The 271,838-nt window shown below is 48.0% G+C and overlaps 4 protein-coding genes and 1 pseudogene across 11 annotated transcripts in view; 3 read left to right on the forward strand and 2 right to left on the reverse strand.

The window, feature by feature from the left end:
* Positions 1-38,791, forward strand: part of fkbp15a (FKBP prolyl isomerase family member 15a) — a 120,334-nt gene extending 81,543 nt beyond the window's left edge. For both annotated transcript variants that reach the window (XM_038781516.1, XM_038781518.1), the window contains 10 exons: positions 7,432-7,603; positions 8,034-8,170; positions 8,459-8,614; positions 13,011-13,163; positions 21,220-21,312; positions 22,069-22,191; positions 27,863-27,970; positions 32,109-33,001; positions 37,314-37,413; positions 37,747-38,791. In XM_038781516.1, coding sequence (XP_038637444.1) covers positions 7,432-7,603; positions 8,034-8,170; positions 8,459-8,614; positions 13,011-13,163; positions 21,220-21,312; positions 22,069-22,191; positions 27,863-27,970; positions 32,109-33,001; positions 37,314-37,413; positions 37,747-37,824 — 2,013 coding nt within the window. In that variant the 3' untranslated portion in view covers positions 37,825-38,791. The remainder of the gene's footprint in view (positions 1-7,431; positions 7,604-8,033; positions 8,171-8,458; positions 8,615-13,010; positions 13,164-21,219; positions 21,313-22,068; positions 22,192-27,862; positions 27,971-32,108; positions 33,002-37,313; positions 37,414-37,746) is intronic.
* Positions 38,792-55,995: 17,204 nt separating this feature from the next.
* On the forward strand, positions 55,996-56,317 carry LOC119955724 (annotated as a pseudogene).
* A 6,460-nt stretch (positions 56,318-62,777) lies between these two features.
* lrsam1 (leucine rich repeat and sterile alpha motif containing 1) lies at positions 62,778-175,404 on the reverse strand. Of its 6 annotated transcripts, XR_005458558.1 has the most exons (26): positions 175,130-175,404; positions 170,591-170,647; positions 167,733-167,777; positions 163,732-163,809; positions 157,651-157,719; positions 156,553-156,637; positions 147,773-147,894; positions 139,981-140,071; positions 130,721-130,851; positions 118,399-118,428; positions 115,380-115,502; positions 103,051-103,190; positions 98,932-98,976; positions 96,853-96,923; positions 93,824-93,923; positions 89,868-89,955; positions 85,857-85,931; positions 80,965-81,045; positions 78,694-78,789; positions 76,978-77,076; positions 76,358-76,489; positions 74,974-75,043; positions 72,017-72,174; positions 69,236-69,390; positions 65,493-65,650; positions 62,778-63,575 (listed from the first exon to the last, which is right to left on the reverse strand). XR_005458558.1 is itself a non-coding variant. In XM_038782631.1 (25 exons), exons 1-24 carry the CDS (start codon positions 175,202-175,204, stop codon positions 69,265-69,267), a joined length of 2,184 nt encoding a protein of 727 aa, XP_038638559.1. In that variant the 5' UTR covers positions 175,205-175,404; the 3' UTR covers positions 62,778-65,650; positions 69,236-69,264. The 6 variants fall into 6 exon arrangements, 4 of the variants coding, with proteins under 4 accessions (XP_038638559.1, XP_038638558.1, XP_038638556.1 ...); XR_005458557.1 differs by having other exon boundaries at positions 62,778-65,650; positions 69,201-69,390; XM_038782631.1 differs by having other exon boundaries at positions 62,778-65,650; positions 98,932-98,973.
* Positions 175,405-175,690: 286 nt separating this feature from the next.
* rpl12 (ribosomal protein L12) lies at positions 175,691-182,721 on the forward strand. Of its 2 annotated transcripts, XM_038782634.1 has the most exons (7): positions 175,691-175,893; positions 178,874-178,947; positions 179,045-179,143; positions 181,332-181,413; positions 181,672-181,758; positions 182,463-182,575; positions 182,669-182,721. In XM_038782634.1, the coding sequence occupies exons 1-7, from the start codon at positions 175,857-175,859 to the stop codon at positions 182,672-182,674; spliced, it is 498 nt and encodes a 165-aa protein (XP_038638562.1). In that variant the 5' UTR covers positions 175,691-175,856; the 3' UTR covers positions 182,675-182,721. The 2 variants fall into 2 exon arrangements, with proteins under 2 accessions (XP_038638562.1, XP_038638561.1); XM_038782633.1 differs by lacking the exon at positions 182,669-182,721 and having other exon boundaries at positions 182,463-182,584.
* Positions 182,722-192,504: 9,783 nt separating this feature from the next.
* On the reverse strand, positions 192,505-236,553 carry pole3 (polymerase (DNA directed), epsilon 3 (p17 subunit)). The gene is made up of 5 exons (XM_038782338.1): positions 236,464-236,553; positions 232,702-232,776; positions 203,600-203,685; positions 200,986-201,104; positions 192,505-193,326 (listed from the first exon to the last, which is right to left on the reverse strand). Exons 2-5 carry the CDS (start codon positions 232,765-232,767, stop codon positions 193,142-193,144), a joined length of 456 nt encoding a protein of 151 aa, XP_038638266.1. The 5' UTR covers positions 232,768-232,776; positions 236,464-236,553; the 3' UTR covers positions 192,505-193,141.
* Between the last annotated feature and the right edge of the window lie 35,285 nt (positions 236,554-271,838).

The raw sequence follows: 271,838 nt of genomic DNA on the forward strand, positions 1-271,838 counted from the left end.
ATCACGGGATTGGGGGCAATATAGGAACGTAGATTCAGTATTGGTAAACATTATGAAAACACGATGGTAGGGTGCAACTTGAGTCCTGCAAGCATCATTGCTTGGGCCTCAGCTATCTAAAATTAATGCGATGGGGGTGAGTTTACATCAGCAGGCTGAAGGGGATGTTCAGCCTACTCTTGCTGCTATATCTTGCGTTAGTATTATAGCTGTTTCAAAATGTAAAGGTAAGTCCTGCAGCTACAGGCTAGTAAGTTTAAACTTACTCCTTCTGCACTGTAAATTCCATGAATCTATGTCCTAATATCACCTTATGTGGCTTGTCATTAAATGTTGTTGTATAATTACCTTCTTTTGAACATATCGGACCCACTTCTAATGGTGTGGGATATAATGGGGCTGTTGACTCGATCTGGGGCTTTCTCGGGATACAGCCTAAATGTGGAGAAGAGTGAGCACTTGCGGTTTCTCCGCCGGAGTTGAGTGTGGTGGTTGGGTTGCCGTTTCATGTAGCGACCTCCCACTTTAGGTATCTGGGGGTGCAGTTGGCTCGAGATTGGACCCAGCTCTATAAATTGAACTTCACGAGCCTCACCAACCACCTGCGGAAGACACTCCTCCAACCTGAGCGGCAGCACCTTGGCAAGAATCTTGGCATCCACATTGAGTAGAGATATCAGCCGGTACGACCCGCACTCTACCGGTTCCTTATCTTTCTTCAATAGAAGCAAAATTGAAGCCTCCCTCATCGTCTCTGGGAGTGCCCCCCTTGCCACTGCATCCTCAATTGTGAAGCGTCTTGATTTTCTAACAGATTCACCACAATAATATTTTGAGATGGGGAGGAATGAGGCCATGGAGGGGTATGGAAACAGATGTGAAGTTTAAACTTACTCCTTGATAAAGTAGCACATTGAGGCATTGCGTAACCAGGCTAGAAGAGCTAAGTTCTGAGAATAGGATATATAGACAAGGTTTGTCTTCCTTTAAGCATAAAAGATTAAGGCTTGACATGATGAGGTGATTTGATAGTGTATATGAAGAGAAACTGCTCTTTGCTTGGGAAGCCCTGAACAGTGTGACCTTGGAGTTAGGCCATTCAGGAGTGCTACTGAAAGTCCTTAACACTTTTAAAATTCTTTCCCAGGAGGTGGGTGTCCCTAACTGCCCTTTAATTGAGCGGCCATTTAAGAGTCAAGCACATTGCTGTGGGCCTAGATTACCATGTCGGTCAGACCAGATAAGGAAGTCAAATTTCCATTCCTAAAGGACATTAGTGAACGAGATGGGTTTTTATTTTAATTTTTGCAATATTTTTAAGTTTTTCACTTTTTATGCATTTAAAAAATAAAACACACCCTACCCCCAAACAGAACTAATAGAAAAAGAAAAACTAAAAACAACCCCCGGTACCCCACACGACAGCATGGAGTTCACCCTGTGCAACACTTCACACCACACCCCATCGTCCAGTTCCATTCCCAGCTTACCCTCCCACTTAGCCTAACCCCCTCCAGCGGTACCATATTCTCCAGAATCCTCCCATAAATCCCTGAGGTACCCCCCTCCTCCGTGCCTGTCACTGACAGCACCCCCCCCCCCCCCCCCTCCCCCCCCGGCCTTGCCGTACTGTCAAAGCCTGAGTGAAATACCTGTCTAACCCAGTCCTTATGAAGCCTTACACGGTTTTCACCTGCAAATGCGTATCCTGCAGCAACACCACATTGGCCCTCAAGCCCATCAAGTGGGCAAGAACCCTTGCCCACTTTACTGGCCCTCCCAATCCCGCACCTTCCCTGTTATTATATGAGCGGGGGGCCGCTCACCCCCCTGCCCCAGCATACCACTGAAGGAGAATCCGAATACCTAGCCCCACCCCACGAATGAGACCAAGAACTACTCCCAATCACCATCAGCCACCTTCACCCCACCCAACCACTTCCTTCTCTCAGTCTCCACCTCCCCTATTCACACCTTCTAAGTAAGCCAAAACCTGCCTATCCGGGTTCAGCCGACCGCAGCCCCTTCCCCCACCTCACTCCCGTTCACTGGCCAACTCCTGTTTGCTAGTGATGGCTCCTGCCAGAGTCCCCACCCGCCGCGTCCATAACAAAGGAGCTAAAAGCAAATACCTTCAGCAACTCCACTTCCTGTGAAGCGAGTTTGTCGTTAGAACATAAAACACTACAGCGCAGTACGGGCCCTTCGGCCCTTGATGTTGCGCCGACCTGTGAAACCATCTGAAGCCTATCTGACCTACACTATTCCATTTTCATCCATATGTCTATCCAGTGACCACTTAAATGCCCTTAAAGTTGGCGAGTCTACTACTGTTGCAGGCAGGGCGTTCCACACCCCTACTACTCTCTGAGTAAAGAAACTGCCTCTGACATCTGTCCTATATCTCTCACCCCTCAATTTAAAGCTATGTCCCCTCGTGTTGGTCATCACCATCCGAGGAAAGAGACTCTCACTGTCCACCCTATCTAACCCTCTGACTATCTTATATGTCTCTATTAAGTCACCTCTCAGCCTTCTCCTCTCTAACGAAAACAACCTCAAGTCCCTGAGCCTTTCCTCGTAAGACCTTTCCTCCATACCAGGCAACATCCTAGTAAATCTCCTCTGAACCCTTTCCAAAGCTTCCACATCCTTCCTATAATGTGGTGACCAGAACTGCACGCAGTACTCCAGGTGCGGCCGCACCAGAGTTATGTACAGCTGCAGCATGACCTTGTGGCTCCGAAACTCAATCCCCCTACTGATAAAGGCTAGCACACCATATGCCTTCGTAACAGCCCTATTAACCTGGGTGGCAACTTTCAGGGATTTATGTACCTGAATGCCGAGATCTCTCTGTTCATCTACACTACCAAGAATCTTGCCATTAGCCCAGTACTCTGCATTCCTGTTACTCCTTCCAAAGTGAACCACCTCATACTTTTCCGCATTAAACTACATCTGCCACCTCTCAGCCCAGCTCTGCAGCTTATCTATGTCCCTCTGTATCCTATAACATCCTTCAGCACTATCCACAACTCCACCGACTTTAGTGTCGTCTGCAAATTTACTCACCCAACCTTCTGTGCCCTCCTCTAGGTCATTTATAAAAATGACAAACAGCAGTGGCCCCAAAACAGATCCTTGCGGTACACCACTAGTAACTGAACTCCAGGATGAACATTTGCCAATCAACCACCACCCTCTGTCGTCTTTCAGCTAGCCAATTACTGATCCAAACCGCTAAATCACCTTCAATCCCATACTTCCTTATTTTCTGCAATAGCCTACCGTAGGGAACCTTATCAAATGCCTTACTGAAATCCATATACACCACATCAACCGCTTTACCCTCATCCACCTGTTTGGTCACCTTCTCAAAAAACTCAATAAGGTTTGTGAGGCATGACCTACCCTTCACAAAGCCGTGTTGACTATCGCTAATCAACTTGTTCTTTTCAAGATGATTATAAACCCTATCTCTTATAACCTCTTCCAACATTTTACCCACAACCGAAGTAAGGCTCACAGGTCTATAATTACCAGGGTTGTCTCTACTCCCCTTCTTGAACAAGGGGACAACATTTTCTATCCTCCAGTCTTCCGGCACTATTCCTGTCGACAAAGACGACATAAAGATCAAGGACAAAGGCTCTGCAATCTCCTCCCTGGCTTCCCAGAGAATCCTAGGATAAATCCCATCTGGCCCAGGAGACTTATCTATTTTGACATTTTCCAAAATTGCTAACACCTCCTCCTTTTGAACCTCAATTCCATCTAGCCTGGTCGACTGAACCTGAGTGTTCTCCTCGACAACATTGTCTTTCTCCAGAGTAAACACTGACGAAAAATATCCATTTAACGCTTCCCCTATCTCCTCTGATTCCACACACAACTTTCCACTACTATCCTTGATTGACCCTAATCTTACTCTTTTGTTCCTGATATACCTATAGAAAGCCTTAGGGTTTTCCTTGATCCTATCTGCCAACGACTTTTCGTGTCCTCTCCTTGCTCTTCTTAACCCTCCCTTTAGCTCCTTCCTGGCTAACTTGTAACTCTCAAGTGCCCTAACTGAGCCTTCATGTCACATCCTAACATAAGCCTTCTTCTTCCTCTTGACAAGTGCTTCAACTTCCTTATTAAACCACGGTTCCCTTGCTCGACAACTTCCTCCCTGCCTGACAGGTACATACTTATCAAGGACACGCAGTAGCTGTTCCTTGAAAAAGCTCCACATTTCGATTGTACCCATCCCCTGCAGTTTCCTTCCCCATCCTATACATCCTAAATCTTGCCGAATAGCATCATAATTGCCTTTCCCCCAGCTATAATTCTTGCCTTGCGGTATATACCTATCCCTGCCCATTGCTAAAGTAAACATAACCGAGTTGTGATCACTATCACTAAAGTGCTCACCTACATCTAAATCTAACACCTGGCCGGGTTCATTACCCAGTACCAAATCCAATGTGGCCTCGCTCCTCGTTGGCCTGTCTACATACTGTGTCAGAAAACCCTCCTGCACACACTGTACAAAAACTGACCCATCTATAGTACTCGAACTATAGTATTTCCAGTCACTATTTGGAAAGTTAAAGCCCCCCATAACAACTACCCTGTTACTCTCGCTCCTGTTGAGAATCATCTTTGCAATCCTTTCCTCTACATCTCTGGAACTATTCGGAGGTCTATAGACAACTCCCAACAGGGTGACCTCTCCTCTCTGTTGTGTCACGACAGAGCTTCCTCCATCCCCTTCAGTGTCTTACCATGCTCCTGCCATGCCGTCTGTCTTTCCAAGAGCCTCCTTTATCGGGGCCAATGAGTCTTTCACCGATTTCTTTTTTTTTTCTAATAAACAATTTTATTGAGGTAGTTTTTGGCTTTGTAAACAGTTACAGACATCAACAGAAAGAAAGCAAAAAAGGCAAAAATGTGCAAACATCCATGTACTTTCAATACTTCAATTGTAACATACTGCAGAAGCCCGCTCCTCTCCCACCGGTACTACCCGCCATTTTTTCCCTCCTACTCTACTCTACTCTACCCCCCTCCCCCCCCCCCCACCCCCTGCTGACGCTCACTCTCCCGCAAAGATGTCAATAAATGGTTGCCACCTCCGGGCGAACCCCTGTACAGATCCCCTCAAGGCGAACTTAATTTTTTCCATACCCAGGAAACTCGACATGTCCGCAAGCCACAACTCAGTCTTCGGGGGCTTTGAGTCCCTCCACGCCAATAGTATTCGTCGCCGGGCTATCAGGGAAGCAAAGGCCAAAACATCGGCCTCTTTCTCCCCCTGGACTCCCGGGTCTTCCGAAACCCCAAAAATTGCTACCCCTGGACTCATCACCACCCTTGTTTTTAGCACCCGGGACATGATCCCCGCAAATCCCTCCCAGTACCCCCTCAGCTTAGGGCATGCCCAAAACATGTGAACGTGGTTCGCTGGTCCGCCCGCGCACCTCGCGCATTTGTCCTCTATCCCAAAGAATTTGTTCATCCGAGCCACCGTCATATGGGCCCGGTGAACGACCTTAAATTGAATCAGCCCGAGCCTAGCACATGTCACGGTCGAATTTACCCTACTCGGGGCCTCTGCCCACAGCCAGTCCTCCATTTTCCCGCCTAGCTCCTCCTCCCATTTAAGTTTCAGTTCCTCTGTCTGGGACCCTTCCTCCCTCATGAGCACCTTATAAATACCCGAGACTCTACCCTCCCCTTCTTCCCCCCCCCCCCCTAGAGACTATCCTGTCTAGGATCCCCATTGGCGAGAGGCGTGGGAAAGATGGGACCTGTCTACGAACAAAGTCCCGCAACTGTAGGTACCTAAAATCATTTCCCCTTACCAACCCAAATTTCTCCTCCAAGCTCCTCAAACTCGCAAAGCTCCCTTCCAGGAACATATCACCCACCCTTCCCACCCCCGCCCACCGCCCTTTCACCGATTTCTTAAAGAGTGCCCATCATCTCCCTCCTTTGCCACTCAGTGTTTGGCAAATTGCCATTCAAACTCCATCACCTCAGCCAGCGCATCCATTGTAATGGGCACAGACCCGCCGGGCAAGCTCGCTCCCGCCATCTTTCCTCCAACCGCACTCCGCACCTTCGTCGACTCTGCAAGCGGACTAGAACTTGCTCCCTTTCTCCCAGTATTCTTTATTGGGATTTTGACATTCTCTAGTGCCCACAACTCTTAGGATATGTTTACACAAACGTGCGACACGTCGCCACTGGAAGTCCACCAGACGGGTTTTTAATTTCTGCCATGGTGGAATTTGAACCTGGGTCATCAGAGCATTACCCTGGGTCTCTGGATTACGAGTCCAGTGACAATATGCCTGCGCCATCGCCTCCTCGAACAAATGGTCACAAAAATATGGAACACTTCACAGCCAATAACGGAAAAAGCTGTTGCAAGGTAAACTGAAATTTTCAGAACTGAGATGAATACATTTTTAAAAATTGTTATTAGATGCAATTGTTATGGAACCAAGATGGGTGAATGGAGTTAGGATCCAGATCAGCCAGGAATAGGCTTGAGGGGCTGAATGAACCACTGCTGTCCCTGATTTCCATTGTTGGGCCATTTATAATACATAGTGCTGGAAATGCTCAGCTGGTCAAGCAGCATCTTTGGAGAGAAACATTTCCGGTTGAGATGGCCCTTTTGCTCCTTTAAAAAAAAACTTGAGTCCCCAATTGTCTTTTTTTCTAATTAAGGGGCAATTTAGCGTGGCCAATCCACCTACCCTGCACATCTTTTTGGGTTATGGGGGTGAGACCCATGCAGACACTGGGAGAATTTGCAAACTCCACACAGATAGTGACCCGGGGTCATGATCGACCGGAGTCCTCGTCACCCTCAGGCAGCAGTGCTAACTTTTCATTACTTCTAGGTCACCTTGACCTGAAACATTAACTGTGTTTCTGTCTCAGTTGCTGCCTGACCAGCTGAGTATTTCCAGCATTTTTAATTTCCAGCATCCACAGTATTTTGCTTTTGTGCTAGGCTGTTTATGGTTTGGTTTTCACTGTGCTGAGAGACCCAAACCTGGTGCTACACAAGTGTATTGGAGAAAGAATCTTGAGACAGACATGAGGGTTTTTGTGCATAGATTTTAACTTAAAAATGTAATAGATGAGTTATTTTATGACATTCCATGAATTGTGTCGAGCACATGAGAAATTGATGTCACTGTGTTGAAGATCTCCTGTTTGGAGATTTACAGTCATGGCAGTCTGAGATTGCCTATATTCAGTGTTCATATAACATGGTTGCTTTGCCTGTGGCCATCTTGCTTTTGGGTCTGTCGAAGGCTTTTGCATATTTATCAGATTGGTTAGCCTGTATTGCGGGTGCTCTTTAGCCAAATGTCAAGTCGGCTGAAGTAAAAGTCCTGATTTTGTTTTTCCGTTCTGACTCAGGTTAAGGTGACTGAAGAGCTAGCAGTGGCCACCGGCCAGGTTGCCAAGCTACAGCTGGAGCTCACAGCTCACCAGAAGAAGGAGATGGAGCTACGTAGCCAGCTCGCATCGGCATTGCAGGAGGCAGAGGGTCAAAGGTTACGGCTCAACAACGTGGAAGTACAGTTAACAGGTACACAGGATGGCTCAGAACTCCTTGGGATGCAAATCCAGGAGTAGGGAAGAGAGATCTGAGTATATTCACAGAAACGTTTGAAGGTGATAGGGCAGATTTGCTATTTTTTTTTAAAAGCACATGGGCTTTACAAAAGAACAAAAACAAGGGAGCTATGTTACATTTTATAAATCACTGTTTTGACCTCTGAATACTGAATAGTACCAGTGATGATGGTCTTGAGTGGAGAAGCTGAATTTATTTTCTGCTTAGTGCTGATAAAATTCAGGAGAGATTTTTAAAAATATAAATGTTTGGGCAGACATGGAGGCTGCAACCAGTCCATGGTGGGTTACTCCTACAACTGCCTGTCTCGCTGAGGGAGGGTATTGTGTCTGGCATGCTCAGTAGCTGATTTGTTCACCAGTAACCAGTTTGTGTGTCTCAGAGCTGCAGGAGTTGTCGGAGCGTACTGGGACTAGGTGCAAAGCAGAGAAACAAAGGCGCAAGGAGCTTGAGGTGAAGGTGGCCAGCCTGGAGGAGGAGCTTGTGGACCTGCGAGTGGAGAAAGAGAACCTGGAAAAGGTAGAGAGAGAGAAATGATTAAATTGGATAGGCCTTAAAGGCTACAGCTGTGATTGATCCAGAATGCTTCCTTGTTTGTTACGGCCTTCTCTATCTTGCCAGTTTGACAGTGCAGCGTGTGGTTTAAAAGCGTGCTGTGCAATGAGATGGTGCAATGCAACTTTGTACCCATGCATTCCTGGCGACCCTGTGCTATGCCTGATGTAGGCTGGAGATGTGCTTCTCTCCAGGTAGAACTGGGGTGAACTGCCTACCATTCTCTGTGGTAATTGAGCCTTCTGTGCTCAGAGTTTAGCAGAAAGGAAGAGAAAAGCTGGAACGGAGCGACAACGAGCGGAGGAAGAGATGGACGAAATCCGGAAATCATATGAGGAGGAAATGGAAAAGGTGCGGTCGTTGCTGAAGAAAACCCGAACATCGACTGACCAGGCCGCAGCTGAGCAGGTAAAGAGATCGACACTGCAGCACAGCAGCTGGGAATGGGAGGGAGGAAGGTGCCATTCGCAGCCATGTTTAATGTTCCTGACCACATGCTGGGTTCAGGGCCTTTGATTTACAGCTCGAGTACAACTAGAGTTCCTGATCTCAACCGAAGACGGCCACCAGAGGGGGAGTGATTAAAATGAGTGATGTTCAAGAGGTCAGAATGAGAGAAGCACAGCGATCCCATGTGGGTTGTGGGGTAAAAATTACGATTTTAAAATCAAGTGTTGCTTGATTGATTCAGTGTAGATCATTGATGGCAATGTGACTGAGGGTAAGTTTAGACGCAGGCAGCAGAGTTTTGGGGTGGCCTCTGGTTTCTGAATGATAGAATATGGGAGAACAGCTAGGAGTACGTTAGATTGTTTAGAAGTAACAAAGTTTTTCTTTTTTTTCACATTTTCTCCCAAATTTACACCCAACAATAAACAATAATCAGTAACGAATGTAATGTCATTCCCCATATCAATAACAACGATCCTATCCTCCCACCAGACCCCAAACATTGCCCGCATGTTAACATAAACAAATGACAAGGAATCAGGAATCACCCATAGTTAGAAGTAATAAAGCTATAAGGATTCCAACACAGATGAGCTGAGAGAAGGTTAAGAGGTGTTTGTGAATGTCGATTGGGGAGTTTGCATGGTGGGAGAGATTTAGGGAGGAGAGGACAGCAATAACCTCAAGAGGAGAAAGAACATAGTGATTTCAATGTCCATCTCCACCAATTGTGGATGCAAAGTTGTCCAGTGCAGAGGTTCAAGGATGAAAGCAGTGAAGATATCTTGTTGATTACATTTTTATTGTACTTGGGAGAATGGTGGGGAAGGATGATGGAGAAAAAGAGAGGTAGAATAAGGTGAGATGCTAAAAGGAGAAGCAAGGGATTAACGAAGGTGCCAGCGCGGGGAATGTGGCGACGAGGGGCTTTTCACAGTAACTTCATACTTGTGACAATAAAAGATTATTATTGTTATTAAATGCCACACCACTAATCTGACATTCTGGCTTTAATTTAACAATCACTTTGGATAAAACCCAGAAATTACTTCATTGTGCATTTTCTCCAAGCATGTATACTCGTTTCCTGATTGCAGGATGGACACAGATGATGAGGCCATTGTTCCATCCTGCCGTATCACAAGGAAAAAAAAAGATTATCTCCCCAACATAGCCTCCAGCTAGGATGAAAAATGTGATCTCCTATCCAGCACAATGTTCTTGCACTTGCACTATCACAGAATAATACCATGCAGAAGGGCCCTTCGGCCCATCGAGTCTGCACCGACACATGAAAAACACCTGACCTACCTACCTAAACCTATTTGCCAGCGTTTGGCCCATTGCCTTGAATGTTATGAGATGCCAAGTGCTCATCCAGGTACTTTCTAAAAACAAAAATTTAGAGTATCCAATTCATTATTTCCAACTAAGGGGCAATTTAGCGTGGCCAATCCACCTAACTTGCACGTCTTTGGGTCTGTGGGTGGAAACCGGAGCACAGTCAGTGACTCAGCGGGGAATTGAACCTGGGACCCTGGTGCTGTGAAGCTACAGTGCTATCCACTTGTGCTACCGTGCTCCCCCGTGGCCAGAGGGAAATTAAAAATTAGGGTCAAAGCCCTTGCAATCTCCTCCCTTGCCTCCCACAGCAGCCTGGGAAACAATTCATCTGGATCTGGAGACTTGGCCACCTTTAAACCTGCTAATAATGCCAATACCTTGTCACTCCCTATGTCAATTTGCTCAAGAACCTCTGTCTCTCTCTCCCTGAGTTCCATACCTACATCCTTATTCTCTTGGGTGAAGACCGAAGTATTAATTCGACACCCTACTAATGTCCTCTGGCTCCACCCACAGATTGGGCCCTACTCTTTCCCTGGCTATCCTCTTCCCATTGATGTAGAATATCTTGGGACTTTTACCAGCCAGTGCTTTCACATATCTCCACTTTGATTTCCTAATTGCTTTCTTAAGCTCCATCCTGCACTTTGCTTCCGTTGATTTGCTACCCTTGTACTTGCTAAAAGCCTCTCTCTTCCACCTCATCGTATCCTGAATGTCTCTGGTCATCCATGGTTCTCGGGGCATGTTACTCCTTCCTATCACCCGAGGGGAAACATGTTGGGCCTGCACCCTCCCCATTTCCTTTTTTAATGCCCCCACTGCTCTTCTGTAGATTTCACCACAAGTAACTCTTCCCAGTCTACCATGGCCAAATCTTGCCGTAAGCTACTAAAATCCGCTCTCCCCAATCCAAAAACGTATTTTCTAACTTATCTATTTCTTTGTCCATAACGAGCTTAAATTGTACCATGTTGTGGTCGCTATCACTAAAATGCTCCCCCCACCACCATCTCAACCACCTGTCTGGCTTCATTTCCCAGAATTAGGTACAGAACTGCACCCTCCCTTGTTGGACCTTCCCCATTAAAAATTCTCTTGTATACATTTTAAGAACTCCGCACCATCTCTGCAGTAGGGCAGCACAATGGCACAGTGGTTAACACAGTTGCTTCACAGCTCAAGGGTCCCAGGTTCAATTCCCGGCTTGGGTCACTGTGCGGAGTCTGCACGTTCTCTCCCACAGTCCAAAGATGTGCAGGTTAGGTGGATTGGCCATGCTAAATTGCCCTTAATGTCCGAAAAGGTTAGGTGGGATTACGGCGATAAATTGGGAGTGTGGGCTTAAATGGGGTGCTCTTTCCAAGGGCCGGTGCAGACTCATTGAGCCGAATGGCCTCCTTCTGCACTGTAAATTCTATGAATTTACAGTAACACTATGACTGGTATGGGATCCATGGTTCAGCATTACCTGGCTTTTGTGGTCAAACCAAATTGTGCAGCAATTTGTACTGAAATGTGTTTAAGCAAGGAAATTAAATGTTTTGGATAATTACAATAAGTAAGTAGAATAACCAAGAATAACGCAAATATTCCTGAATCCCATAATCTTCCTTCTTCACACACCCCCCAACCTAACAAGTGCAAGACATAGCAGAGCAGCTGTATCTACCACAACTTGCATTTGTATGGAGCTTTTGATATCGTAAAACGTCCCAATGCAGGAGCGTTACCAAATAAAATTTGACAATCAACCACATTGGGAGACATGTGGGCAAGTGACAAATGCTTTGTCAAAGCAGTAATTTTAAGAAGCGTTTTAAAGGAGAGGAGAAATGAAAAAGTTTTAGGAGAAATCGATAGCTGAAGGCATGGTTTCCGGTGCTGGAGCATACTTTTTTAGAATACATAATGGATCAGAAATGGAGGAGTGTGGGGATCTAAGAAGGTTGTAGGACTGGAGTAGATTACAGAGAAAGGGAGGGACGAGGCATTCAAAAGACATCTTGACAAATACATGGATAGGATGGGTTTAGAGGGGTACGGCACAAGAAAGTGCTGAGGGTTTTGACTAAGGTTGGTATCGTGACCGGTACAGGCTTGGAGGGCCGAAGGGCCTGTTCCTGTGCTGTACTGTTCTTTTGAGACCAGAGAGGGATTTGGGAAAATAAGGACAAGAATCCTAAAATTGAGGTACTGCTGTATCATGAGTCAATGTAGGCCAGGCAGCAATGATATGATGGACAAATAGGAGTTTCTGCAAGTTTGAGTACAGGTAGACAGCCAGAGGTTTATGGAGGCTGCAAAGTGGGAGGCTGGCCAGGAACACACTGGATAGGTTTCAAGGTTCTAAGAGTATAAATGAGCTTTACAGGTGAGATAAATTGAGACAGAGGTGCGATGGTATGGATGCGGAACTCTGCAGTCTTGCTGATGTACCAGAAGCTCAGCTAGGGAGATGGGAAGGACACCAACAAGCAGGACTCGAAAGGAGTAGTTTCTGGATTGCTTCCTTTGTCTTACACTAGTGAATATAGAAATAGAGTAGAGCAGATAAATGTGTGACTGCAGAGGTTATGCAGGAGGTGAAGACTTTTGATTCCTGGGACATTGGGACTGGCTCTGGACAAGATGGGCTGAATAGTCTCCTGTGCCGTAAACTATTTTATGTATCTATGAATTTTAACCTGGAGAGTTATCAAGCACTACAGGTGTGGATCCGGTTCTGTCCCTATGGATAAAGTAACTGCATGGCGGTACACTAACCACAATTTAACAAGTACCACTTTTCAATATTATAGTTGAGTCTCTGTTACTTTTATATGTTTAAAATAAATAATTTTGCATGTAGCTTCATGTGTATCTTTTGTGCATCTATACCATGGGCTGATAGTGCTGTGAATGTGCGCTTTATTTGAAGAATATTATTCGTACACGCCATATCATTAAAATATACTTGGAATTTAAAGCTGAAGGCTTCGTCAAGTAGCTCCTTTGTGCTTTTACTCAGATTGCAGTGATGCAGGCAGAGCTGGAATCACAGTGGCAGGCCAAGAGCGACCGGATGCTGACATTAACCAAGGAGCAGCACAGTCAGCAGTATAGAGAAGTCTGTGAACAGAGGGAAGGCCAGGAGCTTAGGATCTCTCATCTGGAGGCAAAGGTGGGTAATGCCTTAGATGACTGGACATGTGTAACCAATGCAGGATCCAGTGATGGATGTATGGGGGGGGCTTGTCCATTGAATTGGCACAGCACTAGAAGAATCTTGTTTTAATTTTAATCATCGCTTCCGAAGGGGAGGCGGTGTTCTCTTTATGCCTTTCATGCCAGTCTGTATGCAATGGCCCGTTTCTTTCCTCCATTAGGAAACTGTTTGCTGTTGTGACACCCATTACAGCAGCTTGCAATAACCTCCTACCAACCCTTTTGTGAAATCAACATAGATAGAAGGAGGGAAGAGATCTTGCGGGTAGATTTTAGGGAGATGGAAAGTACACTAGAAAGTAGAACCTCAAAGTTAGTAGTTTCAGGATTGGTCCAGTGACGCACTAGTGAGTATAGATATAGGGTAGAGTAGATAAATGTATGGTTGCAGATTGCAGGAGTGAGGACTTTAGAGTCTTTGGACATTGTTCTGGACGAGGTTAGCTGAATTGTCCTCTGTTCTGTAACCAGTCTGTGATTCTATGGATTGTAACCTGGAGAATGACCAGGGCCTTTGTTTTTACCTTGTGTGCTGTATAATTAAAAACTAGTCGCCTTTTCTTGTTTTCATCTGGACACAAAACATTTCTCACCTCCTCTCTCAAAGTTACTGCTGCCTAATGTTAGGATCTAATTGTTCAAATGTCAGAAGTCTATTGTCAACACCTGGAAAGATGGAAAGAGCTCTCCTTAATCGCGGGGTGTCCCAAAGCACTTTACAGCCAATGAAGTACTGAATTGTAATAAATATTAGAAATGCAGCAGCTTTTTTTTTTCAGAGTGAGATCCCATAAATATCAAAATGGTATTTATCATATTTGTTTTGACTATGTTGGTCGAGCAATATTTATTGGCTGAGACACAGGTAGAACTTCACTGCTGTCCTTCCTGAACATAGATACCGGAGAGGACAGACATAAGGTCTCATGCAGCACTCCCTTGGTACAGCATTGGAATGTTGGGCTGTATTATTCATTTTTAGTCTCCAGATTATGATCTCCTGTCACAAAGGCAAGAGTGCTACTAGCTGAGCCATGGGTGATGCCTTGGCAAAATAGCCACTGTTAATCCAAGCCTAGATAATGAATGTTGGCATCACAGTTAAACCTCCTTTTGTTTTTGCCTGGTGGCGATATGCTGGCGTTTTCTGCAAGGGGTGTTAGTTATCTATATAGGGAAGTGGTATGAGTTTGCACGGGATGGTGAGTTTAGTGTGTGTCTACAAGGTTCTGGTCTCTAATATTAGAAAAAAGGATATAGAGGCACGAAAGTGAATGTAGAAATTGTGAGGGTGGTAGCAGAATTGATGATATACTCTGTGTGGGAACACTCCGGTAGCTGTGGCACTTTGCAGAGGGTTAACCTGAACGTCAAAATTTCAAAAGGACACAGGATGGCACATGTGAGAAGATGTTTCCACTTATAAGGGGAGTCCCCATAAATATGATGGTCATTAATAAATCCGTACAGTATCAAAACTTTTCTGAATTGTGCACCTGAAGGATCGAACTCTAATTTTTGGACTGTGCACCCAAGGCCTCTACTCCTGAACCTGCAGAAATAGTTTCTTGCTAGCTGCCCTGTTTCTTCCACATATCTTAACTTTGAAATCACAAATTCCTGGAAACAAGAACCTGATTTTTGTAATAATAATGTAACACGAGTAGCATTTCAGCCACAGTATTCAGAGACACCGCCTTTGCTGAATCCAACACCACTGATAGCCTGAAAGTTGCCATTAACCAGAAACTTAACATAGATATTGTGGCAACATGAGCAGGTCAGAAGCTGAGCATCCTGCAGCTAGTAACTTGTCCCCTGTCTCTGTAAAGCCTGTCAACCATCTAAAAGGCACAAGTCAAGAGTGTGATGGAATGCTCCCACTTGCCTGGATGAGTGCAGCTCCAACAACCCTTGAAGCTCGACACCATCCAGGAGAAAAGAACCTTTCTCAGGAAGGTAAGGATGGTATTGATTTGAAAGAAGGCAAATAATGCTGCAAAGATCATAGAACATAGAACGATACAGCGCAGTACAGGCCCTTCGGCCCACGATGTTGCACAGTGATAACCGAGAAGATTTGGAAAATTATAGCAGTCATTGAAGGATGTCTAATAGAGGGAAAATCAGAGTATGGGAATAAACTAGCAAGAAATATCAAAACCAGATAGTAAAAGCTCCTACAAGTATGTAAAAAGGAGCAGAGTAGCTAAAGTGGACATTGGCCTCTTAGAGGGTGAGACTGGAGAATTATTATTGGTGGGAAAAATAAAGTGGCAGGGAGTTTGAAGAAATATTTTGTATCTCGCTTCACAGGAGAGGATACAAAAAACATTCCAAAAGTATTGTGAACCCCAGAGGCGCTAGAGATAGAGAAATACAGCACAGAACAGGCCCTTTGGCCCATGATGTTGCGCCGAACTTTTGTCCTAGGTTAATCATAGAATTTTGGACACTAAGGGCAATTTATCATGGCCAATCCACCCAACCTGCACATCTTTGGACTGTGGGAGGAAACCGGAGTACCCGGAGGAAACCCACGCACACACGTGGAGGATGTGCAGACTCCACACACAGTGACCCAAGTCGAAATCGAACTTGGGACCCTGGAGCTGTGAAGCAATTGTGCTATCCACAATGCTACCGTGCTGCCCTTAAGAAGTTAACCTACAATCCATTATTCTACCCTAATCCATGTACCTATCCAATAGCCGCTTGAAGGTCCCTAACGTTTCCGACTCAACTACTTCCACAGGCAGTGCATTCCATGCCCCCACTACTCTCTGGGTAAAGAACCTACCTCTGACATCCTCTCTATATCTTCCACCATTTATCTCAAATTTATGTCCCCTTGTAATGGTGTGTTCCACCCGGGGAAAAAGTCTCTGACTGTCTACTCTATCTATTCCCCTAATCATCTTATAAACCTCTATTGAGTCGCCCCTCATCCTTCTCCGTTCTAATGAGAAAAGGCCTAGCACCCTCAACCTTTCCTCGTATGACCTACTCTCCATTCCAGGCAACATCCTGGTAAATCTCCTTTGCACCTTTTCCAAAGCTTCCACATCTTTCCTAAAATGAGGTGACCAGAACTGCACACAGTACTCCAAATGTGGCCTTACCAAGGTTTTGTACAGCTGCATCATCACCTCACGGCTCTTAAATTCAATCCCTCTGCTAATGAACGCTAGCACACCATAGGCCTTCTTCACAGCTCTATCCACTTGAGTGGCAACTTTCAAAGATCTATGAACATAGACCCCAAGATCTCTCTGCTCCTCCACATTGCCAAGAACCCTACCGTTAACCCTGTATTCCGCATTCATATTTGTCCTTCCAAAATGGACAACCTCACATTTGTCAGGGTTAAACTCCATCTGCCACTTCTCAGCCCAGCTCTGCATTCTATCTATGTCTCTTTGAAGCCGACAACAGCCCTCCTCACTATCCACAACTCCACCAATCTTCGTATCATCTGCAAATTTACTGACCCACCCTTCAACTCCCTCATCCAAGTCATTAATGAAAATCACAAACAGCAGAGGACCCAGAACTGATCCCTGCGGTACGCCACTGATAACTGGGCTCCAGGCTGAATATTTGCCATCCACCACCACTCTCTGTCTTCTATCGGTTAGCCAGTTTGTTATCCAACTGGCCAAATTTCCCACTATCCCATGCCTCCTTACTTTCTGCACAAGCCTACAATGGGGAACCTTATCAAATGCCTTACTAAAATCCATGTACACTACATCCACTGCTTTACCTTCATCCACATTCTTGGTCACCTCCTCAAAGAAGTCAATAAGACTTGTAAGGCAAGACTTACCCCTCACAAATCCGTGCTGACTATCTCTAATCAAGCAGTGCCTTTCCAGATGCTCAGAAATCCTATCCCTCAGTACCCTTTCCATTACTTTGCCTACCACCGAAATAAGACTAACTGGCCTGTAATTCCCAGGGTTATCCCTATTCCCTTTTTTGAACAGGGGCACGACATTCGCCACTCTCCAATCCTCTGGTACCACCCCTGTTGACAGCGAGGACGAAAAGATCATTGCCAACGGCTCTGCAATTTCATTTCTTGCTTCCCATAGAATCCTTGGATATATCCCGTCAAGCCCGGGGGACTTGACTATCCTCAAGTTTTTCAAAACGCGCAACACATCTTCCTTCCTGACAAGTATCTCCTCTAATTTATCAGTCTGTTTCACACTGTCCTCTCCAACAATATGGCCCCTCTCGTTTGTAAATACTGAAGAAAAATACTTGTTCAAGACCTCTCCTATCTCTTCAGACTCAATACACAATCTCCCGCTACTGTCCTTAATCGGACCTACCCTTGCTCTAATCATTCTCATATTTCTCACATATGTGTAAAAGGCCTTGGGGTTTTCCTTGATCCTACCTGCCAAAGACTTTTCATGCCCTCTCTTAGCTCTCCTAATCCCTTTCTTCAGGGATGGAAAAACTGAAAACTATTATGATCACTAGAGAAAATGAGGTAAACTAATGGGATTAAAGGCTGACCAAGTTCCCTGAGCCTGATGGCCAGCATCTGAAATTTTTAAAAGAAGCACTGCAGAATTAGTGGATGCATTGGTTGTAATCTTCCAACATTCCATAAAATCTAAGAAAACCACAAATGTAGCATGAAAATAAAATCTAAATATTGTAGATGCTGGAGATATGAAATGAAACAAAGTTCTGGAAAAAGTTAGCACGTCTGGCAATATCTGTTGGGAGAGAAACAGAGATAACGTTTTGAGTCTATTTTTTAAAATTTATTTATTTATTTTTTGTTTTATTTTTTATTTTTTTAAAAATTTAGATTACCCAATTATTTTTTCCAACTAAGGGGCAATTTTAGCGTGGCCAATCCACCTACTCTGCACATTTTTGGGTCGTGGGGGCGAAACCCACGCAGACACGGGGAGAATGTGCAAACTCCACACGGACAGTGACCCAGAGCCGGGATCGAACCTGGGACCTCAGCGCCGTGAGGCGGTTGTGCTAACCACTAGGCCACCGTGCTGCCCCAATGTTTTGAGTCTAATGTGACTTCTTCAGAACATTTCCGAAGAAGAGCGTCGAAACGTGAATTCCTGTTTCTCTCTCCACGGATGGTGCCACACCTGCAAATTTTTTCAACACTTTATTTTTCATCAGAATTGTAACACTTCTATTCATGAAAGGAGGGAGATAGAAAACAGGAAACTGTAGACCAGTTAGCATAACATCTGTGTCCCCACGTCCTTCAACCTTATCCAAACCTATCGTAGACATATACGTTGCATCAAATCTCCCCTAAGTCTTTATTCCAAGGAGACGAACAATTATTAGCTTTCCTGATTACTTGCTGTACCTACATACTAGCCTTTGGTGGGTTATTCTTGTGCTAGGACCCTTCACCACTCTGCATAAGAACTAGGAGCAGGAGTAAGCCATCTGGACCCTCGGGCCTGCTCCGCCATTCAATGAGATCATGGCTGATCTTTTGTGGACTCAGCTCCACTTTCCGGCCCGAACACCATAACCCTTAATCCCTTTATTCTTCAAAAAACTATCTATCTTTATCTTAAAAACATTTAATGAAGGAGCCTCAACTGCTTCACTGGGCAAGGAATTCCATATATTCACAACCCTTTGGGTGAAGAAGTTCCTCCTCAACTCAGTCCTAAATCTACTTCCCCTTATTCTGAGGCTATGCCCCCTAGTTCTGCTTTCACCTGCCAGTGGAAACAACCTGCCCGCATCTATCCTATCTATTCCCTTCATAATTTTATATGTTTATATAAGATCCCCCTTCATCCTTCTAAATTCAAACGAGTACAGTCCCAGTTTACTCAACCTCTCCTCGTAATCTAACCTCTTCAGCTCTGGGATTAACCTAGTGAATCTCCTCTGCACACCCTCCAGCGCCAGTACGTCCTTTCTCAGGTCAGGAGACCAAAACTGAACACGGGTGTGGCCTCACTAACATTTTATACAATTGCAGCATAACCTCCCTAGTCTTTAACGCCATCCCTCCAGCAATGAAGGACAAAATTCCATTTGCCTTCTTAATCACCTGTTGCACCTGTAAACCAACTTTTTGCGACTCATGCACTAGCACACCCAGGTCTCTGCACAGCAGCATGTTTTTATATTTTATCATTTAAATAATAATCCCTTTTGCTGTTATTCCTACCAAAATGGATAACCTCACATTTGTCAACCTTGTATTACATCTGCCAGACCCTAGCCCATTCACTTAACCTATCCAAATCCCTCTGCAGACTTCGGGTATCCTCTGCACTTTTTTGCTTTACCACTCATCTTAGTGTCGTCTGCTCTGCAATCCCTCACCATTTAGATAATACGGTTTTACATTTTTTTCTACCAAAATGGACAAGTTTGCATTTTCCACATTGTACTCCAGTTGACAGGTTGTTGCCCACTCACTTAACGATATTCTTGGATCTATATCCTTTTGTAGCTTCCTTATGTCCACTTCACAACTTCCTCCTAACTATCTTTGTATCATCAGCAAATTTAGCAACCATATCTTCGGTCCCTTCCTCTACAAGTCGTTCATATGATGTAAACAGTTGAGTTCCCAGCACTGATTCCTGTGGCACACCACTTGTTGCATCTTGTCAACCAGAAAAAGATCCTGATGTGGAGATGCCGGTGTTGGACTGGGCTAGGTACAGTAAGAAGTCTTACAACACCAGGTTAAAGTCCAACAGGTTTGTTTTGAATCACTAGCTTTCGGAGCACTGCTCCTTCTTCAGGTGAAAAAGACCCAGTTTGGCTTGCTATCTGATTCCTGTTAGCTAGCCAGTCTTCCAGCCATGTCAATATGTCACCATGAGCTTGTATTTTTTGCAATTATTTTTGATGTACACCGTGTCAAATTCCTTTTGGAAATTGAAATATAGTACACCCATTGGTTCTCCTTTACCCACAGCATATGTTACTCCTTCAAAGAACTTCAATAAATTGATTAAACCTGACTTCTCTTTCATGAAATCAAGATGAGTCTACCTGATTACCTTTTTTCCAAGTGTCCTGCTGTAACATCTTTAATAGTAGCTTCCAACATTTCCCATAACAGATGTTAATCTAACTGGCCTGTAGCTTCCTACTTTCTGTCTTCCTTTTTGAATACATGAGTTATATTTGCTATTTTCCAATCTAATGAAACCGTCCCTTATTAAAGGAAATTTTGGAAAATTAAAATCAACACATCAACTATCTCACTAGTTAATTCTTTTAAGATTCTAGGATGAAGTCTTTCGGTACCCGTGGACCTGTTAGCCTGCAGTTCCAACACTATTCTCAGTACCACTTCCCTGCTGATTGTAATTTCCATCCTTCCTTTCATTTCCTGATTTACAGCTATTTCTGGATGTTATTTGTATCCTCTATAATGAAGACTGATACAAGACAACGGTTCAATTCATCTGCCATCTACTTATTTCCCATTATTAACTCCCCAGGCTCACTTTCTATAGGACCAATGCTCACTTTGTTGACTCTTTTCTTATTTAAATATCTATAGAAATTCTTACTATCTGACTTTATATTTCCAGCTGGCATTGTACTTTTTTCCCCTTCCTTGCCAATCTTTTGGTCAATCTTTGCTGTTTTTTATATTCTGGCCAATCTTCTGATCTTTGTGCAATTATATGCTTTTTTTTAGTTAGTTGCTGATGGTGGGTCCTTCCCTTGGAATTTTCCTTGTTGGAATGTACCTTTTCTGTATTCTGAAATATCCCCTTAAATGTCCAAAACTGCAATTCTATTGACCATTTCACTTAACCTAATTTGCTAGTTCACTTTAGCTAGTTGTGCTTTCATCCCCTCAGAATTGCTCACGGTATTTATTCCCCTCTTCAGGAAATTGGTTACAGCTGGTTAGTGTTGCTGTGTTGTGACTGTTGGGGGTGGAAGAGAGTAATGGGAATTGCTCTGCATTTGAAATGCTGCTACTGTTTCACATTGTAATTCCTGTTGTCATTCTCCAGTTAGCTTCATTGAAACAGTCTCGTCAAGTGGAGGAAGAGAGGCTGTCGTCCCTCCAGGAACAGACAGATGAGCTGCAAGCACTGAAGGAGCGGGTAATGATGTTTGTGCTTGTGTGGAACACAATATGTTAAAATTGTTGAGGTATTCAATTTGGCAAGAAGCATAGATTTGTCCAGCCCTGAAGTGGTGGGAGGTGGATTGTGTGCTCCTGCACGACAACAGAAACATAAGAACCGAGGCGATAAGAGAGAACTTGCATTTCCTCATGTCCTTGGAGCAGGAAACACACCTGTAACTCTTATTGGTCCCTTGCCTTTTTGGACACTTAAGGGCTATTTAGCACGGCCAATCCACCTAACCCACACATCTTTTGGACTGTGGGAGGAAACCGGAGTACCCGGAGGAAACCCAAGCACACATGGGGAGAACGTGCAGACTCCACACAGACAGTGACCCAAGCCGGGAAGCGAACCTGGGACCCTGGAGCTGTGAAGCAACTGTGCTACTGTGCTGCCCTGAATATCAGAACCTGCTGGGGATTCTGTTGTGATACATGTAGGATACTTGGCTTGCCTATATAAGTTGAATTTCTGGAGGATGGTCTCCATGCTGTTGAGCCCAGCATGATGAAGGATTTAGTTTGTGGTTTTTGCCCTGTCGTTGGGTGTCTTTGGTTGAAGCGTTCAGAATTTTGTTTTGGTGCCTATAGCAGACCCAGGATTCTGGGCCATACAACAACCTGATGGTATCTAATAACATTTCCTCAATCATATTTAACTGCAATTTGTTTGACTTCTCAGTTATACCTTGCATCAGATGTATTTAATTATTGTGTCTCTTTATCTCAGTACTCATCCCTGCAGAGCAGAGCCGCTGCAATGAAGGAACACTATGATGGTCAAATCAGTGAGCTGCAACGACGGGTCTCCGCAACCAATGACACATCACACTCGGGTGACACTGCTGAGGAGGTATGGAGTGTGAACTATCCTCACAATCACTGTAAAACAATGATAGACACTCAGATGTTGTAGAGCAGATCTTACCACTTTTTGGTTTTAATGGTATTTTGGTCCGTCCATCCATTCTAAATAGGTTCTCTGAACTCTGGTACAATCCACTAGAAGGTGCCTGTGAGTAGGCTAGGACTTGTTCTCATTTTGCTTTATATCTCCAGGAGAGGGAAATGCTTGGTTTATCATTGTTGAGAATTGGGACAGGTGAAAAGTGATGCTAACCTGACTCTAACTGCTCCATGGTTCTGCTGTTCAAGGCACTACTGAGATGAATGTGATGTTGGAATATCTACCTTCCAGTGGATTATGTTGGTGATCTGACTTTGGCTTCCTCAGCAACCTGATACCCTGAACACAACCGTTACCCATAGCCATATGTGTCTGATATTGTCCCTGTCTAACTTGCACACCGTGTCTTTGTGCCTATTCTGTGAGCACAAAACTGGAAGTTTGTTATGTCTTATTCCTTTTAGATGACCAATCAAAGATGTTAAATTTGTCTATCTAATCAGAAAATCAGGCCCCTAATTTCTTCAGTTGGTGAAGCCTCTCCTCTCTCTCTCGCTCTCTCTTGTGCTCTCTCTCTCGCACTTGCGCTCGCTCTCTCTCGCTGTCGCTGTCGCTCTCTCTCTCTCTTGCGCTCTCTCTCTCTTGCGCTCTCTCTCTCTCTCCCCCTCTCTCCCTCGCTCTCTCTCTCTCCCTCGCTCTCTCTCTCCCTCGCTCTCTCTCTCCCTCGCTCTCTCTCTCCCTCGCTCGCTCTCGCTCTCACTCCTCTCCTTCCTCCTAGAAACTGGAGCAAACATCACATTGCTCTGTGGTAAGTGTCATGATATGCACTCATGCACATCATGAGATACAGACACCCAGTACAGCCAATCAACACACAGGACAGAACACATAAAACACATGAGGCATCAACACTGTCACTACAGTTGTCACCAGTAGAAAGAGGCAGTCAGGATGTGAATATCAGTTAGCACCTTCTACACGTGGCTCAGAGCTAGTCTGGTCTAGTTAGTTATAATAAGCACGCTTAGATTAGTAGAGTGTCAAACCCACAGCGAACTGTGTGCACTGCTTAACAAGTTCAATAAAGCGTATTGAACTAACATCAAAGTTTGGAGGCTACTTTCAAGTACAACTACATCCAGTTGCAGTCTGTTACCCCAGGGTGCTGAACACGACATAATACCAGTAGTCTACTATCTCTAAGTGGTTTACCTCGAATGATTCTGTGACGACCAGCAAGTGCCTTCCAGCGGCATGGAGGAGATCCAGGCCCCTCCACAGCCACGGATCTCCGGCAATCTTGGTGCCAACTGGCCGGTCTTCAAGCAAAGGTTCCTTCTCTACATCGAGGCCTCAGACCTTGATGCGTCTGATGCGAAAAAAATCGCGCTGCTCCTATCAACTGCGGGGGACCAAGCCATCCAGATTTTCAACTCGCTTAATTTTACCAACGGCCAGGACAAGACCAAATTCAAGACGTTTTGGAGAAGTTCGACAGTCACTGTGAAGTCGAAACAAACGAGAGCTTTGAGCGCTATATCTTCCAGCAACACCTTCAGGGTAAGGATGAACCTTTCCAATCCTTTCTAACTCATCTCTGTATATTAGCGCAGTCCTGCAATTATGGTGCAACCGCTGATTCCATCATCAGGGATCAGAACGTGTTTGGGGTGCACTCCAATTCCTTGCGGGAGCAACTCCTCAAAATTAAGCACATGACCCTGCCAGTCGCAATCGAGACGTGTATAGTGCATGAACATGCGAGAAATCGGTACTCCCGTTTCAAATCGGCAGAATACGAAAAACTTGCCCCCCACGAGGCAGAGAGTGTACAGGCTACTCGACCTCGTAAAACGATTCCATGCCATGTCTTCTTCCAATGTGGATCTTCAGGCTGACATTGATGACATCCTTGCTCAATATCCAGATGTGTTTGATGGATGGGCACTCTGCCATACTGCTACAAGATCCTACTCGGACCTTAAGCCACGCCTGTAATCCATGCACCACGCCGGATGCCGACTCCTCTGAAGGAAAGTTTTTAAAGGCACAGTTACAGGAGCTCCAAGACCAGGGCATCATCTCCAAAGTGATGGAACCGACTGACTGGGTCAGCTCGGTGGTCTATGTGAAGAAGCCCTCAGGCGAGTTACGGATATGCATAGATCCCATAGATCTTAACCAGAACATAATGCGGGAACACTACCCGATCGCGAAGCGGGAGGAACTGACCAGTGAGATGGCACACGCCAAATTCTTCACTAAGCTAGATGAATCGCATGGTTCCTGGCAGATACAACTGGACAAGTCTAGCAGGAAGCTCTGCACGTTCAACACACCATTTGGCAGGTACTGTTATAACCATATGCCGTTCGGCATTGTATCAGCCTCTGAAATCTTCCACAGGATCATGGAGCAGATGGTGGAGGGCATTGAGGGTGTGCGTGTCTACGTGGATGATGTAATCATATGGTCCACGACGCCCGAGGAACACACGTATCTCATCTCAAACAAGTCTTCCGACGTGTCCATGCAAAGGACCTCCAGCTGAACAAGGCCAAGTGCTCCTTTGGCATGTTAGCCATCAAGTTCTTGGGCCATCAGATATCCCAGCAGGGTGTGCGACCAGATTCGGACAAGGTCAAAGCCATTAACGCCATGAAGACCCCGGGAGACAAGAAGGCGGTACTACGCTTCCTCGGAATGGTGAACTTCTTCTTGGGAAAATTCATTCCCAACATGGCCTCCCACACCATGGCTCTCAGGCATCTGGTGAAGAAGTCCACTGCATTCCAGTGGCTAACCACACATCAAGAAGAGTGGCTCGAGCTCAAAGAAAAGCTCACCACTGCTTCGGTACTAGCGTTTTTTGACCTGGACACGGAAACAAATGTATCCACGGACGCAAGCCAGGACGGCACTGGTGCGGTGCTTCTCCAGAGGGATGACTCCTCGTCCTGGGTTCCAGTTGCTTATGCGTCAAGGGACATGACTCCTACTGAACAGAGGTACGCCCAAATATAGAGAGTCCTAACCGGCATTGTAAAGTTCCATGACTACGTCTACGGTCTGCCAACATTCACAGTGGAGACTGACCACGGACCCTTGGTCCATATCATTCAGAAGGACTTGAATGACATGACGCCCAGGCTTCAGTGCATTCTCCTTTGATTTCGAAGGTACGATTTTGAGTTAGTATACACACCAGGCAAGGAGCTGATAATTGCGGATGCAATATCCTGCTCCATCACCGTGCCCTGTGAACAGGTTGACATTCATCCGCCAGATTGAGGCACGGGTGCAGCTGTGTGCCAGCAACCACCCGGCCTCCGATGAAAGAGACTGCCGACCCTCTTCTGCAGCGTGTAATGCACCACCTTGCAAATGACTGGCAATGCCCTCAGTGCTTCAATGTGAAAGACGACCGTCAGGGGATCCTCCTCAAGCTAGATCGTATCGTTATTCCTTACAGTCTGCAGATATTAGTGCTCAAACAAATCCACGAGGGACACCTAGGTGTCAAAAAGTGTAGGCGCAGGGCCCGGCAGGCTATCTATTGGCCTGGAATCAGCCAGGACATATCCAACATGGTCCTCAGTTGTGCGACCTGCCAGTGTTTCAAGCCTGCTCAAACAAAAGAAACACTCCAGCAACACGAGATTGTGACCTCTCCGTGGTCTCAAGGTGGGAATCGACCGTTTTCTCGCCAATGGGCGTAACTATTTGCTCATCATAGATTACTTCTCAAATTACCTGGAAGTTGTGAAGCTGTCAGACCTCACATCAAGGACAGTCATCAAGGCCTGCAAGGAGACATTTGCCAGGCATGGTATTCCACTCACTGTCATGAGTGACAATGGTCCCTGCTTCCACAGCCAAGAATGGTCCAGTTTCGCCAAGTCGTACCAATCCAACCACAATACCTCAAGCCCACACTACCCGCAGTCCAACGGGAAGGTTGAGAAAGGGGTCCATATAGTGAAGCAACTGCTCTGCAAGGCTGCGGACTCTGCTTCTGACTTCAACCTTGCACTGCTGGCATAAGGGGCAACCCCTCTGCCCACTGGTATGTCTCCGGCTCAACTCCTCATGAATAGAGACCTGCGGACGACTGTTCCAGCCATACACTTACCAGACCTGGATCACCTCCCAGTGCTACAAAAGGTGCAGCAACTCAGTAACCAGCAAAAGCTGACGTACAATGCTCATGCTACTGATTTGCCTGTGCTATCTCTGGAAGATGCTGTTCGGATAAAGCTAATTGATGGAGGATGTCAGCTCCAGCTGTTGTTGTTCGGCAGGCTGCTCCCAGATTGTTTGTAGTTCGTATGGCTGACAGCTCCATTGTCAGGCGCAACAGAAGGACACTGCGCAAAGTTGCCTGCCCACCACCACATCCTACTTTTCCATAACATGTTATGCCTCCTCCGGACACCTCTCACCACGAGGTCACCAATCTGGCAGCAATCCCACCTGTTAAGGCGCCATCATCCCCACCTCCACCACCTCTCAAGTGGTCGACAAGGATCAGATGCAAGCCCCAAAGATTGGACTTATAGACATTTCTCTTGTAAATTTTGTTCTGTATCTGCACACTAGACACCTCTTATGTATACATTCATCCACTTGCCATTTAATGTAAATAGTTCTACATGTAAATATAGTCGCATATGCTCCAAGCAAACAATTTTTTTTTTTAAAAAGGGGAGATGTCATGATTATGCACTCGTGTACATAATGAGATACAGACAGGCAGTGACAGACACCCAGTACAGCCAATCAACACACTGGACAGAACACAACCAATCACCAGGCAGAACACTAGAAGGTGGTCTCCCACTATAAAATAACACGAGGCTTCAACACTACCTCTTTCCACTGGTGACAACTGTAGTGACAGTCAGTGTGTATATATCAGTTAGCACCTTCTACACGTGGCTCAGAGCTAGTCTGGTCTAGTTAGTTATAATAAGCACGCTTAGATTAGTAGAGTGTCAAACCCACAGCGAACTGTGTGCACTGCTTAACAAGTTCAATAAAGCGTATTGAACCAACACCAAAGTTTGGAGTCTACTTTCAAGTACAACTGCATCCAGTTGCAGTCCATGTTACCCCAGGATGCTTAACACGACAGTAAGATATGCTCTTCTGGGCTTCAATTAGAATAATTTTAATGGGACACTATAGCGAGACCATTTCTCTGCATCTAAATAATACCTGACTTGAGTGTGCTCGATGGTGAAGTTGGTAATTTTTTTTTGATTTCAAATGGTTGTAATGCATTGTGAAGTGTTTTTACAGGAAAACAAAAGTTTGAAGTAATTTTCCAATATAGATACATCAATATATCTTCAATATTTGACTATACGATTAAGCAAACTATTTTGATGCATATTTATTCCTTGATGTTTTATTTATTTATTTTGTGAACAAACCCTTTACTGTACATAATTCAGTAGGCATCAAGAAACTACCCATCAAAAAAAAAGCTCGAAGCAACTGTGAAGCTGGTAATGATGAAAATTCTCAATCTCCCAGTAGCGCCGTTGTTCAGCTTGAAGAATCAATCTCAAAGCCTGTGTAATGAGCTGTATGGTGACATAAATGTTTCTTGCAGGTGAAGAAAATCATGAATGGCGTATTTCAGTCGTTGCGAGGCGTGTTTGACCTGGATGAAATGTACAATGGCAGAGCAGTTCTCAGCGTCATTCTGAACACAATCAAGGTACAGACTTTGCAACCGCCAGCCCCAAGGTGTCAGAGGTTGGACTTGTATACCTGTTTTCTGCAATTAAAACCCACTGTCCAGACTTGCCGATATAATTTTGATGCAGCTCTTTCCTTTACCTATTCCCTCAGATTTCAAAATAAACATCATTTGCAAATGTAGCTGATACCCAGGAGCTGGCCATCTTGCAGGCTTCAGGCGTTGTGCCTCCTGCTGTAGGAGTAGATTTGGAGTTTGGTCTCTTTCTTTCTCATGCTGTGTGACAGTGTATACACAACAACTTGCCAACAATCTAGTTCCTTTATCCAATTAAACATCTCGCAGTACTTCACAGGAGCAAAATCAGGCACAAGTTGACGCAGAACCACATATTAGAACAGGCCTGGTGGAAGAAGAGCATTTTAAGGGAGGATAGAGAGGTAGAGGGACAGAATTTTAAGGGGGGAAATAGAGTTTGGGCCCTTGGCAGCTCAAGGCACAGCCCTTAATTGTGGGATAAATAAAATTGGAGATGCACAAGAGGCCAGAATTGAAGGAAGCAAAGTAAGCACCAGTTTAGATAATGTGTAACTCTCTGCTACACTGCAAATGGTGGGAATATACCAAGACCAATAGTGTGTCTGCATTTTCCAGTAAGAAGGGGCTGAAGAAAGAATGGAAATCTATTTACCAGCCTTCCCTGACTCGAGGGGCAGCACGGTAGCATAGTGATTAGCACAGTTGCTTCACAGCTCCAGGGTCCCAGGTTCGATTCCCGGATGGGTCACTGTCTGTGTGGAGTCTGCACGTTCTCCCCATGTGTGCGTGGGTTTCCTACGGGTGCTCCGGTTTCTTCCCACAGTCCAAAGATGTGCTGGTTAGGTGGATTGGCCATGCTAAATTGCCCTTCGTGTCCAAAAAGTGTAAGTGGAAGGTTACAGGGATAGGGTAGATACGTGGGCTTGAGTCTGGTGCTGTTTGTAAGGGCCGGTGCAGACCCGATGGGCTGAATGGCCTCCTTCTGCACTGTAAATTCTATGAAATAATATCTATCCAAGTCCATGTATTTTAGAAGATATTAACTTTAGCACAACTGAGCTATTGCCTTGTGATTTTCCCAAAAGGTACAAACCTTATTGAAAAGACAAGCCATATTGGAAGCAATATGAGAAATTGCAAAACACATTAAAAAAAAACATCAGAGGAACAAAGATGATGCAAGGGAAAAAAAAATGGCAATAGAGGCCAAACATAAATGAGTAAATATTCTTTCAGTGCAACAGGGCAGTCTGAACAAATATTCACAAGAGAATCGAAAGAGAAGCTGCTGGAAAATCCGAGCAAGTCTGTCAGCATCTGTAGGGAAAGTAGCTAATGTTTTGAGTCCAATGACAAAGCTAAAAACAGAGAAAGTGGAAAATATTTATACTGTGGAGTGAGAATGAAAGATGAGTCATAGCCACAAAAACCCAGGAAAACCAGGTGCTAATGGCCACAGAAAGGGGAAAGATGATAATGGCAGTCCCCAAAGAGAACAAAAGATGTGAAAGGCCAAGCAGCAGAGAAACTAACATCAGAGGGTAAACTGTGACAGATGTAGATGTGGGGGGAAGCAAAGAGGAGAAAGGGTAAGGAAAGGTGCATAAGATGGGGGGGGGGGTAAAATATATATTAAGAAAGACCAGAATGAAAGAAATGGTAAAAGACCGTTGAAATGAAATGGGCCAAGGTGGGGTAGAAGTTGTTGAATTTGATGTTGTGACCGGAAGGCTGTAGCGTGCCGAACCGGAAGATGAGATGTTGTTCCTCCAGTTTGCGTTGAGCTTCACTGGAACATTGCAGCAGGCCAAGTACAGACATGTGGGCATGGGAGCAGGGTCTTGTGTTAAAATGGCAAGCAACGGAAGGTCAGGGCCCTGAAGAGAAAATATGTGACATCTTGGAAAATCAGTAACTCCAATAATAAATGCTAAAAAGATATAAACACACAAATCCCAAGAGAAAGATGGTATTCATTCCAGAACTAAAGGAGTTGATCTGAAAGACAGACTGCTTTTGTAATGGAGTCTTGGGATGTTTGGATGTGCTAATAGATTGGGAAGAGGCATATTTATAAAGGAGAAAATATACAGTCCCCATAGTCTTCCATTCCATGTGCAAGTAATGGAACTCATTATCAGAAGTAAACTTAAATATTGTTTAAAATCCAGTGACCTGCATGGGTTCAGAAGGGAGAAATCCTGATTGAGTTGCTTCTGAAACTGAGGACATGGTGCCCAAACAAGACTGTGGCAACTCTGCAACATAGTGTACCCAGATTTCCAAGAGTTCACAAGAAAGACAATTATCCATTTTCAAAGCTGTGGGTAAACCCTTGGAGTGGATAAGAAATTGGCTGAAGGATAAAAAATCTAGTGTCCTTTTATTTTACAAGTATTGAGTGATTGGTTGCGGAGCTCACTGTTTCTAATCTACACGCATGAACTGGATTGAGAAACATGGTGCAAGCTGGGTAAATTTGACAATTCTAAAAATTTAAATTATAGAATGATCTGGGCAAAATGAGCAAGTGAACAGATCAATAATGGCAAGTGAATTGTAATGCAGACAAAACTAACATTGCATGTAGAGGGGTAAAAATTGGCAACACATGCACTCGCTCAATGGTGCTGAAAGAAATGAACTATTCTGTGTAAATTCAACATGGCCAACCAAAGAAGAGCAACAATCGAAGCCAATAGGATGTTGAAAATCATTGCCTAAATAACCACATCAGAGAGGAAGTCTGGTTAGGCTAGACCTTGAGTACTGGGTTTATTTCTGACACAGAGAAGACATTCAACTGTTGGTAGCAGTGTCGGGAAGGGTAATGAGACTGATTTCCCCTGAATTGAGGGTCTGAGATGTGAGAAAAGGCTGGAGAGGTGCACTTTTCAGCCCGGAATGGATGTGTTTGAGAAGTGATCTTACAGGATTATAAAGGGCTGGGAAGGTAAATTGGGAGTAAGTTATCAGACAAGAAAGTATGTTTTCAAAACACTAAACATTAATTTTAGGATTGATTTCAGGAAATTCTCTGTCACCCACAGAAATTAACATAGTAGAATTGACGACCAGGAATTGTAGTGGACTAAAAATTCAAGGATTTTTTTTTTTAAAGCAATTAGGTGCTGAAATATGTAGAATCGGCAGTACAAGAACCAGCCATTCAGCTCAACCAGCTTGGGTTGATGGTTACTCTCCATCCAAGCAAATAGGTCTAATTGCATGTCCCTCCTGGTTCCCACATCTTTTTAAACACTTCCTTCATTCACCTATCTAATCCATCTTGAATGTTGGCAGAGTTTCTTTTTAGCTATTAACTCAGGAAGTGGATTCCACAGTCTCACAACTGTATGAAGATGTTTTTGATGTTCTCTGTTCTAATTCTCTGTATTTATGGTTTCTTGACTCTCGAACCTTTTGGTTCCTGGAAATACTGTGCTTCTGTCTACTCCCTTCTGATAGTTTTAAAGACTTCCATTGTATCATGGAGTGACTTTAGGATATTTCTGGATGGATGAATTAAGAAGGGACCCCCTTCAAAAATTATGGTTGGTCTGTGCTGGTATTTGTTTCCACAGTCACCCAAATGATCCACCGTCCAAGAGGTTTGACAATGCTGACAAGCTGTTCGATTTGTTGCATTCCCAAATCCAGTGCTATTCTCACCACACCTCCACGCACATTCTGATCATTGGGTTAAAATTGAGCACCCTATGTCACTATTATTTCCCATTGCTGTCCTAGCTGTAATCTCCAACTCAGCTTAAAATAGGGGTCAAATTTGGGACTTCGTCTGAGTAGCCCAGCAATGCACTGACTAAACTGGCTAAGGGCAATCAATCCCATGATCATCATTTAAGGAATGAGAGAATGTTAGCAAGTAATTGAACTCTGCGACATTGCGATTGAGCTTGACCTTGAAAGGGATCCACACATGCACCTTATTTACCCCTAAATGTGAGCGGGGGCGGGGGGGAGAAATTTGAATGGATCACTTTCACACTGGCTAGTGCACCTCTAACCGATCCATCATGGGGCCATGCAGTAACTTTTTATGCCGCAGTGTTGATAGTCTATCTACAAATTATCTTGTCTTGTTCTTTCCTGACAGGTGGTTACTCTGCAACTCCTAAGAAGTGACCAAGACCAGCCAATCTTGAAAAAAGACCATGATGATGAAGAATCCGAGGAGGAGATTGAGGAACAGTCGGCTCCCCTGACTGAGAGTATGAGTACTGAGGTGAATACCTATATCCAGGGAGATATCCAAGAAAATCCAAGGAGTGCGGCGTTGGACAAGGAGCATCCTACAGCATATGAAGCTGCTCAGTTAAATGACGTGGCTTTATCACCCAGCCATTCTCGCGAGACGGTTGACCTTAATCTTGAACATGCTGAAGCCGAAGACTCAAGAGCAACACAGCTGGAGTTGGAACAATCGGAGGCAGTTCTGATCCCTACCCTGAACATTGCCACTCTTGCACCAAGTCCACCTACAGCAGACAGTCAGGGGGACACTATGGGGGACTCTGGAAAACTGACAGTTGAGGGAGAGACTGAGAAGAAAGTGGAATCACCTCTGTCTGAACAACAAAGTGAAAGACCTCATCAAACAGAGGTCCTTGAGCATGAAAGGATAGTAGAGAAGAGTCTTAACCCAGTAGTTGGGGCTCAGCAGTATGAGTCGGGCGGCAATGTCTCAGTTTTAAACAGTTCAATAATTGGTGAAAGAGAGGAAGAGCAATCTCAAACACCCAGTTTTGAAAACGGGAATAGCAGCGCAAGAATTCAGGAGGAGGCTCTGCCTTCAGAGCCTCTGCATGGAACAGTCCCAGCTCTCAATGGGGATGAAGAGAGCCCAAAAATCCCAGAGGATCCAGTGTTCAAACCAAATGAAACTCCCTTGGATCTGGAGGCGTTGCATGTGACTGGACATGGTACCAATGGCACAAAATTAACTGAAGACCCCAAATCTAAATCTGTCTCCACGCCAAACCCCTCCAGGTAAATAGCGTATAACTCAAAGAAATTGCAAGGTTTCTCTGTTTCCCATGCTAGGGGTGCCCTTGGAAATAGAAAATAAGATAGTCTGATCACAGAATTCTAGGTCAATGTGGCCAAGAGGAAATATATGAAATGGCTGGATTGATTCAGAAAACCACAGCTATGCAATAGGATTATGTAAGTACTCATGTGGGGTAACCAGTCTTCAAGGATAAGACATTTAAAAAATATTTCCTAATGTCTGATCCATTTGGTCTTCGCTGTTCACTGAGTGTGTGTGCTCAGTGATCCAGGGATTGCATCCCTCAGGACGTAACTGCCCACATCTCACTATGCCTTCAAGCTGGGTGCCGTAGATAAAATTAATTTTTGTGATCTTACCAAGGTCCTTTGTGATTTTGAGAAGACATCTTTGCTCTTGTAATTCAGTCCCTTTGTAATAAAGACTTAACATATCATTCGCTTTCCCAATTGCTTGCTGTACCTGCATGGTAACCTGCTCGGAGTTATGTCTTAGAACACTGAGCTCTTTGTGAATACCAACAGATAACTTCACACCTTTCCATGTACAGATTGACAGATAACTTATTGTTGGGCATTTTTGCTAAACCATTGGTTTCTCACTATTTCCAAAATGCTTTTTTTGTATTTTCTACTGTGATGACAGAAAAAAATATTTGTTTAATGTCTCTGCCATCTTCTTCTCCATTATAATTTCTTGTATTTCTCTTTCTAAGAGACCATTGTTTACGTTTGCTAATTTCATCTTTTCTACATACCTAAAAAGGCTGTTGCAACTTGTTTTGTAGCTCTTACTAGTTTGCTGTACATCGTATCTTCTTTATCCACTTCTGGTTTTTCCATTCTGAATTGTAAAATCCTCCCAATCCTCAGGCTGACTCCTCCTTTTAGCGGCATAAGCCTCTTCCTTTAATCTAATTCTGTCTTAAACAACTTGTTTATTATACTTGGAGCACATGTCTGTGGGGATTTGTTGTGAATTACGAATAATTCTTTAAGTGTTTACTCTTACTTAAAGTTTGCTCTTAAATTGTTTAAAGTAGATTGGGAAAGTAATTGAGGTGCGGCTACATACTGACGAATGATCTAGAGCCCAGGGCACTGCTCTTGGGACCAGAAATAAGATGCAGAATATACTCTGGTTGGGGGACTTCCATATCCACCATTGAGAGTGGCTTGGTAGTACCACTACTGCCCAGGTCCTACAGGACCGAGCTGGTAGACTGGGTCTGCGGCAGGTGGTGAGGGAACCAACAAGAGAAAAAAAACATACTTGACCTCATCCTCACCAACCTGCCTGCCACAGATACATCACCTCATCCTCACCAACCTGCCTGCCACAGATACATCTGTCAATGACAGTATAGATAGGAATGACCACCGTATTGGCCTTATGGAGACAAAGTCTCATCTTTGGCACTACTACCATGCTAAATGGGATAGATTTCGAACAGCCACAGAAACTCCAGACTGGGCAACCATGAGGCACTGTGGGCCATCAGCAGCAGCAGAATTGTATTCCCCCACAATCTGTAACCTCATATTCTCTACTTCACCTACCATCAAGCCATCAGGGGATCAACCCTGGTTCAATAAAGAGTGCAGGAGGGCATGCCAGGAACGACACAGTCATATCTAAAAATGATGAGGTCTCAAGCCAGTGAAGTTCCAACATGACTACTTGCGTGCCGAACAGCATAAGCAAGTGATAGATAAATATTACAATCTCAGACCAGACTACACAATGGCTAGGATACAGGACCGAAACCCCAATATTGTAGATTTTATGTAAGACCGTGCAGAAGAATGATTCACTCCAGGAGTGATTACATGAAATAGGGATTTGGTATTTTTAAAACAATACCTTATTATGGATACAGTATTGAATTCTAACTTCACACCCAAAAAGAACTTACAATTATTCCTTAAACACCACTACTCAAAGAAGAAACAAAATGCAACACTCAATCTATCTTACAATCAGCATGGTCTGGGTGGCACGGTGGCACCCGACGTGTTCCAGCTTCTTCCTTGTCCTCGCACAAGACTGCTCTGCTTTAAATTGTATTACTCTTGTGCTAACTATCTTACTGTGAGAGAATTGCGGACTCTGTATCAGACAGATCAGACTTCAACTTATTTTTAAAAACATAACCACTGCAGTTAAACACATTATATCCCCAGGCTTTTAACCCTTAAATTGTCCCAATTTTTAGAAGCCAATATTCCTAAAATCCTCCATACCCCATACTGAGCTAAAGGTTTCCACTACCAATGGATCAGACCTAAGCTCTGTGGTCCTGCCACATCAAGTTGTGAATGGTGGTGGACAATTAAACAACTCACTGGAGGAAAAGGTTCCACTAACGTCCCCATCATCAGTGATGAGGGAACCCAGCAAATTGGTGCAAATTATAAGGCTGAAACATTCACTACAATCACCAGGAGGAAGTGCTGAGTGGATAACCCTTCCCTGGCCTCCTCTACAGATCCCAGTATCACTAGTGCTAGTTCCTGGCTAATTTGATCAATCTACGAGAAATCGAGAAATAGCTGAAGACACTGGATACTACAAAAGCTATGGGTCCTGACAGTATTACAGCAATAGCCCTGAAGAGCTGTGCTCTCAGAACTTGCCACACCCTTAGCCAAGCTGTTCCAGTACAGCTACAACACTGGTGTATATACCAGGCAATGTGGAAAATTGCCCAGGTATGTCCAGAGGCGAGATGAGACTGACTACCCTTGACATCAAGGCAGCATTTGACCAAATGTGGCACCAACAAGACCGAGGAAAGCTGGAGTCAATGGGAATTGAGGGAGTTGCACTTTTCAAAATTCTTTCATGGAATGTGACTGACTGGGTGGGCAGGCATTTATTGCCCCTCCCTAATTACCACTGACGGGCATTTAAGTGTCAACCACATTGCTGTGCATCTGAAGTCATATGTAGACCAGACCAGGCAAGGACGGCATATTTCCTTCTGGAAGAAGGAAATTTCCTTCCCTGAACAACATTAGAACATAGAACATACAGTGCAGAAGGAGGCCATTCGGCCAATCGAGTCTGCACTGACCCCCTTAAGCCCTCACTTTCAACCTATCCCCGTTACCCAATAACCCCTCCTAACCTTTTTGGTCACTAAGGGCAATTTAGCATCACCTATCCACCTAACCTGCACGTCTTTGGACTGTGGGAGGAAACAGGAGCACCCGGAGAAAACTCACGCAGACACAGGGAGAACGTGCAGACAGTGAGCCAGTGGGGAATCGAACCTGGGACCCTGGTGCTGTGAAGCCACTGTGCTATCCACTTGTGCTACCGTGCTGCCCTAAACTAAAATTAGTGAACTAGGTGGTTTCTTAGTCATCTTTAGACTTTTAATTCTAGGTTGTTATTCACTTCAAATTTCACCATCTGCCATGGTGGAATTTGAACCTGGGTCCCCAACAAATTACCCTGGGTCTCTGAAATATTAGTCCAGTGACAATACCACTAGGCCACTGCTTCCTTGTTATCCAGCATAAAGGAAGATTGTTGTTGGAGGTCAGTTATCTCAACTCCAAACTATCAATGCAGGAGTTCCTCAATGTGGTGTCCTAGCCCCTACCACCTTCAGCTACTTCGTCAATGACCTTCATTCCATCATTGTCAGCATTGGGGATGTTCATTGATGATTGCAGACGATTGCACAATGTTCAGCCCATTCGAGACTCCTCCGTTACTGAAGCAATCCATGTCCAAATAGAACAAAAGCTGGACAGTATTCAGCCTTGCGCTGACAAGCAGCAAGTAACTCACAAGTGGCAGGCAACGAGAGAACATAATCATTCAGTGATATTACCATGGCTGAATCCCCCCCACCATCAAAACCTTGGGAGTTGCCATTAACCGAAGCTGAACTGGAGTAGCCATATTAATATTGTGGTTACAAGAGCAGGTCAGAGGATAGGAATCCCGCAGCAAGTAATTCACCTCCAGACTCCCCAAAACCTGTCCACCATCTGCAAGGCAAGAGTCAGGAGTGTGAGGAATGCTCACCACGTGTGGGCAGGATCTGGCTGGATTGGGATGATGATTTCCTCAGCCGAATAACCTGCTGGCACTTGCTACCTAGACTTAACAGATGAAGAACAAACAGTTGGGCTACCAGCTTTCTTTTTGAAAAAACTTATCCTATGCTAGTCACAATTGGGGGAAGCGCAGGACATTAAAATAACCATGTACAACACCAATAAAAATGAACAGCAGGAAACTTTTACATACTGACCCTGTGGTTTTTACCTTTAGTCTTTTCAGCGATGATGATGATGAGGGCTTGTTCAAATCCGTGACCCCAAAAGTGGGGAAGATAGCAACAAAGGAGGATGAGGAGGATGAAGAGGAAGTGGTAAGAAAATGAAGATTTCATTCTGCCTCAATGTTGCAGCAATGCGTTGTCATGGTAATATCCTGTGGCATAAAGGGAGTTGTGAACTGAGGGTTTATATTGTAACGGAGGTGGGATAAATAACTTGGCTGCGACCAAGTGTTGGATATTGGGAACCTGAAGTGCGATTTCAGGTCTAATCTAACCTCAGTCCTGCTACCATTCAGCAGCAGTGAATGTGTATCAAGCCTGTGGAGTCACAACCTTTTTCTTTTGCCTCAAGAGGTTGATTATCAGCGTGCTATTTGTCACTCTGCACCTTTCTCTCTCTCTCTCTCTCCCCCTCTCACTCAGAGTATGAAGGGCCACCCACCACCAGCGCCACTTTTTGGAGATGAGGATGAGGAAGATGATTTTGACTGGCTTGGATGAGGTCACCTCTGTTGACATTACTGGAGAGTTGGAACTGGTTCCCGAAGCTGCCAGGACAGACCCTGAACCTGTCTGAGAAACACAGTGCTTATTCCACAATGTATAGCCCTGTGGAACTTCACATTCTGAAATTCTCTTAGCGTCTGTAACCTGCTAATCAAAGCCTTTTTGGTGTCAGGTTGTGTCCCCGGTCAGCACAGAAGGAAGCTGTGGATGGAAGTGCACTGACTCTGAACCACATTGGTATTGTTCTCGAGCAATAGATGGCTCGGTTGAAAACAGACTTATTTCCTGCTGAATTTTAATAAACTTTTGCTGCTTATACAGCCAGGGCTGATGATGGCTGTTGGGCAGTCCGACCGCACAGGACAAATAGTGACTGCTGAATAACTCTTATTGTCTGCTCCGTTTATTATGAATCTCTTTCCTTCATTTTTCATCGTTTTGAAGGGGTTGTGATTGATCCTCATGCAGGGAATGGGACATTCTCCTTGTTCTGTGTGTTGGGTATCGCACATATTTGTTTCAAAATAAAGTATCTCTGTGCCTTAACCTCCAATCACTTGGCACCCAATACTTCCATTTCTGACATGGTGATTTGATGTAGCCTGTCTGGGTGCGATTCATTGTGACAATCATGTCTTCAGCTGTCTAGGTCCAAATTGGAATTCCCTCTCTGCCTCGCTTCCTATTTCTCCTCCTTTTCGATGCTCCTTAACACCTACCTCTTTGACTTGGCTTTGGGCCACCTAATCAACCTGTGTAACTTAATGTCGAATTTTGTTAACTTTGTGAAGCACCTTGAGCAGTTTTACTACGTTAATGATGCTATTTCTGTACAAGTTGTTGTTGGTGCTGGTTTCATTCCTCCGCCATGCTAAGTTCCACTCTTCCTGTTAACTGAGACACTACATGTTTCAAATATACTGTTTAGTATTAAAACAGCACAACAGTGCATTTGTGTTGAGCAGGAATCTTTGAACACTTTTGTGCAGTGGAACTAGCTGCACATATCCAGGCAGGTGGAGAGTCTCTGAACTGTTAGTGTAGTCGGGCCATTTTTATGGCTGGTCTAGTTCAGTTTCTGGTCAATGGTAATCCCCCAGGTTGGCTGGTGGGTGATTCAATGATGGGTAATGCCATTGAATATGCGGTGAAGGTGATTAGATTCTCTCTTCCTGGTGATGGTTTTTGTCTGGTGTGAATGTTACTTGCCAAGACATCAAAACGAGTCAGTGAAAATCAGGGGGAAAATCTCTGCTGGTTCGAGTCATACCAGGCACAAAGGAAGATGATAAGTTCTAGGTCATCACTGCAAGGGTTCCTCAATGTAGTGTTCTAGGCCCAACTATTTTCAGCTGCTTCATCAATGACCTTCCTTCCCCCACAAGGTCAGAATTGGGGATGTTCGCTGATAAGTGCACAATGTTGGGTGGTGCAGTGGTTAGCACTGCTGCCTATAGCGCTGAGGACCCGGGTTCGATTGTGGCCCCGGGCCACTATCTGTGTGGAGTTTGCACAATCTCCCCATGTCTGCGTGGGTTTCATCCCCACAACCCCTGTGGATTGACCACGCTAAATTGTCCCTTAATTGGAAAAAATGATTGGATACTCTAAATTTAAATAAAACAACACAAATGTTCAGCACCATTTGTGACTCCTCAGATACTGAAGCAGTCCGTGTCCAAATGCAGCAAGACTTGGACAAAATCCAGGATTGGACAAGTGGCAAGTGACATTCGCATCACACAAGTGCCAGGCAATGCCCATCTCCAACAAGAGAGCTAATCATCTCCCCATGACATTCCATGGCATTACCATTGCGTAATCCCCCCATCAACAGCATAGGCAGTTAACATTGACCAGAAACTGAACTGGACTAGCCATGTAAATACTGCGGCTACAAGAGTAGGTCAGAGGCTAAGAATCCTGTGGCGAGTAACTCACCTCCTGACTCCCCCAAAACCTATCCACAAGGCACAAGCCCAGAGTGTTATGGAATACCCTCCACTTGCCTGGATGATCCGCAGCAATAATCCACAATTCGCAGCTCCAATAACAATCAAGAAACACCATCCAGGATAAAGCAGCCTGCTTGCACGGCACCCCATCCACAAAAAATCATTCATAGGAAAAGAGGCTCTGAAGAAGAATCATACAGATTCAAAATGTCAACTCTGTTTCTTTCTCTGCAGAATCTTCCAGACTTGCTGAGTCTTTCCAACAGTTCCTGTTTTTATTTCAGGAAGAGAAGTTGGAAGCTCTTGGGAATGTAATAAGAAATCATGATTTAGAAAGTTGAATGCTGATGGGAAAGATCGATGGTAAAAGAGATCGAGGTAGACAGCAAGCGATCTCTTTAAAGAGCTTTGCAAGCTTTGAATGTATCGCCAACAAAGATGATTCACACCTCTAGATAAGATTAACATGGCTATCCACGGTCATAAACTCCGGGTACGGTACCTGAAGAGAGCATGTAACAAAAAGAGCAGTAAGCCTAATACGAACACCTAGGAAATAACCACTATGTACCTTACATTTGAGGTTCACCTCTACAATCTGCTTTCTGTTAGCCAATATATCCACAAAGTCATTGTTCTAGATAAGACCTACAAACTTTTGGTAAGACCCTATTCAGGACCAATAATGTGTACGATAAAGTAGACAAAAGCTGAGATTCAAAATAGTTGCAAGTAAATAAAGCCACAAGAGTCCATGGGTTTTGAACAACAGAAATAAACTAATATGCAAGGTCAGAAAGATAACAAAAAATACAATGGGTTGGATTCTCCATTGTGCTGGCAGTGCACCCAAGTCTGGTGATTTCCCGATGGTGGGGGGCTGCCCACGATGGGAAAACCTCATTGGCCGACTGGTGGGATGGAGAATCCTGCTGCCGGCAGGGGCGTGCCTGCACCAGAAAACCGGTGCGGCAGGACACAGAATCCTACCCAAAAACTAACTTCTACATTCAGGGTTAATATGGGGGTCCATGTGGATTAACAGGTAAACTGTGGTTGAACATCCACACTGCACAATTATTTTTCGAAAATATTTTATTAAGGCATTTATCATTTTAACAATGTAAATCATCAGGTATCAAAAGGAACCGAGCAAGATACACAACACACCCAGTAACAAACCCCGGCCAAAGTGGCTTACACAAACAGGACCTCCTTCCCCAGCGCCCCCCTTTCCACTGATCTTCCTAACCTTACTCAACACCCCATCAGACTGCACAATTAATGGTAGATGTGACTGAGACAAACTCCATGGGCTGGATTCTCTGCAGCCCTGCGGCGAAATCACGTTTGGCGTGGGGGCGAAGAATCGATTTTTATGCGAGAATCGCTTGCCCACGAATCATGCTGCGCAGCTAGGGGGGGGGGGGGGGGGCATTGCCAGAGACCCTCCTTGTGATACTATAATCCCGACCGATCGATTTCCCAATTGCCGTGGTTCTAACCACGTCTGGTTGGTCGGGAGTCGTGCGGCTGCTGCGGATCAGTCCGCGGATCACCGGTGGGGGCCTTATGGGCGGCCGGGGCAGTATTTGGACAGGAGAGAATCCGGCCCATGGATGTGTCAACCCACCCAGATGTCAGTAAGCACCGAGTCAATTCATCTCACTTCATCTCTCTCTCACCAGGGACTCTAGTCATCACCTTTGAAGATCTACGCTGGGCATTCTTTCTAAAAGTAGCCCCAACTCTGATGACCTCAATGACAGCCCACCTCTCAGGGTTTCAATCTTGCCTCATAGAATTTACAGTGCAGAAGGAGGCCATTCGGCCCATTGAGTCTGCACCAGCTCTTTTTTTTTGAAAGAGCACCCTACCCAAGCCCACACCTCTACCTATCCCCATAACCCAGTAACCCCACCCAACACTAAGGGCAATTTTGGACACTAAGGGCAATTTAGCATAGCTAATCCACCTAACCTGCATATCTTTGGACTGTGGGAGGAAACCGGAGCACCCGGAGGAAACCCACGCACACACGGGGAGAACGTGCAGACTCCACACAGTGACCCAGGCCGGGAATCGAACCTGGGATCCTGGAGCTGTGAAGCAATTGTGCTATCCATAATGCTACCATGCTGCCCTAGACTCCGTTCCCCTAGATTCCCAAATCTGTACTCAAAACACCAACTCACAAGCACAATGTCAGCTTGAACGCTCTGTGCAGAATGCTACGGCTTTAAAAGTGTACCCTTGTCCCAATGGCCTGCAGCACAGGGTCACCAACTGTTCACTACCTTCTTGGATCGTCAGAGCTTTTCAAGAGCCTTATTCGATTGCCAAGGATTCTCCTGGGTCCTCCAGTTAAAATCTGCTAACCGCAGCCTTTTACATGCTTTTTATCTTAATTGGGATTCTACTTTTGGGACTTTCCCTGTCCCCTTCAATGGTGCTCCCCTCCCAGTCACATGGCCTCTGTTTCCTTTAATCCCCAGGCACACTGGGCCCAAAAACTGAAAAATGCAGAACTGCGCATGTGCAAATCAAGACCCTGTGCTCTTGATTTGCGCGGCCGTTCTGAGGTATGGGGTTGCCGGCCTCCTGATGTCTGATGGGGTAAGTGTGACTTTCATAACACCATTGATCACGTGTTGAAAGTTTATAGACACCCGAGTCACTTGATGAAGGAGCGGTGCTCCGAAAGCTGGTGATTCCAAATAAACCCGTTGGACTTTAACCTAGTGTTGTAAGACTTCTTACTGCGCCAACCCCAGTCAAAAGCCGGCATCTCACATCATGGCTACCATCAACACTGCAAACTGCCGGCTCAAAGTGGAGAGGATCTCTTAAGGACTCACCTGATGAAGGAGTGACGCGCTGAAAGCAAATGATTCCAAATAAACCTGTTGGTTGGACTTTAACCTGGTGTTGTAAGACTTCTTATTGTGCTCAATATTAGTATGGCAAATACAACCAGAGATATACAGGAAGGAGGTAAAGGAATTAGGTGTGCAAACTGCAGTGTGAAGAACAAGTACCTTTGATTAACCTGCACAGAGTGAGCAGCCAATTGTCCAAAAGGGCAGTCTGCAGTTCCATCTATTGTCCACAGGAGGGTGACATGTGCAGCTCAGCAACTTTCACAATATTGCCTTACTGACCAGAGGTGAGAAACAAAACTAGCTGCAGGAAGTCACATGTCTGATTCCAGCCACAAAATGAGTAACTCCTCTGCTGATCACAGCTGTAAGTGACGGGTTGATTTAATGCATGATTTTGTTTGACCACACTTGCCCCCCAATTTATTGGCTAGTGCAGTGGCATCAATTGAAACTTTAGAATTCTACAACTCGAGGACAAATTATGGCCCATCCTGCCAGCGCTGGCTCTTTGAAAGAGCAATCCAATTAGTCCCAGTTCTCTGCTCTTTTCCCCATATTTTTCCTTCACAAGTTCCACTTTGAAAATTTACTATTGAGTCTGCTCCTACCACCCTTACAGGCTGTATTTCCACAACAGTAGTGTTTTTTTAAAAAAATGTCCTCAATTTACTTCTGGTTCTATTGCCGACTATCTTAAATCTGCATTTGTTGGTCACTGACCCCTCTGCCACTGGATGGTTTTTCCTTATTTACTGTTGTGTATTGTAACCAATGTATCTTTGCATACTGTCACATCATTACATGGTGACATCGCTTGGGAGATTTTCCCTCCACTTCCATCTTAGACCGTGAGCAAAACAACACCTTTGTAAATAATCTCAGACAACTAGTTCAGTAACCTCTGGCTTGGCAATTTGCTTATCTATCCCTCGTCTCTGCTGTGAAGTAAAAAGCAAAACTCCATCAAATTGACATTGTTCTAATTTGGTTCAGCAGCCCCCTCCCGTCCACAGGGACTGCTCTTGCTCAGTGCTAGCCAGTTCCTCCTTCCGCTGGCATCAGTGGTATCAATTTTTCTTATGCCCTCAGCTTATACTGTCTTCTGATGATGCACTGGTTTCCAACTCATGAATTTTGCTTGAACCTTAGCAAGAAATGAAATGAAAATCGCTTATTGTCACGAGTAAGCTTCAATGAAGTTACTGTGAAAAGCCCCTTGTCACCTCATTCTGGCGCCTATTCGGGGAGGCTGGTGCGGGAATTGAACCGTGCTGCTGGCCTGCCTTGGTCTGCTGTAAAAGCCAGTGATTTAGCCCAGTGTGCTAAACCAGCCCCTATAATAATCGCTTATTTTCACAAGTAGGCTTCAATGAAGTTACTGTGAAAACACCCTAGTCACCACATTCTGGCACCTGTTTGGGGAGGCTGGTACAGGAATTGAACCTGCGCTGCTGACATTGTTCTGCATTCCAAGCCAGCTGTTTAGCCCACTGTGCTATATCAGCCCCAAGAGGAGAGATAGTTTCACTTTTACAGGCTGCAGATCCCAAAGTGCCGTGAAGCAACATGCTTTCTAACCTGGTACAGCAAGGAAGAGGATAGAGGTTAGAAATTGTTCTCTTTGGTTCAAAATTGATAAGTGATGGGTGGGTTACTACATTATACCATACTGTACTAAACACAAAGTTTAAAGTCATAGAGATCTACAGCACAGAAAATGCCCTTCAGTCCATCATGTCTGCACCAGTCAAGTATGTCTGTACAGCTCAGCCATGCGGAATGTACACCCTGCAGGATGTGGGAACTCATGCAGGCACAAAGTACCCTCACTGACTAGATCTGCAGGAAGTGTCACCAGCTGCAGAAACTGGAGCAGAAGGACGCGAGTGGCAGCTGGAGTCAGAGAACTACGGACACTTCTTAAAAATACAGACAGAGATGATAATTTTTCATTTCTCTCAGAGGGTCATGAGTCTCTGGCACTCTCTTCCTCAAAAGGCAGTGGAAACAGAGTGGTGAAACAGAGTCTTTCCCTATTTTTAAGGCAGAGCTAGATTGATTCTTGATTAACAAGGAGGTGATATTGGGGGGTAGGCATGAATATGGGGGTTTCAGTTACAATCAAATCAGTCATGGTTGTGTTCAATGGCGAAGCAGCTGATTGGCCCACTCCGAATTCAGATTTCCAAATGAGTCACTGGTGATCCGCGAGGTTGAGGATTATGTGGATAGGATGTTGAGAGGTGGTCACACTGCAGCCTAGAGGTATACAAGCAGAGAGGAAATGTGTGACTGCCAGAGTATCTAGGAGAAACAAGCAGGTAGTGCAGGAATCCTCAGAGGCTATCACTCTCTAACCACTTTTCCATTTTGGATCATGATGAACAAAATGGTTCCTCAGAGGACTGCAGCAAGAGCCAGGTTTGTGCCACCACAGGTGGCTCAGCTGCACAGGAGGGACGGAGGAAAGGTGGAAGTGCTATAGTGGTAGGGGGTTACATTGGTAGGGGAGCAGACATGCGCATCTACGGCTATAGATGTGACTCCAGGGTTGTATGTTGCCTCATTGGTACCGATGCCACAGAATGACTGCAAGACATTTTAGGGTGATTAAACAGCCAGTAGTCATGGTACACATTGGGACCAATGACATAGGCAGGAAAAGGAATGAGGTCCTGAAAGCTTATTTTAGCGAGTTAGAAAGAGAATTAAAAAGCAGGCCCTCAAAGAGCAATAATCTCAGGATTCCTCCCTCAACTACATGTTAGTGAGCATAAGAATGGGGTAAATTGAGCAGTTCAACAAGTAGCTGGAGAAATGGAGCAGAAGGGAGGTTTTTCGATTACGAGGCATTGGCACCGGTTCTGTGGCAGGTAGGACCTGTACAAGGATGGGGAACACCTTAACAGGACTGTCCTTGCAGCGATGTTTGCTACTGTTGGGGAGTGATTAAACTAGATTGGCAGGGGGTGGGAACCGGAGGGGAAATTCAGAGCAGAGAGGAGAAAAACTGGAAGGAGAAAAGTATAACTGATTAGAAGGATGTTTCAGAGAGAAGTATCAAGGTAATAGAATACTTGGAAGAGTTTGTTAGAATTGAGAGTTTGATAGGGCATTTAGGGGACAGTGACCATTGTATCATAAGGTTTAGGTTGGCTATGGAAAAGGACAACGAGCAATCCAGAGCAGGGAAAATTAATTGGCGGTGGGGGGGGGGGGGAAAGACAACTTTTTAAAAATAAATTTAAAGTACCCAATGCTTTTTTTCCAATAAAGGGGCAATTTAGCGTGACCAATCCACCTACCCTGCATACCTTTGGGTTGTGGGTATGAAACCCACGCAGACACGGGGAGAATCAGGCTGGGTATAGAAGGGCCAGAGTGGAAGTGAAAAAACTGATCAGAAAAGCAAGGAGAGGGTATGAAAAGAGACTAGCAGCTAACATAAAAGGGAATCTTCTATAAGCACATAAAAAAATAACAAGGTAGTAACAGAAAGTGTAGGGTCAATCTGGGATTTTTAAAAACAAGTAGTGCATGGAGGCAGAGGAAATATTGAATCCTTACTAGGAGGGTTTTCGCCCATCGAGTCTGCACCAAACCTCCGCCCACTCCCCCGCCCTATACCAGGAACGTGCAACAGCTTTGGACACTAAGGGGCACTTGATAATGGTCAATTCACAACCTACGCATCTTTGGACTGTGTGAGGAAACCAGAACACCCAGAGGATACCCATCCAGGCGTGGGGAGAACATGTAAACTACACAGCCACCCAAGGCTGGAATTGAACAGATGTGCCTGACACAGTGAGGCAGCAGTGCTACCCACTGTGCCACCCGGAGGTACTTTCGCATTTGTCTTTACAAAGGAAGATTCTGCTACCCAGGTCGAGCTGTGGGAGGAGGTAAGTAGAACATTAGAAGAACTTACAATTGAGAAGGAGGTGGTGTTAGACTATCTTTACTTAAATCATACAAGGTACCAGGACCTGATGATATGCGTCCAAAGGTATTGAGGGAATGGAAATTGTAGATACGCTGGTGATAATCTTCTGGTCTTCCTTAGACATAGTAGTGCCAGAGGATTGATGAATTGTGAATCTTACACCCTTGTTCAAAAATGGGGACAAGAACAAAGATGGCAACTACAGACCAGTCAGTTTGACTTCAGTGGAAAGGAAATGTCTGGAAACTATAGTTCAGGACAAAATCAATAGTCACTTGGAAAAGTACAGGATAAATAAGAAATGTTGGCATTAATTCATTAAGGGAAAATCATGTTCAACGAACTTGGGAAGTTTGTTTGAGTAGGTAACAGAGGGTTGATCAGGGCATCATTGTTGATATGCTGTATATGGATTTTCAAAAAGCATTTTATACAGTGACACACCATAGACTCGAGCAAACTTCTACATGGGCTGGGCAGCATGGTAGCACAAGTGCTAGCACTGTGGCTTCACAGCGCCAGGGTCTCAGATTTGATTCCCCGCTGGGTCACTGTCTGTGCGGAGTCTGCACGTTCTCTCCGTGTCTGCGTGGGTTTCCTCCGGGTGCTCCGGATTTCTCCCACAGTCCAAAGACGTGCAGGTTAGGTGCTAAATTGCCCTTAGTGACCAAAAAAGGTTAGATGGGGTTTTTGGGTTATAGGGATAGGGTGGAAGTGAGGGCTTAAGTGGGCCGTGACATGTGAGAGTACCTTTAAGAAATGGGTATCTAAGAAATGTACCTTTAAGAAATGGGTGTTTATCAGTGATGTCAGAGTGTGGGTGGAGCTGGGCTGTCTGTCAGCTTTTTACTTTCGTTTGAGGCTGTTTTCTGCAAGGTGTATTTTAGTTTCGTTTTCAGTGTTGGAGCTGAAGCCAGACAGAACAGGTGTACTGTTGATCTCTCTGCCATGACCTACACTGGCGTTCAGCATCACGATTGCTGATGATATGAAGATTGGTGACATTGTCACCTGAGATGAAGATAATCTTGAACTTCAAAAGGATATGGATATGTTGGTGGATTGGGCAGACAGGTAGCAGATGAAGTTCAATGCAGAGTTTTGGCAGGAAGAACTTGGAGCGAGACTATATAAAATAAAGGAGAAATTCAAAAGGAGCTGAAACCTCCTTCGCCCTTTCAGATAAAGGTACCTGCCAGTAACCTTTAAGTAAATCCAGTTTGGAAATAAAAGCTGATTGTCCCACTTTCTCAATGTAATCCTCCAAACGTGGGACAGGATAAGAGTCGGTTCTTGTAACTGCATTAACCTTTCTGTAGTCCACACACAACCGTTGGGTACCGTCTGGAAAAAGCATACAAAGTGGCAAGGATTAGTGGGAGACTAGAGGACTGAGAAATCTTTAGCGGGCAACAGAAAGCTACTAAAAAAGCTAGAAAGAAGAGTAAGATAGATTATGAGAGTAAACTTGCTCAGAATATAAAAACAGATAGTAAAAGTTTCTACAAATATATAAAACAAAAAAGAGTGCTTTAGGTAAATATTGGTCCTTTAGAGGATTAGAAGGGAGACTTAATAATGGGAGATGAGGAAATGGCTGAGGAACTGAACAGGTTTATTGGGTCAGTCTTCACAGTGGAAGACACAAATAACATACCAGTGACTGATAGAAATGAGGCTATGACAGGTGAGGAGCTTGAGATGATTGTTATCACTAAGGAGGTAGTGATGGGCAAGCTAATGGGGCTAAAGGTAGACAACTCTCCTGGCCCTGATGGAATGCATCCCTGAGTGCTAAAAGAGATGGCTAGGGAAATTGCAAAAGCACTAGTGATAATTTACCAAAATTCACTAGACTCTGGGGTGGTCCCGGTGGATTGGAAATTAGCAAACGTGACACCACTGTTTAAAAAAAGAGGAAGGCAGAAAGCGGGTAATTATAGGCCAGTGAGCTTAACTTCGGTAGTATGGAAGGTGCTGGAATCTATTATCAAGGAAGAAATAGCGAGGCATCTGGTTGGAAACTGTCCCATTGGGCAGACGCAGCATGGGTTCATAAACGGCAGGTCGTGCCTAACTAATTTAGTGGAATATTTTGAGGACATTACCAGTGCGGTAGATAATGGGGAGCCAATGGATGTGGTAAATCTGGATTTCCAGAAAGCCTTTGACAAGGTGTTACACAAAAGGTTGCTGCATAAGATATAGATGCATGGCATTAAGGGTAAAGTAGTAGCATGGATAGAGGATTGGTTAATTAATAGAAAGCAAAGAGTGGGGATTAATGGGTGTTTCTCTGGTTGGCAATCAGTAGCTAGTGGTGTCCCTCAGGGATCAGTGTTGGGCCCACAATTGTTCACAATTTACATAGATGATTTGGAGTTGGGGACCAAGGGCAATGTGTCCAAGTTTGCAGACGACACTAAGATGAGTGGTAAAGCAAAAAGTGCAGAGGATACTGGAAGTCTGCAGAGGGATTTGGATAGGTTAAGTGAATGGGCTAGTGTCTGGCAGACGGAATACAATGTTGACAAATGTGAGGTTATCCATTTTGGTAGGAATAACAGCAAAAGGGATTATTATTTAAGTGGCAAAATATTAAAACATGCTGCTGTGCAGAGAGACATGGGTGTGCTAGTGCATGAGTCGCAAAAAGTTGGTTTACAGGTGATTAAGAAGGCAAATGGAATTTTGTCCTTCATTGCTAGAGGGATGGAGTTTAAGACTAGGGAGGTTATGCTGCAATTGTAGAAGGTGTTAGTGAGGCCCCACCTGGAGTATTGTGTTCAGTTTTGGTCTCCTTACCTGAGAAAGGATGTACTGGCGCTGGAGGGTGTGCAGAGGAGTTTCACTAGGTTAATCCCAGAGCTGAAGGGGTTGGATTACGAGAGGTTGCGTAGACTGGGACTGTACTCGTTGGAATTTATAAGGATGAGGGGGGATCGTATAGAAACATATAAAATTCTGAAGGGGATAGGATAAATGCGGGCAGGTTGGTTCCACTGGTGGGTGAAAGCAGAACTAGGGGGCATAGCCTCAAAATAAGGGGAAGTAGATTTAAGACTGAATTGAGGAGGAACGTCTTCACCCAAAAGGTTGTGAATCTATGAAATTCCTTGCCCAGTGAAGCGGTTGAGGCTCTTTCATTAAATGTTTTTTTAAGATAAAGATAGATAGTTTTTTGAAGAATAAAGGGATTAAGAGTTATGGTGTTCGGGCCGGAAAGTGGAGCTGAGTCCACAAAAGATCAGCCATGATCTCATTGAATAGCGGAGCAGGCTCGAGGGGCCAGGTGGCCTACACCAGCTCCTAATTCTTATGTTTAGGTACCATCACTATGGGTGAGCTCCATTGGCTGCAACCCACTTCAATTATGCCATTTTTAAACATACTCTCAATCTCTTGGTTAACCTGTGCCAATTTTAAAGGGTTAAGTCTGTATGGATGCTGTTTGATTGGAACAGCATTTCCCACATCTACATCATGTATAGCCATTTTAGTACTTCCCAATTTATCTCTACAAATATGCCCATATGATATCAATAACTCTTTCAGGTCAGTCCGTTTTTCCTCTGGAAAGTAACTCAACAATTTATCCCAATTTTTAAGATCATCCTCATTTTCGAATTTAATTTGAGGTGTGTCAAATTCACAGTCATCTGGATTTGGTTTATCACATTTAGTTAGAATTATTAAAACCTTTTTCTCTCCTTCCCTTTCAAAGTACCTTTTAAGCACATTCACATGACACACTGAGTCTTCCTTCTATCTGGTGTTTTTACCATATAATTCACCTCTTAATTTTCTTTCAATCTGATAAGGTCACAAAACCTAGCTTTTAAAGGTTCACCTACCACTGGTAACAACACTAAAACTTTATCTCCATAGGCAAAACTACAAACTTTGCATTTCTTGTCTGCTACCCTTTGCATCACATTTTGTGCAACTTTTAAATGTTGTCTAGCCAATTTACCTGCTCTATTTAATTGTTCCCTAAAATTTGACATGTAATCCAATAATGTAATTTCTGATTTCTCACTCACCGATTTTTCCTTAATCAGTTTAAGTGATCCTCTTACCTCATGACCAAAAATTAGTTCAAAAGGACTTGAATTTGGTTGACTCATTTGGTGCATCCCTAATTGCAAACAGTACGAATGGAATTCCTTTATCCCAATCCGGTAGATAATCATGACAATAAGCCCTCAACATTGTCTTTAATGTCTGATGCCACCTTTCTAACGCTCCCTGCGATTCTGGATGGTTGATTTAAATTGTTTTATTCCTAAGCAATCCATAACTTCTTTGAATAACCTCGAGGCAAAATTTGATCCTTGATCACATTGTATTTCTGTGGGTAGTCCATATCTAGTAAGGAATTTAAGTAACTCCTCCACAATATTTTTAGTTGTAATATTACGTACTGGAATGGCCTCTGGAAACCTAGTAGACACATCCATTATCGTCAAAAGATATTGATTCCCACTTTTTGTTTTAGTTAGTGGTCCTACGCAATCAATTAGGACCCTTGTAAAAGGTCCTCAAATGCTGCAATGGGTATTAAGGGTGCTGGTTTTATCACTGCTTGAGGTTTCCCTATCACTTGATATGTGTGACATGATTGACAAAATTTAACTACATCTTTATGTAGTCCAGGCCAATGAAAATGTTTTTGTATTTTAGCTTGAGTTTTCCTTTTTCCCAAATGACCTCCCACTAGTACCTCATGTGCAACTCGCAACACCTCCTTTCTATACTACCGGCAATGATGAACTTCTGCCCACTTTTCATCTACCTGCAAATGTAAAGGTCTCCACTTCTCATCAAGACATTACTTTTACGGTAATAACACTCTGGTAATACACTCAGTTTCCTCTTCCATATATGCTTTCTGATACATCCGTTTTATTTCTGTATCGTTCTGCCAATTTTCCTGAACTAAAAATATCCGCCTCACCCTCCACCTGTTCTTGTTCTTTGTCAACCATCTGATCAAAAATCGTTTCGGATAATAGCACTTCACCTTCATCTTCACTCTTTGATTTCTCCTCTTGTCTTAACCTGTGACTTTGCGACCTTGTTACCACACAGTCTGGAAAAATCCCAGGATATTCATCCTTCAACTCTTCAGTTGTCTGGTTTTCCATTGGCTTATCAACCGCAATAGGCATCGCTCCCACCTGCGATCCAGCTATATCATTACCCAAGATAAACTGTATTCCTGGACAAGATAGTTTCTCTATTATTCCTACTACCACATCACCACTCTTCACTGGATTTTCCAACCTTACCTTATATAATTGAACACTACTCCTCACCCTGAATTCCACATATTACCACCTTTTCTGGCAACATTCTTCCCAGACTACATATCATAGAATTTACAGTGCAGAAGAAGGAGGCCATTTGGCACATCGAATCTGCACCGGCCCTAGGAAAGGGCACCCTACTTAAACCAACACATCCACCATATCCCTGTAACCCAGTAACTCTACCCACCCTTTTTGGACACTAAGGGAAATTCATCATGGCCAATCCACCTAGCCTGCACTTCTTTGGACTGTGGGAGGAAACCGGAGCACCTGGAGGAAACCCACGCAGACACGGAGAGAACGCGCAGACTCCGCACAGACAGTGACCCAGTCGGGAATCGAACCTGGAACCCTGGAGCTGTGAAGCAATTGTGCTAACCACTATGCTACCATGCCGCCCAAATCTCCTCATCTCTTACCATTAAAGATTGACTCCTGTATCTCTAAAAATTGTGACTTCTTTACCTGCTCCTCCTGATACACGAGTAAACTTTACCCACACAAATAAATTCTTCAAAGAGATCTGGCACCTTCTTATCAATCACCTCTTGATCAGGCCGTACAATCTTTTGCACCTCCTTCGCTTCACTTGGGCTTTCCTTTACCACTTTAACAAACCCCACGGTCTTATCCTGCTTTACCACATCAGCCTTCCCAGTGCTTTTCTTCAACCACCAACACTGACTTTACATGGCCTAGTTTATTACAGTGAAAACATTTGAAATTTTTCATTTCTTTTCCACCCTCCTGGATTTCTTTTTTAATCTGAGATACACTCTCCTTATTATCTCCCATCAGATCACCTTTACCACTTGAGTATTTCTCATGACCCCAGTTTCTACCCTCACAGGCTGAAACTGATGTCGGAAACCAAGCTTTGATTTATGAACTAATTCATAATCATCTGCCATTTCTGCTGCTAATCTCAGTTTTAACCCTCTGCTCTTCCAAATGAATTATCACTACATCAGGAATTGAATTTTTAAACTCCTCCAAAAGCATAATTTCTCTGAGAGCTTCATACTTTTGGTCTATTTTCAAAGCCCTTATCCACCTATCAAAATTACTCTGTTTGATCCCTTCAAATTCCATGTATGTTTGACCAAATTCTTTCCTTAAATTTCTAAACCTTTGTCTGTAGGCTTCAGGCACTAGTTCATAATCATCTAAGCTAGATTTTTTCACCTCCTCATACGTCCCAGATACCTCCTCCGGTAGTGATGCAAACACTTTACTAGCCCTACCTACCAGCTTTATTTGAATCAGTAATATCCACGTCATTTCATTTGTTTAGCTACCTTCTCAAATGAAATGAAAAAGGCTTCTACCTCCTCGGCAAACCTTGGCAATGCTCGGACATATTTAAATAGATTCCCACCAAGCCTTCGATTTTGATGCTCTTTCTCACTATCAACTGTACGTTTCCCTTTACGTCTGCCAATTTTAATGACTTGTCATGTTTCATGGCCATTTTCTGAAGTTCAGACTCTCTCTATTTATCTTTTTCCTAGATCTGTATCTCCCTTTCTCTTTCTTTTTCTTCTGCTAGGGCTATTCTTTCTGTTTTCCTTTCGTCTCTCTTTTTCCTCTCTCTTTCGTATTCAAGCTGCTTTAATTCTCTCATGTTCCATTTGTTTAATTTGTAACTGAATTTTTGCTACTTCTAATGAGTCAAACTGTATCTCAGGCAACTTCAAATGCGTAGCCACCACCATAATGACCTCACCTTTTCGCATTTTGTCAGGTAATGTTAACTGCAATGTTTTTGCCAAATCTAACAGTCTGCTTTTAGTTTCTGTCCGTAAGGTACTGCGTGTGACTGTCTCCACCCCCAAAAAATTTGGAACATCTGAAAGAGCCATTGTCCACAACACACTTTCTACTTAAACTAGAATTCCACACCTGAAAAGTACCTACAATATGCTCACCCCTCACTGTCTTTAAGTTCACTAAGCCAATCCAATAGATAGACTTTTATCCTGGACGAGCCCCCAATTTGTTATGGGCCAGGGTTTAGAGAACCCCAAAGTGTATCATGGAGTTCACCTGACCCACAACTTTTAATAGATTGTGGTATGGGGAGCACACGACCCACTCTACAGGTGTGGTACAGCAGAAATGGAAAAGTATTTTTTTTAAAGCAAAACAATGTTTATTCTATGAACTCAAGTTAACTGTTTTTAAACACACAGTGAACATCTCAGCAACCATTAATTCAAATACAACCCCCAAAGAATACAACACTAACTAAACCTTTAACCTTTCCTTTTAACATCCATTAGACTTAAAACACCGTTTACCAGAAGCGCACCAGGTTAAAGTCACTACTGTTATTAGTTTTAAATCACCAGGATCGATTTAGTCATTAGATTAGAGAGAGAGATTCATACACCTTCTGGCTGTGACTGCAGCTATCCAGCTCTGAAAATGAAACTAAAACACACCCTGCAGCAAACAGCCTAAAACGAAAGTAAAAAGCCGACAGACAGCCCAGCTCCACCCACTCTCTAATATCACTGTAGTAGTAAACACTCATTTCTTGAAGGTACTCTTCACTGCAGATATTTATATACACACCATTTCTTAAAGGTACTCTCACATGACAGAAGATTAAATTGAACTGCCTTGTGTTGTGACTATTGGGAGAATCAGCAATAGTGCAGTGAGACTGAGCTCTCACCCAATGTTTCTCCACAAGCTGCTTTGGTTTGGTTACAGGAGTACAGAATGTTGGCTACCCACCAGAAATGAGGCCTTCCCGATGCTTTGAAAACATTTCAGCCACCTTGTTGAACGTTTTCCAGTATCTGTCAGATCTGGTCAAGTTTTAAATGAACTTGTTGATTAAGTGATGCACTTCGCCCATGATTGTGACTGGCCAAGTCGACCATTTTGTTTAAACCTCTTCTGCTTTTGAGGCCCTCCTTAAACCCCACGTATTTAACCAAGGCTTGAACTCCACTATAACTCAAACGTCCTTTCTTTTTTCAAAATAGACCGCTGAAGTTCTTCAAGATCCTACTGCCCTTTGAAGGAGCACCTGTGGCTCGATGGTAGCACAATATCTAGGCTGACACTTCACTGAAGTGCTGAGAAAGTGCTGCACTGTTAGACGTGTCATTTTTCAGCTAAGGTATAAAATCAAGATAAAAGCAAATTACTGCGGATTCTGGAATCTGAAACAAAAGCAGAAAATCCTGGACAATTCAAACAAGTCTGACAGCATCTGTGGAGAGAGAAGAGAGCGAACATCTGGAGCCTGGAACAACTTTTGTCAAAGTTGAAGAGAACTGGAAATAAGGTCAGATTTATACTGTTGTTGGGAGTGGTGGGGGTGTGTGGAGCAGTGGGGCTGGATAGATGATCAGTGATTGGTGGAAATTGACAGATGTTGTGGGCAGAAAGACAAAGCGAATGTAAGCGGTGCAGATAATGACTAAGAAGGGTGCCGATAGTGGCACATTAAGCGATCAGAATATGTTAAAGGAAGAACAAAAGTGAGCAGTGTGTCAAAGGACAACTTAGAACAGGGAGCAGATGACCGGGGTGGGGTGAGAGGAGGGAGGACAATGGTGAGGGGAAAACAGATTGATGGAAGGAATTAAAATAAATTGATAGAAATAAAAATGGGGTGAAGGTGGAGGAGAGAGTTCACAGTCTGAGGTTGTCGAACTCAATGTTAACTCCGGAAGGCTGTAACGTGCCTAACCAGAAGATGAGGTGCTGGGCTTCACTGGAACACTGCAGCAGGCCAAGGACAGACATATGGACATGAGAATGGGATGGTGAGTTGAAATGGCAAGCGACAGGAAGGCCTGGGTTCTGCTTGTGGTCAGATCGAAGGTGTTCTGCAAAGCGGTCAGTCAGTCTGTCTTCAGACTCTCCAGTGTAGAGTAGACCGCATGTAGAGCAATGTAGAGAAGATTTATTAAACCCAGGAGCCTTGTCTGCCGTCTCGGGCACAATTTTGAAGAAGGGTTGGTGAAGGGCGGGTTTCTCCCTTGTACTCTGGTCAATATCAATTCTTCAATTAACAGTGCTCAAAAAGGGGGTGCCGGCACCAGAGCAAAGAAAAATGGCGATCAGGTATCCGATGGCGGTTGGCTTGCGCAAAGGTCACCCTGTAACCAAGAATGAGCCCGCTCCAAGGCAGAGCCTAACCAAGCTTGTCAGAGATCTGATCCGTGAGGACTGTGGTTTTTCTCCCTATGAAAGGCGTGCAATGGAATTGCTGAAGGTCTCTAAAGACAAGCGTGCACTCAAATTCATCAAAAAGCGAGTTGGCACTCACATCCGTGCATAGAGGAAGAGGGAAGAACTCAGAAATGTGCTGGCAGCAATGAGAAAGGAAGCTGCAAAGAAAGATTAATCTGTACAAAGTTGCTACCATTAAAGTTATTTCAAAGTAAAAAAAAACAGTGCTCAAAAAGGGCAGCACAGTGGAGCAGTGATTAAAACTGCTGCCTCATGGACTTCCGGTTGCGGCTATGCGGAGCTAAGCCGCACGTTCGGCAGCTCCCGCCAGGAACGGACTTTTGGGCTCTTTTAAGGGCCCCCAGCGGTACTTGCTCGACGGTTCCCGACGTGGGAAGGTGTCTGCAGCGGATCCCCAATGGTCTATGGTCTTGACCAGGAGCGGGGCCAGCAGAATAGCGGTGGCAGCGCCTAAGAAAAAGCGGGGGAAGAGAATCAAGATGGCGGCCGGCGGAGGCCTCGAGGAATGGAGGCAGTGGGCGCAGGTGCAGCAGGAGACCCTCCAGCGCTGTTTTCAGGAGCTCAGAGTGGAGCTGCTGGACTCGCTGAAGGTGTATACGGACAAGCTGCTGGCGATGCAGACAGCCTAGGGGGTGGAGATCCGGGAGCTCCGACAACAAGCCTCCGAAAGAGAGGATGAGGCTGCGGCCCTCGCGGTAAAGGTGGAGATGCACGAGGCGCTGCACAAAAAGTGGAAGGAGCGGTTCGAGGAGATGGAGAACCGGTCGAGGCGGAAAAATTTGCGGATCCTGGGCCTCACGGAGGGGCTGGAAGGGTCAGACCTGGGGGCCTATGTGGTCGTCTTGTTGAACTCGCTGATGGGAGTTGGGTCCTTCCAGGGGCCCACAGAATACTGGCCAGCAGGCCCAAACCGAATGAGTCGCCACGGGCGGTGCTGGTGCGGTTCCACTGGTTCGTTGACCGAGAGTGTGTGCTTAGGTGGGCCAAGAAGGAGCGGAGCAGCAAGTGGGAGAACACAGTAGTGCGGATCTACCAGGACTGGAGTGCAGAGTGGCCAAGCGGAGGGCCGGTTACAACCAGACGAAGGCGGTGCTCCACAGAAAGAGTGTGAAGTTTGGCATGTTACAGCCGGCACGTCTGTGGGTCACCTACAAGGACCGGCACTTTTATTTTGAGTCCCCGGAGGAGGCGTGGGCCTTTGTGCGGGCCAAGAAGTTGGACTCTGACTGAGGGTCGGGGGTTTGTAAATAACTGTGTTAACTTTTGGTGGGAAGGATCTTTGTTTTATGCTGTTTCATGCTGTTTTAAGCTGGTTGTGGGTTGTTTCTAGGGTGGATGGGGTGCTGTCTTTTCTTGCTTGGGCGGGGTCGGGCAGAGGGAAAGCGCGGGCTTTTCTTCTGTTTCCAGCGCTGAGTGTGGATGGGGGCGGGGTCGGAGCTGAGAAGCGCGGGCTTTTTTCCCGCGCAAGAGCGGGAGGGAGAGGGGGAGGAGGAGGGTCTGCTGATGGGTCTGGTAGAGGAGGAGTAGCCCCACGTTGGGAGGGGTCGGAGGTGTAGCGGGGGGTGCTGGGGTCAGCAGAAGTCAGCTGGCTCACGGGAGTGCTACGAAGGGAGTTACGCGGCTGGGAGGGGTCCTAGCCTTGGGGGGGGGGGGGGGGGGGGTACCGGGTTGCTGCTGAAATGGCCAGGAAGGAGCTGGAGTCTGCAGGGGGGGGCCGGGGTGGGGGTTTGCCACCGTGGGGAACGGGCCGAGCGAGGGGCACTGGCCTGGGGCGGGCAGGGGACGGGTTATGGCTAATCGGCAGGGGAGAGGGGCAGGGAGCCCTCTGATCCGGCTGATAACTTGGAATGTGAGGGGGCTGAATGGGCCGGTCAAACGGACCCTGGTGTTTACGCACCTGAAGGCAGACGTGGCTATGCTCCAGGAGATGCACCTGAAGGTGGCGGACCAGGTTAGACTGAGGAAGGGCTGGGTGGGCCAGGTGTTTCATTCGGGGCTGGATGCAAAAAATCGGGGGGGGGGGGGGGGGGGGGGGAGGGTGGCGATTCTGGTGGGAAAAAGGGTGTCGTTTGAGGCGTCAAAGGTGGTGGCTGACAGTGGAGTGAGGTATGTGATGGTGAGCGGCAAGTTGCAAGGGGAGCGGGTGGTGCTGGTGAATGTCTATGCCCCAAATTGGGACAATGCGTGTTTTATGCGGCGTATGCTGGGCCACATTCCGGATCTAGAGCCTGATACTGTACTGGGGGGGGGGGGGAAATTTAACACAGTGCCTGATACTGGGGGGGGGGGGGGGGGACTTTAACACAGTGCTGGATCCCCCATTGGATCGATCCATGTCCAGGACGGGCAGGAGGCCTGCCGCGGCTAAGGTGTTGAGGGGGTTTATGGACCAGATGGGAGGGGTGGACCCTTGGAGGTTCGCGAGGCTGAGGGCCAGGGAGTATTCATTTTTTCCCTACGTGCATAAAGCCTATTCCTGGATCGATTTTTTTTGTCCTGAGCAGGGGGCAGATTTTGAGGGTGAAGGATGTTGAGTATTCGGCCATAGTCATTTCGGACCATGCCCCGCACTGGGTAGACCTTGAGCTGAGGGAGGAGAGGGACCAGCGCCCGCTCTGGCGCCTGGAGGTGGGACAGCTGGCGGATGAGAAGGTGGGCGGGCGGGTTCGGGGGTGTATCAAGAGGTACTTAGAGGCCAATGATAATGGGGAGGTCCGGGTGGGGACGGTTTGGGAGGCATTGAAGGCGGTGATTGGAGGGAAGTTGATTTCCATCCGAGCCCATAGGGAGAGGGAGAGGTTGGTGGGGGAGATGGTGAGGGTGGACAGGAGATACGCGGAGGCTCCGGAGGAGGGACTGTTGGGGGAGCGACGTAACCTGCAGGCCAAGTTCGACTTGCTGACCACCGGAAAGGCGGAAGCTCAGTGGAGGAAGGGACAGGGAGCGGTGTACGAATATGGGGAGAAGGCGAGTAGGATGCTGGCGCATCAGCTACGTAAACGAGACGCGGCCAGGGAGATTGGTGGAGTGACGGATAGGGGAGGCAATGTGGTGCGAAGGGGGGTGGACATTAATGGGGTCTTCAGGGACTTTTATGGGGAACTGTACCGGTCCGAGCTCCCGGTGGAGGGGGGGGGGGGGGGGAATGGGGCGCTTCTTGGATAGGCTGAGATTTCTGAAGGTGGAGGATGGACAGGTGGAGGGGCTGGGTGCACCGATTGAGCTGGTCAAAGGGATCGGCAGTATGCAGTCGGGGAAGGCGCCGGGGCCGGATGGGTTTCCGGTCGAATTTTACAAAATGTATGCAGACCTGTTGGGCCCCCCTGTTGGTTAGGACCTTTAACGAGGCAAGGGAGGGGGGGGTCTTTGCCCCCGACGATGTCTCGGGCGCTGCTTTCCTTGATCCTTAAGCGGTGTGGATCATATAGGCTGATCTCGTTGTTAAATGTGGATGCCAAGCTGTTGGCGAAGATCTTGACCACAAGGATAGAGGACTGTGTGCCGGGGGTCATTCATGAGGACCAGACAGGGTTTGTGAAGGGAAGGCAGCTGAACACCAATATATGTAGGCTTCTGAATGTTATAATGATGCCGGCGGTAGAAGGGGAGGCGGAGATAGTGGTAGCATTAGATGCGGAGAAGGCCTTTGATAGGGTTGAGTGGGGGTACTTGTGGGAGGTGCTGGAAAGGTTTGGGTTCGGCGAGGGGTTTGTCAGTTGGGTGAGGCTGCTATATGAGGCCCCGATGGCGAACGTGGCCACGAACAGGAGGTGGTCGGAGTACTTTCGGTTGTACCGTGGGACGAGGCAGGGGTGCCCCCTGTCCCCCTTGCTCTTTGCGTTGGCAATTGAGCCCCTGGCCATGGCGTTGAGGGAGTCCAGGAATTGGAGGAGTCTGGTACGGGGTGGGGAGGAGCACCGAGTGTCATTATACGCAGATGACTTGTTGCTATATGTGGCAGACCCAGTGGGGGCAATGCCGGAGGTGATGCAGATCCTTAGGGAATTTGGGGGCTTTTCTGGGTACAAGCTCAATCTGGGTAAGAGTGAGCTGTTCGTCATGCACCCGGGGGATCAAGAGGAGGGGATTGGTAGGCTCCTGCTGAAAAGGGCGGGGAGGAGCTTTCGGTACCTGGGAGTCCAGGTGGCTGGGAGCAGGGGGGCCCTGCACAAGCTCAACCTCACAAGGTTGGTGGAGAAAATGGAGGAGGAGTTCAAAAGATGGGACATGTTGCCGCTGCCGGGCAGGGTGCAGTCCGTCAAGATGACGGTGCTCCCAAGGTTTTTGTTCCTGTTCTAGTGCTTCCCCATCCTTATCCCGAAGGCCTTTTTTTAGGAGGGTCAATAGGAGTATTACGGGATTTGTATGGGCGCATGGGTCTCTGAGGTTGTGAAGGGTGTTTTTAGGGCAGGGCAGGGGTGGGGGGGGCTGGCGTTGCCCAACCTCTGTGGGTACTACTGGGCTGCCAACGCAGCGATGGTACGTAAGTGGGTAATGGACGTGGCAGCATGGAAGAGGATGGAGATGGCGTCCTGTGTGGACACGAGCCTGGAGGTGCTGGTAACGGCGCCGTTGCCGCTCCCTCCAACGAGGTATACCACGAACCCGGTGGCTACCTCAAAATTTGGGGGCAATGGAGACGGCATAGGGGGGAGGTGGGGGGCTCGATGGAGTCCCCGATACAGGAGAACCACCGGTTTGTTCCAGGGAGCATCGATGGCGGGTTTCTGGGCTGGCATGGTAGGTATTAGGTGGTTGAGGGACCTGTTTGTGGATGGGAGGTTCGCGAGCCTGGGTGAGTTAGAGGGGAAGTTTGGGCTCCCCCTGGGGAACATGTTTAGCTACATGCAGGTTAGGGCATTTGCCAGGCGGCAGGTGGAGGGGTTCCCTATGCTGCCCCCACATAGGGTACGGGACAGGGTGCTCTCCGGGGTGTGGGTTGGAGGGGGGAGGATTTTGGACGTGTACCACGTAATGCAGGAGGTGGATGAGGCCTCGGTGGAGGAGCTGAAGGGTAAATGGGAGGAGGAGCTGGGTGAGGAGATTGAGGAGGGGACGTGGGCGGATGCCCTGGGAAGAGTGAATTCCTCCTCTTCCTGTGCGAGGCTTAGCCTCATACAGTTCAAGGTTCTGCACAGGGCCCACATGACTGGGATGAGGATGAGTAGGTTTTTCGGGGGCGAAGACAGGTGTGCTAGGTGCTCGGGGAGCCCAGCGAACCACGCCCATATGTTCTGGGCATGCCCAGCGCTGGGGGTGTTTTGGAAGGGGGTAGCAAGGACGGTGTTGAGGGTGGTAGGATCCAGGGTCAAGCCAGGCTGGGGACTCGCAATTTTTGGGGTTGCAGTGAAGCCGGGAGTGCAGGAGGCGAAAGAGGCCAGAGTTCTGGCCTTTGCGTCCCTAGTAGCCCGGCGGAGGATCTTGCTTCAATGGAAGGATGCGAGGCCCTCAAGTGTGGAGGCCTGGATCAATGACATGGCGGGGTTCATCAAGTTGGAGAAGGTGAAATTTGCCCTGAGAGGATCAGTACAGGGGTTCTTTAGGCGGTGGCAGCCTTTCCTGGACTTCCTGGCAGAACGGTAGGATAATGGGCCAGCAGCAGCAGCAACCCGGGGGGTGGGGGGGAGAGGATGGGAGAAGGGGGGGGTTTGTTTCGGGGGAAGGGAGAAATGTGTATATTTGTTTATGGGATATGCCAGGTGTTTATCTGTCTCTCCTTTTTGTAGTTACTGGGAGGGGGGGGGGGGTTGGTTTTGGGGGTTAGTGTGTTTTTCTTTTTGTTGTTGTTAATATTGTTTTCTTGTTGTTATTTTCTGTTTTGGATATGTTTTTGAAAACCTCAATAAAAATTATTTTAAAAAAAACTGCTGCCTCATGGCGCCGAGGACCCGGGTTCAATCCCGGTTCTGAGTCACTGTCCGTGTGGAGTTTGCACATTCTCCCCATGTTTGCGTGGGTTTCGCCCCCACAGCCCAAAGATTAAAAACATTTTTTTTAGAGTACCCAATTCATTTTTTCCAATTAAGGGTCAATTTAGCGTGGCCAATCCACCTACCCTACACATCTTTGGGTTGTGGGAGTGAAACCCACGCAAACATGGGGAGAATGTGCAAACTCCACACGGACAGTGACCCAGAGACGGGATCGAACCTGGGACCTCGGCGCCATAAGGCATCAGGGCTAACCCACTGCGCCACCGTGCTGCCCCCCACAACCCAAAGATTCCGACAACATCATTTCATTGACTGTAAAGCATCTTGGGATGGCCTGATATTAGCATGATATTAATACAAGTCTTTTTTATATAAAAACAAACTGTCCACTTACAACTATCCTCTGGCTAGTTATTAACCCAACACCAAATAAAAAGTATTCAAATCTCACTCTTGCATTAGTCTGTCAATCTCTATTACCCTGGTGACAGTCTTCTGTACAGAAGTGAATAGCCAGCTTATCAGTCTTACCCAAACTTGATTCTTCCATCCCCTTTAGTACTTTTATGTGGACAGTTACCGATGGTAACTATGAGATTAAATGCAGAGCAATCGTCAATGTTCCAGGAAACTAGGCCAAGATCAAGAAAATGCAGCAAATCCAGCCGAGCGCAATTCACACACCAGAATCCAACAGCCTAGTGTATGCTTTCATTTATGGCCTTTATTGTGACAAAGAATTTCCATAAAGTTCACCAATTTTAATGTGTATACAATCCTTGAATATTGGAATTCATGGCTTAGAGAAAGACATTCATTAACAGCACCTAAGCCAGTACATACATCCTGAAAGAAAGATTCAATAAATTAAAAAATCTGTAACTTAAAAAAAAACATGCTTTACATTCTTGTATTGAGTTTAATGCAACATGCAGTTTCTGATCATGGGAGAAAAATTATTAAGAAAGCCTTTAATGCAGGATACCACTGACGGTGCAGTGGTCAAGTAACATCAATCGTGGGTTATATAAAAGCCCTTAAATTCAGGAACACCAAAGGAAGGTGAGAAAAGGAAGAATATGTGGAAGACTTTGTAGCAAGGAGCATTAACACCTGTGAGAGGACCATTTCCTTGGGGCATCTCCCACTTGGTAACAAGGTTACAACCCCAGTGCCACAAGTAAATCAGGTTCTTCCGAGGTTACAGCAATACAGTGGGAGAAGTACAAAGAAAAGTGACTCCATGAGTAATAAGACCTCCACAGTGTCCGATGGGACAAGGTTGAATGTGCAGCATAGTTACTGCCAGAACTGTACCTCGATGGACGCAGACTACGGCGGAAAAGCAGCAGTGGTTTGGGGAGATCACCTTTAACGGGGGTCACCCCTCCCAGTAGCTTCAGGAGCTCACTTTCCCAACAGGTAGAAGTATTTTATCGGGAGCTGTTCGGGGAAGAGAGACAGTTCCACTGCCAACTCCCCTGGTGGGTGATGCATGGTCACTGAGGACGAAGAGAAACAAGTAAGAAAAAATTAGCTTTAACATAATTTTACAGCAAGTGTCAAAACTGACATCATACATCTATATTTGCCATTAACACACATGCAACAAATTCTCATACACAGAGTAGTTACACTATGAACAGGACTGGAAGGCTACAATTCAATATATTGCACAAAACCTCTAATTGGTTAAATTTCTTTTTAAAAAAATAAATGAAATTGTTTGACTTTTTCACATAAAATTGCAACACATTATAAACATTGAGCACGGGCCCCACTGCTGCTCTTGTAGCATCAGTCAAATAAACAAGCAAGATCTGAAGATAAGCACAGAAACTACAGGCCAGTCATTGGTGATGGGAAAGCCCTTAGTGATAATTTCTGATTAAAATTAACAGCCACTTGGACAAATGTTAATTAATTAAGGGAAGCCAGCATATATTTGATGAGGTAAGAGAGAGGGTTGATGAGGGTAGTGTGGTCCATGTGGTGTAAATGGACTTCCCAAAAAGGCATTCAATAAAGTGCCACATAACAGGCTCATCAGCAGAGCCCAAAAAAATAAAAGGGACAGTGGAAGCACAGATACAAAGTTGACTGAGTGACAGGAAACACAGTAGTGGTGAATGGTTGTTTTTTTTGGGGGACTGGGACAAGGCGCATATAGTAGGATTTCCCCGAGATCAGCATTAGGATCGCTGCTTTTCTCAATCAATATTAATGACCTGGATTTAGGTGTGCAGGGCGTAATTTCAAAATTTGCAAATGGCACAAAACCAGAAAGCATTGGGAACTGTGAGGAGGATAATGATGAACGTCAAAAGGACATGGACAGGTGGTGGAATGAGTGAAATTCGATGTGGGGAAATTTGAAGTGAGGCATTTGGAAAGGCAATATAAAGTACACAATCTTACATGAATACAGGAGGAGCAGAGGAACCTGGCGGCGCACAAATTGTCGGAAGTTATCACAGATAGTAGCTAATAAGGCATATGGGATCTTGGGCTTTGTAAACAGAAGCAGGGAGTACAAAAGCAAAGAAGTTATGGTGAGCCTTTATAAAAAAACTGGTTCAACCTCAACTGAAGCACTGCGTCCAAAGCTGGGCAGCCCAGTTCAGGAACAATGTGAAGGCACGGGAGAAGGTGCAGAAACAATTTCAGAGAATGTTCAGAAGATGAGAGGCTTCAGTTATGTGGATAAATTGATGAATTTGGATCTATTTTCCCGAGGGAAGATTTGAGAGGTGTTCAAAATCATGGATGGGGTGGGTGGGAATAGTAAGACAGGGAGAAACTGTTCCCATTGGCGGAGGGGCCAGACCAGGAGGAGATGACACCAATTTAAGAACCAAAGGGACACACTTTTTAATAGCTAGGATCCGGAATGAGCTGCCGGAGTGTGTGGTGGAGGCAGAATCAATTCAGGAGAGAATAGGATGATTTATCGGAAGAGAAATGATTTATAGAGCTACGGGGAAAGGCAGGGGAACAAGACTTAGATGAATCTTAGTTAAGAGAGCCAGCATGGACACAAGGGGTGAATGGCCCTCTGTGCTGTGACCATTCGATGATTCATAAGATCCTGCTTCACTTCTTTTCTGCAAAGTACCAAACAACTGGATGATACGGATGGTTTGGAAGGGATGGAAAATGAGATGGGCACAAACTGACTGTACATCCCCTTGGGTTCTCTGCAGAATCGTTGCACCAATGCCAGGTGACATTCCGACATATCTCCCAGGGCGAGAGCACAAACATGCAGCAGCAAGAAAACAAAAGTCTTAATTTTCCAGTTTTCTGCTCGTCGCCTACTCCAGGAGCCAGTGATGAATCCAGTTACAGCACAATGCTATCTCACGGCAGTGTGACACCAACATTTACTGCCAACACGCATCAGGACGAACCAGGTTCACCTGTCCACGAGGATCACCTCAAGCCAACCAGCCTGGTGGCTGCTCGATATGGCTTCCCCACCTAAATCTAGTCATCTGTGTAGCGGAACAGGGCCGGAGAAAGAGGACGAATAAGGCACCAGCAGGCTGTGATGAAGTGGATGAGGTTGCGCACAGATCTATGAGACACAAAAGGTTAACAATTGACGAATCGGGAAAAAAACCTAACAAAAGTACAGAGTCCTGACAGTGGAGGCTGGACGAGACAGCACACCACAGAATCAGAATAAAACAGTGCAGAAGGAAGTCAATCGGTCCATCAAATCTATGTTGGTTTTATCAAAGAGCAATTCAGTTCATTTCACTCCTCACATCCTTGCAAATGTTTCTAACTTCAAATATTTATTCAAAGCAGCCTTCAAAAGGAAACTGAATCGGTTTCCATCAACATTTTAGGCAGTCCAAATACTAAATAATAATTTACGTAAAGAAGCTTTTTGCTCAGCTTGTTTGGCTCCGTTAACAGTCACATGGGGACTGAAAGAGCAGTAGAGGCAGAGACCTACTTGCAATGCATTTAAAAAATACTTAGATGTGCACTTGAGATACCGCGATCAACACGATTACGGACAAAGAGCTGGAACAAAGAATTAGGCTGCATAACTCCTTAGATGCAAGGGACACAGTGAGACAAATGGCCTCCTTCTGTGACAGAAAACGTTTCCACTTTTCCTTAAACCTATGCTCCCTTATTATCGACTGTTCAGGTACTGGAACCAGTTTCTCTCTATTTACTCTATCCAAATCATTTATGATTTTAAACCCCTATCAAATCTCCTCTTTGCCTCACCCGCTCTTAAGGGGAACCCCAGCTTCTCCAATTTATTCAGGAAACTGCTGTCCCTCATCCCTGCAACTATTTCAGTACATCTCTTTGGTACTCTCTCCAAAGCCTGCAGGTCCTTCCAAAGTGCAGTGCCCAGAAATGGATGCAATTTCCCAGTTGGAGCCTTATGACTCAACACACAAAGCCACTTAGGAACTAAAAGGGTGCAATTAGATTGCTCATGATCTATAGGCCACCAACTCATGGAAACATGTAAAATTTGCCAGAAATTACAGCAGAGTGCTGAATGTCATGCGAGAGTGTCTTTAAGAAATGGATGTTTAAGCAATGTACCTTTAAGAAAATAGCGATGTCAGAGAGTGGGTGGAGCTGAGCTCACTTCTGCTTTTTGGGTGTTTTAGTTTCAGTTTGAAGAAAGCTTGGGTCTGGCTGTGAGCTGCATTGCTGGTGATCTCTAGCATGAAGGACTATCTCTTAATCCTTTGGTGAAATCGGAATTGTAAAAAGGTCTCAGTATTGAATATAAATCTAATGTGCTTCTGTTTGAAGGATTTGTTAAGTCTTTTGGATGTGTAAAGGAAGTTTGCAGGATTGGGTAGTGTATTTTTTTCGGGGTTATCTTTGAAGTAAGGGGTGTTAAGAGATCCAATGTTTATTTAAAAGGTTAATTTGAGTTCATGGAATAAACATTGTTTTGTTTTAAAAACCATGTGTCCATAATTGTAATACTACACCTGGGGAACAAGCCGTGTGCTTCAAAAGCAACAATCCATTAAAGGTGGGGGTTGGTTGAACTCCATGATACATTTTGGGGTTCCGAAAACACCTCTCCCATAACACTGAATTATAGAGTCGCTATAATGGACATTTTAATTATCTGAATATGGATGGGGATAGTAGCAGCATAAAGGGCAGCAAGGGGCAAGAGTTCCTAGAGTGTATTCTGCAGAATGTTCTACAGCAGTCTGTTCCCAGTCCGTCGAGAAAGGAGACTTGGACCTTTGCAATGACTTGGGTCAGTAGAGGTGTCGGAAGGTTTAGGTTGCGTATGGAAAAGGGACAATTCAGAGTTAGGATAATTTACTGAAGGAAAGCTAACTTCAAATGAGGTAGTACTGCAAGCGAATAATGGGCTGTCTTTAAAGAAGAAGAGGTTTGTGTGCAGTCAAGGTATGTTCTCGTGAAGGAAAGAAGTAGGGTAAACAAATCCAGATCCTGGATAAAGAAAGAGATAGACATTAAGATAAAGCAGAAAAAGGTGTAACGATAACCTCAGGAACTGTAGGCCAGTTAGTTTTGCTTCAGAGGTATGGACGCTTCCAGAAACAATAACATGGACAAAATTAATAGCCACTTGGGAAAATGTGGGCTAATTAAAGAAAGCTGGCATGGACTTGTTAAGGGCAAATTGTATTTGACTAACTTGCTTGAGTTTTTTGATGAGGTAACAAAGAAGGTTAATGAGGGTAATGCTGTTGATGTGGTGCACATGCCACACAACAGTCTCATGGAATAAAAGGGATAGTAGCAGTATGGATACAAAATTGGCTGAGTGACAGGAAACAGTGTGGTGTAAGGTTAGTTTTTGAACCAGTCCAAAAACTGGAGGAAGGTTGAAAGTTGAGTTCCCCAGGGTCAGTGTTTGGCCCCTGCTAATAATGACCTAGATTTTGATGCACAATTTGCTGATGAGGAAGATAGTGCAGAATGGTAGCACAAGTGGATAGCACTGTGGTTTCACAGCACCAAGGTCCCAGGTTCAATTCCCTGCTGGGTCACTGTCTGCATGTTCTACCCATGCCTGTGTGGGTTTCCTCCGGGTGCTCCGGTTTCCTCCACAGTCCAAAGACATGCAGGTTAGGTGGATTGGCCATGATAAATTACCCATAGTGACCAAAAAGTTAGGAGGGGTTATTGGGATAGGGTGGAAGTGAGGGCTTAAGTGGGTCGGTGCAGACACGATAGGCCGAATGGCTTCCTTCTACACTGTGTGTTCTATGTTCAAAAGGACACAGATAGGTTGGTGGAATGGGTGGACAAGTGGCAGATGGGATTTAATAGAGAGAAGTGATTCACTTTTGGTAGGAAGAATGCAGACACAAATCAAAGAGCCGAGGGACCTGGGGAGTATATGCGAACAAAGTATAGAAATTGGTAGGACAGTAGTCAATAAAGCAGACAATATACTTGGCTTTATTAATAGGGGCGTAGAGGACAAAAATAAGGTTATATTGAACCAGTAGAAAACATCGACTCAGCCTCAGGCACTGCACTTTAGGGAGGGTGTGAAGGTATTGAAGAGAGCTGAGAAAAGATTCACGGGAATGGTTCCTGGGATGAGGAACTTCAGTTGCATAAATAGATAGAAGAAGTTGGGACACTTTTTCTTGGAGAACAGAAGGTTGTGAGGAGATTTTATAGAGGGATTCAAAATCATACGGGTCGGGTTAGAGTGGCCAGAGAGGAACTGTTCCTGTTGGTGGAATTCATACAATGAGAAGGAATACAAACAAAAACGGCTGGAAATACTCAGGTCAGGTAGCATCTGGGAGAGAAACAGACTTGGAGCTTCAGGTCAATGACCTTTCATATAATGAACAGACGATCTGGGCAGCACAGTGGCGCAGTGGGTTAGCCCTGTTGCCTCACAATGCTGAGGTCCCAGGTTCGATCCCGGCTCTGGGTCACTGTCCGTGTGGAGTTTTCACATTCACCCCGTGTTTGCGTGGGTTTCGCCCCCACAACCCAAAAATGTGCAGAGTAGGTGGATTAGCCACGCTAAATTGCCCCTGAATTGGAAAAAGTGAATTGGGACACTAAATTAAAAAAAAAAAATGAACAGGCGATTCCAATCATTGCTTCTCACTTGAGGCCTTTCTCACCCCTGGTGACTGCAAACATTCTGAAGCAGACGTACATTGGACAGGAGCAGGAGCAGGTTGTAACTCATGATGTACGATACATGCGGATCTTTTGTTCGATGACTTTCCGGCAGAGGGGGCAAGTATGCAGTTCCGTCCCACACGTCTGACAGCAGCAAACATGACCGCAGGGTAGGAAGATCATCTGACTCTGGGGGAAAAAAAAAACGAGAGCATGTCAACACTTTCCCCGCCTGACATCCCATTCTGCACCTTTTTAACCCTTCTACTGGAACACTGTACTGTGTGCACCATCTTCAGGATGCAGGGCAGCATCTTCCAAACCATGACCTCTACCACCTAGAAGCACGAGGGCAGCAAATGTATGGGAAAACCACAACCTGCAAGTACCCCCCCCCCAGCCACACACCATCCTTCACTGTCACCGGGTCAAAATCCTGGAACTCCCTCCCTAACAGCACTGTGGGTGCTCCTGCTCCACATGGACTTCAACAGTTAAGGAAAAGTCTCACCACCACCTTCTGAAGGAATAGGCAACAAACGCTGGCATTGCCAGCAATACTCACATCCCAAAAACGTGAAAAAAAAGTCAATGTTAAAAATCAGAAACTGAGGGCAGCACGGTGGTGCAGTGGGTTAGCCCTGTTGCCTCACGGCGCCGAGGTCCCTGGTTCAAACCTGGCTCTGGGTCACTGTCTGTGTGCAGTTTGCACATTCTCCCTGTGTTTGCGTGGGTTTGGCCCCCACAACCCAAAGATGTGCAGGCTAGGTGGATTGGCCACGCTAAAATTGCCCCTGAATTGGAAAAAATGAATTGGGCACTCTAAATTTACTTTTAAAAGATCAGAAACTGCTGAATGAACACACAAACCTTCCTTCCAATTGGTAACCAATCTGTGTTGGCATTTGCTGGACAAACGGCAGTGCCACATGGTTCCCATGTCCATCTTTTTCTTTCAACCGACTAATCTATTATTAAATGGTGCTCCAATCATCAACTCGGATCATGCATTCCACAGCCTCGTGTTAAAAAGCAATTTAAATTTTAAACAGGACAGTTTACAGGGATCAGACAAGTCTTTTGAAGCTTTGGGGACAGGACATTGTTTGCCAAGCATGCAAATTATTCTCATGCGATGACTGTAACTGTCCAGATTGGGTTAGGTCCAATCCCTGCAGTTCTGAGATCTGGCTCCATACAGAGGTGACTGAAGAATGTATCGCCACCGATCGCCAAACCCTGTGCAACATCATCAGAGTGTGGATCACACCGGCAGCACTGAGGAGAAGGGAGGCAGAGCTTGGAAAATGGAACTGATGGTGCTGTGGGATGTCAGGTCGATGCTGTCTTTATACAGAGGTGTAGGTTCTACCTGTGAAAAACCGTGGCCCAGATTGGTAAATGGCGGACAATCAAGTTCTTTATTCCGAATCGAACTCATTGATTCTGGTGGAACGCAAGAGGGAAGCATCCCGAAAGTATCACCCTTATCTGACTGCTAAGCCCCACCTGGGTGGCCTGGGTATTCCAAGCAGAATCCCATCTTTTGACATTGCTGGTCATTTTTCCATCACAACAATTTGCATTAATACAGCATCCTTAACATAGTTCAACATCCGAAGCCACTTTACAGAAGCAATATCAAACAGAATTTGATACTGAGCCTCACGTGGAAGTATTAGGGTAAATGAAAGAGGTAGTGGGGCGGCATGTGGCGCAGTGGTTAGCACTGGGACTGCGGTGCTGAGGTCCCAGGTTCGATACCGGCCCCGGGTCACTGTCCTTGTGGAGTTTGCTCATTCTCCCCATGTCTGCATGGGTTTCACCCCCACAACCCAAAGATGTGCTGGTTAGGTGGATTGGCCACGCTTAATTGCCCCCTAATTGGAGAATAAACAATTGGCTACTCTAAATTTATTTTTAAAAAATGAAAGAGGTAGATTTTGGCATTGCTGGAAAGGAGGGGAGAAAGAGATAGAGAAGTTCCAAGGAGCTTACGGACAAGGTAACTGAAGCCATGACCATCAATGGTGGAGCAATTAAAACTGGGATCCTCAAGAGGTCAGAACTTGAGGGGCACAGAAATCTGAGGAGCTGGAGAAGATTAGAGATAGTAAGGGGCAAGGCCAGAGAGGGATTTGAAAACATTGGCAAGTACTTAAAATCCAGACAATGCTGAATGAGGAGCTGCTGTAATCAGCGATAACAGGGGTGATGGCTGAACGACACTTGGTGTCAGTCAGAAAATGGGCAACTCTGTCTGTGGCCTCACCCCAGGTCTGTAACCTTCACCACCCTGGAACTTGCTGAGCTCTGCGTCTCTCCACCTTGGATCTTCTTGTACATCCCTCACTGCTCTCGCTTCCCCCATTGATGGTCTGGAATTTTCTCCGTAAACCTCGATCATTCCTTCTTCAAGATGCTCCTTAAAAACCTGCCTCTTTGACCAAACTCTTGATTAGTTGTCCTATTACCTCCTTCTTTGGCTGTGTCAGTTTTGTCATGTAATGGGCTGGCTTAGCACAGTGGGCTAAACAGCTGGCTTGTAATGCAGAACAAGGTCAGCAGCGCGGGTTCAATTCCCGTACCAGCCTCCCCGAACAGGTGCCGGAATGTGGCGACTAGGGGCTTTTCACAGTAACTTCATTGAAGCCTACTCGTGACAATAAGCGATTTTCATTTTGTAATTTTGCTTGGATTGTTTTACCAAGTGCTACATAAATACAGCCAGACACACATCACTCAGGACACAAAGATGAGATGTGTAAATAACTGCCCGAAAGAGAACCTTTTCAATCACTGCCGGTGGCCTTACCTCCCGCTCCAAACAGACAACACATTCTGATTGAACCAGCACATCCTCAGAAACTGGCACAGCTGGGCTGGAGGGCCCTGCTTCACTCTCTGCAGGGGCACTGGGTTGTGCCTCACCCATGTCGGCAGCAGCTTCTTTCGTTGGGCTGAATCTCCGATCTACAAACCAAGAGACAAATTACAAGTTGGTGGTTACATCAGGAATGGTGCCATCGCACCCTCCCCTCCTCCCACCCCACCTGACTCACTCCCATCTGGTCAGGAGCTGATTTCACCTGCTAGGGCAGTGCTGCTGTTCGGCCACCTGCCTGGTCCAGAGCCCCCCCCCCCACCCCACGGGTACCGATCACGACTGGAGGACCATGGGAAACTTGAGGATAGATCTATGCTTGATTTACTCTATCCTCAGTCCTACCAAGTAAGAGGGGGTGAGAGAGTGGGGGGGGGGGGGCGTGGGAAGGCGAGCGAGAGAGAGGGGGCAGGTAGGTGAGAGAAGAGGGCAGGTAGGTGAGAGAGAGGACGGGAAGGCGAGAGAGAGGGCAGGAAGGTGAGCGAGGGGGTGGGAAGGCGAGCGAGAGAGAGGGCGCGAAGGCAAGCGAGAGAGACAACGGGAAGGCGAGAGACACAACGGGAAGGCGAGCGAGGGGGGGGGCGGGAAGGCGAGTGAAGGAGGGTACGGAAAGGGCGAGCGAGGGGGGGTGGCGGAAAGGCGAGCGAAGGAGGGTACGGAAAGGCGAGCAAGAGAGGGAGCGGGAAGGCGAGCGAGAGGTGGTGGAAGGAGAGAGATAGAGAGAGGGCAGAAAGACGAGCGAGAGGGGGGGAGGGAAGGCGAGAGAGGGCGGGAAGGAGCGAGAGAGGGGGCGGGAAGGCGAGCGAGGGGAGGGGGGTCGGAAAGGCGAGTGAGCAGGGGGGCGGGAAGGCGAGAGAGGGGGGGCAGGAAGAGAGAGGGGGGCAGGAAGGCGAGCGAGAGAGGGGGGGCGGGAAGGCGAGGGAAAGAGGGCGGGAAGGCGAGAGAGAGAGAGGGGCGGGAAGGCGAGCGAGGGATGGGGGGGTCGGAAAGGCGAGTGAGCAGGGGGGGGGCGGAAAGGCGAGTGAGCAGGGGGGGGGCGGGAAAGGCCAGAGAGGGGGGCGGGAAGGCGAATGAGGGGGGCGGGGAAGGCGAATGAGGGGGGCGGGAAGGCGAATGAGGGGGGCAGGAAGGCGAGCGAGAGAGGGGACAGGCAGGTGAGCGAGGGGGGGTGCGGGAAGGCGAGCAAGAGAGGGGGCAGGTAGGCAAGCGAGAGAGGGAGGGCGTAAGGCGAGCGGTAGCTGGGGGGTTGAGAAGGCGAGCGAGAGAGGGGGCGTGAAGGCAAGCGAGAGAGGGGCGGGAAGGCGAGCGAGAGAGGGGGGGATGGCGAGTGAGAGGGATGGCGGGAAGGCGAGCGAGAGAGGGCGGGAAAGTGAGAGAGGGCGGGAAGGCGAGAGAGAGGGGGGGATGGCGACTGAGAGAGATGGCGGGAAAGCGAGCGAGAGAGGGCGGGAAGGCGAGAGAGGGCGGGAAGGCGAGAGAGAGGGGGGCTGGAAGACGAGCGAGAGAGTGGGGGCAGGAAGGCGAGCGAGGGGGGGATGGCGAGTGAGAGGGATGGTGGGAAGGCGAGCGAGAGAGGGCGGGAAGGTGAGAGAGGGCGGGAAGGCGAGAGAGAGGGGAGCGGGAAGACGAGCGAGAGGGGGGGATGGCGAGTGAGAGAGATGGCGGGAAAGCGAGCGAGAGAGGGCGGGAAGGTGAGAGAGGGCGGGAAGGCGAGAGAGAGGGGGGCTGGAAGACGAGCGAGAGAGAGGGGGCGGGAAGGCGAGTGAGAGGGGGGGATGGCGAGTGAGAGAGATGGCGGGAAAGCGAGCGAGAGAGGGCGGGAAGGCGAGAGAGGGCGGGAAGGCGAGAGAGAGGGGGGCGGGAAGACGAGCGAGAGAGAGGGGGCGGGAAGGCGAGTGAGAGGGGGAGGCGGGAAAACAAGCGAGAGAGCGCGGGTAGGCGAGCGAGAGGGGATGGGAAGGGGAGCGAGAGAGGGGGGGTCAGAAAGGCGAGAGAGGGGGCGGGGGAGGTGAGCGAGAGGGGGGAAGGCGAGTGAGAGGTGGTGGGCAGGTAGGCGAGCGAGAGGGGGGCGGGAAGGCGAGCGATAGAGAGGGGGCGGGAAGGCGAGCGAGAGGGGGGCGGGAAGGCGAGCGATAGAGAGGGGGCGGGAAGGCGAGCGAGAGAGGGGATGGGAAGGTGAGAGAGAAAGGTTCTGCACTGATATATAAACTTACAAGACCGTCCCAACACTGTAATATCAATTAAACTTTTTTTCTAAAGTTTATCCCTCATTACAACAATTTTTTTGTTTTAATTAAGGGGCAATTCAGTCTGGCCAATCCACCTAACGTGCACATCTTTGGGTTGTGGGGGTGAAACCCACGCAGACACAGGGAAAACGTGCAAACTCCACACGGACAGTGACCCAGGGCCGGGATTCGAACCCGGGTCCTCAGCGCCGTAGGCAGCAATGCTAACCACTGTGCCACCATGCTGCCCCCCTCATTACAACAACGACCCCATTTTAGAAGCACATCATGGACTGGAAAGCACTTTGGGACATCCTGAAACTGCGAAAGGTACTACATCAATTCAGGTCTTATTTGTAATGTACTGTTTGCACAGTTAGGTCTCACAAACAGAAATGTGATAATGATTGAGTTAGCTGTTCCACTGATGTGGTTGATGGATTTGTTGTTCCGGACATGAGGGAGAAACCTCTCCTTGCTGCGTGTCACATACCAAGGGATCATTGACCCATTGGACTTCCCCAAACCAAACAGACTGACTCGAGCTGTTCCAAAGTAACCTCTTGGGCTCCATGCAGGCCCCTGCTAACACCATTTGCAAATGCTTCCTTGAACTGCGAAGCGTCAGAGAGAGAGACTGACCATCTCTTCTGCAGTTACCTTCCTCAGGCAGACCCTCTTGGACACGGCGGAGTATCGCACGCTGCAATCTGCTCTCCTTGACTCCAATCTGTGGGCATGAAAAAGGCATCTTCAAACGGCAATTCATCCAGGTTCAGACAACCCTCCACTCGTACATCCCAGAACAGTGTTCTGCACCCAACTGGACATATACACCGCCCCCATCCCTGCTCCTTGCAATCTCCGCCGCGGAGAGATGCCGAGGAGAGCTTTTGCTTCTTCAGAGATAACCTCTCTCTTCAGAGGGGTAACACCAGCCGGCTCTGTCTCGAGCAGCTGGTGATTCTGGAGGTACCCACAGATGACCTACCCTCCCTCTCACCCAAGTATGGACGGGCCAAATATCTCTTCACTCACGCAGTCAAAGATGCCTCCGTGTGAAACATACCTACGTGTCATGGTATTAGTCACACAGCACGTGAGAAGGCTAATTGGACCTTCCTGTGTGTGCTGGCTCGTTGAAAGAACAATCTAATTCATCCCAACCCGCTGCTGATAGGCCCCAAAACATTTTCAATTCCCTTTACAGTTCCCGTTAAATCGGTCGCGTTTTCAGGCAATGCAACCAGAGAACAACTGGCTGCAGAAATAAATAATCTACCACCTTTCAACCCTGGCCAATTAAACCTTTGTCTTACGGTTACTAATCCTGCATTCACTAGCAATATTCCCTCCCTATTTACTCCACATGTTTTTAAACACATCTATTAAATCTCTCCTTAACCACTGTTGCTCACAGGAGAATAATCCCAGCTTCTCCAGTCTTTTCAAACACGTCCTGGCATAACCTCCTTGCTGGGAATGACGCTCCTTTAATGGGATACCCGTTACATCGCGGGGATTGATGGTAGAAATTTGCTCCTCAAAGGGGGTGGCAGGGGAAAGGGGCACAGCTTTTAAATCTCTGACTGTTTTCCGTGCTGTGGTCCTGCCGCTCACTAATGCAAGTTCTCAAAGCCCCGATAATCAGCCCCGGAGATTAGAAATTTCTTGGCTAAATTGCAACAACGCATGAGACACGTCAACCACAGCCAGCTTCCCCACCCACACCAGGCTGGCACCAGTTAGCTGGGAAAACTGAGATACAAGGAAATTAACCATGCTGTCAATATCAGTATTCTAGAGCAACATTCCCAGGTGCAGAACCTCAGCCTGAGCTCCTCTTTCGGACTGGGACTGGGGGGGGGGGGGGGGGGGGGGGGAAGAGTCTTCATTAGATCAATTGTCAATTAGGTTAATGGGAGGGCGTTAGTCCAGGCCATTCACATGAATTTAGCACATTAGCTAGAATGAGGCAAACCTCACACACCGATTCCCCAAACCACGGGTGATGCCCCCTTATTTAAAGGCACACTCCCTTTACCTGTCGGAGGTCCTCTACAGTCATGTAAGGCAGCATCTTTAGGGTGACCTGATGGTGGGCAAATAGGGGCAGGTACTGATCTGCTGAGAGCTCAGCCAACAGATCCACCAGGGCCTTCTCCACACCTTCTTCCTGCACAGGACAAAAGAAGTTCAAGAGATGAGTGGTTTGACTGCAATATTGTATGTGGTCAGGCAGAGGGAACAATAAACAGGCACAAAGTGTGAGGGTGGGCAGTGGACAGGCAGCAAACGGAGAACTGCTTCCAAGAGTTGCTGGAGACAGGAGCAGATATTGGCTGTTATCTGCTTTCCAAGTCCCTGCCGAACATTTCCAGACTTGACGCAAACGCACTGCAAAAGTTAGCATGTTAGCACCAGCTGGTGTCAGAATACGGGCAGCTTTCTGTTAAAGAATCTACAGTCCAGTTATATTCTTACATGACGACCCAAACTGCTTTTTAAAACGTGAATAGGGAGTGGGAACAAAGTTTTTATCCGGTTGATCCACTAACAGATGTAACAGGTTGGATTAACACAGTAAAATAATTATTCAGTGAAAGTTCTTCATTCAGATTAGCGTATGCTAGAGAAAGAAATGGATGTGCGTCAACAACATACCCTCGCTCGGAGAGACAAAGGTTTCTGATCCATCAAACGCTGATACTGAATCAACCAGTAATTCTCCTGATTGGTCTCGTGTTTCATTTCGAGTTCCGTCTGAAGAAAACAAAACATAACTCACCGACCGATTGGGTACAACATCCAGCCCAGTCCAGAACATCCTGAACTCTCTGGGAGAATCCACTCCAAACCCAAAACATCCCAACCCCCTGCTCCCCCCACCTCAGAGAATCCACTCCAAACCCAAAACATCCCAAACTCCCCCGGGAGAATTCACCCCAAACCCAGAACATCCCAACCCCCTGCCTCCCCCCAGAGAATCCACCCCAAACCCAAAACATCCCAAACTCTCCCGGGAGAATCCACTCCAAACCCAAAACATCCCAAACTCCCCCGGGAGAATCCACCCCAAACCCAATACATCCCAAACTCCCCCGGGAGAATCCACCCCAAATCCAGAACATTACAACACTGCCGCTCCCCCCCACCCCTCCCACACAAAGAGACTCCTCGCCAAACATCCTCTCTCCACCGCAACCCCCCCCCCCCCCCCCCCCCCTCCAATCCCCCGAGAATCCACAGCCAGCCCAAACCCCCCCCACCCCACTGGGAGAATCCACCCCAAACCCTCCCATGTATATGCAAATATCAACAGGGATGGTATCTTTTACAGTGAATGTCTCCTCACAAAGTCACTCTGAACGACAGCACTGCACATATTCCATATCTGCTGTGTCAGTCAAGCTGTGAGCAGATTGTCCCATTCAGATGGAGGGCAATGGTCTGTCTGTCCCCAAAAAGCCGCACAGTTAGATCACTTGTTCCACACCCTCTGTAAAATTACCAAAAGGGTGGGCTTGGAATAACTACTTTAATAACATGTGCCACAGAGTTCCTTAACCACACAGCTTGAATAGACGGAGGGGCCTGGGACACGTGTCATTGAGGTACTGTAGAGGGTTGCCTTCCGTTATGCCAGCTTTTCCTCACTGGTGCAGTTTCAATGAGGCATGAATGTTTTGCACTGTGCCAAATATATGAAATAGTGTAACTAATATCATCCATATGCTCTTGAACGTTCTGTAAACACCTGCACCACCTCTACACCCACCTTGTGTTTCTTGATGGTCCCATTACCAAGCCTAGAAAGCCTTGCACCATCTCTCCTGCTTTCCAATCCCTCACAGACCTTCCCGCTTCTCTTATTCCCTTTTGCCTCACTCCTGCTTTTGCTTCAGACCGGTTCACCACTCATTAATCTTTCAGTTTTGAAACCTTGAACTCTTCTCTCCAAACATTGCTGGAGCTGCTGGATAGTTTCAGACTTTCCTCTTTCTGTTTCGGATTTCTGCCTTTTGTTGCATTCAATGACAGATGGGTGGGAGTGGATCGTTCAGCCCCCTGTTCTTGCTCATTGCTGCTTATTCTTGAATGCCATTCACTCATTTTAGTTCCATTACTACCATTAGCTCACAAAAAAAATCTACGGATCTCTGCTAGAAAATTAATTAGATTGGCGATGGCTTTGACTCCAGGGTGAAGTGTTGGCGATTATAGATTAGTTATTACTGAGGGCACTTGGAGAATCCAAGAGTAGCAATATCAATGTGCCAAATGTGCACAGTGGCAATGCTATAGGCAGTGCCCCCAATCCCCCTGTTCAAATCTTATCCCGGTAAGTCACACCAGGAAGGAGCCCCCTCTCTCACGTACCAGAAGATCCCGAAGCTCCTTCTCTCGCTGCTTCTTCTCTTTCAGGAGCTGCTGCAGGAGATCACTCAGTGTTTGTCGCTCTTGCATCAGTGTTCCCTGACAGGTGACAAAAGAAATCATGAGAAGCGAAAGAGGACAGGCTAAGGATTGGTGCGACAGGACAGGACGTAGTCGAGGAAAGAACGTGTTCGAGGAAAGGGTGCCACGCTAGCAATGGCACCTGATGCATGAGAGAAAAATCTCAAGAACAAATGGCCGAGACGGTGGAGCAGGTGTGGAGAGTGGGTCCAGGAAACTTGGAGTGAGGGAGGATTCAGACACCCGTCAAATCAGAGGAAAGGGAAAGAGCAGAGGCAGCTCCAAGCTGTGGGGAAAGGGGAGGAGGGCGCGTGGGTCGGGAGGGCGCGTGGGCCGGGAGGGCGCGTGGGCCGGGAGGGCGCGTGGGCCGGGAGGGCGCGTGGGCCGGGAGGGCGCGTGGGCCGGGAGGGCGCGTGGGCCGGGAGGGGCGCGTGGGCCGGGAGGGCGCGTGGGCCGGGAGGGCGCGTGGGCCGGAGAGACGGGGGCGCACCGGGCGGAGAGACGGGGGCGCACCGGGCGGAGAGACGGGGGCGCACCGGGCGGAGAGACGGGGGCGCACCGGGCGAGAGACGGGGGCGCACCGGGCGGAGAGACGGGGGCGCACCGGGCGGAGAGACGGGGGCGCACCGGGCGGAGAGACGGGGGCGCACCGGGCGGAGAGACGGGGCGCACCGGGCGGAGAGACGGGGGCGCACCGGGCGGAGAGACGGGGGCGCACCGGGCGGAGAGACGGGGGCGCACCGGGCGGAGAGACGGGGGCGCACCGGGCGGAGAGACTTGGGGCGCACCGGGCGGAGAGACGGGGGCGCACCGGGCGGAGAGACGGGGGCGCACCGGGCGGAGAGACGGGGGCGCACCGGGCGGAGAGACGGGGGCGCACCGGGCGGAGAGACGGGGGCGCACCGGGCGGAGAGACGGGGGCGCACCGGGCGGAGAGACGGGGGCGCACCGGGCGGAGAGACGGGGGCGCACCGGGCGGAGAGACGGGGGCGCACCGGGCGAGAGACGGGGGCGCACCGGGCGGAGAGACGGGGGCGCACCGGGCGGAGAGACGGGGGCGCAACCGGGCGGAGAGACGGGGGCGCACCGGGCGGAGAGACGGGGGCGCACCGGGCGGAGAGACGGGGGCGCACCGGGCGGAGAGACGGGGGCGCACCGGGCGGAGAGACGGGGGGCGCACCGGGCGGAGAGACGGGGGCGCACCGGGCGGAGAGACGGGGGCGCACCGGGCGGAGAGACGGGGGCGCACCGGGCGGAGAGACGGGGGCGCACCGGGCGGAGAGACGGGGGCGCACCGGGCGGAGAGACGGGGGCGCACCGGGCGGAGAGACGGGGGCGCACCGGGCGGAGAGACGGGGCGCACCGGGCGGAGAGACGGGGGCGCACCGGGCGGAGAGACGGGGGCGCACCGGGCGGAGAGACGGGGGCGCACCGGGCGGAGAGACGGGGGCGCACCGGGCGGAGAGACGGGGGCGCACCGGGCGGAGAGACGGGGGCGCACCGGGCGGAGAGACGGGGGCGCACCGGGCGGAGAGACGGGGGCGCACCGGGCGGAGAGACGGGGGCGCACCGGGCGGAGAGACGGGGGCGCACCGGGCGGAGAGACGGGGGCGCACCGGGCGGAGAGACGGGGGCGCACCGGGCGGAGAGACGGGGGCGCACCGGGCGGAGAGACGGGGGCGCACCGGGCGGAGAGAGGGGGGCGCACCGGGCGGAGAGACGGGGGCACCACGGGCAGAGGAGAGAAGGGGACCATGGGCAGAGTAGAGAAGGGCACCACGGGCAGAGTAGAGAAGGGCACCACGGGCAGAGTAGAGAAGGGCATCACGGGCAGAGGAGAGAAGGGGACAATGTGGGGGTTGGGACAGAAAGGAGAGTTGTGTGGACAGAGTGAAAAATGTTGACGGATGGGAGGATGAGAGTGTGGGAAACATGGGATGAGGAAACTATTGTGGTTCAATCATTGTGGTGGAAGAATAGAAAGTGCAGGATGAAGCCGCTAAACCAGCTGGAAAGGAGATTAAACCCTGTAGTGAATCAGTACCCAGACACCCGACATACTGATAACAGCACTATCACAGCCCCCAAGCTGCTACACACACGATTGAGCTTCATTCACACACTGCGCTGCTTTCAATTGTATCCCAGTGTGACTGGCATTGTACACTTGTATCAGAAAGACTTCCACCATACCTGGAGATTCTCTGTGTCACTCTCTCTTCTGTCTAACTCGATCTGTGTCAGCTGCATTAACTCACTCTCAATCAATTTGATCTGAATGGTTCAAAACATAAGATACAATGTGTTGATTAGATCGATGTAGATGGGGATGAGGTCTGTTTGCAACCCAGCTGCAGACGCTGCAGAGTTAAAACAGTGACAAAAATAATCTTTGCAAATGTTTGATGGGATGGAGGATGAGGCGGTTGCTGAGATGGGGCAGGTGAAAGATGTCTGACTGCAGGAGGGACCCTTTTACTCGAAAGGCAGATCATGTGAATCAGCTTAACTTTGAAAGTTAGGGCGAATATTGCATCAATCCAGATAGCTCAACTCCAGATTAACACCACAGCTTTCACGTTGGGAATGTTAAACATGCAGAACAGTCGGGGCAGCACGGTGGCACAGTGGTTAGCATTGCTGCCTATGGCGCTGAGGACCCAGGTTCGAATCCCGGCCCTGGGTCACTGTCGGTGTGGAGTTTGCACATTCTCCCCGTGTCTGCGTGGGTTTCACCCCCACAACCCAAAGATGTGTAGGGTAGGTAGATTGGCCACTCTAAATTGCCCCTTAATTGGAAAAAAATAATTGGGTACTCTAAAATAAAAACATGCAGAACAGTCAACTGAACCTCTATTCTCCCTCTGTCTCCCGAGATGTTGCTCAATGTCATTATTGCCTCTAGACCAGATTATTCCAATATACCCTGGCCGGCCTCACAACCCCCACTCTCCATAAACTTCAGCCCATTCCAAACTCTGCTGTCTGCGGAACCTGCACAAAATCGCTGTGCCCACCACCCCTGCTCTGGCTGACTGACAATACTTCCAAACCCCCCACCCCCAAAAAAATTCTCATCTTCTGCGTTTGAAACCCTTCATGACCCCCTTCTTATTTCCTCCAGCTTTTTAATACCTACCAGCCACCCCCCCCCCCCCCCCCCCTTCCCACCCCATCCACCCCCACCTCTTACCCAGCCCTTACCCTGAATGAAAACAGTACATTCCTTTGACTCTGGTCCATTACACTGCACTGCCCCACCAGGTTCCATGTTTAGAGATATTCTCCCTAAACTCTCATCCGAATTCTATGACAACTCTTGAAAACGCACCTTTGGTCACTCCCTCCTGACATTTATTTCTTTAGTCTGCTGTTCATTTCACCCTCTTGCCTCTATGAAGCAGTTTGCAATGTTAAAAGTTAACAGTGCTTCATATTATAGAGTTTTAAAGTACAGAATGAGGCCCTTTGGCCCATCAAGTCCATGCCGACCATCAAGCAAATATCTACTCTAACCCCATTTTCCAGCACTTGGTCTGTAGATTTGATTTAGCCCTTCAGGTGCTGGTCTAAATGCTTCTTAAACGTTGTGAAAGTCCCCGCCTGTACCATTCCTTCAGGTATCGAGTTCCAGATTCCCACCACCCTCTCTGTAAAAATGCTTTTCCCCACATCCCCTCTAAATCTCCTACCCCTTACCTTCAACCTATGGCCTCTGGTTATTGACTCCTTCACTAAAGGGGAAATGTTACTTCCAATCCACCTGGTCTATGCCCTCAATCTTATACACCTCAAACAGGTCCCCGGTGTCTCTCTCTTGCTGCCCCCCCCCCCCCCCCCCCCAGCCCCCAACCTCCCACCTCTCGGCTTCTCTGCTTCAGGGAAAACAACCTGGTGAATCTCCTTTACACTCTCTCTAATGCAATGACATCCTTCCTATAGTGTGGTGACCAGAACTGCACATAGTACACTAGTTGTGGCTTAACCAATATTTTACACAGCTCCAATCATGACCTCAAAAACTCTTATATTCTATGCCTCGGTTAATAAAAGCAAATATCCCATAAGCCACCTTATCTATTTGTCCTTCTGTCTTCAGGAATCTATAGACATGCATCCCAAGGTCCCCCTGGTCCACGTACTTCCTAGGATTCTACCATTCATTGTACATTCTCTTGCTTTGTTAGTCCTCTCAAATGCATAAATGTGAGCCTCAGATAATTTTATTAAATAGATGCAACTAACTAAAATATAGAAAGTAACTTTCTGAACCTTCCTGCTCACCAGTTTGCTCCCACCACACCTTTGGGAGACTATCTCAACCCAGAATAGCATAAAACTATCCCATAAACAGTAGCTGATGCTGTTTATACAAATAGCTGGAAACACCATTTTACTGAGGCCATTTGTAACTCTATTTATCAAGCAGCTCCTTTTCAGCACCCTCTGTCCGTCCGTTTCTCATGAAGACAGAGCGAGCATGGTAGCATGGTGGTTAGCATCAATGCTTCACAGCTCCAGGGTCCCAGGTTCGATTCCCGGCTGGGTCACTGTCTGTGTGGAGTCTGCACGTCCTCCCTGTGTGTGTGTGGATTTCCTCCGGGTGCTCCGGTTTCCTCCCACAGTCCAAAGATGTGCGGGTTAGGTGGATTGGCCATGCTAAATTGCCCGTAGTGTAAGGTTAATGGGGGGGGATTGTTGGGTTACGGGTATACGGGTTACGTGGGTTTAAGTAGGGTGATCATTGCTCGGCACAACATCGAGGGCCGAAGGGCCTGTTCTGTGCTGTACTGTTCTAAGTCTAAGAGGTTCGGTTTAGCTCGGTGGGTAGCATCCCCACCCAATAATCAGAAGGTCGTGGGTTCAAGCCCTGCTCCGGAGACTTGACCACGTTTGCTAGGCTGGCACTCCAGCTCTGGTGCAGTGCTGAGGGAGTCCTGCACTGTCAATGAGGTGCTGCCTTCCCGAGTTAAACTGAGGCTCAGTTGCCCTCTTCTTACTGACTCCAAAACACTAGGCAGGAGAACACTGCGGAAACTCCAGTGTGCCCTGTATGAACATTCAATAACGTACAAATATTCAACAACGGACTCTCTACCTAGAGAGCAATGGAGACAGGGTCACTGAATATTTTTAAGGCAGATGTAGATGGATCCTTGACTGACATGGGAATAAAAGGGGTTAGGTAGGATAGTGATGTTGAGGCCACAATCAGATCAGCCACAATCTCATCGAACGGCAGAGCAGGTTCAAGGGGCTGAATGGCCTACTCCTGCTCCTAATTCGTGCGTTCACCACATTGGAAAATTGCACTTCATAGATCCTGCGACATTATTGGAAGAACTGAGAATTCTTACAAATCTGTCCTGTCTTGACATTCCTTTCCCCAGCATCGCTGTGCTGAGTGCAAAGTCCACCTACGTAACAATAGCGATGGCACTTCGACACTTTGGGTGACTGGAGGAAACACTCTATAAAAACACAAGACCATACCCGCCAATCCCCACTGTTTATGCTAATCAGTGCAGGGAACAGTAATCACTTTAATCAGAATTTGTGTTTGCGACGACAAAACCTTTTGAGAGAACAAACCCGACACAAAATGTCTGCCTTCAATAGTGTCTGTCAAACAGCAGACACTTTTTCTGAATAGGACAACATGTTTGAATGGTAATACACACGAATTACAGATTGAACTCTCAGTCTAAATACCTGGATTACTCTGACATGTCGGATATTGAGTCTCAGATCTGACCATTTGCCCATTGCGGAATCTGGTGATCTCTTTTTTTCTGTAAAGATTGAAGGTTAATTGCATATTCACAGCATGGTCCTGTTCTTTTGTGTAAACGGAAGTGGGCAATCAAAATCCCACCCAGCAACAATGAGTTCAAGTCTGGACACTCCAGGACAGAACCATTGTTCGAGGGGCTGAGCAGAGCTCAGAGAGAGAAAAGAATCCTGTTTGAACAGGTGGGGGCTGAATGATTTGGAATGCCACTCAGGGAGGTCACTAAAAGCTGCCACAGAGACCGGCTTTCAAAAAGGGGTCTGAGAGTAGCTCCTTCTAGAGTAGAAGCAGCTACTCTAACAACAGGAATATATTCTGTAAATGCAAGTATAATTGTTCGCCTGCCTGCGTGGAGCTGAGAGCCGTATGTTTGTTTTACGTGCTGTTTAATGGAAAATAGTGCGTTAGGATTGAAAGAAACATATAATCTGTTCTTGTTGGGCTGGAAGTTAAAAGTTTAAATATTGTTTTTCTATTGTGCCATGTGAGAGTACCTTTAAGAAATGGGTGTTTATAAATGGGTGTGTATATAAATATCTGTAGTGAGAGTACCTTTGAGAAATGGGTGTTTACTACTGCAATGAGAAATGGGTGTTTACTACTGCAGTGATGTCAGAGTGGGTGGAGCTGGGCTGTCTGTCAGCTTTTTACTTTCATTTTGGGCTGTTTGCTGCAGGGTGGTATTTTAGTTTTGTTTTCAGTGTTGGAGTCGAAGCCAGACCAAGCAGGTGTACTGCTGTTCTCTCTGCCATCAAGACTATCGCTTGATCATTTGGTGAATTTAGAATTATAAATGTTTTCAGCAGTGAATGTAAACCTGATGTGCTTCTGTTAAAAGGAAAGCTTAAAGGATTACTTAGTGTTGTAGTCTTTGGGGGTTGTATTTGAATTAATAGTTGCTAAGATGTTCACTGTATGTTTCAAAAAGGTTAACTTGAGCTCATAGAATAAATATTGTTTTGCTTTAAAAAATTGCTTTTTCATTTCTGCTGCATCATACCTGTAGAGTGGACCGTGTGCTCCCCATACCATAATCTATTAAAAGTTGTGGGTCAGGTGAACTCCATGATACACTTTGGGGTTCTCTAAATCCTGGCCCATATAAATGTTTTAATAAAGTTTTGTTTGTAAGAATAACCAAGCCCTATTTTTTTATGCAATTACTCCTGGAACGTATCCTTCCCAACCAACATACAGACAGGAACAGCAGGAGCTACTTTCCAGGTAACTGCGTAGTTCCAGCACCTCTCGTCACTTCCCAAGCCCCGGTGTGTACCTGTTGGACGGTGCTTACCTGGTCTCTAATGCGTGCATGCTTGCTGTCCTTCTTCATCTGAAGCGCCTCAAATGCCACCTTCTGCATTGCTGCCTGAAACCACCGAATGACATCAAAATTACAGCACAGTAACAGGACATTCGGCGCTGCAGTCCCATGCCAGTATTTATTGCATTAAGGGTAAAGTAGTAGCATGGATAGAGGATTGGTTAATTAATAGAAAGCAAAGATTGGGGATTAATGGGTATTTCTCTGGTTGGCAATCAGTAGCTAGTGGTGTCCCTCAGGGATCCGTGTTGGGCCCACAATTGTTCACAATTTACATAGATTTGGGGACCAAGTCCAAGTTTGCAGACGACACTAAGATGAATGGTAAAGCAAAAAGTGCAGAGGATATTGGAAGTCAGCAGAGGGATTTGGATAGGTTAAGTGAATGGGCTAGGGTCTGGCAGATGGAATACAATGTTGGCAAATGTGAGGTTATCCATTTTGGAAGGAATAACAGCAAAAGAAATTATTATTTAAAATGATAAAATATTAAAACATGCTGCTGTGCATGAATCGCAAAAAGTTGGTTTACAGGTGCAACAGATGATTAAGAAGGCAAATGGAGTTTTGTCCTTCATTGCTAGAGGGATGGAGTTTAAGACTAGGGAGGTTATACTGCAATTGTATAAGGTGTTAGTGAGGTCACACCTGGAGTATTGTGTTCAGTTTTGGTCTCCTTACCTGAGAAAGGATATACTAGAGCTGGAGGGTCTGCAGAGGAGATTCACTAGGTTAATCCCAGAGCTGAAGGGGTTGGATTACGAGGAGAGGTTGAGTAGACTGGGATTGTACTCATTGGAATTTAGAAGGATACGGGGGGGATCTTATAGAAACATATAAAATTATGAAGGGAATAGATAGGATAAATGCGGGCAGGTTGTTTCCACTGGTGGGTGAAAGCAGAACTAGGGGGCATAGCCTCAAAATAAGGGGAAGTAGATTTAGGACTGAGCTTCGGAGGAACTTCTTCATCCAAAGGGTTGTGAATCTATGGAATTCCTTGCCCAGTGAAGCAGTTGAGGCTCCTTCATTGAATGCTTTTAAGACAAAGATAGATTGTTTTTTGAAGAATAAAGGAATTAAGAGTTATGGTATTCGGGCCTGAAAGTGGAGCTGAGGCCACAAAAGATCAGCCATGATCTCATTGAATGGCGGAGCAGACTCGAGGGGCCAGATGGCCTACTCCTGCTCCTAGTTCTTATGGTCCACAGCAGCCTCTGCCCATCCCACGGTCCCATGCCAGTGTTTCTGGTCCACAGCAGCCTCTATCCACCCCACCATCTCACTCTACCAGCATGTTTCTTTCCCCCTCATCTAACCTTCCCTTCAATGTATCACATCAGGCACTTTGCGTATCAGCTGTTCCACATTCTCACCCCACTCTGGCCGGAGAAGATTCTGTGGATAATCAGGAGAAATTCTATCTCAGCCCAGACCGGATAAACCACCAGATTTCGTGCAGAATGGTTGAATTAGTGATGACCTTTGAGTCAGAGCTGTAATTTCTTATCGTGGTCAATTCTCCTCCTCCCCCTCCTCTCCATCCCAGCTACCTCTCTGCTGCCTAACTCAAGATTCCAACTAACCAATTCCATAAATAATTACAGCAATGAAATGGGCCAAGCAGAGCAAGACCTCTCGGAGCACTGGAAGCTGATAGTCAGTCAGCCAAGACGTTTTTCTTTGATTGGTCCATTTGATTTATTCCATCTCACTGGACAGAAAGTCCACAGCCAACAATGAGGATTGACCCGGACAATGGAGCCGGTGGCCAAAACGAGGCTGATAAAAGCGGTGAGAGACCTGTTTGAGGAGGCGTGTGTGAGAGAGGGAGAGGGAGAGGGAGAGGGAGAGGGAGAGGGAGAGGGAGAGGGAGAGGGAGAGGGAGAGGGAGAGGGAGAGGGAGAGGGAGAGGGAGAGGGAGAGGGAGAGGGAGAGAGACAGAGACAGAGACAGAGAGACAGAGAGACAGAGAGACACGGAGACCGGCGGGGGGGGGGGGTGGGGGGGGGGGGGGGGGGGGGAGATGTGTGAGAGAGACGAGAGGGAGTGCGGGTAGGGAGTAGTGTGTGTGAGAGGGGAGAAGCGAATGTGTGTGAGGGTGTGTGTGAGAGAGGGCCGGGAGTATGAATGTGTGCGAAGGGGGTGAGTGTGCATGTGTGTGAGAGAGGGGTATGGGTGCACATGTGTGAGAGTGAGTGTACATGTGTGTGAGAGGGGGATTATGAGTGTGAGTGTGTGTGAGAGAGAGAGAGAGAGAGAGAGAGGAGTGAGAGAGAGAGAGAGAGAGAGAGAGAGAGAGCAGGATGAATGTGAGTGAGTGAGTGAGTGAACGTGTGTATGAAAGAGACAAGGGTGTGTGGGGGGGGCAGTTTGTGGGAGAGAGGAAGGGTGTGGTGAATGTGTGCCTGCACGTGAGAGAGGAGGGTGTGTGAGAGGGAGGGAGGGAGTCTGTGTGTGTCAGGAGGAGGGAGTGTGTGAGAGAGAGCGCGAGAGAGAGAGAGAGAGAGAGAGAGGTGGGGGGTGGAAGTATGTGTGCGTGAGAGATGGGGGAGGGGTGTGCTTGAGAGTGGGGTGAGTGTGTGCATGAGAGGGGGAGGGCAAGGGGATGAGTGTGCGTGCAAGCGAGAGTTGGAGTGAGTGCGCATATGTGAGAGAGGGGGGGGTGAGTGTGTGTGGGGGGGTGAGTATATGTGTGGGAGAGAGTGGGGGTGAGTGCGCGTATGTGAGAGAGGGGGGCGAGTATGTGTGGGGGGGGAAAGTGTGCATGTGGGGGTGAGTGCATGTGAGAGAGAGCTGTGAGTATGTGTGTGAGAGAGACATAGAGAGAGAGAGAGAGGTGAAGGTGTGTATGTGCGTGTGAGAGCGGAGTTGAGTGCGTTTCTAAGTTTCTGTGTTTGCACCTATTTCATGGCAATAAAAGGATTATGACATTATGAGAATGCTTGTGTTTGACTGGTATTTCTCTTGACTTTTTTGCTTTCAGGTGGCATGTGTTTAATATTCTGCCATTCACACCTCAAAGACAAAGAAAAGTACAGCACAGGAACCGACCCTTCGGCCCGCCAAGCCTTCACTGACCATGCTGCCCATCTATTCTATACTTCCGGGGTCCATATCCCTCTATTCCGATCCTATTCATGTATCTGTCAAGACACCCCTTAAACGTCACTATCGTCCCTGCTTTCACCACCTTCTCCGGCAGCGGGTTCCAGGCACCCACTACCCTCTGTGTTAAAATCTTCCCTCGCACATCCCCTCTAAACTTTGCCCCTCGCACCTTAAACCTATGTAATTGACTCTTCCACCCTGGGAAAAAGCTTCTGATTATCCACTCTGTCCATTCCTCTCATAATTTTGTAGACCTCTATCAGGTAGCCCCTCTACCTCCGTCATTCCAGTGAGAACAAACCAAGATTATCCAACTTCTCCCCATATCTAATGCCTTCCATACCAGGCAAAAATCCTAGTAAACCTCTTCTGCACCCTCTCCAAAACCTCCACATTTTTTCTGGTAGTGTGGTGACCAGAATTGAACACTATAATCCAAGTGTGGCCAAACTAAGGTTCTATACAGCTGCAGCATGATTTACAATTGTTATGCTCAATGCCCCAATGTCTTTAATTTTCTTATTTATATCACCACTCCCTTCGACCTTACATCATTAATCCTTTTGTTAATTAATCGCTCCTGTCTTCCACCCGATAATAGACTCCCACCCCCCCTTTTCCCGTGAACCTATGACATTTCTAACTTCTCCCAGTTCTGATGAAAGGCTGTTGACATGAAACGTCAACTCTGTTGCTCTCTCCACAGATGCTGCCTGACCTGCTGAGTTCTTCCAGCAACATCAGGTTTTATTATCTGGGTAGAACAGATTTCTCCTCAACACCCGGCTCACACCCTCAGCCCCGTTCAACACAATCAGCACTGGGAGTGGCGACAGCTCAGCTGCACACACAACACCGACGGACACTCACCTCCGAGAGAATCTGCCCGACGGTCTTGTTCTGGTCCAGTTGCTGCCAGGCCTGGATCTGCTGAAGTTTACCATCCATTTCAGCCATGCTGGAAAACAGAAGCAGAGCTCAGGGTGACAGAATTTATTGCAAGGATATTAACGCTCACAGACAGCCCAATTCACAGCACTAATTCTTCTAATGCCACCTTCCAGTGCTGTCCTGCCGCAGCATGGTGGACCCAACGGTTGGGTTGACTAGTAGGTCAGTGCTGTAAGCTCTCTGAACGCAGCTACAGAGATTCCTTGATGGGGGGGAAAATATTCTCCCTCATCTCTCTTTCCACCAGAACTTTTGTTCCGGCCTAACTCACTGGGTATCTGTCCCCTTTCTGTTAAACCTGCTGGATCACTGTAGAGGTGGGGACTATCTATCTATCCCTTCTGGTCACTTCCCGATGTTTGTGGCCCACCTTGGAGGGGAAGGTTTCTCCAGGTCCCAGCATTTTGAACACCTTCCTTTTTCTTACAATTTTTTTTGATAAACTTAAGAGTACCCAATTCCTTTCTTCCATTTAAGGGGCAATTTAGCCTGGTCAATTCACCTACACTGCATGTCGTTTTGGGTTGTGGGGGTGAGACCCACGCAGGCATGGGGAGAATCTATTCAACCCCTTCCTGATTTGAACCTGGTCTATGTTGGTGTTTATAAAGTTCAGGTGTCCTATGCCACTCCAATACCATCCTGCCTCATGTATCCCTTCTCCATTATACGTGCATCAAGACGTCTCTTAAACATGCTTCAAGCACCTCATCTGACCACGAATTCCATATTCACACCACTGCTTATGTAAAGAAATTCCTCCTAAATCCTTTGTGCGATCATAGAATCCCTGCAGTGCAGGAGGCCATTTGGGCCATCAAGTCTGCTCGGTGAACACCCTACCCCAATCAGTTGGTACCTATCTTACATTCATGTCCTCTTATTCTAGATTCACTGACAAGTGGAAAGAGTTTACCAAATTCCAGCCCATAAACTTTAAAAAAAAATTCATTAACAGGATTTGATCTTTGCTGGCTAGGCCGGCATTTGTTGCCCATCTCTAATTGCCCCTCGAGAAGGTGGTGTTGAGCTGCCTTCTTGAACCGCTGCAGTCCCCGAGGTGTAGGTACACCCACTGTGCTGCTTAGTGAACTACTCTTCAAGTAGTTTTATACACTTCTGTCAGATCTCCTCTGAACTTTCTCTCATTGGCATTGGCAAATAGGGTTAAGGAAAATCCCAAGGCTTTTTACACGTACATAAAAAGCAAGAGGGTAGCCAGGGAAAGGGTTGGCCCACTGAAGGACAGGCAAGGGAATCTATGTGTGGAGCCAGAGGAAATGGGCGAGGTACTTTGCATCAGTATTCACCAAAGAGAAGGAATTGGTGGATGTTGAGTCTGGAGAAGGGTGTGTAGATAGCCTGGGTCACATTGAGATACAAAAAGACAAGGTATTGGGCGTCTTGAAACATATTAAGGTAGACAAGTCCCCAGGGCCTGATGGGATCTACCCCAGAATACTGAAGGAGGCTAGAGAGGAAACTGCTGAGGCCTTGACAGAAATCTTTGGATCCTCACTGTCTTCAGGTGATGTCCCGGAGGACTGGAGAATAGCCAATGTTGTTCCTTTGTTTAAGGAGGGTAGCAAGGATAATCCAAGGAATTACAGGCCGGCGAGCCTTACGTCAGTGGTAGGGAAATTACGGGAGAGAATTCTTCGAGACAGGATCTACTCCCATTTGGAAACAAATGGATGTATTAGCGAGAGGCAGCACGGTTTTGTGAAGGGAGGTCGTGTCTCACTAACTTGACAGAGTTTTTCGAAGTGGTCACAAAGATGATTGATGCAGGTAGGGCAGTGGGTGTTATCTATATGGATTTCAGCAAGGCCTTTGACAAGGTCCCCCATGGCAGACTGGTACAAAAGGTGAAGTCACACGGGATCAGGGGTGAGCTGGCAAGATGGATACAGAACTGGCTAGGTCATAGAAGGTAAAGAGTAGTAATGGAAGGGTGCTTTTCTGATTGGAGGGCTGTGACTAGTGGTGTTCCGCAGGGATCAGTGCTGGGACCTTTGCTGTTCGTAGTATATATAAATGATTTGGAGGAAAATGTAACTGGTCTGATTAGTAAGTTTGCAGATGACACAAAGGTTGGTGGAATTGCAGATAGCGATGAGAACTGTCAGAGGATACAGCAGGATTTAGATCGTTTGGAGACTTGGGCGGAGAGATGGCAGACGGAGTTTAATCCAGACAAATGTGAGATAATGCATTTTAGAAGGTTTAATGCAGATAGGGAATATATATTGAATGGTAGAACCCACAAGGGTATTGACAGTCAGAGATCTAGGTGTACAGGTCCACAGGTCACTGAAAGGAGCAACACAGGTGGAGAAGGTAGTCAAGAAGGCATACGGCATGCTTGCCTTCATTGGCCGGGGCACTCAGAATAAGAATTGACAAGTCATGTTGCAGCTGTATAGAACCTTCATGAAATGAAAGAAAATCGCTTATTGTCACGAGTAGGCTTCAATGAAGTTACTGTGAAAAGCCCCTAGTCGCCACATTCTGGCGCTTGTCTGAGGAGAGAGGTACGGGAATCAAATCGTGCTGCTGGACTGCTTGGTCTGCTTTAAAAGCCAGCGATTTAGCCCAGTGAGCTAAACCAGCCCCAAACCACACTTGGAGTATAGTGTTCAATTCTGGTCGCCACACTACCAGAAGGATGTGGAGGCTTTAGAGAGGGTGCAGAAGAGATTTATCAGGATGTTGCCTGGTATGGAGAGCATTAGCTATGAGGAGCGGTTGAATAAACTCGGTTTGTTCTCGCTGGAAGGATGGAGGTTGAAGGGCGACCTGATAGAGGTCTACAAAATCACGAGGGGCATAGACAGAGTGGATAGTCAGAGGCTTTTTCCCAGGGTAGAGGGGTCAATTACTAGGGGGCATAGGTTTAAGGTGCGAGGCACAAAGTTTAGAGATGTACGAGGCAAGTTTTGTTTTTAACACAGAGGGTAGTGGGTGCCTGAAACTCGCTGCCGGAGGAGGTGGTGGAAGCAGGGACGATAGTGACATTTAAGGGGCACCTTGAGAAATACATGAATAGGATGGGAATAGAGGGATACGGACCCAGGAAGTGTAGAAGATTGTAGTTTAGACGGACAGCATGGTCGGCACAGGCTTGGAGGGCCGAAGGGCCTGTTCCTGTGCTGTACTTTTCTTTGTTCAACTTCCGTGCTCAGTTTCTCTCGATGATAGGCAATCGGCTGTTATTTGCTCTTTTCACTGCCACCTTTCTTTCCTCTTTGTACTGTATGTCCAGATTCCGGTGATTCTCAACGCCAGACAGATGCACAGACAGACACACCACCCCAATTCCCCCCTCCCACAACACATACCAGCCTCTCACAGCCCAAAGCCACCCCTGTGCATGCCTTCCGTTGCAACCTCTCCTGGGGCCAGGCCATCCCTCACACATGCTCCCCATCCCAACTCTCTCCAGGGACTGCACAACCACCCCCTTGTCCCACTACCCAACATTGAACCAGTACCCCTAATCTTGCACGTCTCCCTGGGGATCCCGACATCTACAGGATTAAAAAAAAAAGATATAAATTTAGAGTACCAATTAATTTTTTCCAATTAAAGGGGCAATTTAGCATGTTCAATCCGCCTACCCTGCATATCTTTGGGTTGTGGGGGCGAAACCCACGCAAACAAGGAGAGAATGTGCAAACTCCACACGGACAGTGACCCAGAGCTGGGATCGAACCTGGGACTTCAGCGCCGTGAGACTGCAGTGCTACCACTGCGCCACCATGCTGCCCTATCTACAGGATTTTACTTTGATTTTGAGTTAACAGTGATGCTGCTCTTCCCAACCCCCAAAACTTCCACAATCCCCTCACGCGATGTTGCTAGTTATCCTGTACCTGGTGCTGGCCTCGTCCACCAGATGCCGTCGCTTTGTCTCATAGACCATCTGCAGGATCTTGTTCATTGACCTTTCAGACAGCATCTCCTGCATTGCAGCTGCAAGACACATGGAGAGAAAAGGAGTAAGGAGAACTTTATATGGAGCCCTTGAAATAATAAAACATTGCAAGACACTGCACAGCAGTCTAATCAAACAAAATATAGACCAAACGCCCAAAGATATATACTGCTGCTGCTGGCAGCTACTCCTACCATGGGATCGGCTATCATGCTACATCACACTCGTCTGCCGGGTGCCATTCTCACACATCCACAGTAGCTCATCTGCACTGCTTAGTGACGTCTGTCATCCAACTATGCCCAGGTCGACCCCTCTTTTTGCTGCCCTTTGCTCTCTGGATGAAACCTCTGTAGCTTTTCAACTCTAATCAAATGGCCAAAATACTGACATTTCCTTTTCAGGACATTTAGAATTTGTTTTGTTTTGTTCTCGGGGCAGCACGGTGGCGCAATGGTTAGCACTGCTGCCTCACGATGCCGAGGACCCGGGTTTGATCCCGGCCCCGGGTCACTGTCTGTGTGGAGTTTGCACGTTCTCCCAGTGTCTGCGTGGGTCTCACTCCCATGAGCCAACAATATGCAGGTAGGTGGATTGGCCACGTTAAATTGTTCCTCAATTGGAAAAAAACCGAATTGGGTACTCTAAATTTAAAAAAAAATTGTTTTGTTCTTGCAATATCAAACACTTCTTCATCGGTCTTTAGGTCTATGTATGGAATATTTAGTGTATGTCTTAGTGTCCACATTTCAAAGGCCTCTATTTTCTTTCCCAGATCTTTATTTGTTGTCCAGCTCTCTGAGGCTGTCAGGGGAGTGGATAGAATGAAACATCTTTTGAGGATTTTTCTTGTCTCAAGCTTGTATTTTCTTCTTGTTAACACATCCTTCCACTTCACAAATGTTACTTTTGGCCATCTCTATCCTAATTTTGGCATCACGTCGACCAGCTTCTATTGTCCTAAACATACAAAACGTATCGGTTTGACACCATCCACTTCAATCTTCACAAGTTTCTTCTAATGTATTCCTCCCGACTACCATAGTTTCTGCCTTTTTGATGTTGATGATTGTTCCACGTGAATTAACGGGTGAACTGTGGACAGATACACCATACACCAAAGTAGATGACAGATGTAACTAAAGCAGATTATATGGGTTTCTCAACAATCCACCCAGAAAAGTCACCCGTCTTTCCAGTCTCTCTCATGAGGGTCTCCAACCTCCACGTTTGACAAACTTGCCTTCAAATTCTCTCCCAATTGTTGCTCCCACTCGGATGGCTTCAACAAAGATCCACCACCAGGGTTTCGATCTCACATTCTTAGATACCATTCCCCATGATCTCTGTGTACGCTTAAGCTTCACTATCGAAGCACAATTTCAGACCTTTGTCCTTCTAGCCTGCAGCACGGAGTCACCAACCTTCGACTGCCCTCTCGGATCCTTAGGCCCACTTCATCAAGCCCGCTTCCCACAGCTCTCTCTCTTTAATTCGGAGCCTATTGTATTCTGCTCCTTTTTCTCTCCTTTATTTAATAGGATCTATTTCCTTTTTAAAAAAAATAAATTTAGTATACCCAATTATTTTTTTCCAATTAAGGGGCAATTTAAAGTGGCCAATCTGCCTACCGTGGACATCTTTGGGTTGTGGGGGTGAAACCCACGCAGACACAGGGAGAATGTGCAAACTCCACACGGATAGTGACCCAGGGCCGGGATTCGAACCCAGGTCCTCAGTGCCGTAGGCAGCAATGCTACCCACCGTGCTGCCCTATAGGATCTATTTCTGACCTCTGTCCTTGTCCATTACGTGGTACTGGTTTCTGCCTCCACTTCCTGGTTTGGGAGCTTCTCCCTGACCCTTTCCCTGTGTTCCGCTCCCTGGGACACCTTCTCTAAAATGGCGCTCCTCTTCAAATCACATGACCTGCAGTTTCACCCTGTCCCGCATTTCATCTTCTGTACATGTGCACAGGGCGAGTTCCCAGTCCAAAAGCACGAAAATGGACGAACTGGGCACGTTTGGCCATTCCCCAGCCGGCGCATGCCCAGGAGTCCCAAAGCCTGGCTGGAACTGTAGTTCCCAAACCCAGAGTTCCTGATCTTGGCTTTGATTTAAAATTAGGGTCAGTATCTGGAGTTCATTACACCAGGCTGGTGGCAGGACGATGGTGCCACAATATCTGGTTTCTCTGCCAGGCAGCAGGATCACTGGATCACAGAACTGAAATGTTCACAGTGCATTTTGAAAAAGAAACAAAAATGATGACATGTGCACACCCCCCCCCCCCCCCCCCCCCCCCCCCCTTTCCTGCACACCCAGCACCTGGCTGTCATATTCTTTCTTTACAGCTGTTCAGCAGGCACACAGTGGAGCACCAGCTCTCAACATCGCCACTGCTGCTCCAATTAAAAAGCTTGCATTAATGCAGCCGCACTCTAATCTTAGAGTTAGAAGGTTGTGGGTTCATATCCCACACCAGTCACTTGAGCACAAAATCTAGGCGGACACTCCACACTGTACTACTGGGGGAGTGCTGCACTGTCGCACGGGGAAGAACTCCTCTCTACTTCTTGAGATCTCATACATCCCCTCCAAGGGAGCAGACCAAGCCTTGGTTTATCATCTTATCTGGGAGATTGCATGCCTGACAGTGCAGCACTCCCTCAGCACTGCACTGGAGCGCCAGCCTCGACCACGTGCTCACATCGCTGGTGTGCGACTCAAACCCAACAACTGCCAACTCAGATGGGAGGAAAGCCCTTCCTTACACAAAGACACAGCAATCAGCTGGCAGCATGTGTCCTACCCGTGGCCCAGCATTGGAGAGGGGTGGAGCTGGGAGTGCTCACAATAGATCCACACCAAGCAACGGGATTTTTAAAAAAAATACACACGCATACACACAATTCAGCAATCCTAAATAAATGGGAATTGATCAGGGTCAGAGTGCATATTACTGACCTGCCACCTCTCTCTTTCGCAGCCTCTCGTTCTCGTCCTGTGAAATTGCCATCAGCTGATCCATCCTCAGTCTGTTGGGAGATTACAGAATGAACGTTTTACAATCAATGACTGACAATTCCAGGTGACTGGTCAAAGGCTATTAAAATTCCATTAGCAACATTCAAAGATTTTATCAATAGGTAATAAAATAAACCCTTCCTGATTGTGGTCACAATAATATCAGACTTGACCCTAGGGAGCAGAGACACTGTCACAGGTTCGGGCAGGCAGCTCCACATAGCTAATACAGAGTCCAACATCACTGAGCTGGATTAACACTGCTCAGGCTCCTCACTACAAATAGTATAACACAGTATAGTGAGGAGGGATTACTGAGTGACAGTGTGAGGGAGCAGAATTAACATCAGTGGAGATACAGTCACTTAGACAGGGCACTGGGAGGAGAGGGGTTACTGAATGAGTGTGAGGGAGCTGGATTAACATCAATGGAGATACAGTCACTTAGACAGGGCACTGGGAGGAGAGGGGTTACTGAATGAGTGTGAGGGATCTGGATTAACATCAATAGAGATACAGTCAGTAACACAGGGCACTGGGGGAAGAGGGTTGTGAGTGACTGTGAAGGAGCTGGATTAACAACAATAGAGAGAGTCAGTAACACAGGGTACTGGAGAAGGGTTACTGAGTGACAGTGTGAGGGAGCTGAATTAACATCGGTAGAGATACAGTCAGTGACAAAGGGTGCTGGGGGGAGAGGAATTGAGTGAAGTTCTATTTACTTTGGCCTCTCTTCAGACTGACCAGTAGCCTGAGTCGCCTGGACAGGATCGAACCCCATCGTGAGGGGCCAAAAGGGCTCCAATTAATCATATCAGTACTCGAAACCTATAACAAATGCTTTGCTTTTAATACATAACATGCTGGAAATATAAATTCTGGCTTGCGATTACAGTATAGGAGCCAGTAGGCCCACCATCTCGGTCAGTTCTTTGCTAGGAAATCCAAAGATAATCGCAGTGCCCTGCCTATGTCCCTTTGCTTCAAATATTTCTCCACTTTTACCTCTCGGGTTCTGTATCCCACGTGGCAAAATGTGGACTAAATAGCTGGCTTGCAATGCAGAACAATGCCGGCAGTACGGGTTCAATTCCCATACCAGCCTCCCCGAACAGGCGCCGAAATGTGGCGACTAGGGGCTTTTCACAGTAACTTCATTGAAGCCTACTTGTGACAATAAGTGATTATTATCATCACGATCTTCATTCTTAAAGGATTTTAAAACAGCCACCCCTTTGTCATTGACTTATTAAAGGATACAGTGCTTACCCACTCGCCTTTTGAATTATAATTTTTTTTTAAAAATTCCAATTAAGGGGCAATTTAGCGTGGCCAATCCACCTACCCTGCACTATTTTTTGGGTTGTGGGGTGAGACCCATGCAGACACGTGGAGAATATTTTAAGATAAAGATAGATCGTTTTTTGAAGAATAAAGGGATTAAGGGTTATGGTGTTCGGGCCGGAAAGTGGAGCTGAGTCCACAAAAGATCAGCCATGATCTCATTGAATGGCGGAGCAGGCTCGAGGGGCCAGATGGCCTACTCCTGCTCCTAGTTCTTACGTTCTTATTTATTATGAATGTGCAAACTCCACAAGGACAGTGACCCGGGATCAAACTCGGGTCCTTGGCGCCATGAGGCAGCAGTGTTTACCACTGCGCCACCGTGTCACCCTAACCCTTTGGAATTTTGCCACTGTCGATTTCTGTACTCCAGAAGGAACGGTTTCAAATTTAGAATTTTCCCTGGCATCATCCTGGGGAATGTACACTGTCTGCTCTCTATGGCTTTAATGTTCTATTTTAGATAATGGGGCACTCAAACAATACAAACTAACCTGACCACACCCTAATTATTGCCAGGCATTCGCTTCGCACCACCTCTTTACTTTTGAGCTCTGCGCCAGTGTTCAAAATACTGTTGCTTAATGTTTTATGGTTTGATTCCAGCTAAACTTTCAGGGAATTAGATTTTTGAACCGCTGGCTTTCAGGTTACACAGTCCTGTTCACTCCTCACCTCTCTTTTTCCAGTGATTCGAGCAGCATTGAGTTCTGCTTTCTTCTGAAAGAGAAGCAATTTTGTAAAAAAAAAAACTTTAATTACACCAATGACATGATAGTGAAAAGGAGAGTTCCCAGGGCAAACACACCCTCAGATCTCTCATAAAGTTCTCTCCTCGGCAGAGGGCAGCAATCTCATTTTCAATCATTTACCGCTTTTGCTCAGCTCAGCCCACTGGTTCTAGAAGGATTGGATTGGGATCAGGGGTCAAACCCATGGCAACCAGCGAGTGTCTGCCACGATCGGGCCTTTGTCCCCTCAGCACTGCTCTTCGAAGGCCATCCATTTATTAGTCAAGCCCACTCGGAAGAGGCTCCGCCTGGAAGGGATTGTCAGCTGTAGCTGTGCACTCACCTCAAAGTCAGAAGCTCGTGGGTTCACATCCTAATCCAGAGAAGCCATTGGCCTGGTTGCCGATCACACATATTCGCACCACTATCAAGACTGCCTATTTTGTATCTTCCATCTTAAAAACTTCATTCTTGCTTTCAAATCCCTCCTTGGACTTACCCCTCCCCATCTCGGCAACGTCCTCCGAGCCTCAATCTCTCGGCTGTTCCAATTGTGGCCTAATGTGCATCCCCGATTCTAATCACTCTACTATTGGTGGCTGTGTTTTCAGTTCCTGGACCCCATGCTCTGGAACGCCCTCCCTAACCAATCCAAGCCTCCTTTTTTACAATGCTCCTTAATCCTAACCATTTGATCAAGCTTTTTGTTATCTGATTTGTTCTTCTGTTGTTTACAGTGATATTGCTTTTGTTAAGCATCTTGGAATGTTTTACCACCCTAAATATGCTACATATATACAAGTTGTTGTTGCTTTTGACACTTTTTGGGGCAGCACAGTAGCATTGTGGATAGCACAATTGCTTCACAGCTCCAGGGTCCCATGTTCGATTCCGGCTTGGGTCACTGTCTGTGCGGAGTCTGCACATCCTCCCCGTGTGTGCATGGGTTTCCTCCGAGTGCTCCAGTTTCCTCCCACTGTCCAAAGATGTGCAGGTTAGGTGGATTGGCCATGATAAATTGCCCTTAGTGTCCAAAATTGCCCTTAGTTTTGGGTGGGGTTACTGGGTTATTGGGATAGGGTGGAGGTGTTGACCTTGGGTAGGGTGCTCTTTCCAAGAGCCGGTGCAGACTCGATGGGCCGAATGGCCTCCTTCTGCACTGTAAATTCTATGATGTAGCACAATTCTGAGGGAGTGCTGCACTGCTGGAGGAGAGATCATCAGTAGCAATGATCGTCGGAATGCCTCTGTGCTTGCAAATCCTCCCAACTCATTTCTACCAGGGTCTTCCAAGCCCAGCTTTCACAGCAAAGTGCATTATAGCATTCATTAGGGAACTCCATCAGATGAGGTAGAGTCGGGAGGAGGCGGGGGAAAGAGAGAAGTGACAGGACATATCCCCATTCGTACAACATCGCTGCCATCTGATGAGTTTAAAGGTCCAGTTTACACATTAGTGAATGGTTCAGTGAATGGGGAGATGGGTGAGGTGGGGGAGTAGGTGAGCAGAATGGGTAAGTGGGTACAGGGATAGGTGGGCGGGTGGATGAAGGGAGTGGTCGGGTTAGGGCTAGTCTGCTTGGTTCATTCAGGTCAGGTTGGGTTGGGGCAAGTTAGGTGGCTGGGGGCTAGATGGGGGTTTGTTGGTAAGGGGGGGCAGTCAGGTCGGGATATAGGATGGTAATGTCGTCGGATAGTCAAGATGAGGTGTTTGGGGGGGGGGGGGGGGGAGAGAGAGAGAGAGAGAGAAAGAGAGAGAGAGAGAGAGAGGAGACAGAGTTGTCAGTCATTTTGGTATCCAGGTTTTAGACTGGGATTTTTCTGTCTAACATTTCCTGGGTAACTATCCAGGTAAGTACTGCGGAACTCAGAGTGACAAGTTTCACAGAGGTGTCCCGGGGAGCAGGGGGATTGCCCATCAGAGGTTGAAGCTTCACGGGCAATTCCCACAGCGGTCTGTGTGTCAGGACATTCACAGATTTCTGGTGCGTATCTTTGATCGATCGCATGTCTGGTTGCCATCTATTCAGAGACCAGAAGATTTGGCCTACCATCTGATTGTTGTGTGGGGGAGATTGCAATGCACCAATCTACAACACAACACTGATATAATACTTGGAAAATTAACTGTGATCTGCTTGGGTTGTCCTGAATTTGTGAAGGCACTATATAACTACACATTGTTCTGTTAGCATTGGATAATAGGTGTCGTAGATTGAAATCCTAGTAATGAATGGATTGCATCTAAATAGACTTTCAGACGAAGCTCCCACAATCAGTGCTGGAGCTTTGGTAACTTTCTGCTGAATCGATGTTGCGCTCCTTCTCAGGAAAGGTGCTGCGACCTGAACCTCAGATGTGGTCCAGCAAGGGCTTTGTATTATTGTAGCAAAATTTCCTCCCCTTTAGGTTCCAGTCATAAAGGCTAACATCCCGATAGTCTCTGATTATTTTGCTTTTAACCTGACAACCAGATTTTAGCAATGTGTGAATAAACCATATCAGGGATGTTGAAGAGTGAAATTAATTCAAGATAATCTTTTGTTTTTATAAATTTAGAGTACCCAAATTTTTTTTCCAATTAAGGGACAATTTAGCGTGGCCAATCCACCTAACCTGCACATCTTTGGGTTGTGGGGTTGATAGTTATCCAGGAAATGTTAGACAGTGACCCGGGGCTGGGATTCAAACCCGGGTTCTCAGCGCCGTAGTCCCAGTGCTAACCACTGTGCCGCCCCAGTTCAAGATAATCTAACGAGCAGATTCAAGTGTCACTGCACTAAAACAATACAATTTGCCAGGCTCCGCTAAGCCTTCATGTTAGGCAGCAAAATCAGAAATGAACAGCCTGGGTTAACAAGAGAGCTCTTTATCAATTTCACATCTAGCCTATAAACCTCAGCTCCGACCAGAACTGCTCATCAGTCCTGGATTCAAATAGAGTCTGCACACTTTGGGATACTCGATTCCTGATGGACTGTCTCTCACAATCTGAATGTTGGGCTATGTACACTCGATAACCCACAGGCTATAGGCTGGAGCAAGCTCAGCTCTAATGACAGGCACTGAGTGATTCCCTGAGTCAGTGTCCACTTGTAACAGTGCAGGTGATGACCCCTGCTTCAGTCGTGTCACTCTGAATTCTGAATCAAATGCTCGTGGGTTCAAGTCCGAATCCAGAAGCCCTAACCACAGCAACCTGACATAATTAAAGTTCCCAAGGTGTTCCACAGGAGTGTTAGAAAGCAAAATTTGACACAGGCATAAAATATTAGGGCGGATGACAAAAACGGCTGGTCAAAGATGCAGGTTTTTAAAGGAGCACGGTGATGGAGATAGAGAGGCGGAGAGATTTAGGGAGGGAATTCCAGAGCTCATGTAGCAATGCTGAGCTGATTAAAATCACGGAAGCTTGCAGGGAAAGCGGGCACTTCAGAACAGCACCAAGGGAATGCTACAATGTCAGTGCCATCTTTCAGTTCAGACATTTAACTCTTAGCTGGATGTAAAAGATCCCACGGCACTCTGGCAAAGAAAAGAAGCACCAAAGACAATGAAGTGGTGGGGAAAGAAAGGATTAAAATGAATATTACATTATTTTCAAAACTTCTTGACAACTGGTCAGGTCCATTGGTGTATGAAACCAGAGGGAGAACTCAAATTGGGGTTGGCACTCACATCGAGAACAACCAAACTTATAACGTGATTTCTCGCTTCCACTAGCTAATGGGCAACTTGCTATTTTCTGTCACACTTTTAATTTGGACTTTTCCGGAAAGGAAGTGTTCACCCGATGACCAGCCACCCACCAACAAATACCCTCACTCATGCTAACATCTCTAACATTCTATATTCTTTTAAGAGTCAAGATGTGCTGTCTTAGCCTGAATAACACACACAAGTGCACCCTAGGTCATCGTGTCACAGTCTGGCTTGTACCCTCACATGGTCCAGTGCAGCAGCCATTGGTCAGTGGACACAGCATTTACCCTGCATCAATACAGGTTGAAGTGAGCAGACCGCAATTTCACGCCCCCCCCACCCCCCCACTCCTTCCCCTCACCTCTCACTATCCTCCAGAAGATTGTGGATAAGGTTCGTGGATCCTCGCTCTTCTCGTTTCAGCTCCTCCTGTAGACGCAGCCGCTCCACCTCCAGGTAGCGCTGCTGGTCTCGTAGATCCTGATCCAGCTTCCCCTGCTCCTGTGGAACACGAGACGAGAGTCAGGCACAGGAAAACAAGACAAATAAAATCGCAGCATGGGAAGAGCGAGTCAGTATTTGTATGTCCGAAAGTTAATGCGATGATGGGTGGTGAGCAGAAGCCAAGCAGAGTCACGAAAATCGTGAGTAAAATCCCAGCAAATGGCAGCGAGGGGTCGAGGAATAAAGTTATTCCAACGAAGGGGCCGGAATCAGGTTTGCTCCGACACCAGAATTTTCTGCATGTGATGACTTTTTCCCAGGGTAGAGGGGTCAATTACTAGGGGGCATAGGTTTAAGGTGTGAGGGGCAAGGTTTAGAGGAGATGTACAAGGTAAGTTTTTTTTACACAGAGGGTAGTGGGTGCCGGAGGAAGTGGTGGAAGCAGGGACGATAGTGACATTTAAGGGGCATCTTGACAAATACATGAATAGGATGGGAATAGAGGGATACAGACCCCGGAAGTGTAGAAGGTTTTAGTTTAGACGGGTAGCATGGTAGGCGCAGGCTTGGAGGGCCGAAGGGCCTGTTCCTGTGCTGTACTTTTCTTTGTTCTTTGAATGTCGGGAACTCCTTTGCCCGTGACATTTAAAAAATATATATTTTTATTCAAGGCATTTTACATATATACACAAAAGTTCAGAATATCAAACATCAACATGAACAAAAAAAAACATAAGGCCCCAATCCCCCCCCGATACTAACAGTCCAACACACCTCGCCTTCCTAATCCCCCCCCCTTATCCTCCCACCCCTCCCCATCCCCCCCACCCCTCAATTCACCTTGAAGAAATCAATGAATGGTTTTCATACTCCGGGTGAAACCCTCCTCCGACCCGCTCAAGGTGAACTTCACCTTCTCCAAATGCAGGAATTCTGCCAGGTCACTCACCCATAGCCCCACCCTCGGCGACTCCCAAGTGCTGTCAGCTCAACAAGATCCGTCTTCTGGCTCTCAGGGAGTCAAAGGCCAATACATCCGTTCTCCTCACAACACCCCTCTCCTCACAAACTACCTCACCTGCAGGTATCTGAAACCATCTGTAGCTCGTATGTCTCCTCCAACTCCTCCAGGCCTGCAAGCTTGCCCCCAATAAATAAGTCCCGAAAGCATTCTATCCCCACCTGCCGCCACCCCGGAACCTCGCATCCAGCCCCGTTGGCACAAACCTATGATTGCAACATATCGGTGCCCACAACGACATGCTCTCTAACCAGAAATGCTGCCTGCACTGGCCCCACACCCGCAGCGCCAAAACCACCATTGGGTTCACGGAGTACCGGACCAGCGAGAACAGAAGTGGCGCCAACAACAGTGCCCACAGCTTGTCCCCTACACAACGCCGCCTCCATCCGCCCTCACACCGACCCCCTCCTCCACCGCGGGGTCTTCCCCGCCCAAACAAACACCGAGATTATCCCATTTACCTTCTGAAAAAAAGGACTTGGTGACAAAGATGAGGTGGTTCTCGAATACGAACAAGGACTTGGGCAGTACCAGAAACTCACCCCCACCGTCCGAAATGTCAACTCCCCTAACCTCCGCTCTCCTGCTCTCTAGCATTAATCAGGAACCCCTCACTCTTCCCAATGTTCAGTTTATATCCCAAAAACCTGGCAAATTTCCTCAAGATCTCCATGATCCTTTCAATGCTACCCACCGGGTCTGAGATATATAACGAAAGGTCGTCCGCATACAGCGATATTCTGTGTTCAGCCCCCCCCCCCCCCCCCCCCCCCCGCCCCCCCCCGCCATCTTGACCCCTCGCCAGCACCTTAGTCTCCTTACTTGAGAAAGGACGTACTGGCGCTGGAGGGTGTGCAGAGGAGATTCACTAGGTTAATCCCAGAGCTGAAGGGGTTGGATTATGAGGAGAGGTTGAGTAGACTGGGACTGTACTCGTTGGAATTTAGAAGGATGAGGGGGGATCTTATAGAAACATTTAAAATTATGAAGGGAATAGATAGGATAGATGCGGGCAGGTTGTTTCCACTGGCGGGTGACAGCAGAACTAGGGGGCATAGCCTCAAAATAAGGGGAAGTAGATTTAGGACTGAGTTTAGGAGGAACTTCTTCACCCAAAGGGTTGTGAATCTATGGAATTCCTTGCCCAGTGAAGCAGTTGAGGCTCCTTCATTACATGTTTTTAAGGTAAAGATAGATAGTTTTTTGAAGAATAAAGGGATTAATGGTTATGGTGTTCGGGCCGGAAAGTGAAGCTGAGTCCACAAAAGATCAGCCATGATCTAATTGAATGGCGGAGCAGGCTCGAGGGGCCAGATGGCCTACTCCTGCTCCTAGTTCTTATGTTCTTATGTCCCCAGTGCCATAGCCAATTGCTCTATCGCTAAAGCGAAGAGCAACAGGGAGAGCTGGCACCCCTGCCTCATTCTCCGATATAGCTCAAAGTACCCCAAATTCATCCAAACACTCACCATCGGCACCCTGTACAGCAGCAGAACCCAATCACGAACTCCTGACCAAACCTGAACTGAGCCAACAGGTATGTCCACTCCATCTAATCGAAGGCCTTCTCTGCATCCATTGCTACGACTACTTCTACCCCTGTCCCTTAGAGGGCATCATAATAACATTAAGGAGCCTATGCACATTCACCAACAACTGCTGCCCCTTCACAAACCTTGACTGACCCTGGCACACAATACTCTGTCCGCGGCGCCAACAACTTTGCATCAATATTACGCAACAACATCGGGCGGTACGACCCACACTGCTCCGGGTCCTTATCCTTCTTCAAAATCAAGGAAATGGATGGCTGTGATTATGTGGGGGACCGACTCCCTGCCCTCCCTGGCCGCATTATACATCCTTACCAGCAGCAGCCCTAGTTCTGCTCCAAACTTCTTGTAAAACTCCACTGGAAACCCATCCGGCACCGAGGCCTTCCCTGCCTGCATCGCCCCAACACCATCCATCACGTCCCTCAGCCCGATCGGGGCCCCCCCAATCCCTTCAGCATCTCCTCCTCCACCCTGGGGAACGCCAAGCCATCCAGAAACGGTTTCATCTCCTCCCCCAGCAGGGGGATCCAACTCAAGCAAGCCTTCTGTAAAAGGCCTCAAATATCCCATTAACCCCCTCTGGGTTCACCACCAACTTGCCCCTCCCATCCCTCACCCTATCAATCTCCCTCCCGCCACCTGCTTCATCTGGTGGGCCTGCATCTGACTCACCTTTTCCCCATACTTGTACACTGCCCCTCCGCAGCTGCCCCAACGCCTTACCCGTGGACACTTGCCCAAACTCCATCTGGAGCTTGAACAAATTCTCCTCTAGCACCACGGAGTACTTCCGACCACCCAGAATCTCACCAACCAGCCCTGTCCTCCCCTCATGTTCCACACTTCCCTATGCATCCGGATCTAAATAAATTAGCCCCTCACTACCATCTTAAGTGCCTCCCACAGCGTGGAGGCTGTGACCTCCCCCGTGTCATTCAGCTCCACATAGCCCCGGATGGCAGTTCTCACCCTCTCTCACACCCCCTCATCTGCCAACAACCCCACAGCCGACCTCCACTGCGGCCGTTGGACGTTCCCCCTGTGCCAGTGAGGCGCCTGGTCGAAAACCACGATCAGCGAATACTCCGAGTCAGCCACTGCTTCCAGCAGCGCCTTGTCCATCACAAATAAATCAATCTGGGAGTGCACCCAGACTACATGTGCAAGGTACGAAAACTCCTGCGCCTTCAGCCACCCAAACCTCCAAGTGTCCTCCCCCCACACCCCCACTACGATCCATAAACCCCCTCAGCTCCCTAGCCACCGCCGACACCTTAGGACTCAACTGGTCCAACATCCGATCCAGAGCCATGTTAAAATCGCCCCGTTATCAGTTGGTGCTTGCCCAGGTCTGGGATCCTCCCTAACACTCAAAGCCCACGTTGTTCCAATTCAGGGCATAAACATTCACCAGGACTACCAGCATCCCCTCCAGCTGACCATTACATACCTACCCCCTGGATTTGCCACAATGCTTCCACCCACCTCAAAATCACTTTCTTATTCACCAGCACCACCACCCCCCTGGGATCCATATCCAACCACGAATGGAACACCTGCCCCACCCATCCCTTCTTCAGCCTTGTCTGGTCCCCCACCTTCAGGTGCGTCTCCTGTAAAAACTTTTCACAATATTCGTTAATGATCCGGAAGAAGGTACTGAAGCCATTGTTGCTAACTTTGCAGATGATACAAACATCTGTAGAGGGACAGGTAGTATTGAGGAAGCAAGGGGGCTGCAGAAGGATTTGAACAGGCTAGGAGAGTGGGCAGTGAAGTGGCAGATGGAATACAATGTGGAAAAGTGTGAGGTTATGCACTTTGGAAGGAGGAATTTAGGCATAGACTATTTTCTAAATGGGGAAATGCTCAGGAAATCAGAAGCACAAAGGGACTTGTGAGTCCTTGTTCACGATTCTCTTAAGGTTAACGTGCAGTTCAATCGGCAGTTAGGTAGGTAAATGCAATGTTAGCATTCATGCCAAGAGAGCTAGAATACAAGACCAGCGATGTACTTCTGAGGCTGTATAAGGCTCTGGTCAGACCCCATTTGGAGTATTGTGAGCAGTTTTGGGCCCCATATCTAAGGAAAGATAGATGTTTCATAGAATTTAAGGTATAGGAGGGCATTCGGCCCATCGATTCTGCACCAGCCCTTGCAAAGAGCACCATACGCAAGCCCACGCCTCCACCCTATCTCCGTAACCCAGTAACCCCACTTAAACTTTTTGGACACTAAGAGACAATTTAGCATGGCCAATTCACCTAACCCGCACATCTTTGGACTGTGGGAGGAAAACGGAGCACCCGGAGGAAATCCACGTGTGCTGGCCTTAGAAAGGGTCCAGAGGAGGTTCACAAGAATGATCCATGGAATGAACAGCTTGTCATATGAGGAATGGTTGAGGGCTCTAGGTCTGTACTCGTTGGAGTTTAGAAGGAGGATGGGGGGATCGTATTGAAACTTACAGGATATTGCGAGGCCTGGATAGAGTGGACGTGGAGAGGATGTTTCCACTTGTAAGAAAAACTAGAAGCAGAGGACACAATTTCAGACTGAAGGGATGATCCTATAAAACACAGAAATGAAGAGGAATTTCTTCAGCCAGAGGGTGGTGAATAGAGGTCAGCACGGTGGCACAGTGGGTTCGTCCTGTTGCCTCACGATGCTGAGGTCCCAGGTTCGATCCCGGCTCTGGGTCACTGTCTGTGTGGAGTTTTCACATTCCCCCCGTGTTTGCGTGGGTTTCACCCCCGAATCCCAAAGACATGCAGGCTAGGTGGATTGGCCACGCTAAATTGCCCCTTAATTACAAATTAATTGGGTACTCTAAATTAAAAAAAAATAAAAAATAAGATAGAGATAGATAGGTTCTTGATTAATAAGGGGATCAGGCGTTATGGGGAGAAGGCTGGAGAATGGGGGAAATGAGAAAAATATCAGCCATGATTGAATGGTGGAGCAGACTCGATGGGCTGAGTGGCCTAATGCTGCTTCCATGTCTTATGGTCCAAAAACTAACTTCCGCCTTCAAACTCTTTAAGTGCATGAAAACATGAGGGCTCTCTGCCCCCTACTCCTCTGTCGTTCAGCCATACTCCTTGTTAAGCCATCCCCCCTCCTACCTGGCCCGTGTCACGGACCGCTCCAGTCCTGCCCCAAGATGTCCACCACCATCTCTCCCTTCCCAACCGCGCCACACCCGTGCCAGCAACCCTTCCCCCACCCCACACCCAAACAAAGAACCAACCCCCTCCCCTCCCTGTGCGGAGTTTGCACTTTCTCCCTGTATCTGTGTAGGTTTCCTCCGGGTGCTCCGGTTTCCTTCCACAGTCCAAAGATGTGCAGGGTAGGTGGATTGGCCATGATCAATTGCACCTTAGTATCCAAAAGGTTAGATGGGGCTACTGGGTTATGGGGATGGGGCAGAGGCAAGCTTTTTCCAAGGTGCACTCGATGGGCCGAATAGCCTCCTTCTGCACTGTAAAGGCAGCACGGTAGCACAAGTGGATAGCACTGTGGCTTTGCAGCGTCAGGTCCCAGGTTCGATTCCTCGCTGGGTCACTGTCTGCGCAGAGTCTGCACGTTCTCCCAGTGTCTCCGTGGGTTTCCTCCGGCTGCTCCAGTTTCCTCCCACAGTCCAAAGGCGTGTAGGTTAGGTGGATTGGTCATGATAAATTGCCCTTAGTGACCTTCTGCACTGTAAATTCTATGATAAAAAAGGTTAGGAGGGATTATTGGGTTACGGGGATAGGGTGGAAGTGCGGGCTTAAGTGGGTCGGTGCAGACTTGATGGGCCGAATGGCCTCCTTCTGCACTGTATGTTCTATGCAAATTCTATAATTCTATGATTCCCCCACACCTTCCTCCTGACAACCCCTTCACTTCCGTTAACTAGCCCACCCAGCTAGCATAGTGGCCCCCACTCGAGGCTTCTGGCTACCCCTCACCCTCCCAATTCACCCCTCAAACCTCCCAACGACCAGCAAACAAAGAAAAACAAAAGGCACACTCACCATCACCGCTGCCCCATCTTACCCTGCCACAATCGACCCATGCCATGCGCCACACACTACACAGACAACAAACTCCTCTCCAAAGATCAATGTCCTCACATTCCTCACAGTCCATGGCCCCTCATGAAGTAAAATTATTTCTTTTGATGTGCCACCCGCAAAGCAGGTGGGGTACAAAACCCCAAACTTCACCCCTTCTTGTAGAGGGCGGCCTTTATCTGATTATACCCAACCCTCCGCTTGGCCAGCTCCGTATCCAAGTCCTGGTAGGTTCATAGCTCACTCCACTCCCGGGTACACTTCTTAGTCCGCCTCGCCCACCTCAATATCTTCTCCTAATCCAAGAACCAATGCACCCTTACCACCGCTGCCCTCGGTTGCCCCTCCACCTGCGGCCTCCTCCTCAGCGCCTGATTCACCTCGAGGGGCCGGTCAAAGGCCCCCCCCTCGCCCATCAGCTTCTCCAACTTGCTCGCCACATACTTGGTGGCTTCCACTTCCAACACCTTCGGCAATCCCCACAATCCAGATTCTGCCTCCTGGAGCGATTCTCCATGTCCTCCAACTTCTCCCTCGACCTCGCCTGGTTGCTCAGCACCATCCCCATCTCCAGCAAGGTCAACCAATCCTCATGCTCTACCACCAACTCCTCCACATCCTGGATCGCCAGGCCATGAGCCTCCTGCCTCTGCTCTACCCACTCAATCGCCGCCCTAAGCGGCTCCACCACTTTGGCCAAATCCTCTGAGGCTTCCTTCCTCTGCTGCTGAAATTTGCTACTGAGGAATTACACAACTGCTCCGTCAACGACTAGGCGGGCAACGCTGCCCCCTTGCTCTCTGCCATGTTCTCCTGTGTCACACTACGAAAACCTTCTTGCACCAGTTGCTCTCTTTTCCTCGGGGCAATCCTGGTCCGGTGAGCCCTGCACCAGTCCCACCGGAGGAGTATTGCACTCACGTACCTTTTGCTCTCAGACACCACACAATTCGGGTGGGGATGGACCGAAAAAAATCCATCTCAAGCGGGAGCCACCAAATGTGCGAGCACTCACTCCATGCCCTCCACCGGAAGTGTCCATGACATTTTCTGAGAGTATCTAGCGTGATGAATGTAGGGATTTCAGATATATTGTATTGTATGTATTTGCTGAAGTGAGGTTAAAATCCTGCGTTAGTGGGTGTATGACTGTTTTTAAAAATCCTGACTTGCAAGACAGCTAGCCTCTTTTGGAGCCAGAGGTGCAATTAAAGCATCATAAAAAGTTTAGGCTAATGGACTTTTATTTAGTCAATTAGAGACATTGTGCTCAGTTCGTAAGAGGATGTAGTTAATGGGAGGAGTCACGGGTTGAAGCAGTCAGGTGTTGAGTTTCAGAGTTTTAGTTTTTGTGACTGGAAGGTAAATTGAGAAGTTCCTGAAGAAATGCAGCCAGAAATTCTGCACTGTTCTGACAGGGTTCAGGTCTATCTTTTCAAACAGGCCCAAAAGACATCTCTGCACAGCAAGTATTCCTGAGTGCTAACTGTATTTTAAAGTGGATTGGGATCTGAGATGGGTTTGTTGTTTGAGTGGGAATAAAGATAGCAGTTGAGGGTTGTTGTGTCACTGTTTTGATTAGCATTGTTCAAGGGGTAATTGTAATATATTTCTCTTGTGTGATGTTAAAGATATGTTAATACTGTGTTTGTACTAAACTTTTGTTTTAATATACCAAACCCCTATTTTGCGTGAAATTTCTCCTGGAGCCAGGTATCCTTTCCTCACTGTCTTATAAAATTTAAATAAAATATTGGGGTTACTGTCCAACATCCTTGCCGCTGTTGGGGTCTGGTCTGGGATTGTAATAAAATGGTTACGTTTCTTGTCTTTCCAACAAACACTTGGCCATCTGCTCCTGTGAGGTCGAGATATTATTTTATTCGTGCGATGTGGGTGCCGTTGGCTGGGTCAGCATTTTTGCATATCCCCATTTGCCTTTGAATTGAGGGGCTTGCGAGGCCAATTCAGAGGACATTTAAAAATCAACTACATTCTTGTGGATCCGGAGTCAGATTTCCTTTCCCAAGAGACATTAGTGAACCAATGGTTTCTACGACAATCGACAATGGTTTCATGATCATGAGGCTTTGAATTCCAGGATTTAAATTAAATGAATTCAAATTGCAGCATCTGCCATGGGATTTGAACCCGGATCCCTGGGGCATTACCCAGGGTCTCTGGATTACCAGTGCAGTGATAATATCATTGTGCCACCGCCTCCACTGCCACATGCTGCTTAGGGGAGCTGGTTAAGTGCTCCACATCAGAAGGGACAAAGGCTGTGACTAAGTAGTGACTGCGCTTGATAGTTACAAGGAAGCGAGGAAGGATCTAAAGAGAGAGCTAAGACGAGCAAGGAGGGGACATGAGAAGTCTTTAGCAGGTAGGATCAAGGAAAACCCAAAAGCTTTCTATAGGTATGTCAGGAATAAAATGACTAGGGTAAGAGTAGGGCCAGTCAAGAACAGTGGTGGGAAGTTGTGTGTGGAGGCTGAGGAGATAAGCGAGATACTAAATGAATACTTTTCGTCAGTATTCACTCAGGAAAAAGATAATGTTGTGGAGGAGAATGCTGAGACCCAGGCTATTAGAATAGATGGCATTGAGGTGCGTAGGGAAGAAGTGTTGGCAATTCTGGACAAGGTGAAAATAGATAAGTCCCCGGGGCCTGATGGGATTTATCCTAGGATTCTCTGGGAAGCCAGGGAAGAGATTGCTGAGCCTTTCGCTTTGATTTTTATGTCATCATTGACTACAGGAATAGTGCCAGAGGACTGGAGGATAGCAAATGTGGTCCCTTTGTTCAAGAAGGGGAGTAGAGATAACCCCGGTAACTATAGGCCGGTGAGCCTCACGTCTGTTGTGGGTAAAGTCTTGGAGAGGATTATAAGAGATACGATTTATAATCATCTAGATAGGAATAATATGATTAGGGATAGTCAGCATGGTTTTGTGAAGGGTAGGTCATGCCTCACAAACCTTATCGAGTTCTTTGAGAAGGTGACTGAACAGGTAGACGAGGGTAGAGCAGTTGATGTGGTGTATATGGATTTCAGTAAAGCGTTTGATAAGGTTCCCCACGGTCGTCTATTGCAGAAAATACGGAGGCTGGGGATTGAGGGTGATTTAGAGATGTGGATCAGAAATTGGCTAGTTGAAAGAAGACAGAGGGTGGTGGTTGATGGCAAATGTTCAGAATGGAGTTCAGTTACGAGTGGCGTACCACAAGGATCTGTTCTGGGGCCGTTGCTGTTTGTCATTTTTATAAATGACCTAGAGGAGGGCACAGAAGGTTGGGTGAGTAAATTTGCAGACGACACTAAAGTCGATGGACTTGTAGACAGTGTGGAAGGATGTTGCAGGTTACAGAGGGACATAGATAAGCTGCAGAGCTGGGCTGAGAGGTGGCAAATGGAGTTTAATGTAGAGAAGTGTGAGGTGATTCACTTTGGAAAGAATAACAGGAATGCGGAATATTTGGCTAATGGTAAAATTCTTAGCAGTGTGGATGAGCAGAGGGATCTCGGTGTCCATGTACATATATCCCTGAAAGTTGCCACCCAGGTTGATAGGGTTGTGAAGAAGGCCTATGGTGTGTTGGCCTTTATTGGTAGAGGGATTGAGTTCCGGAGCCATGAGGTCATGTTGCAGATGTACAAAACTCTGGTACGGCCGCATTTGGAGTATTTCGTACAGTTCTGGTCGCCTCATTATAGGAAGGACGTGGAAGCTTTGGAACGGGTGCATAGGATAATTACCAGGATGTTGCCTGGTATGGAGGGAAAATCTTATGAGGAAAGGCTGATGGACTTGAGGTTGTTTTCGTTAGAGAGAAGAAGGTTAAGAGGTGACTTAATAGAGGCATACAAAATGATCAGAGGGTTAGATAGGGTGGACAGTGAGAGCCTTCTCCCGCGGATGGAGGTGGCTAGCACGAGGGGACATAGCCTTAAATTGAGGGGTAATAGATATAGGACAGATGTCAGAGGTAGGTTTTTTTACGCAAAGAGTGGTGAGGCCGTGGAATGCCCTACCTGCAACAGTAGTGAACTCGCCAACATTGAGGGCATTTAAAAGTTTATTGGATAAGCATATGGATGATAATGGCATAGTGTAGGTTAGATGGCCTTTAGTTTTTGACTTCCCATGTCGGTGCAACATCGTGGGCCGAAGGGCCTGTACTGCGCTGTATCGTTCTATGTTCTAAGTACAAACAACTACTCATGACATACCAGTGCCCCCAGTTGGTCATGTTGGTCAGCTGGCACTGACTCGAGAACCGAAGGAAAGCCGATCTATAAACGTTTGAAGTGGACAATACATTTCTAAGCAGTACATCAAATCCAAAAGTGACTGAGCTCAAAGACCAACAGCTCCAACTGTACACATCCCATAGGACCATAAGACATAGGAGCAGAATTAGGCCACTCGGCCCATCGAGTCTGCTGCGCCATTCCATCATGGCTGATATTTTCTGATCCCCATTCTCCTGCCTTCTCCCCATAACCCCTGATCATTATTCAAGAACATGCCTTCTTTCTAATTTATGGTTTCCAAGAACAATTAGACACAGGAATAGCCTCCCACAAACTTTAATCGCCATGCTCCCAAAGGACTCATTTAAGGAAAGTTTGTCGAACATTTTAAATTAATGCAGCCATCGACTGCACTCATTGCGCAACTCCTGTGAAAATTCTCAGTGGAGTATAATTCCACAAGTTACTAAGAAAAATAAGTAACACAGTATTTAGCCCTCCAACATCAATCAATCATTGCTGATTTCCCGCTGTCCTGACCAACAATCCTCCCTCAGTTGACTTGTATAAATACAACACTCATCTTATTTGTAATTTTGGGGCATTGCGGATCTTGAATTAAATGAATTTTCTGATGTAGCAAGTCACCTTCAGCTCAAGATGCAATTGTGCAGGAGGGTCAGTAACCAGGGGGAATCGGTTTAAGATTATTGGCTAAAGGAGCAGAATGGGGATGACGAGAGATTTTTCCAGAGCGAGTTATGATGATCTGGAATGCACTGTGTTAAAGGGCGGTGAAAACAGAGTCGATAGTGAGTTTCCAAAGGGAGCCAGATAAATAGTGAAGTGATAAATGCAGGGCTGGGGGAAAGAACGGGGCTGGGATTAATTGGGTAGTTCTTACAAAGAGTCGACGCAGGTACGGTGGACCAAAGATCCACTTTCTGTGCTGTAATTTTCTGTGACATTTTGCCCCAAAGATAAGTTAAAACATTTTCCAATTTGTCACAGCCAAATTAAAGTCTGCTTTCTGGACGGCACAGGCAGCAATGCGAGATGGCAGCAACAACTCTTCAACATGTTGACATGGTTACAGACTGCCATGAGGGGAGGCAGAGAGTCACAAAGAGATGCACAAAATAGTTCAGAAAAGGGTGGGATTTGTAGATCCCTGTACACTAAGAGGCAGGGGTAACTCTAGCTGAGCCAGACCAGGAGATATCTGATCTGTCCCGAGAACGGAAATGTAACAACTGACCATGTCCCGCACCAGTCCTTAGGACCCTGCAAGAGTATATTTTAACACAAGCAGTGATCCATTGTCCCCTTGCCCAATCTTTCGCCTGGTTACCTGCTTCACTGACATCAGGACTTGCTCCTTTTGACTGTTGTTCCGCATGAGGAGCTGTGTCCTCTCTCGTTGCTCGTCATTCAGCCGCCTCTCAAAATCCAGCTTCTCCTGCTGCTTCTGTTCCTGAGAAGAGGAGACACAGTGGGGTGAGGCACAGTACCATAATTTTGTGTTGGAGCTCCCTGGGCATGTGGCGCCCACAACAGTACAAACACCGCGCCACAATCATAGAATTTACAGCTCAGGCCATTCGGCCCATCGAGTCTGCAGAGCACCCTACTTAAGGCCACAGCTCCACCCTATACCCGCAACTCCACCTAACCTTTTTGGACACTGTGGGCCATTTAGCATGGCCAAGCCACCTAACCTGCACATCTTTGGATTGTGGGAGGAAACCGGGGCACCCGGAGGAAACCCACGCAGACATGGGGGAACGTGCAGACTCTGCACAGGCAGTAACCCAAACCGGGAATCGAACCCGGGGCCCTATGCTGTGAAGCAACCACTGTGATACATGACATCTAGTTGGGTTAGGTATAATGTGGAGATAACTTATACCCAGCCAGGTTCTCCAGGGGCTGAGCTGCACAAAGCAGGCAGGGTCTGGGCTCAATCTGGATTCATCAGGAGCACTGGATTAGGGTGGTAGAAATAGCCGCTGCTAACAGCGGAAAGGAGGAGGAGGGCGAGGGGCGATGGAAGAATGGAAAGAAAAACATCAGCCGGATCTCTGGATATAGCTTTCCAGTAACCCCCAATACAAAGCACAGTAACCCCTATTACAAAGCACACGTGTTTCGCTCCATCAATCCCTCATGATTAGCTCAACCCCAATTGTTGAGATTCAAACGTTCGGGAAAGGTATGGAAGTGTGATTGGTATTTGTGGAACAGCTCCAGAGAGGGACATTAGAGGAAAACTCCTGCTTCGAGGCAGACTCCAGAGTTTATCTTCTCCTTCAGAAAAGCCAAGACCACAGGAAGCAAATCAGTCCTTAGAGGAGAAAATAATTCAAACAACACAGCTTGTGTCAGAACTTTCTATAAATAAGCCCCGGATAAAAAAACACTTACAGACCACATCATCCTGTTGGGCAATTCTTCTAACCCAGGCACCACTCCACTGACTAGTTGTGGCTTCATAGTGACTGCAAGTTTGATAGTGGGGGACTGGTTGTGACCATGGCTGTTTAACAGCCACTATACGATATACATCCCATAAACTGGGCCCACCCGCCTGTTTCACTACCCATTTCTACTAAAGTGAAAGACAGTGTAAAGTCTGATTGAAATAAGATTTAGTTCAACAAAATGTGAAATAGCGAAAGAAAAGCAGTCAGTGAATCAGAGCAAGAACCAGGGTGGCCATTCGAGGAATGGTGGGGGAAATTTCTCCAGCTTTCTTATTCAAGTTAGTAGTTAGCAGCAAATTACAAGGGCTGATCATGTGTGCCTGAGAGGTAACCTTTCGCCAAATCGTCTTCATTTAACCTTTTGCTTGTGGATAAATTGCCAAGACCTTAATGGAGAACACAACCGCTCGTTACCAGATTAAATACATGTTGCAGGAATGGACTCATGAGCTCAGAAACAATTAGTGAGTCAGAGCAAGGAAAAGACTGCCCAATAGAGGGACCTGGGAGAAATGCATGTGGAAGGAACCGGAGAGGTAGAGAGAGAGAGAGAGAGAGAGAGAGAGAGAGAGAGATATAGAGAGAGAGAGAGAGAGAGAGAGAGAGAGAGATATCGCATTTTGATGACGTGATTTGTTCCAGTCTCCATATGGAATGCCTGGCACCAAACCAACTGGGTTTGTCACATAAAGGCCAGCTTAACAATCTAATGAGCAACAATATAGGCAATGCGATACTCAATGTTACAATATGCAACACCAAGTGGGAAGATTTTCATATATTCAAACTCTGCCCAATGGGGTGAGAATGGGAAAGGATTTTGTAAAAATTAATTTACTGGATGTGGGCGTCATTGGCTAGGCTAGCATTCATTGCCCAACCCGAATTGCCCTCGAGAAGGTGGTGGTGAACTGCCTTCTTGAACCGCTGAGGTCCCTTCAGGTGTAGGTCCACCTCCTGTGTTGTTAGCGAGGGAATTCTGTAGTACAGCTAGGATTTTCCAGTCCCACCCACTGCTAGGATCTTCCAGTTTCACTGAAGGCCAATGGACTTGTGGCTAGCCCGGAGCATCCACGTGGCAGGTCCAGAAAATCCCAGCATGTGCAGCCTGGTAGCACAAGTGATTAGCACTGTGACTTCACAGTGCCAGGGTCCCAGGTTAGATTCCCTGCTGGGTCACTGTCTGTGCGGAGTCTGCGTGTTCTCCCCGTGTCTGCATGGGTTTCCTCCAGGTGCTCCAGTTTCCTCCCACAGTCCAAAGACATGCAGGTTAGATGGATTAGCCATGATAAATTGCCCTTAGTGACCAAAAAAAATTTAGGAGGAGTTATTGGGTTACGGGGATTGGGTGAAAGTGAAGACTTACAGTGGGTCGGTGCAGACTCGCTGGGCCGAATGGTCTCCTTCTGCACTGTATGTTCTATATTCATAGGAAATGGATTTAGGCAATGGGAATGCCGTTCAGCACATCTGAATGGGAAAGGATTTAATTTAATGGCATTCTGTGTAGCGGGATGAAGCTGGGAAAGGGCTGTGCCCAATGGAATACTGCACTATGGGTGAAACTGGCAGAGGGTTGGAACAACCGGAATTCAATGCAGTGGGCTGGAATGGGAGAGGGTTGGTGGATTGAGTCATCAAGTTATTTATGCCACAGAAGGAAGCTATAAGGCCTGCCATGTCCGGCTGAGTGAAGCAATCCAGTCAGCCCCATTACGCTGCTCTATCCTCGTTACCCTGCAATTGCCGTTTGCTCAAATATCCAGCCAGTCATTTTGTCAGTTTCAATATTGGAACCAAGGATGGACGATGAGCTTGAATCCTGTGATTCATTGCAAAATAATATTCAAATCAACCACAAAGTAGAAGCTGTGTGCCCTTTCTCACCTTCCTCTTTTCGTAGTCCATGAATTTGCTCTGTAACAAAAGAAAAACTCTTGTAAGTACAGCATCTGCAAACTGTCACTTCAAGCACTTGCCTCTGGTACAGGCATCGCCCACCTCACCTCCACTCAGCTGACTGGGAGAATGCCTTGGTCGAGTGGGCAGTATCATGAGGAGTCGGGGGGGGGGGCGGGAAGGGGGTGTTGGAGAATGGCAGATGGGTAAAGGCTTCCGCAATACCAGAAAATCCCACAGCAACGTGAGGAGTGGCCACTGGCTGATTCACACACCTGCTTTCAATAAGAACAGTGTGGCATCAGGATGCTGAGGTCCACCTACTGTCGCTTCACAATGAAGCACAAATGCTAGTTAACACCTTGCTCATAGATGCACATTGCAGGTAAGAATAATACCATAGAGAGGGAGTGACTTCTCATCTGTGGAATTCCTTACAAAGCAAAATACAGAAGCAAAGCAGAGGCTGAATGTCAAATCTCTGACACTCCTACCTCCCTCTGGCCAATGCTGCTGAAAGTTAAGATCCCCAAACACAACTGCTCTGATAGATCCATTGCTTCAGTCTGTTCCAGTTCCATTGATCTCTTTCCAACTCAACTCTACTTTTTATCCCTCTTGTATGTAGAATATAATTTCTTCAAATCCAACTCAGCCCTCCTACCTCATCTTTTTCTGTAACATTGATGACTGTATTGGTGCCATCCCCAGGTGCCTCTCTCTTGCCCTCCCCCTCCCAGACGTCCACAAATGTCAGGTAATGACCATCTCCAATAAGAGAGAATCTAACCATTACCCGTTGACATTCAATGGCATTACCATCACTGAATTCCCCAATACCAACATCCTGGGGTTACCGTACTGTGACGATAAAATGTCAGAGGATAGGAATCCCTATGGACACGGAGAAGACGTTTGACCGTGTGGAGTGGCCATACATATTCTAGAAACTGGGGCGGTTTGGGCTTGGGCAGGGGTTGTCAACAGGGTGAGATTTTGTATAGGGCACCTAAAGTGAGTGTGCGGACCCAATAACATCAATTTGAGTATTTTGGGACGAGGCTGAGGTGCCCACTCTCCCCTTTGCCCTAGCGATTGAACCGTTGGCAAAAGCACTTAGGGCTTTGAGGGGGTAGCAGGAGAGCAGAGTCAGGGCAGCACGTGGCACAGTGGTTAGCACTGCAGCCTATGGCATTGACGACCTGAGTTCGAATCCCGGCCCTGGGTCACTGTGTGGAGTTTGCACATTCTCCCCGTGTCTACATGGGTTTCACCACCACAACCCAAAGATGTGTAGGTTAGATGGATTGGCCACACTAAATTTCCCCTTAATTGGAAAAAAAATAATTGGGTACTCTAAATGTATTTTTTTTTAATAAAAGGAGAGCAGAGTCCCTTAATACGCTGATGACCTCTTGTTATATATTGTAAACGTATAAGGAGATTGCCATTTTGGTTGGTAGGGGCGAGCTTTCATTATCTTGAGATACATGTGGCTCAGAGCTGGTCCCAGCTGCACATGTTGAATCTGTCAAAGATGGTGGAGGGAATAAAGGACGACTGTAGGAGGTGTTGCCTTTGTCGTTGGCTGTAAGGATCCAGACGGTAAAGAGGACTGTGTTGCTGAAGCTTCTGTTTGTGTTTCAGAATCTCCTGATTTTCATGCCCAAGTCTTTTTTTAGTAGGGTGAATAATATGATACTGGGGTTCTAGAGTTCGTGTGGGCGGATAAGGTACCCCGGACATAGATGTGTGTGTGTGTGTGTGTGTGTGTGGTGGTGGGTGGGTGGGTGACACGAGAGACAACTCGCTGGCTCAGTACTCCATAAGCCCAGTTGTGGTGCCAGCGTTGAAGATGTGGAATGGGTGATTCCACTGATTTGTGACAACCACAGGTTTGTTCCAACTGGGCTGGATGCGAGGTTTCCAGGGTGGGGACGGTTGGAAATAGAGTATTTTCGGGAAGAGCTGGAGGGGGTGTACTTGCGGGCAAAGGTGAATGGGTTCAGGTACCTGCAGATGAAAGGTTTCTTGAGGAAGGAGTTGGGTTTGTTCCCACAGCTGTCCCCTCCAGCGCTACGGGATGAGCTGCTATCCGAGGATGGGATAGGTGAGGGCAAGATGTCAGATATGTATGGGGAGTTGAAGAGGAGGGAGGGCGCCCATGGTGGAGGAGGTACAGCGTGAGCGGGAGGAAGAGCTGGGAGGGGCGATGCAAGCTGGGGTGTGGTGTGAGACTCTGCGGAGGATAAACATGTCCTCGTCGTGTGCAAGACCGAGTCTCATACAGTTTAAGGTGGTGCATAGGGCTCATATGACAGGGTCTAGGATGAGCCGCTTTTTCCAGGGGTGGAAGATAGGTGTGGGTGGTGCGCAGGGACACCTTTACCTCCCTGACAGCCTAGAGGCAGATCTTGCTATGCTGACGGGACTCAGAGCCACCAAAAGTGGGGGCATGGGTGAGCGACTTGGCAGAGTTCCTCCACCTAGAAAAAAAAAATCATCAGAGGGGTTAGAGCAGGATATGCATTGACTTCTTTAAGGGGCATTAACCCGGGGGGGGGGTCTTTGTATTTTCTTTGGGCGTTGGGGTGGCTGGGTGTAAAATCAGAGGGTGGAGGGGGAGGTACGGTTTACTGTTGCTGTTTGCTCATTTCTGTTCTGTATATATTTGAAAATACCTCCAATAAAATATTTTCCAAAAAAAAAACAAATGCTGTCCTGGACAACCATGATGTGGAGATGCCGGCGTTGGACTGGGGTGAGCACAGTAAGAAGTCTTACAACACCAGGTTAAAGTCCAACAGGTTTGTTTCAAACACGAGCTTTCGGAGCACGGCTCCTTCTTCAGAAGAAGAACCTGAAGAAGGAGCCGTGCTCCGAAAGCTCGTGTTTGAAACAAACCTGTTGGACTTTAACCTGGTGTTGTAAGACTTCTTACTGTCCTGGACAACAACATCCCTAGAACCATTTTTTTTTTAAAAATGGGGGACCATTTTGCGGAACACCTCTGATTAGTTGCTGAGCATCATTCCAAACATCCGTCACCCATCATTTAAGTTCTCCACCTTGCTCCCATTCTGACTTTCTGTCTTTGGCCTCCTGTGGCCATCCAACAAAGCTCAATGCTGGAACAGCACCTCATCTTTAGATTAGGTACTTCCAGCGTTAGCATTTGAGTTTTAACAATTTCAGACCATAAACTCTGCCCCTATTTTGTTTATTTTAATCTTTGCATCTATTATTATTTTTGCTTTGGATGATGTTTCTAGTCACACCACTTCCGGCCACAACTTTGGTTTCTTTGCTTGCCCGTTACCCATTGTCCCTTTGGTCTTGCACCACGATACCTGTTACCATTCAACCACTCTCCCAAACGCTGCCAGGCTTGCATTTTGTTTTTATTTTGTTTCCCCAGCATTTGTTTAGGCGCAGTGCAGAAACAGGCCATTTGGCCCAATTGATCTATGGTGGAGTCTATGCTCACTGTGGGCCTCACTCTATCCAGAGATCGTTCTAACCCTTCGTCCATCCAATCATTTGAAAACCTGTGCTGACTTTCTCAAGGTGCTCTTGAGAAGCAAGGTGCTCCACAGTCCCCAATGAAGCCTATTCCTCTGCGTTTCCGCCCAGCTCCATTTGATGCCGACGTCACGCACACATAGTTCTGGTGCTTTACTCTGTTATATCATCATCGCGAGCGATAGAATAGGCAAACCAAACAAATCAAATTCATACGCCAGACGTGAACAAATCTTCAGCACTGGAACATTATATTTAATGACATAAGAAACACAGATCTTTTAAATCCAGACCTGACAGCAATACTCCCACCTAAGGGGAGTCATTTCTCTGGTCAAACCATCTGTTTCCATTTCAACATCAACCTCTATTCCATTCTCATACAACACCCCATCTAGACTCATTGAGAATTCGACCAACACCTGTTCCAACTGAATGAAAGTACAATGAGTTTGGGATGGAGTTGTGATACAGGGGCATTTTAAGAGTCAACCACATTGCTGTGGATCTGGAGTCCATGTAGGTCAGGCCAGGTAAGGGCATTATCAAACCGGATGGATTTTTACGATAAACAGCAATGGTTTCATGGCCATCACTACATTTTTAATTCAATATTTTTTATTGAATTCAAATTTCGCCATCTGCCGTGGTGGGATTCGAACCCATGTCTCCGGGGCATTATCCTGGGTGTCTGGATTACTACTCCAGTGACATTACCACTATACCACTGTCTCCCCACGTCTCCACAGTCCCAGAGGACCATCAGTGACATTACCACTATCTCCCCACGTCTCTACAGTCCCAGAGGACCATCAGTGACATTACCACTATACCACTGTCTCCCCACATCTCCACAGTCCCAGAGGACCATCAGTGACATTACCACTATACCACTGTCTCCCCACGTCTCCACAGTCCCAGAGGACCATCAGTGACATTACCACTATACCACTGTCTCCCCACGTCTCCACAGTCCCAGAGGACCATCAGTGACATTACCATTGTCTCCCAACAGTCCCTGAGGACCATAGGCAGCTCTCCCCCTTGAGAGCTGACTGGTCCTGAAGGTTGAGATGGCAACCTTCATGAATACACTCAAGCCAGTACGGGAACTGTAGCCAATCTGTTGCTGCTCCGCACCTCGAACCAGCCAACCAAGCTAAACTGAATTGGATTCAATTTGGATTGGTTTTTGAAGCAAACAAGGAGATGGATTTTAGGGCTTGCCCTGTCCACTCTGCGCATAGGCTTTGTAACTATGAGAACGGAACAAAATTTAAAAAAAGACTTGGTAGTGCTACCATATGCCTGTTATCCTTGTTCCTTCAGGTGGTGGTGGTCTTGGAGTTTGTACGGTGCTGTCGAAGGAAGCTTGGCGACCTGCTGTAATGGTACACACAGTGTCACTGAGCGACAGTCTCTGGAAGAGTGAATGATAAAGGTGGTGGATGGGGTGTCAATCAAGTAGCTTCCTTTGTCCTGGATGTTGATGAGTTTCTCGAGTGTTATTGGAGCTGCACTCATCTTTGTTAATCACTTCAACTACTCCACATGGTGGCACGGCCCACATTCTAAACACGCAAAGAGGTTTCTCTTCTACCCTTTATTGGATTTATTAGTGCCAATCATATATTCATGTTCTGGATTAGATGCCAATAACCCAGAGGTGGAGTTTGGCAGCATCCATGATGCACTTACATTCATAGTGCTTGTAACTCAAGGTAGCGTTCCCAGTTTTCCTGACTTAAATTGTGATTAATTATGTATATATGTTACATTATATTAGGTATCAAAATGAGGAAGCTGGCACTAAAATATCTGGGCTTAGATTCCCCACGTGAAAGGGCTGAATGGATCAGATTTCATGATGATCTCATTCCTATTTCTTTTAGTTTCAGAGATCTGAGAATAGAAGTAATTGGACTCCAGGTCCCATAAAAGGAGCCCACAGAAGCGGAAAGACAGCTTTGAGCACAGTATTGATCCACTCATCAATTTGGTTCTGGCCTGGAACAGCTGGTTAAAGTGTGTGGTTCGGAGGTGGACATGCACGAACGCGGTGACAGGCTTCTCAAGTCGACAGCAGCTTCGGAACGGATTCCTCCTGCAGAACCCGCTCCTTCTATGCAACCCAGCAGCAAGAAAAGCAAGTTCACTGACGCTGGCATTAGGAGGTGGGTGTTGGGGCAAATAGGGAAGTGCACTATTATCAATCCACAATCAAAAAAAATAGGGATCAGTGTAATCATTTACCCCCCCACCTTTAGGAAATGGCATATTCTGTGTTGTCCCACTCACTGATGTTGCCCAACTCTTAATTATGGAGGGGCAGCACGGTGGCACAGTGGTTAGCATTGCTGCCTACGGCGCTGAGGACCCGGGTTTGTTTCCCGCCCCTGGGCCACTGTCTGTGTGAAGTTTGCACGTTCTCCCCGTGTCTGCGTGGGTTTCACCCCCACAACCCAAAAGATGTGCAGGTTAGGTGCCCCTTAATTGGAAAAAATAATTGGGTACTCTAAATTTAAAAAAAATAATAATAAAATTATGGACTTAGAAAGGGTCTCCCAGAATTCTTTGAGAAAATGATGATCCAAGTGGCTCATGATAAGAGCTACAATGGACCTGTTTAGCTCATTTGGCTAGACAGGTGGTTTGTGATTGGTTTGTGATGCAGAGCAAGGCCAGCAGCCCGGGTTCAATTCCCGTACTGGCTGAGGTTATTCATGAACCTTCTCAACCGTGCCCCTCTCCTGAGGTGCGGTGATCCTCAGGTTAAACCACCACCAGTCAGCCCCCTCAAAGGGGAAAGCAGCCTATGGTCATCTGGGACTATGGCGACTTTACCTTTACCTTAACAATCTATTATAACTAGATCTTCACGGAGCATTTGGAAAAGTTCTACCTGAAAGTCTTTTAATTGAGTTCAGGGATGCAAGGATTCAGGGTGAACCTTGGGTATGGATGAAAGGTGGTAAATATTGGATACTTGCTTCTGAAGTGTTGCTTCAAGGTGGGGCACAGGATGGAGTGCAACGTACCCAGAGCCCAGGTGCTGGGACCACTCGGGTTTATGATGACAGGGACCCAGAAATCAAATGAAAAATGGCCAAATTAGCATTTGATACCACGGGAGAGAATCAGGACAAGCAGCTAAAAATTACACAATAATTTGGACAAGATCTGTAAATGAGCAGAACAATGGCAGACGGAATTCAATGCAGTTGGTTATGCAACTAACACCTACCAGAAGGAAGTGTAAATAAATGCATTTATAAATCACTGGTTAAGATTCAGTTAGGTTAGGGTGTCAAATTCTGGCCACCATACTTTAGAAAGCCTGTGATGCAGCGATTTACTAGAATGGCACCGGTGATGGCAATAATTTGTCATTATCGGTTTCCCTTATTTATAGAAGATCATCTTGCCATGCGGGGGTAGAAACTTATGCAGGGAGGGAGGTAGAAGACGGGAAATTATAATCTGGTTAGCCTGACTTCGGTCGTTGGTAAGATTTTAGAGTCCATTATTAAGGATGAGATTGCGGAGTACTTGGAAGTGCATGATAAAATAGGACTGAGTCAACACAGATTTGTCAAGGGGAGATCAGGCCCGACAAATCTGTTAGAATTCTTTGAGGCGGTAATGAGGAAGTTAGACAAAGGAGAACCAGTGGACCTGATCTATTTGGATTTCCAGTAGGCCTTTGACAAGGCGCCATACAGGAGGTTGCTAAACAAGACGAGCCATGGTGTTGAGAGAAGGGCGCAGAGTAGTACAGTGGTTAGCACGATGGCTTCACAGCACCAGGATCCCAGGTTTGATTCCTGGCTTGTGTCACTGTCTGTGCAGAGTCTGCATGTTCTCCCCGTGTCTGCGTGGACTTCCTCCGGGTGCTCTGCTTTCCTCCCACAAGTCCCGAAAGATGTGCTATTAGGTAATTTGGACATTCTGAATTCTCCCTCTGGCAACTAGGGGCTTTTCACAGTAACTTTGCAGTGTTAATGTAAGCCTGCTTGTGACAATAAAGTTTATTATTATTTTGCTCCTATATCCTATGGTTTTATGTTCTAAGGTGACTGTGGAGCCCACTGCAGACCTGCACAGCTTTGCACAGGGTGGGCAAGGATGAAATGCCTGGATTTTGCTGGGGTTGCCAGATTTCTAGCTTTCCTTTTGACCATAGCTTCATAGAATCGCTACATGAGCAGAATGAGGCCATTCAGCCAATCACGTCTGTACAACCCTTCAAAAGAACACCCTACCTAGGCCCAATCCCCCACCTAACTAAGGCGCAATTTAGCATGGCCAATCCATCTAACCTGCACATCTTTGGACTGCTTGCATTCTTTGCGGTTCGAAGGAAGGCCACCGCTCAAGATCGTTCCTCAGCCAATTCTTTCTTGTCCATTTGTCACCTATTCTATGGCGAACACGCCACATGTAGTGAAACTAGAGAAGCAGGACCTGCTCTCCTTATGGTGAAATTTAAAAGAGATGTTTAATATTGTGAAGGGTATTGAGAGTAAATTAAAACAATTACTTCCAGTGGCAGAATATCAGATAATTGTCTCAAAAAAATCTGTAAGGAAAAGGAGGAAAATGTTTTTAGTACAGCGAGTCCTGATGATCTGGAGTGCACTTGCCTGAAAGGACAGTGAAGCAGATTCAACAGCAACCTTCAAAAAGGGAATTGAATAAATACTTGAAAAGGAGAAGTTTGCAGGACCAACACGCAAAAGAAAAGTAGAGTGATGACACTCACGGGATACGGGAGAAAAAAAAAGAGTGGCACTCACAGGAATCCCGAGTTTGAATCCCACTAAGGCAGATGGTGAAATCTGAATTCAATAAATATCTGGAATTAAAAGTCAAATGATGACCACAAAATCAGTGCCGATTGTCATAAAAATCCATCTGGACTGGACTTCTGGTGGCGGCGACGAAGGAGTAAGTCGCATATTTGGTGGCTCCCGCTCGGGTCGGACTTTTGGATTCTTTCCCCGCGATTTTTTACCGGCTTTGATTTGAAAAATCGATGACAGAGGCAATTGTGTACGGGATTCCCACATCGGTGCATGGAGAGGAGGACTAGAAGTGCTCGCAAAGGCAGAAACAGACGGACAGAGAAGGCTTGGCTGAAGCTGCAGTGGGAGACAGCATGGCGGAGGACCGGACCTCTGGTTTGTCGACCCAGCGGTCAATGGAGCAGCTGATGCAAGTTATCCAGGAAGGCTTCGCCAAGCAAAAGCGGGACTACTTGGACTTGATTAAAGAGTCAATTGCGCGGCTGGAGCTTAGATTGGATGCCCAAGATCGGGAGATCCAGAAAGTAGAGAAGGCGCTGGCTGACCAGGAGGAACATCAAACTGCGGTGGAGCTGGAGGTGGGGATGCTGAGAGACCAGCAGAAAAGGCTCCTGGAGAAGGTGGAGGACCTAGAGATTAGGTCCCACCGGCAGAACGTGAGAATTGTTGGGCTCCCAGAGGGGTCCGAAGGAGCGGACGCTGGGGCATACATCACAGATATGCTTGAGAAGCTGCTGGGGGATGGGGCATTCTCCCGGCCCTTAGAGGTGGACAGGGCTCACAGAGCGCTCGCAAGGAAGCCGTGAGTAGGAGACCCCCCACCCCGAGGGCAATGGTGGTGAGATTCCATATGTATTTGGATAAGGAGCAAATTTTACAGTGGGTCAAACAGACACGGAGCTGTAAATGGGAGAACAGTATCCTGCGGATTAATCAGAACCCGAGTACGGAGGTGGCCAGGAGAAGAGCGGGGTTTAACCAGATCAGGTCGACCCTTTTTAAGAAAAGGTGAAGTTTGGACTGCTGCATCCGGCCCGTCTCTGGGTCACTTAAGAGGAGCAACATTTTTATTTTGCGTCGCCTGAGGAAGCGCTGGACTTCGTGAAAAGGAAAAGACTGGTGGCGGACTAACTTTTGAACTTTGCTGCAACGTTCATGTTGAAAAAAGTTTCTCGTTTTTTCTTTTGTGGATGCTATTTGTAACGCCTTCTGTCTTGATTTGGGGCCAGTTGCAGAGCTGAGTGAGTTAAAGTTTACATTTGCACTATTGGGGAATAGAGGTGTGTTTGCTTAGATCTTCTCTTTGTTTAGCGTTTTTTTTTCTGTTGGGCAATTGTGTTGGGATTGTTTGTCATTTGAATATGTGTGTTTGAGTGGGGAGGGGGAGGGTGGGGAGGGAACAATGGGTGGGAGAATGTCTGGCGCCAGGGATGGGGGCCACCAAGCTAGCTGAGCGGGCTAGCTCACGGAAGCGTAGTTGGGAGTGAGCAGATGTTAGGCTCATCAAAGGGGTCGATATACATTGTGCTGTTACTAGGGGTGGGGAGGGGGGGGAAATAGGGGGGGGGGGGGGTGAGCTCCCCAACAGAGTTTATACAGAGGCTGCCGGGGAAGATACCGATAAGTTGGTCATGGGAGGGGACTTCAACACAGTTATTGACCCTGGTTTAGACCGGTCAAGCTCAAAAATGGGCAGGGTGCCAGCAATGGCAAAAGAACTAAAAGGGTTCATGGAGGGGGCGGTGGACCCATGGAGATTTGGGCAGCTGAGGGTGAAGGAGATCTGCTTCTACTCACACATACGTAAAGTGTACTCCCGGATAGATTTCTTTATTCCGAGCCGGGCTTTACTGACAGGGGGTGGTGGACACGGGGGGCGCGATTCTCCCATGCCGTGCCGTATGGGAGAATCGCCGTTCGCGCCATTTTTTCCCTTGGCGCCGGTTCAACACTGGCAGGAGATTCTCCGAGGAGCAGAGAATCGGCGCCATTTGCACCGGCGGTAGTAGGCCGCCGATGCTCGGGCCTTGATGGGCCGAGCGGTAGCGCGGAAACGACAAAGTCCCGCCTGAGCCGTTCACACCTGGTAGCTGCCAGCGGGAACTCTGCGCAAAGGGTCGGGGGGGGGGGGGCAGCCTGTAGGGCGGGGAAAAGCGCTCCTTCACCGGGGGGGGGGGCTCCGATCGGGTCTGGCCCGCGAGCGTGGCCCACCGATTGGCAGGCCGGCCTCTCCAGCCCCGGCCCTACTTTATTACGCGGCCGGCCCCATAACCCCTATGCCATGTTGCGTCAGGGCCGGCGTGCTGAGGAAGTCCCCCGCACATGCGTGGGTTGGCGCGGCCCAGCTGCGCATGCGCGGGATGGCACGGCCCAACTGCGCACGCGCAGGCTGGCGCGCCACCCATTTGCCACCGGGAAGGGGGGCTGGACTGGCGTGAACTGCTCCAGTGCTGTGCTGGCCCACTGTGGGGGCCAGAATCGGTAGTCCCCGCGCCCGTTTCGCGCCGTTGTGAAACGCAACGGCATTCATGACAGCGCGAACACTCTTGTCTCCATTTCGGAGAATCGCGCCCGGGGTTCTCAGTGATCACCATCACAGACCATGCTCTGCACTGGGTTAACCTGCAGCTTAGTAAAGACAGTAACCAGCACCCACACTGGAGGTTAGACATGGGTCTTTTAGCTGACAAAGAGGTGTGCGGACGGCTGAGGAAATATGTCCAGAACTACCTGGGTGGACAGGGCAGAGACGGACCGACTGGTAAAGGAGATATTGCAGGTCGACAGGAGGTTTGCGGAGACCCCAGAGGCAGGGCTTTACAGGCAGAGTTTGGCTTGTTAACCACATGGAAGGCAGTAGGGCAGCTGAGAAAGATGAGGGGGCGATTTATGAGTATGGAGAGAAGGCCAGCAGAATGCTTGTACAGCAGCTTAAAGAGGGAGGCAGAGAGAGACATGGAAAGTAAAGGATGGAGAGGGGAACCTGGTTGGAGAAACAGCAGGGGTGAATAAGGGATTTAAGGAGTTTTATAGTAGGTTGTATGGGTCGGAACCCCCTACAGGGCCGGAGGGGATTGAGGCATTTCCGAGGGGGCTGAATTTTCCGAAGGTAGATGGGGAGCTGGTAGAAGGGCTGGGGGCCTCGATCGGGTTGGAAGAGATAGCGGAGGGTCTGAAGGCCATGCAGTCGGGTAAAGTCCTGGGGCCGGACGGGTACCCAGTGGAGTTCTACAAAAAGTTCTCTGGAATATTGGGACCGTTGTTGATGAGGACATTCAATGAGGCAAGGGAGAGAGGGGTGCTGCCCCCGACGATGTCACAGGCCACGATTTCGCTGATCCTGGACAATTATTTCAGGGAGGCACGTGGATTCAAATGAGTAAATGGCAAAGTTAGGATGCATGTCAGAAAATACGGTTAACCGGTGCAATGAATTTCCAGAAAGAGTAACACCGACCTGAACATTGCTCCAGCAGCCAGGGATTCGAGGCCGACAAATTCCTCCAAACAACCAACGTTAGAGAGAGGGTGGTGTGGGAAAACATGAAATTGTACATTTTGGTGAGCAACGGGTTTTATGGGACAAGAACATATTTGAGGGGAGAGTGGAGGAAGTTGTATCCATGAGCTAAGAGCACTTGATACTGACACCTAGAGCAAAGAGAGCTCATGCAAATCCACATAATGGATGACTGATGGTTGTACTGAGAGGAGTTAGATTGCCAGAGCAACCTAACCTAATCAGCACTGTGAGCTTCTGACCTTCACACAAGTCGGTCTGGCTGAATGGGTAATCTATTCACTTGCTCACTGTTCATGTAGGAACACAGCAGGACGCTGGCCCACATCGCCTGTTTAAGGGAGGGAGAGAATGTCGGGGACCATTCCTTCGTTGTTCTACAGCACAACGATCAAATTGGAGCTGGATAATTCATCATCCACTTTTAACCCGCAGACAGAACTTGCACCTCTCCACTTCTCACCTGCCACTGCTCCGCCTCCTGCATCTGTTGTCGGAACATGCCGTCCACTCCGTCACTCTCTGGTATTTTACCGTCACTCTCCAGCACAGGCAGCAGGTACTGAGAGGGAGGCATGTACTCGATTCCAAGCTCTGGAATGGAAGCAAAAACATCTCAGGTTGATTTCCAATCATGTCCACAGTGAGGCCTGTAATGTGACTATGCACTTTTTGCCAAACATCTCCTCACTGAAAGTGAACAGCATCTATACTGTTTCCATCTGTAATATCCTCCCTTTCCCTGAATATGGATGTGTTAGGTCCACCCAAGTGGCTTTTTATTATGCATGTAGGTCAGGGGAGGAGGGTGTTTAAGTCCACTCTGTCATTACTTCTGGCATTCAACCGGTCCAGTGGAACTCACTGGGGGTGGTTAAGAGTAAATGAAAAATGAAATGAAAATCGCTTATTGTCACGAGTAGGCTTCAATGAAGTTACTGTGAAAAGCCCCTAGTCACCACATTCTGGCGCCTGTTCGGGGAATCGAACCGTGCTGCTGGCCTGCCCTGCTTTCAAAGCCAGCGATTTAGCCCAGTGTGCTAAACAGCCCGTGAAGGGGTGATCTTCAAAAGTTCACAGTGGTTAGCACTGCTGCCCCACAGCGCCAGGGACCCGAATTCAATTCAGATCTTGGGTGAGTGTGTGGATTTTTTTTTAAATTTAAAAAAAATTTTATAATTCATTTTTTCCAATTAAGGGGCAATTTAGCACGGCCAATCCACCTAGCCTGCACATCTTTGGCTTGTGGGGGCGAAACCCACGCAAACACGGGCAGAATGTGCAAACTCCACACGGACAGTGACCCAGAGCCGGGAACAAACCTGGGACCTCGGCGCGTGAGGCAGCGGGACTAACCCACTGTGCCACCGTGCTGCCCTGTCTGTGTGGAGTTTGCACATTCTCCCAGTGCCTGCGTGGGTTTCCTCCCGGTGCTCCGATTTCATCCCACAATCCAAAAATATAGAGTTTAGGTGGATTGGCCAGGCTAAATTGGCCCTTAGGTGTCCAAAGACGTGTGGGGTTAAGGTTGGATAGGGTGCTGTTTCGGAGGGTCGGTGCAGACTCGATGGGCCAAAGGGCCTCCCTCTGCACTTTAGGAATTCTATGGTTAAAAAAGGAGGAACTGAGCAGATCGGGGATATGGGCTCCTAGGGGGGGTTCTTTACAGGCATGGACGGGGACGGGGGTGGAACTGAAGATGGTGGGGTGGGGTGTGGCAGGGCGAAAGCGCGGGCTTTCCTCTGTTTTCCCGCGCGCGGGGCAGAGGAGGGGGGAGGGGAGGAGTGCGGGGCGTGGCTAGCAATGGCGACCTTTCCCGCGCTGGAGCGGGGCCAGGGAGGAGTGGCAAGGGGGGGGAGGCCCCCCCCCCCCGAGCCGGGGGGGGTCGGAGTGTGGCAGGAGCAGCCGGGTCAGCGTGAACCAGCTGACTTACGGGAGCACGATGGAGGGTACATCGCGGCTAGGAGGGGTCCTAGCCTGGGGGGGGAGGGGGGTTAGGGAGGGACACCGGGTTGCTGCTGAAAAGACCAGAAACGAGAAGTGGAGGACTGGAGAGGTGGGGGGAGGGGGACATCGCCATGGGGAGCGGGTCAGAAGGGGAGGGTCGACCCGGGGCGAGCAGGGAACAGGACATGGCTAATCGGCAGGGGAGGGGGGCGGGTCGTCCCGCGACCCGGCTGATCACTTGGAACGTGAGGGGGTTGAATGGGCCGGTCAAGAGATCAAGGGTATTCTCACACCTGAAGGGACTGAAGGCTGATGTAGCAATGTTACAGGAGACCCATTTGAAGGTAGTGGACCAGGTTCGCCTGAGAAGGGGGTGGGTGGGACAGGTGTTCCACTCTGGATTGGACGCAAAGAACCGGGGGGTGGCGATTCTGGTGGGAAAGAGGGTGTCGTTCGTGGCGGAGGAGGTGGTGGCGGATAAGGAGGGTAGGTATGTGATGGTGAAGGGTAAGCTGCAGGGGGAGAAAGTGGTGATGGTCAACGTATATGCCCCGAACTGGGATGACGCGGGTTTTATGAGGCGCCTATTGGGCCTCATTCCGGGACTGGAGGCAGGGGGCTTGATCATGGGGGGGGACTTTAACACAGTGCTGGACCCCGGGCTAGACAGATCGAGCTCAAGGACCAATAGGAGGCCGGCAGCGGCAGAAGTGCTGAGGGGGTACATGGAGCAGATGGGAGGAGTAGACCCATGGAGGTTTGGTAGGCCGAGGGCGAGGGAGTATTCCTTTTTCTCCCACGTCCATAGAGTGTACTCCAGAATCGATTTCTTCGTGTTGAGCAGGGGGCTGATCCCGAGGGTACGGGAAGCTGAGTACTCGGCCATTGCGATCTCTGATCATGCACCACATTGGGTGGATGTGGAAATGGGGGAGGCGCGGGACCAGCGCCCGCTGTGGCGGCTGGATGTGGGGCTGTTAGCGGACGACGAGGTGTGTAAAAGGGTCCGGAAGAGCATTGAGAGCTATCTGGACTTGAATGACACGGGTGAGGTGCAGGTGGGGATGGTCTGGGAGGCCCTGAAGGCAGTGATCAGGGGAGAGCTGATCTCCATAAGGGCGCACAGAGAAAGAAAGGAGAGGCAGGAGAGGGAGAGGCTGGTGGGGGAGCTATTGGAAGTGGATAGGAGATATGCGGAGGCACCAGAGGAGGGGCTGCTGGGAGAACGGCGCAGCCTGCAGGTCAAGTTCGACCTGCTGACCACCAGGAAGGCAGAGATGCAGTGGAGAAAGGCACAGGGTGCGGTTTATGAGTATGGGGAAAAGGCGAGCAGGATGCTGGCACACCAGCTTCGCAAACGAGATGCGGCTAGGGAGATTGGGGGAGTGAAGGAGAGGGGCGGGAAGGTAGTGCAGAAGGGGCAAGAAGTGAACGGGGTCTTCAGGGATTTTTACAAGGAGTTGTATCGGTCTGAGCCGCCGACGAGGAGAGGGGGAATGGAGGACTTCCTAAACAAATTGAGGTTCCCAAGGGTCCAGGAGGGGCTGGTAGAAGGGCTGGGGGCGCCAATAGGGCTAGAGGAGCTAGTCAAGGGAATAGGTCAGATGCAGGCGGGGAAGGCGCCGGGGCCAGATGGGTTCCCGGTGGAATTCTATAAGAAAAATGTGGACTTGGTGGGACCGGTACTGGTACGAGCCTTTAATGAGGCGCGAGAGGGGGGGGTTCTGCCCCCGACAATGTCGCAGGCTCTGATCTCCCTGATATTGAAGCGGGATAAAGACCCCGTGCAGTGCGGGTCCTACAGGCCTATCTCGCTTCTGAACGTGGATGCCAAGTTGCTGGCAAAGATCCTGGCAGCTAGAATAGAGGATTGTGTGCCAGGGGTAATCCATGAGGACCAGACGGGGTTCGTGAAGGGGCGGCAGCTCAACACGAACGTGCGGAGATTGCTGAATGTAATTATGATGCCGGCAGTGGAGGGGGAGGCTGAGATAGTGGTAGCGCTGGACGCGGAGAAGGCATTCGATAGGGTGGAGTGGGAGTACCTGTGGGAGACGTTGGAACGGTTTGGGTTTGGGGAAGGCTTTATTAAGTGGGTGAAGCTGCTCTACTCGGCCCCGACGGCGAGTGTAGTGACAAACGGGAGGAGGTCGGAGTATTTCGGGCTCCACCGAGGGACCAGGCAGGGATGTCCCCTATCCCCCCTACTTTTCGCACTGGCGATTGAACCGTTGGCGATGGCACTGAGGGGTTCAGGGGGGTGGAGAGGACTGACTAGGGGAGGGGAGGAACATCGAGTATCGCTGTATGCGGATGATCTACTGCTGTACGTGGCAGACCCAGAAGGGGGAATGCCGGAGATAATGGAACTATTAGCAGAGTTTGGGGACTTTTCGGGGTACAAACTAAATTTGGGCAAAAGCGAGGTTTTTGTGATACACCCGGGGGATCAGGGAGAGGGTATTGGGAGACTCCCCTTCAAGCGAGCAGGAAAGAGCTTTAGGTACTTAGGGGTGCAGGTGGCAAGGAACTGGGGGACCCTCCACAAGTTGAACTTTTCCAGGCTGGTGGAACAGATGGAGGAGGAATTTAAGAGGTGGGACATGGTACCGTTGTCGCTGGCGGGGAGGGTGCAGTCAATCAAAATGACGGTCCTCCCAAGGTTCTTGTTTTTATTTCAGTGCTTGCCCATCTTCCTCCCTAGGGCCTTCTTCAAAAGGGTGACGAGTAGCATCATGAGCTACGTGTGGGCGCATGGCACCCCAAGGGTGAGGAGGGTCTTTTTGGAGCGGAGTAGGGACAGTGGAGGGCTGGCACTACCCAATCTTTCGGGGTACTACTGGGCGGCAAATGTGTCAATGGTGCGCAAGTGGATGATGGAAGGGGAGGGGGCAGCTTGGAAACGAATGGAGAGGGCGTCCTGTGGCAACACAAGCCTGGGGGCCCTAGTAACGGCACCATGGCCGCTCCCCCCCACGAGGTACACCACGAGCCCGGTGGTGGCGGCCACCCTCAAGATATGGGGGCAGTGGAGGCGACATAGGGGGGAAATGGGAGGTCTGTTGGCGGCGCCAATAAAAGGGAACCATAGATTCATCCCGGGGAACATCGACGGGGGATTTCAGAGCTGGTACAGGGTGGGCATACGGCAGCTGAAGGACCTGTTTATAGAGGGGAGGTTTGCGAGCCTGGGAGGGCTGGAGGAGAAGTTTGAGCTCCCCCCGGGAAACATGTTCAGATATTTACAAGTGAAGGCATTTGCTAGACGGCAGGTGGAGGGGTTCCCCCTGCTCCCCAGTAAGGGGGAGAGTGATAGGGTGCTCTCGGGGGTCTGGGTCGGAGGGGGGAAGATATCAGACATCTACAAGATAATGCAGGAGGCGGAAGAAGCATCAGGGGAGGAGCTGAAAGCCAAGTGGGAAGGGGAGCTGGGAGAGCAGATAGAAGACGGGACGTGGGCGGATGCACTGGAGAAGGTCAATTCTTCCTCCTCGTGTGCGAGGCTGAGCCTCATTCAATTTAAGGTGCTGCATAGAGCTCACATGACGGGGACAAGGATGAGCCGGTTCTTTGGGGGTGAGGACAGGTGTGTCAGATGTCTGGGAAGCCCAGCGAACCATGTGCATATGTTCTGGGCATGTCCGGTGCTGGAAGGGTTCTGGAAGGGGGTGGCAAGGACGGTGTCGAAGGTGGTGGGGTCCAGGGTCAAACCAGGATGGGGGCTTGCGATCTTTGGGGTCGGGGTAGAACCGGGGGTACAGGAGGCTAGGGAGGCCGGAATACTGGCCTTTGCATCCCTAGTGGCTCGACGAAGGATATTAATTCAATGGAAGGACGCGAGGCCTCCAAGCGTTGAAACTTGGATTAACGATATGGCTAGCTATATTCAGCTAGAAAGGATCAAATTTGCCCTGAGAGGGTCGGTACAGGGATTCTCCAGGCGGTGGCAACCTTTCCTTGACTTTTTAGATCAGAGATAGACGTTCGGGGTCGTGGCAGCAGCAACCCGGGGGGGGGGGGGGGGGGGGGAGGGGGGGGGGCAGCAAGGGTTGTGGGGGGACATGCACGACTGTAACGCGGGCAAGTCTGCTCGCTGCTCATGTCTGAAACTGTAGGCTGCCTTGTTTGTTAAGGTTGCCTGGGGGGGGGGGGGGGGGGGGGAGGACTGGTGCGCGCGAGAGGGCGGGCGAGGGAGGGACATTTGCCTAGAGGGATTGTGTTGTAAATAATTTAAAAATTAGTAGGGGTAAATGTTTGTATGGAAAAACTCTTTCAATAAAAATTATTTAAAAAAAAAAAAAGGAGGAACTTGCATTCATACAGCACCTTTCACAATCTCAGAATATCCCACAGGCCTAAAGCCAGCCCCTCAGGTAATGCAGGAAAAACAGCACACAGCAAGATCCCATAAACATCAACGTGGGGTTATGAAAGGGGACCTTGCTTCAAAAATAAATATTGGTAGGACGCCAGGCAGAACTCCATCAAAATGTTACCCCATCGAAGCATGGGCACGTAGCTCAAATCTGGACAGGGAGGCCGTACTGTGGAACCTGGGATATAGTCGTCTATTTGAGCAAGCACATTGATGGATGGTGCATTTACCCAAGGAGAGAAGCTTCATTCATTCTTCACTTAGCTTCTCGGATTGAATTGTATTTTAACATTACTCACGGGCCTGGGCAATTCATCACATCATTAGAACAAAGAACAAAGAAAATTACAGCACAGGAACAGGCCCTTCGGCCCTCCCAGCCTGCGCCGATCCAGATCCTTTATCTAAACCTGTTGCCTATTTTCCAAGGTCTATTTCTCTCTGTTCCCCACCCGTTCATATATCTGTCCAGATGCATCTTAAATGATGCTATCGTACCCGCCTCTACCACCTCCGCTGGCAAAGCATTCCAGGCACCCACCACCCTCTGCGTAAAAAACTTTCCACGCACATCTCTCTCAAATTTTCTCCCCCTCACCTTGAAATCGTGACCCCTTGTAACTGACACCCCCAGTCTTGGAAAAAGCTTGTTGCTATCCACCCTGTCCATACCTCTCATAATTTTGTAGACCCCAATCAGGGGTCACGGTAGCACGGGCAGCACGGTGGTTAGCATAAATGCTTCACAGCTCCAGGGTCCCAAGTTCGATTCCCGGCTTGGGTCACTGTCTGTGCGGAGTCTGCACGTCCTCCCCGTGTGTGCGTGGGTATCCTCCGGGTGCTCCGGTTTCCTCCCACAGTCCAAAGATGTGCGGGTTAGGTGGACTGGCCATGCTAAATTGCCCGTAGTGTAGGGTGGATACGTGGGTTTGAGTAGGGTGATCATTGCTCGGCACAACAGCAAGGGCCGAAGGGCCTGTTCTGTGCTGTACTGTTCTATATAATAGGTCTCCCCTCAACCTCCGTCTTTCCAACGAAAACAATCCTAATCTACTCAACCTTTCTTCATAGGTAGCACCCTCCATACCAGGTAACATCCTGGTGAACCTCCTCTGCACCCTCTCTAAAGCATCCACATCCTTCTGGTAATGTGGCGACCAGAACTGCACGCAGTATTCCAAATGTGGCCTAACCAAAGTCTGATACAACTGTAACATGACTTGTTGACTCTTGTACTCAATACCCCGTCCGATGAAGGCAAGCATGCCGTATACCATCTTGACCACTTTATCAACCTGCGTTGCCACCTTCAGGGTACAATGGACCTGGACTCCCAGATCTCTCTGGACATCAATTTTTCCCAGAACTCTTCCATTGACCGTATAGTCTGCTCTTGAGCAAACAAATTACTTCAGCAAAAGGCCCATTGCCCAAGTTTAAAGCCAGCATCAGGGTCCCCTCCTCCACACATGAAGGGCCAAGGACAAAGCTGCAGGAATTAGTAAAGTCTCAAGTCAATGAGGGGAGGGCCGGGGGCGTAGGTCACTGTGGGACTATATGGGTGGGGCCAGAAACAATTAAAGCGAGCTCCCCATCCCCATGTGAATAAATGCTGATCAGTGGTTACAGCACCCCTCCAGGACCAGTTAGCTGGCATGTTAGAATTGTCAGCTCCTTCAGCTTGTCAAAAAGGATGGCAAAACAAAACTCCGCCATTGACATCTCTGGAAAGTTCAAGTCTGTGAACTGCAGGTGAACATAGGGTCAGGAAGGGCCATGGGTCAGGAAGGGCCAGGCTGTCCAGTAAAATCAATCAGCTGGATGACAGCTCATCGCCTATTCTTCAGTCTCGCAGCTTGACTGAAGCAGCGAGTGACAGCCGGTGTTTGTGAAGTGCTCAGTATCATTGCCAGAACATTGAAACATGAGCAAGCTGCCCGGGTAACCTGAAACCTAACAGACGGTGAGCGGAAACAAGAAAGTCCAGGAAATACTTTTTGACATCTCTGCCCTAATTTTCACTTCATGTTCAGTTTGGAAACTTGTTTGCTCTCAAGGATTTGGGAGAAAGTGGCATGAAAATTTGAGGTAACTTTTTCAACACTATGCTGGCAAGAAAAACATCTATTTATCATACTAAACAAATAAATGAAGGATAAAGAAACTGGAACTGCCAGAAATATTTCAGGTTAGTCAGCTTCTGAAAGGAGTCGTCGTTGATCTGATAAAGGATCCCACTCATGGCATCGTCCTACTCTTTCCTTTTTCCTTGGAGAGTTCTCAGTGAGTCATTGCCACTCGCACCTGAAAAGTCAGAAGCTGCCTTGAGCTCATATTTGAGCAACCCGAATCTAGGCTGACCCTCCAACACAGTACTGAGGGAATGCTGCACTGCCGGAGCTGCCAACTTTCAAGTGAGACAGTAAAAACAATGGCCGTGTTTGCCCCCTCAAAAGATCCTGCAGCTCTAGATGAAGAGCAGAGTTCTTAGCCAAGTGGGCATAAATTCCCATGTTGCCACTTTGAGGAGGGACAGGGGAGGAATTGTCCCCAGTGCCCTGCTCAATATATATCCCTCAATCAACAACTAAAATAAGATTGGTATTGACTCACTGCTGTTTGTAGGAGCTTGCTGTGCACATACTGGCTGCTGCGTGTCCTCCAGTACAACAGTGACTCAATTTCAAAACATTTCACTGGGCGTTGCTTTGGGGAGTCCTCACATTGTGAAAGATGGAATCTTTCTTCCATCCCATTCCTCACCTGTGGTGTGTTCCCAGCTGTTCTTCCAGATGCACTGTTATAAATAAAGCTGCTGCCAGCTCCTACAGTGTTTGCTGATGGCTCTGAAAACGAGATGAAATGGATAACCACGGAAACCAGGAGCTGGTAACTACAGTGCGGGAGGGACGGACGTAATGCATACACGTACGCACACGCGTGCACCATGCACACAGGCGCACGATTGTGGGCCTCAACAATTGGCAGGTCGCTGTAATGTGGGAATGGAAGTGATACTGGCCCATCTCCACAAGATTTTAAGCCTTTATCTTGGTGATGGGGAGAGTATGAACTTTGGGCTTTAGTGGGGCGAAGGTGATGAGAGGGGCAAGTGTTAATTCCCAATTCACTCAACTCTCTCTCACTTTCTACCAGCTGCTTCCATTCCCCCCCACCCCTCCCCCCACACCACCACCAAAGAGAGTTCACTCACTCACTTTCCCAATTAGGTGAAGTATCTGTTGCTACCCTGTAATAATACCTGTGGCCTACACGTGTACCAGTCTCAGCTTTAAGAAATGTACAGTAAATGAATTATGGAGCTGTCCACCTGCCGAGCCAGTGAACACAGGGCAGTGACAGAATGACAATCTCTCGAAGGTCACACTCGCAAAGCTTACCTTTGCACAGAAACTGTTTGATGGCTTCCGTTCCATTGCTGCACACGCTAGCTGGAGGATAGGTCATAGCTTCAGCATCCAGACTGAGGGACTGTTAGAGCGGGTGGCCAAGAGGCAATGGCCGGGGGTGAGGGGGGAGAGAGAGACAGAGGCAGACAGAGAGGGAGAGACAGAGGGAGACAGCGAGAGAGACAGCGAGAGAGACAGCGAGGGAGACAGCGAGGGAGACAGCGAGGGAGACAGCGAGGGAGACAGCGAGGGAGACAGCGAGGGAGACAGCGAGGGAGACAGCGAGGGAGACAGCGAGGGAGACAGCGAGGGAGACAGCGAGGGAGACAGCGAGGGAGACAGCGAGGGAGACAGCGAGGGAGACAGCGAGGGAGACAGCGAGGGAGACAGCGAGGGAGACAGCGAGGGAGACAGCGAGGGAGACAGCGAGGGAGACAGCGAGGGAGACAGCGAGGGAGACAGCGAGGGAGACAGCGAGGGAGACAGCGAGAGAGACAGCGAGAGAGACAGCGAGAGAGACAGCGAGAGAGACAGCGAGAGAGACAGCGAGAGAGACAGCGAGAGAGACAGCGAGAGAGACAGCGAGAGAGACAGCGAGAGAGACAGCGAGAGAGACAGCGAGAGAGACAGCGAGAGAGACAGCGAGAGAGACAGCGAGAGAGACAGCGAGAGAGACAGCGAGAGAGACAGCGAGAGAGACAGCGAGAGAGACAGCGAGAGAGACAGCGAGAGAGACAGCGAGAGAGACAGCGAGAGAGACAGCGAGAGAGACAGCGAGAGAGACAGCGAGAGAGACAGCGAGAGAGACAGCGAGAGAGACAGCGAGAGAGACAGCGAGAGAGACAGCGAGAGAGACAGCGAGAGAGACAGCGAGAGAGACAGCGAGAGAGACAGCGAGAGAGACAGCGAGAGAGACAGCGAGAGAGACAGCGAGAGAGACAGCGAGAGAGACAGCGAGAGAGACAGCGAGAGAGACAGCGAGAGAGACAGCGAGAGAGACAGCGAGAGAGACAGCGAGAGAGACAGCGAGAGAGACAGCGAGAGAGACAGCGAGAGAGACAGCGAGAGAGACAGCGAGAGAGACAGCGAGAGAGACAGCGAGAGAGACAGCGAGAGAGACAGCGAGAGAGACAGCGAGAGAGACAGCGAGAGAGACAGCGAGAGAGACAGCGAGAGAGACAGCGAGAGAGACAGCGAGAGAGACAGCGAGAGAGACAGCGAGAGAGTGGTGTGTGAGGAGAGAGAAACAGAGAGAGAGAAAAACAAAATTAAAAGTTTAGAGAACAATTACCACATGTATTAAAAACTCGACAGTGCCTATGGCACACATAAGCTTACATCGCTAATCTAATCATGGTTTTCAATGATTATGGCTACCTCGTAATGAGTTAATCTGGAATCTAACCACTGGGTTTGGATGAAATCATGCACTGCCCCAGCACTGGGACACATTGAATTGAATCCCAAAGTCTGTCAAGTTTATTTTCTGCTGCGTGGGGCTGGTTAGCTGGATGGTTAGTATGTGGTTCAGAGTGACGCCAACTGTACGGGTTTGATTCCCGTTGCACCAGAGGCAGACTTGGGATCTGCTTCCTTGCCCTGCCCCCAAGGATGGAAGGCAATGGCCAACCACCATTGACAGAAAGCTACCAGGGAAACAGCTGAGGCTGCAGCACCAGCAGACAATGAGCCAAGGATAGGTCTTTAGGCACAGCGCTTGCAGAATGAGATGGATTTTCTGTCTTTAGATTTCACCAGTTTGACATTTCTCAGCTGTCGCCCTCTATCTGGGAGCTGCCAGTTATCGCAGGCCAGCCACTGCCAGTTCTGGATTAGGGACTCTGCACATGTGGGGAAATTAAGACTTTCGATATCCCATTCACACCATTTATAAACAATCTCCTATCAGTGCAGAGATATCATTAACACCACCAATGCAGTAAAGGCATTCAGCATGACTGATTGGGTTACACACGATGGGCTTGATTTAAGTCAAGTCTGCTGATCATTGAACCTCCAAAGCTTACGGCAAAAACACCCAGCTGTTGCAATAATTTGGCAGAGCTCGGCTAGGAGAGGCTGTAGGACAAGGAGGAGCTCAAAATGCACCAAGACGAATCAATCAGGAACAGGAATGGCCTTCACGGACTGATACTCCGCCTACCTTCTTCCTCGTCCTACTCCCCTTCAGAAATTCACCCAATTGACTGGTGAACCCATTCACCTTGTCCACCCCAATAACTATCCTCATTCCACTTTCCAAAAGGGGTTGAGTCTGACACTTGCCCCAGACATTTAAACCTGTTCTATTCTCCTTACTGTATGTTAAAGATGAAACTCCAAACGCACAGAAAAAAGAACAGAAAAAGGTTGGTTACTCCATCGAGTCTGTCCCATTCAGATGTACTATTATAGCACCCACTGCTCTGCAACCACCCACCAGCAGTTAGCTAATCTCCTGGGAGCGGAAACGAAAACAGAAAAGCTGATCCACCTGAGCTCTAGATCAAGGCTGTTGCTGCAGTGCTGTACCGAGGGGGTGCTGTACTGCTGGAGGGGTCACTTTTCAGATGAGACATTAGAGGCTTCACCCATGGTACCATTTTGGGGGGAACGGTGACAGTGGTGTTGTCACTGGGCTAGTAGTCCAGAGACCCAGGTTAATTCTCTGGGGACCCAGGTTCGAATCCCACCACAATAGAATTTAAACTCAATAAACCATCCGGAATTAAAAGTCTAATAATGACCATGAAACTAATGTCGATTTTTGGGAAAATCCATCTGGTCCACTAATGTCCTTAGAACTTAGAACATACAATGTTCTATGTTCTAGGGACATGGTGGACCAGATGGATTTTCCTTTGGGAAGGGAAATCGGTCATCCTCATCTGGTCTGCCTACCTGTGAATCCAGACCTACAGCAATGTGCATGACCTTTAAATGTCCTCTGACATGGCCCAGCAAGCCACTCAGTTGCATCAAATCGCTACAGAGAAAACACAAAGGAATGAAACCAGATGGACCGGCATCGACCTAGGCACCGGAAACGACAAACCCAGCCCTAACAACCTTGCAAAGTCCTCCTTCCTAACATCTAGGGGCTTGTGCCAAAATTGGGAGAGCTGTCTCACAGACTAGTCAAGCAACAGCCTGGCACAGTCATACTCATGGAATCATTCTATCCCAGACATCATCACCATCACTGGGTATGCCTGTCCCAACAGCAGGACAGATCCAGCAGAGGTGGCGGCACAGTGGTATACAGTTGGGAGGGAGTTGCCCTGGTAGTCCACAACATTGACTCTGGACCCCATGAAGTCTCAAGGCACCAGATCAAACATAGGCAAGGAAACCTCCTGGTAGAGGTACACCCTCAGCTGATGAATCAGTACTCCTCCATGTTGAACATCACTTGGGGGAAGCGCTGAGGTTGGCAAGGGCACAGAATGTACTCTGGATGGGGGACGTCAATGTCCATCACCAAGAGTGGCTAAGTAGTACCACCACAGACCTAGTTGGCTGAGTTCTAAAGGACATAGCTGCTAGACTGGGTCTGTGGTGAGGGAACCAACAAGAGGGACAATCATACCAGACCTGATCTCACCAACCTGCCAGCCACAGGTGCATCTATCTATAGAGTATCAGCAAGAGTGACCATCATAAAGTCCTGTCTTCACATTGAGGATATCCTCCATCGTGCTGTGAGGCATTACCACCGTGCGAAATGGGATAAATTTCGAAACGATCTAGCAACTCAAGACTGGGCATCCACGAGGCGCTGTGGCCATCAGCAGCAGCAGAATTGTGCTCGACCACAATCTGTAACATCATGGCCCAGGATGCCCCCTACTCTACCATTACCACCAAGCAAAGGGTCAACATCAGTGCTACCAAGTGGTACTTACTCAGCAATAACCTGCTCATGGACGCTCAGTTAGGATTCAGTCAGGGTCACTCAGCTCCTGACCTTGGCTCAAATATGGACAAAGAGCTGAACTCCAGAGGTGAGGTGTGAGTGATGGCCATTCAATTCAAGGCAGCATTTGCCCTCACAAGACTGGAGTCAATGGGAATCAGGGGGAAACTCTCCGCTGGTTGGAGTGATACCTGGCATAAAGGAAGATGGTTGTGGTGGTTGGAGGTCAATTGTCTCAACTCCAGGACATCACTGTAGGAGTTCCTCAGGGTAGTGTCCTAGGCCCAACCACCTTCAGCTGCTTTATTGATGATCTCCCTTCCATCATAAGGTCAGAAGTGGGGTTTGAGCTGTCAAGTGGCAAGTAACATTCACACCAGACAAGTGCCAAGCAATGATCATCCCCAACAAGAGAGGATCTAACCATCGCTCCTTGACATTCAATGGCATTACCATTGCTGAATTCCCCACTATGAACATCCTGGGTTACCATTGACCAGAACCTGAACTGAACTAGCCATAGTGACTGCCAGTGTGGAGTTTGTACTTTCTCCCAGTGTCTGCGTGGGTTTCCTCCGGGTGTGCCCACAGTCTGTTTCCTCCCACAGTCCAAAGAAGATGTGCAGGTTAGGTAGATTGGCCATGATAAATCCCTTATCCTCAAACTATGACCCCTGGTTCTGGACCATCTCCTGCACCATCAAGAACATTTTTTCTGAATCTACCCTGTCTAATCCTGTTAGAATTTTGTAAAATAGGAGATCCCCTCTCACTCTTCTAAACTCTAATTAATATAATCCTAACCGATTTAGTCTCTCCACATATGACAGTCCCACCATCCAATCAGCCGGGTAAACCTTCTCTGCACTCCATCCATAGCAAGAACATCCTTCCTCAGATAAGGACACCAAAACTGCACACAATACTCTAGACATAGCCTCACCAATGCCCGATACAATTTCAGAAAAACATCCCAATTCCTGTACTCAAATCTTTTCGCTGTGAAGGCCAACATACCATTTTCCTTCTTTACTGCCTGCTGTACCTGTGCGCTTACTTTCAGCGACCGATGCACGAGGACACCAAGGTCTCGCTGAGTATCCACCTCTCTCAATTTACATCCATTCAAACAATAATGCCTTCCTATTTTTTGCTACCGAAGCAGATAGCATCACATTTCTCTACATTACATTGCATCTGCCATGCACGTGCCCACTCACTCAGCCTATCCAAATCCCACTGAATCATCTCTTCATCCTCCTCACAGCTCATCCTCCCACCCAACTGAAATGAAAATCGCTTATTGACACGAGTAGATTCAATGAAGTTACTGTGAAAAGCCCCTAGTCGCCACATTCCGGCGCCTGTTCGGGGAGGCTGGTCCGGGAATTGAACCGTGCTGCAGGCCTTTTGGTCTTTGTATCATCTGCAAATTTGGAGATAATACATTCTGCTGTTTCGTCCAAATCACTGATATATAATCTGAACAGTTGGGGTCCTAGTTGCCGCACCCCACTGGTCACTGCCTGCCAATCAGAAAAAGAACCATTTATTCAAACTTTCCTTCCCCTGTCTGCTAACCAGCTTTTTATCCCTCTCAAGACACTACCCGTAATCCCTGTGTCTTAACTCTGCATATTAATCTGGTGCATGAAACTTTGTTGAAAGCCTTATGAAAGTCTAAATAAACCACATCCACCAGTTCTCCCTGGTCAACTCTACTACTTACATCTTCAAAGAATTCTAGTAGATTTGTCAAGCATGATTTTCCGTTTGTAAATCCATGCTGACTTTGTCTGATTACACCAAGGCTCTCCAAATGCTATGCTATGAAACCCTTGATAATGGACTCCAGCAACTTCCCTACTACTGACGTTAGGTTCACTTGTCTATAGTTCCCTGTCTTCTCTCTACCTCCCTTTTTGAATAGCGGGGTTACATTCGCTACCCTCAAAACTGTAGGAACCATTCCAGAGTCCAAAGAATTTTGGAAAATGACCACCAATAGATCCACTATTTCTAGGGTAATTCCTTAAGTAATCGAAGATGCAGATTATCAGGCCCTGGAGATCTGGTTGCCTTCAATCCCATTAATTTCCCTAAAATGATTTTTTTTTTTTTTTTTAATTATTTTTTTATAAATTTAGTGTACCCAATCATTTTTCCAATTAAGGGGCAATTTAGCGTGGCCAATCCACCTAGCTTGCACGTTTTTGGGTTGTGGGGGCGAAACCCACCCTAAAATGATTTCTTTACCAATACTAATTTCCTTCAGTTCCTCACTAAAACTTGTGCTTCTCAGAACTTCCGGTACATTATTCATGTCTCCCTTTGTGAAGACAGAAGCAAAGTATGAATTTAGTTCCTCGGCCATTTCTATGTTCCCCTTAATGAATTCCCGCGTTTCTGACTGTAGATTGTATTAATTTTTCACTTTACACATTGAGAGAAACTTTTACAGACAATTTTTATGTTCCCCGCTAGTTTACTTTGAAATTGTATTTTCCCCTTCTTAATCAATCCCTTGGTCTGCCTTTGCTGAATTTTAAACTGTTCCCAATCCTCAGGTCTATTGCTTCTTTTGCCAATTTGTATGCCTCTTCTTTGAATCTACTACTATCTCTAATTTCCTTTGTTAAGACAGGTTTGGCCAGAGTTCTCTTTCTACTCTTGCGCAAATTAGGAATAATTTGGAGTTCACCTATTTGTTCCTTGAATGCCTGCCATCGCCTGTCCGCTATCCTCCCTTTCAGTAATATTTCCCAGTCCGTCTTTGCCAGCTCATGCCTCATACCATCATAGTTACCTTTATTGAGGTTCAGGGCCTTGGTCTCAGAATCAATCTCACTATTCACCTTGATAAAAAATCCTACCATATTATGGTCACTCATCCCCAAGGGTTCTCTCACAACTAGATTGCCAACTAATCCTATCTCCTTGCACAACACACAGTCCAAGATGGCTTGTCCCTTGTTGATTCCTCAACATATGGTCCAGAAAAATATCCATATACACTCCTGAAATTCCTCCTGTTTTACTGTGACTAATTTGACTCACCCAATTTAAATGCAGATTAAAGTCACCCATAATCACAGATGTTCCTTTATCACCTGCATCTCATGATTTCCTGTCTAATGCTATTCCTAACATTACCACTGCAGTTTGGTGGTCTGTATACCACCCCCTAGAAATGTTTTTTGCCCCTTGATGTTTCTCAACTCCACCCAGACATATTCCACACCATCTGTACTCATATCTTTCCTCAATATTGTATCAATATCTTCTTTAATCAACAATAATCAAACTCCGCCACCCGTCCAGTTTGTACAGGTCCAATCCCCCCAAAACCAGAAACCCTCCCCTTCACACCATCTCTTCAGCCACATATTCATCCGATATATTCTATCATTTAAAAAAAAAAATGTTTTTAGAGTAGCCAATTATTTTTCTTTTTCCAATTAAGGGGCAATTTAGTGTGGCCAATCCACCTAACCTGCACATCTTTGGGTTGTGGGCGTGAATCCCTTTTTTAACCCATGTCGTTGGTATCGATGTGCACCACGACCACTAGTGGTTTACCCTCCCCCTCCAGAATGTAACCATTCCAAGACATTCTCTCTTCTCCTCTCCTCCCCCCCCCCCATCCTTCTCCTCTCCTCCTCCCCCCCCCCCCCCATCCTTCCCCCCCGGCGCCAAAAGAGGTAATTCCCCTCAACAGTATTCAGTACTCGACCCTCAGGCTTCGCAACTGTGCATTAAACATTGTTGATATTTATTTTCTCAATAAACCCTTCTATCTTTATGCATTCTATACAAATACAGAAAATTATGCACAGATCAAAAGATGTAAGATACACACAGGGTTACCTCCAGAGTGTGGATATGAGCCAGGTCCTGTGGGAGAACCTGAACTCGATTCTGACTGACGTCGAATGTCCGCAAGCTCCTCAGTCCACTCAGAGATTCTGGCACTTTCCGGATCCGGTTCGCTGAAGTGGTCGGGACAAGAGAGGAAGATAAACAGGGGCATTAATGTCTGGTGCAAGACTAAAGGAAAAGCAAAGCCTCTCACCCTACTTCTCTCCGATCCCACGTATTGCTGCTCAGCTCTGACCCCCAACAGTGAAATGTCTTGCACATTTTACCATGTTAAAGGCACTGTATTAACGTTAATTGTTGTTGTACAATTAAAAACAGTAGAATTGGACTAGGTGGTGTGAAACCTAAACAGCCACAGCTCTGGGGCCAGAGATCCAAACCAGCTCAGATGGAGACGTGAAACTCTCATTTCTTAACAGACTAGAAGTAAAACAGGTTTGGGGCACCTTCCAGCACCCGGGGCACCTTCCAGCACCCGGGGCACCTTCCAGCGCAACTTCCAGCACCCAGCACCCGGGGCACCTTCCAGCACCCAGGGCACCTTCCAGCGCACCTTCCAGCACCCAGGGCACCTTCCAGCACCCAGGGCACCTTCCAGCACCCAGGGCACCTTCCAGCACCCAGCGCCCGGGGCACATTCCAGCACCCAGGGCACCTTCCAGCACCCAGCGCCCGGGGCACCTTGGGTACCTTCAAGCACTCAACGCCTCGGGCACTTTCAAATCCAACTATTGACTCAAGTCACACAACAATTTCTGAAGATTTTGGTTGCTAACGCGTCACTGACGCAAGGTCAGTGCCCTCCCTGGAACCTCAACTCAATAAATTTCTTCCCTGTTGTAATGCTATCAGGCAGACTCCAGTAGTAGAAGTTTATGGTGACAGCAAATCGGCCCAATGTTTAAGCAGATGCGGAGAGGAGATTGTGATGTTCTCTGTTATCTTTGTCTGGATATCTTGAATGCATAGTGTTTAACAAAGAACATCAAGCTAAGTAAATTAACAATGCCGATTTCTTAATATTACTTAAACTAGATTTGAACGTATTCCCATGTACAAGGTTGCTAAAATAAACAAACAATGTTATAACTCTAACTATGAATTCTCAAATACACAACTACTCTCTCTCACACCTAAACACCTTCTCCTAGAATCAAGGGTCATCACGTGATATATATGTGACTGCTCTTGATAACCATCTGGTGGTAAGATTACATTAAATTAACAATTTATCTCCCATACAATATCCATATTGTTACATTCCCCTTCCTTTGAAGATGTTTGGAGACTGGTACAAACATATATGCATGGTAAAAGCATTGTATGTTCTATACATGTAAATCATTACCGTCATTGTTTACAATTTTTTTTAAAAAAATGCTTCACAAGTTGAGTCTGTCCAGCTTTGATGCAAGTGGACCTTCTCAATCGTGGTTGTTCAGCAGATGTTCGTGATCTTTGTGGTGTGACAAAATCTCGCTGTTGCTCCGTCGAAGTTGACGGTGTGGCTCTGTGTCAAGCTCTTATGTGTGGAAATACTTTGAGAAGTGCTCTACGATTCCTTTGTAGGATAGAACCGTTATTTGTGAGAACGACGTAGGAGTGTGGTTCTGTGTGGTGAATCATAAATGCCATGCAGGACCATCCTCCAGTTGGAATCTGTACCCACACATTATCTCCTGGCTCTAGCGTTGCTAGATCCTTAGCTGTCTTGTTGTAGTAATGCTGTTGAGTTTGCCTGTGCTGCTTCATTTTCTGCACAGCATCATCATTATCAGGATCTGCTATTGTTAAGTATGCTAAAGTTGTACGTAGCTGTCGATACTTCAGCAGTTGGGCTGGTGACAAACCCGTAGCTAGTGGTGCAGCGCTGCAGCTGAGTAGAGCTAAGAATGGATCGCTTCTTCAATCCAACGCTTCCTTTAGGAGTTGCTTTGCTATGTGAACACCTTTTTCAGCTTTCCCATTCGATTGTGGATGCAATGGTCTTGACGTGATATGCTGAAAATCAACCTTTGTGAGAATTCTGTCCAATTGCAGCTGTCAAAACATGGACCGTCGTCTGTCATGACAGTAAATGGGATTCCATGTCTTGCAAACACATCTTTGGTTGCTTTATGACCGCTTTCGAACTAGAATTGGGCAATGTGATCACCTCGGGGTAGTTCGAGAAGTAATCTATGATTAGTAAATAATCATTACCATGGAAGTAGAATAGATCGATGCCAACCTTTGACCATGGAGTCTTGATTAGTTGATGCATCATCAATGTTTCCTTTTGTTGCTGGTATCATTGACATGTTTCGCATTCTGCCACAAGGTTATTGATGTCTTCATTGATACCTGACCAATATACTGATTGATGAGTTCTTCGATTGCACGTTTCAATCCCAAATGGCCTTCATGCACCATGCTGAGGATCCTTAACAAAGCCGGAATTTCTATCCGGTATTACCTCAGCAGGTGTCTGTTGATGCTGCTTGGATCCACTCAAATGTTCCTATAGCTGGAACACGTACCTTTAGGCCAACTATCTTTCATAAAATGGGTCTCATGCTGTAATGTGTCATGCTTGGTCGTTTCCTCTGTTATTAATTTTAGTTTTTCATCTGTGACAGGAGGATTTTCTTCTATTATATTTGCTTGAGCTGCGATTGCCTGTACTATGTCATTCATCCCAGTACCATCTTCAGTTGCACAAGGTCTTTACCCAGTATGTAGATTATGTCATGTGAGAGTACCTTTAAGAAATGGATGTTTAAGCAATGTACTGTTAAGAAATGGAGCAGCTCATATTACTGAAGTGATGTCAGAGGGGGAGCTGAGCCGAGATCACTTCTGCTTTTTGGGAGATTTAGTTTCAGTTTTGAGGAAAAGAGCTTGGGTGTGTCTGTGTTTGCAGTGAGCTGGATCTGCTGTGATCTTTGCCAGGAAAGACTATCTCTGAATCATTTGGGTGATTTAAACTCATAATAGCAATGTCTTTAACCTGATGTGTTTCTGTTTAAAGGTGTTAAGTCTTTTGGAGGTTTGAAGGAACATTTTGAGGGATTATTTAGTGTTGTATTATTTTCGGGGTTATCTTTGAAGTAAGGGGTGTTAAGAGATTCAATGTTTATTTTAAAAGGTTAATTTAAGTTCATGGAATAAACATTGTTTTGTGTTTAAAAACCCATGTGTCCATAATTGTAATACCACACCTGGGGAACAAGCCACGTGCTTTAAAAGCAACAATACATTAAAGGGAGAGGCTGGTTGAACTCCATGATACATTTTGGGGTTCTGAAAATGCCGCTCCCATAACAATTAGCACAAAGACATACCGTTGAATTATCATGATTATATGTTGGAGTCTCAGTGACATATCATTCAAATGTTTCTTAATGATTGGTACAAGAGGACAATGATCCATTTCCACAGTAAAGGTAGGTAACCCGTACACATACTTCTCCATTCCAATGAGAGGACCTAGACATTATTTTTCTATTTGCGCATAGCGCTGTTCGGGCATTGTCATCGCTCTTGATGCATAGGCTATCGGTTGCCATTGCCTGTCAGATGTTTTCTGAAGTAGCACAGCTCCTAGGCCATCCTTGCTTCCATCTGTTGATATCTTTGTTTCCCTCATAGGATTAAAGAATGACAGAACTGGTGCTGTTGTGAGTGCTGTGTTTAAATCAGACCACTCCTTTTCGTGTTCTTCAGTCCATGTGAATAGAACATTTTTTCGTATCAGCTGTCTCAGAGCTGTTGTACATTATGATAGATTTGGAATGAACTTTCCCAGGAAGTTTACCACACCTAGCAGTCTAAGAACCGCTTTTATGTCTTTAGGCGAAGACATCTTGTTGATGGCTGCAAACTTCTCAGTGTCTGGCTGCACACTTTGAGCTGAAATCTGGTCACCTAAAAACAGAGTCTGGATATACCAAATTGACATTTGGTTCTATTAAGTTTTAAAGCAAACTCTCTCTTCGTTGCATTACTTGAAGAAGTTTTGCGTTGTGTTCTTCTTCAGTCACTAACCATATAATATCGTTAACATATACTCCGACACCTTCAACACCTCCTATCATTTGTTCCACGATCGATGAAATATCTCCACGGCTGATATTAAACCAAAAGGCATTTGATTAAAACAGTACCTTTCATATGGAGTGTTGAAAGTACATAATTTTCTGCTGGTTTCATATAGTTTCAGTTGCCAAAACCCTCTAGAGGCATCTAGTTTCGTAAAATTCTGGCATGTGCCATTTCACTTGTTATCACTTCACGTTTGGGAATTGGGTCATGTTCCCTCTTTATATTTTCGTTGAGATCTTTCGGAGATCTCCATTTGGTTTCTTGACGCATAACCATTGAACTAACTCAGTCAGTGGGTTCTTTCACTGGTGGGATGATCTCCAGCTGCTGAATGAGGTTAAGTCCCAGTTTCAAACATTCCCTCAAGGGAGTTGGAACCCTCCTTGGTGGATGAATATCCGGCTTGGCATTCTCCTCAAGCTGTATTTTGTACTTGAATGGTAACGTACCCATTCCATGAAACACATGTGGAAACTTGTGAACGATATCATCAATTTGGTCTTTTTCATTGTCTGAGATTTTGTCTGAGCTGTGAATTCGCTTCACTAGCCGCAGTAGCTCACATGCCAGTACACCTAATGATGAACGCTTCGGTCCCACAATCTCAAACCTGATAGGCATCTTCATGTCTTTAACTTGGACTGTGAGATAACATGTTCCCACCGTAGCAATGACATTGCCACTATAGTCTCTGAACTGACAATCATTGTCATCTATTTGAGGCTCTATGTTCAATTTAGCTCAGTCCAATTGATTGATCAAATTAGAGAGAGTACCGGTACCCAGTTTGAATTGAATGTTGGTTCCATTAACCTTTAATGGAATTGTCCACTTATCTTGATCATGATCAATTGCAACTGGTTTGAAATTATCCACTTCAGAAATTGCCTTGTGGCATTTTATTGACTTTTTCAACAATGCCAACAAAGAAAGTGCCTTCTCAGTCGTAATGATCTTGGACATTGTAGGGTTTAGTCGCTTTACTTTCCGATTTATTTAAGTTTATTTCTTGTACAGCTCTGCCTTTAGTAACTGCACTCATCTTCTTATATTGATACGTTGTAGCTCCTGTTCGCCACTGTGAAACAAATGATTGAGTCTGTGACACTTCGCACAGGTTTTACTGAAGACTGGGCATTTGTTTACTGGGTGGGCGTGGCCACAACGTTTGCATGTCATGACGCCCGATAAGCCATGTGCAAAATGGCCGCCGTCTGGAGTGCGCTGGTTTTTCAATTGCGCTACAGCATCAGCCACGTTGTTCGTTTTCGCGCCACTTTCACGGACCAACATCTCAGAATATTGATTTTTAGCAAGTTCGCTTGCACGACACATACTATTGGCATCTTCTAACGTTAGTTTCGGTTGTCTGAGCAATCTTTCATGCAGTCTTTCATTTTTAACACCAAATACAATCTGATCATGCAGAAGGAAATCTAATAATATTGAAAAATTACAGGCCTGCGCTTTGAGCCTGAGATCTGTCACAGAACAGTCAAGTGTTTCACCTGCTTTCTGGACTCTTTTCCGGAATACATATCGTTCGAAAGTTTCATTTATCTGAAGCTCGCAATGCCTGTCAAACATTTCGATAACTTTGTTATATTTCTGGTCAACCACATTCTCATAATGGAATGAGTGAATATTTCTAACGCCTGCGTTCCAGCTATTGTTACGATTATCGCTATCTTTCACTGTTCGCTGGCCGCTTCGAGGTCTAAGGATGGGATATTTGGTTTAAACTGTTGTTTGAAATTTTTCCACTTATCAACTTTACCCGATGTCCTGAATTGCTTTGGAGTCTGCAAACCCTCCATGAAGCTTCGACTGGGCAGTTTTTTCCCCCCGACGCTACTAGTTTCTACGAGGTCGTTGCGATCGGACCCTGGTTGAGATGTTTTTTCCTTCGATCTTCTCAAGTTTTTTTTTCTGCACGGAGATTTTTTTCTTTCTCTCTAAACCTTTCTATACTACCTTAGGAACCACCCCAAGTACCATGTGATGTTCTCTGTTTTCTTTATCTGGATGTCTTTAAAAATTTTTTTAGAGCACCCAATTCATTTTTTTACAATTAAGGGGCAGTTTGGCATGGCCAATCCACCTACCCTGTACATCTTTTGGGTTGTGGGGGTGAAACCCACGCAAACACGGGGAGAATGTGCAAACTCCACACGGACAGTGACCCAGAGCTGGATCGAACCTGGGACCTCGGCACCACGAGGCCGCAGTGCTAACCCACTGCGTCACCGTGCTGCCGAACATCAAGGTAAGTAAATTAACAAAGCTGATTTATTAACACTATATAAACTAGATTTGAATGTTTCCTAAGTACAAGGTTGTTAAAATAAACTATGCAATAACTCGTAACTATAGAACTCTCAAATACACAACTACTCTCTCTCACGCCTAAACACCCTCTCCTAGAATTAAGAGTCGTTATGGGATATATATGTGACTGCTCTTGATCACCATCTGATGGTAAGAAGAATTCACATAGAATTTTTAATCGTTTATCTCCCATACAATATTCATATTATTACTGAGATGTTAACACTCATTGTGTTCACGATGTAGGGCTGTTCGGCTGGGGGAATTGGCACTCATCACTCAGGCCACATTGCGTTGAGTTAGAACATAGAACAGTACAGCACAGTACAGGCCCTTCAGCCCACGATATTGTGCCGACCATTTATCCTAATCTAAGATCAACCTAATCTACACCCCTTCAAGTTACTGCTGTCCATGTGTCTGTCTAAGCTAACCACTGTGCTACCGTGCCGTCCCCTAGTGCTAACCACTGTGCTACCGTGCCGTCCCCTAGTTTTAGAATCTCCAACCAGTGGAGATAGTTTATCTTTTATTCACCCTGTCTTTCCCTGTTAATACCTTGCATACTTCAATTAAACCACCCCTTAACCTTCTAAATTCTAGCGAAAACAGATCTAATTTGAGCAATCTCTCCTCGTAACTCAATCCCTGTTGCCCAGGTATCATTTTGTAAACCTATGTTGCACTCAGTGCAGACTCGATGGGGCAAAGGGCCTTTTCTGTGCTAATTGATTCTATGACTCACTCTAAGGTCAAAATATCATTCCTATGGTGTGGTGCCCAGAACTGCTCACAATACTGCAAGTGGGTTTTTTTATAGCCGCAACATAACCTTGGTGTCTTTACATTCTAATCAAGGCGAGCATTCCATCAACATTTTTGATTATTTTCTTCACTTATTCCTGGCATTTTAAGGACCTATGTACCTGAACCCCAAAATCTCTTTGGACATCCACTGCACCCAACCGCTATCCATTTAGAACAGGGGTGGGCAAACTTTTCCGTGCAAGGGCCACATTCAGAAATTCACAATTCACAAAGGGCCGCATAGTATATTAAGTAAAATAATTACTTCACCCGGTTATGATTCTGGGCGCCTCATATAGAACATAGAACAGTACAGCACAGAACAGGCCCTTCGGCCCTCGACGTTGTGCCGAGCAATGATCACCCTACTCAAGTCAACGTATCCACCCTATACCAGTAAGTAACCCAACAGCCCCCCCCCCCCCATTAACCTTAAAAAAAATGTAAAAAATTTTTTAAACAAAATTTTTTTTTTTTTTTTTAATGACTTGGTGGGCCGCAGAAATACCTTTGGCGGGCCGCATGCGGCCCGCGGGCCGTAGTTTGCCCACCCCTGATTTAGAAGGTACCCTGCTCTATCCTTTTTTGGTCCAAAATGGTAACCTCACACTTGCTTACATTAAATTCCACCTGCCACAATTTTGCCCATTCACCTAGTCTGTTAATATCTTTGCAATTTCATGCTAGCATCTAGACTGTCTAAAATGCCACCTAACTTTGTATCATTCACAAATTTGAATGTATGATTTCCTATGCCAGCATTCAAGTATTCCCATCATTCAACCAGCCCCTTTGCTGGCCCTTGTACCGATCCCATTTGTCCAGTTCTGGGATTTTGTACAGTTTTATGCTGTCCCTACCTCTTTGGTTGTCCATGGCCATTTTTTTGTGAAATGGAGCCTTTTTCTCTCAGGGGTATACACTTGCTCTGCATCTCGTTAAATATTTCTTGAAATATTCTCCACTGGTCTTCAGTCGTCTGACCCACTAACAGATCTTTCCAGTTTACCATGGACAGTCTCTGCCTCATCCTGTTAAAGTCTGCCTTACCCAAGTCTAAACTTCTAGTATCTGAAACGCGCTTTTCACTTTCAAAAGCTGCACTGAATTCAATCATGTTGTGATCACCCACGCTAACACAGGGGAGAACATGCAAACTCCACACACAGTCACCCAAGATTGGAATTGAACCCGGGTCACTGTGGGGCAGCAGTGCCAACCACTGTGCCACCATGTGTGTTCCACCATTACAGGATCAGAAGAACTGCCTTAGCAGGGACCAAGCGGAACACAGGTTCGACACAGACAGGCTTCCTCAAATGCTGTTCCTGTGGGGAGCTTTGCACGATTCTCTTCCCAACTCCTCCCCAAAGTTCACTGCTGCTTCAACTGGGAGAGGAAGGGACAGAGATACAAAGTCCCTCCTGGAGACCAAAATGCAATGACTGGGATTGCAACCTCAGGCATCCCAGTCATGAATGGAGGCAGGTCACAGCTTTTGAGTCGACCAGCCTTCCCGGAGAACACACTTTAAACACAGGGTCTGTTACCTTTTACGTTCAGTGTCTGGAGCTGGGTCAATGTTGCAAGAGAGTTAGGGAGAGATTTCAAATGGTTTTGTTCCACGTTGAGCACCTGAAATATTACGCAAAAAAAATTCAGTGGAGGGGACAGCAGGACAAGATGAAGAATAACAATCCCACAGTAAGGGAATTGGGAGCTTGAGGGGCGGGTTGCGGTGGTGAGGGAGGTTGTGGGGGAGGGTGGCAATAACTGTCTGATTATCAATATGCTGTTGCAGGTCACAACAGGACAATTCTCTTCTCAACAGCGATCCTAATCATCAAGGAGTGAGCCCCCCCCCCCCCCCCCCCCCCCCCCCCCAATACTTCACTGCAGCGCTGAGGGAGTTCTGCATTGCTGGAGGTGCCAACTTGCAGACTTATCTGCCTGATTTGACTGAATTGAAAGATAGTCATGTTCCCACAGTTGGTTATCCAGTGGCTTATGTCAGACAGTAGACAAGGAAAGGACGGGACATGGGTTGGCAGGCATTCCTCCAGAGTCATACTGCTTCCCAGCACTCTCTGCCTGGGCACGGGACATCAAGAATGGCCACTTAACAGAGACCAAAAGCTGCCAGGTATCCACAGTAACCCTCCCAGACAATCAGAGAAAAATCTGTACCTCGTTTACACGGGGAAATCAAAGAGGGAGTAAGGGGGAGGCAATGGCAACCATAACTTTAGTTGCCTAAGCCCTGGAATAATCTTTCTGCAACTCTCCGAGCATCTATCTTGCTCCGTCCTTCCGACCCGTTGGAAAACATCTCACAGTCACCCTTCCTAATGACTTCTCCTTGGCTCAGTTTTGCTCCTGGGGATAATTTTCAACGTTGAAGATGCTATATAAATGTAAGTTGCTGATGACAGGCCGCACCAAACTACCCTGGAGCCAAACAGCAGTTTATCTACTTGCTGGCCCAGGGTCTGAGACAAGCAGCATTTTGCCTCAGTCGACAGAGCCTGTGCAGCAACGTAGTCTCCCTCACAATGGAGGGACTTCCATCCTGCTTGGCTGGGGAATGTGACAGACGCAGAGTCAAAGGACTCTCACTCCTGGCAGAACTCGTTAAGAACCCTATTTACCTGCAGGGATACAAGGTGACCCATATCCTCGGGGAGTGAGGTGAGCTGGTTGTCATGGAGATCCAAAATCTGAGAGAAGGAAACAGACAGTAAAAATCTCCACTTATCAAAATAACCTTAATACCGAACGCAACACAGTCAGACAGTCCGATAGTCGTTGAACAGTAACCCCACCCTCCCTCACTCCACAGGCTCTCTCCGAGTAGCTCAACCTGTAAAAACTGGTTAAAGAACGATAACCTTGAACGACAAAATAAATTCTGATTTGAAGGGCCATAGAGCGGCTAGGGAGGAGGGTGGATTGGGTCTTTCAGGGTGGGAGTGAGGGGGACATTGTTCAGGGGCTCACTAATTAAAAAGAATTAGTGTTAGCAAAATACAGCTGTCACTGAAAAAAATCACTTCCCATCATGGTCCTATGTTTACAAGTTCTAGGCAGTATGGTATAATGTTCTGGGCAGCTTCAGGGCAGCTCACCCAAATCTACAGTGGCAGGGTTAGTGTTGGAAAGGTCTGGGCAGCATATCTCTGCCCATCAGAAGTTTAACGTTTATGTGTAAGTACCATACATGTACCCACGTTGGGATTGCCACTGGGTTCTGACACATAACGGCAACAAATGTTCAGAGGTTTGCTGCTGGTTTTATTAGATGATCCAGCATTTACAAAGTTCCATATTTCACAATGTGTGGTTTTACAGTGAAATTGGAACCGCAAGCAGATTTTCTGCACAATAATGACAATCTATGTATGCAACACAGCGAGAGATCAAGTACAAAACTCATAACTAACAGGCTATGTGCAAATTTGCCCAAGTATGTCCTATACACGAGAAACAGGGCAAAGCCAACCCGGCAACTTACTACCCCATCGGTCTATTCTCCATCATCAGTAAAGTGATGGAAAGTACCGTCACTATCAAGTGGCACTTAGACAGCAATAACTTGCTCACTGAAGCTCAGTTTGGGTTCTGACAGGACCACTCAGCTGCTGACCTCACTACAGCCTTGGTTCAAACATGGACAAAGAGCTGAACTCCAGAGGTGAGGCGAGAGTGACCTCCTGACATCAAGGCAGCATTTGATCGAGTGTGGCATTAAGGAGCCCCAACAAAACTGGAGTCAATGAGAATCGGGAGGAGGGGGGGGGGGGGGGGGAAGAGAGGAGGATGCTCCACAGGTTGGAGAGAGCAAGCACAAAGGAAGACGGTTGTGATTGTTGGAGCTCAATAAGCTCAGTCCAAGAACATTACTTTAAAAAAAAAATTTAGACTACCCAATTCATTTTTTTCCAATTAAGGGGAAAATTAGCATGGCCAATCCACCTACCCTGCACATCTTTTGGGTTGTGGGGACGAAGCCCATGCAAACACGGGGAGAATGTGCAAATTCCACACAGACAGTGACCCAGGGCCAGGATCGAACCTGGGACCTCGGCGCCGTGAGGCAGCAGTGCTACCCACTGTGTCACCGTGCTGCCCCCAAGAACATTACTGCAGGAGTCCCTCAGGGTATCGTCTGCGGCCCAACCATCTTCAGATGCTTCATCAGTGACCTTTCCTCCTATCATAAGGTCGGAAGCGGGGATGTTCACAGAAATGGGGATAATATCAATTATCATAAGATTAATGAGACCTAGGAGGAGGAGGCCATTTGGCCCATCAAGCCTGGTCCACCATTCAATAAGATCATGGCTGATCTGTGGACTTAACGTCCTGCCCCATAGCCATCAACACACTTGTCAATCAAAGTCTGTCTAACTTAGGCCTTGAATATATTCAATCCTCTACTACTCTGAGGAAGAGAATTCCAAAGACCAATGAACCTCTGGAAAAAAAATTCTCTCTGATCTCTGTCTTAAATGGGACGCCCATTATTTTTAAACTGTCCCCAGGTTCTAGATTACCACACGAGAGGACATATTGTCTCAGTAACGACTGTAAATCTCCTCAGAATCTTGTGTATCAATAAGATCACTCCTTGTTGTCCTAAACTCCAATATAGGAGTATACAAATATAACTCCAGTAAGCCCAACTTGATCAACCTTTCCCCACAAGATAATCCCTTCATCCCAGGATTCAAGCCTGGTGAGCCTCATGTGAACTACTTCCAATGCAAGTATATCTCTCCTTAAGTAAGGAGATTAAAACTATACACAGTACTCCAGGTACAGACTCACTAATGCCCTGTAGGGTTAAGGCAGGATTTCCCTACTTTTACACTCCATCCCAATTGTAATAGATGCATCTGAATAACTTGGACAATTGAACACCATTTAATATCATTTTCAACTCCTGAGTTACTGAAGCAGTTTGTGCTGATATGCAGCAAGACCTTGACAACATTCAGGCTTGTGCTGATGGGAAACAAGTAACATTTGTGCCGCACAAGTGCCAGGCAATGGCTATCGCCAACAAGAAAGAAGCTATTCATCTTTGAATGAGTCGCATGTGCTGCTGGATCTACTGTACTTTGATTTCCAGAAGACTTTTGATAAGGTGACACATCAAAGGTTACGGTCAAAAATAAAAGCTTGAGGTACAGGGGATAACATATTGGCATGGGGGGAGGTGGTGGAATAGTGGTATTTTCACTGGACTAGTAAACCAGAGACCCTGAGTAATGCTAATTAAAGCAAGTAATTAGGAAAGCTAATAGAATGTTCTCTATTGCAAGGAAAATTAAATACAGAAGTAGGAACATTATGCTTCAGGTTCAAATCCGCCACTGCAGGTGGCGCAATTTAAATTCAATATAAAAACCCATTTGTTCACTAATGTCCTTTCGGGAAGGAAATCTGCGGTCATTACCTGGTCTGGCCTACATGCGACTCCAGACCTATAGCAATGTGGCTTACTCTGAACTGCCCGCTCAAGGGCAATGAGGGATGGGCAATCAATGCTGGCACATCCTGCGACACCCACGCCCCATGAATGATAAAAAAAAATGGATAGAAGATTGGCTAGCTAACAGGAAACAGTGGGTAGCCAGAAAAGGGTTTTTCTTCTGGTTGGCAGAATGCAATGAGTGGTGTGCCACAGAGATCAGCGTTGGGGCCTGAGCATGTTTACAATTTATATAGATCACTTGACTGAAGGGACCGACGGTCTGTTTGCTGATGACACAAAATAGTTAAGAAAGTAAGTTGTGAAGAGGACATAGGAAGCTACAAGGGGATACAGACATGATGCTACAAGGGACATAGATAGGTTGTTGGTGGGACAAGATCTGGCAAATAAGTGGGAAAATGTGAAGTTGTCCATTTTGGCAGGGAGAATAAAGACGTTTATCTAAATGGTGGGAGATTTGCTCACAAGAGGAAATGGTTCTAGATTTCCCCAGGAGAGGGAATGTCATCCCAGTATTGACTCTGTCAAACCCCTCTATATATAAATTCCAATAAGCCCAACTTTATCAACCCCTCCTTCTCAGATAATGTTTGCAGGTGACTGCACAATGTTCAGCACCATTCGCGACTCCTCAGACAATGAAGCAGTTTGTGTCCAAATGCAGCAAGATCTGGACAATAACCAGGCTTGGGCTGGCAAGTGTCAAGTTACATTCGTGCCACACAAGTGTCAGGCAATGACCATCTCCTACAAGAGAGGATCTAACCATCACCCCTTGACATTCAATGGCATTGCCATCGCTGAATCCCCTACAATCAACATCCTGTGGGGGGGGTTACCATTGATCAGAAACTGAACTGGACTAGCCACATTAATATTGTGGCTACCAAGGCATTACAAAGACTAGGAATCCTATGGTGAGTAACTCGCAACCATTAACCACCCCCCCAAGCCTGTCAACCACCTACAAGGCACAAGTCAGGAGTGCAATGGAATATTCTTCACTTGCCTGGATGAGTGCAGCTCCAACACCACAAGAAGCTCAACACCACCCAGGACAAAGCAGCCCACTTGATTGCTCCTCCTTCCACAAATATTAAAAACCATCCACCATCGTCGAACAGTGGCAGCCAGGTGTCCATCTACAAGATGCACTGCAGAAACGCACCAAGGATCCTTCAACTGCACCTTCCAAACCCACAATCACTGCCATCTAGAAGGACAAGAGCAGCAGATACCTGGGAACCCCACCACCTGGAGGTTCCACTCCAAGTCACTCACCAGCCTGACTTAGAAATATATCGCTGTTCCTTCGCTGTCGCTGGGACAAAATCCTGAAACTCCCTCCCTAACAGCACAGTGGGTGTACCTACACCTGAAGGACTGCAGCAATTCAAGAAGACAACTCACCATCACGTTTTGAAGGGCAGGGCAACTAGGGATGGGCAATAAATGCAGGTCTAACCAGCGACACCCAAATCCCGTAAATGTATTGAAAACATTTTTTTAAATCCCTTCAGTCGAGGAATCAGCAGAGCTTTGAGATTCAGAGAGATCTGGGTGACTGAGCACATGAATCACAAAAGGCTCGTAAACAGGTACAGCAAGTAATTAGGAAAGCTAATAGAATGTTGTTTGTTGCAAGGGACATTAAATACTGATGGAGGGAGGTTAGGCTTCAGTTGTACAGGGCACTAGTGAGGTCACATTTGGAATATTGTGTACAGTATTGATCTCCTGATTTAAGGAAGGATGTAAATATATTTGATGCAGTTTGGAAAAGGTTTACCAAACTCATAGCAGGATGGCCGGGTTGTCGCATGAGGAAATGTTGGAGGCTCGGCTCGTATCCACTGTAGATTAGAAAAGTAAGAGGCGACTTGTTTGAAACATGAAAAATGAAATGAAATGAAAATCATTATTGTCACAAGTAGGCTTCAAATGAGGTTACTGTGAAAAGCCCCTAGTCACCACATTCCGGCACCTGTTCGGGGAGGCTGGTACGGGAATTGAACCGTGCTGCTGGCCTGCCTTGGTCTGCTTTAAAAGCCAGCTCTTTAGCCCTGTGCTAAACCAGCCCCTATATAAGATCCTGAGGGGACTTGACAGGGTGGATGCGGAGAGGAGATTTCTTCTCATGGGAGAATCTGGAGTTAGGGGTCACAGTCTAAAAATAAGGGGTTGCCCATTTAAGACGTAGATGAGAAGAATTTTTTTTAGGATATGGATTCTTTGGAACTCCCTTCCGCAAAAGGCACTGCAAGCAAAGTCTTTGAATATTTTTTTTTTAAGGTAGATAGATTATTTTTAAATAAGAGGGTGAAAGGTTATCGAGGCTAGGTGGGAGTTTACAATCAGATTAGCGTGGTCTTATTGTATGCCGGCATGCTCAAGGGGCCGAGTGGCCTACTCCCGCTCTTAATTTGAAAGCATCTTCTTGACATGTGAAGGAGGAGGACAATAGATGCATGGGAACACTACCACCACACTACAAGTTCCCCTGTAAACCGCAGAGCATTCTGACTTTAAAATATGTCGCCATTCCTTCGCTTTAAAAATTTTTTTATTTTTTTTTAAAAAAGAGTACCCAATTATTTTTTCCCCCAATTATGGGGCAATTTAGTGTGGCCATTCCACCTACCCTGCACATCTTTGGGTTGTAGGTGCAGGACTCCACACAGACAGTGACCCGGGGCCGAATCCGGGTCCTCTGCGCCGTGAGGCAGCAGTCCTAACAATTGCGCCACCGTGCTGCCCCCGCCGTTCCTTCGCTGCTGTGGGATCACACTTCCTAACAGCACTGTGGGTGTACTGACATCACCACAGCGGTTTGCAATGGTTCAAGAAGGTGGCTCACCAGCTTCTCAATGCCATTTAGGAATGGGCAACAACTGATGACCATCAACACCCACATCCCATGAAAGAATTTTTTTAAAACTGAGGTGGAGCATGGAGGGGGTCAGGGGGAAGCATTTTGCATAGAGAAGGAGCAAGGGGGTGGGAGAGGAGAGGAAGTAGAGAGTGTGCAGAGAACAGTGAAAGATAAAGGTGTAGTGTGGAGGACGGAGAGAACATGTGCAGAGGCAGAGAGGGTACAGCGCGTAGGTACACCCAACTGAACTGAGAATCAGGCAGAATTCCTGACTCACCAATTCCAGCGATCAGCCGCTCTCGAAAGTACATTAGGTGTAGTATAAACCAGAAATAGCCAGGCGCAAAGCCCTGCACTTGCCTTCAGCATTGACAGATCCTGGATGTTACATGACTTCGGCAGAAGTGTTGATAGGTGGTTAGTGTGAATGATTAAAACCTGGAAAACAAACAAAGAAAAATGACGGAGCTCTTTCAGACACAGTGCAGGCTCACACCAGTCACACAGCTGTCAATGAACAAAGGACATAAACCTCTCCTGAGGAGGTGAAACAGAATCAAAGGCAGTGAAACATTAACAGCTCACAAACAGGAAACTGAGGCTCTGCTACGAGGCTGAGTGAAACCAATGCCTGTGACCCACAGCACCAAAACTGCTGATCTTCTCTCACTAAGTGACCAATAGAGTTGGCGACATTGTTGAGAGAAATAGAAATTTCACCTTACGTGGGATTGAAGACGGCCTGTTGCAGGCTTGGACTGCTACCAGGAAGAGGGCCGGTGTCAGTAGCTAGGGAAGAGTTTGAGGCGAGGACTGAAGACAATGGCTTCAGTCATCCCAGTATTTAATTGGAGGAAATCTCTGCGCATCCAACACTTGATGTCAGATAAGCAATCTGATCATTTAGCAACACTGGAGTTGAGAGAGATGGTGGCAAGAGAGAGCTAGGTGTCATTGGTATTCGTGTGAAAACTAATGCTATGCCTTCTGCTGCTATCGCTGATGGGCAGCAGGTAAATGAGAAATAGGAGGGATTAACGATAGACCCTTGGGGAATGACAGAGGCAAATGGTGTGGGAGTGGGAAAATCAAATGCTGGTGATTCTCTGGATACAATTAGATAGAATAAAACCTGGCGAGTACAGACCTGCCAACTGGAGAATGTTAACTGAGCTATGAAAACGTTACCGCATGAGGGGGACCTGGCGGTCTCAGGGAGGGGCCGGGCAGGGCAGAGGGAGGGCTCAGGGAGGGGCCGGGCAGGGCAGAGGGAGGGCTCAGGGAGGGGCCGGGCAGGGCAGAGGGAGGGCTCAGGGAGGGGCCGGGCAGGGCAGAGGGAGGGCTCAGGGAGGGGCCGGGCAGGGCAGAGGGAGGGCTCAGGGAGGGGCCGGTCAGGGCAGAGGGAGGGCTCAGGGAGGGGCCGGGCAGGGCAGAGGGAGGGCTCAGGGAGGGGCCGGGCAGGGCAGAGGGAGGGCTCAGGGAGGGGCCGGGCAGGGCAGAGGGAGGGCTCAGGGAGGGGCCGGGCAGGGCAGAGGGAGGGCTCAGGGAGGGGCCGGGCAGGGCAGAGGGGCTCAGGGAGGGGCCGGGCAGGGCAGGAGGGCTCGGGGAGGGGCCGGGCAGGGCAGGAGGGCTCGGGGAGGGGCCGGGCAGGGCAGGAGGGCTCGGGGAGGGGCCGGGCAGGGCAGGAGGGCTCAGGGAGGGGCCGGGCAGGGCAGGAGGGCTCAGGGAGGGGCCGGGCAGGGCAGGAGGGCTCAGGGAGGGGCCGGGCAGGGCAGGAGGGCTCAGGGAGGGGCCGGGCAGGGCAGGAGGGCTCAGGGAGGGGCCGGGCAGGGCAGGAGGGCTCAGGGAGGGGCCGGGCAGGGCAGGAGGGCTCAGGGAGGGGCCGGGCAGGGCAGGAGGGCTCAGGGAGGGGCCGGGCAGGGCAGGAGGGCTCAGGGAGGGGCCGGGCAGGGCAGGAGGGCTCAGGGAGGGGCCGGGCAGGGCAGGAGGGCTCAGGGAGGGGCCGGGCAGGGCAGGAGGGCTCAGGGAGGGGCCGGGCAGGGCAGGAGGGCTCAGGGAGGGGCCGGGCAGGGCAGGAGGGCTCAGGGAGGGGCCGGGCAGGGCAGGAGGGCTCAGGGAGGGGCCGGGCAGGGCAGGAGGGCTCAGGGAGGGGCCGGGCAGGGCAGGAGGGCTCAGGGAGGGGCCGGGCAGGGCAGGAGGGCTCAGGGAGGGGCCGGGCAGGGCAGGAGGGCTCAGGGAGGGGCCGGGCAGGGCAGGAGGGCTCAGGGAGGGGCCGGGCAGGAGGGCTCAGGGAGGGGCCGGGCAGGAGGGCTCAGGGAGGGGCCGGGCAGGAGGGCTCAGGGAGGGGCCGGGCAGGAGGGCTCAGGGAGGGGCCGGGCAGGAGGGCTCAGGGAGGGGCCGGGCAGGAGGGCTCAGGGAGGGGCCGGGCAGGAGGGCTCAGGGAGGGGCCGGGCAGGAGGGCTCAGGGAGGGGCCGGGCAGGAGGGCTCAGGGAGGGGCCGGGCAGGAGGGCTCAGGGAGGGGCCCGGCAGGAGGGCTCAGGGAGGGGCCCGGCAGGAGGGCTCAGGGAGGGGCCCGGCAGGAGGGCTCAGGGAGGGGCTCGGCAGGAGGGCTCAGGGAGGGGCCCGGCAGGAGGGCTCAGGGAGGGGCCCGGCAGGAGGGCTCAGGGAGGGGCCCGGCAGGAGGGCTCAGGGAGGGGCCCGGCAGGAGGGCTCAGGGAGGGGCCCGGCAGGAGGGCTCAGGGAGGGGCCCGGCAGGAGGGCTCAGGGAGGGGCCCGGCAGGAGGGCTCAGGGAGGGGCCCGGCAGGAGGGCTCAGGGAGGGGCCCGGCAGGAGGGCTCAGGGAGGGGCCCGGCAGGAGGGCTCAGGGAGGGGCCCGGCAGGAGGGCTCAGGGAGGGGCCCGGCAGGAGGGCTCAGGGAGGGGCCCGGCAGGAGGGCTCAGGGAGGGGCCCGGCAGGAGGGCTCAGGGAGGGGCCCGGCAGGAGGGCTCAGGGAGGGGCCCGGCAGGAGGGCTCAGGGAGGGGCCCGGCAGGAGGGCTCAGGGAGGGGCCCGGCAGGAGGGCTCAGGGAGGGGCCCGGCAGGAGGGCTCAGGGAGGGGCCCGGCAGGAGGGCTCAGGGAGGGGCCCGGCAGGAGGGCTCAGGGAGGGGCCCGGCAGGAGGGCTCAGGGAGGGGCCCGGCAGGAGGGCTCAGGGAGGGGCCCGGCAGGAGGGCTCAGGGAGGGGCCCGGCAGGAGGGCTCAGGGAGGGGCCCGGCAGGAGGGCTCAGGGAGGGGCCCGGCAGGAGGGCTCAGGGAGGGGCCCGGCAGGAGGGCTCAGGGAGGGGCCCGGCAGGAGGGCTCAGGGAGGGGCCCGGCAGGAGGGCTCAGGGAGGGGCCCGGCAGGAGGGCTCAGGGAGGGGCCCGGCAGGAGGGCTCAGGGAGGGGCCCGGCAGGAGGGCTCAGGGAGGGGCCCGGCAGGAGGGCTCAGGGAGGGGCCCGGCAGGAGGGCTCAGGGAGGGGCCCGGCAGGAGGGCTCAGGGAGGGGCCCGGCAGGAGGGCTCAGGGAGGGGCCCGGCAGGAGGGCTCAGGGAGGGGCCCGGCAGGAGGGCTCAGGGAGGGGCCCGGCAGGAGGGCTCAGGGAGGGGCCCGGCAGGAGGGCTCAGGGAGGGGCCCGGCAGGAGGGCTCAGGGAGGGGCCCGGCAGGAGGGCTCAGGGAGGGGCCCGGCAGGAGGGCTCAGGGAGGGGCCGGGCAGGAGGGCTCAGGGAGGGGCCGGGCAGGAGGGCTCAGGGAGGGGCCCGGCAGGAGGGCTCAGGGAGGGGCCCGGCAGGAGGGCTCAGGGAGGGGCCCGGCAGGAGGGCTCAGGGAGGGGCCCGGCAGGAGGGCTCAGGGAGGGGCCCGGCAGGAGGGCTCAGGGAGGGGCCGGGCAGGAGGGCTCAGGGAGGGGCCCGGCAGGAGGGCTCAGGGAGGGGCCCGGCAGGAGGGCTCGGGGAGGGGCCCGGCAGGAGGGCTCGGGGAGGGGCCCGGCAGGAGGGCTCGGGGAGGGGCCGGGCAGGGCAGGAGGGCTCGGGGAGGGGCCCGGCAGGAGGGCTCGGGGAGGGGCCCGGCAGGAGGGCTCAGGGAGGGGCCCGGCAGGAGGGCTCAGGGAGGGGCCCGGCAGGAGGGCTCAGGGAGGGGCCCGGCAGGAGGGCTCAGGGAGGGGCCCGGCAGGAGGGCTCAGGGAGGGGCCCGGCAGGAGGGCTCAGGGAGGGGCCCGGCAGGAGGGCTCAGGGAGGGGCCCGGCAGGAGGGCTCAGGGAGGGGCCCGGCAGGAGGGCTCAGGGAGGGGCCCGGCAAGCGGGCACACTATGGTGCCGGGCAGGTGGGCATGAACATACAAATTCTTACCTTCTTCTGCAAGACCCTGCACATGGAAAAGACACTGACTGGAATCTGGTGGCACAAAATTGAAAATAAACACTACAGCAGCAGAATCCTCCAAATTACTTTAAAAATTCTATCACTCACTGAACATCCCCTGTAATTGTTGACACATTGCACTGTATGATCTTCGAACTGCAGCCTGTTACCCAGGCCCACTCAGTCACATTTGCTCACTTACAGCTCCAGCTGGAAGTAGGATCAGCTCGACTGATCTCCACTAACAAATGAACAGTGAGACAGAAACGGTCTATACCCAGCGCAGGAAAGGTTTCTTAATGACATACAGCACACGTTAGTGGCAGCAAGAAAAATGACTGAAATAATAATCAGGCATGTGTACATATTTTTTCCTCTTTCCTTTCCACCCTAAGTGGGGGGAGGAATATGCAGAGGGGGAAGGAACCCTCAATCCCAGCAGGGTATGCTATGCCAGTGTCAGGTACACAGTTAGCCCCACTCATTATTATTCACAGGCTAGCACCTAAGCGGGTTCTCTGTCAGGGTTCACTCCCACAAGGTGGTCCATGTGTCTGTAGTTGCGCCTCACCTCACAGTCTGTCCACATCCCACTCTAGAGACATGAGCACTGGGTGCACCGTCAAGAAGCGCAGATGAAGCAATAAGCCAAGGCACCGTCTGTCCTCTCATGTTAATGTAAAAGATCTCCGGGCTCTTTCAGAGAAGAGCAACATGGTTTCCCCAAAATGATTTGGTCAATATTCACCCCATCGTAGCGCCTGGTACCTTGCCATGTGCAAATCAGTGGCTGTCGTTCTCTGAATTGTGGCAACAGTTGACCAGAAAGTGGCATTGAGTCATTTACAGCAAAGAACGAGGCCAATCAGGCCACTGTATCATTGCTGGCTCTCTGTGGAGCAATCCAGTAAAACTCACACCCTGCTCTTTCTTCATCCAATGTCCTTGTGAAATCACCATCTCTGCCTCTACTAGCTGCATGGGCAGCAGGTTCCAGGTTAGTACCACTTGCTATGTGGCGATGAATGTAGAAATAATTATATATTATATTTGCGGCAGTAATATTATTAAACGCCTGGGTTAAGGCAGCCAGACTGTCGTAAAAGAGAGTTCATGATTCATTCCAAAGGTCATGATTCATTCCAACCATTTAATTGGTTTCAGATAAAGGTCGAATGGGATATTGTTATGACTGCTGGAGATTTGATTCCCTGGGAGTAGATAATTTATGAGGGGTTGTATTTAGTCCTCGCTAAGCAGGTCATGTGATAGTGGGATACAGATGACCGATTAATGGAGGAACCAGGTCTGTCTGTAGTTTTGCAGTTTGCCATAGGGTTTGAGTCTGACCAGACAGGGCAACCCGGTATCACAGTGGGTAGCACTGTTGCTTCACAGCTCCAAGGTCCCAGGTTCGATTCCCGGCTTGGGTCACTGTCTGTGCGGAGTCTGCACTTTCTTCCTGTATCTCAGTGAGTTTCCTCCGGGTGCTCCGGTTTCCTCCCTCAAGTCCCGAAAGACGTGCTTGTTAGGTGAATTGGACATTCAAAATTCTTCCTGTGCACCCGAACAGGCGCCGGAATGTGGCGACGAGTGAGGTTCACTAGGATGTTGCCTGGTGGAGGGCGCTAGCTATGAAGAGAGGTTGAGTAGATTAGGATTATTTTTATTAGAAAGACAAAGGTTGAGGGGGGACCTCATTGAGGTCTACAAAATAATGAGAGGTATAGACAGGGTGGATAGCAAGAAGCTTTTTCCCCAGAGTGGGGGACTCAATTACGGGGGGGTCACGAGTTCAAGGTGAGGGGGGAAAAGTTTAAGGGAGATACGCATGGAAAGTTCTTTACGCAGAGGGTGGTGGGTGCCTGGAACGCATTGCCGGCAGAGGTGGTAGAGGCGTCATTTAAGATGTATCTGGAGATACATGAATGGGAAGGGAGCAGAGGGATACAGATCCTTAGAAAATAGGCGACAGTTTTAGATATAGGATCTGGATCGGCAGGAGGGCCGAAGGGCCTGTTCTTGTGCTGTAATTTTTCTTTGTTTTCACATTAACTTAATTTGCAGTGTTAATGTAAGCCGGCTTGTGACAATAAAGATTATTATAGCAGGATGTTGAGTTGAACGACAGTTGAGCAGAAGTGTACTGAATCTGTTCTTGAAAGGGTCTCTCTCTTCAAAAGTCTCTACACAAGAACTGTTTAATTGATCATTGTGAAGCTTTTTCTCTTTGATGTTAATGTGGTTAATTCTGAGTTTAAATTAAAGTTTGTTTTGACATAAAAGATAGCTTATTGGTTAGAATCATCACTCTTGGTGTGACGTATCCTTTCCTCACAGTCTCACAAATTTAAAAAAAGTTGTTTGGAGTTCTCGTCCAATATCCTAACAAATGTTGGGGTCTAATCTGGGATCTTAACAGTGTAAAAAAACGTCCTCACATTTCCAATCCAACCCCCCTCCCGTATCTGATATCCAAAACCTCAAATATGTGCCCGCTGGTCCTTGTACCAACAGCTAACGGGAAGTTTTTCTTTGTCTATCTTATCCAATCCCTTCACAATCCTGTCCATATCCATCAAATCTCCCTCAATATCCTTTGTCCCAAGGAGAACAATCCCAGTTTCTGCAACCCCAACTGTGTGGCTAATCCCCACAACCCCCAATCCCAGGAAACATTCTGGTGTTTTAATAGATTGGCCACGAAAGCTGCTGTAGAGATGCAAGTACTTTCTCGAAAGTATTTCCCCAATGCAGCGTGCCTGCACCCACTTCAATCATACCCAACCACAGGACAAGCTGCCTCTCAGCCTATAGGAACAGGGGCTTCCCCGACCACAGCTTACCTCAGAAAGCTCGCACTTCGAGATGTCCAGGATATCATCTGCACCTGCCTCTCGGGCCTGCACAAAAGGGAAGGAGAGTTTTTAATGCTTTGAGCCCAGTCAAAATTTGACCAAAGTTGCAAGTTGTGCTTTCAAACAAACGGAGGAGTGGAGCTGGAGACCACCCCTCACACTCTCATCGGCCACAGTGTGAGACGACGTTCACACACCCTTCATTAACAATACCACTGTTATTGTGTCATGATAAAGTAACCATAACGGGTTGGAAATGGGACATTTCTCTATCCACTATCTGCACGAAGAAGCCACCTGTTTGTCGGAGGGCCAACGCGTGAATTAAAGTAAGGTGGAGTGAGGCGGTGAGAGAGAGAATTACAATACACATGTATTGAGTGACCAATTTAGGTGATGCAAACAGGAGAAGAGATACAAGTTCATAAGGGAGGTGGAAATCTACAGATATGATGATGGGGAGAAATGAAGTAGGGCAGCAAGAGACTTGTATGTGGCAGAAACATTGATATAGACTCGCTGGCCTGAATGGTCTGTTTGGTGCTGCCAAGATGGTTGTAACCTACAGCAGACACCAGTGCTCCAACGGTGCTAGAAATACAGAATATGCCACATGGCACAGTAGCGCTGTTGCAGCCTTGATGTAGATTCGTAAAGAATTACAGAGCCAAAGCGCCAAACATCTCCACCAACCGTCGTCTCCTGTCCACCCCCCCGCCTCCCCAAATCACTGATTTAGAATCTTCTAACATTCAGTGATAAACAGCAGCCCTCCAAGTGGACTGTGAAATCTAACAGACAACATCAAAAGGAGGACAGGGAAGAATCATTCCCCTTCACCTGCCAAGCTCCAGATATTGCACAAGAAGATACAGCAGAGAAACTGGTCATTCAGCCCAATTAGTCTCTGCTTGTTATATCTTTCGGTTCACTTCTTCTTCACATACTCATCTAATTTCCTATTTGAAGCAACCAAGCTATTTGCCTGGACTACTTCCCGTAGCAGCAAGTCCCACCTTCAAACCAAACAGAAACTTCTCCGTATTTCTCAATTTGATTCATTAGGAACTATCTGGCATTTACAGCCCCTCAATTTGGATACTGTTTTAAAATTAGGGGTCATCCTGATAGGACAGAGATGAGGAGATTTTTTTTTTCTCACGAGGACGTTGGAAATCTCTGCCTCAGGAGGCAGTGGAAGTGAGATCACAGAATATTTTTACGGCAGAGGTAAATAGATTCTGGTTAGGCAAGGGAGTCAAACATTATCGGGGGTAGATGGGTAAGTGGAACTCAAAACATACAGATCAGCCATCGTCATACTGAATGATGGAAAAGGTTTGAGGGGCCGAATGGCCTACTTGTGCACCTATTTCCTGTGTTCGTATAAGTGGAAATATTCTTCCCATATCCCGGTTAATAATCTAACAATGGATTCCCTTTTTAAAATATTTAACCTTCAGCTTGAACCTTGTGGTGGAGAGCCTTGAAGTGGAGCTATGGGCAGCAGGTAGCACAGTGGTTAGAACTGTTGCTTCACAACACCAGGGTCCCGGGTTCGATTCCCGGCTTGGGTCACTATCTGTGCAGAGTCTGCACATTCTCCCCATGGCAGCGTGGGTTTCCTCCGTGTGCTCCGGTTTCCTCCCACAAGTCCCGAAAGACGTGCTGTTAGGTGATTTGGACATTTTGAATACTCCCTCCATGTACCCAAACAGGCGCCGGAATGTGGCGACTAGGGGCTTTTCACAGTATCTTCATGTAAGCCTACTTGTGACAATAAATATTAAAAGCTACCCATGGTCAAACAGCCGCTTATTCATAGAAAGGTGCCCAGCCTTACTCTACACTTGTAGCCACAATTAAGCACAATCTCCCAGAATGTTAATGGTTCGAGATAGGGCGGTTGAAGGGGACCATTGAAGGGGACCATTGAAGGGGAGAGGAATTTTCTCTTCTGACTGGCTGGCAAAGTGGCACAAATATTATTTGTAACTTGCCAGCTGGAGCCCAGTTATGATTATGTGAGAATCGACAGGAACAGACCATCAAACCAATGCACATCATTAAAATGTACCACACAATTGCCCAGGAACCTTACTCAATATATATTCGACAATGAGCAGTGGAGTGTCTAGCGATCTAATGATGGGTAAATAAAACTCAAGTGCTTTAAACGGAGAAAAGTGCTATTGTCTGCACATCTAGTTATGATAATCATCTCAATTGTGCTGCTGGCTGGTCAGTCTCCCCCTTTTCACCTACAAGCATACAGTTTGCAGCAAATGTTCTCGACCCATCACCTCTAGTTTCACCAGAATGAAGGTTCTCGTTCTCATCAAATCCCTGCAGGATCTCCCCTTTGTTGATATCTGATCTTCTCCTGCTCTCTATCCTTACTACACTAATCTTACTTGTTTTGTCATTCTCCGGTTCCTCATGGGCCGTTTCTTCAATCATTTCAGCTTGCCCTCTGCATCCTCCTCAGCCTCACTGCCGTGCCAACCCTCTCCCATAAAAATTCCCTTCTGAGCCTCTTTCCCATCTCTCATTAGCCACTCCAGCTAAAAAAGCCCCAGCAGATTTTCACACAACAGGGACCACAGAAACGTATGCAAGTCGGTGTTAATACTTCACCCAAAATCAATGAACTCGGACACAGATGATAACATTGGATAAGTGAAGTAAGCAGAATGAGGCAGCACTGGAATCAACCAACACTCCTCACTGGACAAGTGAGACAGGCAGCCAGAGAGTCATCGCTCTACATCAGAATGAGATATTCCAGCAGAGAGTGTTTCCCCAGCTGGAGAATACAGATCTCTGTATTCGCTCTCAAATGGCTGATGGAGATGGGGAGAATGGCAACTGTAATTTTACATTCAGCAGGTTAGGCCAGATGGAGGTGTCAGCTGTAAGCGAGAATATCACTTGTGATTAGAGCGGTACAAGGGTATTAGGTGGCCCAAGTGAACCTTTGGCCTTGTGCCTCCTCCTCCCAATTCACTTTCAAAATGAACATCGGGCATTAGTAAAGTAAGAAAGGTCACCATAGGCCCCAGGTGACCAGAGGCTGCTTTTCCCTTTGACGGGGAGAGCTGACTGGTGGTGATTTAACCTGAGGATCATCACACTTCAGGCACGGGGCAAGGTTGAGAAGGCAGGGCCTTCATGAATAACCTCAGCCAGTTCGGGAATTGAACCTACGCTTTTGGCCTCCCTCTGCATCACGAACTAGCTATCCAGCCAACATTGTGCATTGGTATGAACAAAAATGCAGTATTTATAATTACAGATTTATTTTACATGAAAAAGAACAATATTATGATGCTGATTGCACATTCTCACTGTTTTACATGTTTCAAAGGATATGTACCAGAAGAAATACACATTATAATCTGCAATACAGCTCACAAGATGTGTGCGTGTTCCTGTAACACCCCCAGAGATAATTTTACGTAAAATTTACTGAAACAATAATCAGTACGACAGAGTGGGCCAGATTAAATTAAGTTCTTTGGTGTTAGTTACTGATTTACAGTTTAGGAATAGTCATGTAGATATACAAATTTGTAAACCTGTCACCAACAGAATGAGGAATATATGATGACATCTTGGGAATCTAGAAGCACGTCAATATATGGGAATCTAGAAGTAGATTGTTTGGTTTATAGCAGAGCTAGACCTTTCAGTTCCACTGCTGAAGTCTATTTGTTTACTTAGGCAGTTTCAGGGGTTTGTCAAACTTGCCTAGAAGTTGCACAGACGCAGAATGCGATGCTTCATTTGTATTTGTGGATCAGATTTGTTGTATATTCTATGGTCCGTCCTGAGCACATTGCAGAATTTTGAACTTTCCATTTAGTCACCCTGTTTTGTAAATGTATGGGTTAGTCCGGGGGGGGGGGGGGGGGGGGGGGGAGCTCTCACCCAGAGATCAAACTGAATTCAAACTGCCTTGCTGTCAGCAATCACTCCATCGCCTTTCACACATAAACCTGTTTTAAATGGGGCAGAAACTCTTCAATGAAGGTGGTGGGAAAAACAGGACAGCTGTCATCAGCTTGAAGAGACGAGACTGAAGCTTCTTTATGGGGGAAGGATATAAACTCCCATTGGATTAAAGTGTCTGAGGGATTTAAATCATTGAGATGTTAAATGTTGACAAAGGAGAGTCAGAGCCATTTAGACCCAGCCAAGTGTCCCCTCACCCAGTCCCCCCCACCCCAACAGCCTCACCTCAGTTCCCCTCGCACCTCCCCCACACTTTCTCTCCCCCCTCCCCCTCTGTCTATGCTCACTACTCTCTTACCCTCAGTCTCTTGCTCCCCCCTCAATCTCCCCCCCTCCTTCTCCTCTCTTCCCACCTCTCCTTCTCCTCTCTTCCCACCTCTCCTTCTCCTCTCTTCCCACCTCTCCTTCTCCTCCCCCTTCCTCTCTCTCCATCCGTCTTCTTCCGCCTTTCTCACCCCTCTTCCCCCTCTCCTTCTCTTCTCTTCTCCCCTCACTCTGCCCCCTCTTCCTCACCAGGCACATCTGATATTCCAGCCGTTTCCGCGCTTCTTCATTCTGCTGCTTCTTCTTCCTGGAGAAGAGCATCATCTCGGTCCGAGGCTCCGCCAGTCCCGGCGCGGGGGTCTTGGTCCCGGGCAGCAGCTCAGAGCTTTGTGGGGGAGGGACCTTCACCGCCTCCCCCCCGGTTCAGATCCGAACTGCCTCGGTTCCCGTCCACCCGAAGTGGCGACTGAGCCCGGATCGAGTTCCGCCTCACCTCACTCCTCCAGCGCCAACAAGCACCCACCGCGAGGCAAGAGGTTCCGCTCCCACCAAGCGGAGTCAGCAATCCTGACCTCCCAAACTCCCAACGCCAACGAGGAGAATGTAAAGAGGTGCCCCCCTCTCCCGTTCCCTCCAAACTCCCGTGAGAGACAGGAGAATAAGGCTAACTGTCATCCTGTGTGAATGTTGATGAAATGTTCCACGCCTTGCAGATTTTTTTTGGGTTGTGGATCATTTCCAATAGAGTGACCGTTTGGGTTTTAAACCCCGGGGTGTTGTGCCTCACACAAGATGGCGGCGCGGTGGTGCCACTCGGAGCTGGCGGCCGGCGTTGGGCGGGTATATAAGGCGGTGGCGCCGGGCAAGCCGCCCTCTTACTGCGCCCGTCAGCGAAGGTGCAACTTCTGCTCGGTCGTCCCGAATCCGGGTTCATCCGACACCCAAACCGCTCGCCGGTGCAGTAAACGCCGCCAGGATGCCTCCTAAATTCGACCCCAACGAAATTAAAATCGGTGTGTACGCAGGGAGTCCGGCGGCGGGGCTGGGTTTTTGGGGCGGGGGGGGGAAAGGGAGCCCGGGCTGAGGCCTCTCCGGACACGTGTGTGTTAGGGCTCTTCCGCCGGGCCGCGGGCTCCCGGCTCAGGACAGGCCAGCCCGGGTAAGTGTTTGTTCATCGCTGTTCGGGCAGCAGCAGCCCAAGGTTCAGATTCCACAGGAACAGGAGGAGGCCATTAGGCCCGTCCAGCCGGCTCCACCATTCAATACGATCACCGCTGCTCCCACAATTCAATGCCTTTTACACCCAATATCCAAATATCCCTTTACCGTATTATTTAATCAGGAATCTTATCTGAACCTCATTTTGAACATGTGTATTGACTGAGTTTCCACAGCCCTCCAGAGTTGGGGAATTCCAAAGATTCACCACTCTGTGCATGGTAGCATAGTGGTTAACACTATGCTGGTTTAGCTCACTGGGCTAAATCGCTGGCTTTTAAAGCAGGCCAGCAGCACGGTTTGATTCCCCTACCAGCCTCCCCGGACTGGTGCCGTAATGTGGCGACTAGGGCCTTTTCACAGTAAATTCATTGAAGCCTACTTGTGACAATAAGCGATTTTCATTTCATTTTTCAACACTGTTGCTTCACAGTGCCATGGTCCCAGGTTTGATTCCTGCTTGGGCCACTGTCTGTGCAGAGTCTGCACGTTCTCCCCGTGTCTGAGTGGGTTTCCTCCAGGTGTTCTGGTTTCCTCCCACAAGTCCCAAAAGATGTGCTTGTTAGGTGAATTGGATGTTCTAAATTCCCCCTCCATGTACCTGGACAGGATCTGTAGTGTAGCGACTAGGGGATTTTCCACAGTAACTTCATTGCAGTGTTAATGTAAACCTACTTGTGACAATAATAAAGATTATTAAATAAATTCCTGCTCCTCTTGGTCCCAAGATCCCTTATTTAAAAACTGCCCTGTGGTTCTAGACTTCCACCAGGGGAAATGTCTTACCTGCGTTTACCCTGTCTTGAGTATTTTTTAGGTTTCATTCTTTGAAACTCTAGGGAATATGGGGCCCAGTTTTCTCAATCTCTCTTCATAAGTCCTGCCGATCCCGGAATAAATCTTTGCGCTCCCTCTATGGCAATAATATCCTTTTTGAGGTAAGGACCAAAATTGCACAGTAATCCAGGTACAGTCTAACCAAGCTTCTTTACAATTGAAGCATGACCTCACTACTCTTGTGCTTGAATCTCAAAGGCTAACATTCCATTGCTGCACCTGCATGCTTGCCTTCAGTGACGTGTGGAGGACACCCAGGTGGTCCCTTTGTACATCTACACTTTCTAATTTCTTGCCATTTAGGAAATACTCTGCTGATCTGTTCCTTATCCCAAAGTGGTTTAACTCCCTTTTTTTCCTCGAACAATCTTGACAGGATTTTAAACTGCAACCCATGCAGAGACTTAAATTATCAGGCTGCTCCATTGCACTGGTTCCCTTTTATTGTATTGTCTGCAACCTAGCGGTTAGTGTCCTGCATTAGCTTCATTTCAAATTAATGCACATGAAGAAACGCTGGATAAATCCCTGCCTTTCCATTTGTGTTTTGGAAATTATGTTGTACGCCAGGTCCATTTATACAGAATGGTTACCAAAGTAAATCTTAAGTGTTCAGTGTTTAGTTCTTTTAAGTAAAGGCACGCAGTAAGTACTTCTCTTTGAAAGAGATTGAGCAACAATGTTAATACATGTTATGAACGCCAATGACATGCCCAACATGAGAAATGTCTTCACTCGGAAGGTTTGAGTTTTTGGTGATCTGTCTGATGAATGTGGATGTACACTGAGTTTATACTCCAGTCGATAGGCATTTGAAAATGAAACTATGTCAAATTCTGGCTGCACTTTTTATCAAATGGCAAAGCAGGCTTGAAGGGCCTTGTAAGGCCTAATCTTTCGGGCATCACTGGTTGAAATCCTCTACTAATCCAACACCCATTCTCAGCATTCCTTCAATGTGAGGACTGGCACGACTCAAGAAGATTCATTACCCCCATCGGAGGACAGCTGGGGATGGATGATTTTCCCAAGAATGAAGAGATTTCTTGAGTTTCACTTGCGCTTGTTCATACTCAAACAGCTCCAGTATTGCATCTAGTTGAATATTGGATTGTCAGGATTTTCTTGCCACTTCATAGAAATCGATTACAGCATTCAGTTCCAGTGTCCAGGGAAAAGCAGGGTTATAGGACTAGGCGACCTTCTCTTGCCGAGAACCAGCATAGACAGAAATGCAAGTGAAATTAAACTGTTACTGCAGATTATTAAAGACCAGTAAGAAGTCTTACAACACCAGGTTAAAGTCCAACAGGTTTGTTTCTAATCACTAGCTTTCGGAGTGCAGCTCCTTCTTCAGGTGAACTGTTCCATTCACCTGAGGAAGGAGCAGTGCTCCGAAAGCTAATGATTCGAAACAAACCTGTTGGACTTTAACCTGGTGTTGTCAGACTTCTTACTGTGCTCAACCTCAGTTCAACGCTGGCATCACATCATTATTAAAAACCAATGTAGGAGCAGGTATGAAGTGTAGAATTTTTAATTAAAATGATATCTGGATGGTAATTGCCTGGCCTTGGCTCCCCAAATTATAAATAAATATCAGGATATCAAGTTGAATCTGGATTCATTTTTCAAATTAGCTCTCTAGTCCTCAAGGGGTAGTGATTATTCATTTACTCAATAAAATCATGTAATATTCAAGAGTTTTGAGGGAGCGGCAGCCAAGGTAAAAAGTCAATTTAAAATTTGAGCTTCTTTGTATTGAATTTATAGTGCCGAGTTAAAGAAAGCTTGTTTGCAAAGGCTGGTTTTGTAGAATGCTAGCCCTGTCCCTCAATTCATACAACAAAATGAGGACTCGTGCATCTAGGGAATTCTGATGAATTAGCAGTTTTGTTTGTTAAGTGTACCCGTTTGACTGTCGTTGTGTTTCCACAGTATTCCTCCGATGCACTGGGGGTGAAGTTGGTGCCACCTCATCTCTGGCCCCCAAGATTGGCCCACTGGGTCTGGTGAGTGTTTGCACCCTTTACACGATTTGAAGATGGCTGCTAGCAGGTCTTTTCTATTGTTAATTTTGCCTTATTTTCCCCCCCACACCCTGTTTAGTCTCCCAAGAAGGTAGGAGATGACATTGCCAAGGCTACAGGTGACTGGAAAGGTCTGCGAATCACGATCAAGCTGACTATTCAGAACCGACAGGCACAGGTAAAGGTGGGGGGTTGTGTGTGTGTAAGTTGTTGCATGTTACTTGTGCCTCGACGAACCCCTTTTCAGGTGTAGCAGGCTGAATTTCCTATCAATCATGTATTAAAGCCTACCTGAAAAGCAGTGCAACAATACCTGGGGTTCCCAGGTATTCGAGAAGGGTACAACAAAGCAGTTTTCTGCTGTGACAGTGCAATGTTTTCTAAGTTTTTAAAAAATTTAGAGTACCCAATTCGTTTTTTCCAATTAAGGGGCAATTTAGCCTGGTCAATCCACCTACCCTGCACATCTTTGGGTTATGGGGGTTAAACCCACGCAAACATGGGGAGAATGTGCAAACTCCACACGGACAGTGACCCAGAGCCGGGATCGAACATGGGACCTCAGTGCCGTGAGGCAGCAATGCTAACCACTGTGCTGCCAATGGTTTCTAAATTAATACACTAATACACACCCTACTTTGATTGTTGAGATATTCTGGGTAAGACATTTGCTTGTCTCTGCTGCCTTGTTGCCCAAATAAAGCCATAGTTGCTGCTTTTCCCAAGTCACTGTCTTTGCTTCCTGCCAAAATCTTTGTATTGCCCAGTGCGCAGCTGAGCCTTGCTTGTACATTTGATCCATTATAAAATCCCAGGTGGCAGGCTATTTGTTTGTAGGTGATGTCAAATCCTAACTAGTGTGTTCACAAAATGTGCATGAACAGTCCTGTTTACCAGAAGATGCTAATTCATGATGGGAATAGGAGCCCTGATGATTATTTCCACTGTCCCCTGGGTCAGTAGTCATGCCAATGTGACATCACTGATCATTGAATCCCTACAGTGCAGAAGGAGGCCATTTGGCCCATTGGATCTGCATAAACCCTTTGAAAGAGCACCCTACCAATGCCATATCTCCTGTCCTATCGTCATAACCCCACCATCCTTTGGACATTAAAGGGCAATTTAGCATAACCAATCCACCTAAACTGCACATCTTTAGACTGCGGGAGGATAACGGAGCGCCTGGAAAAACCCACGCAGACACTGGGAGAATGTACAGTCACCCAAAGTCAGAATCAAACTCTGGTCCCTGGTGCTGTGAGGTAGCAGTGCTAACCACTGTGCTGGCATTCGACTGATCAGGAAGAGACATTCTCAGAAAACAAGTGTGTGTAGGACTTGACTCTGTCTTGAACTGCATATAGTCGGTTGAATCGAAGTTGAGGTGTGGCCAATCCACCTAACCTGCACATCTTTGGACTATGGGAGGAAACGGGAGGAACCCACGCAGACACTGGGAGAACGTGCAAACTATTAAACAGATAGTCACCCATGACTGGGATCAGTCCCTTGCGCTGTGAGGCAGCAGTGTTAATCACTGGCCACCATGCTGCCCAACATTTTGAAAGCATCCCTGGGGACAGGTAATCTGGAAAGTACCTTGCAGAATATTTGTGAAGGTGGTTGAGATTCATTATCTTGATGTGATTTAGATGTTGAGTAATTGAGACAAGTGTATGGCTTGGTGGTAGGGAAGATTTTGTACCTGAATCTATTGTAGTTACAGTTGTTAGAACCTGCTTTCAAAGCATTTGAGTTTTACTGTTACTGGTGTGCATGGGTTGGGTGGAGAAAGGTTTTTTCTGTATTCTTCGCAGGCAGTGCGTGTGCAATCCTTTCTATTAATGGCAGCTAAAAGATCTTCCTGAACTCTTCTGTGCATTTGACATAACATGAATGATGTGGGTCAGCGCAGTAGCATTGTGGATAGCACAATTGCTTCACAGCTCCAGGGTCCCAGGTTCGATTCCGGCTTGGGTCACTGTCTGTGCGGAGTCTGCACATCCTCCCCGTGTGTGCGTGGGTTTCCTCCGGGTGCTCCGGTTTCCTCCCACAGTCCAAAGATGTGCAGGTTGGGTGGATTGGCCATGCTAAATTGCCCTTGGTGTCCAAAATTGCCCATAGTGTTGGGTGGGGTTACTGGGTTATGGGGATAGGGTGGAGGTGTTGACCTTGGGTAGGGTGCTCTTTCCAAGAGCCGGTGCAGACTCGATGGGCCGAATGGCCTCCTTCAGCTCTGTAAATTCTATGATAATCTATGTAGTTGAGCAAGCTGAAATGAGTGGGTATGTTTTTATTAGAAGTCTAGTTTTGTTTTGTGTTCGTCACAGTATCCTGCACTGACAGCTATATTTCATTCATAGATTGAGGTTGTTCCATCCGCCTCTGCTCTCATCATCAAGGCCCTGAAGGAACCACCCCGTGACAGGAAAAAGCAAAAGAACAGTAAGTAAAAATGCTGGGGGGAGTCTATGCTTTTCAGTTTGTGTAAAAGAATCAATTGCGTTCTCCCTGCTAGACAAGTTTAAAGTCAAACATTAGTTTGATGATTTTTGAACTTGTCCTCGCTCATGCAGCTGAAGCAGAAACTAGGATAGAGTCTGTCATTCACTGCATTGAATTAACTTGCTGGTGATATAGTTGCCCACTGACAACAAGCCAACTGTATGTGTATTAACTCTTGATTCTGTTTTCTTTTTCTAGTTAAACACACTGGCAGCATCACCTTTGATGAGGTGGTTAGTATTGCTCGACAGATGAGGCACCGTTCTCTGGCCAGGGAACTTTCAGGTGGGCACTGACTGCCAATGTAGTGGGCAATGACATGTACCATTTACTTCTGTAAATATCAAATTTTGGGATTTATTATTTTATGCAAAATGAGTCTCAATAGAATTCACAAGGTAATGGGGAAATTCCTCAGCAGCTGTTTACTGTTTTTATTGAGGAGCCCACCCCCCATTTTTCTATACCCCACGAGAGGAACCAGGAAAATCAGCTGGGCCGAAGGTTTCAATGCTACTTGAGGGAAAGGGAAGGACCACTCTGTTGGAAAATGTCATGTTGGCAACTTGGTGCAGGGGTTTACACAGTTAGCATTCCTCCCCTGGAAGGCTGAGGGCAATGATTGAGGACACAAGGCCCAGGTGAGGTTTTTTTCTGGAAGTTGGTCCCTGCATCCTCCTACTTCCATTCCTGCTGTTCGTTCGTGTTTTTTTTCCTGGTGATCTCCATTTTCTCCCCAAACACGATCAATCTTCATTCTTCCTGCATTAATTGACAAGTAGGAACTGGGGAAATATGGTTAGGTGTAAAGTTTGAATCAATAATGGATTTTACACTTTGAGCTTTAAAAAACTTAGGGTTAATTTTGTAAGATATGGGAATCTGGTTTTAAGCCAAAATCATGGGGTTGATTTTTACACCAGATCAGCTTTTACATCATGTGTGTACATACAGAATTTGATGGAATAGGCTCTTTGTAACCACCACAGGAACAGTAAAGGAAATCCTTGGAACTGCTCAGTCCATTGGTTGCAACATTGATGGCAAACACCCCCACAGTATGATTGAGGATATCAACCAGGGCAAGCTTGAGTGTCCTTCTGTAAGTTGATTTTCTTGGATTGCCTTGAACGGAAGTTCATTTCTGATCCAGGTTTTGCCAAGTCACTAATATTGTTTTTTTTTCTTCCAACAGGAATGAAGTGGGGGTGCAGTAAAACATTACCAAATAAAGTTTAAAAAAATGAACCTGTCTGTAGCCTTTCAATTCTAATCTAAGTCAGCAAGTTTAGTCACCACTTTCATCAATTCCTGAACGTTTGCCTAACTAGAATTGTACATGGTACAAAAGTACATTAGGAGGGATAATACTAGATCATTCTGGACAAATTCATTTTGCGGGACTTGTTGCAACTTATTGAATTCAGTTTGTTGATTTATGGGTTTATTTACTATACTCCAGTTCTGACAAGATGCTGGATGATTTTAATATGCTGTAAACTCGGGTGGCAAGGTTTTTCCCCCCCATCGTAGAACATATTTTTTGCACTCAAGTGCAGAGGATTAGAATCCTTCTGTCAGCATTCAGTACAACGGCTGCACGCCAAATCTGCCCCAATCTTAAAGCATATTTCAATTTTCTGCACCAGCCACCATTGTTAGTTTTGTGGATTTTGCACAGTGCTCACCTGGGTGTTTGCTGCAAGAGGTTGGGCGGTGGGTCTGAAATCACCTTGTGGGCAACCAGAACACAGGGTTTCTTCAAACTGCAGGTTGTGACTGTGGGTGGGTCACGGTTGGGTGTTGGGAAGCGATCGGTTGCGGCATTCTCAAGCATGGGAGAAGCGGCTAACAGCTGTAAACGGCTTTTAAAATTGAATGAAACAATCTCCCAGGCAGGGAGCAGGTTACACGCGCAGCACATAGCTGTTAGCGCTAAATCGCAGAGTTGGAGTTTAGAAGGATGGGGGTTTCAATTTCTTATTGAAACTTGCAGGATACTGAGGCCTGGATAAAGTGGACGTGGAGAGGATGTTTCCACTAGTAGGAAAAACTAGAACCAGAGGGGACAACCTCAGACTGAAGGGCTGATCCTTTAAAACAGAGATGAGGAGGAATTTCTTCAGCCAGAGGGTGGTGAATCTGTAGAACTATGCCGCAGAAGACGAGGCCAAATCACTGAGTATCTTAAGACCGAGATAGATAGGTTGTTGATTAATAAGGGGATCAGGGGTTATGGGGATGAGAAAAGTATCAGTGCGAAAAGGCACAGGGGGCATTTCCATGAGGCGGCTAGGAATAGCCCCTCGACTAGCCCCCAAGGGAGTTTTTTTCTGTCCAGGCAGGGGCTTGCCCAGATGGAATACCATTGCACACCGTGTCCTCCAGACCATGAGTGCCATCGGGTCCGAGCATGACTGTTTTGAGGTCTCGGGTGGCATTGGCCATGATGTGGATATCCACCGCCACTCATTGTGCTAACGCACGAGTGTCATCCAGCCCACACCTCTGCCACCCAGCATCTCTCTTAGGGGCTGATTCCCCACAATCCTAGCCGCCCCACGGAAATGCCCTCTGTGCCTTTTCGCACTATGTGGAGGGGTTTCCTGTACGGGCTCATGCTGCATAACCTTCACCTCCTTACATGGTCACGCTGGCAGCTGCAGCTTGCACCTCTGCCAGCCACACAATTATATTGGTGGAGGTGTGGATTCCTGAGTAGCGACTCCTTGGAGGGGAGAGCTGTGGAGCGAGGTGATCATGCTCCAGACTTTGAGCAGGTCCTGGTAAAGGATGGCCAGCACCTGCAGAGGGTAGCAAAGACCCTGCAAATCTATGAACAGGAGCTGCATGTCATAATTCAGGCCGTGCACCCGGCAGAAGAAATGCATCACCAAAGCACACCCATCATGGAGGAGCTAAGTCGCACGTTCAGCAGCTCCCGCTAGGAACGGACTTTTGGGCTCTTTTTAGGGCCCCTAGCAGTACTTGAGTCAGCAACATTTCCCCAGCAGCGTATGGCCTGGACCAGGAGTTGGGCGAGTAAAAAAAGTGGTAGCAAAGCCAAAGCAGGTGCGAGGGAAGAAGCACAAGATGGCGGCAGGCGGAGACCAGGCAGCATGGAGGCAGTGGGCGCAGGAGCAGCAGGAGGCTCTTCAGCGCTGCTTCAGGGAGCTTAAAGCAGAGCTGCTGGAGCCGATGAAGGCTTCGATTGATAAGCTGCTGGAGACCCAGACGGCCCAGGGGTGGCAATCCGAGAGGTCCGGCAAAAGGTCTCCGAAAACGAGGACGAGATCTTAGGCCTCACGGTGGAGGCGCTCCATAAAAAATGGCAGGAGAGGTTCGAGGAGATGGAGAACCATTCGAGGTGGAAAAATCTGCGGATCCTGGGCCTTCCGGAGGGGCTGGAGGAGTCGGACGTGGGGGCCTATGTGGTCACCATGTTAAATTCACTGATGGGAGCTGAGTCCTTTCAGGGGGCCCTGGAGCTGGAGGGGGCCCACAGAGTATTGGCGAGGAGGCCCAAGCCTAATGAGCCGCCATGGGCGGTGCTGGTGCGGTTCCACAGGTTTGCTGACCGGGAGTGTGTGCTCAGGTGAGCCAAGAAGGAGCGGAGCAGCAGGTGGGAGAACACGGAGGTACGGATCTACCAGGATTGGAGTGCGGAGGTGGCGAAGAAGAGGGCCGGGTACAACCGGACGAAGGCGGTGCTACATAGGAAGGGAGTGAAGTTCGGCATACTGCAGCCGGCTCATATGTGGGTCACCTACAAGGACCGACACTTTTACTTTGAGTCCCCGGAGGAGGCTTGGGCCTTTGTACAGGCTGAAAAATTGGACTCAAACTGAGGGTTGGGTACGGGGATTTGCGTGTAGCTGTGTTACATTTTTTGGGGGGGGGGTTCTCTGTTTATTGTTGGTTCTTTGTTGCTTTTAGGGTCGGTGAGGCACTGTTTTTGCTTGGGTCTGTCGGATGGGCTCGGGGAGGGGGGCAGACCTGCAGGGTGGGGGGCTGATGGCGGGAAGGGGGGGGGGGGGTTGGAGCCCTGCGAGGGGACCGCGCCGGTAAAGGGAGCTACGTCAGAGGAAGCGGGGTCGGGCAGGTGGAAAGCGCGGGCTTCTTCCCGCGCTGAAGGGGGCGGGGCCGGAGCTGGGAAGCATAGGCTTTTTCCTGCGCTGAGATCGGTAGGGGGAGGAGGAGAACCTACTGGTGGGCAATGGGTGTTGGATCCGGCACTGGATCGATCCAGATCTAGGATGGGTAGGAGACCAGCGGCAGCTCAGGTACTGAGGGGGTTTATGGACCAGATGGGAGGAGTTGACCCATGGAGGTTTGCGAGACCGAGGGTCAGGGAATTTTCATTCTCCCATGTGCATAAAGCCTATTCCCGGATTGATTTTTTTGTTATGAGTAGGGCGCTGATTGCGAGAGTGGAGGATACTGAGTACTCGGCGATAGCCATTTCTGATCATGCCCCGCATTGGGTGGAGCTCGAGCTGGGGGAAGAGAGAGACCAGCGCCCGCTTTGGTGCTTAGAGGTGGGGTTGCTGGCGGACCCGAGGATGTATTGAGAGGTACCTGGAGGCCAATGACAATGGGGAGGTCCGAGTGGGGATGGTCTGGGAGGCGGTGGTTAGGGGAGAGTTGATCTCCATTTGGGTCCAGTGGGAGAGGAGAGAGCAGAGGGAGAGGTTGGTGGGGGAGATGGTGAGGGTGGACAGGAGGTATGCAGAGGCTCCGGAGGAGGGATTGCTTAGGGAGCGGCGTAGTCTCCAGGCCGAATTTGACCTGTTGACCACCAGGAGGGCGGAAGTGCAGTTGAGGAAGGCACAGGGGGCGGTGTATGAATATGGGGAAAAGGCAAGCCGGATGCTGGCGCACCAGCTTCGGTAGCGAGATGCAGCTAGGGAGATCGGTGGAGTTAAGGATAGGGGAGGGAATGTGGTGCGAAGTGGGGTAGACATCAATGGGGTCTTCAGGGACTTCCACGAGGAACTGTATCGGTCAGAACCCCCATTGGAGGAGGGAGGGATGGGGCGTTTTCTGGACCGGCTTAGATTCCCAAGGGTGGAGGAGGGACTGGGGGCGCCGGTTGGGTTGGAGAAGTTGGTTAAAGGGATAGGGAGCATGCAGCCGGGGAAGGCGCCGGGACCGGGTGGGTTCCCGGTCGAATTCTATAAGACGTATGCAGACCTGCTGGGCCCTCTGTTAGTTAGGACATTCAACGAGGCAGGAGAAGGAGCGGCTTTGCCTCCGACGATGTCTCGGGCGCTGATTTCCTTGATCCTTAAGCGGGACAAGGATCCTCTGCAATGTGGGTCATACAGGCCGATCTCACTCTTAAATGTAGACGCCAAGTTGTTGGTGAAGGTTTTAGCCACGAGGATCGAGGACTGTGTGCCGCAGGTTAGTCACGAGGATCAAACGGGGTTCGTGAAAGGGAGGCAGTTGAATACTAATATACGGAAGCTCTTGAATGTTATAATGATGCCGGCGGTAGAAGGGGAGGCGAAGATAGTTGTGGCGCTAGATGCGGAGAAGGCTTTTGATAGGGTCGAGTGGGGGTACTTGTGGGAGGTGCTGAAAAGTTTCGGGTTTGGGGAGGGGTTTGTCAGGTGGGTGAGGCTGTTATGAGGCCCTGGTGGCAAGTGTGGCCACGAATAGGAGGAGGTCGGAGTATTTTCAGCTATACCGAGGGATGAGGCAGGGGTGTCCCTTGTCCCTTGTCCCCCCTGCTCTTTGCGCTGGCAATTGAACCCCTGGCCATGGCGTTGAGGGAGTTGAGGAATTGAAGGGGGCTTGTGCGAGGTGGGGAGGAACACAGTGTCGCTCTATGCAGATGACTTGTTGTATGTGGCGGACCCGGTTGGGGGGGGGGGGGGATGCCGGAGGTAATGAGGATTCTCAGGGAGTTTGGGGATTTCTCAGGGTACAAGCTCAACATGGGGAAGAGTGAGCTGTTTGTTGTTCACCCAGGGGACCAGGAGGGGGGGATTGATGAGCTCCCACTAAAAAGGGCGGAGAGGAGCTTCGGGTACTTGGGGGTCCAGGTGGCCAGGAGCTGGGGGCCTTGCATAAGCTTAACCTCACGAGGCTGGTGGAGCAAATGGAGGAGGAGTTTAAGAGGTGGGACATGCTGCCGCTGTCTTTGGTGGGTAGGGTGCAGTCAGTCTACCCTGACTGCACCCGGCGGGGGGGGGGGGAGAATTGACGGCGGGCTCCTGAGTTGGCACAGGGCAGGTATCAGGAGGATGGGGGACCTGTTTGTGGATGGGAAGTTCGCAAGCCTGGGTGAGCTGGAGGAGAAGTTCGGGCTCCCCCCGGGGAACACCTTCAGGTATGTGCAGGTAAGGGCGTTTGTCAGGCGGCAAGTGGCGGAGTTCCCACTGTTGCTGCCGCACGGGGTCCAGGACAGGGTGCTCTCGGGGGTGTGGGTTGGAGAAGGGAGGATCTCGGCAACGTACCAAGTGATGCAGGAGGAGGACGGGGCCTCGGTGGAGGAGCTGGGTGAGGAGATCGAGGAGGGGACGTGGGCGGATGCCCTAGGGAGGCTCAGCCTCATACAATTTAAGGTGCTGCATAGGGCTCACATGACCGGGACAAGGATGAGCCGGTTTTTTGGGAGTGAGGACAGGTGTGTTAGGTGCTCGGGGAGCCCAGCAAACCATGCCAATATATGTTCTGGGCATGCCCAGCGCTGGAGGAATTTTGGAAGGGCGTAGCGAGGACGGTGTCGAGGGTGGTAGGATCCAGGGTCAAACCGGGCTGGGCGCTCGCAATATTTGGGGTTGCAGAGGAGCCGGGAATGCAGGAGGCGAAAGAGGCCGGTGTTCTGGCCTTTGCGTCCCTGGTAGCCCGGCGGATGATTTTTCTTCAGTGGAAGGATGCGTGGCCCCCAAGCGTGGAGGCCTGGATCAATGATATGGCGGGGTTTATTAAATTGGAGAGGGTGTTTCCTCTTTTCTTTTTGTATTTTGTTATTGATATTTTGTGAAAATTTGAATAAAAATTATTTTTAAAAAAAAGCTATAAATTTATTAACTATGGGTAAACTATATATAAGATAACATATGAAAAAACTGAAATCATGCACAAGCCAGTGAGGTCAGCTGACTTTAACATTCACTTATAGTAAGACCCCTAGTGGTCAGTTGGTGAATTACAACACAACCATGATATCACTATGATGTGGAGATGCCGGCGTTGGACTGGGGTGAGCACAGTAAGAAGTCTTACAACACCAGGTTAAAGTCCAACAGGTTTGTTTCAAACACGAGCTTTCGGAGCACGGCTCCTTCTTCAGGTGAATGGAAACAAGCCTTTCCATTCACCTGAAGAAGGAGCCGTGCTCCGAAAGCTCGTGTTTGAAACAAACCTGTTGGACTTTAACCTGGTGTTGTAAGACTTCTTACTATGATATCACTAGTCAGGGGGAGGGGTCAAAGTGACCAAACAGTACCACAACATGGAGGCTATCTGCTTGTTTATGATGAGAACTTGACCCCTGTAAGACAGTCCTCGGAGCAGTCCTGTCCAGCATCTAAAGCAAGCGGTGGCCTTGGTCTCCAGCTCCTTCCAATTAGCTGGCCAGGATTCCTCAGCCGGGCATATTTGGATTCCCAAGTAGCAGAGGCTGATCCTGCTCCAGGTGAAAGGCCTGAGCTCCTCTGTGACAGACTGACCGGAAGTCTGGAATACATGGCCCAGTTGATCCTGGCAAAGGACATGGTGGAGTACAGAGCCTGGCACTCACCTCCGCAGGTAGCAGGGTCAGTGAACATGAGGAGCACGTTATCTGTGTAAGCCGCGAGGACCGAAAACCACCTCGCAGGAAAGGCTCCACGCAAATAGAATAGAGTTGGCCAGACAAGGGGCAATCCTGACACATTCCTCTCCCAGCGGTGCTGTCAGGGACCCGTTAACCTTAACAAGACACTCCCGCAGTGTACAGAAGTCAGTTCTGGACGAAATGCGTCCCGAAACCAAATGCTTGCAGCGTCCCGAATAAATATTCGTAATCCACCCTGTCGAACACCTGTAAGATATACCTGCCCTCCGGAGATGATGGAGCAGATAGATGTTGCCATAATTGTGCAGCCTGGGACCATGTAGGACTAGTCGGGGTGGATTATGTGGTCCAGCGCAGTGCCAAGGCGCACACACATTACCTTGACGAAGATCATGCTGAGGAGGGAAACCGGTCACCAGTTTTTAAGGTGACAGCCCCACACCTTTGGCAGCAGGGCAGTAGTGGCCCTGCGCCACAAGAGAGGCATCCCCCAGTTGCGATACTTTCCCCCAGGACCCACGCGCAGTCGCTCCCCAGTATGCTCTGAAGAACTACACGTTCAGCTTGAGGTTTTGCTCCTGGACAGGTTGTCAAGAGTGTTGGTCAGCTCCCCCAGCCTTTTAGGGGTATTAAGACTCCCGGCACCCTGCGGTAGGCCCTCCTACAAATCTCTGCAAGCATCCTTGCTTGACGGATCCGGGGAGAAAAGGTGCTGTAAAAACTTCGGATTTGGGCCCTGACCTCCGGATCTGAGACAAGAAACCTGTCAGCCAGCAGCGTAAGGAGCTGCCGCCTGACCCCACGCCTTTTTTTCCAGTCAGTAGAAGGTTCCTCCCTATCTCCTGTCGGGGAACTGGGCCAGAAGGGGGTTTGCTCAGACCCCCTCTCCTGTTGCGACGCTGGGCCACTGGACAGATCCGGGAATAATTTGGGGAAAAGCTCCAGAACCGAGATGGATGTGGCTGACGTCGGAGGCTGGGGCTCATCACCACCACTCCCCACCTTGTTGATCCAGGCTGAAGCGATGCTGGGCCCAGTACCTGACACTGAGGCGTCAATGGGCCCCAGCTGAGATGGAGTGTCTGCGGGGCAAGGTGTATCAAGAACCCCCAAGCCAGAGTTCCAGGTCACGGGGTTGGGGGTGTCTGGGGCTGATCCACCTCGCCTTCTTACGGGCCTTGCGGATGTCCTCCCGACCCTCATGGTCGTGAAGTGGTAACATCGGGTGAGGGGGCGACGGAGCCAGCCGTGGCCACCTTGGTGCCCATGGTGGCGAGGCAATTCTTGCGCACATACCCCGCCTTCTTGCAGGCACGGCAAAGCATGCCATCTGCAGACCAAAATATACACAAAGTCTCCCCTTGATGGAAGACTTTGAACCTCCTCTAATATCTCCTCCCGGGCCAGGCAGACAAAAACCTGGCATCAGAAGGAGTACATGTGACTGAGGGAGGCATCTTTTAGGCCAAGTAGGAGCAGCGCCACCTCAGAATGTACCTCCCCCAGTAGTTGGACTTGGGGGAGGAGGAGCTCCGGAGGGACATTGGACAATACGACCTTCTCGGTGGTGGCCTCAAGAGGGTCCACCCCCACGAAGGTCCTGGGATGTTTGCCGTGAGCCACGTTTCAAGGGCGAGGTGGACTGTATTCTCAGCCCTCAAGAAAAACCACGACATTCCTGTACATACGAGAGGTGGCCACAATAGCCGAGAGGCCAACTGCCCGACCATTGCGCAAACGCATGCCTCCATGGTGACGGTGGGGTGAGCATAGCACTTAACCCCCACTTTCCAGGTTAGCAACTGGAAGGGTGGCAGGGCTGCAGGAGTAGTGGAGGCTGAAGAGGCCACCACCCCTGCATAGCCGACTCTGGACTGCCCCACCACCGGCGTAGGTGGACTGGCCATTAGGGCATGTGCCACGCCCACCCGTTTGGGCTGTCGGGTTAGACTAGATTTGAAAATAGACGGGGGGGGTGGGGGTTTAGGGGAAGGGCGAGGTGGAACAATGTACTCTTCCGAAGATGTGCAAAGGAACGAGAAAAGGAAGGGCATAGCAGGAGGAGGAGGATAGCGGCACAAGAGGGTGGGGCACCATAGATGGCTTGGTGCCTGAGGTGGGAAACTCCTGTGAAACTGGAGAGTGGGACGATAGCTGAGCACAAGCAGATCTTCAGTCCGCAAGGCAGCCCAGCAAAAACACAATCCATGCTTCCACCCTAGGTCGCCAGCACCAATGTAAGTAGGCGCTGGTTTGCAAGGTATTCAGCCGAGCAGCACTCAGCAAAAAAAGTCTGCACATCCACCCTGGAATGACCACCCAATTGAATCAGACCTCCTCCCTGCAGAAAGTGCTGATGTATTGGGTCTTCAATCCAGGAGGGGCTCAGCAAACGCACTGTCCACTGGATCCCCCTGGCCTGGAACAAGCACACCTGATGGAATAGGGAAGGCTTCGTCCTTGTGTAAGGCAGATGGCGATGATTGGGAGAACTGGGCTGGGCCAGGTAGGGCCCTCAGCCTGGGAGGAGCCCAGCAAACAGGCAGTCCAAAGGACTCTGCTCCCACCTTGGTGTTGAAGCTGCCTTTTTTCTTGTCCTTCTCTCCTCTCGCCAGGCAGCTCAGCAGAAAACAGGACTAGGAACAGGCTGCAAACTGAGCAGCAGCAAGAGAGAGAAGCAGCAGCAGCCACTCTCCACCACACCAACAACCTCGCATCTCCAAAGCCTGCATCGGGAGTGCCTGCTTGGGATTGGCCATGCTAAATTGCCCCTTAGTGTCCAAAGGTTGGGTGGGGATTGGGCCTAGGTAGTGGGCAGCACAAGTGATTAGCACTGTGGCTTCACAGCGCCAGGGTCCCAGGTTCGATTCCCTGCTGGGTCACTGCCTTTGCGGAGTCTGCACGCTCTCCCCGTGTTTGCGTGGGTTTCCTCCGGGTGCTCTGGTTTCCTCCTACAGTCCAAAGATGTGCAAGTTGGGTGGATTGGACTAGATAAATTTCCCTTAGTGACCAAAAAAGGTTAGATGGGGTTATTGGGTTATAGAGATAGTGTGGAAGTGGGTTGGTGAAGACTCGATGGGCCGAATGGCCACCTTTTGCACTGTATGTTCTATGACTCGGAGGTAGAGTGCTCTTTCGAAGGGTCGGCACACAGTTGTTGGGCTGAATGACCTCCTTCTGCACTGCAGGGACTCTATGATTCCTTAAAACCCATCTCTGACCAAGGCTCAATTCCTTAGTGAAACATTTGGAGATGTATCCTCCCATGTTTAATGCAATTTACAAATAGTTCCCATTCTGAACCCTTTCTTTTACTGGGGTTAAAAAAAAGTGGTAGCTGAGTACCAAAGGTTAGGTCTAAGTCACTACTTGATGTTAAATCCAAGTCAATATATGGTGAATCCAAGGCTATAATATATAGTTTGAGATATCATGGATATGAGTGATTTTACAAAACTCTAGAATGTTCTTGAAGTACAGGATTGTTTGTCCCCAGACATTGTGGCTCATTTGTAACCCAATAAGATATACAGTCTCAATCAACACGTTAACCTCACTGGCCAATTCTAGGTGCCTGGAACCAACTTAGTAATACAAGAGTGAAAAAAGATATCTTTTTGAATGCATTATTCAAAATTTCAGAGTTACAAAAAGATGAGAAATGATTAACAAAATAGAAAAAGGTTTCAATTCCACCTAACTATACAAAAAAAACAAACAGCACAGTGCAGCTCCACTACTGCATCCTTGTGATCCCAACTCAATGGTACAAAGCCCTTAAACAGGGCTGTGGAAATATATAGGGGTTATCCTCATGATCGTAGCTAATCGGTCATTCTCAGCCCCTTTTAAGTCACGTGCACAGCATTCACAGGCATCTCAGTTGTCTACATCCTCGTCCTCATTTTCTATCTCTTTTTGATCATCGTCCACCATTTTCACCCCTTCAGGGTCTTCCTCATTCTCATCTTCCTTGCTCTTGTCGTGCTCCTCACTTTCAGGCTTCTTATCCTTCTTCTTCTGTTCTGAAGCTTCTTTCTTTCCTTTCTGCTCTCGCTTGTAAGCTATGGGAGGGAAAGGGAGGATCATAATGAGCAAATCATAAAACCTGGGCCTAGGATAAGCAATTCCCAAGATTTAGGCGAGTGCAAGTCCTTAGAAATGGGGAAAATGACCAATTTGGCAACTCAAGGTAGAAAACAATCTACTAATGTGTGGAAGGAAAATTAAAGCACTCGCGATAACTGGAAATATTCAAAGCAACATCCAGGGTAATTGGAAAAGACAAAAAAAACAGGGTGTTTTAAAAAAAAAATGTACTGGAAGATAGAAGGCATATTCAGGGCAGCACAGTAGCACAAGCGGATAGCACTGTGGCTTGACAGCGCCAGGGCCCCAGGTTTGATTCCCCGCTGGGTCACTGTGCTCCGGTTTCTACCCACAGTCCAAAGACATGCAGGTTAGGTGGATTGGTCATGCTAAATTGCCCTTAGTGTATAGGGTGGAAGTGAGGGCTTAAGTGGGTCAGTGCACTCGATGGGCCGAATGGCCTCCTTCTGCACTGTATGTTCTATGTTCTAAATGCAATGTGTGAAACTGCTGCCAATGTTCCATGAAAGCAAAAAAATGTATTGGATTCCCACTACTAGATACTTAATCCGTTACTCTTTGGATTATTGGGAAACCTTTTTTACCCAGAGAGACTGGGCCCTATTAGTTTGGAGGAGTCATCAGGTAATTTAAAATCTCAACAATAAACATTGCATTTGGGAATATTCTCAGTCTCAGGCTACTTACAAGACTGCGTGAAGCTCATTCATATTGCTTCAGCTTTACCACTTCGTTTCAACCCCTCTTCTGGCTCTAAAATGCACATTTAAATGCATTTCTATCACTCATGACTCCACCTCCTGTAATTGTCAGGTGAACTAAAAGTATATTTTTTGCCATGCTGATGCGATGTTGCTTGGGATTCCTTCTAAAGCTATGGCTGTTTTGAGACAACAGACTATTGTTCCACTGATATATTCACTGGTGGAAGGAGTCCCGAATTAGGGGACATAAATAGTCATCAATAAACTCAGTAGGGAATGGAGGAGAAACCATTTTATCCAAAACGTGGGTAGAATATGAACTTATTAATCACCATTTGCTGAAGAGCATCCCAAACTTTGACCACACTGCATGTAGAAGTGCTTCCTCATTTCACTCCTGACAGGTCTGGCTCTAATCTTTTTTTTAAAAATAATTTTTAAATTTTGATTTTATACAACATTAACGCACCTTAGTAAAATAACGAAAATAACAATAATATTAACAATCATATACATTCGCCCTATCCCCATGAACAACCCAGCATTTTAACAACGCAAATTAACACACTATAAAGTTACAGAATAAACACTACAATAATGCACCCCCCCCCCCCCCCCAAATCCCGGGTTGCTGCTGCTATTGACCAAGTTACCTATCTCTGAGCCAGGAAGTCCAGAAAAGGCTGCCATTGTTTATAGAACCCTTGTATTGATCCTCTCAGGGCAAATTGGACCTTTTCCAATTTTATAAATCCCGCCATATCACTGATCCAGGTCTCCACGCTTGGGGGCCTTGCATCCTTCCATTGTAACAGAATCCTTCGACGGGCTACTAGGGACGCAAAGGCCAGGACACCGGCCTCTTTCGCCTCCTGCACTCCCGGCTCTACCGCAACTCCAAAAATCGCGAGTCCCCACCCTGGTTTGACCCTGGATCCAACCACCCTCGACACCGTCCCCGCCACCCCCTTCCAGAATTCTTCCAGTGCTGGGCATGCCCAGAACATATGGGCGTGGTTCGCTGGACTCCCCGAACATCTGGTGCACCTGTCCTCACCCCCAAAGAACCTACTCATCCTAGTCCCGGACATGTGGGCCCGGTGCAGCACCTTAAATTGGATGATACTAAGCCTCGCACATGAGGAGGAAGAGTTGACTCTCTCCAAGGCCTCCGCCCAAGTCCCATCCTCTATCTGCTCCCCGAGTTCCTCCTCCCATTTGGCCTTCAGCTCCTCCACTGACGACTCCTCCACCTCCTGCATTACCTTATAGATGTCAGACACCTTCCCCTCTCCTACCCACACCCCCGAAAGCACTCTGTCCATCGTCCCCTGCGAGGGAAGCAAAGGGAATCCCTCTACCTGTCGCCTAGCAAACGCCTTTACCTGCAGGTATCTGAACATGTTCCCTTGGGGAAGGCCACATTTATCTTCCAGTTCCCCAAGGCCCGCAAACCTCCCGCCAATAAACAGGTCCCTCAATTTGCTGATGCCCGCCCTTGTCTCATTGGGCAGACGCAGCATGGGTTCGTAAAGGGCAGGTCGTGCCTAACTACTTTAGTGGAATTTTTTGAGGACATTACCAGTGCAGTAGATAACGGGGAGCCGATGGATGTGGTATATCTGGATTTCCAGAAAGCCTTTGACAAGGTGCCACACAAAAGGTTGCTGCATAAGATAAAGATACATGGCATTAAGGGTAAAGTAGTAGCATGGATAGAGGATTGGTTAATTAATAGAAAGCAAAGAGTTGGGATAAATGGGTGTTTCTCTGGTTGGCAATCAGTAGCTAGTGGTGTCCCTCAGGGATCCGTGTTGGGCCCACAATTGTTCACAATTTACATAGATGATTTGGAGTTGGGGACCAAGGGCAATGTGTCCAAGTTTGCAGATGACACTAAGATGAGTGGTAAAGCGAAAAGTGCAGAGGATACTGGAAGTCTGCAGAGGGATTTGGATAGGTTAAGTGAATGGTCTAGGGTCTGGCAGATGGAATACAATGTTGACAAATGTGAGGTTATCCATTTTGGTAGGAATAACAGCAAACGGGATTATTATTTAAACGATAAAATATGAAAGCATGCCGCTGTTCAGAGAGACTTAGGTGTGCTAGTGCATGAGTCACAGAAGGTTGGTTTACAAGTGCAACAGGTGATTAAGAAGGCAAATGGAATTTTGTCCTTCATTGCTAGAAGGATGGAGTTTAAGACTAGGGAGGTTATGTTGCAATTGAATAAGGTGTTAGCGCGGCCACACCTGGAGTATTGTGTTCAGTTTTGGTCTCCTTACTTGAGAAAGGACGTACTGGCGCTGGAGGGCGTGCAGAGGAGATTCACTAGGTTAATCCCAGAGCTGAAGGGGTTGGATTATGAGGAGAGGTTGAGTAGACTGGGACTGTACTCATTGGAATTTAGAAGGATGAGGGGGGATCTTATAGAAACATTTAAAATTATGAAGGGAATAGATAGGATAGATGCGGGCAGGTTGTTTCCACTGGCGGGTGACAGCAGAACTAGGGGACATAGCCTCAAAATAAGGGGAAGTAGATTTAGGACTGAGTTTAGGAGGAACTTCTTCACCCAAAGGGTTGTGAATCTATGGAATTCCTTGCCCAGTGAAGCAGTTGAGGCTCCTTCATTAAATGTTTTTAAGGGAAAGATAGATAGTTTTTTGAAGAATAAAGGGATTAAGGGTTATGGTGTTCGGACCGGAAAGTGGAGCTGAGTCCACAAAAGATCAGCCATGATCTAATTGAATGGCGGAGCAGGCTCGAGGGGCCAGATGGCCTACTCCTGCTCCTAGTTCTTATGTTATGTTCTTTGCCACCCCCTGAATCCCCCATCCGTGTTCCCCGGGATGAACCGATGGTTGCCACCCAGTGGAGCCTCCATCGAGCCCCCTGTTTCCCCCCCGATGCCGTCTCCACTGTCCCCAGATTCTTAGGGTCGCCGCCACCACCGGGCTCGTGGTAAACCTTAGGGGAGAGCGGCAACGATGCCGTTACCATGGCACCCAGGCTCGTACCTCTACATGACGCCATCTCCATTCTTTTCCACGCCGCCCCTCCCCCCTCCATCACCCATTTACGCACCATTGACACATTGGCTGCCCAGTAGTACCCCAGAAGGTTGGGCAGCGCCAGCCCGCCTCTATCCCTTCCTCGCTCCAGGAACACCCTCCTCACTCTCGGAGTCCCATGTGCCCACACAAAGCTCAGAATACTGCTGGTCACTCTCCTAAAGAAGGCCCTGGGGATAAATATGGGCAGGCACTGAAAAAGGAACAAGAACCTCGGAAGCACCGTCATTTTGACGGACTGTACCCCTGGGGATAAATATGGGCAGGCACTGAAAAAGGAACAAGAACCTCGGAAGCACCGTCATTTTGACGGACTGTACCTGGCTCTAATCTTTTGACTATGCCCCCTAATCCTGGACTCCCCAGCTAGCGGAACTAGGTTCACACTATTAACTCCGCCTGCTCCTCTTAATATTTTAATGTTTGAACAAATCACCTTTAACCTTCTAAATTCTAGGGAATACAATCCTACCTAGTGCAATCTCTCTTTATAATGTAACTCGTCATTTAATTATTATTTGGGTAAACCTACACTGTCCCCCCCCCCCCCCCCCCCCCCCCCAGAGATGAATATATCCTTCTTTAGATGCAATGTTTAGAACTGCTTCAGTTGTGGTCTGACCAAGGAAACCTGTGCGCACTATTCCCATCAGCAACAAACAACGGTGATAAGTGACCTGTGATTGGAGGAGCAGCTCCTTGCAGGTCTTTTATTCAACTTTTACAGTTTGACCAGTACGTCCGCAGGGAGGATACAGAGGCTTCAGGAGCCGGATTGTGGCCCCTGATTCAGGCGTTGTAACAAGTCTGTCATTGCTTAACATCTGCCCTCTTGTATTTTAGCCTTCTCGGTAAAGCCTATTTTATGTACCTGTTCATGCCATTATATGATCTTTGTGCATGGACCGCCCAAATCTCTGGATGCCCACTGTTTCTAACTTTCTACTATTTATGAGATGTTTTATCCTTTTAAGGTCCAAAGTTGATGCATTGAAATTTAGTTGCCACATTTTTTACCCACTTCTTAATATCTCTTCATTGTTTTATGCTTCTATCTCACTGCTTACATTAACACTTATCTTTGTCTCTTCAGCAAACTAAGTCAAGAGCCACTGATAAATACAGCGAATAATTGAGGCTCCGACACACATCCTTATGGGACACCACATCCTCACCCTTATCCCTCAGTCTCGTGCCAACTCAGAAAATTCCTAACCGGGTCAATTTGTTCTTCAATTCAATAAGCTTCAACTTTAGGCAGCAGTCTCTTGTCAGGAACTTTATCAAATGCATTCCTAAAGCCCATTTAAACAACATCCATAGGCATTCCCCTACTCTTTAGTACTGCTGCTTCAAGGTGCTGACGACTTGGGTTCGATCCCGGCTCCGGGTCACTGTCGGTGTGGAGTTTGCACATTCTCCCCGCGTCTGCATGGAGCTCACCCCCACAACCCAAAGATGTGCAGAGTCGATGAATTGGCCATGCTAAACTGCCCCTTAATTGGGGAAAAATGAATGGTACTCTTAAAAAAATTTTTTTAAAAGGCATTCCTCCCTATTCTTTACAAATCCATGCTAGCTCTCTGATCAGCTGATCATTGTCAAGGTATTCAGTCACTTTATTGTTAATTATAAACTCTAGGAATTTGCCACCTATTGTTAGGCTAACTGGTATATAATTCTACAGTAACTCTCCTTCATTTGTCTTGAACGGTTCTCGAATAGAGAACTTTGAAAGATCTGCAATTTTCTCACTTACTTCCTTTAAAGCCCTGGGATGAAAACCACCTGGCTCTGGGGATTTGTCAAATTTTAGTGCTATTATGTTTTAATTTCTATTATTTTGCTTACATTAATTCTGACGAGACCCGGGTTGCAAATTAGTTTCATTGTGATGTCCAGCATGTTATCCAGCTCCTTTACTGTAAATGCTAACACGACATGCCCACCATTTCTTTATTTTCAGTGCTATTATCACCATTATCAGTTCTCAAGGAGCCCACAATGTTCCCGATCAAACTTTCCCCTAAAATAATTATCAAGGTTGTTTCTGTCGATTTTGATATCCCTTACAATTTCCTTGTCATGCTCATTTGACTTGTTTCTGTGCCATAAAATCAACTGCTGACAGAGATAACTATACTACACTTGCCTTGGGAATGCTAAATTCAACTAGTGGGGTGCCACAGTGATCGGTGCTGGGACCCCAGCTATTCACAATATACATTAGTAATTTGGACGAGAGAACAACCTGTAGCATCTGAAAATTTGTAAATGATACCAAGTTGGGTGGGAGGGTGAACTGCACGAGGATGCAGAGATGCTTCAGCATGATCTGGACAGGTTGGGTGAGTGGGAAAATCAATGGCAGGTGCAGTATAATTTGGATCAGTGTGAGGTTATTCACTTTGGAAGCAAAAACAGGAACAGTTGTAAATTGGGAGAGGGGAGTGTGCAGCGGGACCTGGGTGTCCTTGTGCACCAGTCACTGAAAGTAAGCATGTATATGCAGCAGGCGGTAAAGAAGGCGAATGGTATGTTGGCCTTCATTGCGAGAGGTTGAGTACAGAAGCAGGGATGTGTTGCTGCAATTATACAGGACCTTGGAGAAGCAACACCTAGAATATTGTGCGCCGTTTGGTCTCCTTTTCTGAAGAAGGATGTTCTTGCTCTTGAGGGAGTGCAGCGAAGGTTTACCAGACTGATTCCAGGGATGGTGGGACTGTCATATGAGGAGAGATTGACTAGGTTACAATTTTCTCGCTGGAGTTCAGAAAGATGAGGGGGATCTCATGGAGACATATAAAATTCTAACAGGACTAGACGGGTAGATGCAGGGAAGATGTTACCAATGATGGGTGTCTCCAGAACCGGGGGTCACAGTCTGAGGATACAGGGTAAACCATTTTGGACATAGATGAGGAGACATTTCTTCACCCAAAGAGTGGTGAGCCTGTGGAATTCATTACCACAGGAAGTAGTTGATGCTAAAACATTGAATGTATTCAAGAGACGGCTTGATATAGCACTTGGGGCGAATGGGATCAAAGGCTATGGGGAGAAAGCAGGATTAGGCTATTGAGTTGGATGATCAGCCACGATCGTGATAAATGGTGGAGCAGGCTCGAAGGGCCAAAAGGCCTTCACCTGCTTCTATCTTAGATGTATCTGTGTATCAACTTGAACACAAAATGTTAAAAAAAACTAAGCAAAATAGACATTGGTTCCATTTACCCAGTCCTGGGGGGGGGGGGGGGGGGTTTGCGCAGTGCCCACACAAAGTTTGGTTTCAGAACTCAGTAACCAACCTATAATGTGATTGTATAGACTGTAAAGGATCTTGTCATTTGGAGCAGACACCAGCCTTTCAGTTCATTTTAAAGGACTGTCTCATACATGTAAAAAGCCATTTTCTTTTTTGCATTAGAAAACTAGGCCTTTCAAGTTCCAGTCCTTACTTAAGGTGCGGCACAGTGGCACACTGGTTAGCAATGTTGCCTCACAGCGCCAGGGACCTGGATTCAATTCCAGCCTCGGGTGACGGTTTGTGTGGGGTTTGTACGTTCTCCCCATGTCTGTGTGGAGTCCAAAGATGTGCAGGATAGGTGAATTGATCATGGTAAATTGCCCATAGTGTCCAAAAGGTTCGGTGGGGTTACAGGGATAAGGTGGGAAGTGAGCCATGGTAGGGTGCTCTTTCAGAGGATCGGTGTAGACTCGATGGGCCGAATGGCCTCCTTCTGCACTATAGGGATTCTATGATAAATGTGTAGCATGGTCATGACAAGGCAATTAGTTCAATATTCTAAACAGTGCATCACAGGTTCCTCACCTTCCAATGCATCTTTCAGTGGAGTTATGAAACGATCAAACTCCATCTCTTCCATTGCCGCCAGTACATCAGAGGCACTCAGCGTTTTCCTCTTGCTCTTCATTGCAAAGTTATTTGCGCTGAGAAGATACAGATTTTAACACACATCGTTATAAATGGTACAGCCTTAATTTACCATTCCACTGGCTTAGATCATCATCAAAAATCCTTTACAGTTCTCACTGCATCATTAGATAGCCCTCAACACTAACATAAAGCTCTGTGTCTTTATGTATTGAAGATATTGAACCCGTTTTATTCGGCTTCCAACAAGAACATAGCCAACACATCTGCAACAAAGCTTCTCTTCCCTCCCTGCATCAGGTCTAGAATAGGTTTTTTTTCATTTACAGGATGTGAGCATTACTGATACGATTAGCATTTATTACTCATCCCTAATGCTCCCGAGAAGGGAGTGAGCTGCCTTATTGCATCAGAAGAGAATGAAGAGTCAAGCGCATTACTGTCATCTGGGTTGCAGATTTCCTTCACTAAAGGATGTCAGTGAACCAAATGGGTTTTACAACAATTTGTAATAGTGGCACTATTATTGACCCTAACTTATTATTCCAACTTTCTTTAATTGCATTTAAATTGCCTAGCTTCCAGCAGATTTGGATCAATATTTCCAGATCTCTTGTCCAGTAAACACTCAGATCGCACCATGGATCTATCTTTGGAATTCTCCTCTTCTGTACAAGCTATTTCTTGGTTACGTCATCCCACATGCACAACTTTCAAACACGCTTAATTTACTTCTCCACCACCTCTCCATGCTGGCATGCTGTTTGGCTGCTTGATCAAGATCAAGTCAATGGTGATTTGTAATTTCCTCTCATTCAACATAATATAATAATCTTTATTGTCCCAAGTAGGCTTACATTAACACTGCAATGAAGTTACTGTGAAAAGCCCCTAGTCGCCAAATTCCAGCGCCTGTTCGGGTACACAGAGGGAGAATTCAGAATGTCCAAATTACCTAACAGCATGGGGCTTGTGGGAGGAAACCAGAGCACCCACAGGAAACCCACGCAGACATGGGGAGAACGTGCAGACTCCACACAGACAGTGACCCAAGCCGGGAATCGAACCTGGGACCCTGGAGCTGTGCTACCATGCTGCCCAATGGAAGTTTGTGAAGTGCCTCAACACAATTCTTTCCATTAAAGATACTTTATAAATCAAAATTGTTGATGTTGGGAGACAAGGGTGGAGGTGGTTGGGGAAAAAGGTTAATTATGGAAAAAAGAGCCATGGTCCCATTCTGGGTCTTTGACTGAGTTCAGCAAGCACGGTCATATCTAAACTGGCCATTTAAATTTGCTGATAGGTTCCTAGACCTGATGTGCACCAGATACCTTCCAAGTTAAAGAACCTCTGATGAGGAGTGCCGTTAGGAGCCATGCAAGAGAAAACAGCACGGCTGCGAGACTTTAAATAAGGAACATCCTCCTTCATTTCTCTCCACCAATGGTGACAAAACCTTCAACTCTCTTGGCCTTAATCTCTGGTCTCAGCTCCCTTCTTCTGGCTATGTCTTCCCTCACATCTTAAAAGCTTCCTATCTTTTTGATGAATGAAAAGCAAAATACTGCACTTGTGGGAAACTTGCAACAAAGGCACAAAATCATTCAAGACACCAAGAGCACATCAGGCAGCATTTCAAAAGACACGTCAGTTAATGTTTCAGATGTTGAACCAATCCTTGAAACTAAAAATAGTATTACAGATGAACTGCATTTAAGAAACAGAGCAAGGGAAATGGGGAAATGAAAATTATCTGTCCCCATAATGATGATGGAAAAAAGACTGACTGCCTTATAAAGTGCTTACATGCAGAACAGAAGATGGTTAAATGGCAAAAAGCGGCAGGCACGAGAAACAAAAGGATGAGCATGTATTTTGTTTCACTGGTTTCAAAGACACAGAATGTGAGAATAGTTAAAGGGGGTTGAGTATGACATTTGTCACGATCTTTCAATATTCTGGGTTAAGATCCAGCCCCGAGTAATGGATAAATTCTCTTTGCTGCTAATTATAGGGTCTTACATAAAATCAATTCAAGTGTGCTACAAGACATTTGGCTACAAGAACAAAATCACTTATTAAGTGCCACTAAATTGTGAAGCTCAGTCAGACGCCAAATTTGGGGGCATCCACACCCTGAGGCCTAATGGTATAGGCCACTGAACTGGTCGACCATAACCTAGAGCAATCTTCTAGGGCTCCAGGTTTGAATCCCTCCACAGTAGTTAAATTTGAATTCTAAAGAAACTTAAATCACAGTCAGCAAGAAGCAACTCTTCAGATGGTGGGAAACAACCCAAACAATAATCTGATGCCAAATGACAGAATGAAGATAGTACTCCTCAGCTGAGGCTGCTTGACATTGATAGCACTTTGGAATGTCCCACGATCGTGAAATGCACTATCAACAACATTGCTTTTTATACATCTTACTTGGCTGAGCACTGCATTTGCAAAGCCTTGATAGTATAGTGAACTGAGGATGTATACCAGAATTACAGACAACTGTATGGCCATGAGGCGTAATTGTTCATACGGAGTTTCTTACCATGACGTTGCGTAAAGAACAAAGACACTTGCTGCTCGGGATATTGCGCTGCGGGCTTCCTTTGAGACATTCACTCCATCTGGAAGCTAAGAGAAGATATATATTAATCAAACTATATACTGTCAGATATAGAACAGACTAACTAGCTTTTGAGTATAACTATATGTTAAAGATAGAATGTCATTCATCAATCATATCGCCAACACATGACAACATAGTTTTGTTCATGAGCTGGTATTCCAGGAACATACAACTTTTTAAACTGGAGATCAGCAAGGAAAAACATTTTCTGAACTGTGCAACGTCTCACTACATTAACCAATTTCAAATCCTTATGTGATGTCACATAGTAAAATGCTTCCTTGCATTAATTATCCGAATATCCCTTTTATGAAAATCGCTTATTGTCACGAGTAGGCTTCAAATGAAGTTACTGTGAAAAGCCCCTAGTCGCCACATTCCGGCGCCTGTTCGGGGATGTTTTCTAGATAACAAAAGCTGCATTGTTCAACTTATCCTTCCATAAACTGCAAATAAACATCACTCCTCAACTCTCAATTTCCATGATTCAACCACTTCTCATTCATTTCCATTGTACAAAATCTCAAGGAGTCCAACATTTCCTATTTCTTCCCACTTTTCAGCATCGATTTACAAACCAAAGTACCCAAGACAATCCAGAAGTCATAATATGTTAGGAAGTTACTTCAATTATTGCAAATTGATCAAATATGAGAAAAAATCTGCAACAATAATGATGTTTTCTTTAGGTATTGGCGGCATCTTTTGGAAATAAGGGTGCCTTGAAAAATTTGCTAATGTATTAATAGAGATATAGGGCGCAATTGAACAGCCATGTTATGCCTGAATGTTATACTGCAGCGCAACATGGCCGTTGGAAGTCGGGTGACCCCCCTCCTGGGATCTACCTGGCTTGCAAAGCCTTGCGAGATCTAACGCGATCCTGCGAGCCATCGCGATGTGAATCCTGCCCATTGTGGGCGGGATCACTTTTTGACAAATCTGCATATTAGAGCGAGATAGCTCTTCTCGCTTTAATATGCAGTTTCACCGAGGCACTCAAGGCGTTGGGATCTATCCCCTTTGCCTCGGAGGGCTTGGGTGAGTGCCATTCAGTACTGGTCTCCACAAACAGGGACCAGACGGAATGGCACTCGTGAGGGTCTCTCAGGGGTCAGAGGTGCCCAGATGCTTGCCTTCGGGGCAGCGTGGCACCCTGGCTCAGTACAGAAAACAGGGCTTTTTTGGGCGCACGTTCCCCGCTGAGGTCCCCTATCTAACTGTTAAATAGCTGGGTGTTTCTTGGCGTGCAAGCGCTGGGAAACACGTGGATAAATGCACTCGCTATGTGACTTGGTTCCCATTTAGTTAAATCGCGCCCATAGTGTCTCAATTCCGGCTCTACGAAAACCAGATATGTCTCAGAACAAGACATTTTTTAAACAAGCTGCTCGGCATGAATTTTAATTCTTATTTAAAGAGGAAAATATTTTATGGGCATGTTCAGCTAGGAGCTGCATTGGCGCAGTGATGTGCTGGACTAAGTATCGGCGTTGTGCACCAGTGTTTTTCCACACCCCAAACACACATACGACATATGAAATTATAAATTAGGAGTAGGCCATTTGGCCCTTCGAGCCTGCTCCGCCATTTAATACGATCATGGCTGAGATGATTGTGACCTCAATTCCACTTTCTGCCTATCCTTGATGACTTTTGACTCTTCCGTTAGTCAAGAGTCTCTCTACCTCTGCCTTAAAAATATCGACAGTAAGAAGTCTGGCAACACCAGGTTAAAGTCCAACAGGTCTGTTTTGAACCACTAGCTTTCGGAGCACAGCTCCTTCCTCAGATGAAGATTTCTCAGATTCACCCAAGGAAGGAGCTGTGCTCCGAAAGCTAGTGATTCGAAACAAACCTGTTAGACTTTAACCTGGTGTTGTAAGACTTTTTACTGTGCTCACCCCCAGTCTAACGCCGGCATCTCCACATCATTAAAAATATTCAATGACCCTGCCTCCGGTGCTTTCTGGGAAAGGGACTTCCAAAGACTCACAACTCTCAAGAGAGAGAAATATTATTTTCATCTCCATCTTAAACTATATCCCCTAGTTCTAGTCTCTCTAACAAGGGGAAATATTCTTTCACCCTGTTGAGTCCTCTCAGAATCTTATACATTTCAATAAGATCACTTCTCACAAAATATCTGTTCAATTCCTCTATTTCCTTACTTTCCATTGTTCCCCCGATACTCTCTTTAGAGTTAAATCCAATTATTCCACATCAATCCATGAGCCACATATTTAACTCTGCCAATTTGCTTGTGACTCAGGTAGTAATCCAGAGATTATTCCTTTAAAGTTCTGTTTTTTAACTTAGCCCTTAACTCCCTCAGCAGAACCTCTTTAGTTCTAGGTCACTGGTACCTACATGGACAATAGCCATTGGACCGTTCCCCTTCCACGGCAAGTCCTTCTCTACCCCACAGAAGATGTCCCAAACCCTGGCTCCCCCTATTGGCTGCAGAGAACTGTGTCCATCCCCCTGTAATGTCCCTCACTACCACTACCTTCCTATTAACATACACTGCTTGAATTGCTTCCTGTACATAGTCAGGTTGTTCATCCACCCTGCTCATCCATACAGGTTGAAAGGACCTTGAACCCATTGGAGAATTTCAACAGCTTCTTCATTTCTTGCTTTGCGCAAGTTGAGAAGACACAGCCGGAGTGAGGCACATCCAGAGTGGGAATTGCAACTTGGTAATTTGGTGCAGTGAGGTAATTCAGTGCAGAGTGGGAGAAGGTGCTTTTTCTCTACTGTTTTGTTCTCTCTCTTTCTTCTGGCCTGTAACTTTCAATCTGCAGGGAGAGAACCAGGGAGCATCTGAGACCCTGGGTGAGTTCTCCCAGTGAGCCAGGGAAGACACAGCCAGAGTGAGGCACAACCAAGAGTGAGTTTGGGAATTCAAAGCTGGGTGGGGAGGAGGTGCTTTTTAACCCTGGTAAGTGACTGGTAAGTAGTTTTTCTTTTCATTGTCTAATTTATTTATTTTTCTTTCGTTTTTTGAAATTGTAGGTGTCTAAGTTCACTTAAGGTTTAAGACATGGCAGGAGATCCCAGACCCGTGTCATGCTCCTTGTGTGCGACGTGGGAGCTCAGGGACACGTCCACTGTCCCTGGCTCTTTCACGTGCAAGATGTGTGTTCAGTTGCAGCTCCTGTTAGACCGCTTGACGGCTCTGGAGCTGCGGATGGACTCACTTTGGAGCATCCGCGATGCTGTGGAGGTTGTGGATAGCACGGTTAGCGAGTTGGTCACACCGCAGGTGAAAGTTACCGTGGGAGATAGAAAATGGGTGACCAAAAGACAGAGCAAGCGTAGGAAGGCAGTGCAGGTGTTCCCTGCGGTCATCTCCCTGCAAAACAGATATACCGCTTTGGATACTGTTGAGGGAGATGGCTCACCAGGGGAAGGCAGCAGCAGCCAGGTTCATGGCACCGTGGCTGGCTCTGCTGCGCAGCAGGGCAGGAAGAAAAATGGCAGGGCTATAGTGATAGGGGACTCGATCGTAAGGGGAATAGACAGGCGGTTCTGTGGACGTAATCGAGACTCCAGGATTGTATGTTGCCTCCCTGGTGCAAGGGTCAAGGATGTCTCGGAGTGGCTGCAGGACATTCGGGGGGGGGGGGGGGGGGGGGGGGGGGGGGGGGGGGAGAGGGTGAACAACCAGCTGTCGTGGTGCACATAGGCACCAACGATATAGGTAAAAAAACAGGATGAGGTCCTACAAGCTGAATTCAGGGAGTTAGGAGTTAAACTAAAAAGTAGGACCTCAAAGGTAGTAATCACAGAATTGCTACCAGTGCCACGAGCTAGTCAGGGTAGGAATGTCAGGATAGATAGGATGAATGCGTGGCTCGAGAGATGGTGCAAGAGGGAGGGATTCAAATTCCTGGGGCATTGGGACCGGTTCTGGGGAGGTGGGACCAGTACAAACCAGACGGTCTGCACCTGGGCAGGACTGGAACCGATGTCCTTTGGGGGGTGTTTGCTAGAGCTGTTGGGGAGGGTTTAAACTAATGTGGCAGGGGGGTGGGAACCGATGCAGGAAGTTGGAAGGTAGTAAAACAGGGACAGAAGCAAAAGGCAGTAAGGGGGAAAGTGCAAGGCAGAGAAGACATAGTCAAATCAAAAATGGCGACAGTACAAGGTACAGTGACTGAGGGAAGCCCAGTGAATAGGCCCAGTAATACTTAAAGGAATAAAACTGGAGATGTTAAGATTCAAAACAGAGGTAAAAAAAACCAACATAAGTGTACTTTACCTGAATGCTCGTAGTATTCGGAATAAAGTAAATGAGTTGATGGCGCAAATCATCGTGAATGACTATGATTTTGTGGCCATTACTGAAACATGGTTAAAGGATGGTCACGACTGGGAGTTAAATATCCGAGGGTATCAAACTATTCGGAAGGACAGAGTGGATGGTAAGGGAGGTGGTGTAGCTCTGCTATTTAAGGATGACATCCGGGCAATAGTAAGGGATGACATCGGTGCTATGGGGGATAAGGTTGAATCCATTTGGGTGGAAATCAGGAATAGTAAGGCGAAAAAGTCACTGATAGGAGTAGTCTATCGGCCACCAAATAGTAACGTTATGGTGGGGCAGGCAATAAACAAAGAAATAACTGATGCATGTAGAAATCACAGCAGTTATCATGGGGGATTTAAATCTACATGTCGATTGGTTTAACCAGGTCGGTCAAGGCAACCTTGAAGAGGAGTTTATAGAATGTATCCGCGATAGTTTCCGAGAACAGTATGTAATGGAACCTACAAGGGAACAAGCGGTCCTAGACCTTGTCCTGTGTAATGAGACAGGATTGATTTATGATCTCATAGTTAGGGATCCTCTCGGAAGGAGCGATCACAACATGGTGGAATTTAAAATACAGATGGAGGGTGAGAAGGTAAAATCAAATACACGTGTTTTGTGTTTAAACAAAGGAGATTACAATGGGATGAGAGAAGAACTAGCTAAGGTAGACTGGAAGCAAAGACTTTATGGTGGAACAGTTGAGGAACAGTGGAGAACCTTCCAAGCGATTTTTCACAGTGCTCAGCAAAGGTATATACCAACAAAAAGGAAGGACGGTAGAAAGAGGAAAAATCGACCGTGGATATCTAAGGAAATAAGGGAGAGTATCAATTGAAGGAAAACGCATACAAAGTGGCAAAGATTGGTGGGAGACTAGAGGACTGGGAAATCTTTAGGGGGCAACAGAGAGCTACTAAAAAAGCTATAAAGAAGAGTAATATAGAGTATGAGAGTAAACTTGCTCAGAATATAAAAACAGACAGTAAAAGTTTCTACAAATATATAAAACAAAAAAGAGTGGCTAAGGTAAATATTGGTCCTTTAGAGGATGAGAAGGGAGTTTTAATAATGGGAGATGAGGAAATGGCTGAGGAACTGAACAGGTTTTTTGAGTCGGTCTTCACGGTGGAAGACACAAATAACATGCCAGTGACTGATAGAAATGAGGCTATGAATGGTGAGGACCTTGAGAGGATTGTTATCACTAAGGAGGTAGTAATGGGCAAGCTAATGGGGCTAAAGGTAGACAAGTCTCCTGGCCCTGATGGAATGCACCCCAGAGTGCTAAAAGAGATGGCTAGGGAAATTGCAGATGCACTAGTGATGATTTACGAAAATTTACTAGACTCTGGGGTGGACCCGGTCGATTGGAAATGAGCAAACATGACAGCACTGTTTAAAAAAGGAGGTAGGCAGAGAGCGGGAAATTATAGGCCAGTGAGCTTAACTTCGGTAGAAGGGAAGATGCTGGAATCTATCATCAAGGAAGAAATAGCGAGGCATCTGGATAGAAACTGTCCCATTGAGCAGACACAGCATGGGTTCATAAAGGGCAGGCCGTGCCTAACTAATTTAGTGGAATTTTTTGAGGACATTACCAGTGCAGTAGATAACGGGGAGCCAATGGATGTGGTATATCTGGATTTCCAGAAAGCCTTCGACAAGGTGCCACACAAAAGGTTGCTGCATAAGATAAAGATGCATGGCATTAAGGGTAAAGTAGTAGCATGGATAGAGGATTGGTTAATTAATAGAAAGCAAAGAGTGGGGATTAATGGGTGTTTCTCTGGTTAGCAATCAGTAGCTAGTGGTGTCCCTCAGGGATCCGTGTTGGGCCCACAATTGTTCACAATTTACATAGATGATTTGGAGTTTGGGACCAAGGGCAATGTGTCCAAGTTTGCAGATGACACTAAGATGAGTGGTAAAGCGAAAAGTGCAGAGGATACTGGAAGTCTGCAGAGGGATTTGGATAGGTTAAGTGAATGGGCTAGGGTCTGATAGATGGAATACAATGTTGACAAATGTGAGGTTATCCATTTTGGTAGGAATAACAGCAAACGGGATTATTATTTAAATGATAAAATATTAAAGCATGCTGCCGTGCAGAGAGACCTGGGTGTGCTTGTGCATGAGTCACAGAAAGTTGGTTTACAGGTGCAATAGGTGATTAAGAAGGCAAATGGAATCTTGTCCTTCATTGCTAGAAGGATGGAGTTTAAGACTAGGGAGGTTATGCTGCAATTGTATAAGGTGTTAGTGAGGCCACACCTGGAGTATTGTGTTCTTTGGTCTCCTTACTTGAGAAAGGACGTACTGGCACTGGAGGGTGTGCAGAGGAGATTCACTAGGTTAATCCCAGAGCTGAAGGGGTTGGAGAGGTTGGAGAGCCGAGGAGAGGTTGAGTAGACTGGGACTGTACTCGTTGGAATTTCGAAGGATGAGGGGGGATCTGATAGAAACATATAAAATTATGAAGGGAATAGATAGGATAAATGCAGGCAGGTTGTTTCCACTGGCGGGTGAAAGCAGAACTAGGGGGCATAGCCTCAAAATAAGGGGAAGTAGATTTAGGACTGAGTTTAGGAAGAACTTCTTCACCCAAAGGGTTGTGAATCTATGGAATTCCTTGCCCAGTGAAGCAGTTGAGGCTTCTTCATTACATGTTTTTAAGGTAAAGATAGATATTTTTTTGACGAATAAAGGGATTAAGGGTAATGGTGTTTGAGCCGGAAAGTGGAGTTGAGTCCACAAAAGATCAGCCATGATCTCATTGAATGGTGGAGCAGGCTCGAGGGGCCAGATGACCTACTCCTGCTCCTAGTTCTTATGTTCAACCTCCTGGGTCTCCTGACCTGCATCACTTGCAGTCACACCCTGTTGTCCCTGATCACAGACCAAATCAGAAGATCCTAACCTAAGGGGTTTGGATCCTCCAGACACGTCCAGGAAACTCTCCCCTCCACGATGCATCGCAGTGCTGAAGCTCGGCCTCAAGCTCAAAGACTCTGATCCAAAGATCATCAAGCTCGTCATTGCAGACATGCAAGAAACTACAGAGAGTCGTGAACACAGCCTAGTCCATCACGTGAAACCGCCTCCCATTCACTAACTGTCTCTTCCTTCCGCAGCCTTTGGAAAGCAGGCAGGATAATCAAAAAACCCTCCCACCCGGGTTATTCTCTCTTCCAACTTCTTCCATCGGGTAGGAGATACAAAAGTTTGAGAACACGCACTCACAGGTTCAAAAATAGCTTCTTCTTTGCTGTTACCAGACTCCTGAATGACCTTCTTATGGACTGAATTGATCTCTTCACACATCTTCTCTACTGAGTAGTACTACATTCTGTATGTTTCACCCGATGTTGATGTTTGTATTTACATTACGTATTTCATGTATGGAACGATCTGTCTGGACTGTACACAAAACAATACTTCACTGTACTTCGTTACACATGACAATAAATCAAATTCAAATGCCTGGATCACATCAGCACCCAGGAGCTCCCACATTCTGCAGTCACAATACAAAAATACCTTTATTTAGCCAGGTAAATCAGTTGTGATTGAGAACCAGTTCTCATTTACAATAACGACCTGGACAAGAGGCTAACACCGCAGTCTTTGCCCTGCCATTATTATTATGCGTTAACTAATTAATTTGTCTTAATTCATAATTCATAAACACTGCCACTCCAAATAGCCTTTATTCCTGCCTGGAGGACAGTTTAGCTCGGTTGGCTCATTGGTGATGCAGAGCAAGGCAAACAGCACGGGTTAAATTCCCGTATTGGCTGAGGTCATCTATGAAGGCTCGCCTTCTCAACCTTTTCCCTCGCTTGAGGTGTGATGATCCCGAGCTTAAATCACCACTCATCAGCTCTCCCCCTTCAAAGGGGAAAGCAGCCTATGGTCATCTGGGACTTTACTTACTTTATTCCTGCCAGTAAACCTTACAATTAATAAAACTATACAGTTACTAATAAATTACATATGTTTGGAAGATATACGTGCAAAATATTCACCAACTTATCTGGTTTCCTGTGATGTCTTGGGTGAATATTTTGCACGTATATCTTCCAAACATATGTAATTTATTAGTAACTGTATAGTTTTATTAGTTGTAAGGTTTGCACTGAGTGCTGAATTTGGTACATTTGAGTGCTACAGTGAGAGTTTGGTGACTGAGGGAGTATAAGGGTTCATTTTTATCTAAAGTCTAGTCTTTCTTTTATTTAGTTAATTAACTTAAAAGTTGCTGTTTGGTTTAGAAGAAGGTGAATTTTCAATCAGCTTTAAACAAAGTTCTACTTGTAGGTACTTGCAGCTGGAGCTTGTTAATTAGTTAATTGGATTAGGCCAGTTTTCAGAGGCTAGATTCACAGTATAAATGTGAGCCAGCTTACAGTGCTGACTTTGTTTGCACTGAGTGCTGAATTTGGTGCATTTGAGTGCTGCAGTGAGTTTGGTGACTGAGGGAATGCTGAATTTGGTGCATTTGAATGCTACAGTGAGAGTTTGGTGACTGAGGGAGTGCTGAATTTGGTGCATTTGAGTGCTACAGTGAGAGTTTGGCGACTGAGGGAGTGCTGAATTTGGTGCATTTGAGTGCTACAGTGAGAGTTTGGTGACTGAGGGAGTGCTGAATTTGGTGCATTTGAGTGCTATAGTGAGTTTGGTGACTGAGGGAGTTAGGTGAGGAGGGAGCAAGGTGCTCCTTTCATTTCATTTCTGCAAAGAGTGAGAAGGGAGCCAGGAGTTTACAGAGTGCAGCTGACTGGGAGCAGAGTCGGAGGGCGGAGATCCAGTTGGTCCACAGGGCAGCTATATTCTGTAAAGTAAGAAGGGATGGAGGCATGGTCCTCCTGTAGGATGTGGGTGGTGAGGGATACCACCGGTGTCCCCGCTGACTATACCTGCGGGAAGTGCACCCAACTCCAGCTCCTCAGAGACCGTGTTAGGGAACTGGAGCTGGATGAACTTTGGATCATCCGGGAGGCAGAGGGGGTCATAGAGAAGAGTTACAGGGAGGTAGCCACACCCAAGGTACAGGACAAGAGTAGCTGGGTTACAGTCAGGGGAAGGAAAACAAACGGGCAGACAGTGCATGGCTTCCTTGTGGCTGTTCCCCTTCAAAACAAGTATACCGTTTTGGATGCTGTTGGGGGGGGATGACCTACTGGGGGAAGGCCCTAGCGGCCAGGTCTCTGGCACTGAGTCTGGCTCTGGGGCTCAGAAGGGGGGAGAATAGAAAAGCAATAGTAATAAGAGATTCAATGGTTAGGGGAATAGATAGGAGATTCTGTGGTCGCGAGCGAGACTCCCGGAAGGTATGTTGCCCCCCGGGTGCCAGGGCCAGGGATGTCTCGGATCGTGTCTTCAGAATCCCGAAGGGGGAGGGTGAGCATCCAGAAGTCGTGTTGCACATTGGTACTAACGACATAGGCAGGAAAAGGGGTGTGGAGGTAATAAACAAGTTTAGGGAGTTAGGCTGGAAGTTAAAAGCCAGGACAGACAGAGTTGTCATCTCTCGTTTGTTGCCGGTGCCACGTGATAGCGAGGCTAGGAATAGAGTGACAGTGCAGTTGAACACGTGGCTGCATGAATGGTGTAGGAGGGAGGGCTTCAGGTATTTGGATAATTGGAGTACTTTCTGGGGAAGGTGGGACCTGTACAAGCAGGACGGGTTGCATCTGAACCAGAGGGGCACCAATATCCTGGGAGGGAGGTTTTCTAGTACTCTTCGGGAGGGTTTAAACTAATTTGGCAGGGGAATGGGAACCAGATTTGTAGTCCAGCAACTAAGGAAGCCGATATTCAGGACGCCAAAGCATGTAGTGACGCAGTGGGGAAGGTAACACTGACAAAGGAGTGTACTTGCAGGCACGGAGATGGGTTGAAGTGTGTATACTTCAACGCAAGAAGCATCAGGAATAAGATGGGTGAACTCAAGGCATGGATCGGTACTTGGGACTACGATGTGGTGGCCATCACGGAAAATTGGATAGAAGAGGGGCAGAAATGGTTGTTGGTGGTCCCTGGTTATAGATGTTTCAACAAGATTTTTTTTAAAAATTTAGATTACCCAATTATTTTTTCCAATTTAGGGGCAATTTAGCGTGGCCAATCCACCTACTCTGCACATTTTTGGGTTGTGGGGACGAAACCCACGCAGACACGGGGAGAACGTGCAAACTCCACACAGACAGTGACCCAGAGCCGGGATCGAACCTGGGACCTCAGCGCCGTGAGGCGGTTGTGCAAACCACTAGGCCACCGTGCTGCCCCGGTTTCAACAAGATTAGGGAGGATGGTAAAAGAGGTGGGTGGTGGCATTGTTAATTAGAGATAGTATAACAGCTACAGAAAGGCAGTTCGAGGAGGATCTGCCTACTGAGGTAGTATGGGTTGAAGTCAGAAATAGGAAAGGAGCAGTCACCTTGTTGGGAGTTTTCTATGGGCCCCACAATAGCAGCAGAGATGTGGAGGAACAGATTGGGAAACAGATTTTGGAAAGGTGCAGAAGTCACAGGGTAGTAGTCATGGGCGACTTCAACTTCCCAAACATTGAGTGGAAACTCTTTAGATCAAATAGTTTTGATGGGGTGGTGTTTGTGCAGTGTGTCCAGGAATCTTTTCTGACACAATACGTAGATTGTCCAACCAGAGGGGAGGCCATATTGGATTTGGTACTTGGTAATGAACCAGGGCAAGTGATAGATTTGTTAGTGGGGGAGCATTTTGGAGGTAGTGACCACAAATCTGTGACTTTCACTTTTGTAACGGAGAGGGATAGGTGTGTGCAACAGGGCAAGGTTTACAATTGGGGGAAGGGTAAATACAATGCTGTCAGACAAGAATTGAAGTGCATAAGTTGGGAACATAGGCTGTCAGGGAAGGACACAAGTGAAGTGTGGAACTTGTTCAAGGGATAGGTACTACGTGTCTTTGATATGTATGTCCCTGTCAGGCAGGGAAGAGATGGTCAAGTGAGGGAGCTATGATTGACAAGAGAGGTTGAATGTCTTGTTAAGAGGAAGAAGGAGACTTATGTAAGGCTGAGGAAGCAAGGTTCAGACAAGGCACTGGAGGGATACACGATAGCCAGGAGGGAACTGAAGAAAGGGATTAGGAGAGCTAAGAGAGGGCATGAAAAATCTTTGGCGGGTAGGATCAAGGAAAACCCCAAGGCCTTTTACACATATGTAAGAAATATGAGAATGACTAGAGCGATGGTAGGTCCGATCAAGGACAGTAGCAGGAGTTTGTGTATTGAGTCTGAAGAGATAGGAGAGGTCTTGAACGAGTATTTTTCTTCAGTATTTACAAACGAGAGGGGCCATATTGTTGGAGAGGACAGTGTGAAACAGACTGGTAAGCTCGAGGAGATACTTGTTAGGAAGGAAGATGTGTTGGCATTTTGAAAAACTTGAGGATAGACAAGTCCCCCGGGCCTGACGGGATATATCCAAGGATTCTATGGGAAGCAAGAAATGAAATTGCAGAGCCGTTGGAAATTATCTTTTCGTCCTCACTGTCAACGGGGGTGGTACCAGGGGATTGGAGAGTGGCGTATGTCGTGCCCCTGTTCAAAAAAGGGAATAGGGATAACCCTGGGAATTACAAGCCAGTTAGTCTTACTTCGGTGGTAGGCAAAGTAATGGAAAGAGTACTGAGGGATAGGATTTCTGAGCATCTGGAAAAACACTGCTTGATTAGGCATAGTCAGCACGGATTTGTGAGGGGTAGATCTTGCCTAACAAATCTTATTGACTTCTTTGAGGAGGTGACCAAGCATGTGGATGAAGGTAAAGCAGTGGATGTAGTGTACATGGATTTTAGTAAGGCATTTGATGAGGTTCCCCATGGTAGGCTTATGCAGAAAGTAAGGAGGCATGGGATAGTGGGAAATTTGGCCAGTTGGATAACAAACTGGCTAACCAATAGAAATCAGAGAGTGGTGGTGGATGGCAAATATTCAGCCTGGAGCCCAATTACCAGTGGCATACCGCAGGGATCAGTTCTGGGTCCTCTGCTGTTTGTGATTTTCATTGATGACTTGGATGAGGGAGTTGAAGGGTGGGTCAGTAAATTTGCAGATGATACGAAGATTGGTGGAGTTGTGGATAGTGAGGAGGGCTGTTGTCGGCTGCAAAGAGACATAGATAGGATGCAGAGCTGGCAGATGGAGAAGTGGCAGATGGGAGTTTAACCCTGACAAGTGTGAGGTTGTCCATTTTGGAAGGACAAATATGAATGCGGAATACAGGGTTAACAGTGGGGTTCTTGGCAATGTGGAGGAGCAGAGAGATCTTGGGGTCTATGTTCATAGATCTTTGAAAGTTCCCACTCAAGTGGATAGAGCTGTGAAGAAGGCCTATGGTGTGCTAGTGTTCATTAGCAGAGCGATTGAATTTAAGAGCCGCGAGGTGATGATGCAGCTGTACAAAACCTTGGTAAGGCCACCTTTGGAGTACTGTGTGCAGTTCTGGTCACCTCATTGTAGGAAGAATGTGGAAGCTTTGGAAAAGGTGCAAAGGAGATTTACCAGGATGTTGCCTGGAATGGAGAGTAGGTCTTACGAGGAAAGGTTTAGGGTGCTAGGCCTTTTCTCATTAGAACGGAGAAGGATGAGTGGCGACTTGATAGAGGTTTATAAGATTATCAGGGGAATAGATAGAGTAGACAGTCAGAGACTTTTTCACCGGGTGGAACAAACCATTACAAGGGGACATAAATTTAAGGTGAATGGTGGAAGATATAGGGGGGATGTCAGAGATAGGTTTTTTACCCAGAGAGTAGTGGGGGCATGGAATGCACTGCCTATGGAAGCAGTTGAGTCGGAAACATTAGGGACCTTCAAGCGGCTATTGGATAGGTACATGGATTATGGTAGAATAATGGAGTGTAGATTAATTTGTTCTTAAGGGCAGCACGGTAGCATTGTGGATAGCACAATTGCTTCACAGCTCCAGGGTCCCAGGTTTGATTCCGGCTTGGGTCACTGTCTGTACGGAGTCTGCACATCCTCCCCGTGTGTGCGTGGGTTTCCTCCGGGTGCTCCGGTTTCCTCCCACAGTCCAAAGATGTGTAGGTTAGGTGGATTGGCCATGATAAATTCCCCTTAGTGTCCAAAATTGCCCTTTGTGTTGGGTGGGGTTACTGGGTTATGGGGATAGGGTGGAGGTGTTGACCTCGGGTAGGGTGCTCTTTCCAAGAGCCGGTGCAGACTCGATGGGCCGAGTGGCCTCCTTCTGCACTGTAAATTCTATGATAATCTATGATTAATCTAGGACAACGGTTCGGCACAACACCGTGGGCCGAAGAGCCTGTTCTGTGCTGTATTTTTCTATGTTCTATGTCACCCTATGATTTCTCTCAGAACATGGCTGCTCCACTGTGGAGTCACAGAATGAACATAGAACATACAATGTAGAAGGAGGCCATTCGGCCCATCGAGTCTGCACCGACCCACTTTTGCCCTCACTTCCATCCTATCCCTGTAACCCAGGGAAAACTAAGGGCAATTTATCATGGCCAATCCACCTGACCTGCCGTCTTTGGACTGTGGGAGGAAACCAGAGCACTCGGAGGAAAACCACACAGACATGGGGAAAACATGCAGACTCTGCACAAACAGTGACCCACCAGGGAATCGAACCCGGGATCCTGGCGCTGTGAAGTCACACTGCTAATCATTTGTGCTACCGTGCACCCTTGGACTGGACAACTCCTTTAAATGCTGCTGACTGCCTCGGCTCCTTTCTTTGCCCACTCTTCCAAACGACCCTTTATTCAACCCGACCCTGCACAAAGCAAACACTGGCAAGATCCAAAATCCAGGGCAGCACGGTGGCCTAGTGGTTAGCACAACCGCCTCACGGCGCTGAGGTCCCAGGTTCGATCCCGGCTCTGGGTCACTGTCCGTGTGGAGTTTGCACATTCTCCCAGTGTCTGCGTGGGTTTCGCCCCCACAACCCAAAAATGTGCAGAGTAGGTGGATTGGCCACACTAAATTGCCCCTTAATTGGAAAAAATAATTGGCTAATCTAAATTTATTTTTAAAAAATTAAAAAAAAAAGATCCAAAATCCAGCTGACTTGTTCCCAAAGTTGCTGGTTTTGAGGCACTGTACCTGTAGTGGCAATACTGCTTTCCAGAAACCTAATGCGTTCCCCTTCACTGTACCAAGGAACATAAACACTGAGAGACCAAAGCTCAGGCTCTAAACAACGAAACACATTAAAAGGGTAATTGCACAGTATTGAACGAATATATTTGCAGTAACTACAAATTTCACTAATTTCCATGGAACCAAAACAGCAAGTGCTAACTCTCAACAAACACTTTAAACACATTTGCTTATCTCTGTGGAATCATTAGAGTTCTGTCTGATAAGCCTTAAACATGCATCAGACTGACTACAAATACTTTTTTAGTGCCTTTAATGTATAAAAATGTTTGAATGCATATTTAAAAAATACAAGGTAGGAGCAAAGCCGAAATGGATTCAGCTTAGTTTGGTGGAAAATCGGCTGGAAGTGAAAGAAATCAGGAGCTTGTGACACTTGATGAGGCAAGGATGAAGAAGGCAGGGTAAAGGGATTTAAGGAGCAGGTGGTAGTGGAGAAAAATAGTTATAGGAAGCAGAGATTATATTTATTCTTCAAGGTGATAGTGGAGCAGTGAGCAATTTTGGAAAAATAGTGATTGTGTGTTGCAGTCTGAACTAGCGTTGGATGACAAATCAGCTGTTTGCCATATAGATGCAATCTGTGCCTTCGGACTGGAGGGAGTCCAAGTAGGGGCCATACCAAGGTAATGTGTAGATTTTGGTGGGAATAAAATCATTTAAAGATGGAGGCAAATAGTGGTGGAGCAAATCAATTGTAGCATAGAGTTGTGGTGCAAAGTTTGGATTTAGCTTGGAGTGCCAGTCTGGACCAGCAGCTAGGGTGCTGAATATCCACAGACAGCCACAGCCTTATATGAGAGAAGTTGTAATTAAGAAATAGGAGACACACAAACAACGTACAGGATAACCTAATCAAGAAACGGGAAGGCCATTGTCACATTGTCTGATGGTCTCAAAGCAAATAAATTCAACCCTGCAAACCTATTATGCAGAAACTTTGCGCAGGTCAAGGAGACACAGCCTGAGTGAGACACATCCAGAGTGGGAATTGGAACTTGGTAATTTGGTGCAGTGAGGTAATCAGGAAAGGTAAGTGATAAATCTAATTCTGCTGTTTTTCAGTTAAAGGTGCAGTGTGTAGCTTAGTGTCTGATTGGCTGAAGCTGACCCCACCCTAATTGCTGAGAGGCAGTTATCTGTCAGTCACCTGAGGCCTGTGCGCGGGTCAAGGAGACACATCCAGAGTGGGAATTGGAACTTGGTAATTTGGTGCAGTGAGGTAATTTGGTGCAGAGTGGGAGAAGGTGCTTTTTCCCCACTGTTTTATTATCTTTCTTCTGGCCTGTAACTGTTAATCTGCAGGGAAATAACGAGAGAGCATCCTGGGAAGGCAAGTGATTTTTATTTTTATTACCTTTTAAATTGTGTGGGGGAGCAACTGAAGTGACATCACAGTAAAAGCTGTTACCTGATTGGCTGGTTGGGAATCTGCACCAAATTTAAAAATTAAACATTGTTAAACTAATTAAACATAATTAATTAATTACTTAATTATAATTTAGAAGGGTATATAAGCCAGAGATCGTAGAGTACTATATTTAGCTTTCACATTTATAGTAGAAGTCTAGGAAACATATAGTTAACAGTAACTTTTATTAAATAGTTTTTAAATTTAATTTACTAATTAACTAACGCAATGCCAATTAGAGGGGTGCAGTGCTCTGACTGTGAGATGTGGCAGGTCCGCGAGGCTTCCAGCGTCCCGGATGGCTTCATCTGCAGAAAGTGCACCCAACTGGAGCTCCTCACAGACCGCATGGTTCGGCTGGAGCAGCAGCTGGATGTACTTAGGAGCATGCAGGTGTCAGAAAGCGTCATAGATATCAGTTATATAAATCTGGTCACACCCAAGTTGCAGGCAAAAAAGGCAGGGAAATGGGTGACCATCAGAAGGGGCAGGCAGTCAGTGCAGGAATCCCCTCTGGTTGTCCCCCTCTCGAACAGGTATATCCCTTTAGATACTGACGGGGCCGGGGGTTTTGCTAGTGTCATACGGGAGGGTTTAAATAGTATGGCAAGGGGGTGGGTACCGGAGCAATAGGTCAGAAGGTGAAAGCATTGAGGGAGACTTCAACTTTCCCAATATTGACAATATTGACTGGGACTCACTTAGTGCTAGGGGCTTGGACGGGGCAGAGTTTGTAAGGAGCATCCAGGAGGGCTTCTTAAAACAATATGTAGATAGTCCAACTAGGGAAGGGGCTGTACTGGACCTGGTATTGGGGAATGAGCCCGGCCAGGTGGTAGAAGTTTCAGAAGGGGAGCATTTCGACAACAGTGACCATAATTCAGTAAGTTTTAAAGAGGGCCAAGGATAAGAGTGGTCCTACGGTGAATGTGCTAAATTGGGGGGATGCTACTTATAACAATATTAGGTGGGAACTGAAGAACCTAGATTGGGGGCAGATGTTTTGAGGGTAAATAAACATCTGAGATGTGGGAGGCTTTCAAATGTCAGTTGAAAGGAATTCAGGACCGGCATGTTCCTGTACGGAAGATGGATAAATACGGCAAATTTCAGGAACCTTGGATAACCAGAAATACTGTAGGCCTCGTCAAAAAGAAAAAGGAGGCATTTGTCAGGGCTAGAAGACTGGGAACAGACAAAGTCTGTGTGGAATATTAGAAAAGTAGGAAGGAACTTAAGCAAGGAGTCAGGAGGGTTAATTGGGGTCACAAAAAGTCGTTGGCAAATAGGGTTAAGGAAAATCCCAAGGCTTTTTACACATACATAAAAAGCAAGAGGGTAGTCAGGGAAAGGGTTGGCCCACTGAAGGACAGGCAAGGGAATCTATGTGTGGAGCCAGAGGAAATGGACGAGGTACTAAATGAATACTTTGCATCAGTATTCACAAAAGAGAAGGAATTGGCGGATGTTGAGTCTGGAGAATGGTCACATTGGGATCCAAAAAGACGAGGTGTTGGGCGTCTTGAAAAATATTAAGGTAGATAAGTCCCCAGGGCCTGATGGGATCTACCCCAGAATACTGAAGGAGACTAGAGAGGAAATTGCTGAGGCCTTGACAGAAATCTTTGGATCCTCACTGTCTTCAGGTGATGTCCCGGAGGACTGGAGAATAGCCAATATTGTTCATTTATTTAAGTAGGGTATGTTTGTTTATGTCAGTGGTAGGGAAATTACTGGAGAGAATTCTTTGAGACAGGACCTACTCCCATTTGTAAGCAAATGGACATATTAGCGAGAGGCAGCATGGTTTTATGATGGGGAGGTCGTGTCTCACTAACTTGATAAGAGTTTTTCGAAGAGGCCACAAAGATGATTGATGCAGGTAGGGCAGTGGATGTTGTGTTTGTAGACTTCAGTAAGGCCTTTGACAAGGTCCCCCATGGCAGACTGGTACAAAAGGTGAAGTCACACGGGATCAGGGGCGAGCTGGCAAGATGGATACAGAACTGGCTTGGTCGTAGAAGGCAGAGAGTAGCGATGGAAGGGTGCTTTTCTGATTGGAGGGCTGTGACTAGTGGTGTTCTGCAGGGATCAGTGCTGGAACCTTTGTTGTTCGTAATATATATATAAATGATTTGGAGGAAAAAGTAACTGGTCTGATTAGTAAGTTTGCAGACGACACAAAGGTTGGTGGAATTGCGGATAGCGATGAGGACTGTCGGAGGATACAGCAGGATTTAGATCGTTTGGAGACTTGGTCAGAGAGATGGCAGATGGGGTTTAATCCAGACAAATGTGAGGTAATGCATTTTGGAAGGTCTAATGCAGTTAGGGAATATACAGTGTGTAGCCACCTGGGGTGGCCACATCCCGATTTCAAAATGGACACTTGCAAAAAGTAAAGGGAAAATTGGACAATGCTAAGAAAACAAGCAAGTGCAAGGTCTGCCTGTGGATTGGAGTTTGCAGCTCCCAGACAAAACTGATACTACAAGCCATTAACACAGTAATGAGCTATCTCCGGGGACAAAAGAGAAACATTTAAGCAAACGGTACCAGAGCCGGCGCCAGTGGAGACTAAAACAAAGGCAGGCCAACGGTCACCGAGGGCCTGCCCAGTGACCAAGCAACGACCCCTTTATTGGAGAAAATCAATACAAATGATGAGGACATGGTCCAATTAATTGGGGCCAAGTTCAAGGACTGCCCAGTCACGGGGAGGATGTGCAGACTCCACACATACAGAGACCCAAGTCGAAATCGAACTTGGGACCCTGGAGCTGTGAAGCAATTGTGCTATCCACAATGCTACCGTGCTGCCCTTAAGAAGTTAACCTACACTCCATTATTCTACCCTAATCCATGTACCTATCCAATAGCCGCTTGAAGGTCCCTAACTTTTCCGACTCAACTACTTCCACAGGCAGGGTATTCCATGCCCCCACTACTCTCTGGGTAAAGAACCTACCTCTGACATCCCCTCTATATCTTCCACCATTTATCTTAAATTTATGTCCCCTTGTAATGGTGTGTTCCACCCGGGGAAAAAGTCTCTGACTGTCTACTCTATCTATTCCCCTAATCATCTTATAAACCTCTATCAAGTCGCCCCTCATCCTTCTCCGTTCTAATGAGAAAAGGCCTAGCACCCTCAACCTTTCCTCGTATGACCTACTCTCCATTCCAGGCAACATTCTGGTAAATCTCCTTTGCACCTTTTCCAAAGCTTCCACATCCTTCCTAAAATTAGGTGACCAGAACTGCACACAGTACTCCAAATGTGGCCTTACCAAGGTTTTGTACAGCTGCATCATCACCTCACGGCTCTTAAATTCAATCCCTCTGCTAATGAACGCGAGCACACCATAGGCCTTCTTCACAGCTCTATCCACTTGAGTGGCAACTTTCAAAGATCTATGAACATAGACCCCAAGATCTCTCTGCTCCTCCACATTGCCAAGAACCCTACCATTAACCCTGTATTCCACATTCATATTTGTCCTTCCAAAATGGACAACCTCACACTTGTCAGGGTTAAACTCCATCTGCCACTTCTCAGCCCAGCTCTGCATTCTATCTATGTCTCTTTAAAGCCGACAACAGCCCTCCTCACTATCCACAACTCCACCAATCTTCGTATCATCTGCAAATTTACTGACCCACCCTTCAACTCCCTCATCCAAGTCGTTAATGAAAATCACAAACAGCAGAGGACCCAGAACTGATCCCTGCGGTACGCCACTGATAACTGGGCTCCAGGCTGAATATTTGCCATCCACCACCACTCTCTGTCTTCTATCGGTTAGCCAGTTTGTTATCCAACTGGCCAAATTTCCCACTATCCCATGCCTCCTTACTTTCTGCGTAAGCCTACCATGGGGAACCTTATCAAATGCCTTACTAAAATCCATGTACACTACATCCACTGCTTTACCTTCATCCACATGCTTGGTCACCTCCTCAAAGAAGTCAATAAGACTTGTAAGGCAAGACCTACCCCTCACAAATCCGTGCTGACTATCCCTAATCAAGCAATGCCTTTCCAGATGCTCAGAAATCCTATCCCTCAGTACCCTTTCCATTACTTTGCCTACCACCGAAGTAAGACTAACTGGCCTGTAATTCCCAGGGTTATCCCTATTCCCTTTTTTGAACAGGGGCACGACATTCGCCACTCTCCAATCCTCTAGTACCACCCCTGTTGACAGCGAGGACGAAAAGATCATTGCCAACGGCTCTGCAATTTCATTTCTTGCTTCCCATAGAATCCTTGGATATATCCCGTCAGGCCCGGGGGACTTGTCTATCCTCAAGTTTTTCAAAACGCGCAACACATCTTCCTTCCTGACAAGTATCTCCTCAAGCTTATCAGTCTGCTTCACGCTGTCCTCTCCAACAATATGGCCCCTCTCGTTTGTAAATACTGAAGAAAAATACTTGTTCAAGACCTCTCCTATCTCTTCAGACTCAATACACAATCTCCCACTACTGTCCTTAATCGGACCTACCCTTGCTCTAGTCATTCTCATATTTCTCACATATGTGTAAAAGGCCTTGGGGTTTTCCTTGATCCTACCCGCCAAAGATTTTTCATGCCCTCTCTTAGCTCTCCTAATCCCTTTCTTCAGTTCCCTCCTGGCTATCTTGTATCCCTCCAGCGCCCTGTCTGAACCTTGTTTCTTCAGCCTTACATAAGTCTCCTTCTTCCTCTTAACAAGACATTCAACCTCTCTTGTCAACCATGGTTCCCTCACTTGATCATCTCTTCCCTGCCTGACAGGGACATACATATCAAAGACACGCAGTACCTGTTCCTTGAACAAGTTCCACATTTCACTTGTGTCCTTCCCTGACAGCCTATGTTCCCAACTTCTGCACTTCAATTCTTGTCTGACAGCATGGTATTTACCCTTCCCCCAATTATAAACCTTGCCCTGTTGCACGCACCTATCCCTCTCCATAACTAAAGTGAAAGTCACAGAATTGTGGTCACTACCTCCAAAATGCTCCCCCACTAACAAATCTATCACCTGCCCTGGTTCATTACCAAGTACTAAATCCAATATGGCCTCCCCTCTGGTCGGACAATCTACATACTGTGTTAGAAAAGCTTCCTGGACACACTGCACAAACACTACCCCATCCAAACTATTTGATCTAAAGAGTTTCCACTCAATGTTTGGGAAGTTGAAGTCACCCATGACTACTACCCTGTGACTGCTACACCTTTCCAAAATCTGTTTCCCAATCTGTTCCTCCACATCTCTGCTGCTACTGGGGGGCCTATAGAAAACTCCCAACAAGGTGACTGCTCCTTTCCTATTTCTGACTTCAACCCATACTACCTCAGTAGGCAGATCCCCCTCGAACTGCCTTTCTGCAGCTGTTATACTATCTCTAATTAACAATGCCACCCCCCCCCCCCCACCTCTTTTACCATCCTCCCTAATCTTGTTGAAACATCTATAACCAGGGACCTCCAACAACCATTTCTGCCCCTCTTCTATCCGTGATGGCCACCACATCGTAGCCCCAAGTACCGATCCATGCCTTAAGTTCACCCACCTTATTCCTGATGCTTCTTGCATTAAAGTATACACACTTCAACCCATCTCCTTGCCTGCAAGTACTCTCCTTTGTCATTGTTACCTTCCCCACTGCATCACTACGTGCTTTGGCGTCCTGACTATCGTCTTCCTTAGTTGCTGGACTACAGATCCGGTTCCCATACCCCTGCCAAATTAGTTTAAACCCTCCCAAAGTGTACTAGAAAACCTCCCCCCCAGGATATTGGTGCCCCTCTGGTTCAGATGCAACCCGTCCTGCTTGTACAGGTCCCACCTTCCCCAGAATGTGCTCCAATTATCCAAATACCTGAAGCCCTCCCTCCTACACCATTCCTGCAGCCACGTGTTCAACTGCACTCTCTCCCTATTCCTAGCCTCGCTATCACGTGGCACCGGCAACAAACCAGAGATGACAACTCTGTCTGTCCTGGCTTTTAACTTCCAGCCTAACTCCCTAAACTTGTTTATTACCTCCACACCCTTTTTCCTACCTACGTCGTTGGTACCAATGTGCACCACGACTTCTGGCTGATCACCCTCCCCCTTCAGGATCCTGAAGACACGATCCGAGACATCCCTGGCCCTGGCACCCGAGAGGCAACATACCTTTCGGGAGTCTCGCTCGCGACCACAGAATCTCCTATCTATTCCCCTAACCATTGAATCTCCTATTACTAGTGTTAAAATGGCCCAACTCGCAGCAGCTGTGAGACTGGGAACACGGAAGTAACAGAGCAAGGCTTGTTTCGATAAAACAGTGCATGTCACTGAGTTTGCAGTAGGGCAGCAAGTGATGCTTTCCCTATACAACCCAACCCCGCCCCCAACCAGCAGCGACAGCAACAGTGACTGCGACAGCACTGACGACAGCCACAGCACTCCACGTTATGAGTACCCCCCTGTTTCAGGCTCCACTACCAGCGATTCCGAGCATGACTCTAGTGATCCCTTTGAGATCACCTACATCAAAGCCCATGACCCAGACCCACTGCCCGACGATTACGGATTGAACCCCAGTAGCCCCAACCTCGATACACGAATCTGGCACTGAGACAATTCGTTCAGGCTCATCTGGAACGATGAGATGGACCCCAATTCGCCCCGCGCAGCTTTGGCAAAGTTACTCCAGTTGAGAGTATGGCAGCCGGGAGAAGATGATGACATTGAGTCTGACTCCCACCAAACGAATCCCTTTGCGACTCTGTTCGCTACTGAGAACTGAGGTGTCCAGATGATGGTTAAAAAGGAACCGAAAGAGAGATACGGTGTCCTTTCTAATGGAACCTGCACCATGTTTGTTGCATGTTTGTTTGTATGTGTTTTTGTAAAGTGTTAATTGTTTAGAATTTACACAGTTTTCACAGCCCCACACCACCACTCCTTTAACGCCCTCTGGCGGTTAATGGAGCAGGTTTGTCCACGGACAACCGACTAGCTTATCCGCAGAAACCTCTCAGAACTTACCCAGACATCGGTTCATAACTGTTCTTCTGATTCGACGGAAGAGGCATTACTGCAACCTCCACGACGACCACATTCATACCCGTTCTTGCCGGTTACTCAGGCAGTGGAGAAATGGCACTGGTCCCCGCCCTGCCCGTGGACCCCCTTCTGGTCAGCTACGCTCGGGTAGAGCACATACCGTCCTCCCCGGGGATTCCATCCATTTCTTACCCGCCGCGGCCCATACGCACCTCATTTTGGCTCTTTTAGTTCAAAAGATTTTTGGTTTGTTTCACAGCAACCCTTAGGTTGCTTTCCTCATGCTATTTACATCCTCACGCATTGAGATGGTAAATTGCACAGGCTGCGAGACGGCTCGCACTGTGTCAGAATTTCTAGAATGTCTTGTCCAGCAATTCGGTTTTTTTTTTTAAATGAAGGAGTCACAAATGGTGACCAATTATAAAGGGAAATTGGCAATAAAGGACAGACTGACACGAGATCTTAAGCAAGATAATAACAGGTATTATGCTTGTGTTCACAGGATTCTAGAAACTCGAAGACCAGAAGAGAAGAAAAGAGAAGAAAAAGATGAAGCCGACCTCCATCTTTGTTACATGGATATTAGCGGGATCCCTTCAGTTGCGCGTGGACGCTAATCCCCTCACCCCCACCACACAGGAGGTCAATGATTCCCTCCCCCACAGTACACAGAGCCAGCAACAGTCAGCAGTACCCCGACCTGGTGTGGTACGTTTATCACTTGGTATTCACTTTCATATGTTGTAGAAGCACTTTTAGCACTGGCGATACTTTGCAGTGTCGTGCAGACCATTAGAACAAGGAAATGGCGGAGGAGAGCCTACCGCTCTCGCACCCCAGTATACAGGTTTAGATCCCCTATCTTCGGATTTCACCAGACCCCCGAACCCCTTGACATGGATTAAAGTGCATCCGTTTTTTTGTTTTGTGTGTGTTCATTTGTTTCAATATGTGTTTGACTGCCAAGCCAGAGAAATTTGTATGCTGCTATTTTTGTACAGTTAAGATGTTAGAATATTTTTGAATTGTTTGAGTGAGGATAGTTCATTGAGAATAGTTAGAGGTTCCAGTTTTTTCATTTTGTAATGCATGCCTTAATGCCATAGCGCCCCGTAGAGTTTTTTTGATGATGTATGTATTTTAAACGATTTAGGTAAAACTGTGTTGCATAGTATCGGTCAGTGTAGAGCCTAGTCATGGGTGCCCCGCTTGGTCAGAGAACGAAGACAACGCAGTAATGTGATCCTGCACGCTTCGCGTTGAGGATCATAAGGAGTGAGTGTAGCCACCTGGGGTGGCCACGTCCCGATTTCAAAATGGACACTTGCAAAGAGTAATGGGAAAATTGGACAATGCTAAGAAAACAAGCAGGTGCAAGGTTTGCCTGTGGATTGGAGTTTGCAGCTCCAAGACAAAACCGATACTAGAAGCCATTAGCATAGTAATGAGCTATCTCCGGGGACAAAAGAGAAACATTTAAGCAAACGGTACCAGAGCAGACTCCCCAGCGCCAGTGGAGACTAAAATAAAGGCAGGTCAATGGTCACCTAGGGCCCGCCCAACCATCAAGCAACGACCCCTTTATTGGAGAAAATCAATACAAATGATTAGGACATGGTCCAATTAATTGGGGCCAAGTTCAAGGACTGCCCAAAAGGGTGCGAAGCCCCTTTGGGGTATAAAAAGGAGCCCCTAAGACAGATCGCTCTCTTCTTCGTCACCTTCATCTTGGCCTCGGCTCTCAGCGACGAGAGACCCGCCAAGCACCAGCCAAGTAAGTCTAAAGTCAACGCACGCTACAAGATAGGCGCTCCTAGCTACTATTCTGTACATGTTTGATGCCAGCAGCCTCAGAACTGGACAACGACCATTGTTCCTCTGATTGAGTGGGCATCCGAAGTTAAGTATAGGCTTCGGGTAGAGTTTGTGCATGAGTGTGTATAAACTGTGTGTGCAAATAAATGTGCATTGATTTCAAACTTACTAACTGGTGTAACGAGTGATCAGTATTCGGTTTTGAACCTTGTGGCAGTATCAAAGATACCTGCCGACTCTTGAGCAAGCATAATTAAAACAGAACAAATTAAGGAGAGCATAATGAGCAACATGGGAATACTAGAACCCTAAAGAGTATTGACAGTGAGAGAGATCTTGGTGTACAGGACACAGGTCACTGAAAGGGGAAACACAGGTGGAGAAGGTAGTCAAGAAGGCATACGGTATGCTTGCCTTCATTGGCCGGGGCATTGAGTACAAGAATTGGCAAGTCATGTTGCAGCTGTATAGAATCGTAGTTAGGCCACACTTGGGAGTATAGTGTTCAATTCTGGTCGCCACAATACCAGAATGATGTGGAGGCTTTAGAGAGGGTGCAGAAGAGATTTACCAGGATGTTGCCTGGTATGGAGGGCATTAGCTATGAGGAGCAGTTGAATAAACTCGGTTTGTTCTCACTGGAACAACTGAGGTTGAGGGGCGACCTGATAGAGGTCTACAAAATTATGAGGGGCATAGACCAAGTGGATAGTCAGAGGCTTTTTCCCAGGGTAGAGGGGTCAATTACTCGGGGGCATAGGTTTAAGGTGCGAGGGGCAAGGTTTAGAGGAGATGTACGAGGCAAGTTTTTTTTTTAAACAGAGGGTAGTGGGTGCCTGGAACTCGCTGCCGGAGGAGGTGGTGGAAGCAGGGACGATAGTGACATTTAAGGGGCACCTTGACAAATACATGAATAGGATGGGAATAGAGGGATACGGACCCAGGAAGTGTAGAATATTTTAGTTTAGACGAGCAGCATGGTCGGCACAGGCTTGGAGGGCCGAAGGGCCTGTTCCTGTGCTGTACTGTTCTTTTGTTCTTTGAATACACACATTCTCTACAGTCTCTGGAAGGACATTACCAAGTCTCTGCATTGCAATTCCAATAACAGTTCTCAGCCCACCAGAGGCCATTGTGCTGTGGCCTTAGTCCACTTCATTGTCTGTAACTGATAATGAAAACATATATAGAAACTGTGCTCATTTAAATCTCAGTAGAGAAGTGCCTGGATGTCCAGCATTTTCTCCCCACATGCATAAGAATGTTGAGGCTTGAATGTGTAAGTGGATGGACGCCTGGGTGATATTTCTTTTGTAGGTGTGGAAGTAATCAGAGATGGTGTCATCAGTGACTGGAGACTATGGGAATAGGTCACAAGAGCTAACAAGGTCACAAGAGTGGTTGTGAATAATTCTCTCCAGCTTTGACAAAATCATTCAGACTCAAAATGTCAGCTCCGTTCACTCTCCACGGATGTTGTCAGACCTGCTAAGATTATCCAGCACTTTCTGTTCTCGTTTCAGATTCCATCATCCAAGGTAATTTGCTTTATATTACATGGCCGTAAATATGATTAGGTCAGCTTGTATGCATGCAAAGAATTAGGGAGTACCGAATGGACAGTGTGAAATAATATCCGAGGTATAACTCCAAATTCCTCTGACCAAAAAACGTTTTAGGCAATTTGACATTTACAAATTTACACAGCACGGTGACACAGTGGTTAGCACTGCTGCCTCACAGCGCCAGGGACCCAGGTTCAATTCCGGCCTCGGGTGATGGCCTGTGTGGAGTTTGCACATGTTCCCCGTGCCTGCAGCGGTGTCCTATGGGTACTCCAGCTTCCTTCCACAGTCCAAAGAAATGAAAATGAAATGAAAAATGAAAATTACTTATTGTCACGAGTAGGCTTCAATGAAGTTACTGTGAAAAGCCCCTAGTCGCCACATTCCGGCGCCTGTCCGGGAGGCTGGTACGGGAATTGAACCGTGCTGCTGGCCTGCTTGGTCTGCTTTAAAAGCCAGCGATTTAGCTCAGTGAGCTAAACCAGCCAAATGAAATGCAAATCGCTTATTGTCACGAGTAGGCTTCGAATGAAGTTACTGTGAAAAGCCCCTAGTCGCCACATTCCGGCGCCTGTTCGGGGAGGCTGTTACGGGAATCGAACCGTGCTGCTGGCTTGCCTTGGTCTGCTTTCAAAGCCAGCGATTTAGCCCAGTGAACTAAACAGCCCCCTAATGTGCAGGTTAGGTGGATTGGCCAAGTTAAATTACCCCATAGTGCCCAAAGGTTAGACGGGATTATGGAGTTAGCGCTCCGGGGTGGACCTGGCAGGGTGCTCTTTTAGATTATCATAGAATTTGATTATCATAGAATTTATAGTGCAGGAGGCCATTCGGCCCATCGAGCCTGCACCAGCTCTTGGAAAGAGCACCTACCCAAGGTCAACACCTCCACCCTATCCCCATAACCCAGTAACCCCACCCAACACTAAGGGCAATTTATCATGGCCAATCCACCTAACCTGCACATCTTTGGACTGTGGGAGGAAACCGGAGCACCCGGAGGAAACCCACGCACACACGGGGAGGATGTGCAGATTCCGCACAGACAGTGACCCAAGCCGGAATCAAACCTGGGACCCTGGAGCTGTGAAGCAATTGTGCTATCCACAATGCTACCGTGCTGTCCAGAATGAAAAGAAAAATCACTTATTGTCACAAGTAGGTTTCAAGTTACTATGAAAAGCCCTTAGTCGCCGCATTCCGGCTCCTGTTCGGGGAGACTGGTACGGGAATTGAACCGTGCTGTTGACCTGCCTTGGTCTGCTTTAAAAGCCAGCAATTTAACCCAGTGTGCTAAACCAACTCCATAAAATGTTATTCCGCAGGACATTAGAGGACCAGATGGGTGTTTGCTTTATAATTAGACTTTTAATTCCAGTTTTTTATTGAATTCAAATTTCACCACCTGAAGTGGTGGGATTCTAAACCAGGTCCCCAGAGCATTATCCTGCATTTCTGGTTTACTAGTCCAGCGACAATACCACTACGCCACCACCGCCCACAAGGCGGGTCGGTGCAGACTCAATGGGCCGAATGGCCTCTTTCTGCACAGTCGAGAATCTATAATTCTATGAATTTCAAAGTAGCATTTTCCTTTAAAAATACTCTTAGACAAATGGAATGGCTTGATCTTTTGATCCGTTGCAAATATTTAACCATCACCCCATGACATTCAATGGCATTACATAATTGAATCCCTCTCTATGAACATCCTGGATTACTATTGACCAGAAACTGACTGGACTAGCCATAGCGGCATGGTGGCATAGTGGTTAGCACTGCTGCCTCAGTGCCAGGGACCCGGGTTTAATTCCAGTCTTGGGTGACTGTGTAGTTTGCACTTTTTCCCTGTGTCTGATTTTGGTTTGGGAGGGGCGAGGTAGGTATAGCTAGGGTGTTCCTTCTCGGGTCGGTGCAGATCCGATGGGCCAAATGGCCTCCTTCTGCACTGTAGGAATTCTATGATTCTATTTCACTTAGTGCTATGACCTGCATGAAAATAATGCAATAAAAAATATTCCTTCACAAACCATACGGAAATAAATCTATCCTTTTCCCATTCACCTCTACTATATATATATTAACTAATTAGACTTATCCCATCCTATTCTACATGATTTTTCAAGATAACAGTATTCCAAAGTTATCAGTCTTTTCAATACTTTGTTCACTGACCAGTAACTCCAATGCCGAGTGTCAATTAACCAATTTTAGAAGTAAAATCATGGCAAACATATTTCATTTTCTACCCATCAGTAAACACTAAGAATTCCTGCTTTCTCATTAGACAAACAAATTAGGGCGGCATAGTGGTTAACACTGCTGCATCACAGCATCGAGGATCCGGGTTTGATCCCGGCAATGGGTCACTATCCATGTGAAGTTTGCACTTTCTTCCCGTGTCTGCGTGGATCTCACACCCAAAGATGTGCCTGGTAGGCAAATTGGCCATGCTAAATTGCCGCTTAATTGGAAAACAAAGAATTGGGTACTCTTAATTTATTATCATAAAAAGAAAAACATATTAGGTACTTATCAGTCATTAATTGCACCAAGAATATCATTAATGTCTCGGAGGTATGAAAATGCAATTATCGGTGTTGTGGAATTAAATCTGGGAATTTGGATGCCTGTCTAAACCATGAGAAACTCCATCAGTGCTCACCGCCTCTTTAATAATCCTGGTAATGACTGCATTCGGCAGATTCAAGTCTTCTGGTCTCTCAGCCATCTTTCTCACCTAAATTAGAAACATAGAAACAATTCAGTTTGTTAGAAATGTCACAATCTCAGTGTCTCCCAATCTTCACCCCGAAGGCATTTTTCAGGAAGATGAACACAGCGATCATGGGTTTTATATGGGCTGGGAAAGCCCCGAAGGTGAAGAAGGTCCTTCTGGAACGGGGGCGTGGGGAAGGGAGCTTGGCCCCTCCGAACTTTATTAATTATTATTGGGCAGCTAATATATCGATGGTTAGGTAGTGGAGAGGGGTCAGTGTGGGAGCGAGTGGAGGCAGCATCTTGTAAGGGCACGAGTCTGGAGGCTCTGTTAACGGCACCTCTGCCGTTCTCGCCGGCTCGGTGCTCCACAAGCCCAGTGGTAGTGGCAGCCCTGAGGTGCAGGAGCAATGGAGGCAGCATATGAGACTGGAGGAGGCGTCTGTGTGGTCACCGATCTGTAATAAGCACCGGTTTGCTCGGCTAGACGGGGGCTTTAGGAGGTGGCAGCGGGCAGTGATTGAGAGATTGGAAGATCTCTTCAGCAGAAGAGGGGGGGGGGCAGGGAAAGGGAGGCATGGCAGTGAAGAATACACGTACAGAATACAGGTAGGAAATCTAATAATGAAATGAAAATCGCTTATTATTACGAGTAGGCTTCAAATGAAGTTACTGTGAAAAGCCCCTAGTCGCCACATTCTGGCGCCTGTTCGGGGAGGCTGTTACGGGAATCGAACCGTGCTGCTGGCCTGCTTTCAAAGCCAGCAATTTAGCGTTATGCTAAACAGCCCCTGGGCTGTTTATATGGGTAGTCAGGAGGTAGGGCAGTCATATATATGGGTAGTCAGGAGGTAGGGCGGGGGGGGTGAAAGTATATTACTGTGAGGTTCTTGCGTGTGTCAGACCACTTGGTTGTTTAGTGTTAAAATTACAAATGCTTCAATAAAATGTTTTCTTTAAAAAAAAATGTCACAATCGAGAGACAGCCGAGACATTCCTCTCAACTCCAGAACTACCACTAAACTCTGTGACATTGGCTAAGATGTAATACCTTGGATGTAAATACTGGGGGGATGAGTACTTTTAATTCAAATGTCCAAAAGGCAATACATTCTCAGATGTTTGCACACAGGCTTGCTAGCAAGGGGTTTTACTGGCTTCTCATACTTTATTGGTTGATCGGAGGTACAGATTCATTCCACCATGCACCACTGGGGATGCATTCAACATGGAAGATTCTGTATTGCGATAGATCTGCAGTGGAGAAAAATCCATACTAGGAAAGGTTTGCAGGAGCGTGATCATGGGCAGAAATGTATTTGTGATGGCATAATAATAATCTTTATCATTGTCACAAGTAGGCTTACATTAACACTGCAAGCAATGAATTCAGTAAGAAGTCTTATAACACCAGGTTAAAGTCCAACACGTTTGTTTCAAACACTAGCTTTCGGAGCACTGCTCCTTCCTCAGGTGAGCCTCAGAGCTTCACCTGAGGAAGGAGCAGTGCTCCGAAAGCTAGTGTTTGAAACAAACCTGTTGGACTTTAACCTGGTGTTGCAAGACTTCTTACTGTGCTCACCCCAGTCCAACGCCGGCATCTCCACATCATGGCTAGCAATAAATTAACTGTGAAAATCCCTAGTTGACACACTCCGGCACCTGTTCGGGTACTCTGAGGGAGAATTCATAATGTCCAATTCACCTAACAGCATGTCTTTTGGGACTTGAGGCAGGAAACCGGAGCATCCAGAGGAAACCCACACAGACACGGAGAAAACGTGCAGACTCCGTACATACAGTGACCTAAGTCAATCAAACCTGGGATCCTGGCGCTGTGAAGCAACAGTGCTAACCACTGTGCTACCATGCCGCATACACTGGATGCGATATTTTTACTAGAAGGCAATCTGTTGTAGTCATTGATAAAGTTTGCAACACTAGCTTCAAACCCTCCAATGGCCCAGTGCCCCCCCCCCAGTGATCACTGACAGCCCACCACCCGCCCCCCTCAACAAAGACAGCCCAGCAAACCCCCCCACCTCAGCACTGACAGCCAGCCAACCAACCCCAACCCCCTCTACCCACCAACAGCCTGGCACTGCCCCCCTGGGACTGACAGGCAACACTCTCTTCCTCAACATCAACAGCTAGGCGCAGCCCCACAACCCCCACCACAGCCCTGCGGCATTTACCCACCGAAAGCCCGTCGCCACTCTTGAGCACCTACCCATCAACAGCCTAGCGCACCACCCCCCCCCCCCCCTTTGGAGCCCCATCAATTGCACAGCACCCCACTCCCTGGCACTGAAAGCAATGTGCCAGGCCCCCTCAGCACCGATAGCCTGTTGCCTCCATGCTTGCCACAGACAGCCCAACCGCCCACCCTCAGCACCGACCATCTCACAGCGCAACACTCCCTCAGCACTGACGCTCTGACGGTGCAGCGCTCCCTCAGCTCGGACCCTCTGACAGTGCAGCTCTCCCTCAGTACTGACCCTCTGACAGTGCAGCACTCCCTCAATACTCACCCTCTGGCAGAGCATCACTCCCTCAGCACTGACCTTCTATCAGAGCAGCACTCAGTCAGCACTGACCTTCTGGCAGTGCAGCACTCGTTCAGTACTGACCCTCCAGCAGAGCACTCCCTCAGTACTGACCCCGTGACAGTGCAGCACTCCCTCAGTACTGACCCTCTGACAGTGCAGCACTCCCTCAGTACTGACCCTCTTGACAGTGCAGCACTCCCTCAGTACTCACCCTCTGACAGTGCAGCACTCCCTCAGTACTGACCCTCTGACAGTGCAGCACTCCCTCAGTACTGACCCTCTGACAGTGCAGCACTCCCTCAGTACTGACCCTCTTGACAGTGCAGCACTCCCTCAGCACTCACCCTCTGACAGTGCAGCACTCCCTCAGTACTGACCCTCTGACAGTGCAGCACTCCCTCAGTACTGACCCTCTGACAGTGCAGCACTCCCTCAGTACTGACCCTCTTGACAGTGCAGCACTCCCTCAGCACTCACCCTCTGACAGTGCAGCACTCCCTCAGTACTGACCCTCTGACAGTGCAGCACTCCCTCAGTACTGACCCTCTTGACAGTGCAGCACTCCCTCAGCACTCACCCTCTGACAGTGCAGCACTCCCTCAGTACTGACCCTCTGACAGTGCAGCACTCCCTCAGTACTGACCCTCTGACAGTGCAGCACTCCCTCAGTACTGACCCTCTTGACAGTGCAGCACTCCCTCAGCACTCACCCTCTGACAGTGCAGCACTCCCTCAGTACTGACCCTCTTGACAGTGCAGCACTCCCTCAGTACTGACCCTCTGACAGTGCAGCACTCCCTCAGTACTGACCCTCTGGCAGTGCAGCACTCTCTCAGTACTGACCCTCTGGCAGTGCCGCCCTCCCTCAGTACTGATCCTCTGGCAGTACAGCACTCCCTCAGTACTGATCCTCTGGCAGTGCAGCACTCCCTCAGTACTGACCCTCTGGCAGAGCGGGCTGGTTGCCGGGGCGATCAGTGGATTTTCCCGGCTCTTCCATGCCCAAGGCCTCCTCCTCCACCCCGGGCATGAACGAGCCTCCGACAAAACTGAGCGCGTGAGACAGACGCCATAGCCAGCGGCTAAATTATAAAATGAATAATAATCTCCGGCTAGTTTATAATAACGGCTTGAAAAGGCGCGCGCACACGCTCACTCACCCGGCCGCTTGCTGGAGCGCGGCTTTGAGTCAACCTCTTCCACTTTCACCCCTGACCTCCCTCCAGCCTGTCTGAATGGCTGCCGCCCGGGACACGTGACGCCCGACCATGTGATCCGATCTCGCGCCTGGTTGGCTGACGCTGAGGCCGCCGGAGTGTGGCGGGCGGGCGATTTAAATTAAAACAAGCGGCTCAGCATTCGGTGTCGGAGGGTAATAACGTCCAGTGTCGACTGGTCTAATCCCATGACTACTACTTCACCACCATCTGCACTAATTTCTTAACACCGAGGGTATTTCGTTCCACAGGTTTGTTCTTCTTTGTACAAGGAGACTTAGAGCAGTGAACGCGTCCATTGTATAAAGGGTTTATGGAGTGTTCACAGCACCAAATGGGGCTCTTCGGCCCTCCTTGGCCATCAAGCACCTATCTACCCTAATCCCATTTTCCAGCACTTGGCCCGCCTTGTATCCTATGGCATTTCAAATGCTCATCCAAATGCTTCCTGAATGTTGCAAGGGTGCCTGCCTCTAATCACCCTTTCAGGCAGTGAGTTCCATATTCCCAACACCCTCTTTTCACAAATTTCCTGCCTTAAATCTATGGCGCTCAGTGATTAACTTCTCTCCGAAGGAGAAAAGCTTCTTATCTTCCCTATCTATGTCCCTCAGACTACACCTCAATAAATTTGGATTGAATTGGATTTGTTTACTGTCACGTGTACTGAGGTACAGTGAAAAGTATTTTTCTGCAAGCAGCTCAACAGATCATTAAGTACATGAAAAGAAAAGGAAATAAAGGAAAATACATAACAGGGCAACACAAGATACACAATGTAACTACATAAGCACCGGCATCGGATGAAGCATACAGGGTGTAAAGTTAATGAGGTCAGTCTACAAGAGGGTTGTTTAGGAGTCTGATAATAGTGGGGAAGGAGCTGTTTTTGAGTCTGTTCACGCGTGTTCTCAGACTTCTGTATCTCCTGCCCGATGGAAGAAGTTGGAAGAGATCCTCTTCCCCCTGTCATCTTTGCTCTAAGGAAAACATAAAAACTAGGAGTAGTCCATTCGAGCTGCTCAGCCATTCATATGATTGTGGCTGATCATCCAACTCAGTAACCTGTTCCTGTTTTTCCCCCATATCCTTTGATCCCTTTAGCCCCAAGAACTATATCTATATGGGCTTTGATAAAGAGTCTTCCAGACTCAAAACGTTAGCTCCATTTCCTCTCCACGGATGCTGCCAGACTTGCTGAGATTGTCCAGTATTTTCTGTTTTTGTGTCAGATTCACAGTAATTTGCTTTTAACTATATAGAACATAGAACAGTACAGCACAGAACAGGCCCTTCGGCCCTCAATGTTGTGCCGAGCCATGATCACCCTACTCAAACCCACGTATCCACCCTATACCCGTAACCCAACAACCCCCCCCCTTAACCTTATAACCTTATATCTTAACTCTTTCTTGAAATCATACAATGATTTGGCCTCAACTGCTTTCTGTGTCAATGAATTCCACAGGCTCTTCACTCTGGGTGAAGAAATGTCCTCATCTCAGTCCCAAATGGTTTATCCCATATCTTCAGGGCAGAACGGTAGCATTGTGGTTAGCACAATTGCTTTACAGCTCCAGGGTCTCAGGTTTGATTCCCGGCTTGGGTCACTGTCTGTGCGGAGTCTGCACATTCTCCCTGTGTGTGTGGGTTTCCTCCGGGTGCTCCGGTTCCCTCCCACAGTCCAAAGATGTGCAGGTTAGGTGGATTGGCCATGCTAAATTGCCCTTAGTGTTGGGTGGGGTTACTGGGTTATGGGGATAGGGGAGGGGTGTGGGCTTGGGTAGGGTGCTCTTTCCAAGAGCTGGTGCAGACTCGAGCCGAATGGCCTCTTTCTGCACTGTAAACTCTATCATTCTCAGCCTGTGACCCGTGATTCTAGACTTCCCCGCCATCGGAAACATCCTGCATTTACCCTGTCCAGTCCCATTAGAATTTTATAGGTTTGTATGAGATCTCCCTCATTCTTCTAAACTCCTAACGGATATAATCCTAATCGACTCAATCTCTCCTCGCATGTCCATCCCACCATCCCAGCAATCAGTCTGGTAAACCTCTGCACTCCCTCTATAGTAAGAACATACTTCCTCAGATAAGGAGTCCAAAACTGCACATAATATTCCAGGTGTAGTCTTACCAAGCACTGTATCTGAATCTTTCTACTATGAAGGCCAACATACCATTGCCTTCTTTACCGCCTGCTGCACCTGCATGCTTACTTTCAGTGACTGGTGCACAAGGTGTTGTCTGTAAAACTTCAAAACGCTTTGACCAGTTTCTTACTCAGCTTTACCCAGCTTTACCCAGGTGTCCAGGACAAATACAAGTGTATGCTTCAACCAAATTTATTTATCAAACATTAAAACTAGTTCCCCTTCTTATAGGGATTAAGGGTTATGGTGTTCGGGCCGGAAAGTGGAGCTGAGTCCACAAAAGATCAGCCATGATCTAATTGAATGGCGGAGCAGGCTCGAGGGGCCAGATGGCCTACTCCTGCTCCTAGTTCTTATGTTCTTAAATAACCCCAAAGCAATACTAAATGATCGAAGATTCTGAATACTACCTGATATGATGGACTTAGTTGAGCTGCGGATCCGATTCTCTTGAGTCTCGATTCCTCTGGGCCTTCGTCAGTGAAGGTGGGGCTTGCATGCTCCTTGCTTCCATCTCTGGTCGGCCATCCAACCTCTGCTGCCTTGCGAGTCTTCGCTGGGGAGCGTTCTGGTGGTCGATCTTTATATCCCTCTTGCCTTGGCAGAAAGTTCTCTGGCCCTCAGCCAATGAGGTTTTGGGACAAAGGTCACCAATACCCAATGGGTTGCCGATTGCAACTCTGCAGGGCACCAAGAACGCAACCCCAGGGGTCCATTCTTGTGTGTATTGTCCGCAAGTAACCTTATCCCATATACGGTGACCTAGATGCCAGAAAGTCTGGCATCATCTGTGCAATCCAAAACAATCAATCCATATGAATCGGACAGATTATCACCTGATGGGTGATTGACAGGGCAGGTCCAGACATGCCGTGGCAGTTTGTCTGTGTTCTATGTATTCGAACTTGACCAAATTTGAATTTCCAGCAGGCCAGTCCTTGATCTGACTGTCGTTTGATTTAAAATTTCCAATTTAATTTTGAGTGTCCAATTTTATATCGAGCCCAAAATGTCCCTAAACCTCATGGCTGATTTTACCACAAAGGTCACCCAAATCTTGTTGCACATTCCCCTCCCTCAATCTATTCAGAAAATAATCTGCTTTCCTGTTTTGATATCAAAGTGGATAATCTCACATTGATCCACATCTGCCATGAATTTGCCCACTCATTCAACTTGTCCAAATCACACTGAAGCATCATTATTTGAGCCCGCGTTAGCCATCAGCATAGACGATGATACAGGCCCAAAATCCCACGAGGGTCGGGAAGTGAGATTCTTGCCGAAAAGATCTCATTTCACATTTTTCCCCACCCCTGGCCAGTGAGGCTCTCACCCAGACAAGGTGAATTCCATAAAAATGGGCAGCACGGTAGCATTGTGGATAGCACAATCGCTTCACAGCTCCAGAGTCCCAGGTTCGATTCCGGCTTGGGTCACTGTCTGTGCGGAGTCTGCACATCCTCCCCGTGTGTGCGTGGGTTTCCTCCGGGTGCTCCGGTTTCCTCCCACAGTCCAAAGATGTGCGGGTTAGGTGGATTGGCCATGATAAATTGCCCTTAGTGTTGGGTGGGGTTACTGGGTTATGGGGATAGGGTGGAGGTGTTAACCTTGGGTAGGATGCTCTTTCCAGGAGCCGGTGCAGACTCGATGGGCTGAATGGCCTCCTTCTGCACTGTAAATTCTGTGTAAATCTCTGCATCCTCCTCACAGCTTACCTACCCACCCAGCTTTCTGTTGTTACAAATTTGGAGATATTACATTTAGTTCCCTTGTCTAAATCATTAATATATCTTGCGACTGGCTGGCACTGATCCCTGTGGTACCCACTAGTCATTGCGGGGGGGGGGGGGGGTTAATGATATCTATTCTTTGTTTACGAAATCAATATAAAATAAAAACATATGTCAAGCATAAGCATAGACTTGTCAAGCATGATTTCCGTTATGTAAATCCATGCTGACTCCAATCCAGCCACCATTTTCCAAGTTATCTTAGAACATAGAACAGTACAGCACAGAACAGGCCCTTCAGCCCTTGATGTTGTGCCGAGCAATGATCACCCTACAAGCCAACGTATCCATCCTATTCCAGTAACCCAACAACCCCCCCATTAACCTTATTTTTTAGGACACTAAGGGCAATTTAGCATGGCCAATCCACCTAACCCGCACATCTTTGGACTGTGGGAGGAAACCGGAGCATCCGGAGGAAACCCACGCACACACGGGGAGGACGTGCAGACTCCGCATAGACAGTGACCCAGCCGGGAATCGAACCTGGGACCCTGGAGCTGTGAAGCATTTATGCTAACCACCATGCTACCGTGCTGCCCCCATTAAGGATTCTATTAAGTCTTTTATAATGGACTCTACCACTTTTTCTATTACTGACATCAGGCTGACTGGTCTATAATTTCTTGATTGCTCTCTACCTCCCTTTTTAAATAGTGGGGTTGCATTAGCTACCCTCCAAACTGTAGGAAAAACCCCAGTTTACCAGCCTCGCTTCATAGCTGAAACGCTCCAGCCCAGGCCACCTTCTGTTGAATCTCCTCTTCACCCTTTCGAGCACAATCACATCCTATCGATGGGAACCGATGCAGGAAGTTGGAAGGTAGTAAAACAGGGACAGAAGCAAAAGGAAGTAAGGGGGAAAGTGCAAGACAGAGAAGACATAGTCAAAAATCAAAAAGGGCGACAGAACAAGGTACAGTGATTGAGGGGAGCTCAGTGAATAGGCCCAGTAATACTAAAAGGAGTAAAACTGGAGATGTTAAGATTCAAAACAGAGGTAAAAAAACCAACATAACTGTACTTTACCTGAATGCTCGTAGTATTCGGAATAAAGTAAATGAGTTGATGGCGCAAATCATCGTGAATGACTATGATTTAGTGGCCATTACTGAAACATGGTTAAAGGATGGTCACGACTGGGAGTTAAATATCAGAGGGTATCAAACTATTCGGAAGAACAGAGTGGATGGTAAGGGAGGTGGTGTAGCTCTGTTATTTAAGGATGACATCCGGGCAATAGTTAGGGATGATATCGGTGCTATGGAGGATAAGGTTGAATCCATTTGGGTGGAAATCAGGAATAGTAAGGTGAAAAAGTCACTGATAGGAGTAGTCTATCGGCCACCAAATAGTAACGTTATAGTGGGGCAGGCAATAAACAAAGAAATAACTGATGCATGTAGAAATGGTACAGCAGTTATCATGGGGGATTTTAATCTACATGTCGATTGGTTTAACCAGGTCGGTCAAGGCAACCTTGAGGAGGAGTTTATAGAATGTATCCGCGATAGTTTCCTAGAACAGTATGTAATGGAACCTACGAGGGAACAAGCGGTCCTAGATCTTGTCCTGTGTAATGAGACAGGATTGATTCATGATCTCATAGTTAGGGATCCTCTCGGAAGGAGCGATCACAATATGGTGGAATTTAAAATACAGATGGAGGGTGAGAAGGTAAAATCAAATACTAGTGTTTTGTGTTTAAACAGAGGAGATTACAATGGGATGAGAGAAGAACTAGCTAAGGTAAACTGGGAGCAAAGACTTTATGGTGGAACAGTTGAGGAACAGTGGAGAACCTTCCAAGCGATTTTTCACAGTGCTCAGCAAAGGTTTATACCCACAAAAAGGAAGGATGGTAGAAAGAGTGAAAATCGACCGTGGATATCTAAGGAAATAAGGGAGAGTATCAAATTGAAGGAAAGAGCACACAAAGTGGCAAAGATTGGTGGGAGACTAGAGGACTGGGAAATATTTAAGGGGCAACAGAAAGCTACTAAAAAAGCTATAAAGAAGAGTAAGATAGAGTATGAGAGTAAACTTGCTCAGAATATAAAAGCAGACAGCAAAAGTTTTTACAAATATATAAAGCAAAAAAGAGTGGCTAAGGTAAATATTGGTCCTTTAGAGCAGTGCTTCTCAAAGTGTGGTACGCGTACCGGTGCCGGTACGTGGAGTACTCCCAGAAAAGAAACACTTTCACACTTGCGCAAAGGTGAGTGCTGAGCTGGAGCTGGGGCTGGGGCTGGGGCTGGAACTGGAGCTGTTCCAATGTTCCGTCCTCGTGCTGAGCCGGGGCGGGGGGGAGGGGTTGCGTCCTCGGGACGTGCTGGGGGCTGGGGGGGTTGCGTCCTCGGGCCGTGCTGGGGGGGGGGGGGGGGGGGGGTTTGCGTCCTCGGGCCGTGCTGGGGGGGGGGGGGGGGGGGGGTTTGCGTCCTCGGGCCGTGCTGGGGTGGGGGGGGGGGGGGGGGGTTTGCGTCCTCGGGCCGTGCTGGGGGGGGGTTGCATCCTCGGGCCGTGCGTCCTCGGGCCGTGCTGAGGGGGGGTTGCGTCCTCGGGCCGTGCTGGGGGGGAGGGGGGGGGGGGGCTGCGTCCTCGGGCCGTGCTGGGGGTGGGGGTGGGGGGGGGGGGTGCGTCCTCGGGCCGTGCTGGGGGGGGGGGGGGGGGGGTTGCGTCCTCGGGCCGTGCTGGGGGGGGGGGGGGGGTTGCGTCCTCGGGCCGTGCTGGGGCTGGGGGGGGGGGGGTTGCGTCCTCGGGCCGTGCTGGGGGGGGGGGGGGGGGGGGTTGCATCCTCGGGCCGTGCTGGGGGGGGGGGGGGGTTGCATCCTCGGGCCGTGCTGGGGGGGGGGGTTGCGTCCTCGGGCCGTGCTGGGGGGGGGGGTTGCGTCCTCGGGCCGTGCTGGGGGGGGGGGTTGCGTCCTCGGGCCGTGCTGAGGGGGGGGGTTGCGTCCTCGGGCCGTGCTGGGGGGGGGGGTTGCGTCCTCGGGCCGTGCTGGGGGGGGGGGTTGCGTCCTCAGGCCGTGCTGATGGGGGGGTTGCGACCTCGGGCCGTGCTGGGGGGGGGGGGGGTTGTGTCCTCGGGCCGTGCTGGGGGGGGGGGGGGGTTGCGTCCTCGGGCCGTGCTGGGGGACGGGTTGCGTCCTCGGGCCGTGCTTGGGGGAGATTGCGTCCTCGGGCCGTGCTGGGGGGGGGGGGGGTTTAATGATATCTATTCTTTGTTTACGAAATCAATATAAAATAAAAACATGTCAACTTACTTTTATTATACATCCATTATATTTGCAATAATATAATATAATGTAATATAATTGCCCCTGCAATAAGATATATCTCAAAAAATTTTCTGGGGGTTCACATCCCCACCCCCCCGAACCCCCAGCTGGATTGGCTTGTTTCGCTCACCGGTCCCTGGCACATTGAAAAAAAAAACTGCCGGTACGTCACATCAGATAGTTTGAGAAGCACTGCTTTAGAGGATGAGAAGGGAGTTTTAATAATGGGAGATGAGGAAATGGCTGAGGAACTGAACAGGTTTTTTGAGTTGGTCTTCACGGTGGAAGACATAAATAACATGCCAGTGACTGATAGAAATGAGGCTATGACAGGTGAGGACCTTGAGAGGATTGTTATCACTAAGGAGGTAGTGATGGGCAAGCTAATGGGGCTAAAGGTAGACAAGTCTCCTGGCCCTGATGGAATGCACCCCAGAGTGCTAAAAGAGATGGCTAGGGAAATTGCAGATGCACTAGTGATGATTTACCAAAATTCACTAGACTCTGGGGTGGTCCCGGTGGATTGGAAATTAGCAAACATGACAGCACTGTTTAAAAAAGGAGGTAGGCAGCGGGAAATTATAGGCCAGTGAGCTTAACTTCGGTAGTAGGGAAGATGCTGGAATCTATCATCAAGGAAGAAATTGCGAGGCATCTGGATAGAAATTGTCCCATTGGGCAGACGCAGCATGGGTTCATAAAGGGCAGGTCGTGCCTAACTAATTTAGTGGAATTTTTTGAGGACATTACCAGTGCAGTAGATAACGGGGAGCCGATGGATGTGGTATATCTGGATTTCCAGAAAGCCTTCGACAAGGTGCCACACAAAAGGTTGCTGCATAAGATAAAGATGCATGGCATTAGGGTAAAGTAGTAGCATGGATAGATGATTGGTTAATTAACAGAAAGCAAAGAGTGGGGATTAATGGGTGTTTCTCTGGTTGGCAATCAGTAGCTAGTGGTGTCCCTCAGGGATCCGTGTTGGGCCCACAATTGTTCACAATCTACATAGATGATTTGGAGTTGGGGACCAAGGGCAATGCGTCCAAGTTTGCAGATGACACTAAGATGAGTGGTAAAGTGAAAAGTGCAGAGGATACTGGAAGTCTGCAGAGGGATTTGGATAGGTTAAGTGAATGGGCTAGGGTCTGGCAGATGGAATACAATGTTGACAAATGTGAGGTTATCCATTTTGGTAGGAATAACAGCAAACGGGATTATTATTTAAACGATAAAATATCAAAGCATGCTGCTGTGCAGAGAGACCTGGGTGTGCTAGTGCATGAATCACAGAAAGTTGGTTTACAGGTGCAACAGGTGATTAAGAAGGCAAATGGAATTTTGTTCTTCATTGCTAGAGGGATGGATTTTAAGACTAGGGAGGTTATGCTGCAATTGTATAAGGTGTTAGTGAGGCCACACCTGGAGTATTGTGTTCAGATTTGGTCTCCTTACTTGAGAAAGGACATACTGGCACTGGATGGTGTGCAGAGGAGATTCACGAGGTTAATCCCAGAGCTGAAGGGGTTGGATTACGAGGAGAGGTTGAGTAGACTGGGACTGTACTCGTTGGAATTTAGAAGGATGAGGGGGGATCTTATAGAAACATTTAAAATTATGAAGGGAATAGATAGGATAGATGCGGGCAGGTTGTTTCCACTGGCGGGTGAAAGCAGAACTAGGGGGCATAGCCTCAAAATAAGGGGAAGTAGATTTAGGACTGAGTTTAGGAGGAACTTCTTCACCCAAAGGGTTGTGAATCTATGGAATTCCTTGCCCAGTGAAGCAGTTGAGGCTCCTTCATTAAATGTTTTTAAGGTAAAGATAGATAGTTTTTTGAAGAATAAAGGGATTAAGGGTTATGGTGTTCGGGCCGGAAAGTGGAGCTGAGTCCACAAAAGATCAGCCATGATCTCATTGAATGGCGGAGCAGGCTCGAGGGGCCAGATGGCCTACTCCTGCTCCTAGTTCTTATGTTCTTATAGTGTGGATTATTGTGATTGAATATTATTCCACTTTCACTGTGAAGATGTCATGCCACATCTTTTAGGCAGCCTCTCGGGACCAACGATGACTTGCTCCCAGCCTGGTTAGATGGAATCTGAGATTCGGGTGACTGAGTCTGAGGGGGCAACAAAATGAAGAGACACTTTGGTGTGGGAGACCATATGAATAGGCAGGGCCTGTTGTTGAACCTGTGGGTGGGCGAGGGGGCAGCCATTCCTTCACTGCCTTGTCCCTAACCTTTGGAATTTCCTCTCTAAAATTCTACACTTCTCAACATATATCTCCTCTTTTAACATGAAAGCTAAAAATGATACTTCTTTGATCAAACTTATGGTCCTCTGTCCTGATATCTCCTGTAGTTTAGTGTCAGCATTTTTATTGATGATCTCTCGTTAAGTGCCTTGGGTGCTATATGAAAGGTGGTATTCGCCATTATTTATTGCCCTCCATTTTAGAGGTTATTTGTGAGTGAACAACACTGCTGTGAATCTGGAGTCACATGAAGGCCAGACCAGGTAAGGACAACAGATTTCCTTCCTTTTTAAAAAAATATATTTTTATTCTCCTTTTTCACATTTTCATCCAAATTTACACCCACCAACAAACAATCAATGGTAACAAATACAATGTCAATCCCCTGGCCAACAATTCCTCCCTCCCACCAACCCCCAAACAATCCTCAACATTTTAAATACAAACATCAAAGAAAAAGAATCAGGAATCAACCATCACCCCGTACAGTCACGAACAACATATACCCCCCTCTCCAACCCTCCCCTACCTAATGTTCGATGTCATCCAATTCGTGAAAGTGCATAATAAACAAAGCCCATGAATTGTAGAACCCTTCCATCCTTCCCCTCAACTCAAACTTCACTTTCTCAAGTGTTAAAAACTCCAACAGATCCCCTTGCCACGCTGGGGCACATGGTGGAGAAGCTGACCTCCACTCCAATAAGACTCGACTTCAGGCGATCAATGTGGCAAAAGCTAAAACATCTGCCTCCGCTCCCAACCCCCGCCGATCTGATACCCTGAATATGGCTTCCAGGGGGTACCCATTTCAAGCTTCATATGTACCACCTTCGAGATTACCCTGAAGACCTCTCTCCAATACTCCTCCAGCTTTGGACAGGACCAAAACATATGAATGTGATTTGCGGGACTCCCTACAACGTTCACAAGCATTCTCTATCCCCTCAAAGAGTCAGCTCATCCTCGCCTTTGTGAGGTGCGCCCTAAACACCACTTTCAGCTGTATCAGCCCCAACTTCGCACACAAAAGTTTTTTAAAAAAAATAATTTTTATTGAAATTTTTACAAAATACAAAATATAAACATCTTAACTCTATTAACAACCACCCGCGGTAACACCCCATGAACAATACCCCCCTAGCTTCAAGAGCAACTTTAAACAAACGGAAAAACAAAAACAAAAACCACAAAAAAACCCAAAAAAAACAAATGAGCACCCAGACAACGAAAGGGAAAGAGATATCACCCTCCACAAACCCATGTGCACAGTTCTCCCTCCCCCCAATCCTTACCACCCCCTCCCTCCTGGGTTGCTGCTGCTGTCGGCCTATTTCCTTACTGTTCCGCCAGGAAGTCCAGAAAAGGCTGCCACCGCCTGAAAAACCCTTGTACTGATCCCCTCAGGGAAAATTTCACCCTCTCCAATTTAATGAACCCCGCCATATCAGAGATCCAGGCCTCCACGCTTGGGGGCCTCGCATCCTTCCATTGGAGCAAGATCCTCCGCCGTGCTACTAGGGACACGAAGGCCAGAACACCGGCCTCTATCGCCTCCTGCACTCCCGGCTCCACTGCAACCCCAAAAATTGCGAGTCCCCAGCCTGGTTCGACCCTGGATCCCACCACCCTCGACACCGTCCTTGCTACCCCCTTCCAAAACTCCCCCAATGCTGGGCACGCCCAAAACATATGGGCGTGGTTCGCTGGACTCCCCGAGCACCTAGCACACCTGACCTCCCCCGAAAAACCTGCTCATCCTCGACCCAGTCATGTGGGCCCTATGCAGCACCTTGAACTGTATGAGGCTAAGCCTCGCACAGGAAGAGGAGAAATTTCACTCTCTCCAGGGCATTCGCCCACGTCCCCTCCTCAATCTCCTCACCCAGCTCCTCTTCCCATTTACCCTTCAGTTCCTCCACCGAGGCCTCGTCTACCTCCTGCATTACCCGGTATATGTCCGAAATCCTCCCTCCTCCGACCCACACCCCCGAGAGCACCCTGTCCCATACCCCCCGTGGGGGCAACAAGGGGAACCCCTCCATCTGCTGCCTGGCAAACGCCCTAACCTGCATGTACCGAAACATGTTCCCCGGGGGGAGCCCAAACTTCCCCTCTAACTCCCCCAAACTCGCGAACCTCCCCTCCACAAACAGGTCCCTCAACCTCCTAACCCCTGCCCTGTGCCAGCCCAGAAATCCGCCATCAATGCTCCCTGGGACAAACCGATGGTTCCCCCGTATCGGGGCCTCCATCGAGCCCCCCATTTCTCCCCTGTGCCGTCTCCATTGCCCCCAAATTTTGAGGGTAGCCGCCACCACCGGGCTTGTGGTATACCTCGTTGGAGGGAGCAGCAACGGCGCCGTTACTAGCGCCTCCAAGCTCGTGCCCACACAAGACGCCGCCTCCATCCTCTTCCATGCTGCCCCTTCCTCGTCCATTACCCACTTACGCACCATCGCTGCGTTGGCAGCCCAATAGTACCCACAGAGGTTAGGCAACACCAGCCCCGCCTCGTTCCAGGAACACTCCTCGAACCCTCGGAGTCCCATGCGCCCACACAAATCCCGTGATACTCCTGTTGACCCTCCTAAAAAAGGCCTTCGGGATAAGGATGGGGAGGCACTGGAACAGGAACAAAAACCTCGGGAGCACCGTCATCGGACTGCACCCTCCCCGCCAGTGACAGCGGTAACATATCCCACCTCTTAAACTCCTCCTCCATCTGCTCCACCAACCTTGTGAGGTTGAGCTTGTGTAGGGCTCCCCGCAACCTGGACCCCTAGGTACCTGAAGCTCTTCCCTGCCTGCTTCAATGGGAGCCTACCAATCCCCTCCTCTTGATCCCCCGGATGCACCATAAACACCTCACTCTTGCCCAGGTTCAACTTATACCCCGAGAAGCCCCCGAATTCCCTAAGAATCCTCATCACCTCCGGCATCCCCCCCACCGGGTCCGCCACATACAGCAACAGGTCGTCCGCGTACAGCGACACTCGATGCTCCTCCCCACCCCGCACCAGGCCCCTCCAGTTCCCTGACTCCCTCAATGCGATGGCCAGGGGCTCAATCGCCAACGCGAAGAGCAAGGGGGACAGGGGGCACCCCTGCCTCGTCCCCCGGTACAGCCGAAAGTACTCTGACCTCCTCCTATTTGTGGCTACACTCGCCATCGGGGCCTCGTAGAGCAGCCTCACCCACCGGATAAACCCCTCCCCAAACCCAAACCTCTCCAACACCTCCCACAAATACTCCCACTCAACCCTATCGAAGGCCTTCTCCGCATCTAATGCCACCACTATCTCCGCCTCCCCTTCCACAGCCGGCATCATAATGACGTTGAGGAGCCTTCGAACGTTTGTGTTCAGCTGCCTTCCCTTCACAAACCCCGTCTGGTCCTCATGAATGACCCCAGGCACACAATCCTCTATTCTAGTAGCCAGGATCTTTGCCAGCAGCTTTGCATCGGCGTTCAGCAGCAAAATCGGCCTATATGATCCACACTGCAGAGGGTCCTTGTCCCGCTTCAGGATCAAGGAAATCAGCGCCCGTGACATAGTTGGGGGCAGAGCGCCCCCTCCCATGCCTCGTTAAAGGTCCGGACCAACAGGGGGCCCAACAGGTCCAAATACTTTTTATAGAATTCTGCCGGAAACCCGTCCAGCCCCGGCACCTTCCCCGACTGCATGCTCCCTAGCCCTTTGACCACCTCCTCCAGCTCGATCGGCGCCCCTAGTCCCTCCACCTGCTCCTCTTCCACCCTCCGGAATCGCAGCTTGTCCAAGAAGCGCCCCATTCCACCCCCCTCCACCGGGGGTTCAGACCGGTACAATTCCCCATAGAAGTCCCTGAAGACCCCATTGACATCTACCCCCCTCCGCACCACCTTCCCAGCTCTATCCATCACTCCCCCAATCTCCCTGGCCGCGTCTCGTTTCCGGAGCTGGTGCGCCAACATCCTGCTCGCCTTCTCCCCGTATTCATACACCGCCCCCTGTGCTTTCCTCCACTGAGCTTCCGCCTTTCTGGTCGTCAGTAGGTCAAATCTGGCCTGAAGGCTACGCCTCTCCCACAGCAATCCCTCCTCTGGGGCCTCCGCATATCTCCTATCCACCTGCACCATCTCCCCTATCAGTCTCTCTCTCTGCTCCCCCCTCTCCCTATGGGTTTGGATGGAGATCAATTCCCCCCTCATCACCGCCTTCAATGCCTCCCAGACCGTCCCTACTCGAACCTCCCCGTTATCATTGGCCTCGAGGTATCTCTCTATACACTCCCGAACCCTCCCGGCCACCTCCTCATCTGCCAACAGCCCCACCTCCATGCGCCAGAGCGGACGTTGGTCCCTCTCTTCCCCCAGCCCGAGGTCCATCCAGTGCGGGGCATGATCCGAAATGGCAATGGCGGAGTATTCCACATCCTCCACCCTCGACACCAGCCCCCTGCTCAGGACAAAAAAATCAATCCTCGAGTAGGCCTTATGTACATGGGAGAAAAATGAGTATTCCTTGGCCCATGGCCTCGCAAACCTCCAGGGATCCACCCCCCCCCCCCATCTGGTCCATGAATCCCCTCAGCACCTTAGCCGCCGCCGACCTCCTACCCATCCGAGACTTGGATCGATCCAATGGGGGATCCAGTACTGTGTTAAAGTCCCTCTCCCCCCCCCCCCCCCCCCCCCCCCCCCCCCTGCCTCCAGGTCCGGAATGCGGCCCAACATACGCCGCATAAACCCCGCATCGTCCCAATTTGGGGCATAGACATTCACCAACACCACCCGCTCCCCTTGCAGCTTGCCACTCACCATCACGTACCTCCCGCTACTGTCAGCCACCACCTTCAACGCCTCAAACGACACCTTCTTCCCCACCAGGATCGCCACCCCCTTACTCTTCTCATCCAGCCCTGAGTGGAACACTTGGCCCACCCACCCCTTCCTCAGCCGGACCTGGTCCACCACTCTCAGATGTGTCTCCTGGAGCATGGCCACATCTGCCTTCAGTCCCTTCAGGTGCGCAAATACTCGGGCCCGTTTGACCGGCCCATTCAGCACCCTCACATTCCAAGTTATCAGCCGGATCCGAGGGCTCCCTGCCCCCTTCCGCTGCCGATTAGCCATACCCCATCCCTTGCCCACCCCCGGCCAGCGTCCCCCGCTCTGCCCGTTTCCCACGGCAGCAACTCTCCCCCTCCAGCATCCCCTGCGTCCTCCAGCTCCTTCCTGACCGTTTCAGCAACCCCAGGCTAGGACCCCTCCTAGCCGCGCCCCCCCCCTCTACAGCACTGCCGTGAGCCAGCTAACTTCTGCTGACCCCGCCGACTCCCGCCCTACGTTCGGCTCCTCCCAACGTGGGCCTGCCCCACCTCAATTGTGCCCATCCACAAGTCCACCCTCCCCCCGCTCCTGCGCGGGAAAAGAAAACATGCCCCCACCCTCTCACAGCACGGGAACCCCGCAGAAAGCCCGCGCATTCGCCCTGCCGGGCCCCGCCTCCTCCAGGGCCACTCCCATTGTCAGTCCCCCCCACCAGCTCCCTGAACTCCCTGTTTACCCCTCTGCCCGAACCCGTCCACCTGACCCCTGCTTAAAAACCCATATAGAAAAAACCGTACGACATCACCCCACCCACCCTAAAGCCACCCCACATCTTACACTAAACCAAGCAAATACGAATACAGTATTATACAGCATCCCCCATCAGGGGGACCCTCAGTTTGAGTCCAGCTTCTCGGCTTGCACAAAGGCCCACGCCTCCTCCGGGGACTCAAAATAATGGTGCCGATCCTTAAAGGTGACCCACAGACGCGCTGGCTGCAACATTCCAAACTTCACCCTCCGTTTGTGTAGCACAGCCTTCGTCCGGTTAAACCCGGCACTCCGTCTCACCACCTCCGCACTCCAGTCCTGGAAGATCCGCACCTCCGTGTTCTCCCATTTGCTGCTCCGCTCCTTCTTGGCCCACCAGAGCACACACTCACGATCCACGAACCGGTGGAACCTCACCAACACCGCCCGCGGCGGCTCGTTCGGCTTGGGCCTCCTAGCCAGAATTCTGTGGGCCCCCTCCAACTCCAGGGGCCCCTGGAAGGACCCAGCCCCCATCAGCGAGTTTAGCATCATCACCACATAGGCCGCTAGGTCCGACCCCTCCAGCCCCTCCGTGAGGCCCAGGATCCGCAAATTCTTCCTCCTCGACCGGTTGTCCAGCTCCTCGAACCGCTCCTGCTATCTTTTATGGAGCGCCTCGTGCATCTCCACCTTCCCCGCCACGGCCATGACCTCGTCCTCCCTTTCGGAGGCCTGCTGCTGCAGCTCCCGGATCGCAGCCCCCTGGGCTGTCTGGGTCTCCATCAGTTCCCTGTTGGTTACCTTGATGGACTCCAGCTCCAACTTCAGCTCCTGGAAGCAGCGCAGCAGAATCGTCTGCTGCTCCCGACCCACTTCCTCAGCTCCTCGAAGCCTTCACCGGCCGCCATTTTGCTTTTCTGCCCCCGATTTTTCCTAGCTGTTTCCGACGGTTTTCTCGCTGCCCCACCCTGGTCCGGACCATGGGACCGTTGGGGTCGACTCCTGGGCTCTTCACCTGTTGGGATTCGCCGCCTCAGCTCCATTGGGGGCCCTGAAAAGAGCCCCAAAGTCCGTTATTCGCGGGAGCCGCCGAATGTGCGGCTCAACTGCTCATCGCCGCCACCGGAAGTCCCCTCGCACACAAAAGTTGAAGCATTCATCCTCCGGAGCACCTCACACCACAACGTCTCCTCCATGCCCTCTCCAATTCTTCCTCCCATTTTGTCTTAATCCTCTCCAACAGTGCCTTTTCTCCTCCCAGGGTCGCCTCATAAATCGCCAACACCACTCCCCTCTCCACTCCCTCTGTCATCAGCACATCCTCCAAGGGGCTGGTTTAGCACAGGGCTAAATCGCTGACTTTGAAAGCAGACCAAGGCAGGCCAGCAGCAAGGTTCAATTCCCGTACCAGCCTCCCCGAACAGGCACGGAATGTGGCGACTAGGGGCTTTTCACAGTAACTTCATTTGAAGCCTACTTGTGACAATAAGCGATTTTCATTTTTTCAACAGTCACATTTCCTTCCCTAGACTAGAGGACATTAGTGAACCAGAGGAACTTTTATGACAATCAACAACAGTTTCATGGTCATGATTACACTTTTAATGCCAGATTCTTATTGAATTCAAATTTCACAATCTGCTGGGATTCAAACTCAGGTCCCTAGAGATCTTACTCTGGGTTACTTGTCCAGGGACAATTCCACTGTGCCACTGCTCTCCCTTGTTATTGTTGCATTGATCACAGATGTAACAGTCTTTCCAAATTCTACCATGTGTTCACAAGAGATAGTTAGGGCTCTGGTTAGCAGAGGCAATGAGGACACCAGGTATCAAAGATGTTTCGCGTGATTAAACTAAATGGGAACAAAGTTCCATAGCGAGTGTGTTTAGCTGCATGCTTCCTGACGCTCGCAGCACGAGAAACACAACGCTATTGAACGGCACTCAGATTAGATAGGAGGCCTCACCACGGAATGTGCGGCTGAGGTTGCACATATCCCCGTTCTCTGACCGAGGAAGCTGTGCTCGCCAGTCCTCATTGTAACGAGAGATCGGGATGCCATTTTTAAATGCACCTGGGGCCTCCGGGCCCTGGGAGACCCCCATGAATGTGGAGACCAGTACTGAATGACGCTTGCCTGAGGTCTCCGAGGTGAAGGGGATAGATCGCAACACCTCAGGTGCCTCGGGATACTGCATATTAAAGTGAGACTAACTCTCACTCTAATATGCAGATTTGCCAAAAAGTGACCCCATCCACAATGAACGGGATTTACATCGCAACCTCTTAACGCGATCTCGCGAGGTGTTGCAAGCTGGGTAGATACCGGAAGTGAGGTATTACGGCATCTAACAGCCACGTTGTGCTGCGACGCGCAGCCTTTCAGGTGTTGTGTTGCTGTTCAATTCTGCCTGTTGACAGTTCCGAGTATTGGAAACGGTGATGGCTCCGGATGTGGGAGCCGAGTGTGTTCCGGATATTAGAGATGGTGAGGTTTCTGGTCTCTGAGACAGTGAGGGGCTATGATTATTGATGACGGTGAGTGTCCTGGGAATCAGTGACAGTAAGGGCTCTGGGTTTCGGAAAGTGAGGGGTCTGGGTGTCGGAAAAGGTGAAGGGTCTGCGTGTCAGAGACGGTGAGGCCTATGACTATTGGAGATGGTGTTGGAGATGGTGTCGGTAACGGGGAGGGTTCCAAATGTTGGTGATTCTCTTAAGGTTAGCGAGCAGGTTCAGCCAGCAGTTAGGAAGACAAATGCAATGTTAGCATTCATGTCAAGACTTCTGAGGCTATATAAGGCTGGTCAGATATCATTTGGAGTATTGTGAGCAGTTTTGGGCCCTGTATCCAAGGAAGGATGTGCTGGCCTTGGAAAGGGTCCAGAGGAGGTCCACAAGAATGATCCCTGGAATGAAGAGCTAGTTGTATGAGGAATAGTTGGGGACTCTGGGTCTGTACTCGTTAAGAGTTTAGAAGGATGAGGGGGGCTATCTTATTGAAACTTACAGGATACTGAGAGGCCTGGATAGAGTGAATGTGGAGAGGATGTTTCCACTTGTCGGAAAATCTAGAAGCAGAGAACACAATCTCAGACTGAAGGGGCGATCCTTTAAAACAGAGATGAGGAGGAATTTCTTCAGCCAGAGGGTGGTGAATCTGTGGAACTCTTTTGCCGCAGAAGGCTGTGGAGGTCAAATCACTAAGTGTCTTTAAGACAGAGATCAATAAGGGTATCGGGGTTATGGGGAGAAGGCAGGAGAATGGGGACGAGAAAAATATCAGCCATGATTGAATGGCGGAGCAGACTTGATAGGCCTAATTCTGCACCTATGTCTTATAGTCTTATGGTTATGGTGAGGCGTGAGGCCTCGGGTGTTGGAGATGGTAAGGGCTCTAGGCGTCAGAGACGCTGAGAGCTCCGGGTATCAGACAGTGGGGGCTCAAAATCGGAGTACTTTGAAGAATACAACACTGCTTCTCCTGCAGCATTCCCAGTGTTGGTCCTATTTAGTAGACGCTACATAGGTGAAACTGGATTTTCAGTAACAACATTGAATACTTAACCAGGATGAATACTGTCCTGACATGTACAAGTGCTTGTTGAAAATAACGCCACATCCTACTGAATTGTTCCTCAGCACCAGCAATTATTATTACTTTTAAGTAAAGTAAAAATAATAAGTATACATGTATAACACTTTACAAATTAAAAATATTTATGTCATAGGGATCTGAAATTTTCATAACGTGAGTAAACTTTTGTGATTCCATGTTCCAAAGAAGAGAATCTGCCATCTTTCCCCAGTCTAGCCTGTAGGTGATTTCAGTGCCATACTGACATTGTTGAATCTTAGCTGGCCCCTGAAGTGTCTTGCCAAGCCACTTGGTCGTATCAAATAAGATCACAACCACCAAACCACAACAAAGGTAAATGGGGATCGGCAATAAATGCCAGCTTTGCCAGAGATGTTCGCATTCTGAGGATTAATTTTATAATAAAAACAAATGTAAAAATGTCAAATGGGGGCAGCACGGTGGCGCAGTGAGTAGCACTGCTGCCTCACGGCGCCGAGGTCCCAGGTTCGATCCCGGCTCTGGGTCACTGTCCGTGTGGAGTTTGCACATTCTCCCCGTGTTTGCGTGGGTTTCGCCCCCACAACCCAAAAAGGTGCAAGCTAGGTGGATTGGCCACTCTAAATTGCCCCTTAATTGGAAAAATGATTGGGTAATCTAAATTTATATATAAAAAAAAAAAAAATGTCAAATGGATGCATTTAGCTTTCATAACAGATAGCGAGATAGAGATCAGCAGCGAGAGACAATCGGCTGGATTCTCGATTCCTGAGACTAAGCTTTGACGCCAGGCCAGGATTCATGGAGTTCTACGACTGGTAAACTGGCGCCGCACCTGGACCGAGCCAGGCAGAACACTGGCACTAGGCAGAACACGGTTGATTCCAATGAAAAACGGTGCCAGACTCGCCGGGTCCGGAATTGGCACTCAGGAGGCTGACAGGCTGCAGCCACATATACACACTTCACTCCCCACACACACCATCCCAGCCAACAAGATAGCAGCTAGACGGGCAACCCCGAGGTTCACCGACGAGGAACTGGAAACCCTGCTAGATGCTGTGGAGGAGAGGCTGGCGACCCTGTATACCCCAAGGTGGGAAGGAAGCTGATGCCGTTTGCTGGGCCTAGGCACAGATGGCAGAGGTGGTCAGTGCCATGAGCAACACCGTCCTGACCAGCCTGTCGTGTAGGAAAAAGCTGCACAGCCTCCTCAGGCGGCCATGGGAGCAGGCAGCACTGTGCCCCTGGCACCAACACACCCGTAACGCTACCCCCGCAACCCAGAGAGCGGCCATGCTCCCACCCTGCACCACATGCTAGCACCCATATGGGCCACCATGGTTGGGTGCCCTGAAGTCACCAACTACCCACTCCCTGGGCTGCATATATCAGACTGTCTAACTGAGTTTTCTGTTTCTGCAGAAGAGCAAAAGGCACTGGATGTGGTTGACAGGCCCGAAGAAAGGGCAGTCGCCGGGTTAGAGTTCGTCATTGGGTGAGGAAATGAGACCCCGCTGAGTTGCGGTTCCCCATGGCACGTGTGTCAACACCATCCCCCCACCACACCTATCCCCGCACCTATGCTCCTACACTCCCCTCCACAATATACCTCCCTCCCCAACGCAAACCTCCTCCTCCCCTCCGGCCCGCGATGCAATCAAGCGTCTTGTCTTGTGTCTTGCAGGAGCTGCTGAAGTTGGGGCTGGCCCTTCTGATGTCTCCTGCCCAGTCACAGCCAAAACCCCCAGGTTCCGACCAGTCACGAGGATGACATTGACACGGAGGAGAGCCCTCGACCCAAACCCAAGACACCCCAGAGTTCAGGTCTGGGGATGACATAGATTTACCGTCACAGCTGTCTCCAACACCCTCCACCATCCCAGAGACACTCACTTCAGTTGGGCATATTAGTGAAGAGGCTCCTGGGGCACTATCTGGTGCACACCACACACATGCTCCGGTACAGCAGGTGGAGATAGGAACTCCCAAGGGAACGGACGATTGGATGGCTGGTTGACCCCAAGAAATAGCTGCCGCCCAGATGGGTTTCAGGCTTTTGGAATGGATGGTCCCATTGATCGTGGAATGGGCGGCCGTAGGGGTGGGCTTGGCTCAGGGGCTGCGGTTCAATCCCTGCTCACCGCTCTTGTGTCCCACTACTCCACCCACTGTCTCCACTTCTGCCACCCCAGGGATTTGATGGCACCGTGTGATGGAATGGCCAGCTCACAACAAGAGATCACCCAAGTGAATGGTGGGAAGTGCTACCGGGGCAGGAGTCAGATGTCAAACGATACGGAGCACCAGAGCTCATCCCAGAGTGGGTTGTCATCACCTCCATCCCATGGACCATATCCAGTGTGATTGCCAACTCAGGGTCCGCACCCCGTAGTGAGGCACGTAGGGGGCGCGCGGAGGTGGGATGCATATTCTGTGTCTCTGGCCATCAGACCCCCCCTCCCCTCCCCTGATGGTGAACATGGAGGTGATCAGAGCATCCTGTGCACGTTGGCCCTGGCGCACTTCCCTGCCTGCCTGGGCCCCATGTCCTGCCCATCCTCGGCCTCCCTCACATCCTCCACGTTGGACGAGGAGTAGCGTTCATTCTCCTCCTCCTCCAGCACGTTGCCCCTCTGCTGCGCGATGTTGCGGAGGACGCAGTAGGCTACCACAATTTGGTAACTCTCCCAGTGCGGTCTAGGAACCTGAAAGGCATCTTCAGGATGCTGAAGCACCGCTAGATCACTCTCCTGATCGCTGCCTGGGTGTCATTGTAGCTCATTTCCATATTGGTCTGTAAGTGTCATCAGCCACAACCACAGCTAATATCCCCTGTCACCCAAGTGCCAATCCCCCAACTGAAGAAGCCAGGGACTGTCGAGTGTGCCAGGTTGAAGACGTTGTTCACAGTGCCCAGGTATCAGGGGCAGACATGCATGATACGCAGCTGATGGTCACACTGGCTGCAGGTTCATCGAGTGGAACCCCTTAAAAATTGTGAAGAACGGCCAGTATTCTGGTGACCTTCCTCCTAGTCACCACTGCAGCTGTACGAGCTGGAACTACTCGAGGTGGAGGAAGCTGCAGCAGCAGAGCATGTCCCAGAGGAATAGGAGGCAGGCGCTGAGGATGGAGAGCCCTCCTGTCAATCACCCCTGGCCCCGGGGCATCTTGGTGATGGCAGCGAACCCCACTGCCCGGGCATCCCAGGAGCTCGGTCCACATTGAAATGGATGCATTGATCTGCCTGGGCATATAGGGCCTCTGTGATGGCGTGGATGCACCTGTGCATCGGGTTCAGAGATCCCAGACAGGTCTCCATTCGGCGACTGGAAGGACCCTGTCATGTAAAGTTTCAGAGCAACCGGCACCTTGCAGCCACTGGGAGCGGGCGTCCTCCCCTATTCCCCTGCAGTGCCAGGTGCGCCATGATCTGGCAGATATGCCACACTGTCCCCGTTGACGACATGTCAGTCTGGCAGGTCTTCGAATGACCAGTGCTGTCAGTGCACGTGGGGCCTCATGAGGTGTCGCCTTTGCACCTGGTCCTCCTCAGCCTGTTGAGCAGAGGGCTCTCCATCCTCCGTGCGTGCCTGCCTGCTCGTCCTCTGGAGCATGCTCTGCTGCTGCAGCTTCCTCCTCCTTGAGTAGTTCCAGCTCTTGCACCTGCAGTGCATCCCACAGGGACGCAGCGACGAGGAGGAAGGCCACCATTGCTGATTGAATTCCGGGGGGGTGTTGGGGTGAGGGCTGTGGTACAGGGGTGGGGGCACCCATACAGCGGAGGCACTCTGCAGAACCTGGGGCCAAGGTGGGCGGTCAGTGGGGTGCGCAGCAAGATGGCTGCCTTGCAAGCCACGGCAATGGTGGGCCGTGCCTGGACACCACCCCAGTTCCGTTGGGGGGGGGGGGGGGGGGTCACCCCGGCCCCGTTGCCCGTCTCCCCGACCCTGGCAGGGCCCACCCCCAGTCAGTGTCAGGACCAGCAGTCCACGGTTGCACTTCCCCATGTCCTACCTCATTTTGCTCCCTCTCAGCAACGGTACCTGTTTTCTAATTTTTAAAAGCACAAGTGAACCTCACCGTTGGGAGGTATCCCGCCCGATAGAGTAAAGCAGAGACGCGCAGGCAGTGTGAAATCAAAGCCGAAAAATGGGAGGCTGAGGAAAAGGAACACAAAAAAAACTTAAATAACTTTTTAAAACTTGCTTGGCACAACATCGAGGGCCGAAGGGCCTGTTCTGTGCTGTACTGTTCTATCTATCTATAAATATATTTTAGAATTAGGTCTCCTGCATGCAGTGAAAATACAGCAAAAGAGGCAAAGAAAATATTTAATTCCAGGCATAAAAAGCATGCGAGCAAGCCAAAAGGAAAAATACATTGTACACCACTCCGATTGTAGTACAGTTAGCACTAGTATCTTCAGTTCTTATCTGGTACAGTAGGGGTGATCTTCTGGAGGTGGAATCAAGGTATGTAACTCTGTTTGTGTAGACTGCAGAAAGTTCTTATAGTCCAATGTCAGACTTAACTGCCTCTAAACTGGGCGTACCTGAAGTGGACAATAGATATCAAAAAATTTTCATTTTCCAGCATCAACATCCTTTACCTTGATCAATACCACAATTTACTAGTGAGTATGTTGTATTTCTGAATTATCATGTCATGTGCAGAAGAAAGACTGATAAAGGTAAAATTTTAATTGGCAAAGTGAGGGAAGAAACAGTTAGCATTGAATTTTCTTTGTATCTGTGATGCTAATCCTCCGGCTCTCCCAGATTCATCTCTCCAACATATAAAGGTGCTCTTTCATTGGGCGCTACTTCACCTGGGTCCTCAACACTCTTTGCTATCGCAGTGCTATTCTGGTGATCTTCAGACCTTTCACGGCTCCTCTGTTCAATGCTCAGAGCACTACTTTCAGTGGTAGTGCTGTAATTTTCCCGTTCATTTGCAATTGAAAGGCTGAACTCGGAGTGTCCCTTATTTTGAGGCCCCATTTCCATGCTGGTGCCTAGAAATTCCTGTTCACTTACTGCACCAACTGAAAGGCCGGCCTCTGAGTGTCCCATATTTAGAAGCCCCATTTCCATGCTGGTGCCTAGAAATTCCTGTTCACTTACTGCAGCAACTGAAAGGCTGACCTCCGACTGTCCCATATTTAGAAGCCCCATTTCCATGCTGGTGCTGAGAAATTTCTGTTCACTTACTGCAGCAACTGAAAGGCTGACCTCCGACTGTCCCATATTTAGAAGCCCCATTTCCATGCTGGCGCTGAGAAATTTCTGTTCACTTACTGCAGCAACTGAAAGGCTGACCTCCGACTGTCCCATATTTAGAAGCCCCATTTCCATGCTGGTGCTGAGAAATTCCTGTTCACTTACTCCAGCAACTGAAAGGCCGACCTCCGACTGTTCCATGCTCGTGGTGAGAAATTCGGGTTCACTTACTCCAGCAACTGAAAGGCCGACGTCCGACTGTTCCAAGCTCGTGGTGAGAAATTCGGGTTCACTTCTTTCAGCAACTGAAAGGCTGATCTCGGAGTGTATTTGTGCCATACTTGGAGATCTAATTTCTGTTCCTGTGCTGAGAAATTCCTGTTCATTTCTTTCAGTAACTGAGAGACCGATGTCGGAGTGTATCTGTTCTACACTTGAAGACCTCATTGCAGTGAGAGTGCTGCGATTGTCCTGTTCATTTCTTTCAGTAACTGAGACACCGATGTCGGAGTGCATTTGTTCTACACTTGAAGACCTCATTGCCTCGGTAGTGCTGTGATCTTCCGGTTTACTTTCAGTAACTGAGATATCGATGTCGGAGTGCATCTGTTCTACACTTGAAGACTTCATTGCAGCAATAGTGCTGCGATCTTCCTGCTCACTTGTTTTAGGAACAGGAACATTGCTCTGGTCATCAGAGTGTATCTGTTCCATACTTAGAGGTTTGATTTCAGTGATGGTGCTGAGAAATTCCTGTTCATTTCTTTCGACAACTGGAAGGCTGGTCTGGTCCTCAGAGTCTGTCTTTTCAGGAGCAGTACTGAGATCTTGCTCTTGGATCCGCTTTGCAATTTGTATCTCGTCTCCTGGGTGACAGTAAAACAGTATTAAATGTTGCAGCTGAGTAAACATAGATGAAAGATCACTCTGCAACTTATTACACAACAGATCCAGACACAGGTTACTCTATTACATACACTATCTTAAACATAAAGCCACTTTTGGGGAGCTCAGATACCTGATACATCTTTTATAGAACAATAGAATGATACAGCAAAGAAAGAGGCGAGATAGGTAATTAACCATAGTCCACGATGGATCATAGGCAATTCTTACCATTATAGAATTTTCATAGAATTTACAATGCAGAAGGAGGCCATTCGGCCCATCAAGTCTGCACTGGATCTTGGAAAGAGCACCCTACCCGAGGTCAACACCTCCACCCTATCCCCATAACCCAGTAACCTCACCCAACACTAAGGGCAATTTATTATGGCCAATCTACCTAACCTGCACATCTTTGGACTGTAGGAGGAAACCGGAGCATCCGGAGGAAATCCACGCACACACGGGGAGGATGTGCAGACTCCGCACAGTGACCCAAGCCGGAATCGAACCTGGAACCCTGGAGCTGTGAAGCAATTGTGCTATCCACAATGCTACCGTGCTGCGGCAAGAGAGAGATAATTAGGGCGTGATGGCCTACATCTTAGGGTCTCAAAGGAAGAGGCAGCGGAGATAATGGGTGGGATTCTCTGACCCCCCCCGCCGGGTCGGAGAATCCCCGGGGGCGGCGTGAATCCCGCCCCGCCACTCCACGCAGGCTGCTGTGTTCTCCGGCGCCGGTTTTCGGATGGGGGCGGGGTTTATGCCACGCCGGTCGGGGGCTGTTGGAAGCAACCCCACCCCCCCATCCCCAGCAATTCTCCGGGCCCCGATGAACCGAACAGCCGTCAGTTCCTGGCCAGTCCCGCTGGCGTGAAATGGACATGGCCCCACACGGCGGGACCTGGCTGGTAGGCTGTCTAGTGTAGTCCTCGGGGAAGGGGAGGCGGGCGCGCACGGGGAGATCCGGGCGGGGCCCCCACAGTGGCCTGGCCCGCGATCGGGGTCACCAATCTGCGGGTGGGCCTGTGCCGTGGGGGCACTCCTTCCTTCCGCGGCGGCCTCTGTAGGGCTCTGCCATGGCCGGTGTGGAGAAGAACCCCCCTGCGCATGCGCAGGAAACACGCCGGCCGGTTTGCGCATGCACGGAACCACGCCAGCGGTTCTGCACATGCGCAACTCGCGCCAGCCCTTCTGCGCTGGTTGGCACGGTGCCAACCCCTCCGCCGCAGGCCTAGCCCCTGGTGCGGAGGATTTCGCAACTTCCAGGTGACCCGACGCCATAGTGGTTAGCGCTGTCCTTGGCACCGGCGTCGGGCCATCCCGCCAATTGTGGGAGAATCCCATCTAATGGATCCATTGGTTATAATATTCCTAAATTCTCTGGATGTGGGAAAGGTTCCAGCAAATTGGAAAAATGCTAATGTAACACCCAGGTTCAAAAAGGGAGGGAGAACAAAAATGAAACTAGACCAGTTAGTTTAAATACTGTAATTGGGAAATTGTTGAAATCCATTATTAAGGAAGTAATAAAGGACATTTAGGAAGTCAAAACACAATCCATCAGAGTCAGCATGGTTTTACAAAGGTAAATCGTGTTTGACTAATTTTCTAATTCTAAGTATCGGGCAATTTTAGGGTTAAAAGCCTGGGGTTAGAGTGTGTTTGATTGCTGTGGTCACGCTTTTTTAAAGAAAGAATTCTGTTTTGCAGGGCCTGGGTGTTTTTCTAGCAGCCAGATGGTTAAATTGAATTTTATTTTTCAGTCTGGGCTAATGGATTGTGGTTTGACTGGGGAGATTCCTGTGGAGATAATGGCCGGGATTCTCCGTCGCCGGGGGGGGGGCCGTGAGAATCCCGCCACGGCGTTCAGATCTGGTACCACCCGGCAGGAGTCTGGACCTGCGACTGATGCGGACGTTCTGGTGTGGGGGCGGGGTGGGGGGAGACCTGACTTCGGGGGGGGGGGGGCGTTCTCCACGGGGTCCAGGTCTGCGATCAGGGGCTTCCGATCGGTGGGCGGCCACGATCTGGAGGGGGGGGGGCTACCGGCATCGCTCGTACTGGTTTTGACGCCGGCGTCAGACACTTGGCCGCAATATTGGTGAATCTCGGCCAATGTGTTTTCCAACCTGCAGAGATCATTTGTTATTTAGCTTGGGTAGATGGGGTCATTGCTGGTTGGAGCCAAGGAAGGCAGAGAGACATTTTGAGAAGTAGTGGAGAGAAGCAGTTTTTAAAAATAAATTTAGAATACCCAATTCAATTTTTTCCCAATTAAGGTGCAACTTAGCGTGGCCAATCCACCTATCCTGCACATCTTTGGGTTGTGGGGGCGAAATCCACGAAAACATGGGGAGAACGTGCAAACTCCACACGGACAGTGATCCCAGATCCGGGATCGAACCTGGGACCTCGGCGCTGTGAGGAAGCTGTGCTAACTATTGCGCCACCATGCTGCCCGAGAGTCAGTTTGTGGAGAAAGCTGTGGAGAGAGGCAGCCTTTTGACTTCTGGTGGTAGCCATGGAGTGAGTGGTCGCTCATTTGGTGGCTCCCGCTCAAGGTGGATTTTGTTGGTCCTTCCCCACATGTATGGCGGGGGGGCTTTTTGAGTACAAAACATGTGTGAGTGCCCAGGGAAGGTAATACTCCTCTGGTGAGATTGGTGTGTGGATCAGAGGACGAGAAGTGTCATGAGAAAGACAGTTTTCATAGTGTTAAGATGGCAGACGGCAAGGGAACGGTGCTACCCGCCCAGTGGTCGATGGAGCATCTGGTGGAGTTTTTGAACAACAAATTCCGGCAGCAGAAGAAGGAGGTTTCGGAAGACCTGGCTAAGGTGGTGGAGCCACTCAGAGCTACGATTGAGAGAGTGGGACCACAGGCTCGAGGCTCAGAGCCTGCAGCTTCAGAAGATGGAGATGGTAGTGGGTGAGCATTAGGAGCGATAACCTCATTGGAGGTGGATAACCTCATTGGAGGTGGAGATGGGCGTGATTTTGGACAGCCAGAAGAGGCTGAGAGGGAAATTGGAGAATCTAGAGAATCGCTCCAGAAGCCAGAATTTGAAGATCATTGGGATGCCTGAGGGCATCAAGGGAGTGGAGGCCGTAAAGTATATGGTGAGAATGCTGGACCAGTTGATGGGGAAGGGTGTCTTTGACTAGCCCCTCGAGGTGGATTGGGCGCACAGGGTGCTGTTGTTGAAAATACGGAAAAATATGTCATTTGAAAAATGGAAGTCTGGCAATATCTGGTCTGAGAGAAATCTGAGAGGATACAGGGAAAGATCCCATGAAGGGTTAAAATCAGCTGCAAAGAGCAGGATTATAAAATGCAGATTCTTTCTCCCAAGCAGGCTTAGCAAACACACAGGATTCTTGTATTGAGCTAAAAACAATGGTTCACACCTTCATTGAAAGTAACTATTTTAGGAAGCATCTGGAAAAGCATGGATGAAGGTTTCAATTAATTAAGTGACGAATGTTTAAAACAGGCAGGTCTTTCAAGTTATAACCAATTGGATTTTAGCATACAGCTAAAAGCAATGGTTCACACCTTCATTGAAATTAACTCTTAGTAAACAACTGGAAAGGAAAGGATGAGGTTCAGTTGAATTTGGTGTCAATTCTAGGTGTGAAATTTTGCTAATATCAAGTAAATTAAAGAAAATTGGAGACAACCTGTCTACGAGAAACATCATTTAAAGTCAAAATCAAAGGCAAAGTTATGAGCTGGGACACAATTGGAAAATAAAACTATTGAAATGACAGGTATTAAAAGTAACACCTCTATTGAAACCAAAGCATTTTTTGAATATCACAAAGGAACTTTGAACATCACAAAGGACAATGTAATCAGATCTGAGAGGTTAGGCCATGCCCAAAATGAATACTTAGTTGTATTAGAATGTTTAGATCAAAGATACTTTTTAAAATCAAAGTAAAATAAGTTAATTGACAATAAGGTAATAAAAACTTGATAATTGTTAGAAAGAGAATATAAACCCAGGGAGCTCAGAACTCAGAGAGAGGAGAGAAGCATATTCTAGCTCGGTCATAGAACATAGAACGATACAGCGCAGTACAGGCCCTTCGGCCCACGATGTTGCACCGTCATGGAAAGTCAAAAACTAAAGGCCATCTAACCTACACTATTCCATTATCATCCATATGCTTATCCAATAAACTTTTAAATACCCTCAATGTTGGCGAGTTCACTACTGTTGAAGGTAGGGCATTCCACGGCCTCACCACTCTTTGCGTAAAAAACCTACCTCTGACGTCTGTCCTATATCTATTACCCCTCAATTTAAGGCTATGTCCCCTCGTGCTAGCCACCTCCATCCGCGGGAGAAGGCTCTCACTGTCCACCCTATCTAACCCTCTGATCATTTTGTATGCCTCTATTAAGTCACCTCTTAACCTTCTTCTCTCTAACGAAAACAACCTCAAGTCCATCAGCCTTTCCTCATAAGATTTTCCCTCCATACCAGGCAACATCCTGGTAAATCTCCTCTGCACCCGTTCCAAAGCTTCCACGTCCTTCCTATAATGAGGCGACCCCAGAACTGTACGCAATACTCCAAATGCGGCCGTACCAGACTTTTGTACAGCTGCAACATGACCTCATGGCTCCGGAACTCAATCCCTCTACCAATAAAGGCCAATACACCATAGGCCTTCTTCACAACCCTATCAACCTGGGTGGCAACTTTCAGGGATCTATGTACATGGACACCGAGATCCCTCTGCTCATCCACACTGCTAAGAATTTTACCATTAGCCAAATATTCCGCATTCCTGTTATTCTTTCCAAAGTGAATCACCTCACACTTCTCTACATTAAACTCCATTTGCCACCTCTCAGCCCAGCTCTGCAGCTTATCTATGTCCCTCTGTAACCTGCAACATCCTTCCACACTGTCTACAACTCCACCGACTTTAGTGTCGTCTGCAAATTTACTCACCCAACCTTCTGTGCCCTCCTCTAGGTCATTTATAAAAATGACAAACAGCAACAGCCCCAGAACAGATCCTTGTGGTATGCCACTCGTAACTGAACTCCATTCTGAACATTTGCCATCAACCACCACCCTCTGTCTTCTTTCAACTAGCCAATTTCTGATCCACATCTCTAAATCACCCTCAATCCCCAGCCTCCGTATTTTCTGCAATAGACGACCGTGGGGAACCTTATCAAACGCTTTACTGAAATCCATATACACCACATCAACTGCTCTACCCTCGTCTACCTGTTCAGTCACCTTCTCAAAGAACTCGATAAGGTTTGTGAGGCATGACCTACCCTTCACAAAACCATGCTGGCTATCCCTAATCATATTATTCCTATCTAGATGATTATAAATCGTATCTCTTATAATCCTCTCCAAGACTTTACCCACAACAGACGTGAGGCTCACCGGCCTATAGTTACCGGGGTTATCTCTACTCCCCTTCTTGAACAAAGGGACCACATTTGCTATCCTCCAGTCCGCTGGCACTATTCCTGTAGCCAATGATGACATAAAAATCAAAGCCAAAGGCTCAGCAATATCTTCCCTGGCTTCCCAGAGAATCCTAAAATAAATCCCATCAGGCCCCGGGGACTTATCTATTTTCACCTTGTCCAGAATTGCCAACACTTCTTCCCTACGCACCTCATGCCATCTATTCTAATAGCCTGGGTCTCAGCATTCTCCTCCACAACATTATCTTTTTCCTGAGTGAATACTGACGAAAAGTATTCATTTAGTATCTCGCTTATCTCCTCAGCCTCCACACACAACTTCCCACCACTGTCCTTGACTGGCCCTACTCTTACCCTAGTCATTCTTTTATTCCTGACATACCTATAGAAAGCTTTTGGGTTTTCCTTGATCCGACCTGCCAAAGACTTCTCATGTCCCCTCCTTGCTCGTCTTAGCTCTCTCTTTAGATCCTTCCTCGCTTCCTTGTAACTATCAAGCGCCCCAACTGAAACTTCACACCTCATCTTCACATAGGCCTCCTTCTTCCTCTTAACAAGAGATTCCACTTCTTTGGTAAACCACGGTTCCCTCGCTCGACCCCTTCCTCCCTGCCTGACTGGTACGTACTTATCAAGAACATGCAATAGCTGTTCCTTGAACAAGCTCCACATATCCAGTGTGCCCAAACCTTGCAGCCTACTTCTCCAACCTACACATCATAAGTCATGTCTAATGGCATCATAATTACCCTTCCCCCAGCTATAACTCTTGCCCTGCGGGGTATACTTATCCCTTTCCATCACTAACGTAAAGGTCACCGAATTGTGGTCACTGTTTCCAAAGTGCTCACCTGGGAAAGATGAGACAAGCAGCCGAGCTTAAACAGCTATACATCTAAGGAAGACTAGAATTTAAACAGGAGTCAGAGTCAGCTGAGAGATAGCTAGCAGAGCCAGCTCTCATAGCTCAGTACATGGATCGACAAGACACAGCAACGGAGCTAACCAGCGAATACATCTCAAGAACACCAGACTTTAAAGAAGATTGATTGTCAAGGTGGGCCTGAAGGTCCCTTCAACCAACCAGCAGGATCCAGAAGCAAGATATTTTTACCTTTCTGTAAAGAAAGTGTTTTCAGCTTTAAAAGAAAAAATATAATAATAAAATAACTTAATTTAACATGAAACAGTGGTTATTCATAAAGTCTACTTTACTTACTTAGCAGTGCAGGACCCAGGACATCGATGCTACTAAGTGGTAAGTAGATAAAATCTTCGGTGAAGGTATGAGTTATCCCGGGGGATAACTTGAAAATATAGTTTGACCTGAATAGCACCCACCGAAGCCTGCATCGGAGTCAGGGAGTGAGAATCCCTGTTCACCATTTAGAATGTCGGCCCTTTATGGTATAGGGGGAATTCTAAGAATAGTGGTGAGTTTTCAAAAACAGTGCGGAGGAGGGCGCAGGTGGGAGAGCCGTTAATTGGACAAAGAAAAGATTTTGAAATGGGCGAGGCAGACCAGGAAATGCACCCGGGAAGGGAGTGAACTGCAGGCCTTCCAAGACCTGGGTGCAGGGTTGGCGAAGAGGAGAGCTGAGTTCAACTGGGTAAAGGCTGTTCCCGTTAAGAGAGTAAAATTTGGGGTTTTGCACCCTGCCTGCCAATGGCAGTGACTCACCAGAAACAGGAGTTTTATTTTTACTCGCCAGAGAAGGCAGCGATGGATTTGGAGGGGTGTGAAGACACTGAACTTTAGAGGGTAGCTTTGTGTTTACGGTCGAGTGTTTGGGATGGGTAGTTTGGGGTGTGTTTAAATGGGGGAACAGCAGTGGTGAGTGTGCCTTTTGTTCTTTGTTTGCTGGTGGGTGGGAGGATGGGTGGATTCGAAGAGGATGGGGAAGTTAGAGGCCTTGGGTAGGGGCCACCATGCTAGCTGGGCAGGCTTGTAACGGAAGTGAAGCGGGGGGGGGGGCGTCAGGAGGAAGGTGTGGGGGGGGGATGGGTTTGGGTCTTTGTTTGGGGGGGGGTTTGTTGATTTGGGAGCAGTTGGGAAGGGAGAGTTCTGAACATCTGAGTGCGGGCCTGGAGGGGCACATGACGCGGGCCGGGGGCTGGTTCAAGAAGGGGTCACCAGGGGCGGGGGTTTGGGTGGGAGCCCCCTGACCGTGCTGGTCACGTGGAACATGAGAAGGCTAATGGGCCGATAAAATGGTCGCGTGTTAATGCATTTGATTAGTCTGAAGGTGGATAGTTTTTATAGGAGACATCCCTGAAGTTGGGGATCAGATGAGGCTGAGGAGCGGATGGTGGGGCAGGTGTTCCACTCAGGGCTGAATATGAAGACGAGGGGAGTGGCAGTGTTAATCAATTAGAGGGTGGCGTTTTAGGTGGGGTGATCGTGGCTGACCCGAGGGGCGGGGGGGTCAAGATGTGGTGGTCAGAAGGAAGCTGGAAGGGATGTCTGATGTTTTGCCCCGAATTGGAATGATGTGGATTTTATGAAGCGGGTGTTCGGGAAGATTCCAGATTTGGATATGCACCAGTTGATTATGGGGTGTGATTTTAACACAGGCCTGGACCCAACTGTGGGCCGGTCGAGTAAGCAGTCGTTGAGAATTTCGGCAGTGGCTAGGGGACTGGGCATATTTATTTGAGGTGTTGGGTTGGTTCAGGTTTTGTACAGGGATTTGTGGATTGATTTAGCTGTTGTATAAGGTGCCGGTGGCGAGTGTGCGGACGAACTATGTGAGTTTGGGGTACTTTGGGCTTCGCCGTGGAACGAGGCAGGGCTGCCTGCTCTCCCCGATGCTGCTCACCTTGGCAATAGAGCCTTTGGTAATGGCGCTTAGGAAGTTGAAGGATTGGAGCGGGTTTGAGGGGGGGGGGGGGGGGGGGGGGGGGGGTGACCATAGAGTTGTTGTACACGGATGATATTATTATATATTTCGGACACGTTGTGCAGCACCGTTGGAGGGTTTATTAAGATTTTTGGGATACTCGGCCAGTTTTTAGGATTAAAATGAACATGGGAAAGAGTGAGGTGTTTCCCGATAATGCCAGATGGCAGAAAAGGAGGTTAAGGGAGTTGCCGTTCAGGATGGTGGGGACGAGCTTTAGATATCTTGGTATTCGGGTGTCGCAGAGCTGGGCCCAGCTGCTAGATTGAACCTTGGCTTGATTGGTGGAGGGGATGTAGGCGGATTTAAGAGGTGGGATGTTTTGCTGCTGTCGCTGGCTGGGCAGGTGCAGGCAGTGTAAATGATGGTGCTGCCTTGGTATCAGTTCGTGTTTCAGAATCTCCCTACCTTTATCCCTAAGCCGTTTTTTCAGGAAAATCAAGCTGCAAACATTGCGATAGTGAGGAAATGGGCTGTGGAGCAGAGGTCAGTTTGGGGGCAGGTGGAGACAGCATTGTGTTTGGGGAACGTGTATATGGGCTTTGTTGTTGCTGCCTTTGCCGTTCTCGCCGGCCAAGCACTCCGTTAGCCCAGTGGTGCTGTCGGCTTTAAGGGTGTGGGGCAGTGTAGGCAGCATTTGGGTATGTCGTTGCAGGGCGCCGATTTGCAACAACTGCACGGTAGCACAAGTGGATAGCACTGTGGCTTCACAGCGCCAGGGTCCCAAGTTCGATTCCCTGCTGGGTCACTGTCTGTGCGGAGTCTGCACGTTCTCCCCGTGTCTGCGTGGGTTTCCTCCGGGTGCTCCAGTTTCCTCCCACAGTCCAAAGACGTGCAGGTTAGGTGGATTGGTCATCATAAATTGCCCTTAGTGACCAAAAAGATTAGGAGGGGTTATTGGGTTACGGGGATAGGGTGGAAGTGTGGACTTAAGTGGGTCAGTGCAGACTCAGTTCCGAATGGCCTCCTTCTGCACTGTATGTTCTACGTACTATCTACAGGTTTGTGCCAGCGAGACTGGATGCGAGGTTCTGAGGTTGGCATCGGGTGGAGATGAAGTACTTCAGGGACTTCTTTTTAGAGGGCAAATTTGCCCCTAAAGTTGGAGGAGTTGGAGGATGGTATGAGCTGCTCAAGGGGAATGGTTTTAGCTACCTGCAGGTTTGAGATTTTGTGAGGAGAGAGGTGCTGTCCTTCCTGGGGCTGCTGTCTCCAGTGCTGCAAGATAAGCTCTTGTTGGTGGATGAAATAGGTGAGGGGATGGTGTCTGATATTTATAAAGAATTGATGGAGAAGGAGGGCATCCCTGGTGGAGGATGTTAAGCGCAAATGGGAGGAGGAGCTTTGAGAGGAAATGGGGGCCGGGACATGGGTTGAGGCCGATAATAATAATAATCTTTATTGTCACAAGTAGGCTGACATTAACAACGCAATGAAGTTACTGTGAAAAGCCCCAAGTCGCCACATTCCAGCACCTGTTCGGGTACACTGAAGGAGAATTCAGAATGTCCAATTCACCTAACAGCATGTCTTTCGGGACTTGTGGGAGGAACCGGAGGAAACCCACACAGACACGGGGAGAACCTGAAGACTCCGCACAGACAGTGACCCAAGCTGGGAATCGAACCTGGGACCCTGGCGCTGTGAAGCAGCAGTGGTAACCACTGTGCTAACGTGCGCCTTGCGGGTGAATCCGTCCTATCCGTGTGCGAGGTTCAGCCTCATCCAGTTTAAAGTGCATAGGACCCATATGACGGTGGCAAGGATGAGCAAGTTCTTTGAGGGGGTGGAAGACAGGTGTGGGCGGTGCACGGAGGGCTCGTGAATCACGTCCACATGATCTGGGCATGGTCAAAACTGAGGGGGGTTCTGCCAGGGATTCCCGGCTGTTATGTCTGAGGTCTGGATGTGGGGGTGGTCCGGAGTCCAGGGATCGTGATATTTGATGAGTTGGAAATCCCGGGAGTTCAGGGGGAGAGAGAGGCCGATGTTTTGGCTTTTACCACTCTGATAGCCCGGAGACAGATTTTGTTGTATTGATGGGTCCCGCAGCCACCCAACGCAGGGGTGCGGGTGAGCGACTAGGCAGAATTCCTGAGTTTGGAGAAGATCAAGTTTGCTCTGCGGGGGACGTTAGAAGGGTTCACCCGGAGGTGGAAATTATTTATTGATTTCTTCAAAGAGGGTTGAGGGGTCAGCAGTGGAGGGGGGG

The sequence above is a fragment of the Scyliorhinus canicula genome, chromosome 21 (genome assembly GCF_902713615.1).
Source record: "Scyliorhinus canicula chromosome 21, sScyCan1.1, whole genome shotgun sequence".
Classification (NCBI taxonomy): Eukaryota; Metazoa; Chordata; class Chondrichthyes; order Carcharhiniformes; family Scyliorhinidae; genus Scyliorhinus; species Scyliorhinus canicula.

What these genes read in the sequence shown, in the direction of transcription:
- lrsam1 (XM_038782630.1), bottom strand. Translation starts at nt 175,204, where the DNA reads ATGATGCTCTTCTCCAGGAAGAAGAAGCAGCAGAATGAAGAAGCGCGG. An exon ending in AGGAGGCGGAGCAGTGGCAG is followed by an intron (nt 118,429 to 130,720) that starts GTGAGAAGTGGA and finishes CTTTTGTTACAG; the next exon opens with AGCAAATTCATGGACTACGA. An exon ending in AGAGGGTCTGCCTGAGGAAG is followed by an intron (nt 72,175 to 74,973) that starts GTAACTGCAGAA and finishes CTTGGTTTGTAG; the next exon opens with ATCGGAGATTCAGCCCAACG.
- rpl12 (XM_038782633.1), top strand. Translation starts at nt 175,857, where the DNA reads ATGCCTCCTAAATTCGACCCCAACGAAATTAAAATCG. An exon ending in AGATTGGCCCACTGGGTCTG is followed by an intron (nt 178,948 to 179,044) that starts GTGAGTGTTTGC and finishes CACCCTGTTTAG; the next exon opens with TCTCCCAAGAAGGTAGGAGA. An exon ending in TTCAGAACCGACAGGCACAG is followed by an intron (nt 179,144 to 181,331) that starts GTAAAGGTGGGG and finishes TTTCATTCATAG; the next exon opens with ATTGAGGTTGTTCCATCCGC.
- pole3 (XM_038782338.1), bottom strand. Translation starts at nt 232,767, where the DNA reads ATGGCTGAGAGACCAGAAGACTTGAATCTGCCGAATGCAGTCATTACC. An exon ending in CCAGGATTATTAAAGAGGCG is followed by an intron (nt 203,686 to 232,701) that starts GTGAGCACTGAT and finishes ATCTTCTCTTAG; the next exon opens with CTTCCAGATGGAGTGAATGT. An exon ending in GTTCTTTACGCAACGTCATG is followed by an intron (nt 201,105 to 203,599) that starts GTAAGAAACTCC and finishes GTATCTTCTCAG; the next exon opens with CGCAAATAACTTTGCAATGA.